Source organism: Triturus cristatus, chromosome 11 (assembly GCF_964204655.1).
Source record: "Triturus cristatus chromosome 11, aTriCri1.1, whole genome shotgun sequence".
NCBI lineage: Eukaryota > Metazoa > Chordata > Amphibia > Caudata > Salamandridae > Triturus > Triturus cristatus.
Window position 1 is genome coordinate 184,089,894 of NC_140594.1, and position 288,358 is coordinate 184,378,251.

Consider the following 288,358-nt stretch of genomic DNA (forward strand, 5'->3'; position numbering starts at 1 on the left):
TTGCAATACTAATTGATTTCAGAGTTTTCTTCAAGGGGAATAATTTCCATGTTGCATTAACTTTCCCACGTGTGTGTATATATATATATATATATATATATATATATATATATATATATATATATATATATATATATATATATATATATATATATATATATATATATATATATATATATATATATATATATATATATATATATATATATATATATATATATATATATATATATATATATATATCTGACAACAGTTGCGGTAAATACTGGCGTGCTGCCAGAACGCTGGTGGTGCATCGGAAATAGCGCTACCCCTAGCGCACACAATGTGAAACAAATTCTCCCCAACCTTCCTCTGATTAAGGAGCCTGCACTCGTGTTGTGGGTATTGCTCCCAGTTACTTCAGAATTTGCATCAGTTACATGGTGGAATACAAGAGGGACGAGTTTCGGCAGTCACGCTGCCTTTCTCGACCTAAAATGCGCCAAACCGGGAGCTTCTTTGAAAGCTTGCACACATTTTAAAATAGAAGATGCACTCCACCATTACGCTTCTGGTATCTCACATGCTCGTGGGAACACTACCGATATTTTTCTGCACAAATAAAGACAAAGCTTTACAGAGAAACAGCGCAACATAGCAAGCCCCATTCATTACATCTTCACAAGGCGACTTGCTATATTTGCTTTTAAATTTGTGCTTTACAGTTTGTTTATGTTCGAAATGTCCCATCGTGCCTCATTCCGTATTGTGAAAAACCCGAACTGGATTTAAGTTAATTTACGGGCGGTCCATGGATGCATCGCAATTCTTGATTTAAAATCCCAAATGACACATCTCTGCCAGTTTGTGTAGAGTTATTATGAACATTATCGCTCACCACATTTTTCCAAATAATCCTTATGGCACGCTCTCGAGAGGAACAAGCTTCCAGCTCGAGAACAGCTCAATTTAAGGACACAAGTATCCAATTTCAAAGGTGGTATTTTACTCACGTGGCGATCTTATATTTCTTCAAATTCCACTCCCAGTATCTGGTGCAAATCAATCCCGACAAACAGTAGTCATAAGTTGCAAATGCCATTAATGTTTGATATCTGAGCCCTTCCAGGGCACAATTCTGAACGTCCTTAATTGTAGGACAATGAGCGGTTGCATTTACAGTTATGAAAAACAATGCCCATTCAGGGCGATATTGATATAATTGCATTGTGCATATGTATAATAGCAACAACAATTGATAATCATTGCATCCCGCATCAGCAGGAGATTTTAGAAGGACTCGGTCCATGTTTGTGGCGCTTGCGTTTATCAGTGTTTAACCTACCTGCGAGTGCGATCTCACCGAAGGGGCAACTCTGTTTGTGAAAGTTAAGTGGTCTGCCCGGGACACGAGATCGCACCAACACGATATCTGAGTGGGTCTGCAGCTGCTTATTTGGGCAACATTCTGCGGAGCTGGAGGTGGTGGTTAAGATGCGAGAGTGACTTTGTAAGATACCCATTGGTGCCTTTGAGATATGAGGAAATCGCACTTGTCGGTGGCGACCCACATGGGGAGAATGATTCATTGAGAAAACTCACCTGAGTGTAATCTGCCAATAAACATAAGGGGATGTACTGGCTGGCCTTTGTGTCCTGTCATTTGCTGAAACTGCCTGGGAAGAAGGGCGCAATGCCCGAAACGCGTTGGCAGGAGATTTTAGAAGGACTGGGTCCATGTTCGTGGCGCTTGCTTTTATCAGCGTTTAACCTACCTGCGAGTGGGGTCTCACCGAAGGGGCAACTCCGTTTGTGAAAAAAAAAATATATATATATATATAGATATATATTACCTACTGGCAGTCGCCAGTAAGTAGTTGTAGTTAGGACCTAGTTTCCATAGGAAAAGTGTTTTTTCTTTTGCCAATATCTTTAGCACTGGTTGACGAAGCTTCGCGAAATTTTCAAAACTAATGGGGCATTCTGGTCAGGTCCTGTCTTGGAAGTTTCCTGGTGATTCGTCAAGCGGGGGCAGAGAAAAAAGGGGGGTCCCAAAACGCATTTTCTCCATGTTAATTTCCATAGGAAACTTGCGTCGTGGCTACAGCACGAACTGCGGAAGGGAATTACACCAAATTTGGTAGAAAGGTAGCTCTTTGTCCAGAGTGCTCTCTTTACTTTAAATAGTGTAAATCCGTTTAGTAGTTCCTTAGAAATAAAATATATATATATATATATATATATATATGGTGACCGCGATGGATCCGTGAACCCTCCCGATCACGAGCTAGTCTCTGATTGACTGCCAACACTTCAAACCAAGAAGTGTTGGGAGCCATCTTGTGACTCGGTAAAACCGAGTCACAAGCAAAAAGGGAAGAAAATTATTTAAAAAAAAGAAAAGGGGGCAGGGTAGAAACACCCTGACCCCCTAGGCCTGGTGGACCCCCAGGGACAAAAAAAGCATTTTTTTAAAAAATACTGTTGGCAGGATTTGTGTGGGGTGCACGAATCCCGCTGAATATTTTGTTTTAAACGAAGCACGGTCTCCCGCGCTTCGTTGCTTTTAAGCCCCTGGGTGGGTCAGGTCTTGGGGGCAATGTATGATTGTCATGTTGGGGCCCACGGGGGGGCCCTCAACCCCATGGACCGCCTCCTCCCCGGGACATTGTTATTAATGTGCGGGGGCACGCGCCCCCCCTCCCCGCAGCCCTGGGGACCGCTATCTCCCCAGGGCTTAAATTAAAATTAGAAATTAGCATGTCAGCAGCTCCCTTTGCCCAAAAGCAATGCCGGCTCCTGCAGGAGGTGGGGAGCCAGCAGGGACCGCAGGGACATTGGGGCTCTCCCTGTGGTCCCCAAAGTTGAGGCAAGGCCCCAGGGGATGGGGTCCCCAGGGCCAAAAGTGGCCGAACAAACAGCCCCTCCCTTGAAAATAACAAAAAAAAAAAAAAGAGTCAATGCCCCGGGGGATGGGGTCCCCGGGCCAATAATGGCCTCGGGAGGGGGGGCGCTCGGTCCCCCTCCTTTATAATTTTTTGTTTGTTTTAAAATAAGAATATTTGGCCATGCCCTGGGGGATGGTGTCCCCGGGGCCGAAATTGGCCTCGGAAGGGGGGTCCCCAGAGGTTTGGCAGAGGCTAAAGTTAGATATAACCTTCCTCTCTAAAGTGGTAGCTTGGTCGAGCAGTAAGGCAGTATCAGAGGACAGTGTAAAGCATTTGTTGTACACACTCAGTCAGCAAATGGTCTCACACACTCAAGAACTGAACTCTAGGCCAATGGTTTGTATATAAAAATATATGGTTGTTTTATTTTTGAACCAACAAGAGGTATCAAAATATACTTTCTCAGAACGAGATGCTTTAGTTAAATACTTTGCAAAGGACAATTGACTTGGAATGCAAAAGTTACAGTTTGTTGCAATAGGCAACACAATTTCAAACACAATAATACATTGAGCTCAATGGAAATTTTAAGTTATATGCAATTGATTACTTTCAGGATTACTTTTCTAACTCCAGGAATGCATACTAGATTCAGCCCTGGGACTGTTCTTGGAAACAAGTGAGTAAATACTTTTTAGTTACTGTTGTGATTTTTAAGCAATATTTTGCTATTTTAAAAGTTGACACTTGGAAACTTTTTCAGATCAAATTACCAATGTTATCCTATGGAAGGAAATTTACTTAGCAGGTAAGTGGGATTATGGTTACTTTTTCTAGGTCAGTGTTGGATCCTGTTGTGACATCAAAGTCGAGGGGAATGACATGAAGTATCTTCTATACTTCACCTCACTAACATGGCAGCCGTATTGCACGAACTATTTTGCAGTCCTTCCTTGTTTGCCACCACTTTTCAAACTACCAATGAGGAGCAGGCATTTCCTATTTGAAAAACGAACGCTGTGCATGGGGGTGATTACACTTGAAGCACTGAAGAAAGCTACTTGCTGAAACGCGTCTGCTTATGACAAGAGTATTTTTTACCCCGGGAGTGCCTTATGCGTGCTTGACCTGCATGCACTGAAGCTATGATATTTTAACGTGAGTTCCATCCTCACGTGAAAGGCACCCGCCTTAGGAGTTCGGCGGCTCCGATGGAATTTGGAGCTGTGATTGAATGTAGAGCCGCCTGAACCGCCTCTGAAAGATGCTGCCGTCTATCAAAGGACAGTGGGTTATACAAACTCATGGCATGCTTTGATTTCATTGCAGCCTGCAGAGCAAACTTGGCGATACATCCAGAGGCTTGGCGAGGGTGACACCATGCGCAAGAACATTGTGGCTGCCCATGTGGGGCTAGAACAAAGAGAGGATGAACACATTCTATGTGTGTTGCTATGAAAGTGAGGGTCAGCGTTTGGAACCTCCATCACCATTGTGACATCAAAGTCGAGGGGAATGACTTGAAGTATCTTCTATATTTCACCTCACTAACATGGCAGCCGTATTGCACGAACTATTTTGCAGTCCTTCCTTGTTTGCCACCACTTTTCAAACTACCAATGAGGAGCAGGCATTTCCTATTTGAAAAACGAACGCTGTGCATGGGGGTGATTACACTTGAAGCACTGAAGAAAGCTACTTGCTGAAACGCGTCTGCTTATGACAAGAGTATTTTTTACCCCGGGAGTGCCTTATGCGTGCTTGACCTGCATGCACTGAAGCTATGATATTTTAACGTGAGTTCCATCCTCACGTGAAAGGCACCCCGCCTTAGGAGTTCGGCGGCTCCGATGGAATTTGGAGCTGTGATATATATATATATATATATATATATTCACTTAAAAAACCATAGGTTTCACACATGTTATAGTTAGGTGGATATTTCACTCGTAAAAAACCAATGAAATTCCACCGTTATAGTTAGTTCAGATAACTATAACTCGCGCGCCCGCAATCCTCTGCTCATGACGTCACATATTACATCACTCATGACATGGTCAGTGGCATCACTCTTGACATCACTGATGACATCATCCTTGTGATAGAGTGGCGGTCGCGTGAGTTATAGTTATCTGAACTAACTATGACGGTGGAATTTCATTGGTTTTTTACGAGTGAAATATCCACCTAACTATAACATGTGTGAAACCTATGGTTTTTTAAGTGAATTTGCAAGGTTTTTTAAATGCTAATTCCTAACTATAACGTGTGTGAAACCTATGGTTTTTTCAGTGAATTTGTACGGTTTTTTAAATGCTAAGTTATGTATGTATTATTATTTTTTTATATATTTATTTTTCAATAAACCACGTATTAAAATTTCTATTTTTTTTAATGGTTTTTCACCGTGCGCGCACGGTGCGCGCACCTCCGCGATTTTTTTTTCAAAAAAATGTAAATGTTTTTTTCTGCCTTCGGGGTCCTTCAGGGACCCCCTGACAAAGGCTAGGGGGTCAGGAACTCTCTACCCTGCCCCCTTTTCACGTTCGCCACCTTCCTTTTCCACTCTCGCACTGAAAACAAACAAAATGGCGGCCGACACTTCCTGATTTCGACCGATTCGAACATTGACTATCATGTAACAACCAATCAGAATTACGCTCGCGCACGCAAGGGTGCGAGCACGGTGCGCGCACGGTGCGCACACGGTGCGCGGCTATAGATATGTATGTGCTTTTAACTGCAATTTTCTCAGGAACTACTGAACAGATTAACTCCATATATGCAAAAGGCACATCCCTGACCTGAGGACTACCTCTCTGCCAAATTTCAAGTAATTCTGTTCAGCCGTTCGGGCTGTACCTTCGACTAAAGGTCCTATGGGAAAATGCATGGGGAAAACGCGTTTTGGGACCCCCCTTTTTTCTCGGCCCCCGCTTGACGAATCCCCCCAAGACTTTCAGGGTAGGAGCTGAGCGGAGCGCCCCATTAGTTTTGAAAATTTCGCAAAGATTCGTCAACCGGCGCCAAAGTTGTTCAAAATAGAATTTTGAGATTTCCTATGGAAACACGGTCCTAACTATAACTATCTACTGGCGACCACCAGTAGATAATATATCTGGTGACCGCGGTGGATCCGTGAACCCTCCAGATCACGAGCTAGTCTCTGATTGACTGCCAACATTTCAAACCAAGAAGTGTTGGCAGCCATCTTGTGACTCGGTAAAACCGAGTCACAAGCAAAAAGGGAAGAAAATGATTTTTTTAAAAGAAAAGGGGGCAGGGTAGAAACACCCTGACCCCCTAGGCCTGGTGGACCCCAAAGGACAAATAAAGCATTTTTTAAAAATACTATTGGCGGGATTCGCGTGGGGTGCGCGAATCCAAACCAATATTTTGTTTTAAACGAAGCGCATTTTCCCGCGCTTCATTGCTTTTAAGCCCCCGAGTGGGTCAGGTCTTGGGGGCAATGTATGATTGTTTTGTGGGGGCCCGCAGGGGGTCCCTCAACCCATGGACCGCCTCCTCCCAGGGACATTGGTATTAATGTGCGGGGGCACGAGCCCCCCTCCCCGCAGCCCTGGGGACTGCTATCTCCCCAGGGCTTAAATTAAAATTAGAAATTAGCATGTCAGCAGCTCCCTTTGCCCAAGAGCAATGCCGGCTCCTGCAGGAGGCGGGGAGCAAGCAGGGACCGCAGGGGCATTGGGGCTCTCCCTGTGGTCCTAAAAGTTGAGGCAAGATCCCAGGGGATGGGGTCCCCAGGGCCAAAAGTGGCCCAACAAACGGCCCCTCCCTTGAAAATAACAAAAAAAAAAAAAGAGTCAATGCCCCGGGGGATGGGGTCCCCGGGCCAATAATGGCCTCAGGAGGCGGGGCGCTCGGCCCCCCTCGTTTACAATTATTTTTTTTTTTTAAATAAGAATATTTGGCCATGCCCTGGAAGATGGGGTCCCCGGGGCCGAAATTGGCCTCGGGAGGGGGACCACTTACTGTTTAAAAAATAAAATAAAAAATATTTAAAAGTCACAGGCCCTGGGGGATGGGGTCCCAGGGCCCATGAAATATTGAGAGAAGGGTGGCCACACAGCCCCCTTCTAACAAAAAAAATATGGAAAAAAAGCTGGAGGCCCCGCCCCCTCCCTGCACCACACTGCAAACGTGAATTCTGGGTTGGGGGATTAAGTCCTCTAGATCCTTAAGAGTCCTTAGGAGCCAACTAGCCCACCAGGTACCTCCAGTAAGCCCCACACTGTGGGATTGCTGAGAGGTGGTCCAAGGCCATGCCCCTTTTTACACCACTCTGCTAGCGTGCCTCTTTGTGCACTGCTGGTGGGGTGATGAGGGCCACATGTGTCCTGAGGACCTCAGGACTAAAGTGGACTAAAGTGGACTTCATCCCCTGAGCAGCAGTGCGCCATGAGGTGCATTTGCAGAGTGGTGTAAAAAGGGGGTTTGGCCTCGGACCACTCTCAGCTATCCAGCTGTGTGGGGCTTACTAGAGATAACAGGAGGGCTGGTTGGCCCCCAGGGACCCTCAGGAGGCAAGGGGACTTCATCCCCCAACCAAGAGCGCACCAGGAGGCGCTTTTGCAGAGTGGTGCAGAAAGGGGGCGTGGCCTGTGTGTACCTCTCAGCAATCCCACTATCTGGGGCTTACTGGAGGTGTCAGGTATGCTGGTTGGCCCCTAAGAACCCCCAGCATCGAAGGAGACTTTAATCCCCATCCCAGAGCGCGCCAGGGAGCGCATTTGCAGAATGGTGGGCAAAGGGGGCTTGGCCTGCTATGAAAACTCACCAACGCTGCTGTGTGGGACTTACTGGAGGTAATAGGAGGGGTAGTATGCCCCCAAGGACGTCCTTGGGAGCCAACTACCCTTCCTGTTACCTCCAGTAAGTCCCACACAGTGGTATTGCTAAGATATCTTCCAAGGCCATGCCCCCCTTCTCCACCACTCTGCAAACGGACCTCCTGGCACTCTATGGGTTGGGGGATGAAGTCCACTTTACTCCTGAGGGACTTTGGGGGCCAAGAAGCCTTCCTGGTACCTCCTGTAAGTCCTACGCAGTGGAATTCCTGAGCGGTGGCTAGAGGTCCAGCCCCCTTTCTGCACCACTCTGCTCACGCGACTACTACGTTATAGTTAGAAATTGGAATTTTAAAAACCTTCGAAATTCACAGAAAAAACATAGGTTTCAGGGATGTTATAGTTAGTAATTAGCACTTTAAAAACCTTTGAAATTCACTGAAAAAACAAAGTAGGTTTCAGCGACGTTATAGTTAGAAATCAGCATTTAAAAAACCTTAGAAATTTACTGAAAGAAACATAGGTTTCAGGGACGTTGTAGTTAGAAATTAGCGTTTAAAAAACCTTAGAAATTCCCTGAAAAAAACACAGGTTTCAGGGACGTTATAGTTAGTTGGACATTTCACTCATACAAAACCAGAGAAATGTGGCCATTATAGTTAGTTGAGCTATACCAATACCAGTTAGTACATACCTACTCACTGATTCTAGGTCTACACACACATCCACTCACCTATACAGTCACTCATACATGCAGTCACTCATCAATACAGCTACTGATATATGCACTCATACACCTATACAGATACTCACACACCGCCACTCACCCATAGAGTTACTCACACACCTAGTCAGTCACTCAAAGAATCAATCACGCTGCCATTTACTCACTCTACAGTTATAAACGCACCCTCACTTATTCATACAGGTACTAACACATACTTACTCTCTTATACAATCACTGACAAGCACTCACTCATCCATACAGCCACTCTCACAATCACTCACTCACATATAGTCACTTAAATACTCCAGCACTCACATATACTGCCTTTCACATATGAAGTTACTCATACATGTATCATTGAGACATCTATTCACTCACCCACCCGTACAGACCCTCACAGACATACTCATGAACCCATACACCCAGTGAATCACCCACTCACACATCCATGCAGGGAGTCACACACCGCCAACCCACCGACACAGATACTCAGGCACCCATACAGGTACTCAGACAACCAATCATTAACCCATATAGACACTCATGCAGCTACTCACCAACCTATGCAGCCACTTACACACTAACTGACAGACTGATACAGACATTCACAGTTAGTCATTCACCCATGCATTCACTAAGACTCGCCTAATCACTCACTTATACAGTCAGGCACGCACCTACTAAATCATCCATTCAGACACTCATACACCCACTCATTCTTCAATACACCTTCACGTAAATATATATATTATATATATAAAACATACTGAAAATTTTCAGAAACACACAGTCTCTGGATGATGTCATCAGTGATGACACTGACCATGTCATAAGTTATGTAATATGTGACATCATCAGCAGTGCATCGCGGGGGGGCGATTTATAGTTAGCTCAACTAACTATAATGGCCGAATTTCTCTGGTTTTGTACGAGTGAAATGTCCAACTAACTGTAACGTCCCTGAAACCTGTGTTTTTTTCAGTATATATATCAGGCTCAAAGGAATTCCCCCGTCTAGCAAAGGAATAGACCGCACTCAGGTTGAAGTGATATACGGTGTTTATTGCCGTATAGAAATCAGCAGAACGCGTTTCGGCTTCGCGCCTTCTTCGTACTGTCAAACGCACACAGAAATCAATCGCCATATTTAGCGTTTACATTGTTGAAATGTTTCCGGGTGAAAAGTTACACCATTTCCATCCGTATCATAAACACAAAAGAAGTACCTTAATAAACAGAAAATTAATTCACTCTTGGCGGCCATCTTAGGCTAGTAATGAAAATACATGCACCACTGGTAACAAGGATTACAGTGAATACCAATGTCAAACAAAACAAGCAAATTTCGCCCTGAATGGGCAATAAATATCAAGATGCTTAATACACAATTATGTTCAATGATTCAAAGATACTAAAATATTCTTCGATTATTGTACCTTCCAAGAGACAGTCAAATAATACTGTATACATTATGATCAATAAATTCAACTCATATAAATTTATGTTGCAGGTGTGTTTCCACTACGTTATCATAAAAATAAAGAAAATGATTCAATGCTATAATTATCTTTTTTTTATTTTATTTTTTTATTAATTTATTTTTGAAATGGAATGATAAGAAACTAGAAAACCAAATGCGTATACATCCACTCGCCTAAAACCCATAGGGCCGGCTCCTTTGTAGCGGACAAACAGTACATGTCTAGCATTTCCCACATCCCGGAGGCCGGGTATCGCTGTCGTATATGTGCAATGATTCGACATCTCTTTACTAGAATGCCCCCAACCATATCAATTCTCATATTCTGTTCCCTATGGAGAGCCCAAAATCCTCTTATTTATCACTCACCAAACCCGTTATCACCCCCCTCCCTCCACCCCTCCCGTAACCGTTAAAATAACCTGTCAGCTGCGCTTAGTGGCCCCCCCGTACTCAATACACGTGCAAGCATACTCCTCGCGTAGATCTGTTTCACTAATTCACTGATCTGGTGCGCACAAAAGCCAATCACGGGGTGGTATCCAGCGCGGCTTCCAGCCCGCAGTCCGCAGCGCCATGTGTACATACACCTCCGCACTCCACTAGCCAAAACTCCGCCACCTGTCGCGCTTCAACTTTAGCCTGCCTCCTGAGCCGACTGGGGCATCTCCTCCTCCCCCGCAAGACCTGTACCTGCTCCCCCGTTCTTGAGATAATCCGTGTACAGTTCCCAAAAGTCCTTGGCCTGCTCCTCGGAGGCAGCAGCTCACTAAATGTCTCCGATTGCGTACAACAGTACAGCATGTCCCTCTTCCAGTGTGCTATCGTGGGAAGCGGGCCCCGCATCCAACACAAAGCTACTCTGCGCTTGGCTATTAGCATGCCCATATCAACCAGCCGACGTGCCGCCTTTGGGAGCCCTCTCGTGTGTCCTAGCAAGGCGACCGCGGGGTCACTCATTAGTTCTAAATCAGCTATCTCACCAATCTGACGGAATACTGCTTCCCAAAATTTAGCGACTCCGGGGCAGTACCATGCTAAGTGTATGAAATCAGCCCCGGGGTGCGCACACCTTTCGCACTCCGATCCCTCTTGCAAGCCATATCTATGCAGCCTGTCCGGCGTATAATTGACTCTGTTAATAAATTTGAAATGTATCAATCTATGCTTGCCATGCAACGATATGCTACGCGTACCCGCACAGCAGTATGCCCACATGGCGTCGTCTATCGCTGTGTCTAAATCTCTTTGCCAGGCCAAGCGGGCCTTGGTATATTTCTGGGATCTCTGAGATATGGCAATGGAATATAATTTGGACGTTATCTTACGTGGGCTCTTGTGCTTGATTAAATACGACAGTTCCGGGACATCCGGAGGCTCGGCCATATCATCTCCCAGATGTTGTCGCAATGCGCCCCTGACCCTGTGAAATTGAAACCTCTGCAGCTGTGTACTGGTCTCCGTTGTCAACGCCACGTCGTCCCACGTTTTGGCGACACCATCTTCCAGTCCCCTAAGGGACTGTACCACCGTGCGTTCCCTACATGGTGCTAGCCAGACCGTCCATTCCAGCAACATGTCCGGAGAATACAGGAGCGCCCCTGCTGTCTGCTGTAATATCCAACCCCATGCATGCCTTGTAGTGTTCAATGAGTCTAGGACACCAGTCCTGTGACATGCAGGCTCGCACATAATTGCTGGCAGTGGGAGAGGCGCTGCGAACAGCCTCTCGAGTTTTAAATATGGGATCGTATCATCTCCATGAACCCAGTTATGTGCCTGTGCTGCCTGCGCTATCCTATAGTACAATTCCATGTTGGGCGCCCCTAGGCCTCCCATATGATAGGGCAGCGTCAGGATCCTCCAACCCACACGGGCCTGCTTCCCGGCCCACGCCAGCCGCAGTAGCTATCTGGTCAGCCGGGCAAAAAATTTGCTTGGCAGCACCATTGGAATATTGGTAAACAGGAATAGGAAGCGGGGGAGAACCACCATCTTAGCTATAGAGATTCGGCCAATAAGTGACAGGGGAAGTCCGATCCACGTCTCCACATCGTCCTCCAATTTGGCGATAAGTCTCCCATAGTTCTCTGTAAAGACGACGTCGGAATCCCTATGAAGTTGTATCCCAAGGTATCTAACCGCCTCATCCGACCATTGCAGCGGGAACTCCATATCGAACGGTGCGGTGGACGGCGTCAGCGGAAATGCAATGGATTTGCTCCAGTTAACCTTGAGCCCTGACAGCGCTCCAAACTGCACTACCTCCCGCAGCACTGGCACCAGGTTACTCTCAGGTTCCCTTACATACAACAATGTGTCGTCTGCATAAGTGGAAACCACAATGCGATATGATGGGAAGCTCACGCCTCTGAGGTGGTGGTATTCACGAAGGGCCCGCGCCAACGGTTCTGCTACCAGGGCATACAATATAGGGGACAGAGGGCAACCCTGACGCGTCCCCCTAGAGATTGGTATAGGGTCCGTGACCAAGTCACCTAGTCTAATCCTCGCCGTCAATGCTATAATTATCTTTCACGTATTAATTCTATGTAACAGTACATCACGTTACAATAGTATTCATGTGTATATACTCATGGAGGAAATTTACTGCTTAAGCAATGGTAAATATCTTGATTCATTAATTCGTAATCTCAATAACAAGTCATGAACACATTCATTTGTTCAATTAAATATAGCAAGTCCTAGATGGACTCAGATAAAGTGGTGCTAGCTGATAAAAACACTCATATATGGATCTACAAAGAAGCACATGGTGTCATAGTGTAGGGGCAGGTAGATTGAGGATACACATTATCAGAATAAGGGAATTATCCCAAGTGAATGGCTAATTCCTCTTCTGTATTAAGACCAGATGGATTCTTAGTTTGTAATTCAATAATATATCTAGATTCCAATCTGCGTAAGTGAATCTCTCTATCTCCCCCACGTTCTTTAACTGGGACATGGTCCAGGCAGAAACATCTAAGCAAATTACGATTACTTTTTGGTGCATGTCGGCAAAATGCCTCGCAACCGGATAGGTTGGGTCTTCATGTTCACTTGCCCTTGCGTGTTCAAGTATTCTGCGTTTTGTTGGGTGTGTTGTGCTGCCGATATACTGCAAATTGCAGGGGCAGACTAAACAATATACACAATATGGTGTAGTGCATGTCAAGAATTTTGTAATTTTCTTGTACTTAGACATGCCTGGTATATAGTATGTTAATACTTTACTGCTGTTTTTGCAGGCTTTGCACCTGTTGCACGGAAAAAACCCAGTTAGATTATCTAATCTGGGATTGCGTGGTATTGTTTCATAGTGGCTTTGGACTAGGAGGTCTTTCAATGAACGGTTGCGCTTATATGTTATGCTGGGATGATCTGGCATATCACTACCAATAACAGTGTCAGATTTTAGAATATGCCAATTTCTTGATAAAATATGTTGCAGTCTTTCTGAGTCCCTGGTGTTAGTGGTTATAAAACGAGAGGTGTTATCAGTTCTTTCCAAGGGTTTTGTTTTATCTTTAAGAAGACATGATCTGAGGATCTGTATGACTTTTTCAAGATTTTTCATTAAAAGTGGACTTTTATAAGCTCTTACTTTAAACCTTTCAATGGATTCGTGGGCTGCTATTAAAAAGTCCTCATTGTTTGAACAATTTCTCTTAAGTCTTAGTAGTTCCCCATATGGGATACTATTTTTAAGAAATTTAGGATGGCTGCTATTAGCTTCTAAAATAGAGTTCCCAGCTGTGGTTTTACGGAATAAAGAAGGGCAAATGTTTCCTTCACTTATGAAGACTCTGAGATCTAAGAAGTCTACCTCTTTGTCACTTATGTGGCCACTAAAATGCAAATTCACTGCGTTACGATTAAGATTTGCAATATATGTTTCGGCATCTGTTTTAGTTCCTTTCCAAAAAATGAAAAGGTCATCGATATATCGGTGCCATCCAATTATCGAAGTGACCCACTGGTTATTCTCATCGGCCCAGGCCACCTGCTTCTCCCACCAGCCTACGAACAGGTTCGCATAGCTAGGGGCGAAGCAGGTGCCCATTGCCGTACCTTTAATTTGTCAGTAATATTGTTTTTGAAAAAGGAAAATATTGTTAGTAAGGCAGAAACTTAGAAATTCAATGAGCATGATGTTATGTTGCAAATATTTCAAAGAACGGCTCTTAAGAAAGTATTTGACTGCATTAATTCCATCCTGATGCGAGATACAAGTATAAAGACCTGTGACATCTAAAACAATCATGAGCATGTCTGGTTCCCAATTGATATGAGAGATGGTCCTTATAAAGTCTGTGGTGTCTCGGATATATGATGGTAATGTTTTAACAAAATCAATTAGAAAAAAATCCAAATACTGAGACATTGTTTCTGTAAGGCTGCCTTTAGATGAAATTATGGGTCTGCCTGGTGGTTTTAATGAATTTTTATATACTTTAGGCAGATGATAAAATGTAGGAGTTACTGGTTGCTGGCAGCTTAAAAATGTATGTTCATTGTCATACAACATTCCTAATGCGGACCATTTATCTAAAGCTCATGATATTCGATAATACTTTTGATATATTCATTTTGAGCTATTTTATTGTAGCAAGTGATGTCGTTCAATTGTCTTAGGGCCTCAGCGCATTCCGTAAAACCACAGCTGGGAACTCTATTTTAGAAGCTAATAGCAGCCATCCTAAATCTCTTAAAAATAGTATCCCATATGGGGAACTACTAAGACTTAAGAGAAATTGTTCAAACGATGAGGACTTTTTAACAGCAGCCCACGAATCCATTGAGAGGTTTAAAGTAAGAGGTTATAAAAGTCAACTTTTAATGAAAAATCTTGAAAAAGTCATAAAGATCCCCAGATCATGTCTTCTTGAAGATAAAATAAAACCCTTGGAAAGAACTGAGAACACCTGTCGTTTTAGAACCACTTACACCAGAGACTCAGAAAGACTGCAACATATTTTATCAAGAAATTGGCATATTCTAAAATCTGACACTGTTATTGGTAGTGATATACCAGATCATCCCAGCATAACATATAAGCGCAACCGTTCATTGAAAGACCTTCTAGTCCAAAGCCACTATGAAACAATACCACGCAATCCCAGATTAGGTAATCTAACTGAGTTTTTTCTGTGCAACAGGTGCAAAGCCTGCAAAAACAGCAGTAAAGTATTAACATACTACATACCAGGCATGTCTAAGTGCAAGAAAATCACAACATTCTTGACATGCACTACACCATATTGTGTATATTGTTTAGTCTGCCTCTGCAATTTGCAGTATATCGGCAGCACAATACACCCAACAAAACGCAGAATACTTGAACACGCAAGGGCAATTGAACATAATGACCCAACCTACCCGGTTGCAAGGAATTTTGCCGACATGCACCAAAGTAATCATAATTTGCTTAGATTTTTCTGCCTAGGCCATGTCCCAGTTAAAGAACGTGGGGGAGATAGAGAGATTCACTCACGCAGATTAGAATCTAGACATATTATTGAATTACAAACTAAGAATCCATCTGGTCTTAACACAGAAGAGGAATTAGCCATTCACTTGGGCTAATTCCCTTATTCTGATAATGTGTATCCTCAATCTACCTGCCCCTACACTATGACACCATGTGCTTCTTTGTAGATCCATATATGAGTGTTTTTTCAGCTAGCGCCACTTTATCTGAGTCCATCTAGGACTTGCTATATTTAATTGAACAAATGAATGTTTTCATGAATTGTTATTGAGATTACGAATTAATGAATCAAGATATTTACCATTGCTTAAGCAGTAAATTTCCTCCATGAGTATATACACATGAATACTATTGTAACGTGATGTACTGTTACATAGAATTAATACGTGAAAGATAATTATAGCATTGAATAATTTTCTTTATTTTTATGATAACGTAGTGGAAACACACCTGCAACATAAATTTCTATGAGTTGAATTTATTGATCATAATGTGTATAGTATTATTTGACTGTCTCTTGGAAGGTACAATAATTGAAGAATATTAGTATCTGTGAATCATTGAACATAATTGTGTATTAAGCATCTTGATATTTATTGCCCATTCAGAGCGAAATTTGCTTGTTTCGTTTGACATTGGTATTCACTGTAATCCTTGTTACCAGTGGTGCATGTATTTTCATTACTAGCCTAAGATGGCCCCCAAGAGTGAATGAATTTTCTGTTCATTAAGGTACTTCTTTTGTGTTTACGATACGGCCGGAAATGGTGTAACTTTTCACCCGGAAACATTTCAACAATGTAAAGGCTAAATATGGCGATTGATTTCTGTGTGCGCTTGACAGTACGAAGAAGGCGCGAAGCCGAAACGCGTCCTGCTGATTTCTATATGGCAATAAACACCGTATATCACTTCAACCTGAGTGCGGTCTATTCCTTTGCCAGACGAGGGAATTCCTTTGAGCCTGATATAATTTCCGGGGTACCATCGCCACGGACCTGAGACCGGCACCCGCTCCAGAGTGCTACCCGGCGACTACTGATGGACTTCTTGATATATATATATATATATATATATATATATATATATATTAAAGCTCTGTTTTGCCCCCAGGCGGAGATGCACTCGAAAGAAGACTTGTAGCGTGTGGCATTTATTCAGGTAAAGAAAGCTTAGCTCCCCCATCGTGAACACAGCCAGGAAGCCGATTGTAGCCTGACGTGTTTCAGAGCTTAAAGCTCCTTCCTCAGAGGCTCGGCATAACCACGTGCTTGCTGACACACCCACTATTGTACGCCCTCCGATGGGCTGCTCCAATGAGCCAAACGCATAGTCTTATGGACTTTGTGGTTTGTGCCTTCGCTAAAATCCTGAATTGATGCACATTTCATTTTCCTGTGTCCCAGTAGGAAGTCCAGAATGGACCCCGGTTTGCTGAGCAGTCATTCATCCTTAAGTCCTCTTCCCACGTAGTGCACATGACTGTATGCCAAGCGCGTGGCCCCCAGTAGTATCGAGGTGGTGCAACTCCCGTGGTGGGACCGCCACGTGTCAATTAAAGCTCCGTTTTTCCCCCAGGCGGAGATGCACTTGAAAGAAGACTTGTAGCGTGTAGCATTTATTCAGGTAAAGAAAGCTCAGCTCCCCCATCGTGAACACAGCCAGGAAGCCGATTGTAGCCTGACGCGTTTCAGAGCTTAAAGCTCCTTCCTCAGAGGCTCGGCATAACCACGTGCTTGCTGACACACCCACTATTGTACGCCCTCCGATGGGCTGCTCCAATGAGCCAAACGCATAGTCTTATGGACTTTGTGGTTTGTGCCTTCGCTAAAATCCTGAATGGATGCACATTTCATTTTCCTGTGTCCCAGTAGGAAGTCCAGAATGGACCCCGGTTTGCTGAGCAGTCATTCATCCTAAAGCTCTGAAACGCGTCAGGCTACAATCGGCTTCCTGGCTGTGTTCACGATGGGGGAGCTGAGCTTTCTTTAGCTGAATAAATGCCACACGCTACAAGTCTTCTTTCGAGTGCATCTCCGCCTGGGGGCAAAACGGAGCTTTAATTGACACGTGGCGGTCCCGCCACGGGAGTTGCACCACCTCGATACTACTGGGGGCCACGCGCTTGGCATACAGTCATGTGCACTACGTGGGAAGAGGACTTAAGGATGAATGACTGCTCAGCAAACCGGGGTCCATTCTGGACTTCCTACTGGGACACAGGAAAATGAAATGTGCATCCATTCAGGATTTTAGCGAAGGCACAAACCACAAAGTCCATAAGACTATGCGTTTGGCTCATTGGAGCAGCCCATCGGAGGGCGTACAATAGTGGGTGTGTCAGCAAGCACGTGGTTATGCCGAGCCTCTGAGGAAGGAGCTTTAAGCTCTGAAACGCGTCAGGCTACAATCGGCTTCCTGGCTGTGTTCACGATGGGGGAGCTGAGCTTTCTTTACCTGAATAAATGCCACACGCTACAAGTCTTCTTTCGAGTGCATCTCCGCCTGGGGGCAAAACGGAGCTTTAATATATATATATATATATATATATAAATTACCTGAAAAAACACAAAGCTTAATTTAAAGTAATAAAACCACTGAAATTCACAAGTGATAGTTATCTCAAGTTATCTTTTGCCCTAAAGTAACTAAACTTCGTGCCCTTGCCTATAATGTGCCTATTACTGGGGACTTAATTTGATTCTGCCAGACTGATGACATTCATGATGTCACAAACCAATCCTGCTAACATTGCACTTGACTTAGCAGCGGATAATGCTGTAGAATTTGTTTTGGACTAAGACCACTCAGCTCTTGATCAAATAATCCAAAATTACGCACAAATATCAATTACTTCGTCCCTAGGCTTGGTAGTCCAGCAGCTAAAAGCCCTTTTTGCTGTCCTTCCAGAACCCCACCACACCTTGCCTACTTGGGACCTCAAAAACAGTTCCTCCAGACTAAGAACTCACAGGTGAAACAGTATGCTTTGGGGAACCTATAAAAGGTATACCTAAATTCTCTTGTACATGGTTCAAATGAGGGGAAGGAGTAAGATGTTATTGAGGCAAACATCGAGTCTGATGCCTCTGAATATGACAATGCTCATTCTTGGCCCCCAGTGCGCAAAAAAAGAAGATATGAAGAAAGTAGAATTATGCTAGAGATCCTGCTTCACACTTCTTGGGAAGGGAACATTTGACCCGAACAACATAATTCATCCTTGTTTTTCCAAGTGGACGGCGTCCGCAAAGACCACTGCTTATGCAAAACATATTATGCAAGCTATTTCTCAAAGAGGTTTGTAGCAAACTCAGGATGGAGCATCCTTGCCACTCTCTCCCAGGTAAGGTGAACATGATCCCAGGCATTGATCCCAAGCCATCTACCTTTTTGGAGAAACTCAGGAAAGAGAAAAAAGGGCCTGGACAGCTTGCCAGGATAAACTACTGGATCTGTCAGGACTCCTTGCTAAGATATTGAGCCTTGCATTTACTACAAAAGAACAAAATACTCCTACTGATCCTGATAGCCTGACAGGTTGGACTCAATGTGCCATTTGTCTCCTTGGGAATGCAAACTGTGCATTGTTGTTCAAATGTCACTGATCCATTCTCCTTTGTCTCGATACAAAATTATGTGATTTGGCGGCTGAGGCAAGTCCATCGGCTGACGGTCTGTTGTTTGGCAATCCCTTTGTAAAGGAGTTTGTTTGTGCAAACATTTTTACACCAATAGACAAAGACCAATCAGCATTGAAGAAGGGTTTCCAGCCTCAACTTTTCTCCAGGGCTAGCAGAAGCAATGATCATTTTGCCATCCGCTTCACCTATCGGGCTTCTTTGTACAGAGGGAACTTATGGCGCTGGGATGCTGGAATGATAATCAGACGGGATCCCCTTCTTTTCATCAAGGATCAGGGGTTGTAGAGGCACTTTCCGGTACACAGCTTACTGTGGCTCATCCTCAAATACTACCTTTCAGAGTATGTAATCCCCCTTCTCTCCATCCAGAGTTGGGGGGAGGGAGAATACAATATTTCCTTCACTTTTGAACACAGATCATACAAATTTCATGGGTCCTACAGACCGTCCTTGGTTTCCACCCAGATTTATACTCATTTTTACATCCTCCTCAGACAGATTATAATTTTATCAGAAAATAAACTGGTCATAGAACCACATATCCCGTCTCTACTCCAAAAATGAGCCCCATTTCCTTGTCACCACCATACCTGTGTTATCTTAGCAACGTTGTTTTGGTAGACAAATAAGACGGAGCCTCTCGCCTAGTTATGAACCTCAAGTAGTTCAATGCCTGGATCCTTTACAGTCATTTCAAGATAGAGGGAAAACATTTGTTGAGAAACCTCTTAAGAGAAGTGGAGTTCATGGTCAGACTAAACCTAAAATATGCTTACCTGACATTCCCAAGTTTTTCTCCTTATTGCCATTTTCTCCAATTCCATTGGTGACAGACTCCATACTAATTTCTGGCATTGTCTTTCGGACTCTCTTCCTCTCCCTGGTACTTTGCCAAGTTGTTCAAAAAAGTACCAGAGTTTTTACAAGCCAGTGGCCTTCGCCTCATTATCTACCTGGGCAACATCCGTCTCATGGCATCAGATCCCCAACTACTGAAGCAACAACCAACTCTATCTACTTCTTTAGCTTAGGGTTCATCCTAAATTACCCAAAATCAGATTTAAATCCTTCCAGGCAAATGACATTCCTAGGTTTTGGAATAGACTCAGTCTGGCCAATCTAGCTCTTCCTACATACAAGCTCCAAGCAATAAAGAAAGAGATTCTCAACGTCCTGAAAAAATAATCCCTCACTCTTCACTGGCTTGCCAGGTTAGTAAGTCTTCTAGCCTCCTCTATCCAAGCGATCATTCCATCCTCACTACTATTGGGCTCTTCAGTGGCTCAAGATACGCCACTTATAGAAGGGATTTTTTTACTCAGCCCAGATTCAATTAACCACAGAGGTATGACAATAACTCAGATGGTGGCTCTATCACATAGATGTTTGGAACAGGACGGCCATTTGTGGTCTTGATCGATACATGGCGATAGAATCAGACACCAGTCGTCTTGCCTGAGGCACAAGGTGCGGAGATCTATTAATAGGAAGCAGGCGGCCCAAAGACAACATTTCCCTGCAAATTGTCTCAAACTTTTAGCAAGATCTTTTGCGATCCGTTCATTAGCTCCCCAGCAGACCAGCTGTTGTATTCTTTAAAAAATGGCCAACCTTTTAGTTGTCTAATATGTCAATCGTCTTGGGCAAATGAAGTCCTGCCTTCTAGTTAAGATGAACAAAGACTTTTGGCAATAGTGCCTCACTCACAACCTCTCGGTTGTAGCCATGTATCTCCTAGGCAAAAATAATTCTGTGTCAGATAGGAATTCACGTTTCCACAAGGTTTCCAGCTAATGGAAACTGAATTAATCTTCATTTTCTAGCATAATGTCAATATGAGGTGTAGGAGGCTGGCTCGTTATATAGTGACCACCTATGGTGAGGCACTGGGCACTGAGTCCAGGCAACCTTTAGTAATAGTGTTTAGGTCCCTGATAACCAAAGCTCTCAAGGGGTAGCCGTGGAAAGCAGCTAAGGCTTATTCAGGAGGGTGTAGTATACAGTGTACATTTATCACCGAGTCAGTCAGTAAGCTTTCACACAATAAAGAACCACATTAGGTGGGTTTAAAAATACTTTGTATTTATTAGTACATAATAGACACTTACTTGGTACATCTAGCCAGATATATCAATTACACACAAGAAATACTTCAGAATTAGGTAAGAAGCATAAGAAATCACATAGGGACATCCGTGGTCAGACAATATACTTAAATAGTAGGATGCGAAGTAAGTACCAACACAGGACTAGTAACCAAGGATGGAGGACCCCTGCGGAACCACAAAACCACCAAGGTGAGTAGCACGGGATCCCAAGGTGCCCGGCTGCACAGTGGTTACACTGGGTCAAACATCCATACGATAACTCACGGTAAGTCACGGTTGGATTTTTACATTTCTACGACCCTTCCCAGAGGACTCCAGAGGAACCAGTTGTATCAAGGAAGGTTGGAGAGCCAACCCACCCTTGGATACCCGTGGATACCCTGGGAACCAGGATACCTACACCAGCGAGCCCAGGTGCATAGAGATGATGTGATGTCGGAACCGCCCGTAGACACTAATGGAGGTTCGTGGACGATAAGCAGCTACAGAGTCTCGTGCTCCAGATGGTGGAACCAGGAGGTGAAATCCAGATGAGAAGAACCTGAAAGCAGAGGGGACAAAGTCCAAACCACCCGGAGGTGACTAGGAGGCACAGGAGCACAATACAAGCCCTTGTCAGAGGTTCTTGCTGTAGCACGGTGAGGTTGAAGCAGCAGCTCTGGAGCCCAGGCGACGATGCAGGAGCAAAGGAACTGTCAATAAGCTGTCCCATGCCGGTCGGCGAGTGCAGAAAGGTCAGTGGCTGAAAGGACCACCAACAAGCCTTGGCAAAACGCAAACAACGGATTGCTGGAGAAGATGCTGTGTTGCAGACCAGCAAGGACTATGGGACTAACCCATCAAGAGTAAGCTAGGGCTAGCCCTCAGCACACAGGAGCCAGCAGGAATTGATGGAACCGCCTCAAGGACCCTCTGGCAGCCTCAGGGAAGCCTCAGCAGCACACAAGAGATGAAGGCCCACGATGCAGAGGATGCATACAGGACATTGTTCTTGGAGCAGTGCTGGAGGCTGGGGTTTCTTGGAACTTGAAGATCTTTCATGAAGAGAGCCAACAAGCCTTGGTAACAGCAAACAGATGCTGTGCACAGGGGGGCGGTTCACGTTGGCAGGAGAGGGATTACAGTCACCAGAAGTACAGGGAAGATTGGTCAGGCTTCAGGAGAGCCAACAATCCACTTCCTGTGTTGCAGAGCCGGGCAATGTTTGTAGACAACAGGATCAGCAAACTGGTTGTCGTCGTAGAGGTGGCTGCTGATGCAAGGAAGTGACTCCTTCACTTAAAGGGAAATTAATTCTGGCTTAGATGCAGGCAGAATCCTTGGTGACTCGGCAGATGCATGGCCACGGAGTTGCAGAACTTGGAGAAGCACAGGGACGAAGATGCAGCAGGAATCTTCCAACCAAAAGCAGTCTTGTCTTTGGTCCTGGCTCAAAGAACAGCAGAGTTCCAGTGTCCACCGGCAGAAAAATCTTTGGACAGTCTTCAGACGACAGGCAGTCGGGTCTTGAAGTTGTTGTTGGGATGAATCTAAGGAACCACCCTCAGGGGAGCCCTTAAGTAAGCCTAAAAAGAGGAAGGACCTCTTCTGTGGTGACCTGCCTATCAGAGGGGGTCGGGGACGCTACTTAGCTGGCCTAGCCAATCAGATGCATCCAAGGGCCAAGATTCAATTTGGCAGAATTAAGTGGCCACCTGGAGGAGCTCTGGGCACCTCTCTAGGGAGGACCTAGACAGGGGGTGAACACTCCCCTGTCCTTTTTGTAGTTTCGTGCCAGAGCGGGAGACAAGGGCTCCTGAACTGGTCAAAACCATTATATGGAAGGCGGGTGCCAAATGTGCCCTTAAATGCAGTCTGGTGGCGCTCGGAAGTGCCCCCACCCTACCTAATTCTAAAGGAGAGGTGGCCACACCTGTCCTGCACAGGAAATCCTTTGTTCAGTTCCCCTGTCTGAGTGAAGCTCAACAGCAGGGGGGGCAGAACACTGTCTAGGGTCAGCAGCAGTGCAGGCTGGCAGCCAGACCCTGTAAGGCTACATAGGTAGGTATTGGGGGGTCCTATAAGACCCCCCAGTACATGGTATCATGCAACTAACACTGGAATCGCTGTAGTTGCATGATTCCAACATGTTTGATACCAAACATGACCAGCTACGGGCAGCCATTATGTAGTTGGACATCTCGACTTGCCAGTGTCCACTATATACCTTTTATTGGCTGTGCTGCACTAACAAAAGCCCAGAAAATAGAGTCAGAGGTTTGTAAGAGTACCTCTGCTAGTGCAGGGGTACCCACACATATAGAACCATGCACCCTGCCCTTGGACTGAAGGGTTGACTTATAGGTTAAAGATGCAGTGACTGGGATATAAGGAAAACCTTATATCCAAAGTGAAATGTGCAAGCACCATTTCACGCAGTCTGCAATGGCAGCTCTGCAGACACAGTTCGCATGGGCTCTCATGAGTGGCATAATAGATGCTGCAGCCCACGTAAGACCCCTGATGTAACAATGCCCTGTGTATCTCAGGACCATATACTAGGGACTTACAAGGGTATCCCAGTATGCCAATTGTGGAGTCACAAAGTATTTACCAAACAATTTAAAGGCGAGAGCACTGCCACTGGGGTCCTGATTAGCAGGATCCCACTGAACTAGTCAAAACATACTGACACCAGGCAAAAAGTGGGGGTATCTATGCCAGAAAGATCCGACATTCCTACATGAGGCTGTGACAGGCCGCGTCTCCCACCCCTACAATACTGCAAGCATAGCACTGCAGCCTATCCTGCTCCGCGCTAAAGCGGTCATGGCTCAAATATTTCACCTGTAGTGCATCTAACACTCGTTAAGAGGAACCGACCCTGATTAGAGGACATCATACCATGGCAGACTCAATCAATCAATCAGTGGATTATAAGGCGCTCTACTCACCCGTGACCGTCTCAAGGCGCTTTGGGAGGTGAGCCGCTCCGGATCAGTCGAAGAGCTAGGTCTTGAGGTTCTTCCTGAAGGTGTGCAGGGTGGGAGAGCGTCTAATGCTCACTGAGAGCTCGTTCCAGGTCTTTGCTGTGACGTAGGAGAAGGCTCTTCAACCTGCTCTGGTTCTGTGGATGCGGGTGGTCTCTGCCAAGGCGAGGTCGGTGGAGCAAAGGTTCCTTTTGGGTACGTGGAAGGAGACTGTTTCGTTAAGCTATTTGGGTCCAATGATGTGGAGGAATTTGTAGGCGTGGGTGAGTAGCTTGAAGGTTACTCTTTTCTCGATGGGAGCCAGTGGAGGTCTCGTAGGTGTTGGGTCATGTGCTTGTGTCGTGGGGTTCCGAGGACGAGTCTGGCTGCGGTGTTCTGGATGGTCTGGAGCTTGGGCAGCAGGGTTTTGTTGATTCCGGCGTAGAGGGCGTTGCCGTAGTCCAGTCTGCTGGTTATGTGTGCATAGGTGATGGTCTTTCTGCATTCGGGGTATACACTTGAAGGTCTTGCGTAGTATGCGGAGGGAGTTGAATCAGGTGGAGGCGACGGCGTTGATCTGGCAGGTCAAGGTGAGGTAGGAATCTAGAATGATGCTGAGGTTCTGGGCGTGGTCCGTCAGGGTGGGAGGGTTTCCGAGGGCAGGGGGCCACCAGGAGCTGTCCCACGCAGTGGGGGAGGGTCCAAGGACGAGGACCTCTGTCTTCTCCGACTTCAGTTTGAGGCAGCTGTCGCTCATCCAGGCTGCAACGTTTTTCATTCCTTCTTGGAAGTTGAGTCTGGTGTCTTCGGGGTTCTTCGTGAGAGAGAGGATGAGCTGGGTGTCGTCGGCATAAGATACTATGCTGAGTCCATGCTGTCTGACGATGGCGGGGAAGGGGCCCATGTAGATGCTGAAGAGCGTGGGGCTGAGTGAGGATCCTTGGTGTACTCCACAGTTGATCTCAGTGGGTTCGGAGAGGAAGGGAGAGAGTCTGATCCTTTGGGTTCTGCCGGACGCCAAGGAGTGGACCCAGTCTGGGGCAGTTCCTCCTATACCGGCGTCGTGGAGTCTGGCTGTAAGAGTGCAATGGGATACGGTGTCGAAGGCTGCAGAGAGGTCTAGTAGGATGAGGGCCGCAGTGTGGCCCTGGTCGAGTAGCATGCGGATGTCATCGGTGACGGAGAGGAGGGCGGTCTCAGTGCTGTGGTTGCTCTGAAATCCGGACTGGGAAGGGTTGAGGATGGCGTTCTCTTCGATGAAGGTGGTCAGTTGGGCGTTGATGAATCTCTCGGTGACCTTGGCTGCGAAGGGAAGGAGAGAGATGGGCCGGTAGTTTTTCAGGTCCGTCGGGTCGGCTGAGGGTTGCTTGAGGACGGGCTTCACTTCTGCCCGCTTCCAGTCGTCAGGGAAGATGCCAGAATCGAGGGAGGCATTAATGGTCCGGCCTAGTTCGGGTGCTCTGGCTGCGGTGCGGTGGGCAGCGGTCAGTGGGGGCTCCTGAGTGGGTGTTCTTCATGGTGGTGTCAGGTTTCCAGGGGGTGATGGTCGGTTGGTTGTGGGTGGTGGAGAGGGGTGTGGTGTCCGGAGTCTGTTAGTTGATGTTGTCATAGAAGGCCTTGATTTTCAGGTGGAAGTAGGAGCTGAGGTTGTTGCAGAGGTCCTGAGGAGGTGTGACGTCCGTGGCTTCTCTGGGGGGTTTGGTGAACTGCTGTATGACGTTGAAGAGTTATTTTGCGTTGCTTGCGTTGGTGTGGATTTTGTTCTTGATAAAGGTCCCCTTGGTGGCTCTTATGCGCTGGTGGTATTCATTCATGGTGTTCCTGTAGTTGTTCTGGTCTTCGGTGGTTTTCCTGTTCCGCCAGAGTTTCTCAAGGCGTCTGCATGAGCGCCTAGCTTCTTGGAGGTTGGTGGTGAAACAGGCGGCCTACAGGGGGCGTTGTTTGACGGGGTGGCGGAGGGGTGCGAGCTTGTCAGCGCAGCCCGCGATCCAGCGGTGTGGTTCTTTGGCTGAGGAGTTGGCGTCGGTCGTGGTGGAGGGGAGGTTCAATGAGGAGAGTGGTGTTGAGGTGTTCCTCTGTGATTTTGCTTCAGTTCCTTCGAGGTGGGTGCGGGCAGGTTTGGGTGCGGTGGCGGTGTTGAAGGTGAAGTGTACTCAGTGGTGGTCTGTCCAGAGGGGCTGCGTGGTGTGGCTGAAGTGGATGTTTGTCCCTCCTGCGAAGATGGGGTCTACAGTGTGTCCAGCTCTGTGGATGGGGGTGGTGACGAGCTGCTTCAGTCCGAGGTTTGCGAGGACGGTGGTGGAGTCGGGGTCGCTGCGGTTGTAGAGGTGGAAATTCAGGTCTCCGATGAGAGGGTAGTCCGTGGAGGCGATGGCGTGGGGTGCGGCGAGGTCAGCAATGGCGGTGGTGGAAGAGGCGCGAGGTCCGGGGGGTTTGTAGACGAAGGTCTTACGCAGCATGGCTCTGGGGCGGTTTGAATATAGAAGTGAAGGTGCTCTGTGTCGGAGAGGGGGTTGTTTGTGCTGGAGGTGGAGAGTCGGAGGAAGCTCTTGTGTGTGATGGCGAGTCCTCCGCCTAGGCAGATGGGGCGGTCCTTTATTTCGATCTTGTATCCGTTGGGGATGGCGGTGTCAATGTTGGGGGCAGAGGTGGCGTTGGTACAGGTTTCCGTAAAGAAGGCGACGTCTGGCGATAGGGTGTCGAGCAGGTCCCAGATCTCCGTGGTGTGTCTGTGGAGGGAGCACACGTTGAGGAGGATACACATCAGGGCTTTGGTGTTGCCGGCATACGTTGTGGGTTCAGTGGTCGTGGGGGGGCTGTTGATGGTGAACGACAGTTGGCAGTGTAGGCAGGAGAACTGGCCGTGGGTGGTGTTCGGCGTCGATCTCTGGCAGTGGTTGTTTCTCCCGGGGTTCAGTGCGAGGAGGACAGTGGCGGTGTAGCGGTCGTAGATGCAGGGTCCCTGGCGCTGGCTGCGGTCTGGTCGCGGACAGGCGCAGACGGGCTTGCCTTTGGCACGTCCGCTGCGTGACTGCGCAGCGGCCGCCACTAAGTAGGAGAGCGGGGCGGGACGAGAGGTAGGGCGGCGGGAGCGGGGGCTGTGCGTAACCGGCAGTGAATGCAAGCAAGAATAAAATAAAATCTACAGGAGAAGACAGCCTAGCAGGGCAACTAGGAGTTAAAATGAAATTACAAATAAATTCAATAAAAGGAGGGCGAGGAGGGGGCACCAAGCATGCAGAGACGGGAGCACCTCTGAGGCAGGAATGGAATCGAGCTGCCGGCGTGAACCCTCCCCAGGAAAAGGGCTCAGCACTGTGACGAGGGGGCGATGATGCGGAGCTGCAGGGGAAAGAGTTGACACCAGACCGGAGGTAGTCTAAGACTCAATGTTTAAGGAGTTTTATTAAAAGCCAGTAAGTAATCCTGTTTAAATGATTGTTGATAAGCTTTGAGCTTGCAAAATCTGTAGCCTTCGGTCGTGAAATTGAGTCAAAAAATTTACAGCACACGTAAACTAGTAATTTTAATTCCATTAGGAATATGGAGACGAAAATTATCCCACCTGTATCTGTTAAACTGAATTAATCGGGTATGTTGTTTTGCTCCTGCCCACCCTACAATTCCTACTGTAATATCAACATTCATGAACGGTCACAGAGTTTTATATTTCTTAAGTTTCAGAACAAAAGTAAGAATGATACCATTGGCTGGTTTGTACAAAAGAAGATTACCTTGCAGCAAGAAGAGGATGATTTCATGTTACAACTGTTCATCAGTGTTGTGTATTAGTGTGTTCTCCTTTTTGATTAGGACTACCCCTTACTATCCTAGATCTTGTAGTTTTTTCTCCATGAACCTTGGGTACTGTAGTCAGTGTCCGTCTGTACATTTATTTCTCTATGGTTATGATACAAGGTTCCTATTCAAACAAAGCAAATAAGAGAATGCATCCTCACCTCAGTGTCTTTAATCGAATTGAAAATTCTTCCTCACGTATGCTATGAAATGTTCAATTAACGGTAAATAATCTGGATATTTCCAGTAAGTAATTATAGTATTAATTTCTGTATAAAGTATGTTTTTATACCAGCCATGTGGTTATCTATAGTATGAAAATAAAGTGTGTACATTTCGTGTCCTTTATTTCCTATTGCAAAAATAGCTTATCGCGGTTTTATTAACGGTATTAACATTTCTAGTAATTAAGTTTAATGCTTGGCACTAACTTGCTCTGCATTAATGGTGCTGAAAGTTCAGACAGGATGCACGCGTGCTGCCCATCCTCCCACGCGGCAGGCATCGATCCGCTCATGTGATCCATTCTCGCCATGGCTGCGTCAGGCAGAGGTGCTGCTGCGGCTCTCGCGCTACTTTTATTTGCGCTATGTTTGAAAAGTAGCGATGCTCTGCATGCCAAGGGAGCCGTGCCTCTGGACACCATCACCTTCGCAAAGGTAAACGCGCCGAGATAATCCGTTATTTTGTCTGCCCTTCCTACGTAGTGCTTTTCCTTACAACGCTATCGGTTTAGTCTTGTGTTCCACTTCACCCCGTTACAAAAATACAAATTTTAAATGACTAATTTGTCACGTGTCCGGCTTTGCTGTATTCCGTAAACTCCCGGTGGCTGCTGCGCTCCTGAAATAACACAAAATAACAGAAATTAATTTAAATCCTGCCTCTCATTCTTCACAGACGTACGAGGCTGACTCTCTATAAAAAAAAATTAACGGTCCTTGGGGTTGCACCGCTGCAGTAATTTCTCCCTTTTAAAACGCTTATTTCGGTAGACGCGGTTTTGCTATAATTAATTATAGTTTTCATCTAAACTGAACCATCTGCCCTGGCTGGGACACAACCAATGCGGAAGGGACAGGTTAGCGTTGGTGCTGAATTGGACCAATCGCGTGAAGACAAGTTTTCGGGTTTCAGGAAGCGTCTCTGGAACCCAATGGGGCGGTGACTGGCTCGGCAGCGCCAGCTTTTCCATCTATTGGCTAGTCTGTGAGGGGAAGGACGAGCGCCGATGTTTGCATATATGTAAATTCACAGAGCCTCTGGGCGCGCGCACGAGAGAATGGCAGTGACCGAGAGCCCTTCAGCCCGCCTGCTAACATTAATCAGTTATACAAACGAGGAATGCCATTGGTTTTGTCATGCCTGTACTCGTTGTTTAAAACACGTAAATTGATCGGTTGTGATTGTTACAAGCAACATTTTTTTTTCATTGTTTCAAAAAAAGAATACATTTTAAGATGGTTTAGGGGCTTTTGCATGTGCTGCAGAGGCGGAAGTGTGTCTACAGGTCTCCTGGAATCCGTGTTTTAAATGGGCCGGTACTGAGGTCCGGCACTTTTTTTTTTATTTTGAGAGGGAGAGTACTGGCACTTCTCAAGGGAGACGTAATACTTTTAATTAGAGAGTACCGGTATTTCTCAGAAATAAGCATTTCAAGCACTGCCTGGAACACCACTTGTAATGTATGTTAGGTGGTTAATGAAATCAGTGGAGTGATCTGTGTGTAATTTCTATTCACTGGCAACAGTCATTACAAAGAGTTCAGAAGATGACTGCCAAAGCGAAGAGCTTTGCTTTAAACACGCAGGCCACAGATCTGTATTCTGTAAGCTAGCACGGGTAGTAGACACTATAGGACACATTTTGTGCACCTCAAGTAATTGTCATGGAATCACATACAGACATTAATTATTCTATCATGATTATGAGATGGGTGTTCCTGATTTTTTTGATAGATTGTCTTTTTCTTGAGTATCATAATGACATGTTACATAACAGTAAATCCCATAGAGAACTGAACACCACCTTCATGGGTGCTCCCAGGTCCCCGGGCACCCCATCCAGGTTACGACTTTTGGCATTGAATCTTGACTTCTCTCGCCAGCAGTTGTTTAAGGTTCCCTACCTCCTGTGATACATCTTATCTCCATAATCACCCTCGTGCTGCATCTTATGGCTCCTCAGTGTCCAGGATGTCTTCTGTCTCTGCCCACTGGGCCCATATCTTCTTGAATTTGTGCGGGCAAACTCTAGCATGATATACCACCTCCTCCGCTGTCATGCACCAGTCCATGTTTGCTAACCATTCTTCCACCTTAAGAATTTTTAACCCTCCCCAAAGCTGGACCACTATTCTCCTGGCCACCATCAATCCCATGTTACTGTGCAATAGTTGATATCTCTTCAGGATCTGCTCCCTTTCCAGATACCCCCATCACCAATTGCAGGGTCAAAGTGAGGGAGCAATCTAGAACCAGTGATATCCTGCCTTACACGGTTTCCCAGTAGTCACATAGTTTTGGGCACTCCCACAGTGCGTAGCAGGGTTCTTTTCTATCCACATCCCCTAAGGCATTGGTCGACATCCGACTGCCCCATTTGGTAAAGGTGAGTCCGTGTCTAGTATGGCCTGTGGAACAACTTCAACTGTACCAGCTGGAAGCCCGGCTAGATTGCTTCCTCTCCTCAGTATCGACAAGCTTCCCCCCACGCATCATCCTCCAGTCTCCCCAAGTCTCTCCCCTTTATTGCGTAGAGTCTCCTGAGGGAGCAGACCGTGTGAGCGGGGAGGTGTAGATTTGCTATACCGCATGTTTTTTGTCATCGGACCCCCAGTACTTCCAACTTTAATGGGGTTTCCTCTTCATTATCGCGGAGAAGGTCTCTGTAACCTTGCAGGATGTGTGTGAACTATTGAAAGCAGAGATATTGATTCCCCTCACAGCTCAAATTTTACCTGGAGTTCGGGGAACAGAATATTCTCCCCCCCTCCTTCCTTCACCCCCAACTTTCAAGATGCCCAGTAGGTTCCATTTCCTTTGTCCCTCCACTTTATTTGGGCGTGCGAGTGGTGCTGAGTCCCAGAGCGGGGTCTCCAGCGTGACTCTGCCCTTCCAGCCCAGTGCTACTAACGCTTCTAACCATATCCTAACCGTCTGTGCGGTTCTGGTTTGGCAGTGAGTTCAACTTGCCGCCCCCCCCATACAGCCAGCAAATGTAACCCCGGTGTCCATAGCCCTCCTGTCTGCAGAAATTGATGGCTTCTGCAGGGGCTTGTGTACCAAGTTGCTAATGATTTGTACCTGGACTGCCCAGTAATATAATTCTAGGTTTGGGAGCCCAGACAGTTTCCGCAGTCTGGTCGCTGCGTCATCTTCTTTTAAAAATTCCTCTGGGATCCTAAATGGTGTATTCTGCAAGATATACAAGAACTTGGGGAGGTAGATCATTTTGAAAAAAAGGCCGCATGGCCTAGTTCAGAGACCAGGAGCTTTCTTCAGTGGGAGACCGCTTATGTGAGAGCTATTGGCTTTGACATTGTCTGTTAGCCGTGTTGTCCAGCAGTAGGGCTGTGCAGCATGGTTAAAAGTGGGAAAAAGAACGATTTGACACGGCCTGTGATGGCTGCGTCATAGCATTTTGTTTCTAATGGTAGTTGATTGGGCAACATGGACAAATGGAGGGAGAATGTGAGGGAACAAGAAACAGATGACTGGAGTGTAAAAAAAAGTGCTATGATACGGCTAGCACTGGCTGCGTCATTGTACTTTTTTGCCTTATGACGAGTGGGAGGGGGCAGCAAAGACAACGGGATAGGGAAGAAGGAACATGGACAACGGAAGGTAGGAAGGAAGAAGCAACATGGATGAGAGGAGGGTAGGAGGGGAAGAAGCAACATGGCCGACGGGAACACGGGCGGAAGAAGTGACACGGCCGACTTGGAAGCAACACGGACCACATGAAGAAACACAGACAATGACGACTGGGGAAGAAGAAAGGAAACAATAGTACCTCATTCGCAACGCCAGCGTGGAGGACACTAATCAAAATGAAGCAATCATTACTTGGTCCATGCTCCCAACAAAAGAAGGGGAAGTACATCTGGCTGGCCAATTCGGAGGCAGCAGGTAAGAGTGACAATGAAGCCAACGAATGGTAAGCAACAGGCAAGCTCCAAATCCCTTTTAGTAAACAAAGTGACTTGCTAGCGACAGCTCATGCACTGACTCAGTCAAGAACTAAAAATAGTTTTGATTAGCTGACTTTTCCATTGAGTACACAAAGATTTGTGTACCTTACATAGATTGAGAGCTGCCGAAGTTTAAAATATTTCTGAATCCCCACTTATCTCCTGGCCTTTTGAGACTTAACATGCCCAATGTCTGTAGAGTTAGAAGAGGGCTCCATTTGACATCAAACAACTGCTCCTAGCAAGGGCACAATTCAAACAAGGATTGGTAAATTGAATACTTCTCGCCTTTGGGACCTATTGGCTCTGAAGATGTTTTTTGTTATTCTGTACAGCATCCCGATACTATGTAGGGCAGCTAAACAAAGAGGAACTAAGATCATTTTCTCGGTGCATGCATCAAGTATTTGTGCAATTTACAAAATGACACAAATGTTTTTATTTTTTGTTCACTCATGTGAGTTGGATCAGTAAACAAAAAGAAGAAAAATAGCAGTGAAAGTGAGTGGGGGAAGGTAACACGCTTAGGGTTGAAATCATGGAAGGTGTGGAAGCAACAGGTGGCTGGTAGGAAGCGGTACAAGGGCGCAGGTGATTGAAGCAACACAAAGGGCACGGGGAGGAAAGCAAACAGAGAGAGGAACCTGGGGGTAGGCAAATGGAAAAAAACGAGCGCAAAGTGTAGCTAGGGGAGTAGCACACAGGCGAGAAAGCAACACGGGGGGTGGGGAAGAAGCCCAAGAGGGCAAGGGCATCAATAACAGGAGGAAGCACACAGGCAGGGAAAGAGCAAAACAAGCCTGGTGGAGGGAGAAAGTAAACAAGGGAGACAGCTGATAAACACATACACTCTCATATAGTGCTTAAACAAAAAGAAAAAGGTAGCACCTGAAAAGCGAGCAGTGGAAGGACACTATCGTCCATGCTCAAGGGGAGGGACAAACACAAGCAGCGGAAGTAAAGCCCACACAAACTGCCAAATAAAAAGCAAGAAAATGAGTCACAATGAAGCAATCCAATGGTACGCAATGGGCAGACTGTAAGCTCACTGTAAGTTTACAATACTTCTTGCAACAGACAGTGCATGTGCTTTCTAGTTGTCGAGTTCTAGTAAAAGAAATTCTTTATTAGCCATCAAAGGAACTATTTGCAGATGGATGGCAACCCAGAGACAAAAAGGAGTCTCTTATTCCCCTTACTCTCAGGGCTGCACACATATCGAGTGTGTGCAAGGGCTTCTGAATGTGTACATCACAGTGTTGTCATACTATACTGGGGTAATTTACTAGAACTCGAGTCTAGCTCAATAACAGCTGACAAAATCTAGGCAGTTTTTACTCACTAATTACAAGAGCTAACATCTGACCTGATACACATGCAAAGGAATATTTGAAGAAATGTGAACTATTTGAGCAATGCTTTTTTTATTGGTGAAGAAATGACTATTTATGACATCAATAGGAGTTGACCACCACATGTTTGTGATAGAATGTTTTCTTTAGTTCAGTGAGCTGGTGAAAATAGGTGGCCTCGAGCGTCAAGATGGCGGCCGCACTCTAAGAGTGTTCTGGACCCCTCTGTCATCTCCTCGCATTCCTGTACTCCTCCAAGGGCAACATTTCGCCAACATACCGTGTAAAGAATAGTGCCCGGAGAGCCAGTAACTCCGATCTGAGGGGCACGTTGAGCGGTGCCACGAAGGCTTGAAACAGCAACCCCCAGCGGCGCTGGTGAGTACGCAAAATAACGGCAGCCTGATCAAAGCCCAGAAGGCCTGCTGATTGCTAGCTGCCAGGTGCAGCTGTGCTTTGGTGGGGGCTAGTTGGGGCACCCGCTGACCGGGCGGTGCACCAAGATCTGCACAATGCGGAGAGGGAGGGGTGCAGCATACATTTGGCCTGTGGATCGTCAGGATTGTGCCTGGAGCTTGGTTGCAAGTGAGTCTGCTCTGAGGTGACGCCCGTGCTGAGAGAGTCGCCACTTAGGGACCGCCGGGCGACTGAGCTGGTCAGAATCGCACCTGCAGTCCTCCCTCTCCCTTCCCTCCTCCTGCAAGGGGATGCGGTAACCAGGATCGGCCTGTGGTCGGCAGGATACCGAATCAACGGCTGCCCCTCACAGAGCGACATGCCTTAGGGGGTTGGGGGTGTTGAGTAAGAGAGACTGGACTCCAGGCAAATCTGAGCCTGCAGAAGATACTGAGGCCTGCTGCACCTAGAGGTGGCGTTTCCTCCTGGCGTACACCTACGCCAGGAGGCCTGAATGACAGGCCTGAATGACAATGGAGCCCCAGTGGAAGCCGAGTAGGCCTCTGTACGAGCCGGACAAGAGTTACTGGTGCCAAACTACAGAGGGGGTGCGCAGGGTTGGTGGGGGTGCGGGGCTGGCCTACAAGGGCGGAAGACCTCTGACGACAACAGACTGGACTATGAAGAGGCTAGATTGATGGTCAGAGGCCGCCCTAGTTTGCCTCAGTGTCTGGACTATGGAGCCAGGGATGCAGTGGTGGCTGGTGACATTTGAAAGTGGTGAGGCGTACAATTTGTGGCTGAGCACACTATGGCGAGCGAGCGTAGCAAACGAGCCTGACTTGCGCTGCTCATGGCTGAAGCGAATAACAAAATGTGCATCTGACATTACCATGCAAAGATAACTGCTCATTTTCCACACGGGCTGCTTAATGCTGGATAAACTAGAGTCAAAACACAATTATCTTCATGTAAGCCCATGAGTGCAATAATTTGGTAGAATGCACAGAAATGCTTTTCAGTACGCATCCTTGGGGCCCTTTACAGTCACAAGGGTGACACTGTCCTGCAAGATTTGCGCTGAGAGACTTTATTTTTATCTTCTGTAGCAGAATCACCCTTGTCACCTGGAAAGTGAGACAGTAATGAAGCCTGAAGGTGGTAAAGTGGGCGAGGATGAAGACGGTTGCTTCTCAATTAAATCGACTCAAAAGCATCTCAAAATGTATGTGTTTCTGATGACTTTGTGAGCACCCCAGACCTTTGAGCGCAGGCAGGAGGCATCACTCTCTCAAAAAAGCCTGTTTATGCGCAGAGACGCTAAGAACCTTGGCAGGAAAGCCACAGCTTCAAGTCTTTGCCGCTTTTAATGCAGACACATTTATGGATAAAGGGAACACTGTGGGCGGTAGGTGCGTGCGTGGAAACGTACCTGGGGAAAACATGCGCTCCGAGAGAGGGATTAGACTACAAAGAGCTATCTGCGTCGAGGTGATAATCGACAACTAAGAAATAAATAACGTGGAATTGGTTGATGGATTCAGCAGAGGTAAAATCGCTGTTCTGATAGGAAAAGAACGAATAAAGAGAAAAGGGAAAAGTCTTCATGCGCATCCTGAAAGCCAAATGGTTAGTAGAGGAGCACAAACCTGGGGGGAGAGAACTGTATAAGGTGGTAGCCAAGCCTCTCGCAAGAATACTACCTACCGCATAAGAATGGTGCTACGATGCTTGCACATTTACTGATTGTCGTTGTGACATTTCAAAGTGCCACACATGAAAGGATAAGAAGTGCAAGTTTTGCGCTTTAAAGCAAAAACGGGGCCAGCAATCCAAGGGAACAGAAAAACTCCAGCTTTTTAAAAAGACTTCAAGCTCTCTGCCATGGAACCGCCCCTCCCCCTCCGCTCAAGCCTCCCCGCCCTACCCTTTCCAACAAACCCAAATACCAGCTTTTAATCCATCGGCTGCAGTGAAAAGAATCTCTGGTGTTAGGAAGAGCCAAGAAGCCTGCACGTCACGAGTATTTACAAGGACGATTGAAAGTGCACCCGCTCGACGATGAAGGTGTAAATGTAAACACAGTGTTTTCTATAAGTTTAGGCATCACTTGCATGGCACCTTCACGCCCTGTATTGCATCTTTTTCTAAAGCAGACACGGTGCAGGACGTTCTCGTGTAAAGAGCGTTCACCAGTGTGAAGTGCACCCTCTGCTCACAAGTAATTTCTGTAAGTGCACAACACGTGCGCTGCTCACTGATACCTGCTGTCTGTGAAACGGATGAGAGACATAGACCTGCTGCTAATGTTTACAGTTCAGCACATTATAAATGGAACCTGCCTCTGACTGTCTCTAACGTGCTTCGTGCACGTGCAGTTTTCTTCCGTCATCCGGCTGCACCCCTACAGTTTTACAACTGCACCACCAGTCACGGACGGTTGGGGGGGAAATGAGGTCATTGCAGGGGGATGGGGGAGGCGGGAGGGGTTTGTTTCATTAAAAAAATAAAAAACTTACCATCCCACTTCTGGAAGGGTCCCGACTCCTGCTCCCGCTGTCCTGCATGTTCAATTCTTGCAGCTTTCGTCAGAGAGGCAGCCTGCCTCCCTCCCCCTGCCAATCACAACGCTGCAATGGCAGCATTGTGATTGGTGAGGCGCATCAGAGCGCGCCCCACCGGGCCATTTTCCTCTGAAGGCTGCTGCAAGGGAGAGTGGGCGGTCCTGCTCGAGGGTAGGGGGGGAGTGGCTGGCCCACTGTTGTGGGTATTGACTGTTTGGTCGGCCCCAGGGCCAACCAAACTGTCAATACCCACAGCAGTGAGCAAGCCACTCCCCCCCCCTGCCCTCGAGCAGGACCGCCCACCCCCAACGAGGCACTTCTGCTTTCTCACCGTGCGAGAAGCAGAAACATAAAATGGTAGTTATTACCATTTATGTTTCTGCCTTCTCGTACCGCGAGAAAGCAGTGGGACGATGCCCCCATGCCCCAATGGGGGAGCTGCCACTGCAGGGATGGGAGGTCGAGGGAAGAGACGGAGCATTCTTGTCTGACACCTTGAAAACCTGGCGAGGGATAGAAGAGACTGAAGCCCTCCCGACCACCCCGAGATCAAGACAGAAATTCCACTGGATCCCACTCTGTAGACGTCACGTCTACATAACCCCTGAAGCGCGTCTGAACACAGATAGCAAGGAAAGGGTGCTGCGGAATTAGGCACAACAACGCAAGTAACTTCAAAAGTGGTGCCCTGGAGGCAGACACACGCTGTAGATCTGCGCCGCCTCTCTCAATACAATTTTGCCATGGGGAAAGATAAAGGGGCAAAGCCACTACCTTCCCAATCCCCATGGAACAATACACCACAGGTGGCCTCAGCCACAATGAGGTCGCACCGACCCAGACCCCCACCTGGACGGAGAACTCTCTAAGATCCTGCAAGCCATAAAGTCTTCCCAAGACTCAGAAAAAAACAAAATAGGGGAAGTGTGAGTAGGCATGGCCCTCATCCGCCAAGATCTTTGTGATGCCACTGCCTGGATAATAGAAGCAGAATCCCTATTGTCTGTGGTGGAAGATGATGTATCCCATCTGAAAGAACTGGTCAAGCAGCTACTATCTCACACCAACAAGCTCCATAGGCGGGCAGAAGACGCTGAAAATCAGTTGCGCCGAAATAATCTCTGCCTGGTGGGAGTCCCTGAAGGGGCAGAACCAGCGCAAGTGGCTACCTTTGTCGAAGACTGGCTCAAATCCTGTATGCCACCAGGCACACTCTCAACGTGGTTTGTCGTGGAATGCTCCCACCATGCCCTCACACCCACACCGCCGCTGCCAACCCCACACTGGCCAATCATTGCCAAGATCCTAAACTTCAAAGATAGGGATGCCATCCTGCAAGAAGCTCGTACCTGTCCAACCTTGTTTTATCAAGGCACCAAAGTAATGATTTTCCCGCACTATACTAAGGAAATGCAGAGGAGATCATACTAATCAGTAAAGCAGAAACTACGAGCCCTAAATCTCTCATTCAGACTCCTCTTTCCGGCCCGGCTCAGGGTGGTCTTCAAAAACAAACCCCTTTTCTTTGAAAATCCGGAGACGGCATGGACTTCCTGGGTAACTGAGGAATATCCACTCCGTCCAAGGACAACTGTCCCTCCACCGGACCCTCTGACAGCATCACAAACAACCAAACCCGTGGGCTCCCACAGGCGACGTATTCGATTCCATAGAGGACAAAACGTCCATAGAGCGGTGTCTACCTCGCCTACCGCCACACCCCGGAAGACACCGAGATCGCCTACACTGCACGGACCATCAAACCCCAAAAGGAGCATTGATGGATCGGAAAGGGTCACCGGAGAGAGACCCCTGTGTCCCCAACGCTGGAGTCAGAGGACACAGACCTGTTGCGAAGCCCCCAAATCTAATTAACAATGCACTGTTACCACTATTCGCGCTCTGGAGGACTGGAAATCCTGATACATGGAGGGGTCCACCACTCTGCTCCATAGTCCACTTCAAAGGATAGTTTGTATTTGAGTTTTAGTTAATTGGGCGACAGATGGTTCAGCGAGGGAAGAATAGGATGGATGATGGAGTGGGGTGGGGACCGTTGTACCTGTGGTTGTTATAGTTTCTTGGTTTTGCCGCAACACTGGACATGACATTAGGGATGCACCATCTTGCATCTGCCATAGCAAGGTAGGATTCCCCCAGCTACTCCCAGGGCCTTGCCATTCAGATCCAATAGGTCACCCACACCAATGGCCCTACATGCCAATATTTAATCGACATGGCAACGCCCCTCTACGTGGGTGAACCCCTCACGTTCCTCTCCTGGAATGTGAACGGGCCTCTAGATAAAGTGAAGCGTACAGCAATCCAAAAATACTCACAAAAAGCTGCCCTGCATGCCCTTCTGCTGCAAGAGACACATCTTATGGGGAATCATTGCCCTTTTTAGCGCGCCAACTGTTCAATAGAGTTTGGCATTCGGCGTTCTTGCGGGAATTCCGAGGAGTGGCAAGCCTTCTGCAGTGATCCCTTCCCTTCACACCAGTCCAGACAATTAGAAACCCTCAAGACCTCTTTGTGGCCATTACGGGGACACTAGGAAATTCCACTATTAACCTTGTATAACATTATATACCTCCAGCGACCCTGGAGCCCACCTTCCGTGCTACTGTAGAAGTAATATCTTCCCTTCCCCAGGGTAAAAAGCGAGGATGAGCGCCGGCAAATTCATTTCCTGATGGAAGAAATAAGACATATATCACTTGAATCCGCCAAGTGTATGTGGAGGTCCTCCACCGCCCGATTCTATGGATGGGATGATAAGAATAGCATGTTGCTCCACTGGCTTTCTTCACATCCCCTAGCCCACCCGATAGTTCCAGAAGTCCGAGATAATCAAGGGCATATGTCTCGCACCCGACCGCAATTGCACAGACCGTTGCAGATTATTACAGGGAGCTATATTCCACGGATCGATCACGTGTACTAGACTCCAGCCCCCAATTCCTACAAGATATCCCTCTCCCAAGGCTCTTGGAAGTGGAAGCCCAGAGCCTTGATGACCATAGTATGAGGGAAGAGATCGACGTGCAATCTCATCGCTCACAACCCGAAAGACTCGTGGCCCCGTCTGCTTCCTAGCGGAGCACTATGTGGCATTCCGGAAAACTTTGGTCCCACATCCTCCATGCTCTATACGAGGAGGTGGCAGAGAAAGGCATCTTCCCGCCAGGACATTGATACAGCTGTGGTAGTAGTCATACCCAAAACAGACCCCCCCCCCATCTGCCTCCAGCTCACACTACCAGCTAATCTCACTCATAAATACCGAAGTCAAAATATATGCGACCTTGCTAGCCACATGTCTTAAACAGGTGATTGGCAGCTTAATACACTGATCAATTCGGCTTCATGCCGCACCAAAGCATGACACTTTCGCTGTGGCGCCTACACGTGGCACTCTCATCACCAACTCCTTTCTCCATATCTAGCCTTATTATTATTCAACTTTGAAATGGTCTTTGACACGTTTGATTGGCTGTATTTGGGTAATGCACTGGAGAGGGCTGGATTAGGCTCTAATTTCAGGATGGTATTATGGGTGCTCTATTCGAACCTGTGCGTGAGGGTCCTCATCAATGGGGCACTCTCAGAGATGTTCCCTATCAAAAGAGGGATGCCCTCTATCTCCCCTCCTCCAAAATAGAGCTGTTTCTGTTAACTTGTATTATCCATGCTGATACACAGATACGGGGTTGGCAGAGGCAGGGTGCACATAAGGATCGCATCGCTCTGTATGCAGATGATGTCCTGCTCTTCCTCGCAGACCCGGCACGCTCGGGTCTCTAGTGCCTCCATATCCTTCGGCTATTCGGCGAGGCGTCAGGACTGTGCCTTATCCTGGCCAAATCAACTTTAATACCCCTTCATAGCTCAGGGGAATGTATAGATTTGCAGACTACCATTCCCCTGTGACGCCTCTCCTTCAAGTATCTTGGCATCTGGGTGGCCCTCCACTCAGAAATGACCTGGTCCCTCAACATCAACCACTTACTTAAGCGTGTAAAGAAGGACCTCTGCAGATGGCAATCCCTCCCCTTCAATCTCCTCGGCAGGACTGCCCTATTCAAAATGATGGTGCTGCTCCGGTTTTTATAAGTGATCCAGAAGCTTCCACTTCATTTCCCCCGCAAGTAGTTCAGTGAAATAGATGACATAATCACAACCTTTCTCTGGGGTAACTCAAGGCCACGTAGCCCTTGTCCACTGTCAACGACCTCCTTCTACCGAGGTATGGGAATGACAAGCCCTTTCCTGTACTACCTGGCCACCCGTATCCTGGTGATACAAGACTAGTTTAACATAGGTTGGTCCGATCTGGCCTACTGGCTGGAACTAGAGAGCCTCTGGTTTTCCTGGGTCCAGGCCATGCTCTACGGGGCCCCGATCCCTCAAACTATCCTGGCGGTGACTCGTGCAGTCCTACTGGCATGGTGCTCTGCATTGCGATAGACTCAGTGGGATGCCAAACTCGCATTACAGACGCCCCTGTGGCATGGAAACTGGCTTGGGGAGGTTGGGGTCGCTGGATGGGTTTCGGATGTGGGACCTGATGGGGATTACACACCTGGGGCACGTGGGGAAGGGAGAGCACCTACGCTCCTTTCAAGACGTACAGCATACTTACTCACTACATTCCACCCAGTTCTATAAATATCTCCAACTCCCGCACGTCATTGCCCCTCACGCCCCTGAAAACACTACATTCCCAGAATTCAGCCTTCTAGAGGCCAAAATCCTCATGGGTAACCTGGGGAAAGACGGAGTCTCTCAAATCTACCGATCCCTGATACATTTTCCATCTACCCTTCACTCTTATAGAGCGCTTGGAATAATAACTGCGTCCTCTAGAGGAGGAGATCTGGAAAGATGCTCTGATGGCCCCCTGTGTACTCACCATTTCTGCCAGGCTCCGACTAATCCAAATATATTACCTCCACTGCACCTACCTTACTCCTGTCCGCTTACATCGGGCTGGATTGCTTCCCGCCCCAGGGTGCCCGAAATGCGCTGCAGAACCCGCAGATTTCTATCACATGGTCTGATCCTGCACCTCCCTCACCAGTTATTGGGCAGCCATAGTAGAACTGAGCGATATATTGGGCAGGACTGTCCCACTTAGCCCCCTTAAGCTTATGGGCGAGCGTTATTACGCGCAGTGACTTTTTTGACTCTTTGGAAAATTACGAGGACTCGACGCATCATGATCGTGATGTTCGTGCTGTGACTCTGACTTCTTTATATTATACACTTGCCTGTTATAGTAGACTATCCTGACTTAAGTCTATTACACGGTGTTGATTATGTATCCAATACGTACCGACTTTCCAGGATTTCTTGTCTGATTCTGAAGTTTATAGAATTATTCGATAGCCTTGAGAAAGTCTGAGTACCGACAAGTACTGACGAAACACGTGTTGGCTGTGTCCCACTTTGGAAATTGGTCTCTTAAAGCAATAAAAAGAACGTCTTCTATTATAACTACGTGGACTGTTCATCATGTCTTATTGGATTTTGGACTGCCATACATGACTTTATGAGTTGTGAGATTGTCTTTTTGATCTTGAATTAATATCTGTCCTTATTACTGGTTATCGAGTGGGACCTATGTACACAGATTAAGGGTGTGCTGTATTAGCTTTTGTTTTCTGATATTTAATTATTTTATGTAGGCATATTTACGAACGTCTATGTTCTTCCAAGATACATTGCGAGTCCCTTGCTAGCGAAGAGATATTTATAGAACATAGAAAGTCCCTTGCTTGCAAAAAGATATTTATAGAGCATAGTAATCCCCGTTCCTTACCAAAGCAGTATACTGCCCACCCATCCAAACCTCCAACATTCGCCGGGTTACACTTACTTTTCGGCGTGCGGAGGCGTTACGTCATCAGTCCGGTATCATCCATACATAAATGCGATGGGTTGACCCGTGCCTATTTATATATTTAAAATATAGGTTACACCTGTGTGTGTTTTGCAGAACCCTCGTGATACGCGGACTTGATCGATGCGCGTTTCCGTTCAAATCCCTTCTGGGTTGCCAGTAAACAAGGAGAACGGGTCTCGCGTAGCATACTAACTACTCCTAGCGTGTTCCGCCATCTTGGAACAAGTCTCTTTGCCGATTTTAATCTTTGTAGATCACTCATTCTAATTTTAATCTTCACTCGATTTCTGCAAGTGAGACACAAAGTAGGAGTTTTTAACGTCATGAAGGTCTAATATAGTGGTATGCTCTGTTAGGAATTTTTGTATAGCATTATATAGGTTAAACTGGGACTAATCTATGTATTCGTAATAAGACTTCTACACATGGTCTATCTAATAGTGTTGTTGATTTTCAATTCTGAAAGTGAGCACCCTGTTAGAATGGAGATATAGTTAACTTCTGGATCATAGGAGTTTTATGTATAAGATAAAAGACTTCATCATTTATTGTAGCTTCACCTGTCTCCATTTTCCCTATATAATAAAGGACATCCAGTCCTCTCTGGAGTTCAAACCTTTGTTAATGGTATCTAACTTGCTCATGTACCACTGTTCTCTCTTTTTTCTCATTTTATCTATATTGCCTCCACATCTGTTGATCATCACATTTATGGTTTAGTTGGGTATAATGTTGTGTGAGCGGTGCATTTTCATTATTGGTACGCACTGCAGATCTGTGTTCTAGAAGCCTTAGTCGTAGTTCGCGTCCTGTTTCACCCACGTAGCCTACGCCACATGGGCAGCTCAGGAGGTAAACAAAGTTTTTGCTCCTACAGTTATTCAACACATCTGGGGTGAGCATGAAGCCATTAAATTCAAAGCTTTTAGCCACTATACATTGCTCACAGATTGAACAGGATCCACATTTGTAGTTAACTACTGCTTTTGTGATATGCATATTAGTCTGGATTGTCTCCTCATTATCTTTATAGGTATGGACTAGAGAGTTGCGCAAATTTTTGTTATGCCTAAAGGTGAGCATATGTTTATCTAAAGGTTGTTCTCTCTCGTCATTCAGGATTTTCAGTTTCTATTTATGATATTTTTGATTTGATTGTTGACTTGGGAAAATTTACTAATAAACACTATCTTATCTGTAGATTTCTTCTTTCCTCTCTCTCTATTCATGTCTAGCATGTGTTCTCGGTCGTAGAATCTGGCACCCTTGATCAAATTCGTAATAAGCTTTTTCGGGTAGCCCCTATCACCTAACTTCTTTATCAAGACCTCACAGTGGGCATAGGAATCCTCTAGTGTTGTACAATTCCTGCGTAAACGTAGGAATTCCCCGAAGGGGGTATTATCTCTTTGTGCCTTGGGGTGATTACTCTCGTAATGCAGGAGTGTGTTTTTATCTGTTGGCTTAGTATATAATTCAACAGCCAATCTATTCTCATTGTTTTTGATACAAATATCTAGAAAATTGATCTTCGTGTTACTCCATTGTGATGTAAATTTAAGATTTGGGTCTCCTAAGTTTAGCCAGGAGATGAATTCTTCCAGATCCTCACTGGTACCGTTCCAGATGAAAATAATATAATCTATGAAACAATACCAGTGACTGACGTTTTTGAAGAAAGGCGATAGTTCATTAAAAACATGTTTCTGTTTAAATTTGCTAACGTACAGACATGCCAGACTTGGGGCGCAAGTTGCGCCCATACTGGTCCCTTTTATTTGTTGAAAGAGATCTATTTTATATAAAAATAGATTGTTCTTAAGTACCATGCTTACACAGCTCATTATAAAATCAATGTTGCCACCACCTAGGCCTTCTGTTTTCAGGATTGATCTTACTGTTCTTATGGTATCATCTTGCGAGTTGTTTGTATATAGGGCTTCAATATCGAGAGTGACCAAAAGCTGGGTCACCCCTTTGAAGCCCAGACCCTCAAACGTCGAGATCTCATGTGCCGAGACTCTTAAATAAGATCTTTGTTTTGCTTCAATGGGTTTAAGAAAGAAGTCGGCATATTTACTGAGAGGTTCTAAAATTGAACCAATGCCACTCGCTATGGGTCGCATGGGTGGGTCACTTACATTCTTATGGATTTTAGGTAACCCATATATCGCTGGTGTTATGGGATTTGAATGGTATAAAAATAAAAATTCTTCGCAAACCCATTCTTCACTTTTGGCTATATCTAGAAGTTCATAAACTTCTTACTTCAATTTATCGTTAAGTGGATGAGATACCTGTTTGTAGTGTTCTTGAACATTTAAGAGGCCGATCATTTTATCATTATAGTCTTTACTATCAAATACAACCACCCCACGCCTTTATCGGCGGGTTTTGTGGTAATACTTGAATCTTCTTTCAGTCCTTTGAGAGCTGTCTGATGATTTTTAGAAAAATTATTCTTTTATTTTTGTGAGCGAGCCAGCAAGTTTTTCGTTTCAATCCCTACAGTTCTTTAGAAAATCTCAATATTTTTACTAACTTGACCAAGAGTAGGTGTGAAGGATGATTTACTTCTCAATCCAGAAACATTGGTACTATGGCGGCATTCTCTGCCTTCAAAGAAGTCTTTTAACCAAATCGTTTTATAAAAAATAATTTGAGATCTTTCTCAAACTCAATGCAAAATAGGAGTTTTTAACGTCTTGGAGGTCTAATATAGTGGTATGCTCTGTCAGGAATTTTTGTATAGCATCATATAGGTTAAACTGGGACTAATCCATGTATTCGTAATAAGACTTCTACACACGGTCTATCTAATAGCGTTGTTGATTTTCAATTCTGAAAGTGAGCACCCTGTTAGAATGGAGATATAGTTAACTTGTGGACAACGTCTTAGGTCAGATTTGGATCAGTGTATCATGCACTTTTTGTATTAGTATACTGCTCCTGACATGTTATATAACAAGGGGCACCACCATTTTAATTGTATTACCTAGAATCACTGATAGATGCGATGTAGACATTTCTCACTGTGTTGTGAATTTATGGTGAAACATTGTCTAGACATGTAGATTGATACTTGTGTTTTAATATACAGGTGTTTTAATGGTTCCAGTTAAAATCATTTTTTTCTCTGAGAGTCACAATTTCAGTCTTGATAAAGATGGTCTTATAAGGTTTCCATTGAAACGCGTCAATGCCCTTTAATAGAAACATAATCTGTGAAGAGACTGGTACCACTGACTACTTATCAACACTACATTACCAGGTTTCAGCCCCTAATAAGAGATCACGGATGTGTAGCATTTTAATGACATATTCTTCTGTCTGTTATATGTACTCTCTTTTTAACTTGTAACATGTTTTTAATGTGAATGGTTTTTATCTTGATGTGTTCATAATATGTATGCCACTTTGAGTTAATTCTAAATGTTATTTGGGGAAACAGCATATTTGATTGTCTACACACTCCAAGTCTTATCTATTTTATAATATTCTTGACTAATCAATTGATTTATACCTTTTTATAAAAACGTTGTCTTCATTGTTAACCCTGGGTATACAGTTATATCTCCCTAATATGAGTGATGTGAGCCTGGGCGAGTGAAATCAAGGTGTACACTGGTGCACATAGTTTATACTATTACGAGTCCTGTAGTACAGTCCAAAGGAAATTTCTTTTATAATACAGTTGTAATGCACATCAGCCACATTTGTTAAGGAGTATCCCATCTAACGACTTCTAAATAAAGCCCTTATTCTGAAAAACATGGAGTTTGGTCTTTTGTCACTGTTTGGTCTACTACCCCAATTTGCTAGAAATTAACTTTGCCAAGACAGACTAAAAATGTGCATCTTACAGTCTGCTACTGGAAGAGGCCATCCTATTCCTCCACTCTGCCAGATGGCTTTTTGAGCCGCTTCTCCATCACATCTGCTTTGGCATGTTTCTGCAACAATCAGTTTTTCTGTTCTTCCACATTGCCCTCTGTTGATGACACTTTCTGCTTTACATTTTATGTGGTGTTAGCCAGTGTTTTCATTAGGTACCTCAACAAAGACACATCCTGGGTCAGGCTTTTACAGTGTGTATCCTCCATCTCAGCTACCTACTCTTTGCACTGGGAGGGAGGCAGTCAGTAAGCTGAATTGTTCACTACAAGTGCACAGCCCTTCTACACTACAAGTCAGACCCATCTATTTTCTTCTTTGCAGCTTTGACACACCGGTCGGCATTGGGGCCCACTCCCTTAGTAGCCTTCAAAGTTGCACCAGCTATGTCCACCCACATCACTCTTGGCCACTCACCTTCCAAAGGCGTGAGCGGTCTGTTTACGTGCCCGTCGTGTATATGAGCCCTTCTAAAGAACTGCCACCATACATAATTTTTTTAAGAATTTCATTTGATCACCTCTGGGTACTTCTCCCACTTTGGAAATTTGTGTTAGGTTCCACTTATTAAAACTCCTGCATTTCTGCCACTTCTTGCATTCTCTCTACATTTAGTTGTCTTTCTAGTCTGAAAGTGGGGGTTGTGCTGAGTATTTTTATGATTACCTTTATGATTACCATTAACTGGGAAACCACATACTATTTCTGAATATTAGCTAGGCCTATGCATCTGTCACAAGTTGTTCAGCATAGTGCAGTTAGAGAGAGTCTTGTGGGGCATTTCATTGATTACTCTGCATTCTTTTTATGTTTTTTTGGAAAAGAAGGGTATTCTCTTGCCTTGTCTACAGCCGCAAAAGATACTTCCACGTATCCTTTCTCTCAGGGTTGGATATTCTATTCTGTATTTCACTCTCTGGGTTGTTAACAGTGTTGGACAGTTCTTCAATCAGATGCAGATAGGATGGGATCATTTCCTAAAAATCTCAATTATAACTTGCCCAGCTGTATTTTCACTCAAAAGTGCGTGGTGTGTTTGAGTGGAGCACATTTGTTTTTTCTGTCACTTTTTCCAGTATAGTTGTTTACCACCAGATGAAATAAAATGTCCAAGTGTTGTCTGCAAAAAGACTTGATTTTTCTTCCTTTGTGCATTGCGTATTCCTGTTTAAGGCATAGTCATCGGCCAAAGGCAAAAGTTCAAATAGCATAGTGTCATTTCTTGTAAGTCAGGCGTATTGCTGTTCGTGTACTTTCCTTCCATTAAAAGAGGGATTTTTCTTGACTGGCAAGTTTGTTAGCAATCTTGGGAGGTGAAGCAATCACTGGCTATATATTCAAACAAATGAGTCATAAAGCTATGTCTGCAGTGGTAAGCGGCGTTGTAACTGTGGTTTGGTGATCACACCTGATAAAACATTGGCGTTCAGTTTCTAAAAATGTTACAGTGCAGGGCCAATTGAAAAGGCTAATCTTTCTTTCACAGATCAGAAGGAATAGGTAGAGGGGGCTGGAGGTTAAGGAATAATACTTTAAAGACTTTCTCAGGAGTTTGTTTCCGAATTTGATTTTAAGTATCTCAAACGCCAGGTTTACCAGTCGACTCTAAAGCTGGAATTTAAATGAGTGGGTGAGGGAATGCAGGGGTCCTGTTAAAAAAAAAATCAAAGATAACAGTTGAAGTTATTTTTTGATAACCAAATTTGTATTGATGTTTTTCAAAACAAAATTAATCGGTAGCAAATCAAGCACATTATAGAGATGAATTACATTCAAGAAAAGCCGACTGGGCTCTCCCTCCTCCTCTGGGGGACTAGTTAGTTTAATCATTCATGGGGCGACAGGCACACTGCACTTTGGGGGGGCTGTTTGGGCTCATGCAGGGGTGCAGGGAGGGGGGAGTTCTGTTGGGATGGGTGGGTTGGGGTGGGGTGTTGTTCGTTTTTACCGCAAGGCAAACCCTTTATTGTATTGGTGTTTTCAAGGTGCTCTCCGGGGGACGAATGATGGCTTCTGTATGTGATGGGGGGTAGGGACCTGACTTTATTGTCCTGGAACGTTAACGGACTGGGGGATAGGATTAAGCGAGGTGTGGTCCTGCAGTACTTGAAACGACTTTCGCCAGATGTGGTCTTTCTGCAGGAGACACACCTTATTGGTAATTCCTTTTGTGCTATGAATCGACGTGGCTATCGCTTGGTGGCCCACTCGGGCTTCACGTCGGGCTCACGGGGGGTGGGCATCATGGTGAAGAACTCGCTCCCGTTGGAAATAGACGAGGTGCGCCATGATAAGAGGGGACGCTACACTGTCTTGGTGGGGAGAATGGAGGGTAAAGTAGTTGTCTTTGTATCAGTGTATGTCCCACCGGGGTTACAGTCTACGACTTTTGCAGACTTAGGGCGCCTCCTCCTTGACCTTCCGGGGGGGCTTCTGGTGGTTGGGGGGGACTTCAATGCGGTGGTTTCTGGGACCGTGGATCGTCACCCCCCTAGGGACCTCCCCCGGGCGCAGGCGTGGCTGTCCGGCTTCTTAGATACACTGGGATTGGTGGACTGCTGGCGCTTAAAACATCCCACGCAGCTGCAGTACACTTTCCACTCGGGTGCCCATGGTAGCCTCTCACGGCTTGATTATGTCCTTGTCCCCGCGGCCTATGTTGGGAGGGTAGGAGAGGTGCGCCATTTGGCGCGGGGTATCTCAGATCACTCCCCGCTCCTGTTGCACGTTGATGTCTTCCCGAAGGGGGAGGGCAGGGTAGCTCCGATCAATGCCTGGTATCTGCGCGACCCCACTATTCGCGCTGATTTGATTAAATCCTTGCAGCGGTATTTCGATGAGAATGTGGGGTCCGTCCCTTCGGCTATCTCCCTGTGGGAAGCCTTCAAAACAGTTCTTAGAGGGGAGGCCCTCTCCTTTATTTCCCATGCCCGGAGGCGCGAGCAGGAGGAGGTGACCCGGGTGGAGGCCGAAATCGCTGAATTGGAGGGTGATCTAGAGGGTGGGGTGACGGATGCTGCACTACATGTCCTACAACTTAGGCAGGCGGCCTATAGGGCCCTCGTCACGGAGGCGGCCAGGGGCCTCTATAGAGAGCAACAGGGGCGACTGTATGATGTGGGTGATAAGGCTGGTAAACTGCTTGCCTGGTTGGATAAAAAGGAGAGAGCGAGTCGTGTGGTCCCGCTGATTGAGAGGATGGATGGTGTGCGTGTCACCGAGCCAGAAGACATTGTTTCTTGTTTCGCGGATTATTTCCGCGAGGTGTATTCCCCTGTGTCTCCCTGCTCGGAGGAGGATTCCCATGCCCTGCTTAGGGATATCGCGCTGCCTTCCCTTTCGGTGGAGGACAGGGTGTCGTTAGATGCCGCTCCTACCTCCGACGAAATTGCCCTCGCCATACGCTCGGTCGCATCCGGCAAGGCCATGGGCCCGAACGGCATCCCTATCGAGTTGTATAAGCTGCGACCGGATGTACTGGCACCCCACCTCCGTGCGATGTTCCTGGCAGCCCACTCGCTGGGCTCCCTCCCGCCGGACCAACGTCTGGCGACAATCGTGGTGATCCACAAGGAAGGGAGACCTCGAGACCGGGTTACATCCTACCGGCCTATCTCGCTCTTGAATGCGGAGCCCAAAATCCTCGCCAAGGTGCTAGCCAACCGGCTGGTCGGCGTGGTGGGCGATTTGGTCCACCAAGACCAGTCCGGCTTTATTCCCCATCGCAACACGGCCCTTAATCTGCGGTGCTTGCACGGGGTGCTCGCGCGTGTCCCGTTTGTGCGGGAGCCGGCCATATTGGCGTCGTTAGACGCCACCATGGCGTTTGACACGCTCGAGTGGCCATACATCTGGGCTATGCTGGCGAAGTTTGGATTTGGCCCGGGGTTCATCAGCTGGGTCAAATTGTTGTATTCGGGCCCATTGGCGCAGGTGGTGGTGAATGGAAGAGTATCGGTCCCATTCGAGCTGGGACGGGGCACGCGACAGGGTTGTCCCTTGTCGCCGCTCCTGTTCGCGCTGGCCTTGGAACCCCTGGCGGAGTGGCTGCGGTGGCACCCTTCCATCCGTGGTCTCCGTTGGACCTCCGAATATGAGGACCGCGTGTCCCTATACGCTGACGATATCCTTTTGTACCTAGCCTCCCCGCGTAAGTCACTGATTGTCCTGGTTGATGTTTTGCGCTCATTCGGCCGCAACTCAGGCCTTGTCATCAACTGGGCTAAATCATGTGTGTACGTGCTTTCCGGGGAGGCTCCCGTCCTCCCGCGGGGCTGTCCGATCCAGATTGCCTCGCAGGGGTTTCGGTACCTGGGGGTTTACATTACTCTGGACCCGGAGGCCCGCTACGAGCGGAATTTGCTTCCCCCCCTCCAGCGCTTGAAGGAGGACGTCGCGCGCTGGCGGCGCCTGCCGCTTTCGCCGCTCGGCCGGGCGGCATTGTTTAAGATGATGTCGTTGCCACGCTTCCTGTACGCTCTCCAGAATACTATGGATTTAATCCCGGCGCGCTACTTCCGTGAGGTGGAGAGTCTACAGCGCCGCCTGTTCTGGGACGGGAGGCCGCGTATTGCCCTGACGAAGTTGACGCTTCCATGGTACGACGGGGGGATTGCCCTCCCGGATATTAAACGGTATTACTGGGCCTCCCAGCTAGCTGCAATTAATCATGGCCTTTACGGGCCCGCCTTAAACCCGGCATTTGAAATGGACAAGATGCTCCTGCCTGGTGGCGACTATAATCGAGCGCTCTACTCTGGCGCGCCCGGACCCCGCCTGACGGGACCTACGCGTGTCATGGTACGAGTATGGCACGCGGCTAACGCAGCTATGGGGTGGAAGGACCGTTTGACCCGGGCATCACCGTTGTACGCGTCTGAGAGATTGGGCTCCCTGTGGACCTCGAAGGGCTTCGAGAAGTGGGACACGATCGGCATCAGTAAAGTGGGGGACCTCTGGACGAGGGGGGGATTTAAAACATTCGAGACGCTGCAGACGGAGTTTCAGCTGCAGGGCAGTGAATACTTTCGGTACTTGCAGGTCCGTCACGCGCTGGGCTCAGCCTTCCCAGACGTCGCCTCCATCCCGGAGTCTTCCCCCCCTGGAGGATAGAGTGCTGGATGGCCACGTTCCGGACAGCACGATCTCCCTCATTTACAAAAAATTGATTAATGATCGCTCGGGCTTGCTGACTGGCCTCCGCGAGGCTTGGATTGCCGACGGGCTGGAGTTGGACGACGAGGACTGGACTTCCGCGGTGGCCTCTCCGAAGGAGGTGGCCATACCGGCTCGCCTTCGCTTCGTACAGCTTAAGATACTCCATCGGGTTTACATGACGGGGCCAAGGCTTCTGCGTATGGGCTATGCTGAGGATGGGTTGTGTAAGCGTGGGTGTGGTGCTTTGGCGACTTTTTTGCATATTTTGTGGGAATGCCCGAAGGTGGAGCGATTCTGGCGTGGTGTGCATGAGGTTCTGCGAGTGGTTACGCATGTCGCGCTGCTGCCTGAAGCGAGGAGATGCCTGCTGAATGTGTGGGAACCAACTGACTACTCGGTTCCGCAGATGCGATGGGTGACTCTGGGATATATGATAGCTAAGCGTGACATTGCTCAACTGTGGGGATCTCAGAGGCCCCCGACGGTGTCGGCCTGGAAAGAACATATGGATTGGTGCATGTTCCGAGAAAAGGTGGTGTATGTGGCGAGGGGTAAGCCTGGGGCATGGGTGAAAGTATGGGGCCCCTGGAACGCCTACCGCGGGGGTATCTGCGCGCCACCATTGCTGCCTGCGGCCTCACCAGCCCCGTCCCCTTAGTTGACTCCTTTCCATAGCCCTGAGCACGGAGTTCCCCCAGTCCTCGATCTGTTCCCTTTCCCCTCTTTAGACTCCTGTTGCTGGCTGGGGTCCCCCATCCGGGGAGCACGTGCTGTTACTTTCGATTGCGGGTTGCCTTGCGGGTGTGGTTTTTGTGTTGTGTGTATAAAATGAAACCGTATTGTGGGGTCAGAGTGATGTGGCCCACGACGCTGATACCTCCTGATTTTGCTTCTCTGCACCGCCCAGTGTTTTTGTATGTATGTCATATGCTCCTGTCATTCTAGCGGCCGGCCGGAAGGTTGTAGGCCCATACTTGTATATTCTTGAGATTGCAATAAACGGTTTCAAAAAAAAAAAACAAAAAAAAAAAAAAAAAGAAAAGCCGACTGGAACAAAAGTCACAGTTGGGATGAATACGACACATGTTTATAGAAATGCAAGTACGTGACACAGTTAAACCCTTCATGCGGGTAATAGGTTGAACCATTTGCCCCACACCTTGCCAAATAGTTTGGGACATCCCCGGGCCTCAAAGAGGGGCTCCTCCTGGGCCCCACACCAGTCCACTCCCCGCCTCCATTTCCTCACAGTAGGTGACTTGGCCTGGGACCAAAGCGTCGCTATATCCCGCTTCGCCACCGCTGTTCCCAGGAATCGCTCATCGGCCCTGGATCCATCAAGGCCATCAAACACCCCCAGGAGCAAGCGTAATGGGTCGTGGGAAACCTCCCACCCTAGGGCCTGTGTAAGCTCAAGTTCCACCCCTCTCCAGAACGGCGCCAGAGCAGGACACTGCCAAACCACGTGATAAAAATCTGCGGGAGAGTGAGTGCAACGCGGCAGGCCGGGGAGGGTCGCATTTGGGCGCTGAGAAGACGCGCTGGAGTAAGGTATGCCGTATGGAGGTAGTAGAGTTCGACGAGACGCAACTTGGAGGAGGTTATCAAGGTCTTTGGGGCCATAAGGGCGTCTCTCCAATCCGCCTCCTCCAGTGGGCCCAGCCAACCCTCCCAGCGGGCTCGGAGCCGATCAAGTGACGCGGGGCCATTGTTCACCAGGGATCGGTAAATCCGTGACACCCCCCCCCCCCTGCCTAGGTTCCCCATCATCACCTGGGCCTCCAAGGGGCTAAATTCCGGGAGAGGGGTGGGGAACGGAATGTGTATGTGGAGTGCATGCCTGAGTTGTAAGTACTTGTAAAATTGGGAGGGAAGGAGGGAATGGCGTTGATGCAGGTCCGCGAAAGATCTGATATGGTCCCCCACCCAGACATCTCCGATTACGAGATCCCGATGAGATCCCAACGACGGAAGTCCTGGAGGGATGAAACCTCCCACAGCCAGGTTCCACTCCACAGGGGCATCTGTTTGGTGAATTTCCGGTCCCATTGTACATGTCGGAGGGCTGTACGCCAGGCCATAAGCACCGTCCTGGTGATTGGGGGCAGAGCCTGTGGCACAGGGCTTCCGTATAGGTACGCTTGGATCTACACCAGGTCCATTGCCCTGAGTTCCACCCGGTACGCCGGGTCGGACCAGCCGCCCGCGAACCAGTAGTGAATTACGATGAGCCTCGTGGCCAGGTAGTAGAGTTGGAGACTAGTCACCCCCATGCCCCCGTCAAAGTGGGGAATGCAGCAATGTGCTACAGATATTCGCGGCCTCCCGTAACCCCATAGAAACCGGGTGAAGACTCCATCCAATTCCTGAAACCAGTTGCCTGGAAGGTGGGTGGCGATGTTTTGTAATATATAAAGGAAGCGGGGGAGGACCATCATTTTAAGGAGGGCACTTCTGCCCAGAGGGTTGAGAGGGAGGGATTGCCATTTCCTGAGGCCCGCCTTGGCCCTAGCGACCAGGGGCGTAATATTCAGAGCCCACTCGAGTTCCGGAAGGAGGGCGACCCACACCCCCAAGTATTTGAAGGATTGCCTGTGGAGAGGAATAGTCGTTTGCCAGTAAAGCACACCCGGGATGGATGTAGAGGGACCAAGGTGGATTTCGTTGGGTTGAATCGGAGGCCGGAGACCCGCTCAAAGGCAGAAAGGACGTCAAGTGCTCCGGGTCTGCCAAAAAAAGGAGGACGTCATCTGCGTAAAGGGCTATCTTGTCAATCTAAGTCAGATCCCAAGCCCAACCTCGGATGAGGGGGTCCTGGCAGATGAGGGAAGCCAGGGGTTCCATCGCCAACGCGAATAGAAGCGATGAGAGCGGGTAGCCCTGGCGGGTGCCCCTTCGGATGGGGATTGTCTCAGATAATTCACCCTGGGATTACAGTAAAGGACCCAAATAAGATGGCGGAAAGGGGAGCCGAAACCCATCCTCTCCAGCACGTCCTCGAGATAACCCCAGTCCACCGTATCAAATGCTTTTTCAAAATCTATAAAAAGCAGAGCCAGGTACGGAGTGAGGTGATGGCGGTGGGCAAGGGCCAGGTGGAGGCGGCATATGCAATGGAGGGTGCCCCGGGCCGGAATGAAGCCGCATTGGTCTGGATGGACCAAGTCCTGTAGGTGGGGAGGGAGCCGTTGGGCCACCACAGTGGCGAAGACTTTGACCTCCGTATTGAGGAGAGAGAGAGGACGATAGTCCGCGCAGTCAAGGGAGGGTGGTTGTGTCTTTGGGATGACCACAATAGTGGCCAGATCAGTTTCAGGGTGGGAAGGATCCTTCGTCTATCACGTGCTTGAAAAGCTCCGCTAAGTGGGGAACCAATTCCTCACAATAGGTCACATAATACTCTTGGGGGTAACCGTTGGTCCCGGGCGTCTTGCCAGAGTGCAATAGTGAGATGGCTCCCTGTATCTCCTCTGGGGTGAAAGGACGGTCCAGAGCCTCCTAAATGCCTTCTGTGAATACCGAAAGTCTTAAAATTAGGATTTTTCTCAGTTTAGGAGTAGTAAAGTTAGGACTCCTAACTTTACTACTCCTAAACTAAGAAAAATCCTAACTTTACGACTTTAGGTATTCACAGAAGGCATTTAGGAGTCCTAAAGTTAGGACTCCTAACTTCTGTGAATACCGAAATGAGTAAGTGCCTAGTGTGAATACCAAAATGAGTAAGTGCCTTCTGTGAATATAAAAATGAGTATGTGCCTTCTGTGAATACCAAAATGGTAGTAAGTTTAGGTTTTGTCTTAAGTTAGTTCTGTGAATCGGGCTCTAAGTTATGAAGCAATTTGCCATTTTTCTCGCCCCAACCATAGACGCGTTCCACCGAGGATCGCCAGAGCATTTTAGCGGCTTCTAGTGAGATCCGGCGGACGTCCTCGCGGATCAGTGAAAGTTGCCGAGTGGAGTCGTCGCTGTCGTCTGTAGTTTGGACTCCCTCCAGCTGATCTGCCTGGGCTTCCAGCTACACGAGCTGAGCAGATTGCTCCATGCGTTTCGCGTGGACCAAGCCTCTGGCCACACCCCGGACCACAGCTTTGCCGGCATTCCATAGCGTTTCCGGCGAAGGAACCGAACCCGCATTGGCTGAGAAATAAAGTCGCAATTCTCGTTCGAGGGACTCAACAAATGTGGCATCCTGTGGGAATCAAGCGTTCATCCGCCAAGTCGCACGGGTGCCAGCAGGGGAGGTTCCGAGACGGAGGGAGATGGGGGAATGGTCCGAGATACCCCTGGGCAGTATGGAGGCCCCGGACAGCAACTGACAGTCCGTCAGCAGAAACAGATTGATGCGGGAGTGGGTGTGATGGGCTGCCGAAGTGCGGGTGTATTATTCCTTACGGGGGTTCCACACCCTCCAGGCATCACAGAGACCTAGGGCAGAGGACCAATCAGATAGAAGTTTCGCAGAGGCAAGGCGGGAGGCCGACGGAATGCCAGTTGCATCACACGATGGTTGCAGGACGGCGTTAAAGTCTCCTCCAACCACCGTCAGACCATGTGGGAAGGAGGAAATCACCGGCGTGAGGCGGCGGAGGGCAGAGGCCATGGTGGCGGGGGGGAATGTATGTGCACAGGAGACTAATAGGGTGACCTTCGATCGTACCCGTCAGGGCCACATAGAGGCCTTCTATGTCCGTCTCAATTTTGGCCAGGGTAAAGGGAAGTCCTCGCCGAAGTAGTATGGCCACCCCCCCCAGGAACCCCGTGTAAAGCCCGAGTGCCAGACCCTGTCAAACCCATAGCGGGCGAGGAAGTTGCATTGTGAGCCCAGGAGGTGTGTCTCCTGTAGAAACAGGATGTCGGGTGCCTGGCGGTGGGCACTGCGAAGGACAGCAGCACGCTTGATACGGTCAAGTAATCCATTAACATTCCAGGATAGGATGTGGAGGGTCCTATTGAAGTTGGAGGCCATCAAGTTAGGCAGTGTGTGGAAGAGCGGATGCGAGCGCGGAGGTGCCCGGGTCCCCAGGGCAGCAGCCTCCCAAGGCCCGAGGCGCCGGATGGAAAGTGTGTGAACTGGTGGACCTCGTGTCGTCGGCGAAGGCATACATGTGGGTGCAGCTACCGATAAGAACAAGAACTAGCGGCCCGTAGGCGGCTAAAAACAACAAACTGTTGTAAGACAACGGTCTTCCCACCCTTCCTCGCCCCCAACTCCCCCCACCCTACACTTCTGAAGAGGAAGCATCTGTCGCCCTGAAAGAGAAACAAATCAAACCAACAACCCCACAGTGAGGTTAGATGCTAAGCTAAAACGGTTAGCGAAACAGGAACGTGGCAGAGATGGACCCCCTCCATGTAGCCGGATAACAGATACGTCGACAGCTGTAATCATAGTAAGACAACTTTGCAGCCAGTACCATAGGCAGGTCCTGGGATTGCATTAGAAATTAGTTCACCAAACGCAGGGGAACAGCAAAGTCAGATCGCCCCCCTCGCGGGGATTTCAAGAGCAGTCACATTGCTGGAGCCTCCGGAAAAGGGGAGACGGAGGTCCCGCCCTGTGGTTCAGGTATTCCCATCTTCATCGGATCCACGGATCACAGGACTCTTAGACAAGTCTGAGTCCAACACGGCGTGTCGCAGGGCTGCAGGGGGGCCTGGGATAGTACCCAGATCAATCAGGGAGGTCGTCGGGCTGGTGGAGGCAGACCGCCGCGGCAAAACCCGGGAGGGGGAGCGCTGAGTCTACACCCCTGGGGAGCGGGATCCCCCCCTCCCACCCCCCCCCCCCCCCCCGGCAGTCATTCTTCTTGCGGGACCTGGTCCGGCGCCGCTGCGGCTTAGGCAGGGTCGGTGTGATTGCGGGGGGGGCCGCCGGGTGGGAGAGGGAGCTGGTCCAGGCAAAAGGGGCCGTTCCTCTGTGAGCCAGGTCCAGGCTGCCTGGGGGATGTCAAAGAAGAATGTCTTGTCTTGGAAGATGACTTTGAGCCGGGCCGGAAAAAGTAGGCCATAGCGAAGGCCCATGGTACGGAGTTTTTGTTTGACTTCATCATAGGAAGACACTTTCCAGCCACTTCCAGAGTTGGAAGGGGTCTGAGATTTTGTGAAAGTCCACAAATGTCCATGCCTGTGAGATGTTATTTCTGTGGATTTCTCTGCACTAGTGGTGGAGAAATCTGCAGTAGTAAACCATTTCTGCCTGTAGGAATCCTTTTGTGATTCTCCTGCAGGAGTCAATGAGGTATTTTTGGCCATAAAAAACATTTTACAGCCGAAAACACCCTTGTGAATTGGACCCATAGTGTGAAATAAGAAAAAGTAAAGAAGCCAGAAGGTATACTTTACACCTCAGGACCATAGCGAGAGAAAGTAGGGAACCTGAAGAAGGAGTAGGGAGAAATGTGCCCTAAGGTCATCCCAGGTTTTGGTCTTAGGAACCCGGTCAGACAAGCCGCACCAAACGTCCAAACGTGAGCTCAGATACAGATGAAAGTGTGCCCTTCCAACACGCGGTGACACGTTCCTGACGCGCCACTGTGTATTGTAGGGCTCATCAGTGGATTACTGTGTGACCAAAGCAACAGTGCAAACTAAACACAGAAGAGTTACTTAAAAAGCAGCTATACAAAATATGAATGTACTTTGAACATGAATACAAATAATAATTGCTGAGAACCATGGATCCACGTTCTAGTTAATCAAAGAACAGCTCATTTATCATCAGTAATGAGCCAAATTAAGAGGTCTGTGAAGCACCGCCCTCCACGGTGCTCACGCTGATCAAGTACCGTAACTATCGGGGACACTAAGCGAAAACAAACATGATACAGAATATTAATAAAAATTCTGATGTATACGAGTTGTGCAATCCACGTCTTAAATTAGCTACCCATCTACATTTACCATGTTTGCTGAATATGTTTTAAGAACAGAGTCTGTATTGGCATCTGTTTGTGGCCTCCAAGCAGCCTTAGTGGTTCAGCAATGGATTTTACTCCTGGATTCTGGTGTGCACTGAACAATCTGCTAGTTGACCTAACATAAACTAAACTTGAAGTGCATTCCACAGAACTCCTCCTGCCCTTCCCAGCCAACTCACCACTTGGCTGCCCTCACACTGCAGCTTTGTGAAGGCAAGAAGGATACCTGAGGCCCTCGGAGCCATCGCTTTGATGCCGAGTATAGGATTTGATTTGGCAATTTCCTGTGGGAGGAGGAATACAATTGCTGTTCTTGAGATTTAGTCATGCTTCGGTGTTCTCTTTTTCTTTGAAAATGTGGGTTTTATCCGACTTGCCTTGCAGGGGCTGTGCATCTCCTGTTCTCACGGACAAAAGAAAACGATTTATTTAAACCAGCAGGATGCTCGAGTCGAGTATCACATTTGTGTAATTATGTGGCAAACTACGTTTGTTTCACTTTCGGTTGAGTTAAAACATATAACTGGAGATTGTTGTTTCTGCTCATGACAGTCACACAGTGAGTCTGACCAGTCGCAGGTGGGCCAGGAAGGCGAGACTAAAAAGGACTGTTATGGTTATTAACTACTTTAAAGGTTTAAGGTGATTTTCATCTCCAGACTGCAGGTATAATTTTCATCAGGAAAACAACCTTCCAGTGGCTATATAGAGCCCAGGTTGTATCTAAATTGATAAATGTTTTAATTCTCCAATTTTTTGAAGTAGTGTTAGAACTCACAAGAGCTCCCTCGTTTCTATAAATAAAATCGCACACTATAAACTCGTTATATCATGACCCCAATTATCATATATTACACTATTATATATATATATATATATATATATATATATATATATAATATTTTCTATTAAGCTGGATTTTTTTTTTTATTAAATCTTTATTTTCAAATATTCTTTCACAGCAATAACATAGAATGGATGGTCCGCCGTTTGAGAACATATCACGTAGCAATTATCACACGTATACAATACAGCATGTAGCATTTGGCACAACGATAGGCACAATAACAACAATATCTACACAATTTGACACATTTCTATTGGTTCGTCTCCCCCTGCTCGTCAAACCACAACAGACCATCGCCCCAGCGTCCGCTCCTATGCTATTCAGTATATTCAGATCCCGCAATGTGGGTTTGGGCTAAGAACGTGGATGTGTGTCTAATAAGGAGGTGGTTTTGTGCTTTGAGACGTGTCTCATCACCCCACACCCTCTGGGACTATGCCGCTTTCCAGCTGGGAGGAGGAGGACTGCCGCAAGGTTGCAATATACGCTCTATATGGGCCCCATATGTCCTTAGGACGTGACGAACTAGGCATAAGGTTAGCATAGATCCCGCTGTTGACATTGCAGTAAGCCAAACTACGTAGCCATCCCTGTAGGGTTGGGGCAGCTCGCCGGCCCCAAAATAGTGCTATTTCCCGCTTAGCCAGCAGTAACCCAAGGGCCGTAAATCTCCTGATCTTTTTAGGGAAGTTAACTGAGTATCCCTAGAGCGCTATCTCTGGTGTGGGGCAAGCGTCATGGCAATCATGGCACCCAGCACGTTATGTACTTGCTCCCAATATGTCTGTAATTTGGGACAAGTCTATGTGAGATGTGCAAAGTCTGCGTAGGGAGCGGAGCATTTCAGGTAGTTGTGGGGTCTGGAGGGGTCTATTTTATGTGCCTTGGCGGGGGTGAGGTAAAGTCGGCAGAGGAATTTAAAACGTATACGCTTATGTCTACTATTAAGGGAGATTTCCCTCGTCACCACGCAGCACTTCGCCCTTTGCTCGTCTGTGATAGGTTGACTGAGGACGCGTTCCCATGCAGTACGAACCTCATCATCTTTCACCGGTCTCAGACAAGCACATGCTTTGTATAATTTGGAAATGAGGTGAGTACCTGCCTCACTCTCAATTGTCAATGTGAGTGGAGCAAAGGGTTTGGGTGCAATTGGGTAAGTAGTCAATGTGGCTCGTAGAGCCGAACGGATCAGTAGCAGTACAAAATTATCCATAAAGGAGATGTCATGAAATCGGGTGTCGTCGGTCACCGAAAAAATATGCTATTACACCTCCTATATTAACTTATTTATTGATGTTATTTACATTCTTGTTAGTGTAGAAAAAACAAGCACTGTCAACACGCTTTATACTAAATAAACAAGGTAAGCAAGATACCTTTATTTAAAAAAAATATACATATTTTTATTAAACATTTATCAAAGTCACCCTTAAGTAGCAATCATTATGCAAGACAGAAGGGCACTTTATATGTGTCTATCTTATTTCATTTATGTATTTTGATGTTTATAGCGCAAACTTGACCCTTGCGGGCATCAGAGCGCTTTACAAATTTACAGAGAGCCAAACAATACTATCATATTCGAAGAAAAAATACAGGATAACGTAGCACCCAGAAAAAGGAGTGGAACGCTTTATAATGTTCAGAGAGCAGAGGAGATAAACCAATAAAAACAAAAATATCATAGTCAAGAAAACTGTAGCATCAGGCAGTGTAGAGAAAAGGGAGGGTAATCTCAGGACTGATAAGTCGAAAACACTAACGTAGCCGGTGAGAAGTAGTCATGAGTGTGATTGAGGAACGAAGGGAATCTTCGGATCTAGGGAAGAAATTTGTTCATAAGGAGTACTTTGACTTATTTCTGGAAGGATACAGGTGAGGGATTCAATCTGACTTCAGGGGCAAGGTGTTCCAAATTCTCAGGGCAATCCCAGAGAAAGATCAGTTGTAAGTTTTCTTCCTGTAGAATCTCTATGGTTTCAAAAGTAAGGTGTTGAAGCTTCTGGATGATCTGGAGCCACCAGAAAGGTCAAGCTTCTGAGTGAGATACCTAGGGGTTTTGAAGTGAAGGGCTTTATGTGTCAGAGGCAATTTTTAGCTAGATTCTTGCTTCGTATGGGAGCGATTTCACATACAATAAACGCAATCAAGTTATGCAATTGAGTACACTAAGCAATGTGGAAGGACCACTTGTGAGCATACGCTCTAGCTCTATTAGCGCGGGTAAAGGCCCAGTACAGAGGTACCTGTGTGGATTGCGCTGCTTACCATGACTGCAGTTGAGAGACACCAGTAAACCAACTAAGAACACGTAAACTGGGAGGGTGGGGAATAGATGCAGATCATGATGTTGTACAACACCTCTCTTACATAGAACCTTGGCACAGGAGAAGCAAAAAGTAGACATTGATCTAGTAGAGGTCAGCCATTATAATAAATTCCTTCCTCAGTAGAGGTTGACAAATACAATAAGAGCTGTCAAACCAAGAAGTGGGGCTAATGCACAAAAAGTGGATCTCTTAGTAAGAATTTCAATACCTCATGTTTTATTACAGGAGAATAGAGGAAAATTGGAATAGCATATCAGTTGGCAGGCTAGGTTAGCAAGTGGAGAAAGAAAAAGAATGCCTTGTCAGAACAGAATCTTAGTGACTCTCAAATTTCAGGAGCCAAGGGGAGGAAGCGTTGGAGAGCTTTAGTAAGCCTACAGTGTCCAGTGCAATCCTTTCATTTGTGTTATTTTATTTATAACTTAAAGGGGAACAGCCATGCCAGGTGAAACAAGCATTTGAAAAGCAGATAGGTCTCGCCTACCAATGGCTTTGTCTTTTAGCCATGATGTACAGCAGAACACTGCGGCAAAGTTTGTTTGTTCTTTTTTTTGGGCGGGTTGTTTTAGGGGTGGTTCTATAGTGAGAACGGGGTATGGGTAGTTATAAAATGAAGCTTACAACATTGATAATGATTGTCGAAATATAATTGGTTCATAGTAGTATCATTACCATAGTTACAAATAATAAGTGTTAATGCAACGTAAGAAATGTAACCAGTGTTTGGAAATGTGATTAGACATATACACTAAGTCATAAGAAAGTTCCAAAGAAAAGTACTCCGAACTATGCAAAGCTCAATAAAATTTGTGTTAAAAAAAATCTCTACTTGGTGTATCTTTATCCCCCAGATAGCGCACTGAGACTTCCTTTCACCATAAGGAATAGTCCGGCTTAGGCTGTGCGTTGCCCAGAGTCAGCTGAAACCTCTCTGATTTGTTCCAATTAATCCAGGGACCAGACTTCCCACCAAGGCCTACGATCTCCACTCAGTCGGGGATAGGTTGTGGTCCAGCTCCTTTGCGCATAGTAGAATCTTGTCAGGAAATGAGGACAAGAAACTTCTCCCCTGGTTCTTAGACCTCTAGCGAGGTGATCTTATCTAAGTATACATGCTACTTGCTCAAGTGCAATGTGCTACAATAATGGGCATCCCTACTGAGTATCCCCATATTTTTTAATACATAGCAACATGCACCTATTGATTTTGACCAAGCACGAAATCAAGATCCTCATAATAATAATCCTCACCCAGGCTGATTATACGGAGAGTCACAAAAAAGAAAATCCCATTTCAGTGAGGCAAACGCTTTTTCAGCAACAAAGTATACTGTTGGGAGTTTAGGAATAATTTAGTGATGAAGTATCAGTCACTTTATATAAGGTAGGAGCTTTAGTGATATAATTTTCACCAGTTATTTGAGTGTTTATAGTAGAGAAACAGATAGGACCTTGCGACAAGCCCAGTTAATACTTGTTCCCTGGTTTAAGTAGTGTAATTATAAGTGCTTCACGCAACATTGGAGGAAGAAATATCATTGCCATCTATGCTTCATCAGACTTGATCAGAAGTTAGGGAGCCAATATGTTTCCATTCTCTTTATGAAATCTGGTTCTTAAGCCATCACTAGCTGGAGCTTTACCTCCTGCCATGTATTTAATGGTCTCCTCAACCTCGGAGATCATCTTCGGTTGCATCAATGGCTCTCGTTCACCCAAGGCATTCTTACTTTCTCCAGATAAACTGTAATGTAATTTTCACAGAAAGCAGATGAAAAAGAATAAGGCTCAGTAGGGTACTTAGAGAAGGTTGTTAGAATTTTAGGAATGCCACTCAAAAAAGAAAAAATAACTTTTTGTTCTTAACTTCAAACAACTCCTGTGAGGATCACTGTAGATTTATCAACATAGCTACTTGTGTGCACCACATCCTGAAATGCCTGGCAGTTGCATATTTACTCAAGTATTTAATCTCCCTTTTTGCTTCCTCAAGAAACTCCATTCATACCTTACTACCTTCCGTCTCTGCTTTCTGCAACTGGATAGATTCACCTTTCAATATTTTGGATCTCCATCTACAGTCCTGAAAGGGTGTTGGAAATAGATGTAAGCATACCAGCTTCTTTGGTGATACATGTACCCCAATGTAAGCCTTGAATGCCTCCCAGACTTTTCCCAGGGTGGACACTAAGCCCACATTGAGCTTGATGTACTCGGTGATACCTTTCTTTACCTCAGTTTTAGATGCCATATCCAACAGTGCCTCAGAGGGGAAGCTCCATGTCCTGTGTCTGCTGCCATGCGGGCAGGGCTAGTGTTAACAGTACAGGGGAGTGGTCAGACAGTCAGCAGGGCTGAATTTCAATTTCCATTGTCTGGGTGCAGGCATCTACAGTGAGAAGCTAAAAATGTATATTAGACAGTGCATCAGGCTCTTAGAAGTATTGTGTTATCCCTTTTCATTGGATATCTAATGTTTGATATTCACTAGCTCACGTTGCTGCATCAAAGTGGACAGAGCCTGTGGCAATGCTGATAATGGGTAAACGTACAAATCTAAATCTCAAATTTTTGCTCAACTTTACCTTTCCATTTTCTCAATATCAAACAAATTAAGCATTTTGCAAACCAGAGTATGGCCTGCTTCTCACAATGTTTCATAGATATGTTATTCAACATGAGATATGGGCAGCATATCTTGGCACCAAATATAACTTAAATTCTTTTGAGAATGTGTGACCACTATTATTGCATTATTGTTTGTGTCCAAGGCTGTTACAGGCCATGAATCTGAGTGCAGCTCAGGCCTATAATCAGGGTGAAGGCCTCTAACAACCAGTATATCCCAGGCAGAGGAGCTACAGTGTTATTAGAACATTCCACCCATTGGGCGTAGAATGCTCTAAATTAGAAAGTGAGAAACAGAAAGACAAACATTGGACTCTTGACGCAGATGTTCTGTACCAACCATTATTGGCCTGGATCCACTTCATTGTCTTCAGTGGAGATCCTAGCATTGCAGCGTTCTATGGATGCAGGGCTATTCTGAGGGCTATTCTGTCTGTTAAAGGACCTGAATCGGAATAATAGTCCCAAGCCGAATGCTAGGATTTATAAAAGAGGAAGAAGGCCTTTAATAACTGGTACAGTCCAAAGCAGAAGGGCTCTAAGCAGGGCTGGACTGGGAACCAAAACTGGCTCTGGCAAAGTGCCAAGGCTGGTTTCGGCCGATTTTGTTACAGGAACCGCCCTGTAACAAAACGGCCCCCAGGAGCCTAAAACCGGCCCTCACCCTGGCGGCCCACCGGGGTAACACCCGGTGCCCGCTACGGCCAGTCCGGCCCAGGTTCTAAGGCTATTAGAACATTCCACCCACTGAAGGTAGAATGTAGTAAATTTTACAGCAGATAGAGAATCTTTTCTTCTATTAATGCCATTGTTGAGTTTCTCAAATTCAGTTTCATATCTCAGATTTGCTTTTGTTGTAAAAGTGTCTTAGAGACCATATAAGAAGTTACCCAAACCTGGTTGAGCTTCATGACGTACACATAATCCAGACCATTCTACAAAAGCATTTTCTCATTACTCCTAATACGGTCATTGCTTTACCTTTATGGTAGCAAAAATATAAATTGAGTTTTAGAGAGTTAGTCCTCAATAACAGTTCGGACTCTACAGATTTGAAGGTGAAAAACCTTTGCCTCCTTGGAGCAAATTAACTTATGACAAAGTGCTAACTATGTTAAGTGTTTTCAAAATCTATTCTTCAATTTCTAACATTCTCAGCAGCTCCGACACATTTAATCTGTACGCAAAACACCTTCATGCCTATAAAATGAAGGCAGGGTCCTAAAAGTCTTGCACTTGGGTACATAAATTGGCTTTAATTGTTGGACTATTAAGTCTTCTGAAGCATATCCTTGGCTTTTTACCTATTTTGTAAAGAACTGATTTACAGAGGCATTCCACATATACTAAATCTGGACCCTTAAATGAAATACTGCGAAGGACACACACATACGTTGGTAAAATAAGTCTTGAGTAAAAAATAATTTTGAGTCCCTTGCAATTTGAAATAAGCCAAATTTAACATAAAACATTTACGAACATTAGAAGTAAAGGTTATTTCTGGACAGGTTAATTCATCACAAGCCAGTCAACCCCCTATTGTTCACAGTGTCTCCTGACAGTGTTTTTTAGACAAATGCCATAGACTTTTTGCAGTTAATTTTGTGGTCTGCCAATAAGAATGCCTCGATCAAGCGCAGGGATAGAAGACTGGCAAAGTCAGTAGCATATCATCCCCAGATACTAGAAGCTTGACTTTATTGTCTCTAAGCACCTGTTGGTGAATAGCCAGGAGCTTCAGCACTAACTCGGACCAAGGCTGCGATAGTGGACCGCTTCATATTGTCCTTTTCCTATTTCTAAACTATCAGAAATATAACTGTACTCAATTACTTACATCTGATGTATAAAGCTTCAGAGTAGACACAATGCACTCTTCAAATTAATGTTTTGAAGAACTGAAAACAAAAAGCTCCACTGACTATTTTGAAATGACTTTTGTGCATCTAAACCTTTCAACAAAACCGGAGTTGTTTGGGTAATGTGTAAGAGTTGACATGTGTTATCAAATGTATTTGGCCTTTTATAAGTTCACCTTGGGCTTTCTGTTTTTTTTTTTTTCCCTCAGAGTTTTATATAGCGTGAACAAGACCCGGGGATATCCGGTATCAGTGCGCTTTACATGAGCACCAGTTTCCTTACAGATGGACACATTCATCTTTTTTTGTTAGGCACGGGGAGTTGAAGTGATTTGCCCAGAATCACAGAATGCTGAGCGTCGTTGCCGAGACTCGAACCCTGTTCCCCAGCTTGGAGGTTGACCCCTTTAGCCTTAAGGCTGCATCCTTCTGTTCTAAGTATATTATACTTGTAATCCGGTGGCTCCTACTGTAGATATAAACCTAGTATCCGTACTCTGTAGGGAAACAGGACGAATGCTTGTGCAGTTTAGGTGACCACTAATTTCCCTAGGAATTAAAAAGATATGAGATGTTTTGTTTGGCCTGGGAACAACATATTTTCAATATATGCATTTTAAAGTTTATTTTTTTAAATATGCATTATAAAGTTGAGCTGAAAAGATGGTAGCCAGCTGTGCAAAGTAAAACATGAACATTTTATTAGTGCCTGAAGACTCGCCAAGTTTCAGCAACCAACTTGTGGCAGAAATACCAGCAATGGAAGCATTGTGGTTAAGTGTTACCTCGGGTTTCATGGAAATGTGAGACATGATAGTTTTTCCAGGAAGATACTCTGATTCACAGCTGAGGACGGGGCCTAAAAAGCGATTAGTAGAAAGTAGCAATCTAATTAGTATTTAATCTAAATATCAGCATTTACATTTGTAATGCCGTGTTATAGTTTCCTTGTGTTAATCGGTTTCGACTCTAACTCATGCCACAATGCAGGGATCAGAGAGAAAGCTTTGGGAATTTGTGACTTAAGTAGAGAGTTTCTAGATGTTTAAGTTAATGTTTATGTTTTCATTTTGGTCGAAAATAAGTAGAACACTAGCAAAGGCCTTAAGACTTTTAAAGAGAAGATTTCAATCTTTCACACTGTAGAGGTTTCTCTAATTACGCTTACAGTCATTTCTTTGAGCTTGTCATTAAATATTGTATCCCTTAAAGAGAAGTGTTTCAATTTTCAGGGATGGGAGCTGCACAGGCTGGTTTGAGATATACTTGCTTTAAAGATAGCTGTAAACTTGAAAGCGATAAATATAGTTCTAAGATCAGTTCTCATGAAGAGGTTTTGTAAAGAATCTTATAGACGTGAATATTGGTGAATCACAAGTCGGGCATTAAAGAAACCAGAACAGCTCTGTCCTTCTGATCTCTTACTTGGGACAAAGGTTAGGCAGGGACTTTGTTGAAGTCACCTCCTGCAATATCTCCAATGTGTACAAGTTGAATGTTAGAGAGAACCATAGAAATAGGACTTCATCTGTTATGAATGGGACTAACAACCCCTCTTGACATAGAAGAACAGCAGCTATGTACTTCCAAGCCAATTTTATACCTTGGTAGTCTCATGACTTTCGTTGGAACTGTGGTTTTCGTGCAAACAAGAAATAATTTTGATTTTCTTTTCGGACAAGATAAGATTTGTTGGCTTTGGGTGCGGTAATTAGCTTTATTTACATTCTTAGATGCAAGTTTGATTATTAAAGACATTTTCCAGAAAGCCACAAGACCAGTATGATGATGCAACTGAAGGCAATACTGTACCTCACGTTGAATTTATGCATACTCCAGGTGATGAGCAAAAACAAATTGCATTTAGAAAGTGATTTGCAGTAGTAAAGCTTTATTTCGATATAGAAACATATCATAAAAGCAAAACATGACAGCATAAAAACAATGGTCGAAACAAAGCAATTTACAATTCGTATTACCATTAAAAACATTTCATATTTACACGAGATAATCTTAAAATTTATGAAAAAAAAAAAAAAAAAAAAAAAAAAAATGAAAAAGGGACACTTTACTGTATCGTCAGTTGTTTAGCAGATCTTATGCGCCAAGCCCAGCCTAGGAATTTAGCCAAACAAATGGCAAAAAAGGGTCTTGTATCTGAGAGCAGTATTCTTATAGCTTCCAGATGTGAGCGAGTTCCCAGGCTCCTACAAAGAGGCTTCAACCACCTCCGTCTAGGGGCCATATAGACTCGACACTCAAATAGAAAGTGTGCGACAGATTCGATTTTTAGCTCGCAGAATGGGCAATAGGGTACAGTTTGCAGTGGTGGTTTCCAGGTAGAGGTAAACTGACATAAAGGTAAGACCCCAACCCTGAATTTAAAATATAATGCCCTATCATGTGAACTGTGAATCAAGTCCAAATATGGTTCTCTGGAGGGGATATCTTTAACCATCAAGAAGTTGGCAACAGATCTTGGGTGATTTGATTTACCAAGTCTCTCGTTATCCACCCAAGACCAGTAAGCCTTCTTCAGTTCTTGTTTAGGAGGTGCTGTTTTATTTTCCCACGCAGCTCCCAGACCGAGCTTGTATAATGCCCTCTTGACCTCTCTGAGCCAGGCGATCTTATGCCAGCCAGGTAAGGACAGTACATCTTTTAGGGCGTCTGCATAGCTGTGGAGTTCGGGGACGTTCCAAATTCTAGACCATAGTAGTAAGGGGCGTAATTTAGATTGCTCGCAGATTGGACGAATACCTGCGTCCAGCAAGAGGGGGATTGTGGGGGTGCTCTGGGGTAGCCTCATCAGATCTTTGTGAAATTTATTTTCTAGGTGGGCCAAAGTATCCACTCTCTGGGTACCCCAAAGTTCTGCGCCATACAGTGCTGCACTCACAACCCTACCCCTATAAATATCAAGAAGTGCCCCAATAGGTTTTATGGAGGAAGCACGCTGCTCTTTAAGTAAAGCACCAACAACCCTCTTATGGGTTAGAAACACTTTTTGGTGATGGGCCTTCCAGCTCATACTATCACAAAGACGTATGCCTAGATAGTCAAATTCTTTGACCCGTTCTAATGTGACAGAGTCTAGAGTGGGGGGTTTAACAGATTTCTTAGGGGGGTTGAGGACAAGAAATTTGGTCTTGCCAATATTTATGGCCAGTTCCTTGGTGTCACAGAAGGCCTTGAAGCTGGAAAGTAGTGACTGTATGCCTGCAGGTGATTTCGAAATCAGGAGGGTGTCGTCCGCAAACAGGAGCGTCGGGATTTTCCTTCCAGCCAGGGATGGTGCATCTGCAGGATGTTGAAGAAGGTGCTCCACCACTCCATTGACGTAAAGCGAAAACAGAGTGGGGGCAAGCACACACCCCTGGCGGACGCCCCTGTCTACTGGAATACACGGGGTTTTTTCTCCCTGGGCACCCCATCTGATTTGGGCAAAGTTGTTTTCATGGAATTTTATCAGCAAGGCCAACAAATAGGGAGGTAGACCTAACTCGTCAAGGACCTTCCACAATAATGCTCTTGGAACCAGGTCGAAGGCTGTTTTTAAGTCTATGAAGACTAAGTATAAGCTGCCCCCTCCTAGCACCACTACCTTCCAATAGAGCATTAAAAGGCGGAATGTCTGCTCGACGGTGCCTGTCCCTGATCTAAAACCCGCTTGGAAATCAGACAATATCTGATTTTCATCCACCCACTCCAGAATCCTGCCCAATACCACTTTCCCCGCTACCTTTTGCGTCGAATCCAGCAAACTGATGGGGCGGTAATTGGCTGGGTCTTCCCTGCTACCCTTCTTGAAAATGGGGACTACTTCAGCGCCCCTCCAAGAGTCAGGGAAAGACCCCCCCAACATAACCTCATTAAGAAGAGCAGCAATTAATCTGCTCCAAAATGGGGGATTATTTTTTATCAAGTCGCCCGGGATCCCATCAGGTCCTGCCGCTTTGTTAGAAACAATACACCTGATTGCCTTCTCTACTTCCAAGGTGGTAAATAGGACTTCATTTGGTGGGAGATCTGTGGAACTGAGCCTTGGGAGCGGGTCTGGTTGCGGAGGCCCTGTCTGAGCCGAATACAATTTCGAAAAGTGGGCAAACGAGGCAACACCAGGGATATTACAAGTCAGTTGTTGATCAATGGGCTTGTCTCTTGATCTTAGCAAGTCCCAGAACCCCTTAGCATCTTTCCTTGTGCTCGCCTCCGTTAGGTCACGCCAAAAGTTGAAATCATATGTCCGCTTGGCCTCAGTCACAGTTTTCCTATAAAGTTTCCTTGCAGACCTGATGGTAGCTTGGTCTTTTCCTTTTACTGCAGCAACAAGATCACCCTTAGCAAGTCGACACTTGGCTGTGAACCACTTTTCACTTGTTCTCAGGGCCCCCTTTGAAGCAGTTCTGGAGCTGGGTTTGGGAATGATGAACAGCCCACTTAGTGCCGTTACAGTCTCCGTAAATAACGATAAAAACATCTTGCTATCGCTATTCGTGCTATCAAGCCTAGATTCAGCCTCTAGTAAGATGGTTTCAGCTTGTGACATCCTAGCCTCATCCGCTGAGACTCTTGCCCATTTAAGACGTCTGCCACAGTTTGAGGGAAGAATCTCATGTGAAGCTTTCCATAACTGATTAGTGGTTTCTTGAGACCCAGTTTGCCAGGGGACAGAAATGGTTAAAGCGAGAGGGTTGTGGTCGCTGTCACAGGTCTCTATAACCTCCATGTCTTGATGATATGGCCAGAGGTTATAGTTGAGCATAACAAAGTCAATTCTGGATGAGTGGCCCGTCCTATTGTATGTATGGGCACCCATGGGATCTGATTTAGAACGCCCATTCGTTGCTCTCAAGTTATGCTCCATGCAAAGAGCATTTATATCGATCGCCTTTTGTGTCCATTTAGGGATCGGTTCGAGGTTTAAAATAGGGATGCCCCTCCTGTTATCCTCCTCGTTGGTATCCAGAATATCTTCTTTGGCTAAAGGCTCAAAACAGCAATTAAAATCGCCTGCCAGCAGGACGAGAGAGTCGGCGTCACAGGCAGACAGGTAGTTACTTAAGCCTAAAGAGTTTAGAGATCCTCCGTTCCTATTGCCCCTTAAGTAGAGATTAAATAGTTCTAGTTTCCTTCCCCCTTTGTAGTGCACTGTTAGCCATTGAAGGTCAGGTGTTTCGGTGGTCCTTTGAGAAACACTGAGGTCTAGTGCTATGTTGATCCAGATGAGAAGACCACCGGATGGGCGTCCTTTAGAACCTTGGTGACATACAGCCGGAACATAGAAGGTCGAAAACCCCACTCTATGTCTAGGTTCCTGGCACCATGTTTCCTGTAGCAAGCAAATGTCATAGGGTGCCAGGAAGGTGTTCCATTCCGGGTTATCAAAGTTACGTGCAAGGCCAGCCACATTCCAGCTTAAGACCCTCAGTGAAGAATCGCCTGGGGAGGCAACTCTATCAGGCAGGTCGATCTCCATTGGATTAGATTGTACTGGAGGAGGGGGGATCGAACAGGGGCTGTCTGGCCTCGTTTCCACTCTTTTGCAATCTAAAATGGCCATTTTGATCGGTTCCATGGCCCGGGGCAAGAGAGTCAGAAGCCCGGCTTGGCTAGTTGGAGGGCCGTTGGTTGGATTTCCAATTATGTCTATAACATGTGGAGACAATGCTTTTTCTAGTTGTGGGCATGCTGGGAACATAGAAAGTCAATCGACCTCCTCCAGGCCTCCAAATCTATTGTAGGTTGAAAGGCCATTCCAGTGCAAAAGAGTATTCTTTTGCCTCATGGGATGGGTGTTCCATGGGTGGTGCTGCACCAAGGACCAGTTATCCGCTTGGGTATGCAATTGGCGTGGGGGGTAAAAATAGGATAGCGGCCTTGGTATGACTAAAGAATCTTCACTAGTTGGCCAGGAACAGATATGGTGCGCCGTATGTGGGTCTTCAAAAGTTACAACTACACAGTCCCCTTGCTTAGATTTCTTGGTTGGGCCCACCCAGGGTATTCTACGGACCATCATTACTCGGCTTCTTTTGCCATTGGGAATCGGTCTGTTGACGTTAAGCCAGTGCATAGTTTTATTTTTCAATGACCAGTGGTTTTCGTGTTGGTCAGTGCCAATCACAGGGACGCCTGTCAACACGACCACATAGTCATTGGCCTCTGGTGGAAGGTCTATATAGCCTCCTCTAAAATTTTCTTTTGGACGAGGACCCTGGGTTTCGGCAGGCTGGGGTCTGGCGGATGCTACCAGGTTTGGATTTACTTTTCCAGGCTTAGAGTTCCGTGTGGGAATCTGCGGTTTGGTAGCCTGAGGTTTAGCGGTTATGGAAACTTGATCCACAGCCACAGTCCTCGGCTTAGGAACAGGCCTTACAGCAACAGGTACTGGTGGGGGGTGCTGCTCAGCTTGCAAAACAGGGGCTGGCGAAAGTGGGTCAGATAAGGACACGCCCTGGTTTTCGAGACTTCTCAGGCCAAGAGTGGCCAGAGCAATAATGCTCTTCTCCATCTCGAGTAGATTGTTTTCTATCCTAGACAATCTTAAGTCGAGTGGTGAGAGAAGTTTTTTTAATGTTTCCCAGACTTGATCTATAAATTCCTTATCATTCCTTCCCTGGTCTTGTACCTGCGCCCCCTCGTCTACTGGGGTGGTGTTGGCTGGACCCTCTCCCATACTTTGGCATACTGACTGTGTGCTCGAGGAACCCTCAGGTAAAGCATTACGTGCCTGAGTGTTGGTCATTGTGAGCTGGTGGGAGACTGCGACCTTTGCCTTTTTACGAGAGTAGGCTGAGCGTGATTGGCGTTTTCTTTTGGGTTGTGCACCACTAACACGGGAAGTAGTTGGGAATACTTGGGAAAGGGGATTAAGGGTGGGGGTCTGGGCGTGAGAAGGTGCAGCGAAACTTAGCTCTTCTGTAATGCGTGATTGTTCTAAGGACGGAGTGAGGGTGGAAGTAATCGGGGGCTGGTGTAAATCAACCTGGGTGGTAATACTATTTGGGCGGGCAGGGCGTGCTGGAGTGACAGCAGAGGCTATATGTCCTAGGGATGATTTTTTCGAGAGGGCAATTACCTCGGACAGCCTACGTGCAGCTACCAATTCTAGGGATACCCGGGTTTGAAGTTTAGATATTTCTTCATCGATGGCTATATTTGTGCGGGTGATGAAGTCGTCCATAGGGCCACAGATTTGTGAACCACCTTTGGAGGCTTTGCTACGTGTCATCCTAGTACTCATGGTGCTTACGATGAGATCAGGGTCGTCACTCGACTTACTAACTAGGGAGCTTCAGTTTAAGCTAACCTGTCTCAGCACGATGATACAATAATAAGCAGGTTAGGAGCAATAAGGGGGGTGGGCCAGGGCCGTCCTCTGCCGTCCTCGAACGGCCTCAACGGCCCGCTCTTAGCCCGGTCTTCGCCCCGGCCGTTGCCCCGCGCGCGTCCCGCGTGCGCGTTGTCCACACAAGCTATGAAGGAAAAACAAGAGGAAGGGGCGGGAAGAGGACCAGCTGCGGCCGATCCACGCCGCTAGGAATGCTGGTCCTCGCAGTCCCGCCTCTACCCCTGTTGACCAGATGACAGCTTGCAAGGGGCGCGTTGGTGCTCAAAGCACGTGAAGGGAGGCAGAAAGGATGTTCCCCAGAGAGAGTCTAAGCCTACGAGCGGCTCCCGCGAAGCGGGGGCCGCGAGGCGTGGCGAAGTGGCCAGACAGCAACAACACAGGAACAGCGCTTCTTTGCAGGAAGGGTCCCAAGGCTCACTCACTCCACACAGATTTTAAAGAGGAGGAGGAGGGGGCGGGAAGAGGACCAGCTGCGGCCGATCCACGCCGCTAGGAATGCTGGTCCTCGCAGTCCCGCCTCTACCCCTGTTGACCAGATGACAGCTTGCAAGGGGCGCGTTGGTGCTCAAAGCACGTGAAGGGAGGCAGAAAGGATGTTCCCCAGAGAGAGTCTAAGCCTACGAGCGGCTCCCGCGAAGCGGGGGCCGCGAGGCGTGGCGAAGTGGCCAGACAGCAACAACACAGGAACAGCGCTTCTTTGCAGGAAGGGTCCCAAGGCTCACTCACTCCACACAGATTTTAAAGAGGAGGAGGAGGGGGCGGGAAGAGGACCAGCTGCGGCCGATCCACGCCGCTAGGAATGCTGGTCCTCGCAGTCCCGCCTCTACCCCTGTTGACCAGATGACAGCTTGCAAGGGGCGCGTTGGTGCTCAAAGCACGTGAAGGGAGGCAGAAAGGATGTTCCCCAGAGAGAGTCTAAGCCTACGAGCGGCACCCGCGAAGCGGGGGCCGCGAGGCGTGGCGAAGTGGCCAGACAGCAACAACACAGGAACAGCGCTTCTTTGCAGGAAGGGTCCCAAGGCTCACTCACTCCACACAGATTTTAAAGAGGAGGAGGAGGGGGCGGGAAGAGGACCAGCTGCGGCCGATCCACGCCGCTAGGAATGCTGGTCCTCGCAGTCCCGCCTCTACCCCTGTTGACCAGATGACAGCTTGCAAGGGGCGCGTTGGTGCTCAAAGCACGTGAAGGGAGGCAAGAAAGGATGTTCCCCAGAGAGAGTCTAAGCCTACGAGCGGCTCCCGCGAAGCGGGGGCCGCGAGGCGTGGCGAAGTGGCCAGACAGCAACAACACAGGAACAGCGCTTCTTTGCAGGAAGTGATTTGCAACCCAGCATGGAACTGTCAACAAACACTATCGTGTTCCTCATTATAACCATATACAATGTCCCAAAATAATTATATGTGCTTCACTAAATTAAATAATGCGATTCCAGATCCTAACTAGTAATGATTCCTATACATGTGTAATATGTAACCAAGCATTAAATAGTAGATGGTGCAGTCATTTACTGTATTAATTCCAATACAGCAAAAAATAATAACCTTGAAACCTACATATCAAGAACCTATACCTAAATGGGGATCTTAACTGGGGATTCGAGAGACAAAGTTAGTAGCATAGGTAGACCAGGCAACTAGAAAGTAAGAGCGAAACGTCATGCATCTAAACATTGAGTGGATATCAGAAGACTGAGAATTGCCACCAACCAACCGAATTAACAATACAATGCATTGCTTATTCAAATTTTGTGCTAAACCCATGAAAAACAACCCCGTCAAGAAGGAGGGAGGAAACAGGAAGAGGTTAGTAAAGATAGGAGGTAAGATTCTGACACACTTTAATTAAAGGCCAGTTCAGATGTTAGAAGTACAAAAAAACACATTCACATGCAAACATAATGAGCATGCAGAAAAGGTAACTAATAGATGAAAACAAAAAGTTTGTTAGCACTGAGCATTTAACACTGAATATCAACATTAACGTTGGTCACCATTAAAATATTTTGTCTTAGGCAGAGCAGAATAGCATTGGTAACAGTACTTTGTGACTCAAAATTCTAGATATTAGACTGGAAACTATAAGACCAGATCAAGTAATTTAAAAAAAAAAAGAAATGGTTAGTGATGTTTGAAACCGTCAAAGGCAGGCCCGAGAGACGGGTGAAAAGGAGACGTGGAGACTTCTGTCAGCCTTAAGCACCTGCCTGCCTCTCAAGATCATTCATTCAATTGCTAGTGATTATGTCTAGCTACAAATATCTTTAGATTTTACATATCAATAAATAGAATTAACATTGCAATGCATTGTTTAGTCTCAATGTTGTGATACTTAGGTCAGCTCTCTACAGCTTTAGTGTTTTTTTCCTTGATTACCATTGCTTGGATAGGCTGTCCTTCAAGAAATTAAATAGAAAATACTGTGCTGATGAAGTATGTACATCGCTGAGATAATTGACTTGTACGCTCTTAAGTACTTATGGAAAAAAAAAAAAATTATAAAAAAGACAAGTTTGGACATAGGTTTTCTTAAAGGTGAAATGAATATACTGGCCGTTTGTCAATAGTATCTTCTATGCATATAATATGCTGTGTATAACTTTTGAGTTTGCCATTTACAAAACCAATTTCATCATGTGACTCCTTTTCATAACACTCTTCTTTCAGGGTTCAGCCTAACTCTGGTAATGCAGTCTTCTTGGCAAAAGGGTCTAACCAGCCACCTTCTATTGCTTCATTATGCAATTTTCTTTCTTTGACAGAGGGGTACACAAAGTCGTCCAACTATTTTTCGACTGTTACCTTCACTGAAAAGCCAACCTATTGGATTTGCCAAGGCTTGTTTTTATTTCCTTGTTTTTCATATAATCATCCTAATTATTCATTTCTGTTTCTTGAAATTTAAAGTATCACAAACCGATTCACACTCATAAATGACTGTGTGTGGACCTATGCCTATGAATTGTAGACATTTAGAATATGTCCCATGTTCATCAAAGTTACATCCATATGCCAGAGAAATCTATGACTTTCTATGCATCGTACTAACCTTGCTCTGGCAGGTTGTTTGCCGAATTCCGCATGCAAGCTTCAGAAAATATGATTTTGCACAGTTTGTTTCCCTTCTTGTTTCACTGACAGCACCACTAATGGCTTGCCAGAGTTTCAACTTTGTGGATCCGATTCACAGAGCTATTTATAGCTGTAAGCCTACTTTTATTTACAAAAATGGCTCCTTTCACACTTGTCACATTACCACAAAATATGTCTCACAGGCATAATTGTGCATCCCTATTGTGTTCAGTTAAGCCGAAAGTGGTGGGAGCAGGCAGATGAAGGTATGGTTTAAACTGAGAGTTTGTAAACTCCCACAGATATGTCAATTTGTTGTCATTAACAAATTCTCTTTAACTCTGTATGTGGTCAGTATGGCCGAAGGTTTACTCCAGCAAAAGATCTCTTTTAGGGCGGGAATAGCAATGGAATCTCTCCCCAAGCGTAGGGCTTGATTAAGTTCGGCACATGGGTTACCCAGTCACAAATGTGAAGAATATCCCGTCCAAAGTATTGCAAGTGCCATAGAATATATTTCCCTTGTAATAAGGTGGACGGGATATATGTTACATTTGTTACAGAGCAACCCGTCTGCCAAATTCTAAATCAGTTTAGTGGAGTTACGGAGGAAGGGCTTTTTCTATGGAGAAAAATGTTTTCCCTTGGGAAAAATGCACAGCTGTGCAGTGGGGAAGTAGAAAATGTCGATTCTTTAGTGACATAGTCTCTAAAATCTTCACTTATGTGCAGCAGTTCATTTATGATGGATGGGTTTAAATTAGCAAGTATTTTTGTGAAATGGGCCCTGTGAGTCTTCATCATATTTGCAGTTCCCAAACCGGTTTTCCTATCATCTCGTTACAGGTACCACTGTGGATAAAGTTCGTACCTGTCACTGTATTCACCACACAGGAACATACATGGATTCTGATTTTCAGGATCTATGATTTTTGAGCAGAGTTCACCTTAGATGCACTTTTAGCATTTGCACAAATAAAATGCCTGAGATCCTGGTGTTCCCTCTTTGCCCTTGCAAAGGTAAATAACTCCTTTGTTTGCACCGATAAGCTTTGAAAGTTTGTGATACGCCTATTTGGGTTTGCCATTGGCAGCAGGAAGTTCTTCTTTGTAGTTGAGTGAACAGGAAATGTGATTCTTTTCAATAGTATGTGGCAGTGTTTTGAAATAGTCAAACTATTATTCATTAAACATTGTCCTTTTTTAGGTGATCACCAAGAGTAAATTTGTGCTGGTGAAATTTGACACTCAGTACCCTTATGGCGCAAGTCAGGACGAATTTAGAAAACTTGCAGAAAGCTCGTCTTCAAGCAAGGAGCTTCTTGTTGCAGAAGTTGGGATTTCAGGTAAAATATAAGTAGAGCATGTCAATAGTAAATTGAAACTTTTAATATTGGAGAGTGGTTAACACTGTCTAAAATGTTTTTTATGTAGGCCAAGGGCATCCAGCATTGGTCCACAATTGCTGAATGAATGCCAGATTTCCATGATATCCATATGGGATAAATTCACAAGCAGTGAACCTAAATGAGAGTGTTAGTACAAAGTATCAAGTTCAATTGGTCCATCACAGCAAGGCTAAGATTTGGAACAACGTTGCTCTGACTAACTCTGTACGACCAACCACTGTCTTGCAGTCCTATGTTTAGTTGGCCAAGCTCAACTATATTAGTCGTACTAAGAATCCTAATGAAATTTGTAAGAGGTCACTAACAATCCCAGTGGCCTCCTACAAATTTGATTACACATTGGATCATATACTATCATTGATTGTCTCATTACAGTTTGAAGTAGTATTGCATCCTTTGATGTACTAGTGAAATTCTGTTGTAATTGCTGAAGAACCATGATTTTTTGGACAGTGGTATTGTGGCACCCTGATTCACTTCTTATGAGTCATTAGAGCCTTGATAAAATCATTAAAAAAAGATAAAACCTGTATCGGCTTCTCAAAGAAAAAATTACTTGGATAGATAGTCTAGATAGAAATGGCCCACCAGAGAAAGCAACAACACTATCTATTATTTGTACTAAAGTATGTGTTTTTGTTATACATGTTTTACACGTGTGGATTGCACATGATGGTCTAATGAACTGATGGTTTCCTTCTTAAAAGCTATTTAATGTTTATATCTCATCTTAGCATGCACTTGCGCTTACAAATCCACCACGACTAGATCCCTTATATGTGTGCGTGAATTTAACCACCTCATCTTGGCCCCTAAAGCAAATGAAAGGTTAAAACTGGCTTTAGACACTCAAGAGTAGCAGAGCGAATTAGGTTAAATAACAACATGTTTACAGACCACAGGAACGACAATGAAAGTGTGCACAGACATAGCCTCGGCTAGTGTGTACTAGTTGATGAAACGAGTATGCCATCTTTTGTAATGTCAAAAGGGAGGAAGTATTCTAGTGTGGTATGGATAGGTGATTTTTGAGGTAAGCAAATATGGTGGAGGGAGGATTCCGAGAACAGCAGGGAGGTGTACTCCTGCATAGGGTCATCCGAGTTCCTACTCTGCAGTTGTATGTATTGCATTTCTCACCCTGTTAGACATCTGGAAAAAATAAGACGAAATACCAGTGTGTAAATAGAATTCAAGACTGAGTCACTCTACTTTGCAAGGCAATAAAAAGCAGCTTTGGACCTCTGACCACAATATTTCCCATTCACAATCCAGAAACGAATGATTCCCAGATTGCCGTCCCTGTGACTTTTTCCTTTAGCACCATGCACAGAAAAGGAGTATTTCGGTCACTAGGGAAAAAAAAGTACTTGTTGATTTTGCTAATGTTTCCATCTTTAATCAAAAACATCTCCAATTAGGTCCACCAATTCGTTTAACTAGATTTTTTCAGCTAGATTTATGTTGCCTCTAAATTGTTAATACTTTATTTGCCCCTCTGAAATCAGTCCAGAATAAATAAGCGATTTGACTAATGGCAGTTACAGATCTATTGAATCTAAAAATTCTGCTATGTGATAGATCATGCTTATAGCCCATTCAGCGCCTAGACGCCCCATAGCATTCGTGCACCATATAAATGCGCAATTCAAATCGCAACAATCCACAAAGTCAATTACATGAATTCATTATACTTTAATAACCATAGGGCATTTTAACTGCCTTTAAAGCCAGAGTTCCAGCAGAGCTAGTGGTTTTGCAAATTATAGAAAAAGGGACAGCAGATTTAAAATCCACACCAACAGAAAAAATTAATTGCTGAGAGATGACTCTCAAAAAAGTAACCAGTAATATTATTATGTCTTTTTGTTTTGCACAAACTGATCAGAAGCAAAACACGCTGAATGATGCCAAACCATTATTTTTTCCAAGAGATGCCAGAGAGTAAATTTGATTATTCTAGGAGTCTTATTTACCAGACAAATTCACGAACAGATGTCTTTATTCACTTGAAAGGTCGTTCCTCCCTTTGGACGGAGGAGCGTCGCCCCCTGCTGGCACTGCAGCAAGCATGAAAAAGAAAACGGTAATGAAGAGATTTCGTTACCATTTTATTTTCAGCTGAGCTGAGTGACAGCGCGGGGGCATCTGCTGATTGGCAGCAGGGAGCAATGTTGTTGGCTGCTCCAGTTTAAAATGCGCATGTCACTTTGGCCAGCCGTGTTTTGCGACGGCCAGCCTGACATGCACATTAATCCTTTCCACCCAGCTGTTTTGTCCTCCTGGTGCGACAGTGTGTGAGGGGGCGGGGCAGAGCTGCAGGGAATGAGTGGTAGAACACTCCTGTGCGCAATGACTGTTTGGGCTGCCCAAACCAGTCATGCGCACTTTCCTGTTCTCCATGCAGGCTGCATTTCAGCCTGCATAGTGAACATGCCCACCCCTACAGCCCCTGGCTGAGCACCGTGTCACGGCACTCAGACCAATCCCAACGCTGCATTGCAGCATTGTGGTTGGCTTAGGAGTGGGAGCCTGGCTGCCTGCTTCCTGTTCCGACATGGAGTCGGACACAGGCGAGCAGTAGAGAAGACGCGGGACCTGGCAGTGGCAAGGCAAGTTTTATTTATTTAAAAAGCATGAAAAAATGAAGGTTCAAAATGTACATTTTATGCCACAGAGGATTCGCAGATCCGATAAAGCTAAAGATATGATCTAATTGGCTGCCACTACAGAACAAAGATGTGGCGGTATCCATTTTAGGACTTGTCCTGAAATTTTTTTTTTTAAAAAGACTTGGGGGGGGGGGGGGGGCATAGGGTAGGGATATTCTGCCGCCCCAGGCCTGGTAGGGGGCAACACAATTTTAAGAAAAATACTACAGTAAGTCTCCTGGGCCATTGAATCCATGACCCCAGGTACAGCTTACCGTATGTTTTTTAAAGCTCTCCAAGCTGGAGCTTTATCATCTTCAGCTGGAATGGAGGGACTCCTTTTGTTTGTTTCTAAGGCTGTACTTCATGTCCCTATCAAAGATAAACAAACATTGGCATAGCCAATAGGTCTCACCTTTGGGACCTTATAAGTATTTAATTATGCAGCACAATATCCTTGGTGCAACATCAACTGTTGCAAGGCTAAACACTTATAATGTCCCATTCATTCCTTTTTATTTTTTGCATTATGTAGCACGAATGAAATTATCAAAGCACTTTACATAAGTACTAGTTCCATTACAGAAATCTGCCCGGTGGGTGATAATGTGCTCCATGGCTAAACACTTATAAGGTCCCAACGGCGAGGCCTATTGGCTATGCCAATGCTTGTTTTCTGACTGCAGTGACAGCAGGCACATGGATGTGCGCTGCTCACACTACTCACTTCTCACCAGTGGAGAAGTTACAGCATGACGTCATGCCAGCTGAGTGTTGTAAGGGAAGGGAAATTCTTTAAAAAGAGTAATTTTCTCTTTGGATTTCCCTTCTCTTTTTGAAACGCAGGAGCAGCAACATTGTCGTGGTGTCACCAGGGCTTTAAGTGGAAGCTTTTTAGGTCTCGCCTGACCCAGTGCATGCGCTGGTCTGGCGAGACTTTTAGTTAGGGCGTCAAAAAATGCTACCCTGGCCGGCCTACAGCTTGCGTGCATGTGCGCGGGCGCGCGCTTACGAGCAGAGGCGCAATATGGCTTTCCTCTGCTCATTAAGCACATTGCTGGCCGCGCTTGTCGTGATCACTTTCACGGCCGCTTTGATGTGCATTACTTTTATGGCCGTGCTTGTTTTTTCTTCTCACGTGCTTGTTCTCCTTTTGAAACGATTTCCAGTTCTTTAGTAAACGGTGCAGCACCTTTGCTTTACCGGAAAATTGTTTCATAAACTTGTTTTTTTTAAAGTATTATTCACTGCGTTCGTAGATGGTGCACATGTGGTATAGAACTAAATTAAAATAGAAAGTTATGAGTTGAAGCTTGTTTGTATGAACTTTGAATATAACATCAACCAATTCCACCTCATGCAATACGTCATTTATACGTCTTGTCAGCAACTTTCCATTCATTAGAGTGAGGACATGTCTAAGCCTCCTGCAATGTTCTCATTTCCCCGACGTGTTAATCCGTCTAGTCTTCCAAAAAAGGTTACATTAGAGTTTCGTTTGTAGAGAGCCGCCATTATTCTTTGAAACATGCCCAAGGCGATAAAATCTAAACAGCATTCTGAGAACATATTGCCCATTTGGCCTCAATAACCATGTTCGATTCTTTAACGCATAAGATACCGTAAATATATTCCGGCAGGTCTACTCCAACTTTTGGAGTAAATACATCATTTTTTATAATACCGAAATAATTCTAGCAGTACTTCTGGAAAATTCCAACTGTTGAAGATTTCCATTAGTAATAACGTGCTACTCCTGCTAGACATGGATGGACATTTAACAGATGCACGTGTCTGAGTGCTGAAACATGAGGCAAAAGTTAGTTTGCGCTTTAAATATGTTTCTTTTTTTGTGAGAGGAATGCCTTATACGCCCCTGTCAATTTTGGTGGTATACTGTTCCTACTCTAACTATAAACAAGCATTGGCATAGCCAATAGGTCTCGCCTTTGGAACCTCATAAGTGTTTATCAATGCAACATTTAATGTTGGTGCACCAAGGATATTGTGCTGCATAACTAAATACTTATAAGGTCCCAAAAGCGAGAACTATTGGCTATGCCAATGCTTGTTGAATATTATGAACAAGCCATAGTTGCTGCTTATTTATCTTATGCAACTAACAACCAGTGACAAACCAATAGTCCTGACTTGTTGTACGTATGATGTTACGTCTTGTATCATATATGTGGATTAAATGACAGAAACCGCAAAATACAAGTCGAGCGGCATACTATACTAAGCACAGATATTTTGCTTATGTGTTTTAAGCTACGCCCTTAATTACATTGGCCATGCCCCTTTGAGAGATTCCCCCCCCCCCCCCCCCAGTTTTCTCATACCACTTAAAGCCCTGGCATTAAGTGCTAGCAGGAATCTGTCATGTCTATTTACCCCCCTAGACTGTGTCTCTAGATTCCAGTGTCTGCACACCAGTGCCTGTAATGGAACCCGTGTGTCTAACTCCCAGTGTCAGTTTATCCCTGCCTGTTACTTTCCCTGTGTGTCTAAGTCCCGGTGTGTCTATCTGTGCCTGCTACTGTACCTGTGTTTCTAAGTCCCAGAGTCACTCTGTGTTTTCCTGTACCTGTGTGCCCAAGTCACAGTCTATCAATGCCCCCTACCCCCCTCATTAGAGTGTGCCTGTGGCTCTCATGAGCACAGCACCACTGCCTCCGGGCCTTTCACAACCTCAGAAGCTCACACTCATTCTTCACTCGAGTCGCCTCACGCAGGGCAGTGCTGCCTGCCAGACCTTTCACCCCTGAAACAGAGGGGAGCAGGGGTGTGGTGAGAAGCTGGAAGAGGAGTGTAAGAAGGACTGCTTCGGAACGGGGACTGCAAAAGAGCTTGGTGACACATCCCTGCCAAAACGAGGAATACCAGGCGAGTAGGAACACTAAACTACAAAATGCAAGCAAATGCAATGTTTACATTACAGGTTCTACACAGATAACGTACATGGATTCATTTATTGAATTGAAACAGAGTAACTAAAATTAGATGCCAATGTAATATATCCGCGAATTAGGTTGAACATTAAATATTTCCTATGGCACTATAAATCATCAGGAAGTGCAATTCTGCATGTGTCCATTTTCTGATGTCTACCCATACTATTATGAACAAAAATGTTGCCCAAAAAGTCAATACGTAAATGTAGGCATTTGAAAATATTGTGACAACACATCCTGAACCGCAATTTAGAAACTACGGTGCATTTGCACCCTCTCACCCGTCTTTATAGTTAAGAATTCTGAAAACGTGTTGATTTTCAAATAACACACTACACATAATGCACATGGTGAATGTCGGGGACCCTAACATGTCTGAGAATGCCACATACACTAAAGGGCAACAGAAGACGTGTGCAAGAAATGGGACCGCGGATATTGATGCGCCTCAGATCCAAAAGAAGGCATAAAGTTAACAACACGATTATGACATTAAAGTGTACAAGGAATGTGTCCTGGCCGAGCAACCTGATAAAGACCAACACTTGTCAGAAAGACTCCTGCGTGCCAAAACGGGAAATGCTCAAACCGGGGCGCCAATACGTAAGAACCAAACAACATTATGCATCACATTATTCTGTTCAGAATAGGGGATCAGCAGCTGAAAAGATAGGAGTGCTTCAATTCTGCGCTGCCATCCACAAGCCACAAATCTGAAATACATATAGCAATTAGCCAGTTTAGTTTCACAGAGGGGCGGTGGGGCAGCGGAGGGCCCCTCCAGAAACTAGGAAAAACACTCACTCCAAGTTCCAGGGGAAGCAGAGCTGGAAACGAGCAAAGGGTCGGGTGAGGCTTTAACAGCCCGTGCACGAACCGAGCCGTGACAATAGTTGGAATGTAAATCGTGCAACAAAAGATATTTAACATGCAGAAGCGTTTGACCTCAATACACCAGATTATTTCTGTACAGCGCACTCCCTGGCCTCAACTCGTGTTTTGAAAGTTGCTCTCATACCTGGCAACGAAGAACAAGCCCGGAAGTGGTGCGAGCGTGCCTGTGCCCGCCGCTGCAGGTGAAAAACAGATGGTAGGCTGCACGTAACCGTAGGCCGTGGGTGGCTACAATTCCAGGCAAAGGTGGGACATGCACCCGCCTTTGCCCAATCGCGTGCTGTCTTTTTTCGAAAGACGCACGCAAAGACCAATAAGAAAAAGACAACAACAAAAAACCACAAAAGTGTGCAAAAAGTCTGGAGTGATTCCAAGAGGTCCTTTTTCCTAGAGCAGTGTATGCGCGCTGCTTAGGCGAGACATAAACACTGGGCGATGTTTAATGTTATTTAAAAAAATGCTTTATTGAAAACATGTTGTGACAATCACGAATATTAAACATTGCAATATAAGAATTTCTAAAATATACGCTTGATTATGATTAGTAGTGACTTTTTTGATAAAGCCAATAGGTCTAATTTATATATGTTGATGTTCTGACCCCTTGATAAAGTTAATAAGCCCCTATGCTTTTTATATTTTGGTCTTTTAAACCTTTGACAAACCCAGAAGGTCTGCCTTAATTGGAAATTACACTGTTTTATCGCCCTCGCATGCACTGCTAATTAACTCACATATTACATCACTCGTGACATGTTCTAAGACATCGTTGAAAAGACCACTATAATATTTGAAATTACATAATTGATGATAACACTGTTCATGGTAGGGGCGCGAGTTTTTAGTTATTTTGGGCATGAGTTATAGTTACTTGAGTTAACTCTAACTGGTGAATTTCAATAGTTTTGTTAGTCTAAATTTACGATCTGTTCTAACTGACATTTTCAACTAACTATAATGTCCCTTTACCTTTTGGTTTAATCAGTGAATTTTGTAAGTTTATTTTTTTAAAGAGTAGTAAGACAATTATTACAATTTATAAACATAGCATCACTTTCACAGTTTTTTTTCCAGTGAATAAAATATGGATGGATGTATTGGTTAATGATTTATTTTATTACAAGATCCTTGCAGACAGCTAAGAAGAGATTATAGCAATGCTTATTGCATTGCAAATCCTCTCTCCTAGGGTTTGTAAGAGGTGGTAACCAAACACCAAAATCCTTCTCAACAAATGTAACCTGTGACATTTCACTGAACAAAATATCAAACCACCCTTAAATGCCTATTGCCTTTAACATATGCTTTTCACAATAAATATGACAGGCCTACTGCATTTATCATAACTTTCCTAATATTATAAACAGATCTTACTTAGCTGGAAATGTTTTTTCCGAGTGAACCAATCGAGCTGTTATCATTGGACTCTCAACATAAACCACTGAGGTCATGTTTTCCAACAAGGCAACATTCGGGACACAGTCATAATCTTACATAGGATACCAAAAATGTAGTTGGCAAAGCAAAATACTATCTCTCCTAAGAGGGCCTAACAAGGATTCCAACAGTGCATATCTTCTATACCCACGGCTTGTCAGAGAAGGAAATCAGCATCAAAACCCTTAAATGCCTATTGCCTTTACCCTATGCTTTTCACTATCAGTATGCCAGGCCTACTGTCATTACCGTAACTTTATTATAAAGACTCAGGCCCATAGCCTTTATCATTGGCTTGTCACCATAACCAACTCTTACCTACTGTGTTGGTTCCCACAAGGCAACCATCAGGTATATTATAATACAATTACAAATGTCTACAAAATACAGTTGTTAAAAAATATAAAATCCCTACTAGTAGAGCCTAACAAGGATTACCATAGTGCAAATCCTCTAAACCATGGTTTGTTTGGGTAGGTCAACAACACCAAAACTCCTTCCTAGTATGGTATCTGTGAGATTCCATGTAACAAAATACCTGCCTAGCGGTTTTTAGTGCAGTGCAATAACAAATCCTTAACATGCTCTTGCCTTTAACACATAATGTTCTCAATAAGTACGTTTTCCTACTTCTTTTGTCATAATTCTGTATTATAAACACATCACACCTGAGGAATCTGACATAATGTTTTCTAGTGACCTGATATGGCCAGTAGTGTTTGCCAGTGTCTTGACACTGTATACAATATAGGCCTACTGAAGTGCACATAAGCTGGCAACCATCCGGCAAACGTATATAATATGACAAATATGTACAATATACCCACACCCATTGTGCTGGTAATACACTTGACCTGGTGTTTTCCAACATTTCTTCCTTGGTTGTCGAGCCCCCACAACAACAGATCTGGATAGATCACTTATTGATACCATTCTCATGTAGCAGAACAATACCTCAATGTAAAGAAAAAACACTAAAAACACTCCGAAGAAATTGACTCCGGTCTCCTTAGGCCCGGTATTGCTGGACAGCCAACCCCAATGGTCCAACAACCCTAATAAGGATGCTTTGGCTTTGGGTGCGTGGATCTTTGGGGCTTTGCACAACCTAGCGCCAGCTAGACTAGTCAGCTCTCCCAGAATTGCCCCATCGGCGCCATGGTTCACGGAGGAGCTGAGAATGGTCAAGAGCGACTGTAAACACAAAGAGCGTCTTTGGAGGAAAGCTTACTGGCCAATGGCCAAAAGAACCTATAGGGAAGCCTTAAAGACCTTCATAAGGCCATGAAAGTTGTGAGAAGGGACCATTTTGTGAAGCGTATCAACATGCCAGATAATTCTAGCAAAGAAATCTTCAAGATAGTCCGCTCCTTCACAAAACCCACAGCGCTAGAAAGTAAGATACCTTCACTATGTGCAAAAGTGTCAGATTTCTTCAAGGATAAAATACATAAGGTATAAGTTGCCTTCTCGTCTAAGCAGAATACCATTCAGTCTGTAGTTGAGGATAGCCATCCTGGGTAAGCATCCTTGTCTGTATTTCTCCCCATTTCACTTCAGGAATCCTTGGGTGGAATTCTGAAATGTAAGTCAGGGTCCCCAGAAGACCATGCCCCCCCAAGTTGTGGGAAGCTCTTGCCTAGACTCTCAACCCTTTCCCTCAATCATATATTAAACAATTCACATACCCCTTGTATCTTCCCAGAGTCATGGAAACATGCCATGCTCCTACCCCTTCTAAAAAAGCCTAATTCTGACCTGGTGGATTTAAACAACTATCGCCCAATTTCTCTTCTCCCTGCACCAGCGAAGATGTTGGAAAAACTGGTCCAACATCAACCCAGTAACTTTATCGCCAGCAGTGATATTCTGCATGAAACACAGTCTGGCTTCTGGGCGGGCTTTAGCACTGAGACTGCTTTGCTGGAGGTGGCCGAATCTATAAGAATGGAGGTGGATGGAGGAGCCTCAGCTATGCTAGTACTGTTGGACTTGTCCGCCGCTTCTGATACGGTGGATCACCCAATATTGCTGGCTAGACTGAAGTGGGCGGGAGTGAAGGGGACGGCACTCACCTGGATAAAGTCCTATCTCAGCGACCGTCCGCAGTCATTTTGCACGCTTTTAAATCAGAAGCTAAACCCCTCTGGTGTGGGGTACCGCAGGGCTCGGCACTGAGCCCCCTACTTTTTAATATCTATCTGGCTCCACTATGTACGCTGATTTCGAAATGGGGAATCCAGACTATCTCCTATGCAGAGGACACACAGCTGGTGTTTTCTTTTAAGGACCAGTCGACAAACTCCTTTGCGAGGTTTAGGGGCTGCCTGTGTGACGTCTCCAGCTGGATGAATAATAATAAGCTAAAATTGAACGCAGAGAAAAGCGAGGTCTTGTTCTTTGGCAAGAACTCCCCACCGTTGCCTGGTCTGTGGTGGCCGGAGGAAATGGGCTCCCCACACTGCCCGTCTTCTACGGCGCAAAATCTGGGCGTAAAATAGGATTCTAATCTGACCTTTTCAACCCAAATATGGTCTATTACATCTTCCTGCTTTGGCATTCTGAAAGGGCTGAGGACATTCTTGTATTTACTCCCCGAGAGCTGTTGAAAATCAGTTGTTCATGCTACCGTGACCTCAAGGCTAGATTATGCTAATAGTCTATATCTTGGTCTTCCGGCATATCTGATAAAGGGATTTCAGATGGTGCAGAATGCGGCTGCGAGATTGATTAGAAGAGTGCCTTTTAGACAACATATCTCTCCGCATATCAAACAGCTCCACTGGTTGCCGGTTGCGAACCGGATAGAATTCAAGGCCTTGACAATTGCGTTTAGGGCCCAGAGAGGCAGATGCCCCAACTATATTAAAAAACGCATCCGCCCTTCTAAGCAAACGCGATCTAATTCACAGAATCTGCTGTGCGTTCCTCAATTTGCGAAATCTCGCATTGGGGGCAGGGCCTTTTCAGTGGTATCAACCAGATTATGGAACTCCCTTCCTGATAGACTTCAACTAATTCCGTTTGAAGGGGAGTTCAGGAAAGTTTTAAAGACATGGCTCTTTAGCCTAGGCAGGAAAGTACCTTGGCTTGTCCTCTGCCATATTCACCCCCCACCCTCTCATGTCTTGCTTGACTTTGCTAGCGCCGGAACACCTCTGTTTGAGGTAGCTGATGCGCTTTATAAATGTTTATGTATTGTATTGTATCTACAACCCCTCGCAACAGTAGTCATTACAGTGAAATTCTACTCCTAGATCTTGTCAGAGTGGGTGGCCAACACCAAAACCCTTATCTATTTTTTTAATTAGTGAGATTACATGTAACCAAATAGCTTTCAACAGCCAGTAGCACAAAGTCATAGCATTCCACTCTTAGAGGTCTATTGGCGTTACCATATCCTTTTCATAATAATTAAGCTAGGCCTAATGTCTTTGCAATAACTTTCATAATAAACAGGCAGGACCTATGCCATCTGGCATAACATTTCCCCGCACACCAATCAAGCCTATAGCTTTTATTATAGGCATATCACCATAACCAACTCAGGCCTACTGTACTAATCATAAGTTTTCCCACAAGGCAACCATCAGGCATACAATCGTATAATGGCAACTGTATACAAAATTACAGTTGGCAAAGTAAAATGCTCTCTTCTAAAAGGACGTAACAAGGATTCTTACATTGCAGATCTTCTATACTCTTGATTTGGCAGAGGGGGTGACCAGCCCCAGAACCTTTTCTTTTTTAGGTAATCTGTGAAATCCCATGTAACAGAAACCTATTTTTAGGCTTTAATTAAGAGTAACAACAATCCAGCCTTACATGCCTATTGACTATAATGCATGCTTTTCACAAGCAATATCCAAGGCCTACTGCCTTTAGCATAACATTTCTTAATAAGCAATCAGGACTATAGCCGTTATCATTGGGTTGTCACCAAAACCAACTCAAGCCTACTGCACTGAGTGTAAGCATTCCACAAGTCAGCCATTTGGTAAACAGCCATAAAAGTACAAATGTATGCTGAATTATAGTTTGCAAAGCAAAATACTGTCTTTTCTAAGAGAGCTTAACAAGGATGCATATAGTGCATATCTTGTATCCTCACAGTTCGGTTAGATGAGTCACATACATCAAAACCCTTGCCTACTAGGGTAATCTGTGAAATGATATGTAACAAAATACCTGCCTATAGGCTTTTTCACAGCATAATAACAATCCATCATTAAAAGCCTTTTGGATTTAACATGCGCTTTTCGCAATAAGTAGGACAGGCCTACTAGCTTTATCATAACATTTCATAAAAAGCAGATCAAGCCTATGCAATCTACACAACTTTTGATGAAGCTTTTACCCTTTACCATGGGCTTTACACTTTATCCAACACCAGCCTATTCAAGTGCACATAAACTTGTAATCATAACGCATAGTTAAAAAATAAATTACAATTCCGTGTAAAATACACCTTGCAAAACAACCTACAACCCCTCTGAACAGTGCCTAACAAGAATCATCATAGTGAAGATCCACCTAGGGGAGTGCTTTCCAAACATTTTAGAACCAAGGCCCACTTTTTAAAACGACAAACTTCTTCTGAGTCCCATGACTTTATCTCCCAGGGCATATAGGGTGTTACTGACCCGGGGCTCTCTAGGGGTCCTCCTCGTTATCTACTATGCTATCACGATTCTCCTGTGTCAGCAGCACTGCATCCTTCTTTAATGGGTTCCTCCGATGGAGTGACATGGTGGCGTGTGTGCGTGCCCCGCACAGTGGACTATTGTGGTTTGTAGTTATGTTTGGGGGGGGGGCAACAGATGCTTCTGAGTGCAAGTATGGGGTAGGTGGTTGGGGGTAGGTGGTTGGGCCCATTTGACTTTGTGTGTATGTCTTTAGTTTAGGCAGGCAATGCTCTGCTGTCCTTTATTCCCTTTGATTGCCCATTTAACCCATGTCCCGGCCTTCATGAGAGCTCAACGCTATCCTGGTTCTTAAGATAATGACGTTGAATGTCAACGGCTTTAATGACATTATTAAACGCAGTGTGGTCCTGAGGTTTGCAAAGCGCCACACACCCGATGTGCTCCTTCGGCATGAGACTCATCTCCTTGATACCCGCTGTCCCTTCCTGCTCTATAGGGATATGATAGAGTATTCCACGGTGGCCATATGAGAGGATCTCAGGGATGGCTATCCTTCTTCATTGGCGTCTTCCTATGGTGGTCACCTGCAGTGTCTCCGACCTGCAAGGTATGTATCTTATACTTGAAGGGATGATCGATAGTCAACCATATCACCTTTTGAGAGTCTATGTGCCTCCCCAACTTCCTGACCCTACTCTAGACGTGTGGTAAATATTTCATTACCGGTACTATTTTTTATGCGGTAAAGTCTAGTAAGAATAACTCAGTAAAAATAAGAGGCAGAATCCGTGGTATTAGAGGTTCTGAAAGGCTTTATTCCTCTACAAAGGAATTATAGTTCGAACCATAGGCTCCAAATTCCATCACCACGAGGGTTCAGGAAGGGAAGGCAATACATTATTGACAAGTAAAGATATTTATATGAAAAGCATTACATTAAGACAGATGCAGGAGGCGTAACAGCTGATAATACAGATAATGATACACATACGTAATGGAAAAAGGCGTACATATAGGCGTAACTAGAAACGTCATTAAACATGATGTCACAAGTGGGTGGATCCATAAGAGAATCCTGCAATGTCAGCAGAAATATTTGGCAGAGATGCGCGCGCAGCCGCATGACGTGTGATTGACGTGCAACTAGAGGGTGAAGGGGACTTGACATTTAGCTCTACATGTGGAGACAGAAGTCTGGGGGGTCATGTTAACCTAATCCCAAATCATATCTAATATCTTATGTTTAAAGAACTGTATTATCCAAAAGGAAAGGTCTCTAGGACGGAATCTATTCTATACTGACTGTTAGTGCGTGTACAAGCGTCTAAGTGTCTACATGAGATGCGAGGGGGCAGGAATCTTCCATGGTAACAGGGGCTATGAATTACTTGCATGAGGACTGTGAGGCCTGGCCCTTGGCTCGGCAGCTGGAAGAATGTTTACCTAAACTACTAGACAGGAATGCATCGGATGAGGAGCGGAGCAGATAATCTTGAAGGTGAAATACAGTTTTTGGCAGGCAATAGGCCGGATCAGGCACCGTTAGCCGCGCAGGGAGTAGGACAAAGTTCATGGATACAGATGCGGGCTCGGACTGGAGCTTTCAGAGGCAGAAGGCAGGAAAAGGCTTGATGACAGAATTCAGGGCCTACTCGCCTGAATCTGTAAAATGTGGAAAGTGAACCACATAAAGTCGGTGGCCTTTCATACTTAGGAATGGAATATCTGACCCATTCATGGCGGATCTGAAAGAGGACATGTTGACGGTGGACGCACATGTATTTGCGTCTTCATAACTGGAACTGGAGGGAACATACATGTACTTGTAGCATGCACATGGAGCCGTTGGGGTCTACGATAGGGGACATAACTGATCATAAAATTCATATTTCCTCATTCCCTCCTTGTCCCCTACGGACCCTCAGGAGATATCGATCTTCATCGATCCATCAATCTGTTCATATAGCATCATTTGTTCTTCTTTCTTCTTCCGGGATCTTGAACAAAAACTTGGATGCGGGATACACGATGTGGCACACAGACCACAAATCGCTGGCCCACATTGTAGACATAAGCAGCAACTGAATAGTATGAGAAAGCCAATACCTAGGAAGGATAGGATCCTCCATCCCCAGGCTGACAACACACCCCAGAACCAACCGGACCAAGTCCAGGTGCCTGGACTCTGGTGTATCTGGCTTATAATCTTATGAAGGCGAGTTATGGCTTTATATACTGACGGCGAGTTTTCTGGTATGAAAACACAGCAACTTGATCCGATGACCCTACAAGCTCCGCCCCTATCGGCCAAGATGACGTCAAGGACAAGACGATTTTGAAGCACAACAATCCGCATAGCAGACTGCTCCTCTGTTAAGTTGCCTAGGGCGGAAGTAGTCTCATTCACTACTGCTTCAAGGGTTCTAGTTAATCTACGTATCAGCTTACTATTAGTAACTGTACCTATATATGGAAAGAAACCTTTATTGAAATCTGTGTATTGCTCCCATGCCGTTTCAGTGTAATCGACAATCGGGAGATCTCTCTGCTGTCTATTGTGTACTAAATGGGTATTTCTGTGATAGTCAGGAGGGGCTAGGAAAACAGGTGGCAGAAGGAATGCAATGTAACCGGTACCATCCCAATCTAGAGGTAAACGTATATATGCGGTCTGGCCACATATGAAGTAGGAATGACGGGAAGCTCTGAATGTAGACTTGCCTTGATCACTGAATCTTATTACAGTGGTACATTTACTATGGCCCATGTGTATGGAACCATTCTTTCTTACACATAATTCACCTTTAACTGGAAATACTGACATAGCGGGCAAGATTGGTGTAGCTTCGGATTCAACATTCAGAATCATGAGGTTAAGTGTAAAGTTACCTAATCCATATACTTCATTTTCTAGATCAGTTCCTGTTCTTTTGGGAAGTCCCTCCTTGTTAGGGTAGCAGACTTTAAGCAAAACTAGGTTCAGGTTTCCCCATACCCAGTTGTCTTGATAAACTGCGGAATTTGAATCTAGGGAATTAATCAAACTAAACCATGCTCCACAGGAGCCATTGTGTGTGAACGGATACGGAAAGAGAGGCAAAACTCCCTTATAGTTCTGATAGGGAGGGAGTCGGCCACATATCCAACAATTGGTAGCATTGCTGGTCTGATGGGAATGATGTAACATACTAATAAATGTGTTGTTGCGCAGCGCAAATCTATAAGACAACTCATGCGGAGGTAATTCGCTAAAAGAATGTTCAGCAGTAACATTGTAAGCACGCTTAGAAATAGGGTAATACATATGTAGCAATACACTAGAAATGATGATCAGAAGACTTAGAAAAAACAAAATTAATAATGTCACTGTGCAGTGACTACGAAGCGATTTACAGTACGCATGTTTTTTAATCTGTATCTGTCTATTTCTCTCTCTATTTCGGTCTAGAGGATACATGTCAGAGACAAATTCAACCGATTCACCTTGGAGAGGACTTAAACAATCAAATTGTCTGACTTGCTAGACCTTAGTTTCAGTTTATAGAGTTCGTTTTTTGTCTGTTCAACCAAGGGGAGCTTTGAGTCTGTCTGTGAGGGGATGCAGGGCTGAGTGTTCACATCGGACGGTAGTCCATAAAATTTCTTGATATGACTCGAGTGCAACCACCCTTTACGTCCCTCAACCTTCACGGCTGTCCTTGTTGTCAGCAAGACGAGTTTGGGCGACTTCCACCTGGGCTCCAGCTGGGTCTTCCGGTCGAAATTCCTTACAAGAACCAGGTCACCTGGAACCACGTCATGGGGCTTTACCTCAGTGTTATCGGGAAAAGCTGCAGCTACCTGTGAACGACAAGATTGTAGTGCAGACATCAAGGAAGCCAGGTAATCTGTCAGCATATTACAGTCAACATCAGTGATTTTGCGAGGTATAGGCGTCCCCCACATATTTGGTGGTCTACCGAAGATCACCTCATACGGAGATAGCCCTGTTCGAGAATGTGCTACCATTCTCATGTAAAAGAGCGCAACTGGTAAGGCTACTATCCAATCGACACCTTTTTCTCTACATATTTTGGACAATCTAATTTTCAGAGTTTGATTATGACGTTCCACGAGACCTGCTGCCTCGGGATGTCGGACACAGTGGAATTTCCATTGGTAACCTAACAGAAGTGAAACGTGTTTCATTAGTTCGGATGAGAATGGCTGGCCGTTATCTGAGTACACGACACGTGGTAAACCGAATCGTGGGAAGAATTCTCGAACTAACTGTTTGGCAGTAGTCGGGGCAGTGTAATCTGAAACCGGGTAGGCTTCTGTCCAACGGGAAAGAGCACAGACAACTACGAGAACATATTTGAATCCTCGACATCGTTCCATCTGGATATAATCCATCTGGAGGACTTCAAAAGCATGATCGGGAGGTTGAAATCCACCCTGCTCTACGGGAATGCTTTTACCTGGATTAAACTGACAACATATCATACAGGTACGTACTTTCTGTTTGGCTGCTGCTCGCAAGTGTTTGTTGAACCAAATGTGTTGAATGCTGTCTAGCATAGCTTTTTCTCCTAGGTGCGCTGGACTATGTATTGTGTTAATGATGACTTGAACCATGGAGTCGGGAAGAAACCATATAGATTTTCCCTTCGTCATCCATCCTTGATCCGTTTGGATCCCTCCTAATTCAGTCCATTTCTTTATTTCTTCTGGTGTAGCATGTGTCTGTATGTCAATTACATCAAGGGCGGGATCCTTAACTGTCATGCAATGTGTTGGTGTCGGAATTATTGTCTTTGTCGTGTCAGTTGTATGAGTCTGATTCTGAGCAGTCTGTTTAGCTGTTCTGTCAGCTAGGTCATTACCCTGAGAAATGATATCGGTAACTTTTGTATGGGCTTTGCATTTCATAATCGATATTGCAGTAGGTAGATGAATCGCGTCTAATAGAGCTTGAATGAGGGGTCCGTGTTGGATGTGGGCACCGTGAGAAGTTAAATAACCTCTCTCTCGCCACAATACGCCGAAGTCATGGACGACTCCGAATGCATAACGTGAATCTGTGTATATGTTGACTTTCTTATTTTTGGCTTGAATACAGGCTTGTGTCAGAGCGATGAGCTCTGCTGCTTGAGCTGACAACGTGTTAATACAATTTGTTTCAATGACTTCAGTGTCTGTTGTGACTGCGTAAGCGGCCACTAACTCTCCTGTACTTGTTCTCATACATGAACCATCTACATACAATGTCAGGTCCGGATCTGATAAAGGGATATCTGTCAAGTCTTGTCTGGGTTTCGTCGTGATAGTAATGACTTCAATACAATCGTGTGCTAATGGATCTGTTCCGTTTACTGGCAAAAGTGTGGCAGGATTTAATGTATTACAGCGTCTGATTTCTATGTGTGGCTGAAACAATGTTAATTCATAACCGGTGAGTCTTGCTATAGTCAGGTGTTGTGTTTGTGTGCGGTTCAAGAGAACCTCTACTGCGTGTGGTACTTGTACGGTCAATTGATGTCCTAACACTATGGCATCGCTTTGTCTGATTGCTAAAGCTGTCGCTGCCACTGATTTCAGGCACGCAGGAAGAGCCTGAGCTACGGGATCTAATGTACTACAGAAATAAGCACATGGTTTGTGTGATCCTGCTTGTTCCTGAGTGAGTACTGACAAAGCAGTACCTTCGCGTTCTGTAACAAAGAGTGTAAAAGGCTTACTGTAACATGGTGTTGCTAAAACAGGTGCTTGGCATAAAGCTTTCTTTAAGCTTTCAAAGGCATGTGTATGTTCTTGAGTCCAAGGGAGGACAGTCGATGTGGCTGCCTCCTGTGTTGTCAACTGAATGAGTGGTTTTGCTAGAAATGCATATTGAGGGATCCACTGCCTGCAGTATGAAGTGAGACCTATAAAAGCCCGCACCTCCTTTTGCGTCTTGGGTGGTGGCATGTTAGCAATTAACTGGATGCGGTCGGGTGTAAGCTGTCTTCCCTCCTTGGACAGCAAGTGCCCAAGGTAAACAACTTGCTGGACACAGAATTGCAGCTTAGAAGGGGACACCTTGTGCCCCTTGTCGGCCAGAAATTGCAAAACCGTCAGTGACGCTTTTTCACATTCAGGTTCGCTTCGGGCGGTGATCAGCAGATCATCGACATATTGAAGCAAGGCAGTGTTAACTGGCATGTGGATACTGTCAAGTTCTCGTTTCAGTGCTTGGCTATAGATGCTGGGGCTTTCTGTAAATCCTTGAGGTGCGCGTGTGAATTTAAAACTTCGTCCATTTAAACTGAATCCGAACAAATATTGACTTTCCGGATCTATTGGGACACTAAAGAAGGCATTCTTGAGATCAATTACAGTAAAGAACGTTGCTTCTGAATCAATAGCTGTTAGTAATGAAGAGATATCTGGGACCACAGGGTATTGTGGTACAATACATTTATTTAATTCGCGCAGATCAATAACTAATCGATATACTGGTGGTGCTTTTGGATCCGTTCTTTTAAGAATCGGAATTATCGGGGAATTACATACATTGGAGTCGGTTTCTACAACCACTCCTTGTGCAATGAGCTCGTCAATGATTTGCAGCAAAGCCATAACAGCATCTGGTGGTAACTTGTATTGTCGCATTCGTGGTAGTACTACTCCTGTTTTTAGTGTGACTTGATATGGTGTAATGTTCATGCAACCAACATCAGTGGGGCCTTGCGCCCATAAATGTGTAGGTAAATTCTGCAGCCGGTGATCCATGTCTCTGGACACGTAGTGACCTTTGAAGTCACGTAAAAATAATCGTACTCCTTCCGGAGAACAACATATTATGGCTCCTAGAGCTTTCAATGTTTTTATACCTAACAAGTTTTCTGGACATGATTTAGTAAGCAATAAATCTGTAGTTCGTGTCAATGGACCAACCGTAAGTGGAAGGGGTTGCGATACTTCATTAATGATAGGCTTTCCTGAGAATCCAAGGGAAATATTCTGTGAGCCTGAGAGGGGTGCCCCTGGAACTTCACTGCGTCGTATAGTTGTTCTGCTTGCCCCTGTATCAAGTAAAAACTTTCTGTCTTCCCCTAATAGTTCACTATGTACATAAGGTCCCTCTTGATCTACAGGAACCTCGATAAGGGGTAAGCCAACTTCCCTCTCTAGGCTATTTCATGTGTATCGCTGATAATCGGGATAGTCAGTTTGTGCATACTGGTACATCTGTTGCGTTGTTGCTTGTGTGGCAGCAATAGGCTGCTGCTGTGGCGTTGCTACGGTCTGTTGTGGAGCTGCCTGTTGCGGAGCTGGCCTAGATTGTGCATGCTGAGGGATTTGTGGTTGATTCTGATCCTGTCTAGGTGGACGTGGTCTTTCCTGGGTTCTACCCGTGGCGATATTATGTTTCAGAACTGGACAATCGTGTATATAATGACCTTGTTGTTTACAATAGTTGCATGTCCCTTTCGTCGGACCTGCGGAATCACCCTTTTTATGACCATCAGCTGGAACTGACTGAGCCACAAGCATTTTCATTTTCGTGTCTTTCATACGTCTTTGTTCATGTTCTTGTTCTTCTCTAATTCTGTTGTGGTGATATTGTAACATCTGTAACATCTGTGACGGGGTATTACCTTGCCAGGTACTCTCAAATTTCAATACTCTATTCTTAACTTGCGGCAGAGAATTTTCAACTAATTTTGTCACAAACAGATGTGGATATGACTCGCTACTTGCTTTTATGCCACTATTTATACCAAAACATTTTTCAAATCGGGAATAGAAATCACTAGTGTCTTCATCTTGCTTTTGTTTACAGGCTGAGATTGCACCCCAGTCCTCCTTTTTCGTAGTTAATAAACGTGGCAGTACCTGCACTAGTAATCCTGGTAGTGCTGTAGTCTTTTCCCCAAGCCCTGATCCTGCAGCTCGGGCCTTTTCTTCGTTTTCTAATGCTGTCCAATCTATCTTTTGGTCTCCCACCTCCCATTCCTTTTCTTTGAGTTTCTCGTAAATACCAGCAGGCATTAATACTTTTAATATTTTCATAATGTCGGGGTAGGTATACTCTCCCATAAGTAACATGTCTTTTATCTCAAGGTGGAAACCTGCTGGATCCCTGTCATGACTGGGTACTACTTTCTTCATTTCTAATAATTCAATTTTAGTTATAGGCGTGTACACAAACACGCGTTTAAAGTTATTGTCTTCACCTCTGATTGGGTGTACTTCGCGTAACGGATTCTGTCTATCTATGTGATACATTTTTCTTCCCATAGTGGGAACTGGAACATGTTCTGGGCATACGAAAACTATATACTGGTTTCGAAATTCTAGAATTTCTTTAATTAAATCAGTACCTGACCCTCTCCATTTATTCGTGAGTAATTCTGTCAATATGTCAGGTAAGGGTCCAGGATCGGAGTGTTGGCTTTTATATAATATAAGGAGGTGTTGAATCATGTATATACCAGCTAAACGCTGTTCGTATGGGGCAAGGTTCAGAAACGTGTGTGCTAGTGCATCTTCACTGTATTTGTCGGGACTGTCAGCCCATTGTACTGCTGACCTGGCTAATTCTTGTTCATCCATGGAATCGAGCATATGGTACCCCCTTCGGTCTCGGAGTAATTTATCAGCGGCTTGGAATAGGTGTTCAGGAGACCTTGTATTTAACATAGGGGCTTGAAAATGTCTATTACATTCTGGACGTATCGGACGTATCGGATCATTAAAGCATCTGGTATTATTAAAAGATCTTCCTTTACCTACATAAGCCATCGTTTCTAATTGTCCTGTAGGCATTTCGTCCTCCTCTCCCTCTGATTCATGTTGATCTGACTCTAATCTTTCTGTATGTATTCGTTCTACTTCTTTGCGAATCTTACGGCACATAACTACTATAAATGTCTGTTTATCATGTTTCCCTTCTGATATATTCTGGCCCCATCTGGTAAGTACTTGCATTTCCTCCTGATCTACCCCAGGCCTATCTCTGTTTCTGATCACACAGTTTATGAAGAAGCGTAACAGTTGTCTCTGTACATCCACTTTCTGGTATTCCATGGCTTCGTCAATACTTTCAGGGCCTCGCCCTGATTGGACAAAGTGATATATATTGTCTAAATGTGCCACCATTCCTGGTAGCGTCGCTAAATACCTTGAAGCTCGTCGTATACGTAGTGATGACAGCAGCATACCGTCCCGTCTACCGGGCACAGGATCATATCTACAATCCACTAGATGCTCTTTAAACATGTCGGAAGTTGCTAGTTGGGGTGTACGTTCGTATGCTAAATCTCTAAGGGATAATTTATTTCCTCGGGGTGGCGTGGCAAAAATTTCTGTCGTACCTCCTGTCGCACCCTCTGAGGTGCTAGGCACGGAAGGATTTGTTGGATGTAAGATAGAAACTGTAGATGTAGGAAAAGCGGTAGAAACAGATGGACCTGTGGGAATGTGCGTAGGAGTTTGTTGTTGCGGGGATACAGACGGATGATCTTGGCGTTGAGCACCATCGGTGGGCGGTGTGTGTGGCGGAGCATTAGCATATTCAGGAGCTACATCATCTAAATAGGAAGAAAGGAAAATATCTTTTGCTGTTTTGGGATGTGCTTTTATCGGGAGTAATGGAGGTGTCAAGTTTTTCGGTATTTCCGGGGTGGCCTGAGGTAACCCTTCGGCCAGAAGAGGATACATACCATTCATAAGAGTGTTTCGTTGTCTGTCTACTTGTTCTGCTTTTACTCGGGTACCTTCCTCAATTAATAAATTTTCTCGGGTTTTATTCGAATTCTCCCTACCTTTCTCTTCCTGTCTGAGCGCTTTTTCTGTACGTCTATATGATTCTTTACGCCACAATTCAATGGCATCTTTCTGTGACTGTCTGGCTTTCTTTTTCCATAATTCTTCTTCTACTCTCATGATGCAATCTGCATCCCAGGTCCCCGCTGCGGGCCACCTCTGACTCTCTGGTAAATCCTTGGTGTAGTCCACCCATAGATCAAGAAATAATACGGCATCTAGGCCATGCTTATGATACATAAAGTACCCTGGAGTGTCCCTAGGTGGAATGGGAACAGCTTCTTCGAGTACCCCTTTTCTGGTTTTGATCTGTCTTAATTTTGAAAAGAGCGGCATTTTTAGACCTTATTACTTGAACACACTTAATACAAAAAACACAATAATGAACAATCATTCACACCACAATATGTAGAACGTATTAAAACATTTAACATTTAACAGTTTTAACGAACGATGATAACTAATAGAAAACTAGTTACTGACATAATACTAACACTAGATAATACTGAATTATATGCAAGACATACTAGATAGGAGGAGCCAAGATGGCGACCGGAGCAGACGCTTGAGCGCCCGGCTCCGCCGGCCCTTGGCCTCGGACTATCATCCTGATTCCTATCCTCGCCGATTTTCGAGGTGCAACGTGCGCGACGACGCGCTGACCGCGCCGCCGCTTTCCCGGAGTCTGAGCCCGCCCGGATGCCGGAGCTCTTGGTGCCTTTGTTCTCCGCGCTGGACCCCTGCTCCATTGTGGCCTTGGTCGGCCCCCTGGAAGCTCCGCAGTCACTGGACCCCCGGCGCAAATCAGAGCTCCGCGGCCCCGATCCCGCCTCACACCACGGACTGTCGCCAGACGAGCCGGGGGAGAGACGCCCGGACACCTCCTTCACCTTTCACCTGACGGGCTGGAGCTATAGGGTAAGCCCCGGTGTGGCGGGTCTCCTGCCCCGCTCTGTGGCCCGCGCTGTGGAAGGCTGCAGACCCCCTTCTTCTATTGCCTAGTCGGCTGCAAAGAGAGTCCGAGAGAGGGGAAGCGACTGTTGGCTTTCACCTGTTGCGGCGCAGACCTGCGGGCAATTGCCTCCTTGTTACGACCCCCCCCCTGGCCACTGTACCGTTCAGCGGTAAAACATGGCGTTGATTGCCTGCTCGCTGCTGGGGGGTGATGCTCCGGTCTCGCCCGCTGCCTGCTTCGCCCTCCCTCTACCAGACTCCAGCTCCACAGTGCCGTCCCGGATTGCTGCCGATGTGGGGGCGCAGCTTCCGCTGACATGCGGCTCCGTTCTGGCTGCCCTGCGGGACTTTCGTCTGCAATTGTGTGTTGGCTTGCAAACGCTGAGTGAGCGGTTCGACTCCATACTGTCGGCTGCGGGTCGTGAGCGCCCCGTTTGTTCTCAACAAGACGTGGGTCTGCCAGTGCTTCTGTCCTCTTGCGGGGACGCAACGACTGGGTATAACCGTGCTGCACTGGTGTCTGCATCTGGCTTTCCCGGCACCCAGGATCAATCGATCTCCTGCTCAATTGTGGACACTTTGTTTCCCCGTTCATTGCTGCCTGCTTTGTTGTTGCCTGCCTCACCGCGCCCGCAAGAGTATCCAGCTGAGCGACACCTGACGTCCTCGAGGAACTGTTCATGGTGGCCTACGGCTTCTTTTATGTGGAACTCCTGTACTTTACAGGCCAGGTCTGGATTTTATATGGTGCACAAGGGGACCTCAATAGATGATCGGCGGCCATTTTGTGACTCTACTTCTCCATCTTCTCCCAAGCGGCCATATTGTCTTTGTTTGCACGGGCTGCGGGGCCTTCATGTGGGGGCTAGTCTAATCTTACGCCCGCGATCGGGCCAGGGCTAGATTGCTTTCTATCACCATGGTTTCACGGATGGGCTGGACTGGGACTGGAACTGTCTGCATAGGTTGTGCGCACTCGTCGCGATTTGTCTGCCTTCCTTATATTGTTGTGACACGTTATCTTCACACGACCGCCTGTGGGTGTAGTGGGTTCTCAGTGTGTGGAGACGTAGTTGGCCGGTGGTTTCGGGCGCTCCGAGGTTACGTGGGCTCCTCCCCGCTTTCTTCTTTGTTTTCTTATTTTCTTTCCTTTATTCCTACTTTCTCTCTTGTCTATATTTCGGGTTCATTGGGCGACAGGCACTATGCTGGGGGGGGGGCAGGCCGTAGCCTCCGCATTGGTGTAGGGTGGGGGGGTAATTAACTGTTTCTTTTTAGTTCTATGGGCCTTTTTCTTCTATGTCTCTGCGCTATCCTTGTTTCCGATTCGGGGTCCGGGTGTGGGGTGGATTGAGTGGGGGCGGCTTTGGAGGGGTGCGTATTTACTCATGTGACTATCCTGTTATATAACTGCAACGCCTCACTGTCTGAGATTTTCTATGGCCGTTTCTAATGATGCTGCTGCTCTCCTGTGTGATGAAGCCATCTTGCGGACTCGAATCTCCTTGGTTCTATCCTCTACTGACTTTTTTCCTCGATAAAATTATTTTGAAAACCTTAAAATTAACCTTTACTTCTCCTTCCCCTGGTGTCAAGGATCTCTCCAGTGTATAACTCCTGAATCGTTGCTAATCTTGACCATTGACGCACAGGGGATGTAATGTTTGTCTCAGTGCTTAACCGTTTTGTGGCCGGCCTGATGGTTGTAGGCCCGTATTTGTTCTTTTAATATGCACAAATAAAGGTTTTTAAAAAAAAAAAAAAAAAAAAAAAAAAAAAAGACATACTAGATATACTGCTAAACAGTACAGATACACTGCTGAAACAGTGCAGACCGGATTTGTGTACCCAAACCCGTCTTGACCGGCACAACCTATGTGCACGTCTAAATGCCTCCCCGGCAACGGTACTCACCGGGTAGCGCGGAACGGAAGGCCTCGGAACTGAACTGGACTGGACCGGACTCGACTCGACTCGACTGGACTCGGAACTTCGGAACCTGGTGGGCCTCTGTATACCTCGGATCTTGCTCTCTCAGCTAGGCTCTGGTCGGGATACTTCGCACTTCTCACCGCCTCGTCTGGGTGTTGATCGCAGCCTCAGTCGCCCCCGCTTGGCCGGAGGGAGATACAGGAAATCCTGCAGGTACGCGTTTTTGTCCGTTCAGCTGTGGCAGGAGACCGGGCCTGCAACGCACCTCCGGCGCGTGAGATGAGAAAGTGTCCCTGTTCGGGCGCCAATTTATGTGGTAAATATTTCATTACCGGTACTATTTTTTATGCGGTAAAGTCTAGTAAGAATAACTCAGTAAAAATAAGAGGCAGAATCCGTGGTATTAGAGGTTCTGAAAGGCTTTATTCCTCTACAAAGGAATTATAGTTCGAACCATAGGCTCCAAATTCCATCACCACGAGGGTTCAGGAAGGGAAGGCAATACATTATTGACAAGTAAAGATATTTATATGAAAAGCATTACATTAAGACAGATGTAGGAGGCGTAACAGCTGATAATACAGATAATGATACACATACGTAATGGAAAAAGGCGTACATATAGGCGTAACTAGAAACGTCATTAAACATGATGTCACAAGTGGGTGGATCCATAAGAGAATCCTGCAATGTTAGCAGAAATATTTGGCAGAGATGCGCGCGCAGCCGCATGACGTGTGATTGACGTGCAACTAGAGGGTGAAGGGGACTTGACATTTAGCTCTACATGTGGAGACAGAAGTCTGGGGGGTCATGTTAACCTAATCCCAAATCATATCTAATATCTTATGTTTAAAGAACTGTATTATCCAAAAGGAAAGGTCTCTAGGACGGAATCTATTCTATACTGACTGTTAGTGCGTGTACAAGCGTCTAAGTGTCTACATGAGATGCGAGGGGGCAGGAATCTTCCATGGTAACAGGGGCTATGAATTACTTGCATGAGGACTGTGAGGCCTGGCCCTTGGCTCGGCAGCTGGAAGAATGTTTACCTAAACTACTAGACAGGAATGCATCGGATGAGGAGCGGAGCAGATAATCTTGAAGGTGAAATACAGTTTTTGGCAGGCAATAGGCCGGATCAGGCACCGTTAGCCGCGCAGGGAGTAGGACAAAGTTCATGGATACAGATGCGGGCTCGGACTGGAGCTTTCAGAGGCAGAAGGCAGGAAAAGGCTTGATGACAGAATTCAGGGCCTACTCGCCTGAATCTGTAAAATGTGGAAAGTGAACCACATAAAGTCGGTGGCCTTTCATACTTAGGAATGGAATATCTGACCCATTCATGGCGGATCTGAAAGAGGACATGTTGACGGTGGACGCACATGTATTTGCGTCTTCATAACTGGAACTGGAGGGAACATACATGTACTTGTAGCATGCACATGGAGCCGTTGGGGTCTACGATAGGGGACATAACTGATCATAAAATTCATATTTCCTCAGACGCCTTGCAGAGGGTGTTGGCTGGGTATTCCCAAGGTGTACCCATTGTTGGTGGTTACTTTAATATGTTGATGTCCCCTTCCTGGGACAGTTCGAGGGTTCTGGCCGGCCTGGCGCCTTCAAGCTATCGGCTCGTGGACTGGGTTTCTGTCCTTGGCTTATGTGATGGTTGGCGTACCTGGCACACCCTGCCCATACTTACACACACACACTTCTGCTGCATACACAACTATCTCGCACATAGACTATTTCTTTATGCCAACCACAGATATGCTCCTTACAGCTGTGGCGCAGATCCTACTGCTCTGTATTTCTGCCCATTCCCCTCTTACTATTTAGCTGGCTCAGGGACCGCGTCCTATGTGGCACCTTACGGATGCGACTGTTGTCAATTTACTTATCATATGAGCTACTTACCTTCCTACGACTCAATGTCGAGTCTCTGGAGTCTCCTGGGACCCTTTGGGCCACCGGCAAAGCTTTTATGAGGGGTATAGCCCGGGCTGATTTTGCCCATCTGGATCGACTACGTTTGCTACAGATTGAAGAGCTTGAACTCCGTATCACTCAGGCCAAAGAAGCTTCGGTGGCAGAGTTCGTTAGTCAGCTTACCCTCGACAGGTTATGCATGCTCCAACTGAGCCCCAATGAGGATAATCAATGTTGGATTGCCTCCCAGAGCAGAGTATACAGCTGGGGTGATAAATCTAGCCAGCTTCTGTACTGGCTGGCTTCCCGCTGTCTCGCCGACAGGGTTATCCCTTGTAATTGTGTTTAATGCTTGGACTTTTTATTTATTTTATTTAATGCGTTTTTATATAGCGCGGATTTTACTCGAAGGTGTCAGAGCGCTTCACAATAGGAACAGTAATGATACATAAGGAGAAAATTACAAGTGAGCATGTTACAAAAGCAAACGTTACGTTACATGAGGCAATAGTGACAATTGTACAAGTATCAAGAGCAAACCAAATACAAGAGGTAGCAAACAATATGTTACAAAAGGAAAAAGTGACGTGTGCAGGTTACAAGAGAATACAAAGTACACGTAGAGGTAAAAAATTGCAATAAAAGGCAGACACTCAAAACACTAAAACAAAAGTTACGTTACAAGAGGCAGTAGTGGCCGTTGTGCATGTATCAAAATCAACAAATTACAAGAGGTAGCAAACGCTACGTTACAAAAGGAAAGGTGACATGTGCTCATGTTACAAAAGAGTACAAAGTACAAGTAGAGGTATACTACTGCACTAACTGGCATACACTCAAAACACAAAAACACACTGGGAAGGCACTTCTATAGGCATGGAGAACAGAATTTCCTATAATAACTTTCACAACTTACCAGAAATCTGCTGGTGCCTTTATCGTAAGATTTCCTGGTGTATCGGGTATAAGGTGTGCCACAAGCCAAAAGGTGCAATACAAGCAGTCTTTTTAGTGGAAACCCACAAATTTGACAGAAACATATCATGTACTAAGGGGAACCCACATGTAGATGGAGAGTAAGCCCCTCTCTCAGTAGTACTCTTAAAGTTCTTTTTTGTTGATCACATAATACAATGCAACAGTTGCATTGTCGAGCCAGACCTAAAATCCATAAAGATTAGTGTAGCCCATACTGCTGCCAAACGCATAACTGCATTCTGAAGGCTAAAGTTAATTATAGAGGGGAGGGTGCTCTGACTGGAAAACAGCAATACTTTCCTCAGGACTGCTTCCTCCCTATTATCTAGCTATCTAAGGCACTTTAACATAATTACAATGAGGTGTGCGTGCTCCTGAAAAGTCAAGATCAGGCAGCCATACTACTGCTGGCTTAGACAGCTGGATACAATATAAAAACAGTCACATCTGCGTGGAGGGGAAGCACTTTTTTCTGTGTAAGGAACTGCCCAATCAAAACATGTACACCTGGCTACCATCGCATAAGCCTCTCTCTGTAATACTACTGAAAGCTCTTTTTCAGGTTGATCACATTACGTCTGGCAACAGGTGCACTGTCAAGCCAGAATTAAAAAGGCAGTAATGAAAATTGCCCCAGGTCTTACCCTGAAGGAAGGGGCCTTTATTGATGATATGATCTCAGAATTACATGTAGGAAAAGAGTGTCTCATAATATGCTGGTGTGTTTAAGTGCAAAAAGAACTATTGATGGACAGAATGCAGAACAATGTCATACATTCACCCCAGTACAGAGATCTGGGCCTAAATCCTTCATTTGTTTGCTCACCATGCCATTCCAGTTTGGACCCAGCCATATGCAAATCAGTCTTGACCCTGTGCCCAATGGGAACAGTCCAGCCCGAACTGCCTGGCCAGGTCCTCCCTGGACTGGAAACAAGCATCCTAGGACCGGTTTCGGGGTTTCACCCCTCTTCAGCCAGGATAGCTTGATTTCAGTGGCATGGAGAGCACGGGACTCACGTCTGAGCATACCCAACCCACTCGGGGTGACAAATGCAAATAGAACTATTGATGGACAGAATGCAGAACAATGTCATACATTCACCCCAGACGTGGGTCCCTTGCTCACTTTGCCACTGGATTCGAGATACCCTGGCTGATGAGGGTTATGAACCCAAAACCGGTCCCAGGATGCTTGTTTCCGGTCTAGGGCAGACATGGATTGGCAGTTCAGGCTGGAGTGTTCCCATGAGGCACAGGGTCAGACTGATTTGCATTTGGCCATGTCTGAACTGGGGTGGTGGAGTGAGCTAAAGAATGATGATGGATTAAACCCAGATCAGTTGACTGGGGGTGAGTGTTTGATTAGCTCAAACGCTCCGTCCATCATCCCCTTTGGTGTCGCTTTGTTCACCCTAAGTTGGCTGGGTATGCCCAGACATGGGTCCCTTGCTCACTTTGCCACTGGATTCGAGATAGCCTGGCTGATGAAGGTTATGAACCCGAAACCGATCCCAGGATGCTTGTTTCCGGTCCAGGGCAGACATGGATTGGCAGTTCAGGCTGGAGTGTTCCCATGAGGCACAGGGTCAGACTGATTTGCATATGGCCATGTCTGAACTGGGGTGGTGGAGTGAGCTAAAGAAGGATGATGGATTAAACCCAGATAAGTTGACTGGGGGTGAATGTTTGATACGCTCAAACGCTCCGTCCATCATCCCCTTTGGTATCGGTGTGTTTAAGTGACTAGGGACAGCTGGAGCCCCAATGAGGCAAACATCTCATCACATATGATTCTGATTTTACTCTGTATCCTTTTCCACCTTCTGCATCCTCTTCTTTCTTCTCTAGACCTTGCTATCTTAAAGACTGAAGGTTTTCACATTTTTGGCTAGGGTGAGGGGTACCTTATTTAGAGGGATGGCCCTAGATATTAATAGATGGATGTGGAGGCACACTGCCTTCCTCCTGTTTGATCCAGCCATAAAGAAACACCTACTAACTGTACACCTTCTGTACAAAGGAGCCACAATGGGAGACTTATAGAGAGTTTCTAGAGGGGAGGCACACATTTCTTAAAGGCTACGGACAACCTAAAAGGATTTTAAAGAATTAGAAGCAAACCTAATGAAACTAGAGGAAGCTTCTTCAGAGATTAGACAGAGTAGTTTATGAAAGAGACTATTGAAATTTGAAGAAATACTACCACCTCCTAAATCTATATAATGCCACATACCTGAAAATATGGATAGGGTTTGGGTTGAACAGAGTAACAGAAAAAATGAGGATTGTAGGATAGCCAAGATTTTTTAAGACTACTGCAAAAGATTTTATACTTCTAGCGAGACAGTAGCTTGAGGGAATTCCAGATTTTTTTCACATGACCTGTTGGTTATTTCTTCATCATGTGGACAAATCTAAATATTGGAAGTCAATATATCGGTGAGGGAGGCCCCATTTATGATTTATCAGTTCCATCCATGAAACACCCATAGTCAGTTCCTAGTGGAATTTAGGAAAAGTTTGAACTAAACATTACGCAAGCACATGCAATGCATGGTCAGTCATAAGCTTTTATTCGATATGCAAGATATCTTGTAAGCACATAAAAAATACAGTAGACACATAAAAATCACAGTTACAAGAAGCCAGTATCAAAGTCATAAGAAATGTAAAAAGGGCGTAAATTTCCCATAATAAATTATCTAAAAAAAGAATTAAACAGCTACTGACAATCTCTTGCAGCGAATAAGCCAGGACCACTTTAAAAATTTCGCAATTCCACACACTAAAAGGGGGGAAGTGTCCGTAGTTAAAATACGCAGGGCTTCAAGGTGACTACGTGTGCCCATATTGCGACAGAGGGGTTTCAACCAGACACTCCTGGGCCTTGCATAGTCCGGGCAAACAAATAAGACATGTACAATAGACTCGGCCTTGCTAGGGCAACACGCACAGTTGGGAGAAATGCGGGGCACAGGTGACCAACTCGATACCAATGCACCTAGGGGGAGACATCCAACTCTAAATTTGAAATAAAGGGCTCGGTCATAAGGGAGAGTTATCAGGTCCAGGTAGGGTTCAAAAGCCACAGTGTCTTTAATTTGCAAAAAGGCGACAGTCGACTTGCAGTGGTTAGAGGTTGTGTTTAACCGCTCCGCACACCAGTTCCAATAATGCGCCTTGACAACTTCTTTTGTAGGGGCTGAACGTGATGACCAGCAGCCTCCTAGACCGACATTCTCCAAAAGCTTTTTAGTATCTCTGAGCCACTTTATTTTAGCCCAGCCCCCCAAACTCATAATTTCTCCCAAGGCATCAGCATAAGATTTCAATTCTTCACCCCTCCAGATTCTTGTCCATAACAAAAGCGGGCGAAGCTGGGCCTGGTCTTTAATATTTTTGCAACCCATATCCAACCTGACAGGTACGGATGGAGTACTCAGGGGGACGGAGATAAGGGATTTCAGTAACTTACTCTCCGCTGTCTCTAGGTCTTTCAAACAACAGTGGCCCCACAATTCTGCACCATACAAGGCTGATGACACTACTTTAGCCTTGTAAATATCAACTACTGGGGTGAGTGATCTTCTTGGAGAGGCCCTGAACTCCCTCATAAGGGCACCTCCCACTCTCCTGTGACTGAGGACCATTTTATCAATATGGCTAACCCAGGACATCCTATCCGTAATCCGGATGCCAAGGTAGTCGAATTCGGCTACTTTCTCTAGGGGGGTCGAATTTAGAGTCGGTGGGCGGCCCAGTTTCTTAGGAGGATTTAGGACTAAATATTTTGTTTTATCCACATTTATTGTTAATCCTCTTACATCACAAAACTCCTGAAATCGTGTTAATAATTTCTGGAGACCTTGAGGGGTCTTCGAAATCAGGAGTGTGTCGTCCGCAAATAGCAGGGTGGGGATCCGGACTCCTCCGAGACAGGGGGCGTCGGCTGGTTCTTGCTGGAGATGTTTTACCACCCCGTTCACATAAAGTGAAAATAGGGTTGGTGCCAGGACACAGCCCTGCCTTACGCCCCTAGAGACTGGAATCTTCTCAGTAAGTTCACCGTTTTTACCCCAACGGACCTGGGCAAAGGTATGGGCGTGAAGGCTGATAAGAAGTGACAAGATGTAAGGGGGTAAGCCCAGCTCGAGAAGTACCCTCCAGAGATCTTCTCGGGGGACTAGGTCAAAGGCAGTCTTCAGGTCTATAAAGGCCAGATAAAGGCTGCCCTTGCCCAGTTCCACCACCTTCCACCACAATAATACCAGCCTAAACACCTGCTCAATTGTCCCCATTCCAACCCGAAAACCTGCCTGAAAGTCTGAAAGAATTTTATTCTCCTCCACCCAATGGAGAATCCTTCCAAGGATAGCTTTACCTGCTATCTTTTGGGTGGAGTCGATCAGACTTATGGGTCGGTAATTACCTGGAGCTTCCCTGCACCCTTTTTTATAAATTGGGACCACCACCGCCCCTTTCCAGGATTCAGGTACTGCCCCTCCCATCATGATATCATTAAGTAGCGCTGCTATGACCCGTGCCCATTCCACTGGGTATGCCCTCATAAGGTCTCCCGGGAGGCCATCGGGACCCGCAGCCTTGCGTGGGGCTACCCACCCTATGACCCCCTCAAGTTCTAGCGGAGTAAAGAGATCGTAGGCATGAGGTTCGATTATATGCGTAAGAACCATCCCCGCATTACCATCCTCATCTGGAGGGAGGTATAAAGACCCAAAGTGCTTTACCCAGCTTTGTGGCGAGATGTTACAGGGTCTCATAAGTGCATCGGGGCTTTTCCGTGCACTTATAAGTTTCCAAAATGCCCTTGGGTCTCTACTTTTGCTGGCCTGAAGCAGGTCATCCCAATGTTTATCTTCCCACTCCCTCCTGGCTAGTTTAAGAGAGTTATTGTAGGCCTTCCTTGCTTCCTGTATCTCAAGACGGGACTTAACTTTGATCGCCTCAACTAACTTAGCCTTAAGAACCCTACATGGTTGGGAATACCAACCATCGAGGGGTTTTTTGGAGAGTTTATTACCCAATTTATTGTGGTGAAGAGTAAAGACATTAGTCAAGGCATCTATCAGGGAGACGAAGAGCCCACTCGCTCTGCCCACACCTTCCGAGGATGTTCCAAGGTTTAATACCGTATGGTTTAGGAGAGATTTTATTTCTTCTACCTTCCCCTCTGATAAAACCAGTTTGGCCCATTTAATTCGCCTACCACAAGGGGAGACTTCAGATACCTCAGGTGGTGCTGCTACCTGGTTTATAGAAACCTTACTTGAGTAACGCCACCACTGAGCCATACTTAGAGAAAGGAGGTTGTGGTCGCTTTCAACCGAGGGGACCACCTGCATATCCTTTACATAGGGCCATAGACACACGTCTACTAAAAGATAATCTAACCTAGATGTATGTCCGGGCCTATTATACGTGTGTGCGCCCAGCCTATCCGAGGGTGTCCTCCCATTAACAGCCCTTAGATTGAATTCAAGGCTCAGGGAGTATAACTGAAGTGCCACTTCTGACCACCTCTTGATCGGTGGGATTTCCAGAACCGGAATCCCCCACCTAGTGTCCTCCTCCTCTTGGTCGAGGGAAACGTCCGAACCCAAAGGCTCGAACGTACAGTTCATATCACCTGCAACCAATGTACGAGACTTATATGGGGTGTTGTTTAACAAAGTCTCGAGTAAAGATATTACAGGAGACTTTCTCCCGCCCACAGTTCCCCGGGCATAAACATTATAAACGTTTAAAACAACTCTCCCCCTTTGGTCTATTAAGGTTATGTTTTGAATGTCAGGAGAACCTGTGGGGAAATCCATAATTCTGCAATCAAGAGATGCCGCAACCCAGATAAGGAGGCCACCAGCTGGGCGCCCCCTCCCTGAAGATGAGACATGCGCAGGGGAGAAGTAGGAGGAAAAACCCACCCTGTGGACCGGCACACAACTCCATGTCTCTTGAAAGAGGCACAGAGAGTGCTCGTCAACCTGCCTAATAAAGTCAGGGAGGGGCAACTTCCCTGCAATCCCCGCGACATTCCAGCTGAAAACCTTAAGGGCAAGGTCCGTCACAGCCGGAGTGCTGCAGGGCGCCGGAGTGTCCCCGCCTGTAGAGCTCCTCGGGAAAACGTGAGGACAGCAAGGGTCATGCAAGGTGGATATAAGGTCACCTATCCCACTTATAGGATTACTTTTGCTAAGTGATAATATTTCCACTGAATCTACTCTCTGCCCAACTTCCAGTCAGATGGGTCCCGCTGGCCACAAATTTTTCTCCCTGGTGTCCCCTAAAACCCCATTCCTATTCTGGACAAGAACAGGGGGACTTAAGCTTCCACCGCTAAAATCAATGATTTGCCTGGGATAAAAGAAGGAAAGGTCTACCACTTTGACCCCCGGGACCCCCATATTAGGAACAGGGGTACAAATCGATGGTACCACTCTTGGGTCTTGGAAATTTACAATTATACAGTCCCCCTCCTGTGTTTTTTCCCCGTGTCCAACCCAGTCCACTCTACGGACACTCAGTATAATGCCATCCACACCTAGCGGGATTGGCTTATTTGCCTTTAGCCAGTGGATACACTTATTCTTAAGTGATTGATGGTTTTCCAACTGGCCGTCCTTTAAAGGAGGCACATTAACCATGACTGCCGCAAAGGGTTGACAGTCTGGTGGAAGGTTTACTGGGGGAATTTGTCGTACCTGTTTACTAGAGGCAAGTGAAAGGGTTGATCTAGTGGTAGGATGGGGGACGGACCTAGGGGATTTCTCTAAGGCTAACCTGCTAGAGTTGGTACATGCCCCTTGTTTTTTAGGAATTTCCATTATGCCACTCACTACCTGTGGCTGCTTCTGTCGGGGAGACTTAAGCTTATTTTTATCGGGCTCTAACTGGGTTTGAGAACCCTTTTGCTGAAGTCCTGCTTTGGGACTTGGAATAGATGTGGAAGCTAGGGTAGATGGACTATTAGAAGCTCCCTTCTCACAGCCTAGTGGATGCTTGGAGGCTCGCTGAGATGAAGGCACGTTTCCGCTAGCAACCAGGTTCTTAGCTTCGGTCACTCTACTTGTTTGTTTAACTGCTACTTTAAGTGAGTGAAAGCCGTCAAGGGTTGATTGCTCGAGTTTGTCAATCCTATCCCCAAGGCCTTTAACTTGAGTTAGCAACGGATTCAAGAGTCTATAGACCTTCTCAAGAATATTTTCTACCGTTGCTAAGTCCGTAAACTTTAAAAGTTTCGCACTATTTGGGCCAGAGTGTGACTCCTCAGGAGAGTTTACAACATCCCCAGGTATGGCCAGTTTTTTCACTGTAGCTTTGACCCTTGTAGTTCTCATACCCACTTCAAAAGGCTTTCTTGAATTTTGGTAAAGCACGGCCTGTCTAACTGGGCAGCCCCTTTTACGTTTACGAACCTTTTTGCTTAAGGGCCTATTCTCCTGTCTAATGATGGTTGTTTGGGAATTATTGGGGGACCTAACTATCTCCCCTTCTGGTAATCCCAAGTGCGAGGTGGACGATAATAAAGGTTCCACAACACTAATGGCTTCACTTGGGGTGTTGATGGACGATGATGCAATCAGTTTACCAAGACCATCATCCTCCATGGTGACTATTGGAAAAAGAGCAGCCAAACTTTCTAGCCTGCCTATATTTTGTTCAATGTCAACCAACTGGGGTGGGTTTGAGGAAGTACCAAAAACACTAGGCGCAATATCGCCATGGAACTGGGTACTGGCAGTTATAAGTGATGATTGAGCATCGCCCCCCAGGGATGAACGTCTCGAAGGGAGGTAGACCTCAGATAAACGCCGCTCAGACATTGCGATCTCCTTATCAATCACCGCCGCCACCCTGGTAATGAAGCGGTCCATAGATCCAATAATGGGGCTTGCTGCATTTGGCCCCCTTACACCTTCATTCCTTAACAGTTTACCCGAACGGGTCGACATAGTTTAGTGGGTACGAAACCTGAATATGTACTCACAGGTCTAGCGGAAACAAGAGACGTGGCCCAGCCCAGCCTCCTTCTGCCTCTGACGGCCTCAGACGGTCCGCCCTTTGTCCGGGCTTCGTCCGGCGCGTCCCGCTCGCGTCCCGCGTAGCGGGTAGCGCCTCCTCCTTTATGAGGGCTGGGGCGAGTGGGCGTGGAGCGAGCACAGGTGGCAGAGAGCACGGAATCCTGGGACACAGAGTCCCGCGTCGTGCTACAGCCCTCCTCGACTCCCCGCAGGCAAGACAGCAACAAGCAGCCCCCTCCTCGATGACAACAAGGCAGAGCACCCCTCAGCGTCTGACAGCACTCCAGGCGAAGCGGGACCCGCGCCAGCGGGTTCCGCGAGGATTTAAGAACTGTCCGGGGCGGGTGGGCGTGGAGCGAGCACAGGTGGCAGAGAGCACGGAATCCTGGGACACAGAGTCCCGCGTCGTGCTACAGCCCTCCTCGACTCCCCGCAGGCAAGACAGCAACAAGCAGCCCCCTCCTCGATGACAACAAGGCAGAGCACCCCTCAGCGTCTGACAGCACTCCAGGCGAAGCGGGACCCTTAAACTGCTGCAAAGACGTTGCAACGTTAGTCTTGTATTAATAATCAGCTTCAAGTTGTACAGATCAGGGTCCCTTGCTCACTTTGCCACTGGATTCGAGATAGCCTGGCTGATGAAGGTTATGAACCCGAAACCGATCCCAGGATGCTTGTTTCCGGTCCAGGGCAGACATGGATTGGCAGTTCAGGCTGGAGTGTTCCCATGAGGCACAGGGTCAGACTGATTTGCATATGGCCATGTCTGAACTGGGGTGGTGGAGTGAGCTAAAGAAGGATGATGGATTAAACCCAGATAAGTTGACTGGGGGTGAATGTTTGATACGCTCAAACGCTCCGTCCATCATCCCCTTTGGTATCGGTGTGTTTAAGTGACTAGGGACAGCTGGAGCCCCAATGAGGCAAACATCTCATCACATGTGATTCTGATTTTACTCTGTATCCTTTTCCACCTTCTGCATCCTCTTCTTCCTTCTCTAGACCTTGCTATCTTAAAGACTGAAGGTTTTCACATTTTTGGCTCGGGTGAGGGGTACCTTATTTAGAGGGATGGCCCTAGATATTAATAGATGGATGTGGAGGCACACTGCCTTCCTCCTGTTTGATCCAGCCATAAAGAAACACCTACTAACTGTACACCTTCTGTACAAGGAGCCACAATGGGAGACTTATAGAGAGTTTCTAGAGGGGAGGCACACATTTCTTAAAGGCTACGGACAACCTAAAAGGATTTTAAAGAATTAGAAGCAAACCTAATGAAACTAGAGGAAGCTTCTTCAGAGATTAGACAGAGTAGTTTATGAAAGAGACTATTGAAATTTGAAGAAATACTACCACCTCCTAAATCTATATAATGCCACATACCTGAAAATGTGGATAGGGTTTGGGTTGAACAGAGTAACAGAAAAAATGAGGATTGTAGGATAGCCAAGATTTTTTAAGACTACTGCAAAAGATTTTATACTTCTAGCGAGACAGTAGCTTGAGGGAATTCCAGATTTTTTTCACATGACCTGTTGGTTATTTCTTTTTTTTTTTTTTTTTTTTTTTTTTTAAAACCTTTATTCGTGCATCTTAATAGAACAAATACGGGCCTACAACCGTCAGGCCGGCCACGATACGGTTAAGCACTGATACCAACATTACATCCCCTGTGCTTCAACGGTCAAGATTAACAACGAGTTATGAGTTATATACTGGAGAGATCCTTGACACCAGGGGAAGGAGAAGTGAAGGTTAATTTTAAGTTTTTAAGGTAATTTTATCAGGGAAAAAAGTCAGTGAAGGATAAGAACAAAAGAGATTCGAGTCCGCCAGATAGCTTCACCACACGGATGAGCAGCAGCATCATTAAAACAACAATGGAAGTAAAATCTCAAGCAGTGAGGCGGTGCAGTGATATAACAGGATAGTCACATGAGCAATTACGCACCCCTCCAGAGCCGCCCCCACTCAATCCACCCCACACCCGGACCCCGAATCGAAGCAGGTATAGCGCAGAGACATAAAAGAAAAAGGCCCATAGAACTAATTAAGAACAGAGTATTACCCCCCCCACCCTACACCAATGCGGAGGCTACGGCCTGCCCCCCCCCCCAGCATAGTGCCTGTCGCCCAATGAACCCGAAATATAGACAAGAAAGAAAGTAGGAATAGAGTCAAGAAAATAAGAAAACAGAAAAGAAGGTGGGGAGGAGCCCACGGAACACCAGAGCGCCCCAAACCATCAGCCAGCTATGGCCTCCACACACTGAGAACCCACTACGCCAAAAAACTGCGTGCGAAAATAACGTGTCACAACAATTTAAGCGAAGGAAGACAAGTCGCGACGAGTGCACACAACACATACATACAGTTCCAGTCCCAGTCCAGCCCGTCCATGAACCATGGCGATATAAGTCATTCTAGCCCTGGCCCGATCGCGGGCTTGGGAGTAAGCCAGCCCCTACATGAAGGCCCCGCATCCCGAGCAGACAAAGACAAGATGGCCGGTCGTGAGAAGATGGTGAAGTAGGATCACGAAATGGCCGCCGACCATCTATTGAGGTCCCTCTTTGCACCACATAAAATCCAGACCTGGCAAGTAGAGTACAGGAGTTCCACAGAAAAGAAGCAGTAGGCCACCGCGGACGATTCCTCGAGGCTGTCAGGTATCGCTCAGCAGGATACTCTTGCGGGCGCGGTGAGGCAGGCAACAATGAAGCAGGTAGCCATGACCAGGGGAACAAAGTATCCGCAGTTGAGCTGGAGAGCGGTTGATCCTGGGTGCCGGGAACGCCGGATGCAGGCACCAGTGTAGCACAATCATACACCGCTGTTGCGTCCCCGCAAGAGGACAAAAGCACTGGTAGACCCACGCCTTGCCGATGACAAACCGAGCGCTCACGACCCGCAGCCGACAGTATGGAGTCAAACCGCTCACTCAGCGCCTGCAGGCCAGCACACATTTGTAGTCGAAAGTCCCGCAGGACAGCCAGAACGGAGCCGCATGTCAGCGGAAGCTGGGCCCCCACATCGGCAGCAATCCGGGACGGCACTGTGGAGCTGGTGTCCGGAAGAGGGAGGGCGAAATGGGCAGCGGGCGAGACCGGAGCATCACCCCCCAGCCGCGGGCAGGCAATCAACGCCATGTTTTACCGCTGTACGGTGTGATGGCCAGGGGGGGGGGTCGTGGCAAGGAGTCAATTCCCCTCAGGTCTGCGCCGCAACAGGGAAGGCCGACAGTCGCTTCTCTTCCCGCGGGTTCTCTTTGCCGCCGGCTAGGCAATAGAAGAAGGGGGTCAGCAGCCTCCCACAGCGCGGTCCTCAGAGCGGGGCAGGAGACCCGCCGCTCCGGGGCCCACCCCACAGCTCCAGCCCGTCAGGCTCAGGGTGCAGAAGGTGTCCGGCCGTCCCTCCCCGGGCTCATCCGGCGACGATCCGTGGTGCGAGGTGAGATCGGGACCGCGGGGCTCAGGTTTGCGCTAGCGGGTCCGGTAGCTGCGGAGCTTCCAGGGGGCCGGCAAAGGCCACAATGGCACAGGGGTCCAATGCAGAGAACAAAAGCACCCAGAACTCCGGCATCCGGGCGGGCTGAGACTCCGGGAAAGCGGCGGCGCGGTCAGCGCGTCTTCGCACACGTTGCACCTCGAGAATCGGCGAGGATGGGCATCAGGATAATAGTCCGAGGCCAAGGGCCGACGGAGCCGGGCGCTCAAGCGTCTGCTCCGGTCGCCATCTTGGCTCCTCCTCCTGTTGGTTATTTCTTCATCATGTGGACAAATCTAAATATTGGAAGTCAATATATCGGTGAGGGAGGCCCCATTTATGATTTATCAGTTCCATCCATGAAACACCCATAGTCAGTTCCTAGTGGAATTTAGGAAAAGTTTGAACTAAACATTACGCAAGCACATGCAATGCATGGTAAAAGATTGCAAGGAAAGCGCGAGCTGTGCTTCGATATATGCACTCTGTGATAATGTCAATACCAAAGAAGGATTGACAAACCCAATAGTTTTGGTCTATGTGAGATCTACTGCCTTTGTCAATGTTTTTCAGATATGTTGCATTGCAGTGCGGGCTACTATGCAACAAGGCTTAAACTAAAGAAAAATAACTGCTACGTGACCAGCATTGACCGCGTCACGGTTCAGTTTTTTTCTTTAATTTAAAGCCATCTTGCACAGCAGCGTCAACTGCTGTGCAACATGGTTTAAAATAAAGGGAAAAAAGCAACACGGGGAAGGTGTGGGGGAGGAGGGAGGGAGCAGCAACAATGGATAGCAGAAAAGGGATGGGGATAAGCAACACAAGGGAAGGGCGAGGCAGGGAGATGAATAACAGATACATAAACTCTTATAAAGTGCATGACAAAAAGTAAAAAGTAAAAAAAAGTAGCTGCAGGAGCGCAAGGCTAGTGGAAGGACACTGGCCAAACACAGTAAGCTGTTTTAGGTCATTGCTACACAGCAAGAGCAAACACTGAATCCCCAGGAGGAAGCAGGAGGTGCTGACCAATAAGAAGCAAGGAAACAAGAGTAACTTCAAAGCCAACCACTGGTAAGTAATAGTAGCCTATTTTTAAGTTTTTCATCTTTTAAATGTTTTTGTTAACAAAGGATTTCGCTGAGAGCGCACACCCTGTCTCAGGATAAACCTAACAGGAACAAATCGGCTAGAAGACCCTCCCTCATGCCACTTAACATGTTTAATTAATATGGAAATATTGGTTCTTGCAAAGGTTCTCTTAACAGGCTTCTAGGTGTGGTATGTGACATGACCCACCTGTTACAAAGTGGTTTCACACCCAACATGCCCTTCAGGGTAAATGTAGCCTGGTGTAAAATGCCATGGTCTTAGCAAAGAAAATCAGAAGCCTCTTAATGATTATGTATTCATCTCAATGAAAGACCGTGACTCATTCGAGTGGAGCTTCATGAATTTCAAGCTGGATCTCATGACGACCGCCCATAGCTTTAGAAGCTGGGTGAAGCTGCTATTACAAGGAAGAGTGCAATGGTACAGTGTGCATCAGAGGGTGGCTATAGATAACTTTCACTGAGCAAGGGTCATCAGACAGTGCTGCCCTCCTACATCACTTTGTTTTTGCTCTGGTAGTAATGCCTAGGTGGACTGAATACGCAAAGACCCTATTAATTTGAAGAACTTCCAATGGCCAACGGGAAGAGAGAATGTATACCTATACAACCAAAATCTCCTTGTCTAATTAGGAGACCCCCACTTCTTGAGGCCTTCTAACATCAACATGTTTCGAGGCTAAGGTAGGCATATAGGTCTATAACTCTCCTGATCAAAGGGGGCAAGTAAATAATGTATGGATACTGCCCATACAAAAAGGTTTGATTTTTTTTGGGATGGAAATTGTTAATTCCAAAAATAAATCCTTTTGCTTTGAAGCTTTAGTCCTACATACAGTTTCACATGAAGTCAATCATGTAGCAAGGTTTCCGCTTAATTTATTGGTAATTGCTGTTCTCTACAGATGATTCCATTCTCTTGCTTCTTGTTTTTTTTTTTGGGGGGGGGGAAATTTTTTAATGGCATTTTCAAACAAGAAAAGAAACAGGTCGCATTCCAAGTTACAGTACAATCAATATGAACAGGTGGAGATACAGCTCGAATGCGTAAACGCAAAACATAACAAAACTGTAAGGAAGCAATACATTCTCTTCCAGTGTCAAATATCAACCTTTGAGAAGGAGTAATTCGCAGTTTTATCACAACAGTGCAACACATGAGACATTTTCGTACAGGGACCCGTTGACGGGCAGCACATAAGCATCTGGTGAACATAACCATCTAAGTTGGCAGCCTGGCACCCCAGTAACGCCTGTGCAGTCCCAGCAAGCGTAACCCTTGAGTGTCTGCTGGGATTGGGGAAGGGGCGCTGTCATCTTGCAGTGTTTTCAGCCAGTCTATAAAGGGACCCCATATATTTTTGGGTCGAGAGGCCATTGGCATTAGCTCCCAAAAGGTGGTCAATTGAGTGTGACTAAAAGTGGCATCTTGTACCCACGCCTTGCTCGTGGGAGCACGTCTATCACCCCAATGTATAGATACCCTTTGTTTGGCAAGCAAGAGCAGCATGGCATGCAATTTACGATTCTCCGCCTTGCTTCTTGTTTATGCACAGAATACCCCGCTGAGTATGGGAATAGAATTTAATAACATAGAAATCAGAGTAGGTGTTTACGTTAACAAAAGAAGATTACTATGATGGCCATCAATTACCATGATGGCCATCACCACATTACAGAGGTTGGTCTGAGCCTGCTCAAATATTAATCTGTAGCACAATTATCGGTGGCAATTAACTGGATATTGAACATGTGAATTTACCTGTCTTGGGATGAAGGGGACTAAACGGGTTTTCTATGTCTAACCTTTGTGATACCTTCAGTTGTGAGGGCGTCTCTCACTTCATGGACAAAGGCTGCACCTCAAGTGGAATAGAAGTAAAGGTTCAAATAGGAGACTTCCTTGAGGGTGGAGTGGAAAGGGGATTGCTAGGAGCCTCCACACATCATGGTCCCTCCGGATTGTAGTATAGTGGAATTTGCTTTCCTACAGATGCTTTTGGAGTCGGGTAATACAATGTTTTCATTAAATGGAGCAGGAATTGCTCTTTTAAGCCATGACAGCCTTCAATACATAGTGGTATCCATCTAAATGAACGGGGCTGAGGCCACTTGGCTGTGCAGCTCAGGCAGAGGAGCATTACACAAAGTAATCCCTATCGTGCACACAGACAGGCCTAGCAGATCTGTTTTCTTCCGGTACTTCATAGGTGTGCTGCTGGTTGGGTTGTCACCTTTCCAAGAATAAAATGCCGCCCTATTGTTGTTTTAAGAGTCTGCAAAGGTCTGGACGTCATAGTAAACACCACTTTAAACACAGTCTCAAGTGTTCGTTTGCAACCTCGCTTTTCTGTCTTTGTTTAATTTAAATATTAGTCATGAATCATTAACACAGCCCTAGAACACATTTAAAGGTGTTTTCTATTTATCATTGCTGCTTGAAGTGTAGGATAAGATAAGGGCTAGAAATGGCAGCTAATGGCGATTTCACCTATTTTTGTAATGGCCGGGTCATAAAAATACCGGTGGTGCAGGTAGAAAACCGGTCAGGCGGTAACCCTAGCTGCTGGCAGAAGGAGCGCTGTGGTTCAACTCTACCTACCAAAGAAGGGTTTTCTATGGCCCCCAATTTAAGAATAAATGGTTGTAGCCTCATGTTAAGACTGAAGCTAGACCCCTCAATAGGCTTTCGCAGCACTACGACCTCACCTGGTTCTCCACATCCTACTGTTCGCTTTCTGTTCACTAGCCTGGCACGCCACCTTCGTCTCGCCACCTCACCTTCAGTGGTGGCCTCCAGGACTTGCTTTGGGGTCCAGTCCTCTTCTCACTGTGTGGCACCAGACTTGGGACGTGATGGAATTATTCAGTTTCTCCCACTACCTTTTCAGTGATGACCCCCACCCCCTCACTACCCAAAAGGTGTTTTATTGCCGCTGACCCATCCCAATCATGCGAAGATATCTGTCTGACTCTCTTCTGTTTGACACTGAATTATCAAGATACATGAATAAAAAGTAAATCAGCACAAAAAATGTATTTAAAAGCAAGAAAGTGAGGACGTTGATGTCTAGAATACTATCATCATCTTCCAAATGTTATCAAGGACATGCTCAAGCAAGTACACTTCGTGGCATCATGCAAACGCAAAAAAAAGTAACGCAGCAAATACTTTTTATTGTTTTATTTTTAATAGCTGGAAAGGTAGACTCCCATTTATAGCATATCCAGATGCTAAATATTGTGGAATCACAAATATTTATTTATTACATTTGCTGGTTATTTTTAAAATGCTCTTTTAACTAGAAACAAGTGTTGCACAGGGGTAGATGATATTGCTTATACCTGGCTCCAAGGAACAACGGACTGGGTTCCGGATTTCAGAATCCGTATGTGTGATCGGTAGAGGAGGGTGGGAATTCTAATTGGGAGAGTATGGTGTTTTTTTAGGCGATATTAGGTTTATTTATTCAGGTGCACATACTTAGTGGAGGCACAGGGAAAAATCCTGAATCGTGCACAATCACACATTTTTTGTTAGAATGCCAAACCCAGATGGACAGATTCTGTACTGAGCAGCTTTCCACCAGTCCACGTCTCTTTCGGCGGTTCGGTAAAATGAGTCCAAAAAGTCGAGCCCCAAGTACGCTCTTGAGGTCAGCGTGAAAGCAGGGGGTGCAAAAAGAGCATTTCCGGTAGAGGAAATTGCATAGAGTGACTTATTAAAATGGAATGTGACCTCCGGAAGTTGGAACTACCTAGAGCTATATGGTGTGCAGTGAACCTCATGTGTCTGCTTCTTACAAAAACAGGCAAGTTCTCCTCTAAAAGCAGCCGCTAACCTACCCATATCAGACTCACAGAAGTAGATCAACCTCGTCAAGTGAACATGTCCTAATCGGAGGATCAGTGTCTAAAAATCGAGCAGGTAATTAGCAAACATTGTCATCTGACTCCAGGACGTCTGTCAGACTGTGTTTTCTTTTGACAAAGAACCTGTTATTCTGCCAGAAGGCAATAACGTCAATCGTGCTTACTTCCTCCTGAAAGCACCTGCCTTGGTTTGGACATGTTTATTTCATCTCTAAAGAAATCGGACAGAAGGTATTTGCACAAAACATGCCAGTGTTTTTAAGCGCTGAAAGTCCGTTCTACTCAGTATTTTTCTGGACACACTTTTTAGTAAATGCTGTTGTGACAAATCCGACGTCTCTCAAATCGAATCGGATTTTATTTCACCTCAGTCGACACGAAGCAGTATCAAACTGGACACCACATCTCTACCAACTATTCACAGCAAACTAACCATTCATAAGCAATGGTTGGAAATCCCAGGACCATGCATAAAGGGTGCAGGGATTAAAATAGCACTACATTGCTACACTAATGGTAGAAAGCACTATAAAAATAACATTAACATAAGTAGTTGATTTTATTTTATTTCATTTCCCAGCAATATTACATAGCAGGAGCACGGTATATATTTGAACAGACTGGCAGTAATCGCACCTTTCGCCGAATTTGACAATAGGCGTCCTTGCCCTTGGAAAGCAATGATCTGTAAGTACCCTTTTAAGCTATCAAATTGGTATTCTAAATTAACATAGCAACCTGGGCATCAGGCTGTGTTTACAGAGCATCTTACACGCAAAGCTGGTTCATAAATGGTGTTCAGAGTGGCCGTCGTTCCAGAGGTGCACATGGTAAGTGACTTGATTCAACTCATGTAATGTCACTGAAGAGCTCATACATGCCCACAAAAAATCGCGGACTCTCTCACTGTCTCCAGTGGTAGCTCTTCCTCTAAGGCGGAGGACCGTCTCCCCACTGCTTTTGAGGACCGTCTCCCCACTGCTTTTCAGTAATGTAAAGATTAATAAAATGATAATAACTCAAAGTTATTATCACATTTTTTCGTGTTGCTGCAGCTTTGCGGGCGGGCTGCTCTGCTGCCAGAGCAGGGGAGGAGTGGTTTTTACTCCCTAATTGCGCACTTAACGTGTTCTCCAACCAGGCTGCATTACAGCCTGAATGGAGAACATGCCCAGGCCCCCTGTCTCCATCTGAGCACCGAACGACGGTGCTCAGACTAATCGCAACGCTCCATTGCAGCGTTGTGATTGGCTCAGGGGAGCCTGGGTGCGTCCTGTTCCGGCTGGAGGGAGAAGGAGGAGAGACGCGACGAGGAGGACGTGATGAGAAGGACGCGGTGAGGAGGAAAGTGAAATGTAATTTTTTTACCCCCTTTGCACCGCTGCACCACCCCTGATCCGTGCCAGCCGCCACTGACTGTTTCAGTATACCTGCATTTAACAGTGGTGTTTTACTTCCTTTAAAACACTTACACAGTCATCCTGATCTCCCCCATTTATAGCTGTGAGAAGCTGGCCTGGTATATGAGGTACACTTATGTAAGTGGACACCCTGCACCAGTCTAGGCAACCATTATGGTGATTTAAGAGGTCTTAGACAACCTTAGAAAGCTCTCTAAGTGGCAGCTGTGGAGAGCAGCCTTCAGGCTTAGTCGAGAAGGACTGTAAAGCAGCTTGTTTTACCAGAATGCAATCTTATAGTATAGATTAAGTGACAAAGAACCACACAAGGTATTTATAAAAATATGTATTTATTATATAATACTCTCTAACACATACAAATATCTCCTATCCGGAGATATGCACAATGCTTACAATACTTGGCAAAGAAACGCAGTAAATAGCACGTAATGCACAATGGACCCCAGGGGGGGACCAAACCTTATACTAAGAAAGTGGTATAAGAACCACGACTCAGGTCAAGATAATGGTGAGAGGACGTAGAAGTGCTGGGGACACAAGGAACCACCCAAGGTGAGTGACTAGGAACCCCACGGAGAGCATTTGCAGTGTGGAAACACAACCTCGTGCTCTGTACAAGTCTACGTGTAAGTCGCGGTTGGATTTTTAAAGATTGAGGACCCTTCCCAGTGGACTCTGAAGAAACCCCGTGGAAGATAGAAGGTTGGAGAGCCACCCCACCCGTGGATACCCTAGTACCCATGTTACCTACTCCAGGGAAGACGGGTGCATACGTGTGAAGTGGTGTCGGAAACCACTGTCGAACCCAATAGAGGACTTCAGGAAAGTGCTGCTGCTGAAGAAGGAGAAAGTGTCCGGTGGATCCCAAAGGTGGATTCTAGTTGAGAGGTACCTTCAAGCAGAGGGGACAGAGTCGATGTCACATAGGAGTGACCAGGAGACTTGGAAGACGAATACCCTCCGATGTCTGGTGTTGCAGGAGAGTTGACGATGACCGTGACTCTGCAGCTGTGAGGACCAGGTGACGCTTAGGAAGACCAGGAGCCGTGCACGAGCTGTCCCAAGAAGGATGTCGAGTGCTGAGGGGTTGGTGTTCAGCGGGAGTATCAACAAGCCTTGGCAAATGCAACCAACGCAGGAGCTGAAGAAGGAGCAATGTCGGGACCAGCAAGGTCTAGGGGATTCACCACAAGCAGGGGAGTCAGTGCATCCCTCGAGAAATCAGGGGAACCCCCAGAGAAGCAAAGGTGACCCTCAAATGGATCCCACAGGCCGTAGGCACTGGAGTCGCAAGAGGACCTCAAGCACTCACCAAAAGATGCAGGCCACGATGCGGTGTGGCCCAAGATTCTGGACACTGAAGATGCTCGAGGTTGTGGCTACTTCGAGCCCAAAGATCTTCTTGGAAGGGAACCAACAAGCCTTTGCAACTCCAAGTTGACACAGTGTACAGGGGTTCGGTTATTGCAGCCACCACAAGGGACACTGGCCTCAAACTTGGTGAGAGGGCAGGGCAGGTCCCGAGAGCTGTGGAAAACCACCACCTGTGTTGTTTGTTGTAACGCAAAACCTTCCTGAGTCTGGAGGAGCTCAGGATCAGCAGACCGGTCAACTTAGTTGAGATGCCTGCAAATGCAGGGGAGTGACTCCTTCACTCCAAGGGAGATTCCTTCAGGTGTCTTTGATGCCACCAGGCCTTTGAAGGTTCCTGTATGGTGCACAGGCACAGACGATGCAGTAGACTGGAAGGGAGACGAAGTCGAGCCCAAACGAAGTTCAGTGAAGTCCAAAGTGCCCAGACAGTAGAAGTAGGAGTGGTGTCTGATCTGAATCTTAACCTACCACGAATCTAGGGACCTACATTCAGGTAAGCCCTTAAGTACCCTGGGGAAAGGGTTGGGACGATTCAGTGGACCCTCCCAGGGGAAGAGTCTGGACAATGGGGAGGTTACTCCCATGTCCTTTATCCAGTTTCGCGCCAGAGCGGAAGCCAACGGGCTCCCAGGACTGGTTTGAACTGGACTATGCAAGGGGACACCAAATGTGCCCCTCATGCAGACTAAGATTCGCTGGCAAGCGCACCCACCCTGCCCCAATGCACTTAATCCTGTCTGGGAGGTGGTCACACCTCCCTATGACAGGATGCCTATTGTCCTGCCCTCCCCTGCTCAAGCTTGGCGCAGCAGCAGGAGGGAAGAATCGTGTCTCTGGTAGGCAGCAACCATGTAGTGCTGTCCGTGTCTGGAAAACTGGTACCGGGGACATGGAGAGCCTAACGGAGGGCTCTTCCAGTGCTTGGAATCATACCCCCCACACCATTTACGGCGTGGGGGGTATGATTACAATAACACCGTTTACGGTGTGGGGGGTATGATCCCAATATGTTTGATACCAAACATGATAGGATTTGTTGCAGCCAGTTTCGAGATGGTCATTGCGTAAGTACGTGGTGCCCCTCTATATGGCTGCTTCACTGCCAACCCGGGAGAATGGACTCCGTAGGCGGTAGGGGTGTCCTGCTCATGCAGGGGCACCCTCTCACTTAGAACCAAGCACCCTGCCTTCAGGATTGCAAAGGCCTGCTATAGGGGTGACTTATAGGTTTTAAGTGCAGTGACCCTAGATATAGGCAACCTAGGTCTTCAGTAAGTGTGCTAACACCAACTTACACACAGGCTGCAATGTCAGGTCTGTAGTTTCATTTTGAATGGTCTCCCATGGCAGGCATAATGCATGCTTCAGTCCATGGGGGGACCTCTGGGGTACCTATTCCTTGGGTACCTTAGTACCATATACTAGGGACTTATAAGGGTACCCCAGAATCCAATCTGGGATGTACCTAAGTTCTGAACATAACAATTTAAGGGAGAAAGCAGAGAGACTGGGGTCCTGATTAGCAGGATCCCAGTCAGACTAGTCAAAAACAGCTTCGCACCCGGCAAAAAGTGGGGGTAACCATTCAGAAGGATCCTACCTTCCTGCAATAGCTGTTTGGCAATTGCTAGTACTGCTAGTACTGGAAAAAGCTTCTTAAAAAAATAACACTGTTGCTTTAAAGGATTTTGGAGACCTGTGTGTGCAAGTGTCTCTGGGAGTGTAGGCTCCATTGGTGCAGGAGATGCAATGGGACCGGGGCCCAGAGACCTGAAAGGCCCACTGAACCCGGATTATTGATGTATTTTACAATTCTAACAGTAGCCAGAGGCCCATATCATTTCTTGCACCAGGTCCCATGACACTCTGGCTACGCCACTGAGTATCCCTATCCATGTGTCAATGTCGGCTGCACCCTGTAACTATGAATTAGGTGCCACATCTCCTTTGAGATAGGACACATCGAGGTAATCGCCGCTGTCCTGTCCTTTTTTGAGTGGTTTCAGTTCATTGTATTGGTGTCTTCAATTGTAGGAAAAGGTGTTTGTTTTTTGTGCTTTATATTTTGATTGGGAATTTCTCAAAGACCATGAATGCCATTCACGATTGGCTTCAAGTATATTTTCTGCAACTTTTCCTGTGTTTCGTTTTTGGGATGTGGGTACCGTATGTGTACCTGTTGCTTGTTCACTGTTATTCATTTGAGGTCAATGAGGAAACTTTTTCTGTTGATGTACAGTTAGTGACCTGGGCTGGATCTTGTCAACGAATTAGAATTGCCCGTCAGTACAGGTAAAAGTGTCACCTACAATGTACCAGGCATCTACCGCGGTTAAAAAGGAGAGACATATGATTGTATTAACTTGCAAGTACTTCTTGATGAAAAAGCACTGAGTCACAAACCTGGGATCCTGTGGTACTGTTCAACCTTTACAACTCAGATCCAGTTGGAAACGTTTCACAGAGGGATGCTTCTACCTAAGCTTTTCACTGAAGTGGGCTGGAACAACCAGGGGTTCTTAGAGTCAAACTCTTCAATGATGGTTGATAGTGATTCTCACCCAAATGCCTCATTTCGAGTTTGAGCATGTTTTTTTCTAAAAGTACTGTTGTATGCTTAACCTCAACGCAATCCCATCTTACCCTTGATTCACTAAAGGGACTGTTTCTGGTGAGTAGTCTGCTTCTGGGGAAAAAAAAAATTCAGGCCAAAAGAAGAATAAATTAGCAAAAAGAGGTCACACACTTGGTACTGTTACCCCAGATATTGGTGTGAAATTGCTTTTGTACCAGAGGTTATTATTAATTCTTCACCACGTCTCAGTTGAAAGGCAAAATATATTTAGTTGAAAGATGAGTTTGATCAAACACAGTATTTACTGTACTCTAAGAGGTGTTTTTCTGTCCTACTTATCTCGTTGGGTCGCCTACATTTTTATCCTGATAATTTACATTCTTCAAATTTAGGTCAAGGTCTAATATTCCTTCAGCAGAGCACTTGTCCTCCCAGCTGCGAGTCAGGTCCCACTTTTTTTTCTGATGGTCTGTCTTATTTATTGTTTGTCAGAGTGCCATTAATACCAGTTCTTTGGTTTCTTTTTTCTCCATCACATCTGGTTACACGACATGTGACAAAAAGCCCAATGTCATGCCTAAAAAGGATTGTCGGCTATCTGACTCCTTTTAAGAACGTTGCAAAAATCATAATGAAATCCATAGTTTATGATCAATTCCTTGATAATCAGCTATGTGCAAAAAAAAAAGGCTAATTTTCAAAGTCAGAGTTGCATCTTCCAGAGTAGATTTCAATTTCGTGCCAGGGAGAGGGGAGTCTGTTCATCGTTCTGCACAAAAACAGGGACATCCTAATTTAAAAGCAACCTAACACAATTCGGACACATTAAATGCTTACAGCTTAGGTCCAATTCCACCTGATAATATCATCAATGATCAATTTTGCTGAAACACCTGGTTCCCCTAAAAGTCATAAGAATGTAATCTTTTTAATGACGGGGAATCCACCCAAATTTCTTTTTTGAGACTTATAAGATCAATGCAAACTCTGAGTTTGCCATTTTTCTACATGCAATAACCAGGGAAGACAACTATAAAGGTGCCTTTGAAGTATCATCGAGCCAACTGTTTTACATCTTTATCAGTGCTTCTTCCAAATCGTCTAATGATGAAAGGTACATTCCTTATTTTATATTTCACTGGTTTTGCCCTTGCTTTAATTAAAATGTTGTACTTGATCCCATGTATTGTACTGAATATGTGTTGAAAACCTCCTTAGAAGGTTCTTCACTCTCACGTAATATCTATTCCTTTGTTCCTGGGTTTGAGCCTCATTCCAAATAGCCTGTGGTGGTACTATCCCAGAATGGTTAAACCCTTTTTTGACACACATTATCCTCAATTACTCCTCCCTCAAACTGAAGAACAGCTTTGTTTAATTAAGCCTAGCAGTCCAGTTCTCTTCCCCTCATGACACTGGTGCTCTTTCTAAATTCCTATTGTCACAATGTCCCGAGAACATTTCTTCAGTAACATTGTTACGTGTGAATCTGAATCTATCAACAAATTACAAACCTGACCATGCACTATTCTAAGACTAGGCAGAAATGTGTCCGACTAAATGGTCAGATTGAGTTCCTTAGTAAAACAGTACATGAAATCAGTATTGCATTCTGTGGGAAAAGGTGAAGGATAGGCTGCCATCACTTAGCGGCAAATATAGAGACGTAAAATCCCCAGAGAAAGTCGAGACACATGTTCAGGAAAGAGAGCTGTTTATTCGTGAACCGCAAGAGAACTGAACAGCAAGAAAGCAAAGAGGAATAGAAACATGATTGGCTTGTCTGGCCTCCTCTGTTTATTAGGGTTGAAGTTTGTGAGCAAATTAAAGGAGAAATTGGGAGAGTTATTTCGCTGATAAAAACCCTACGCAAAGATCTATTCAGTGCCAAACACAACACAGTTCCCTATTTGCTATATGTTTTCCTCGATCCAAACAGGCAAATTCAACTTAGTACTAGCACAGAGAGGTGGCCACCCCATCTGAGATGCTGTGGCAAAGCAACACAAAGTTGTGGTGCAAGCACAGAGGAGGCACCCTTAAGACAGAGATTAAAAAAAAACAATTTAGAAAAACGAAGGGCAATCTCTACACTGGCTGCAGCAAGTCTATTTGGTAGTCTATGAGTAGCATAGTCCCTGGCCATCAGTTTTATATATGTCTTGCCTGAGACCCTGTGACATGTTCTTCATGTACACCAGGCTGTTCACGGCTCCCACCAAGCTATTTCCATCCAATGAAGCAAATTGAAGAGGACCTGACCCACTGCAGTACTAAAACTACCCTGGCTTAATTAAATTGCCATATTATATTTGGTGGCCAGGTGCATTATGTAAGCCTTGGCGCCTAGTGCTGGATGAAGAAATCTGTTAAATATGAAATGGCACACTAGCTGACAAAACATCTCTTCAGTAATTGATTCATATCTGCACACATTGTACAGCTTCTCTTTTGGACCTTTTACCTCTGCATATGAACAAGAACTTTAGTTATTTGTGATGGGTCAAAATAATGAATTATTCAGGTTCCAGTGTCAGCAATGCTCGTTCGCTTGCTCTCTCTGATGCAGCTGAAAGCCAGGGACAAAACACCTTACAAACAACTGAAGATTTCACTGGGACCATATATTACAATAAGATTTCCTGGCTGTTTCACTGGGGGTCAAGCTTTGTAATTCACTTTTATCTCAATTAGTTAACTTACTGGAAATTCAATTTACTCCTGCTAAATCGTTTGTCTATGTCCAACTAATCTTCACAGATCCGCACTCTTCCTTTGGTCAATGGACCATTATTTGAGTAGTTGATGGTGATTTGAAAAAATTAACTAACTATATTTACAGATCTTAGTGAAATAAACCACAGGGTAAGATTCAATAAGTTTATTTAAATCTCAGTCATGAACACTCAATACAAATTCACAGTGAAAACACCATCAAACTTTCATGGGAGAGAAAATTCATTAAACAATGTTCATTCATTTCACAGACTTATTCAACAAATCAATGCATTAAGAGTGGATAGATGAAGATACAGAAGACCTAATAAATCAATACATTTGCAAAATAGGTATGCAAATTTGAGATAGAATAATAATTGCCCAATGGTGGAAATGGAAAAACCAACCCTCTGGCCCAAGGACTGGTGGAGGTTCCCTGATTAAGAATCAGGTGACAAAAACTAAAAACAGGCTCAGGACAGGGCAATACTTACTAAACTAATCTACAAGCCCGATGCACCAGGGCGCATCCCTCTCTTACACACTCTTACTCCTCGATATTCTTCCGTAATCTTCAATCTAATCAGGTTATCATTCAGTGGTGAGTCTTTCCAGTCTGTTCTCTCCTTTCCTCATCAACAGCAGCTCTCGAATCTCTCCCCTCTCTCTCTGCATTGATGTCTGAACCCTCTTTCTTTTAGTCACCCTAATTAAATTCTTTAATTCTGCATGTCCCACCCTCAAAAGTTGCAAATATTGATGGAATACAGACTTTGATTGGACAGAGGCAGGGAAGTTGATGTCACCTCATGCTGACATATTCTTTTATTAATTCTTCTTTGTCTGACAAACCCTTCCCCTTTTAGCTCATTCACAAATTTTATTTTATTTAATTCCCATACATCAATTGTTGCAAATTAAATAACATTTTCTCAATACAGTTCAACAGTCGAGGGCTTCTTTCACACGACTCTCGTCCTTGAATCTTGGCAGCCATTAGGTCAAACGGTTAGTAGGTCACATCATGACTTCACAGCGCATGCGTGGCTTGCCTCAATCTTGCCACCATCTTTCTTTCATTATGCGTGGGCCCAAATGTACTCTATTAATAAAGGAATCATAAACAATGTTAATTTCTCAAATACATGATTTTCACTGTACACCACCCACTTCTACTCTATCCCATATTACTTTCTCCTTTGTTAAGCAAAAGCATTAGCAGCGACAGCTATCTTTAAATTTCAGGCAAGCATATGCCAGGCACGCGGTACCTCAAGACCCAATGTTAGTAATTTATGTGCATGTGTAAGAGTTTTCCCTCTCAAAACCCGGTTAGTCACGTTACTATCTGCGTAATTCTAATTCGCACATGTGCAAAAACGTTTTCCCGTTTAAAGCGGGTTTTAGTTGCGTTGCGTTTTATTTTCATTAATTAAGCATGCGTAACGCTCTTATTCCCCCTATGTAAATGTTGTGCGTGTATATTAATTTAGTTTTCTTTATTACTTTTACCGATTTAGTACTGTTAATGAGGGAATGCTCCGAGCAAGTTTTGTTTTCTTGAATCCTTGCTCCATCATCTCCTTCGCCAGTATTAATACCTATATTGATTTGCTGGTGCTGCCATATTTCCTGCAGTGTCTTTGCAGTTGCATTGTGGACACTGGGATCAAGAAACTTGCATTCTACAGTATGTATATAGTGTGCTACACACCATGATTTTTTCTATACTTGTCGTTAGGGCTAATTTGCTAGTAAACTGCAGGAAGACGTTAAATCTTTTCCCTATAAAACTGGGATAATATTCACCATTGTTGACTCTTGGCAGTCCTTGGGATTTATTTGTCTCTTTCCTATAAGAACAGGAAGAGACTGTTGTATAGCTGACCCAGTCCGATACTGTTGAAAATGGGTCCTACGTTCAATGTGTGGCTCTTGTATATCACTTTTCTGATGCATTTTATTCATATTCTGCTTAAACTTTGTAAATGAACCACTGATTTGTGCTTCCTCTTATTTTTTAAAGATTTTGGGCACCCAAAATCACAGCTTTATGTCTTTACACCACACACAAACCTTTTTTACTGTCGTCTTTCAATATCAAATTATTTGTTTAGTGATTTTTTTGTGGCATCTTTGTTAGTCTTCTCATCTTTTACCATCACCACACAATTCAGACCCCCGTCTCCATTTTTCACCTTCAAATAAGACCTCTTAAATTCCTTCTCCCTGTGGGGGGTCTGAATAAAAAGGAGAACCCTCTTCCTGATCCATAGTCTTTCCCAGGCCCCCTAGTTGAACTTCACTTAGTCTCAACACTTTTCTTTCATCAATGGATGCTTACACTTGGCTTGTCTCTCTTTAACATTTTAGCTTACAGACATATACGTTCCACTCTCACATTCTTGTGGGCTGAATTGTTGTAGCCATTAGAGTTAAAGCCAGAATATGACACTGCTTCAATCAAAGCCCATAGCTTTTCTCTTAAATAATACTTGGAACCAAAATCACAGGCCAGTGCATTGGGCACACCTTCACATCCTCCTTGGTTTGTTCTTTCGTGTAACCATTTAGTTTTTGGAGAATACACAGGCGTCTACTTATGTATTATCCTACTCTTCTCGAGAGAAGAATACCTTATGTTCCATAAAGTAAATTGAACTCTATTTTCAGGAGTTAAAGACAATGGTAACTCTTCCATGAAGAAAATGTCTATCATGAATTCGAAGAAACACTGCCTGTGGTAGGTGAATTCAAGAATTTTAACTTTATCTGTCTTGTAAACTACATGTACAAGCTACTGGTTCATCTCCAAAACTTTAAATGGCCTCAAGAAGTGCATTACTCGATGTTGCTGTTTGAGCCATGGACACATATCAGTAAGTTGTGTGCACCGATTTTTTTGATAGTGTCCTTCCCCAAATGTCCTCTGTAAGCCCTTAATCTAAGGAAAGAACACATTTATTAATTTGTTTTCCTAGATTATCCTCACATGAGTGTCCAAAAATGTGCAACTTTTCCATCCGTCCCCTCTTCCGTGGCGAGCCACCTACCACAACACTTACCATTTTTCCAAAGTCATGTGCACAATCTTAATCGACTTCCAGTACTAATTCCAAATTCTCTTCAACAGTGAACCTATGATTATAACAAGCTGTTTCTGTGTATGATTAATACAAACTGTTTGTGGATCAGGTGCCTTTCCTATCATCTTATAGCTGGCATTACTTTAATTTATGTAAAACCAAAGGGTATGATGTACGGAGTGTTGAACATTGCAAGCACTCACCCCCAGTCAACTGATCTGGGTTTAAGTCATCGTCATTCTTTAGCTCACTCCGCCACCCGTGTTCAGACATGGCCATATGCAAATCAGTCTGACCCTGTGCCTCATGGGAACAGTCCAGCCCGAACTGCCAAGCCATGTCTTCCCTGGACCGGAAACAAGCATCTTGGGACATGATTCTGGCTAATCAGCCATCATCAGCCAGGCTAGCTTGAATCCAGTGGCAAAGTGATTATGGGACCCACGTCTGGGCATACCCTACCAACTTATGGTTCAACACTCCGTCCATCATCCCCTTTGGTATTACTTTAATGTATCCCTTCACTAGAGAGTTTGTGCCCAAAATACTCAACATTCCCTGATCTTTCAAGAGTTTGCACTTTTTTTTCTTATGTCTTATTACGGTCTTCTAAGGTGTCTGCTTCAGGACACACCAGGGTGTCAACTGGAAATACCTTACCCCATTTTCTGATCTTGATAAACAAACATTTGCAGAACAGAAGTCACCATTGCCGGTCTAGATGAGACTCTGAGGCATTTCAATGCGTTGGATTACTTACTGGTAATTGCAGGAAGGTAGATATCTGACTATGGTTACCCCCAACTTTTTGCCGAGTGTCTAGCTGGTTTTTCGACTTAGTTGGCCTGAGATCCTGCCATTCAGGGTCTCAGGCTGTCTGCTCTCTCTTTAAAATGGACTCCATGTACCCTAGGTACATACCCAATTGGTAAGGATCACCTTCTTGGACCCTGCACAGTGTACCCTAGGTACCCAGGGCATGGGTGTACCCTAGGCCTCCCAGGGGCTGCAGTATGTATTATGCCACCCCTGGTCTGGCCTTCCAATCAGACACAACTGGCTGATCACTCAGCTGGGGCAAGGTCGTGTAATCACCCCTTGCTTAGATATAGTATACCTATATCTACCCTTAAAATAGACACATGTGTACCTGTGAGCCACTCCTATGGCAGGCCTTAACAATCCTGGAGGCAGAGTGCTTGGTAACATGTGAGATGGTGCTCTAGCATGAGCTGAGCCTGTCTGCAGCTTTCGGAACCATGTCCTTATAGCTGTTCTATGATATAGCCTACCATATACTCTTAAAGTACCTTATAATCTTAAACGGTTATGGTAACTATGGTTTGGCTTTATTAAAACATGTCGTGTAAGGTGTCTAACACTTTGGAATAATACCCCCATACCATTTCTGGTGATGAGGATATTATTCCTCCCTTCTAGAGGGAGAGACATGTTAAAATCCTACTTTGCTGTTTAACTCTGACCAAAGCCTCATCATCACGAAATGGATGCTGCTGCCACAGACACGAGTCTGACCTCCTGCAGCTGGGAGCCCTCCCAGCCAGGGAGGCCTGGACAATAGGTTTCCTGCTTGGGGAGGTGCTAGCACCTCCCCAGACAGACTTTAGTGTATTGGGGCAGGGAGGGCTGAAAGGAATGAGACATGCCTGGGGCACACAAGGTGTCCCATGCATAGTCCAGTTCAAACCGGCGCTGGGGCACTCCAGCCCCAGCTCTGGCGCGAAACTGGACAAAGGAAAGGGAGTGTAGCCACCCCCCTTCCTGGTCCCACTCATAGGAGGGACCTTGCAGGTAGCCCAGCCCACTAGCCCAGTATATCAGTAGGTAGCTGAGCCCTGCTAAATGAGATTAACCTGAATCTGCAACTTGAACAGAAACTCTGGACCTTCGACATTCGACCTCAGGAAGAAGACTGAAGAAATCTCCCTTGTGGCCAAGGAATGACCACCCTGGGCAACCAGGCACCATCCAGCGACCGCTGCTTTGCTTTGCGACTGATCCTACGAGGGACGACTGCAGTGACTGACCAGCGGCGAGACTTCCAGACACCTCTGACCCAGATCCACATCTACAGCGAAGCTGAGACCCGTGGAGGCGACGAGGGACGTGGGACCGGCGACTTGGGAAAAGTGGCTAGTACCTGACTAGCGCGACTTCCGAGGCTCCCTCGAGGCTGTGCTTGGGGAATTGAGAAGCCCCCATCCTGAACACCATCTGCAAAGAAGACCAGCTCCCCACACTTCACGTGTTCTGCGTGGGGCCCTTCTGCACCTGAGTTGCTCGACGTGTTGTCCGGATGCTGGCCCGTTGGCTAGTGACTTCTGCGACGACGAACCTTTGTTTTCATCTTGCTGGTCCGGCTCCTTCAGACTGGCACCCGCTCCACTGTAAAAGAGAAGCACCCCAGACCTTCCTGGTCTGCACCAGAAGCAAGTCCTCCATCCTGCGTGGGTTCCGCTTGCCAAGGCTTGTTGGGTCCTGACTCGACTTCGACGTCGCCGACAGCAAGATCCTTCATGGGAGAGCTCACCTCCTGGTCCTGGTCGTCCTCGACGCCTCCTGGTACCCGTGACTGCTGCGACAAGCTTCACCTCTTCACCTGCATCTTCACGACATCGCCTGGTTCCTTCCTGGTTCCTTCCCGGCTCCTGGCTGGTGACCTAGACTCTGTCCCTTCAGCTTGCAGGTATCCTTCCTTCTTGATCCCATCCTTGGGATCCACCGGACACTCTTCACAGCTCGTGGGTTAGGTAATTTAAGTACTTCGGTGCTCACAAGGGTATTGACTATCCAAGGGTCTAGCTTCCGAGTCTCGACTTCCTAGCTATACCAGAAGTGTCCTAAAACTGTTAATTTCTCATAACTTACATTTCTATCGACTTTTACGCATTACGCGTGAGTGCTTCCACTCTGCACCTGAATCCCGTGGGCCTCCCACTTCCTAACCTTTGGTAGTATAGTGTAGCCCCAGCGATTCCCAAGAGCCTTCGTGGGACAGCTCACCTCCTGATCCTGGTCGTCCTCGACGCCTCCTGGTACCCGTGACTGCTGCGACAAGCTTCACCTCTTCACCTGCATCTTCACGACATCGCCTAGTTCCTTCCCGGCTCCTGGCTGGTGACCTAGACTCTGTCCCTTCTGCTTGCAGGTATCCTTCCTTCTTGATCCCATCCTTGGGATCCACCGGCCACTCTTCACTGACTGCCTGTCCGCAACTTTCCCGACGCAAGTTCACACCTATGCACCCGCAGCCCGTGGGTTAGGTAACTTGAGTACTTCGGTGCTCACAAGGGTATTGACTATCCAAGGGTCTAGCTTCCGAGTCTCGACTTCCTAGCTATACCAGAAGTGTCCTAAAACTGTTAATTTCTCATAACTTACATTTCTATCGACTTTTACGCATCAGGCCAACTTCTCACAGTAATCTTCATTAGTCTTAGTCCTGAAGCCCATGTATCTGTCATTATCCCGGAGGTGTTGCCTCCTCCAATCAGAAAAAAACTAAGCAAGACATGCTGTGTAAACAAGCCCCGCCCATTCCGTCTGGCCATTGTATAATGCTTGGTTTACAAAAAGTGAGCTGGAGTCTGCCAAACATTTTAATTCAATGCCTGCAAATATAACATCACAGACTGAGTCACTGCAGTGCCTTATACCTACTGACATAATGTCAATGAACTGGAATAAACTCATCTTTACTATAACCACTTGCCTTGACCAATCTTTTGAAGGACAGAACACGTAACTTTCTTGAACAGTTTTCCTTAGTCATACCCCATAATTATCCACGTAATACCAAATTGCTAATTTAACCCACCTCGGTTCCCTTAGTCTCCTGAATCAAACTGACTTTCCTGCTCTCACTATTAAAGATCTTGGCAAAGTGTCCTACTTTGGTGTATTTCCAGCACTCTTTACCTATGGCTGCGCAATGTTTACCATAAGCAACATGTGATCCATATCAATCCTTACATTTCATGCATTCTCTCAATCTCAACAGTACTTTATCTTCCCTTCATACTTTCTTCTCTTGGTTACCTATTACTTACAGTGAGACTTTCTCAGTGAGAACCTTTGTAGCTCTTATAAATCTCGGGGAGTCCTTAGATGTGCCAGTCGTAACTTCCAAAGACAGGTTCGTGTGCCCCAATAATTGCTCCTGAATCTTTACGATGACACAATACATAACCATGGTGCACATGCATCAACAAAACAAAAAGCGATTCCTTATTAGCGAGAAATAAGGAATCGTTATTAAGGAATCGCTTTTGTGAATGCATCAACAGATTCGGTAAATAATAGCGATTCCCTAAAAATCGCTATTTTTACCGAATAATCAATAGCGGGGCATGCAAACACCGAAGAGCTATTAGCGATTTCGGTAATACCGAATTAGCTATTAGCGAAATCGGTATTAGCGAAATCGGCAATGATCGGGTCGCTCTGGGAACGTGTTTATGACATCACCAACCAGGAAATACTGCTGCCCCACCCTCATTGCCTCGACAGAGGAGCAAACAGGAGCTGGGACTGGAGACTGGCTGTGCAGATTGAAGCCACACCAACTGAGCTACCCTCAAACACTACCCAGATGGAGAAGGAAGCACCATCCAGCGCTGAGGCTGCACGCAAGCGGAAACTCAAGTTTTCTGACCGGGAGCTGGAGCACCTGATGGAGGGAGTCGGCAGCAAGCACGATCGCCTTTTTGGTAAGCTATCCCTCAAGGTGCCAGAGCCCGAGAAGCGGCGCATATGGCTGCGCATCCGGGAGAGGGTAAATGCTGTTGGTGTGACGCCCCGCAGCATTGAAGACCTGAAAAAAAGATGGTACGACCTGAGGAAGCGGGCTAAGGAGAGGATTGCGGAGAGGCTCCGGGAGGCATCCAGAACGGGAGGCGGGCCTTCTACAGTTCAAACCAACACTGCCCTGGAGGAGCTGGTGGAAGGGACGATCGAGCATGAGGCTGTCGTGGGAGTAACCCAGATGGATACCTCTGGCGCAGCCACAAGTGCCCAAGGTAAGATGCATGCCTGTGCCCATACCCAGCATAGCGTAAATCCATTCCCATGCCCCCAGCAGGATCACAGTGTGCATGCAGCTTTGGCCCACACACCTTTACTCTTAACACTAGTGCATCATGGGAGTTGTAGTCTAGTCAGCCCAGTGTGCATGTACAGGATGAAATACAATTACAAATCACCACATCAGTTGAACATGGATAGAGACTGTTTATTTAGTGGATCACAGAGGGACATGTATGTTTACAACACTACGTAGGTGTAACTATCCCACTAACCATGCACTGTTTCACACACAGATGCATCTCCTGGGGATTCGGACGACAGCGGGCGGCTGATTATTTCGGAGACTCCTGCGGATTCCGACATGGACACAGCGCAGGATGCGCATACATCACCTCCACCTGCAACCCCACCACCACCAGCACCAGCACCACCAGCACCAGCTACACCAGCTCCAGCTACAACATCCACTAAAGCGCCGAGGCGCAGGTCCCAAGTTCCGGCCATGCAGGTGGTGGGAACACCCTCTACACCATCGGGACAAAGTCTGCGCAGCATCACACCGTCTGCTGCACCACCTGCACGTGCCAGACTCCCACAGCGGCGCAGGTCTCGGCCAAGTTCACTCTCCTCAGGCGACGTTGATATCACCCAAAATGCTGCAATCGAGGAAAGGATGCTGCGTGTCCAGCGCCTGCAGGGACGACACATGGCGACAATCAGCTCAAACATCGTGCGCCTTGCAAGGGAAATGCGTGCCATGACTGCGGCGGTGAGTGACATGACCACTGTGGTGGCAGAGGGCAATGGGCACCTGAGGGAGGACATCCATGAGCTCACCCGTGCCATGAGGGAAGGCCATGAGTGCGAGAGGAGGAGCCACCGTCAGAACTTGGTGCGGTCCGCGGCCTCTACAAAGGCCATCACAAGGATGAGCAATAGCACCGCAGTGTTGGCACGCCGCTCGGTTTCCTTTCAGGTGGACCTTGGACACTTCTGCGGGGATGTTGCCAAGGCTCTAGGGCAGATGACCGCTGCAGTAGAACACCTGCAGAGCGGCACATTCAGTGCTGGTGCATTGGGAGGGGAAGACGGCAGTGAGGCTGCCTCGAGTGTGAGCAGTGTGTCTGTGGCAGAGGCCAGCTCCAGGCGCCGCAGTTCATGGGGCTCCACGGGGACAGGCCGTGGTGAGGCGTCGGAGACACCGGAGAGGAGGCTTGGCGTACGTGGCAAGCGCCACTAGACTGATTTACATCCATACCTGACCGTGGTGGGGCAACCATGGTCCTCCCCTTCCTGACGCTGCACAGCCGTGACTTAAACGCACATTTGTTCTTACAGTTTTCATGGGGAGCATTATTTTCATTGCTTGTTTGGTTGCACATACCGCAGTGCTACTGTGCATTAAACAGTTGCACCACCAATGAAATAGTAATGTATCATTCTTACCTGCTTCAGAAATGATGTTGCATGATGTATGTCCGCCTCCTATGGCCCTCTGCTGTGTTAGGGACGTGTGCCTGTCGGTGTTGGGCGGGTGGTTGGTCATCCCAGTGGTCGTCATTCCTGTCCACCTCTATGGGTATCCCCCTTCTGGTCGCAATGTTGTGCAGCATTGCACATACAGCAACAATCCGGCAGCAGGTATCAGGTTTGTATAGCAAGGCGCCGCCAGTCTTATATAGGATTCTAAAGCGACTCTTCAGAATCCCAAATGTCCTCTCTATGACATTCCTAGTGCTTATGTGTGCCGCGTTGTATCGTTGTTCCTGTGGGGTTGCTGGATTGATGTATGGGGTGAGTATATATTCACGCAGGGCGTAAGCACTGTCACCTAGAAGATAGAAGCAAACACTTAGCAATGGTGATGTTCATACATGTGTGGTGTTCATATGGGGAAGAGCTATGTGTACGTACCAAGCAGGAGTCCCTCTCCAAATTCTCCGTAGAGTAGACGCCTGTGGATGCCACTGTGGCGGAATATGTAGGAGTCGTGTGTGCTCCCCGGAAATTGTGCCACTAGGTCCGTTATGATGTGATTGGCATCGCACACAACCTGCACGTTGATTGAGTGGTATGACTTGCGGTTACGGAATATGTACTCATTTGCTGAGGGTGGACAGATAGGGATATGCGTACAGTCGATGCATCCAATTACATGGGGGAATTGTGCCACCTGGTAGAATGCCTGTTTGTTGCGGTCCAACTGCTGTGGGGTTGTGGGGAAGCTGATGTGGGTGTGTATCATTGTCAGCATGGCATCTAAGAATTTCTGGAAGAAGCGTGAGAGTGCGCTTTGCGATACGCCTCCGGCTACGGCGATTACCCCCTGGAAACTTCCTGAGGCCAGTAGGTGCAGGCTGCATAGGACCTGGACGTGCGCAGGGATTGCATTGGTCCGGTGTGTCTGGTGCTGCAGTAGTGGTTCCAGGTCTGCAATGAGGCGCATGATCATTTCACGATTCAGTCGATACTTCTCGTACACCTCGTCCTCATTCTGTCCGAGCAAGGTGATGCGCAGTCTGAATACTCTCTCCTGGACCCTTCTCCTGCGCTGTCCTGCCGCATTGATACGCATCCTCCTTGCAAGCACGTAGAGGGCTGCCATTTTGTGCTAGCCAACAGGGTCTCCTTGGCCACATTTAAGGGTTTGGTGATTACCACAATCAGTTGCACATGTTTGAGATTTTTTTTTTGTTCACAAAACTTTTTTTTTAACTTTACCTCCAGGTTCTGATTCCCCTTATTTTGCTCATGCTAAATAGCGATTTTTGGGATTTTCGGTATTTGCGACTATTGTTGCATTGGGTAGCGATTCGTTATTAGCCATTGGCACTTGCCGGGAGCTATCAGTGATTTCGGTGATTGCTAATTTGGTATTTATCGATTCTGTATTTTTGCATATTTGTTATTTGCGATTCGGTATTTTTCCGGTATTTATTTAGCGATTTCGTTATTTGCTCACAATTTGGGTTGATGCATTGGGATTCGGATGGTCTCGAAATGCGCAGCTAGCCGGAGCTATTCTAAGAGCTGTGACATCCTTTCTATGGGCTCCTGGTATGGTGGTGCCCCATTATTCACTACATTACATGAAATAACAGTGTTGTGAGTTTTCACTCTGCATTAAACTTCTAAACATTTTTTATAGGCTCCTGCAGCAGTTGCAGAAGGCAGAGGGAGTACTTTATCCTTTCACGCTTAAAGTGAGCAAGGCTTATTTGTTCTGCCTCAAATTACTTACCTCTGACTGTGGATCCCAAAATAATTATCAAACAACATGAACCGGGCCTCCCATCTCAGTGGGCTCTTCAGATCTCTGGAAACAGGGGAGGTCGATTGCAAATCTGCATCCTGTGCCAACAAAGGATCACCAGAGAGGCTACCGAAGGGCAAACAGCAAGGCACAGTGCAAGTGCGAAGCTGTCACACTTGTTAAACGTTCCTAATAGTGAAGGAAATCCTACAAATTGGAAAGTATAAGGGCACGAGCAGAACCATCATACAGTAACTAATGGGACCGCCATGATGTCTTCCCAAACCCTCAGCTAGCAGAGCAGATTCCTCCCGCAGCCATCTCTGCTGTGGCAAAGACAGAGAGAAGGATGGCAAGTGGCAGCTCAATCGGTCGAAATGGGCACAAAGCCCAATACTCTTTGCAGGATCCCTGAAGCCAACGAAGGTTGAGTAGCAATGTTCGCCACAGGCTGGTCTGTTGGCCCATCCCCAGTATTGGAAGACTCTGCATCCCGCCACTGCCTACAGCGAATGCCTGCCTTGCAGGACAGTGCCTGTTAATTAGGCAGTGATGGCTGGAGGGACATGTGTATAGGATACGTCTCTGCAGCAGGTGACCCCCCCCCCTCACTTCTACCACTGATGTGTCCCTGCTGGCTTCTCCGTGCAATCCAGAGCTGAACTCTGGAGCTCAAGAATACCTCTAGAGAAGGTATTTCTTCTTCTGGTTTCTCCTCCCACACTTGCACTTCCCTGGGTAGGGGGACACTGACCACACACTAGCAGGCACTTAAAGTATTCTTCCTGGCTTGTCCATACACCTGCAGTCATTGGAGGGCACAAGGATGGAAGCTGAGAAGCAGCTGCTGAGCTGACTTCCTAGAGGTAACTTCTAGCCAAAATGTAGAACGGACGTGAAAAGAAATAGTTATATATGGGTTTATGAGGGGCCCCACAGCAAAATGACCGGCCCTGCAAGCAGAACTAAGAAGTCTAGATCAGTTTGTACTGCGTAACAGAAAGCTGCATAAGACAGTCAGCTGCCTTGTGCTATCATTACACCTGGAGATAAACACTTCATGAATGCAAAGAAGACACACTGGTGTGTTATTGCAGCCATGAATAGCCGCATCAAGTGTAGTTACAGTTAGAAGGGTCTTGATGAGACGAAGAGAGTAACTAGAAACACCTCATGAATACAAAGAAGACACACTGCTGTGTTACTGCAGCCATGAATAGCCTCATCAAGTGTGGTTACAGTTAGAAGGGTCTTGATGACTAGGGACACTTCATGAATGCAAAGAAGACACACTAGTGTGTTGCCACAGCCATGAGGAGCTGCATCAAGTGATTCAGCACGCCCAGTATAGGAACATGACTCGTTGTTCTCTGTGCTTGATGTGCTTGTGCCCCTGTGTCTAAGCTGGATTAGACACTGGGGCACCGCGATTAGAGACGGTACCCAGAACAATCATCAAGCACAGTGAACAATGAGCCATGTTCCTATACTGGGCGTGCTTAATCACCCCACCGCCTCCACCCAGAATTACCACCAGACATTTACTAACTATGGTTCTAACCTGGGCGCACTGATTGCTGCAGCGGCCCACCCTCGTACTGGACTAAAAATCCATTCAGATCCAGACGCCTAATCAATTTATCTAATTCCTGTGAGTCTTCCTGATTCCTTCAGATTGACATGACCATTCCCTCATTAATTCTTGTGGTCTTGCTGACTCCTCTAACCACCAGTGATTTGACCACATCCTTTAAGACCCCCGTTGGGGGTAGCCGTGCGCTTTATAAGTGGTAATGATAATAATAATAATAATAAGAGGATTGCTTCTCGAGTTTGCTGTCTTTCCCCTCACATCCTTTTGCTTGTCCTGAAGTAGACCCGTCACGAAGTGTTCTCATTTAAGGCTCAAACTAGGGTTGAAACGTCAACGTAAGGTCTGGTTCAGTTAATTCGGGTCATCAGGTCTTTAATTAGCAAATAAGATTTACCAGACACTGATATTCCCTGATACTGACCATTTTTAGTTCCTCTTCATCGTACAAATTGTACATATCACTGTTTCACCAATGTAGATAGGACACTCACTTCACTCATGTCACAGAGCACCGTCGTTCCTGTCACTTTCTTGTTTGAATTAAATTGTTTACAGCTTCTTCACAAAATGCATAACTATGCCCAAAGTAAATATTTTTGATGCAGTGCATAAATTGTCTGTCTCTTGTGTTCCAACCTAATCACTATTAAGTATTGTGACTATATAATTAAAACGTGTTTTTTTTTTTTTAACCATTTTCTGGTACTCTAAGCAATTGTCACTACCCGACAGAACCGATTGTAGCCTTGATAGGATAGACTGTACAGTAACTTTCCTCCCCTTCCCATAGAGAATCATTGGGGAGAAAGGAATAAAGAGACCTCGTAATATGGGCTTGGTAGACACGAAGACTGGTTTCTTGGGGGAAATGCCGAGAGCTGTGGTTCGACTGCTGTCCTGGAAGCTTTCTAAGAGATGTGGAGGTAGCATGAAGTAGTTTGGGATGATACTAATCATTCAGCCAATACATTAACTATGAGGCTGAAAATATTATAGATACGAGGTATAGTTTACACCAGCCCATTCCAGATAGTAGGAATGTGCAATATAAAATGCTTTGGGGTTTTGTAACGCTCTTCTTATATTGTATTATGACTGCTGACATAACTATACTACGTTATGTCATCCTAATACACATATTTTGGGTAATGATTGTATATAATACATATCCTATTATTATGAATCACAGATGCATGTGTCTAATGCTTTCAGGGGCCATGATGAGGGCCTGTATATGTACAAATAACCCCAGCGGATAAGACCTTCTCTGGTAGAGTTGTCTAATTCATAACACTCCAGATCTAGAGAAGCTTAACTCTGCAAAGGGAAGAGTGAGAGACACCTGTCTGTTTTCCTTTTCTCCTAATGGGGTTCAATAAGCAAGATCCCCTTGGGGCTAAGGAACTCTTTCTGGGTGTACTCTCCGATTTGGGGCATTTTTAACAGGAATACATAAAGTGGTAAAGGTTCCCCGTATTCAAACCCCTGTGTGAGATGGGGTAGAGGGGCGTGTATTTGACCCATATTTGCTCCATTAAAAACACGGTTCTTAGGTTATGTTTGTGTAAAAAAATAAAAAGAGTTTCTTGTTGGCAGAAGCACCAAAAATAAGAGACTGTATATTTAATATCCACATCCATCTTGCGCTGTATACTTACTTTGGTCACCTACTTTCACATAAACCCCTATTTGGAATAGTCCTTCTTCTCTACATACCGTTCATAGTTACAATTACCAATTATGTTGGTCTTTAAGTTATATTTAAAGTACTTTTATCTTGAGCTCACTGTCACCAAGTACTATTAACCAATGGTCCTTTGCTCACTTTGTCACTGGATTCAAGCTAGCCTGGCTGATGAGGGGTGTTACCACAAAACTGGTCCCAGGTTGCTTGTTTCCGGTCCAGCTAAGACCTGGCTGGGCAGTTCGGGCTGGACTGTACTGTTCCCATGAAGAACAGGGTCAAGACTGATTTGCATATGGCTGGGTCTGAACTGGAGTGGCGAAGTCAGCTATAGAACGATGAAGGATTCAACCAAGATCTGTGACTGGGGATGAGTGTCTGAAAAGTTTCCACGCTCCGTCCATCATCTCCTTGTGTTTGCTTTGTTCACTCTATGTTGGCAGAGTATGCCCAGACATGGGTCCCTTGCTCACTTTGCCACTGGATTCCAGCTAGCCTGGCTGATAAGGTGTTACTCTGAAACCGATCCCAGGATGCTTGTTTCTGGTCCAGTAAAGACCTGGCTTGGCAGTTCGGGCTGGACTGTACTGTTCCCATGAAGAACAGGGTCAAGACTGATTTGCATATGGCTGGGTCTGAACTAGAGTGGCGAAGTCAGCTATAGAACGATGATGGATTCAACCAAGATCTGTGACTGGGGATGAGTGTCTGAAAAGTTTCCACGCTCTGTCCATCATCTCCTTGTGTTTGCTTTGTTCACTCTGTGTTGGCAGAGTATTCCCAGACGTGGGTCCCTTGCTCACTTTGCCACTGGATTCGAGCTAGCCTGGCTGATAAGGTGTTACCCTGAAACCGATCCCAGGATGCTTGTTTCTGATCCAGGAAAGACCTGGCTTGGCAGTTCGGGCTGGACTGTTCCCATGAGGAACAGGGTCAAGATTGATTTGCACATGGCTGGGTCTGAACTGGGGTGACGAAGTGAGCAAATGATGATGAATTCAACCCAAATCTCTGACTGTGGTGTCTGAAAAGTTTCAACGCTCCGTCCATCATCTCCTTGTGCTTGGTCTTTAAAATGCAGCAGCTTTTGAAATAACTAGAAGTTACTAAGCATGTGCATTTTTCATGGACAACCTTGGCAAGGTTACCTAACAACCCTAGAAATCGCAACAGCTGTTCCTTCTTTTTCTGCCTGAGTTTGAGTGCTGGAACTTTGGCCATTTTAATTTTTTTGACAATGTAAGTGCTTAACACCTGTGCTTTTCAAACATTTGTTAGTGCTCCTGAACTGTTTCCTATCTTGTTTTTTTCAGTTTCTTTCTTCACAGGGTTCATGCAGTATTTGCTATGCAATTTGGAATAAGGATTGTATAGGGAACAGTTTCTGATTGCTACTCCAACAAGGTGGCCACTTTGTGGTTTTTTTTACCCATTAGTTCCTATGCATGGTAATGTCTGGGCATTTTTTGGCCAGGTGCTGCATGTATTAACATATTTACGTCTTTGATACACTATTTGCTTTAATTGTTAATTTTTTGTGTGAAACAATAGAAAAATGTAAAGGATTCTCTACTGTTGCGCGGGCTTTGGCCCCGTATTGCTATCGCCATAGTAAAACATCCAGTTTTGTAATGGTGATGTTACAGTCTGGGGCTGGCACAATGGATCTTTGCATTTTTTGAAACATTTTCCGGATGTACCCCTTCTATTACTCTGGATTTCTGAAATATTCCTTTAAAAGTTTATAAAAACAAACCTGTATTAAAAATGTCCTCAACACTTTACTTAGCCGAGAAATCCGTTTATCACACTAATGTTTTTTTAATAGTGTTGCATAGTGGCCGGAAGGAAACATACCTGCCAGATACAGAGGACATAAACGAAATTCAAAACTAAAAATGCAGTTTCAGAATGCCGAATTCTTTACAAGCGTATATTTGTTGTCATAAATATTGGACATCTTGGATTGCAGTAGAAAATGTGCATTTTACAATTTTGTGCCAAGCAAAATCCGTTTGGTACCTAGGCTATATTTTCTAAAGTGTGCTTTCTTTTCTTTTTTTTTTTTTTTAGATTATGGTGACAAATTAAATACTGAGCTGGGTGAAAAGTACAAGATTGATAAAGAAAGGTATCCACAGTTTTATCTTTTTGTGGATGGAGACTTGGAAAATCCCTATCTATATGTGGGGGAAACAAAGGCTAACGACATTTCGCGTTGGTTGAAGAGTAAAGGTGTGTACCTGGGCATGCCTGGTTGCTTGGTAGAATACGACATTCTGGCAACAAAATTTGTAAGTGCTGCTAGTGAAGAAGAACGTCACAGTCTGCTGAAGGAGGCACAGGACCGGTTTAAAAAAGTGGAAGACGTAGACAAGAAACCCGCAGAGCAGTACCTGAAAATCATGACGAAAATGCTCGAGCACAGTATGCATTTTCCAGTTACGGAAACCGAGAGAATCACCAAAATGATTGAGAAGAACGCAATGAGTGACGCAAAGAAGGAGGAGCTTCAGAAAAAGCTCAATATTCTCAGTTCCTTCCAACAACTTGGGTTGGAAAAAGAAGAGCTATGATGAATTCTAAAAGAAAAAGTTGCTACCTTTTTTTTTGTTTGTTTTTTACTTTATACATTTTTACTACTTGAAATTGGCATTAATTGATTAATTATGCGCAGTAATTTCTTTAAAAAAACGTTGCTATAATCCCCAATCTTCAGCCTCCCACCTTTCAGTCCACCTTCCTAAATTGAAAACATTTTCACTTTAGACATACTTTTAAGTACGTGGCTGTGTGGTGATGTAAGCTTGCTATTCACCTGCCATTCATTTATCTGCCACATCCAGACTCTTTTGCACTTCTTATTTTATACACATAGCGATTACAAGTGCAAGAACGGCAGTTGAAGCGTTAAATTCCGTGTTTTACCTTTTTCTGGGTCTTCTCCCATGATAAATCATGGTAAATTTTGATTCTGCCGAAATGTTATTTGGGGACCAGTGGGCATGTTATAACTATCGCACAGCTCAGAACTCTAATCCCTCTTCAAACCTTTTGTTTTCAGAGGGATCGGAAATTAGCTCCCCTCCCTTATAGCTAAAGCCATAGATTTATTTTGAAAACCTTTTTACATTCCTTTATCGAAATTTCCATTCAGAGTTTCCAAAATGTGTCTCAGATTAAACAGCCATTGGTGGAGATCTAGTCACCAGACATCGTTTATGTTATACGACAAGCACGCTTGGCCTGTAAGATTTCTGGGATTGGATTATGGTCTGAAAAATAAGGATGGTTGAGGGAAGCCCATACAATGAAACTACCCTTAACTGGCTCGGGTTAACCCATAGACTAAAAGCGCTGCTTCCTGCCCATCTGTTTATGAAGATCCTTTCACAGTACCTTTAGGTATTACCCCCATCCACTTAGCATCCTGCCATATCTTTCAGAGGAAAAATGGAAATATGAAGCAAACCATCATCTATAGCTTTCTTTATACTTTGCATCTCTGACCTGATGATTATACAGATATAGCGGTAAAGTCCTTTTGTGACAGATATTGAAATTCCTGAATTATCAATGTGAACGTCGCACATAAATCTGATCATAAAAGTAATCATTTGTAGCATTTACAAAATAGATAATTTCCTGCTGGGGTAATATTTTGACTAGATCATAGATTCATTAGCTTCTATTTAAATCTTGATAGCCTATTCACTAAATCCTAGACTGGCTGTGCTAATCTCCACCCTCATACAGCGCCAAGACGCCTCGGCAAAAGTGCGCTTAATAAATAATTCAGTCAGTCATTCAGTCAGTCAACAAAGCTTTCTAATTTACGCTCTTTTAAAAACACTGTAAAGATATTTCTGCAGATTATTATAAAGCTAATCTTGTAATATTTTCAGGTAAAAAGTACCTCCTGAAGCTTATGATTAGCAGATAGTTTATAAAAGCCTAGTCTACCATCTTTTTAAAAATGACGTGATCTGCCAAAGAAGGAAATCGGAGGTTCATTACTTGTTTATATGCATGCAGTATCAGTAAGGAAAGCAGAGAAAAATATCAGAAGTATCGCCCAACCACAAGTGCGCTTAACTATAGGGACATGCTTGTGCGCTGTTAAAAATAATTCATGCAGCTACAGTGAGTTCTTTCATTTCTAAATGTTAAAAAGGAGTGTCCATATCTATGGTCTTGTTTTTTAATACAGTAAATCAGTCCATCTTGTCCATACTTTTTGGAAAAAAATTCTCTTTTGTTTCATGTTGTTCAAAAGAAACCCTTATATTTCTACCTAGGAAACATATGAACATTTTCCTGTTGAGTTTGTAGGTGGCCCTTTCTCACGCAACACTTTGTATCAAAGGGGCATGACATGGGTGTTGCTGCGGGTGTTCCTATGCAACACCTATGTATTCTGCTGCATTTCCAGATTTATGAGAATTTGTAACCTGGAAATGCGACAGAATGCTATGCCACCCCAGGGGAGGCGTAGCGAGGCGCAACAAGGAGAATGTTTACATGTCTCCTCGTTTTTACCTCTTTCTATGCATGCTGCATTCTGCAGCACACTTAGGAGAGCACCTCTTGCGATTGTTTTTGTGCTGGAAGGTTTCCCTACCTGCACAAAAACAATCTCCCCGCAAGGGTGCCTCCTTGGGCTCATGGCAGCCGATTGTGTGCCAGCACAGGGGAACACACAGTGATGCGTCATACTGCTTTGAAAGTGCAGCAATGTGGTGCAGCCAAAGGGCTTGCGGTGCAGCGCTGCGACGCTATCTTGTAAATAAGGCCCTATATTTGTCAGGCAGGTCCATGGACGTAATGTCCTCCATCACCCTGACTGCCTTTGCTCCATCCGCCAATGTCTAAATCGGGCACTGTGTTTTGTTCATAAAAGAGCTGGATAATCAGATTCCCATTTTTTCTGAACTTTTTTTGTAGTAATTTTTGCATGGAGTTAAATCTTTATACACTGGGATATTCTGTAATCAATCTCAAAAGAGGCGTCATTTATGTATGTGTGTGTAACAACCACGCCTTCAGTAGATGCTCCCTCATAGCATTATAAAATGACTTTCATGAATCCAGGAAAGTGTTAAAAGAACAGTATTTTATACACCTTAGTTTAAGCACAAGGGATTGGAAGGGCACATTATCAGTGGTATTACAGGTGACCAAATGGTAAAACTATCTCATTGGATGTGTAACATCAATTTATACGTATTTATGTCCGCAAATGGCCCATTCCTACAGTGATCCTTTACCTTTATGGCCAGGTTTTTATTTTTATAGATATGTTTGTCATTATGTGTTACACAAAAGGAAAACTTTGCTTTATAAAATGTGATTTATTATTGGAGGAAGTAATGTGCTAACATTTTCATGTAAAAATGACATTACTAAGAAACCGGTTTACAAAAATAATTACACTGTTAATTCTAAGGCTTTTCTAAAAAAGGTTGTGCATATTGTTTTGTACATTTATATATTTAATATTACTAGCATAAAAGGTTCTACTTTTTACTTGATTTAATACAACTGTTACACCTCATTTGAATGGTAATGTTTTAAAGTTTACTTCAAGTAATGGAATTACAACAAAAATATGACAAAGAAGTTTAATGTTCAGTGACTAGTTGCTATCCCTTTCTTGGGCACATTGCAAATTACTGATGCGCTACTGTTTGAAAATCATAATGGCTTAGTGTCTGAAATTTGAAATCAATATATTTCACCCGCAAATAAAATGGTAAAGAATATTCTGCTAAGTTTTTGATCTTTGTTTCATATTTTACATCTTTATTGTCATGATTCCCAAAAGTGCAGTAGAAAAAAAAACGGTGTCAACAAATAATACAGTGCCCTTGCAAGGAAACAAATAAACTTGGAACTGTGTGAGGTGAATTAGACAAAACTAAGCACAATATATATTCATCAACATTTAGGGATTGCAATAGAACCTAGAGGTGATTGTCTCTGTGGATTGTGTTATACAAGTGCATTCCATCTAGCCAACAATCTTAACCTCTTCTATGCCCATGACGAGATAGCCTCGTCATGGAGCGCGGTTGCGCTGTGCCCATGACGAGACTATCTCGTCATGGACCCCGCCCGCTAATACAATGCCCGGCACAGGAGGGGGAAAGGGCGGGGCACTGAAGGGGTTAAAGCAAATAAGACTATCACAAATGGCTGAACACCTGGATTCCAGTAGAACAACTTTTTTGGTTTTGATTTATGGCAGAATGAAGCCCTTTTCTACCACCTAACCCATTCTGTATCCATCCAAGATACTTCTTCAGTAACCACTAAGAAAAAAAACATTAACAGGAGCACCGGAATTAAGACAAGCCGAAAATAAGGACTGGCTGTGGGGTTAAAAAATAACGAATGGGAGGAGGAGCCTAGCGCGCAACCAAGATGGACGCGTAGGCACAGGGCTCCCGGGACCCTCGCGGCCTCCCACGTCTATCCTGGCTATAATCCTGTTATTCTGAAGGAATATTACTGGTGAACCGAAGCGGAGGTGATTCCCGTTTTCGGGACTTAAATCGGACTTTGGGAACTCGACTTATCCTGTGCTCCAGAAAGAGGCCTGCTCCGTGGCGCCACCCCGGACTTGGGTTGGCACTGTCCCCGAGCTCCAATTGAACAACAACGGCACTAGGGTCTTGGGCTGGCATCCCCCCCCTGGTTTCACTTTCGTTTTTGACTTTCCTCTACGAGTCTGGTGGCAGGCGCTCACAGTCGCTCGGAGTTTGGACCGAGCTGTAGCGGTCGAGTGGCATTGACAAGGGGGCTGCCCATCAGTCAGGTGGACTCCCCAGGGTGAGTGCCGCGTCTAACAAGTGTACTGGATCTGCCCTCCCTGCTGAGTGATGACGACCCGGCTGGACGGCGACAAGCACAAGTCTAGAGCTCCCCGGAGGGGTAGCTACGTGCAAGCGAACAACATGGACCGCTATGCCCAGCAGAAGGGATCTCCCGGATCGAGTGGACTTTCAGATACAGCCAAGGAGGGCCCGTCACCCTCGACGGAATTGACACTACAAGACGTCATGGGTGCCATCGACGCCATGAAGGCCTCGGTCGGCCAGCAATTCGACTCGCTGGACCACAAGCTGGACACCGTGTTGATCGATATCAACTTACTTAAGGCTGATCTGTCGAAAACTAGTGAGAAGGTCAAATCACTCGATCTTACGTCATCTGGCCTCAAGACGGATGTCTCGGAACTGCAGACGGAGATCCGTAGTTTGCGGGCCCTCAGCGACCTCTCTGCCAAGAGACTGGAGGATTTTGAAAGCAGGGCCCGGCGGAATAACGTACGCATTATCGGTGTGCCGGAGCGGTCGGAGGATGGGCCGGTCGATCTCTTTGTGGAAGATCTGATCCTGACCAAATTAGCGCCGAAAGGCCTCAGCAAATTCTTCACGGTGGAGCGGGCACACAGAGTCCCGGGGGGCCGGCCGAGGCCTGGGGCCCCACCGCGACCTATCATTGCCAGGATATTCAACTTCAGGGACCGTGACGCAATCCTGCAGGCCTCCCGTGTGCATGGCCCGACGAAATATGACAATGCGGATATCAGTTTCTATCCTGACTTTACACAATCGGTGCAAAAACAGCGAATGGGCTTCATGACTGTCAAGCGGCGGCTGAGGGACATGGGCTTGAAGTACTCTATGCTTTTCCCGGCCAAGTTACGCATTGAATTGGAAGAACGGACTCATTTTTTCGACTGGCCCGAGGCGGTTGAGGACTGGCTTGACACCTTGCACCGTCGGCACGGCGGGGAGGAACGAGCTGCGGATGTGGGTGGTGGATCAGCAGACCAAGGGTGAACAAATGACTTGTGGTTCCTTGACAATTTTGGGCTCACCCCCGACTTGGGTTTGATGTACTGGTTTTTCTTTTCTAGGACTGCATTACCCTTCCTTCATCATTAGGAGGCTGCGGGGTATCTGGTGAGACTCTTCCTCCTCGGGAGGGGTTTTCTTCTTTCTTTCCGTAGAGTAGGTTCATGGGGGGGCGACAGGCACACTGCGAGTTGGGGTGGCTTAATGGTCTTGTGCAGGGGTGCAGGGTGGGGGGGTTTGTAGCGGGAGTTGGGGGGGTGGTGGTAGGGGTGTTGTTTTTGTGTGGTGTTCGTTTTGTACCAGGCAATCAGTGTGCTGTTTTTAGCTCTCATCGTGGGTGGGGTGTCCGTTGCTGTGGGGATGGGGGGTAGGGGATTGCACATTTTAACATGGAATGTAAATGGTTTGGGGGACCGATTGAAGCGAGGGGTGGTGCTCCAATATTTGAAACGTCACTCTCCTGATGTGGTTCTGTTGCAGGAGACGCATTTGGTGGGACACTCATGCCATGCTATGAATAGAAAGGGCTACCGTTTGGTGGCCCACTCTGGTTTTACAACCGGCTCCAGAGGGGTGGGCATTTTGGTTCGATCCTCTCTCCCGCTGGAAATTGATGAGGTAATACATGATGACCTGGGGCGCTACGTGTTGTTGGTAGGCCGGTGGGAAGGACAGACTTGGTGTTTGGTTTCAGTTTATGTTCCCCCGGGGTTGCAAACCACTACCTTTGCGGACTTGGGAGGGTTGCTGCTTGGGCTCCCGGAGGGCCTCTTGCTGGTGGGTGGTGACTTCAATTCTGTGGTGTCGGGTAGAGAGGATCGGCACCCTCCCAGAGACCTCCCCGGGGCGCACTATTGGCTGGGTGGCTTTATCGACACTATGGGGCTTGTGGACTGTTGGAGATCAATGCATCCGGGGCTCGCCCAATTTACATTTCACTCTGGCGTCCACGGCTCCTTATCTAGAATGGACTATGTGCTGATGCCGGCCGCCCAAGCCCAAATGATCCGGGAGGTCAGACATCTGGCCCGGGGCATCTCTGACCATTCCCCGGTCCTGCTCCACTTAGATGTGGCCATGGGGGCAGAGGGGAGGGTGGCCCCGATTAATCCCTGGTATTTGCATGACCCCACGACTCGTGCCCTTTTGGTTAAGTCTCTGGACCGCTATTTCGAGGAAAATCAGGGTTCAGTCTCCTCGGCCGTAACGTTGTGGGAGGCTTTCAAGGTGGTCATCCGTGGGCAGGCCCTATCTTTGATCTCCCATGCTAAGAGGCGTAAAACTGAGGAGGTGGTACGCCTGGAGTCGGACATAACTGACTTGGAAGAAGATCTCGGGCGGGGGGGTCACACAGGACAAACTCCATGCCCTTATTTATTTTATTTATTTATTTATGGCATTTATAGAGCGCTCTGTAACCCTACGGGCATCCTGGCGCTGTGTACAATAGCTAAAACTTTGTGCAACAGGGAGAGGAAGGAGGGGAGTCTAATGAGTCTGAAACAATTAGGTTCTGGGAAAGAGCCAGGTTTTCACCTTTTTTCGGAAGGCCATCAGTTCATCTGTTTTCCTGATGTCGATAGGTAGGCTGTTCCACAGATGTGCTGCCGCTATGCTGAAGGCTCTCCCACCACAGGTGACTTTCCTGAACCTGGGGGTGTCAATAAGTCTGGAAGAGGATGATCGAAGAGACCGAGTGGGTTCATACCACTTAAATTTGTGTTGAAGTGGACGAGGGCCCATCCCGTGTACTGCTCTAAAGACAGTGCATAGGGATTTAAACAGAATTCTCTGGCGTATAGGAAGCCAGTGGAGGTCCGCCAAGGCAATGGCAGTGGAGGCTCTTCGCCCTCGAGAGAGAGTCAGTTTGGCCGCGGCTGCCTGAATAGTCTGAAGTCTAGAGATCAAGTAGGCAGGAGACTCCAATAATAGGGAGTTGCAATAATCTAGGCGGCTGAGAATAGTGCTTCTTACTACAGTGGCTCTGACCTGTATTGGTAGAAGAGGCAACAATTTACGCAGCCCTCTTAATAGAGCGAAGCAGCTGCCTACCTGCTTGTTGACATTGGTCTCGAGACTCAGATTCTCGTTGAAACTCACTCCAAGGTTCCTTACTGCCTTTACCGGGGTTAATGACTCCCTAGGCTCCAGAGGCCAGAAGTCTGAGGGTAGACTTCTGGTGACTCTGCCAACTTTGCAATGCATTATTTCGGTTTTTTCACTGTTGAATTGCAAAGAGTTCTGTTTGAGCCATGATGTCATTTCCCGCAGACAGGAGTGGAAGGATTCGAGTGAGTCTGCCTGAGTACCATCAAGGGAAATCATCAACTGCGTGTCATCCGCATAGTTGATCACGCTGATACCATAAGTCTTGATGATGCCCAGCAGAGGTTGCATATAAATATTGAAGAGTATTGGGCTTATTGCGGACCCTTGTGGGACCCCGAAAGGTACAGGAGCAAATTCCGACTGGTACGGAGGAATTGCTACTGCCTGCTGTCTGTCTGACAGATAGGAGTGGAACCAGCCAAGCGCCGCTCCTCCGACTCCGATGTTTTGCAGTCTGGTCAGTAGGATGTCATGGTTTACCGTATCGAAAGCGGCGGACAGGTCGAGCAGAATAAGAGTTGCTGACTCTCCCCTGTCCGCCCTCATTCTTAGATCGTCCAGCACCGTCAGCAGAGCTGACTCAGTCCCGTGTGCTGGTCTAAAGCCGAATTGCTCTTCCTCCAAGATGTTATTGGTTTCCAGGAACAGGGCCAGACCTCTGCTGACCAGCCGTTCCATGATCTTAATTGGATAAGGCAAGAGTGATATGGGTCGGTAATTTTTATGGCAGCTTGGGTCGAGGTTAGATTTTTTCAGCAGGGGAGTGACGACTGCTAATTTCCAGTCCCCTGGCACAATACCTGTATCAAAGGACTGTATACACAACCGTCGAAGTACTGGAAAAAACTCATTCCCAAATTCCTTTAATATTTTGTGCGGGAGGGGGTCCAGCGGAGATCCCGAAGTTGTACTGAGGGCTGTCTTCACGAATTCTGATTCCGTCGGGGTATCGAAATTCTCCAGGGTTATCCTTGGAGTGAAGGATCTTAAATTTCCTACCTTATTCTCGCTGCAGCCCTGCAATCGAGGGGAGGAGGTATCCTTCATATTCTCGATTATCTTTGCGACTTTTTCCTGGAAAAAGGAAGCTAGGCCATCGCATAGCTCTTGTGATGGTCTAATTTGACTGTTGGCACATTCAGGGTGAGACAGCTCTTTAACCAATCTAAAGGTGTCACGGGATTTGTTGGAGCTGTTAATAATTAAGTCTGCAAAGTAGTTAGCTTTGGCGATATTAATTTCCTTCTTGTAGTGCCCTATTGTCTGCCTCCAGGCCAGCTTCTCCTGTTCTGAATAGTTCATTCTCCAGCGCCTCTCTGCCTTTTTGCAGATAGTTTTCAGTTCTCTCAGATTATCGGTGTACCAGGGTGCAGAGGGTTTCCCTCTTTTTCTGATAACTTTCAATGGAGCAATAGCATTAAGTTGCCTGGTTATCTCTTGGCATAGTGAGTGGTAATTGGTAGTGATATCATTCTCCGGAACAATCGAAGTACCAACTAGACTGAAATCAGACTTCCCTTCCTCTTTCCTTTTTAGCAGGCCCTTCCAGTCGCGGCTAATAAAGGACCTGGTCTGTGAGTTTGTTGATTCTGTGTTAAACCACGTGTAGATGTTAAAGTTTATAAGGTGGTGGTCAGACCAGTCTACTGGTAAAATTATTCCCACGGTGACGAGATCCTCATCAGCAAATATTAGGTCCAGTATGTTCCCATGCCTGTGTGTAGGGGTGGTTATCCATTGTTTCAGGCCCAAGTTGTTGCAGGATTGTGTAATACTGTGTAAGGCTGGGTGCGATTGGTCATTGTCCCCTAAATTAAAATCTCCCAATATCAATAACCTGCTGTGTGATAATGCCATGTTGTCAAACACAGTAATCAGTTCCTGTTGTTGTATTGCACTAAAATGGCCCGGCGCTCTATAACAGATTAGGCCAGTGATGCAATGTTCAGAGTCATTTCTGATCGATATCCCGAGGATTTCAGCACATGAGACATCATCGATACACAAGGTAACAACATTTAGATCTTCCCTAAAAATAACTCCTAATCCTCCCCCTCGTCCCGAGGTCCTGGGTTTGTGTACGATCTTGTATCCTCCTGGACATGCCGGCCCTAATTCAAAATCTGCCCCCATCCTAGTCCATGTCTCGGTGACAAATAGGATGTCCAGGTTATTGGACTCAATAAGCAGTTGTATTTCTGTTGCATGTTTCGGAAGGCATCTAACATTTAGTAATCCACTATTTAATTTCCCCTTGATGGCGTTCCTGTTTTCCATATGCTTCTGGGGGGAAGATCTGGCGCCTGAGGTCTGACCTGTAAACGATAGTGATTTTACAGGGATGGGTATAAACTGTGGCAAATGGCCAGAGCATTTTGGGCAGGGTTTGTTATCTTGATACTTCAAGTTAGGGAGTAGACGTGGGCAGTGGGCTCTGCCGGATAGTGGGTTTAGCAGCATCAGTACCTCCCTACTGTATCTATAAGCTCCGGGGTCCATCGTCGCTCGGGCAGGGGGGGTGGCCCTGGGCCCGGTCTCGGCGCGGACGAGCGCAGACGAGCACAGACGAGCTCGCCTTAAGCGCGCCTTCGGCGCGCAGGCGGCGCGCCCGCTGCGCTCGTCCGCTGCGCTTCCGGCCAAGGCACATCCTTAAAGGAAAGTAGAGGGGAGGAGCAAGGGGCGCGGCTGCTGGCAGTAGGCGTGCCTGTCAGTCCGGCCAATGACGTGCGCTCCTTGGCCTGAAGCAAGCGGATTACAAGGCGTTGGTTACGGATGCTGCTAAGCTCGCTAGTGGGGAGCAACAGGGGCGCTTGTATGATGTTGGTGACAAGGCTGGAAGGTTGATTGCATGGTTGGAGAGGAGAGAACGAGCGAGTCGTGTGGTCCCGGTGATTGTGCGTGCTGATGGTGTGAGTGTTACGGATCCGAGGGAGATTGTGGGCTGCTTTGCGGACCATTTGCGGGACGTCTACTCTCCGGTCTCGGAGAGGCCAGAAGAGGACTCTTGCCAATTGTTGCGAGATATTGCTTTGCCGTGCCTCTCGGTCGATGATAAAGAACTGCTGGACGCGGCGCTTACAAACGATGAGATAGCATCGGCGATTCGCTCGGTCCCTTCAGGAAAGGCTCTCGGCCCTAACGGACTTCCGATCGAGCTTTACAAGCTTCGTCCAGATAAGTTGGCGCCCCATCTCCGCGAGATGTTTCTTGCATCCCGAGAGGCCGGGGCCCTGCCGCGTGATCAACGTCTAGCGACCATTGTGGTGCTCCATAAAGAGGGCAAGCCGCTTGATTGCTGTGCGTCTTATAGGCCCATCTCACTCCTAAACGCTGAACCTAAGATTCTCGCTAAAGTGCTCGCTAATCGTCTGATTAAAGTCATCGGTGACCTGGTACATCCGGACCAGTCTGGTTTTATTCCGCATCGCAACACCGCGCTGAACCTGCGGCGCCTCCATGGAGTCCTCGCGAGAGTTGACTCTATTCGGGAGCCTGCCATTTTGGCGTCACTGGACGCCACGATGGCGTTTGATACGCTGGAATGGCCGTATCTCTGGACGGCACTGGCTAGGTTTGGTTTTGGACCTGGGTTCATTGGATGGGTGAAGTTGTTATACGTGGAACCACTGGCGCAGGTGGTGGTGAATGGCAGAGTCTCTGCCCCCTTTTTGCTGGGCAGGGGCACGCGGCAGGGTTGCCCCCTGTCCCCGCTTCTCTTTGCTCTTGCGTTGGAGCCCCTGGCGGCGTGGCTTCGGTGGGAACCCTCCATGACGGGTATTCGGTGGACACCGACGTTTGAGGATCGCGTATCACTCTACGCAGATGATATTTTGCTCTATCTCACATCCCCGCGGAAATCGTTGATAGTGCTATTTGATGTACTGAACTCCTTCGGTCGCAATTCGGGGCTTGTCATTAATTGGGTGAAATCCTGTGTTTATGTGCTGGTTGGCGGCCCCCCTCTTCTCCCGCGTGGCTGTCCGATTCAGATTTCACATTTCGGATTTAAATATCTGGGTATCCACGTGTCCCTCGATCCGGCGGTCCGTTATGCTCTGAATCTGTTGCCCCCGCTCCAGCGGCTGCGGGCCGATGTAGCTCGTTGGCGTAGGCTCCCGCTATCGCCGCTTGGCCGGGCAGCCTTATTCAAAATGATGTCTCTTCCACGCTTTTTGTATGCATTGCAGAATACGCTGGACGTGGTGCCCGCCCGATACTTTAGTGAGGTAGAGAGCTTACAGAGGCAGCTAGTTTGGGATGGGAGGCCGCGCATTGCTCTCGCTAAACTGACCCTACCGTGGTATGATGGTGGCATAGCCCTCCCTGATATTAGACGATATTATTGGGCGTCCCAGTTGGTGGCGGTGAATCATGGGACATACGGCCCGGCGGTGAACCCCGCGTATGAGATGGATAAGCTACTGTTGCCGGGCAGAGATTTCAATAGAGCGCTTTACTCTACGAAGGGCAGTGCTAAATTGACCGGTCCTACGAAAAATGCGGTGCGCGCCTGGCATTGCGCCACCGCTGCTACGGGATGGACGGGCTGTCTGTCTCGTGCGACTCCACTGTATGCGTCGGATGCGTTTGGAGGTCTATGGCGTTCGAAAGGCTTTGAGAAGTGGGATTTGATCGGAATTAGTCGTGTGGGGGATCTTTGGACGAAGGGCACTTTTAAATCGTTTGAAGCTCTTCAGACGGAATATAAGCTGAGCGATAGGGAGTTCTTTCGTTATGCGCAGATGCGCCATGCGCTACTTTCCGCTTTCCCGAATCCTGCAGCTGTCCCCGAAGCCTCCCCGTTGGAAGATCGTTTGCTTGATGGTTACCTGCCAGATAGTACTATCTCCCTGATCTACAAAAAACTGATTAATACTCGAGCGGACCTCCTCACGCATTTGCGAGAGGTCTGGGTCGCTGATGGCCTAGAGTTGGATGATGAGGATTGGGTCGCGGCCATAGCCTCACCGAGGGAGGTGGCTATACCGGCTCGCCTTCGATTTGTGCAGTTGAAGATACTACATAGGGTCTATGTCACCGGTCCCCGCTTGCTTCACATGGGTTACACAGATGATGGTTTATGTCGGCGTGGTTGTGGCTTGCTTGGTACTTTTCTTCATATTCTGTGGGAGTGCCCGAAGGTGATACGTTTCTGGACTGGTGTACATGCAGTGATGGAGGAGGTTACGGGTGTGGCGCTGCTCCCTGAGGCTCGGCGATGTGTGTTGAATGTATGGGAACCGACTGACTGCGATGTGGCACAAGAACGCTGGGTGACTTTGGGCAACATGATCGCTAAAAGGGACATTGCGCAGCTCTGGGGGTCCGGCCGGCCCCCCACAGTTGCGAAATGGAAAGAAAACATGGATTGGTGCATGTTCCGAGAGAAGACGGTTTACGTGGCCAGGGGCAAGCCTAGGGCATGGAGTAAGATGTGGGGTCCCTGGAATTCCTATCGGGGGAATATCTGCGCCCCCCCCCCCTTGGTGGTCGCACCAGACGTGACGATGTCCCCTTGACTTTGATGTTCCTGGTCGCTTTGCGGGATTGATGACCGCTCCTCTCCCGGCCCCCCCCCCCCTGCCCCCTTTTTCACACGAATATCTGTGTAATTGGCTGAGTTGTCGCTGTTGTCCCCCGCCCATGAGAGAGCAAGTCCCTATTCATGGAGTTCTTTTGCCTGGTATAAGTTTCTTTTTGTTGTTTTCTTTATAAAATAGTAAATAAGAAACCTTTCTGTAGTACTATGTTCAGTTGTGGGCGGCTGCAACCGTTATGCGTGCGGCTCGCTCCGACTCTTGTGACTGCTGTATTATTGTCTTACATTAGCGTCCGGCCCATGCGGTTGTAGGCCCATGACTGTGAATATTCGATGTGTAAATAAAGGTTTTAAAAAAATAAAAAATAACGAATGAGGAAAACTATAGCTGCGTATTCCTATGAAACATGAAACAAAGAGGCACCTTTTTTCGACTGAAAAATCTAGCCATCTGTAACATCATTCCACTCCACCAATAGACGCAAATTAAAGATAGTACTTCAGATTTATTGAAAAATAAGTCCGGTATTAGGTTTATGTGTTGACATTCTACGAAATTTAGAAGAATCTGACAGGAGCTGAAATTAGATTGAAGGTTTACCGATATTGACGTAATACTCTTTGAAAGAACCTGCATTGCATGAACTAACGACTTTAGTGCATCGTCATATCTAATACATGTTGTACAGTAATTGCAATGTTTTTGTTTTTTTCTAAACCATTTTTATTGGCATTTCATTGTATCACAGTAGGTAGGCATACAAATACGACAAGTAAGCAAAATTTGACAGCTATGTGATACGGTACATTAGCCCGGGTAAGGCCCTGGGTTACAAGTAAAAAGGGGAAATTACAATTGAATTGTGCGTGTTTTGCGGCATTGTATAGGTCCTATAAAATTGCAGTGCCTGCCTGTCAGTATGCTGCATCGTGAGATAGAAGGCCGGTTTGTTGAAAGAATCAACCAGCATTCGGTTGGGCGATCTGGTTTTGTCTGCTTTCTTCTTTGGGGACTTAGGAAACTACTTTATCATGTGTCATCATCAGCTAGGGGGTAGGGGTGGGGATTCTACCACAGACTCATTAGCCATTGGAGATACTGTTGGGCTGTGGTGTTACGTGCTGTCTCAGTGCCCCATTCCGGGGGTACCGTCTGAACGTGATTCTCGGAAGCTTTGGGATTCACCTCCCAATTGGGGCTCGGGGGCAGCACCAGGGGCTGTGCGCCTGCCCTATGCTGGCTGAAGTGGTGCAGTAATGTGGACCATTCCATGGAGATGTGCTTTTTGCGCGTGCCTTGTGCCTCCTCCCTCCTAATTGTGTCCTCCTCCACCGAGCCCCATTTCTTAACCACTCCCACCCAAGCTGTTAGGGGGGGGTCCTCTTAGGGTTCTCCAGTGCATAGCGATACCCCTTTTGGCCAATAGGAGAGCTAGGGAGAAGAAGCACGCCTTGACTTTGAGAGTTTTACGCTTGCGAAAAAGCCCCAGTCAGCTGGCCTCCCAAGTGTTGATGTCTTTAAGTCCTGTGACTTCTGCAGTGTTTCGTGTATAGCTTGCCAGCATGGTCGCAATATGTGGCAAGACCAGAACATACGTACAAATGTCACATCTGCAGATTGGCACCTCAGGCATACTAACTGTGCATCTGGGTAGAAGCGCTGGAGCTTGGTTGGGGTGAGGTAAACGCGGTGTAATATAAAAAACTGTATGTTTTTTAAACTGGCATTTCTCGATACTTTCTTTGGGTACTCTAATATCCATTCCCACTCTTTGTCGTGGAATGGGCGGCCTATTTCCTCTTCCCATTTCAGCCGCAGCGGGGCTAATGAGGTGGCAGTAAGACCCTGGATTGCTTTATAAAGCCATGTGATTAAGTGTCTCCCCAGTGCCATGTGGAGAATTGCGTGCAGCATCGGGTGCGTCGCCGGTTCCCCATCCATGAGATCCCATACACAGTGGCTGCTGAGTATTAATTGCCTGTGTAGTAAGAATTGTCCTGGGGGAGACCGGTCTCGTTCGAGAGGCGGTCAGACTGCATCAGTTATCCCTCCTCAAACAGTGATCCGATTTCTAGAATGTTGTAATCTGTCCAGACTTGCATAGTGCAGGCAGAGTAAAATCCTTCTTTTTTGGGCAGGCCGGCTAGCGGGTACAAAGGGGTATATAACGGGGTGTTGCCAGAGATACGATGTATTCGCAGCATGCACGCCCGTGCCACTTTCACCTGGATCGAGTGCGATGCTCGGGATTGTGTACCTGGGAGTAACAGGCGACAAATGGCTGGTATGGACATGGGCCCTTCGTCTGTTGCCGTCTCTGCTAAGTGGCGCCCCGCTGTCCATCTGGAGAGCCCCCTGCGCTGCGTAAAAGTAGACCTCGAAGGATGATGACCCCAATCCGCCCTGGTTCAATGGGATCTGCAGTTTTGAAAGTGAGACTCTGCAACGTTTGTCGCCCCATATGAGGAAACACAGCAGAGCGTCTAGTTCGTGAAAAAAGGATCGCGGGGGAATAACAGGAGTGTTAGCAAAAAAGTATTGGAAGTACGGCACTAGGATCATCTTTGCTAAAGCGATCTTACCGATGGGTGCCAAGGGCAGTGCCTTCCAGAAGTTTACCCGCGTCCTGGCGCCCAGCAGGGCTCGGCGGTGATTGCCCTCAAAGACATCGGCCAGTGAGTGATAAAGTCTGATGCTGAGGTATCTTGGAGCGCCAGTCTCAACTCCCGTGGGGGAAGGTGGGGGTTTAGGAGGTATATGACGGATTTCGCCCAGTTGATTTTAAGCCCTGTTGCTGTTGTAAAGTCTGAGAGAATGTCTCCTATGGGGCCAAGGTCGGATTCTATGTCCCTCACGTAAAGTAGCAGGTCGTCCGCGTACATTGACACAACATGGGTGACTCCTGTGGCTGGGTTGCCCCATGCGTCCCCCTCTCGTCGCAATCTAATTGCCCAGGGTACCATATCCATGGCAAAGAGGAGGGAGGAGAGGGGCCACCCCTGCCTGGTTCCCCTCGCCACTGGGAAAGACAAGGAGATCTATTTGCCCAGCCGTATTCTGGAGGTGAGCTTTGTATACAATAGCCTTATGTATGCCCTGAAGGTGGGGCCTATTCCCTTTCACCCCAGTGTTTCGAAGAGGTATGGCCACGTTAGAGTGCCGAATGCTTTCTCAAGGTCCAGAACCAGGCAGGCCGCCCTAGGGTAGCGGTCTCCGACCTGATCCTGAACCTGAAAAAGCCTGCGGATATTCTGGGACGTGTTCCTGCCCGGCACAAACCCATTCTGGTCTTGGTGTATGAGGGGCGGTAGCAAAGGGCTCAGTCGGTCCGCCAGGATCTTACCCAAGATCTTGCAGTCAGTGGAATCAATCAATCAATCAATCAAGCCATTTATAAAGCGCACTACTCACCCGGAGGGTCTCAAGGCGCTAGGGGGGGGGGGGTGCCGCTACTGCTCGAACAGCCAGGTCTTGAGCTTCTTCCTGAAGGAGAGGTGGTCTTGGGTCAGGCGCAGGTCGGTCGGGAGGGAGTTCCAGGACTTGGCGGCCAGGTAGGAGAAGGACCTTCCTCCTGTTGCGCTCTTCGGATGCGGGGGACGGCGGCGAGGGCGTGGCTGGCTGATCGGAGATGGCGTTTGGGAGCGTAGAAGTTGAGGCGGTTGTTGAGGTAGCTCGGGCCTTGGTCGTGTAGGGCTTTGTGTGCGTGGGTGAGGAGACGGAAGGTGATTCTCTTGTTGACCGGGAGCCACTGCAGGTCTCTCAGATGTCCGGAGATGTGGCTGCTTCGGGGGATGTCGAGGATGAGTCTGGCTGAGGCGTTCTGTATCCGCTGGAGTCTCTTCTGGAGCTTGGCGGTGGTTCCGGCATAGAGGGCGTTGCTGTAGTCCAGTCGGCTGGTGACAAGGGCCTGGGTGACCGTCTTCCTGGTCTCGGTGGGGATCCACCGGAAGATCTTCCGTAGCATGCGCAGGATGTTGAAACAGGACGAGGAGACGGCGTTGACTTGTCTGGTCATGGAGAGGGAGGAGTCCAGGATGAAGCCCAGGTTTCGTGCGTGGTCTGTTGGTTTGGGTGCGGTGCCCAGGGCGGGGGGCCACCAGGAGTCGTCCCAGGCGGAGGGCGAGGAGCCCAGGATGAGGACTTCCGTCTTGTCTGAGTTCAGTTTCAGGCGGCTGGTCATCATCCACTCGGCTACGTCTTTCATCCCTTCGTGGAGGTTGGCTCTGGCGGCGGCGGGGTCGATGGTCAGGGAGAGGATCAGCTGGGTGTCGTCGGCGTAGGAGATGATGTTGAGGTTGTGTTGGCGTGCGATGGCCGCAAGGGGGCTCATGTAGACGTTGAAGAGGGTGGGGCTGAGTGAGGATCCTTGGGGGACGCCGCAGATGACTTCGGTGGCCTCTGACTTGTACGGTGGTAGGCGGACTCTCTGTGTCCTTCCGTCGAGGAAGGAGATGATCCATTCCAGTGCCTTCTCCTGGATTCCGACGTTGCTGAGGCGCTGCACTAGGGTGCGGTGGCAGACAGTGTCGAATGCCGCGGAGAGGTCTAGGAGGATGAGGGCCGCTGTTTCTCCGTTGTCCAGCAGGGCTCGGATGTCATCGGTGGCCGCGATGAGGGCGGTCTCGGTGCTGTGGTTGGCTCGGAAGCCAGACTGTGAAGGGTCGAGGGATCCATTCATCTCGAGGAAGGCGGCCAGCTGCTTGTTGACGGTCTTCTCGATGACTTTGGCTGGAAACGGGAGGAGCGAGATGGGGCGGTAATTCTTGAGTTCGGTGGGGTCCGCTGTTGGTTTCTTTAGTAGAGCGCTGAGTTCGGCATGCTTCCAGCTCTCAGGGAAGGTGGCGGTGTCGAAGGAGGTGTTGATGATGTCTCGCAGGTGGGGTGCGATGACAGCGTCGGCCTTGTTGAATACGTGGTGAGGGCAGGGGTCGGTCGGAGATCCGGAGTGGATAGAGTTCATCGTGTGGATGTTGTCTTCTGTGTTGATCTGGGTCCAGGCGCTGAGGGTGGTGGTGGGGGGCGTTGGTGCGGTCGTGGGGGGCGTTGTTTGTGGGATGAAGCTGTTGTGTATGTCAGCGATCTTGTTGTGGAAGTAGGAGGCGAGGGAGTTGCAGAGGTCTTGCGATGGGGTGATGTCGTTGTTTCCGGCGTTGGGGTTGGAGAGCTCTTTCACGATGTTGAAGAGTTCCTTGCAGTTGTGTGCGTTGTTGTCCAGCCGGTCCTTGAATGCAGTTTTCTTGGTGGCGTGGATAAGTTGATGGTGCTTCCGGGTGGCGAGCTTGAGGGTGGTCATGTTGTCCGGTGTTGGCTCCTTTCTCCAGGCTTTCTCGAGGGCTCGGCAGTTCTTCTTGGAGCTCTTGAGTTCGTCGGTGAACCATGGGGCCTTCTTGCTGCCGGGTCTGTTGGGCGGGGTCCTCAGTGGGGCGAGTTCATCCGCGCAGGTGCTGATCCACTTCGTGAGGTTGTCGGCGGCCTGGCTGGGGTTCGCTGAGCTGGCTGGGGGGTGCTGTCTCAGGGAAGCGGCGAGCTGGTCGGCTGTGATCTTGTTCCAGCTTCTTCGAGCCTCCTGTTGCTGGTGGTGGTGGATCGTGGTTCTTCTGAAGGTGAAGTGGACGCAGCTGTGGTCCGTCCAGTGGAGTCCAGTGGCGTGGCTGAAGGCGATGTCTTTGCTGGATGAGAAGACGGCGTCGAGTGTGTGTCCGGCGAGGTGGGTGGGGGTGGACACCAGCTGCTTGAGTCCGAGGTTGGCGAGGTTATCGAGCAGGGTGGTGGTGTTGCGGTCGTTGTTGTTCTCCAGGTGGAAGTTGATATCCCCGAGGAGGATGTAGTCAGCGGAGGGGAGGGCGTGCGGGCTGATGAAGTCGGCGATGTCTTCGCTGAATGTTGTGCGTGGTCCCGGGGGTCGGTAGATCAGGGTGCCTCTGAGGGTGGTCTTGGGGTCGGTGTGGATCTGGAAGTGTAGGTGTTCGGCGGTAGTCAGGGTGTCGTCGGTGTTGGTCGTGATGCGGATGGTGTTCTTGTGGACGATGGCGATGCCTCCTCCAGTCTGGTTGTCGCGGTCTCTCCGGGTGATCTTGTATCCCTCTGGGATGGCGATGGAGATGGCGATGTCGGGCGCTGAGGAGTCGTTCATCCAGGTTTCCGTGAGGAAGGCAACGTCTGGGGATGTGGTGTCGAGGAGGTTCCAGAGTTCGATGGCGTGTCTGTGGACGGAGCGGGTGTTGAGCAGGATGCACTTGAGGTGGTTGCTGCTGGTGTTCGGATTGGCGGGTGCTGGTGCGGGGCAGGTCCAGATGCAGGTGAACTTGCAGGCGAGGCAGCTGAAGGGTCCGTGGGTGCGTCTCGGGGTGGCTTGGTGGCATCCCGGGGTTCGGCCGGTGTTGAGTGCGTTGAGGGTGGCGGCGTTGTATGTCTGGTGGGTGGGCTGGGGTCCTCGGGGGCCAGGGGTTCGGGCGCTGGGCGCGGGCCAGGCACGGACGGGCGCAGACGGGCTTACCTTTGGCGCACCTTCGGCGCACAATCGGCGCGCCCGCTGCGCGTGCGCACGGTCGCCATTTATGGCGAAGTGCAGGGAGGGAGGAGCAGCTGGGAGGCGGGAGCGGGGAGGAAGGGGGCGTGTCCACACTCCCGGCGGCGGGAAGCGGGAAGCGGGGATCGGGGCGGGTGGGCCCAGGCGACAACAGTACAGGGGGGGGGCAACAATCCTAGCAAGGAGAGCAAGTAACTAACAAAAATACAGTACAAAATCAGGCGAAGCGACAGAATGGCAGGGAAGCGGGGAACAACGAGCGGCGGCGGGGGGGTGTGGCCCGAAGGCGGGAGGCTCAGGAAGGCAGAGAGCAGCGGCAGGCAGGCGGAGGGCACACGCGACAGCTGGTGGCCGTGCGGCGCGGGGGTGTCCTATGAATAGGTCACACTCACCTGCGCTGCACGGTCGCCATTTATGGCCAAGTGCAGGGAGGGAGGAGCAGCTGGGAGGCGGGAGCGGGGAGGAAGGGGGCGTGTCCACACTCCCGGCGGCGGGAAGCGGGGATCGGGGCGGGTGGGCACAGGGGACAACAGTACAGGGGGGGGGCAACAATCCTAGCAAGGAGAGCAAGTAACTAACAAAAATACAGTACAAAATCAGGCGAAGCGACAGAATGGCAGGGAAGCGGGGAACAACGAGCGGCGGCGGGGGGGTGTGGCCCAAAGGCGGGAGGCTCAGGAAGGCAGAGAGCAGCGGCAGGCAGGCGGAGGGCACACGCGACAGCTGGTGGCCGTGCGGCGCGGGGGTGTCCTATGAATAGGTCACACTCACCTGCGCTGCACGGTCGCCATTTATGGCCAAGTGAAGCGAGGGAGGAGCAGCTGGGAGGCGGGAGCGGGGAGGAAGGGGGCGTGTCCACACTCCCGGCGGCGGGAAGCGGGGATCGGGGCGGGTGGGCGCAGGGGACAACAGTACAGGGGGGGGCAACAATCCTAGCAAGGAGAGCAAGTAACTAACAAAAATACAGTACAAAATCAGGCGAAGCGACAGAATGGCAGGGAAGCGGGGAACAACGAGCGGCGGCGGGGGGTGTGGCCCGAAGGCGGGAGGCTCAGGAAGGCAGAGAGCAGCGGCAGGCAGGCGGAGGGCACACGCGACAGCTGGTGGCCGTGCGGCGCGGGGGTGTCCTTTGAATAGATCACACTCACCTGCGCTGCACGGTCGCCATTTATGGCCAAGTGCAGGGAGGGAGGAGCAGCTGGGAGGCGGGAGCGGGGAGGAAGGGGGCGTGTCCACACTCCCGGCGGCGGGAAGCGGGGATCGGGGCGGGTGGGCGCAGGGGACAACAGTACAGGGGGGGGCAACAATCCTAGCAAGGAGAGCAAGTAACTAACAAAAATACAGTACAAAATCAGGCGAAGCGACAGAATGGCAGGGAAGCGGGGAACAACGAGCGGCGGCGGGGGGGTGTGGCCCGAAGGCGGGAGGCTCAGGAAGGCAGAGAGCAGCGGCAGGCAGGCGGAGGGCACACGCGACAGCTGGTGGCCGTGCGGCGTGGGGGTGTCCTATGAATAGGACACCCCCTAGTAGCATGATTGGTCTGTACGAGGCTAGGTGTGTCGGTCCCTATCTGGTTTCGAGATTGAAACAATAAGAGACTCCCGTAGTGAGCTCGGCAATTCCCCCTGTCCAGGGCTCCTGCGTACATATCTGCCAGTCGCGGCGCTAACTGAGTAATGAAGGTGAGGTAGTATTCTAAGGGTAAACCATCCATCAGTGGGGTTTTATTTCGGGCCAGTGCGTGGATCGCCTGTTTCACGTCCGACTGAGTGATTACCTCTTACAGAAGGTCTCCCTCCTCATCCGGGATCTGAGGTAATGTAAGAGGGTCTAAAAATCGGGCAGGTCCGTCTCGACAGTCTCACACGGGGCACCGATAGAGCATTGCGTAGTAATTGCGGAAAAGTTGCAAAATGTCAGACTGGGCTGTTGCGATTCCGCCTAAGGGGTCCCTAATCTCAGTGATTGAGCAGGTTTCTTGGTGCTGACGAGCCAGCCAGGCCAGAAGTGTGCCTGATCTGTCCCCCTCCCTATGACTTTTGGTGGTGTATAATGTAAAGTTGTATCGTCGCAGGTCCGCTAATCCCTCCTCATATTCTATTTTAGCCTCCTTGACTTGTGCGTGGGTTGCCGCCCCCACGTTTTCTGCTATAGTCAGCGATGCCAATCTGAGTTCTGCCTTTTCCAGGATTCTGTCAATTGTCCTGTGCACTCCAGCTATTTGCCTGATACAGGCTCCCCGTATTACAACTTTAAAAGCGTCCCACTCTAATAGTCCGTTGGATGCTGTGTTTGTATTGTTCTCAAAGTATTCTGTGATACTCTCCTCATGATCGTGTTGGAATACCGGGTCTTCTAAACACTCGCGCTGCAGTTTCCAAGTAGGGACTGGTGGGTGCGGTGGCCTCCACCTGACGGTCAACAGATGTGCGTCATGATCTGAGATTCCTCTCCCCAAAGAGTCTGCACCCGCAGGTTATAGAGCACGGAGTGGTAGGAGTATAGTTTAGTGGTCTGGTTTTGAGTTTGCCATGCATCAGCTAAAGCCCAATGTTGCGCCCACAGGCGGAATCGCTCTGCGTGCGCCTGCGCGGAGGATCCCGAGCTTGATCCAACACCAGGTCCAATACACAATTATAGTCGCTCCCTAACACTCAGGGCGCGTGTGTGTGTGTGAATTGCGGCAGAACTGTCAATAACGAGTCCCAGAATTGCCCTTGGTCCGAGTTTGGGGCGTACATGCTGCCTATTAGTATGGGCCGCTCGTCCAACAACCCCTCTAGGAATGCGTATCTCCCTGCACTGCCCACTACCCTGCGTGTTTTTTCGAATGGAACCCCAGGCCTAAGCCATATCATCGACCCCCCCGGCAAATGCTGAGTGGGTTGTGGTGCAAAAGATACCCTGCCAGCGCTTCTGTATTCGGTCCAGCTCTTTTGAGGTTAGGTGCGTTTCTTGCAACAGTAGGATTTTTGCCCCTTTTTTTGTAATCGGACTTTATTGATCATTTGAAAAATGAGGCATCATACAGAATATGTGCTGGCTCCACCAGGCTAACCAGCGAATCTCTAATACACATATAGCTCGAGAGTGTTTATGTAAATGTCCATGCTCCTACTCCAGTGCTTCAGGAGCTTCAGGATTATATGTTAACTGAGAATATGCCTACGAGCAAAACAATAATTGAATAATGCAACCTGCCTCTAATTAATAACTCCCCCCACCCTCCAACAGGATTTGTGCCTTTTGTCGTTACGAGTACACTGCATACCGCTTTCTTGCTGTGTGCATGCCCCTGACGTTGAAGGTTTGGAAGCTAATATCTGTTGTGCTTGACATGATGTCTCGTTAGTTCTAGGGGGCCAGGAGAGTAGGCAAGAAAAGTGTTGTGTCTCGTTTTCGTCTTCTCCCACCCCGCATGCTGACCCGATGTATTGATATATAAGAAAACAATGGTTCCTGTGGATAAATAGAACTAATATTTGAAATACCCGTGCACATTCGCAATAAAAGGACCATCTAATGTCAGAGGGCAAGAAAAACTTTCTACACAGTTTGCTCGGTATAACATATTTTATGAAAAAATAAATAAACAATAGGTACACTTCTTTCAGTCAAAAGTAGTACTGTTTGTGCATTGTGTCCCCAAGTGAAGAAATGGAACCAATAAGTGAATATACAAAGTGAATTATTATGTACACGGTTTCCATCAGTTGTGAAAAACGACTATTCTTATACAGTATTTTTTTACAGCTTCAGTACACAATGATACGGGCTGGGTAATGGTCTGTTCTTTTTTTACTTGTCGACGGCGTTTCGACCCTTCTATCAATGGGGGTCTCCTCAGGACTAACGATGTAGGGACATCTGGATGAAGAGAGTGCTGCCTCTGTGACAGTGAAGTGAAAGGTGAAGGTAAAAACTCACGTGAGGACCCGGCCGGGTTCTCAAAGTGAGGTCAGGACGGCACTTCAGGATGTTAGATGGCCGGTAAGCTCTTCTTTAAGTTCGCTACAGCCGTAGCGTTCTGTTTGACGGCGTGGTGCTGATTACAGTGACTGTGCACTGTAGGGTATTGTTGTTCTTGTCTGGATAAATCAATTTCTTAGGCAGCAGCGTGTGTCAGCTGCAGTGAGGCCTCCCAAGTAGGCTCCGGGTGCAATGACCGCCTTGAGGTCCACTTCGCTTCTGTTGCTGGGGTGCTCGTGACAGTCTGCTCTCAGGCCTCATCGCAGGTCTAGCGCTTGTGCTGCGCTCATCGGGCCACAAGCTCTCTCTGAACATTGCTCCCTGTGGGTGTCCCGGGCTCCATGGTCGCCGGCGTGTCCCCTTCCAGCCGCGGCGCTACCCAGGCTCCTGCTCGGGCATCCTGGGCTGCCCTGGCCTCGGCTCGATGTGCCAGTGGGGGGGCCTCGCACTCTGCCTGCCTAACTGACTCCAGGCTGCTGCTTCCGGTGAGCCTCCAGCAGCTTGGGGGCACTAAGGCTGTTTCCCACACCTCTCCGATGCAGCGCCGGTTCAGGGGGGCCCGTCCCGCTCACAGAAGTTCTCAATGGTCGTCGGCCGCAGCTGCCATCGACCCGCCCCCCTCCCCCCACGGCCGCTCATGCGTAGCTTCCGCAGTTATTCCCTGCTTTGGATGGTAGGGGGGGCACTGTTCCCCGGGGCCTGTAGTCTTTTCCTGGCCTGGGCCTTTCCCTCGCGCTGCGGTCCGTGCTTCAATTGGTGCGGGGTCGACGGTTGCCTCTGCCCGTATCCTGGAGCCGCTTCTCACCTGGGTGACTCGGTGAGTCCCAATCTAGGGCTGATCTTGGAGAGCCTCAGGCCTACGTGGGTCCGCTCCTCAGTCTCTCTGCGCCACGGCATCGAGGGCCGCCATTTTGGATCGGATTGCCCCTTGCCGACTCAATTTCGGGTGCCCGCTCCACTTTTCAGTCTCCCGCCGTTTATCGCCGCTGCTTTGGTGCCTTCTAGGATCAGAATCCAGACCCAACAGCCAGGATGAATGGCGATGTATTAGGCCGGTGCCCGGAGCTCTACACGAGCACGTCCGCTATCTTTGCTGGCGTAGCCACGCCTACAGTAATCGCAATGTTGCTTGAACAAATAACTCCAAACTCATGTGACATGTAATGTGATCTAGTGTTGGCTAAACCTATCAAGCTGTATCCTGCATAACTCAAGGTAAAACCTCAATTTTATGGTTTATTATAAAAATGAAAAAAGATTTTCTGAGGGACCTAAAGTCCAATTTTTTTCTCATGCACCCACCTGTCTAAGGATACATTGCATAATGTCTACTTTTTGCAACACATATTACAAATTGAAAAATAATGAAATATCACCTGCCCCAAACTTTGCCTATATTTTAAATTTTTTCACTTTGCTTTAGCATTCCGCACATTGCTACTTTGCACTAATGTGCTTGACCTTTAAGGGTAAAGGTTTGCGGTAACTCCTATGAGTGTTTGTGCAGGTTCCCGCCTGCAACACACACACATAAATATATATTCAGGGGTGTCATGTTACACGAAACAATGCCATTTAGAGCTGCACTTCCAATGACTTTAAACCCCAATTAGCTTGGGAAAGTCTGTGAAAGTTGACAGGTGTTATCATTTGTGTTGCGCCAAAGGCTCAGCATGGAGTTTGAAAATGTTTTTGGGAAATCAACTGATGTAAGAACAACTAATATCACAATATATATTTAAAAAAAGAAAACCCATGTGTATTACTAAGTGTGTGAAATTGTGTTGATTAGGCAGGGACTCAGTTTAGGTACAGATGTTGACTATGGGTATGCATTTTCAATTTAGCCTCCGTTTGAAGAAAGAACCCATTCCCAAGCTCAGAGAGCAACTGCAGATATGGTGTAGAACAGGCTTCAATAGAAAATAATAAAAGCCTGTCCTCTGGGCATGGAGCTTGGCCTGATGAGCCTTCACGAAGTCCTCCACAGCATTACAATGTTGCTGTGGAACATGGTTGCTGAAGCCACACTGCGTTACCCGCTTCAGCTGTTATGTTACTTATTAGGTTGGGCCAATGCAGAGCAAACATCCTGTGTTGAATTCACCTATGTGTGAGCCTTCTGGGGTGGAATGTTGAACATTAATTTTGTATAGTTAAATTATAAACTTTGAATATGAAGTTCTGTTGCTTTTTGAAATTGTATTTACATAAAACTACAACCCCTGGCGAGGCACAGTACCACCTTACACCGGGCAGCATGATTCTTTCAAATTTAGGTATCAGCTCAGGTTTGGAAGCATAAAGTAATAGATGAACGCATATATTGGAAAATATCAAGAACATTAGGCTGGGCTCAGAGAAAGCAGAAACCTCTAGATCCAAGCAATGTGAGAAAATATATTGTAAATAATTCAATCAATAAAAAAGGAGATTCTGCAAATGCTGGGACGGTTGCCTTCTGATGTTCCTCTTCAGGCTTGTCTTCCAGTATAAATTACAAAGCAAAGTGGGATCCATTTTGAATGCCTCTAGTTTGACACTGCACAAGATGGAGGGCAAGAGCAGCTTCCTTAGACATTGGAAGTGTATTACCTGCATTCCTGGGGGTTGGAGGGTAGAGACCCCCGACACTGAGGTGAGGAAGGTGGTGACAGGGCTCCAGCTACAATTCCAGCGAAAACTTTGTTAGTAAGGGGCTGCCGATTAGATTTTCTTAAGCACTGCCTAGTAAATAATGTGTAACTCTGCAATATGGTCCAGCATTGCCACCGAAGGGTTCCAGGAACATCAATAACTACAAGGCCAAAAACCAAGTGGTTTGTAAATATTAGCAGTAACCTGAGATGGCAACTCTGGGCCATACAACATGTCACCAGTTATGAATTTATTTAAAATAGATTATCAACTTAGGTATATATTTCTTATCATTTCATGCAGTGTGGCACAGCAAGGAAACATGCTGCATTGCTTGAAAAGGAGAGAGTAGAAATGCTCCATATATTCAAAGGAATGGAGCTTTTCTGCTCTCTTCTTGCGTAGGAGCATTTGTGGCTCTCGAGCGCCAATGCAGGCACACTGTACTATAGTGCAAGTGTGCCTGCGTTACAAGCAGGATTGTTTTGCGCAGGATGAGATACCTTCCTGCTTAAGAACAATCCTTAGCGACTTGTTCCTATTTCTATGTGTGCAGAATGCAGCACACATGGAAAGAGGTAGTAACACGGAGAAATGAGGATATTGCTCCTCATTGCACCTCTGTTGGGTATGCGCACCATTTTGGCACAAAATCAAGCTTACAAGTCAAAATCTGGGTTTGCATCAAAATACATGGATGGATGCATGGGAATGCCCATGCCTTACCCATGTATCGCCTAACTAACATAAAATAATGCAAGGCAGCATTAAGCTCTGCGTTGCGTTACTTTGTATTTACTAAACCACGCGAAGTGGCTTGACATGGCTTAGTAAATCCTGAAAATGATTTTCCGTCGGGCTGTGCCACAAAAGTGACACAACCCAGACATGAAACATAGTAAACCTGGGCCCTGCTGTGCTTTCTGAGACCCCAAAAATATTTTTCCTTTCAGCCAATGTTTTTAAATGCCTAGAATCACAAGAAGTGGCATATTTTATTGCATCGGTTTTTCTTCCATTTACATCAGTTTGTAAAATGGACATCCAAAATGGAATTGTGACTGACTAAACAGTCTTTTCATGATCAATGTTTGAGTTTTGATGAGTTTAGCCTGTTGTTTGATTGCAAAGCTGGCTAATTAAATACTGAGGGGCAGATTTAGAAAAAAGTGACGCATCTGTACAGATGCGAGATGCGTCACTTTCCCTGCGCCACCCTTAGAAACCCTTGCGCCACCATAGATGCACCATATTTACAATACGGCGCACTATGGCGCAAGGACTGAGAGATGCGTCAGAAATTCTGACGCATCTGTTGGCGGAAAAGTCACGCATTTGCTGGAGTCGTGCCGCAAGCACGACGCAGCTCCAGCAATGCGTGTTGAGGCCTATTCCCACCACACTGCGTCACTACTTACGCCTGCTTGAAGCAGGCATATGGTTTTGACGCAGTGGCGTCCTAAAAGTGGCGCAGTGAAATGTTGTAGATTTCACTGAGTCACTTTTACGAGGCCTTCCTGCGTGGGAATGCCCACCCTGCATACATTAAACCTGCCGCAGGTATAATGTGATGCAGGGCTTTACAACGTGACGCATCTCCCTAGATGCGTCATGTTGTAAATAGGCCGCATTGTTTGCGCCGCTGTTGACATCAAAAAAGTGACGCAACTGCATCGCAAAAGTCACGCAAGGGGCTTGTAAATCTGCCCCTCAGTTTTAAACCAGGCTTTTCAGTACAGGTCCATAATGACATCACCCAGACAAACTTCATATTAAAGAGAGAGTGTGTGTGTGTATATATATTTATATATGTGTACATATATAGGGGCATATTTTCAAGAACGTGTGATAACCATCGCAAAAGTTACTTAACGCAACATCGCAGTCTATCGCGGGAAATTTACGCCATGTTAACCAAGTATTCACAACACGGCGGTACCATGCGATAGTCACCAGATAATGCGTCAAATGGCCGTGATAAAATCAACGCCATGTCTCAAAAATGCGAAACACGAATGCCAAAAAAGCTGCGAAGAGGCCTATTGCGATACAAAAAGCAGCGAAAACCAGCAGCAGGCCTGCAAATCCCACGCGTCTGGCAGGAAAATGAACTATGAAAGCAACAAAAACAACACACCAGAAACAATCCAAAGTGCACAGCAACATCAATGCACCCTGACCCAGCACAGAGGCCAACGCGAACCCCACAAGCCCCAGAGACCACTAGCAAGGAACAACGGGGTCAGGGAAGGCCAAGGAGAAGAGGTAGAGGAAGACTGGGTGCAGTCCGCAGGAAAACAAGACCAGTGTCACGGAGGTGACAGTACACTACCAGCAACTGACCCACAACCAGACTATCTTGAATGCAGCTAGAGTGTCGAGGATGCCAAAGGAGGAGGCCAAGAGGCGCTGGCATGATGTGAAAACCTAAACCAGGCCCAAAGCCGCTGCCAACAGGAAGGCGGCGACAGGAGGTGGGAGTCCTGCGCCACAGGAGGAGCTGGAGAAAATGGAGGCCAGTCATCAGTGTGGAGACGGTGCAAGGAGGTGGGAGTACGGACACAGCTCGAGAGGACCTGACAAAACAACAACAGCGTGAGGATCCAACAGGGACTGGGGCGACGGGGGTAAATGTGCACAATGGCACACATGCACAACGATGGGTAGCACACTGCGCAACCACAATGACCCAGGGACATGTCCCCCATCCCCGTGGCACAATGCAGCACCCACACATAGCAATCACAGCACATCCCATGACAATGTGGCACAAAGTGCAACACCAACATTGCAGAGCAGGGAACACAACTAGGTCCGCCCATGCGCAGAAACAGGCCAATCACATTGGACAGAGCAGGGAACAGTGAGATGCATATGTACGGGTACAACCTCACATCAGTCATGTAGTCCAAAGGTCCACTGTCCCAACTCAAATTGCCAGCACCGCCCAGTCACAACGTACATTGTCACACAGTCTGCATGTTCACAAGAACAATGCGCCAACATAAATGTCAACACAATGTCAACATGCATCTCCCCTTCACATTGCAGAGGGACAAATAACACCTCCAGCAGGTCAGACCAGACAACCCATCAGTGATGCCGGAGATGACCACCACACCTTCGACACCGATGCCCTACAACAGCGCATGGACATCCCACGCAACCCACTACCAGGACCAGGGCAGACAAGCTACTTAGAGGAGAACCCAGCCCCTGCAACAGACCACACAGCATGAAGCACCCACAAGCACGGCTGGCTCACAACACTTCACCGACCTACATATGGCACCCCAATGCCAGGTGTCAGAACGCCAAAAGGAGGTGGACCAACAGGTGTGGGTGTGGTACGAACCCTTGGAATGCGAACTAGAACACATACGTGGGTGTCCAATACCCTTCAGGGACCACCGACACCCCACAAAGGAGATCCACACTGCCTTAGAGACACATGCAGATGCACATTCCCAGTACAGAACCACACCCAGGGGCGCGCACATCCCAGTCACACACCCACGTTGGCTCTGCGTACGGCAGCCCAGTCCTCTCCCTTTATGAATTGAGTGGGTGACAACAAAGCTACATGTCCAAGCTCTAACTCGCTGCCTGCAGTGACATGTCTGCGTCCGCTGCACACAGCACAATGTAATGTTCTAGGGCCCAGGGCCCTCATGCATACAACAAGACCACAGGGACACACGCAGCTATTATGTTGAACTGGCTACGGGCACGTGCGCCCGGCCCCTTTATTGGCAGGGCCACATGTACAGTGACGACTGTGCTGGATGTGTGTGGGGTGAGTGCAAACCAGCCATAGGGAGTTGTTGGTGCTGGCAACACATACAACAGTGAACACAATGAATCCGGAAACAGACAACACCAGGATTACAGGGAAAACTGCGGAGCGTCATGGAGGTAGCCGGAGCAAGTCCAGAGGTCACACAATGAGCATACAGAAGTGTCCGTGAGTTGCAGTGCACTAAGTTTGGGGCACCAGAGCTGAGGGCACCCATGTGAAGAAAATATCTAGGATTGGGTCCCTTCGGGACATTCCTGATGCAGCTGCGGGGGGGTGTCGCACCTGCATCATCTTCCTCATCGTCGTCCCAGTTCTCCCACACTGCCTGAGGTGACATTGCTGCGTGAACTCTCTACAGCACATACCAAAAACAGTAATGGACGTGATTCATGGTGCACAGAGCTGGTGGCACCTGGAGTGCTGAGCAGGGGATCAGGCAGAAGATGGCATCGACGACAGGTGCGAGCAACTCCGTCAGTCTGCCAGTATGACCGTTTCGACACTGGGAGTTGGCGGTTGGAGTTGGTCCTGGCGGTGGAGGCGTGTGCCTCCTGCGGTGATGCGACGTCCGGGCCGGTCAGGACTCGATTTGATGTGTGAGCCCTGGTGAGCCGCAGTTGATGCTGAAGGCAGCGGACAGCACAGGGCCACAGACACATAGTGTTGATGATCCCAAGGCCATTGCCTCAGAGGCCATCCAAAATCTCAGAAGAAGGGGTCCCGGACCTGACCAGGACAGAGTTAGTGGCCCCGGATGCACTGTGGCCGGCACAGGCACCCTGCCACAGGACGGTGACTTGTGGTGCAGTCAGAATGGCCACGCGAGCTGAGCGGGTCCTGATCAATGTCCAAGGTGTATGTGGCAGAGGTTTGCTGGGGACAGTGAAAGGTGTCCTCCAGGGAATGATGCAGAGGGTGGATGTTGTCCGGTAGCAGGAAATGGAGGAGTGGAATGCCATGGCATCGTTTTCGCCACAAAGTCAGTATCACCAACATGATGGTGACGACAACCCCAAGTCCATGGACGCAGTCGCCACCAAAGTCCAACTAGAAAGTGTCCATGGGTCTCAGGGAACAGACTTAGTGGCACCGGGGCTGAAAGGGGATGCAGTTTTCGTTGAGGCCTGTACAAAGTCAGCCATAAATAAATCAAGGTGGAATTCAAATTGTGTGTGACAACCTCGACCGCAGTATAGGCCTGAGGCAGCGGTCAGCGCGGCCTGGACAAGGTTCAGCGATCTCCTCCTGGAACTCTAACACACGACGTTTACATGACATTTGAGGGTGACTTGTGGTTGACCAAGGCAAAAGCACCAGAGCCGAGCGGGTGTTCAGTCCGCGACGATTACGTGTCCTGCCTGGCACAGACTGGATTGAAGTGGCGTGAGGCCTACTGGCCCGCCTTGTAGGTTGACGGCGTAGTCATCAAGGACCCACAGACACGTGTGGTGGGAGGCCAGGCACAGTCAGCAGTGGGCCACAGCCACGTGTCATTGTCTTGCGATGCACAGAGTCAGTGACACCAGGGCAGTTGTTGGTAGTGTTCGATCACCTCCGTAACAATGATCCTTTTTTTCCTCCTGACTGAACCGCATCTTCCTCTTACGCCTCTCCTTGCATGCAATGATTCTTACTCTGCCTTTGAATAATTGATGTTCAGTCCCAATTCTGTGACCTACTCTAGTGCAGCGTAGGCCGGAAACAGTAGTCCGCGTGGGCCCACAGCCACGAGTCGTTGGGACGCTATGCACAATGTTGCTGCCTCCTGATCAAAGGTAGTGCAATGAAGTAGACTCTTCATTATTGTGAGTACTCGGACAATGTATGATCAAGACTCAGTTCAAAATGTGTGACCTACTTGTCCGTAGTGTAAGCCGAAGGCAGTAGTCAGCAGGGGACAACAGACAGGTGTCGTAAGAATGCCATGCACAGAGTTGGTGGCACCACTTCAAAGGGAGTATACAGATATTAACTCTGCAATTAACATATGTACTCTGCCATCGTGTAATCAAGACTCCGTTCCAAATGTATGACCTACTTGACCGTAGTGAAGGCCTGAGGCAGCAGGAGAGTACGTCAACGAGAAAGGACTAAAGCGTGCCTGTGTCGTGGAGGCCTTGATGGTCTGAGGAGGCTGCCAAGGTTGAGGGCCTCGGGCTTGGAGCTTGCGCTGGCACGTGGTGGATCCTCCTTGACATGCGTGGGAGGGCCTGACGGGTTGGGGGTCCAGCGGGCCGGGGGACGGCAGGCGCACAGGATCGCAGGCAACTCCGCTCATGAGGACACTCACGAGGACGGCGTCGGCCTCGTGCGAGGCGCTGCCCTGGCAGAGACATTGGGCATTCCGGAAGAGGACCACGCCCAGGGCTACGTGCTTTTTATTCACACCCCAACGCTGGCCTGGCACTCCGCTCACGCTTACAGGGGGGATGTAACAGGCAACATTTCCGCGAACTCCCCCCACTGGCTGGGGTGACATGGTTGAGTCCACTGTCCACTACACTCCATACACCAGCGGTGTATGTCGCCATGGATATGGGTGTGTTCTACATACTGCGGTCTGTCCAGCACATCTCCGCCACTCTTGGCATTGTGTACTTTCCCAATCATGGTTCTCTTGCCTCTTTCACACATGCCCGGTTCCCACCTCTCCCCACATTCCGCTATTGTATGGCCGAGGTGCCATGCCATTGATGGCTCATGTGCACGGCTTGCCCAGGTTACCATTGTAAGTTGTTCTGTCGTGTCTGGTGGGTGGGCATGTTGTTTTGCATGTTGGTTGTGATTTTGTGATGTGTCCATTGCCAGAGTTGTGAGTTGCATGGTTGTGGAGTTGAGGTGTGTGGGGTGTTCATTTGGAACTTGCCAAGGGGCTGTGCATTTCCCTTGGTGCCATCCCGGGAATGCTAGTTGATGATGGACTGTGGGAGGATGAATGAATCATGCACACTAGCTGGGTATTTGGAGACGACATTGGTGGAGATTCCACGGTGTTCGGATGTTGCCTGCACATTGATGTGAGATGTGTGCTTTCTGTTGCGGTGATTGTGTGCAGTGTCACCATGGGGCACAGGTAGGACATATGTGCTGTGGATTGCCCCCAACACGTGCGTGCATCCAGTTTTGGCGTGTGGTCCTTGCTTGATCTCCAGCGGATCCTGCGCATTGTGGTGGACGTATCGGTACTGGGGTACCAGGCTGATGATGGCATCCAGGACAGGTGTGAGTGACTTGGATGTGGCTGGCTGTGACACTCCTCCGACTCTGAAGGGTGTTGTTTGGGGGGTTCCAGAGGCCAACAGGTGCCGCACAGCCAGCAGCTTTGTGTGGGGTGGGATATTGGTTGTCCGCTGTGTTGGTGCCGTCAGACTGTTGGGCGATGATGGTCAGGATGCGTAGGATGGTTGTCCTTTTGAGCCTGTAGTGGGCAATGACAATGTCAGGTGTTGGGTCTGTGAGGCTGGTGCGTTTCCTGGGGGTTCGCTGTCTTTGCGCTGCCTCTGTGGTGGTCCGGGGGGGGGGGGCGGGATTCGCGCTATTTTCTGCCTGCGCTGCGATTTTCTACATAGCAATCCATTGTGGGAAGGAACGTAAATTTGCGCCTTTGAGATTGTTTCTCAGCTGCGATGAAAACAAAATATTTCAGCTAAATACAATAATTAACTTCAGCATTAGATATCCAATACAGCAGTGATGTCACTCTCTGGCAATCACTGTGTAGGCCACCCTTTGAGTCTTTGCCTCCTGTCACTCCTTCTCTTATTTGCTGTTCCAGCAGATGAGTGTTGTGCTTTCTTTTATGTCTAATACAACATCATTCTTCGAAAAATGTTAGTTTATATTTATTAGGTCTATATATTTTTTCTAATAATAGTGATATACTGTGTGCCGAGGGGGGCAGCGCTGGTAGGTTGAGCCACTGCAGGAGCTGCTGCAGGCCCTGTGTCTTAATTTTCCCCTTAGTGGGTTTTTTATATGAGTGGTTGAGTTATGATCTGTGTTCTTGGGCTCTATGGGTTGTTTGCTGGTTGTCCGGAGCTAACACAAGCCCTTGCGTCCTTGTGTTTTTCCATGTGAGCATGGGTGGAGGTGGGCACTCCAAGATGGGGAGCATTGTTGCCAGGGGCGTAGCTTAGTCAGTAAGATTGAGGGGGTGGGGGCTTCAGATTTCCCAACAATCATGATGACATATAATGTTAAAATACATTATATTACAAGCAGGGCACATGAGAGGGGCATTAGGCGCAGCGGAAAAGAAGGGGGAGGAATGCGGATTACTATGTGTACTAAGTGAGAAACAATAGTTTGTAAACTAATCAACATTTTTTAGAACTTTCAAATCAGAGAGGTGAGAGAGTGTGTGTCAGTGTGGGTATGTAAAACTCCTAGGGGAAATCCGACAGACACCTCAGCATACCTGAGTGATAGCAACTGTACCCAACTATTCATCAGAAAATACATTTATTAAGGGGGTGTAACGCCCCTAACTTCCCCCTGAAGCTACACCCTGCTCACCTTGATGGGATGTCTGTATTCTGGCAAAACGCTCTCCTTTTTTTCATTTTATTTCATTCATTGGTTTTTTTGTCATACAACTCTAACAGCAGCCAAAAGCGGGAAGGAAAACTGAAAGAAAGCAAAAACAACATCAAACAATAAGTACAGCATTATAGGTCACACAGAGCAAGGCCATTTACATTGTTGTCAAGGGGTGTGCAGTGAGCGAGCCGGTCTTTTCAAAGCGCTCTCCTTTAAAAAGCCTCAGGCAGGACATTGTTCTCTGGCCTTTGGTTTCTTCTAGGCTGTGCCTGGGCATGTCTCGCACACTTCTTTTCCTGTCAAGATTCTTCACAGCAACATTGTTTATTTTGGTCTGGTCGGTGACCAGGCAAGTATACAGATTGTGTGGGGCTAAGGTGTTTCATGTTGAGTCTCAGGCTGCTTATGGTCGGGGTTTCAAGTTCTTACCATTTGGCCACATTTCATAGACCTATAGTGTCGGAAGCAGACTGGTCAAGTTGTGGGCCGAGATTGACTGGCAAATGTGAAATCACTTTAGAAAATTGATAGACTAGGAGGATGGCACAGTAGTGATACCATCCCAGAAATGTGTAAGGTATTTATAGCTGTTGGGTAAATTTGGGTCTCTTCTTTCTGCAACCCGGTAGACGAAAGCTCATAATTAACGCTATAAGGAAGAAAGAAATATAGGTTGATAGAAAAGTGAAAGAAGGTTGGAAAGTTGAAGTTAAGGAAAGCTAAATAAAAGAAAGGTAGAAAGGAGGATGATAGGAAAGATGGATAGGTGGTTGTAAGGATGAGTAAATGGATAGAGGCATAGACGGGTGAAAGGATGGCAGAAAAAAATAGAAATCTGTTGATGCATGGATGGATGGGTCAATTGATAGGTCGAAAGGCTTTATGATGGATGTATGAGTGGATAGCTGTATATGTGCATAGAAGGCTGTGTGAGTCCAAAGAATAGATGGAATGATGAGAAGATGAATGGATATCCGAATGTAAATGTGAAATGGTGGACATCAGCAGGTGGGTGGAAGTATGAATGGATAGATATTTTGATGGACGAGGGTTAGGCTCACTTGTTTTGTATCAACAGAGTTTTGGTGTTTTAATTTTCTGGCTACTTTCATGTTTATAGATTCGGTGTCTACAGGAGTTTGAACGATAGACCCTCCTAGTACTTGCTGCTTAGATAGTTCACATATGTCCAGGAGTTGGAAGGGTAGACCATCGTCGAACTCGCTTCTTACATAGTTTTGCATATGTAGGTCTCATAAGAAGAAGTTATCTTATGTAATACTCTTTCTGGTGGATACTCTATCTGAGATTCTCACCTTGTAAAACCCCCAGGTCCCATACTGTATTCAGAAACCTTCAAAGATTCACTTGCTAATACTTAGCGCCATCAGACTCTGCAACGCCTCCAGATGTGACAACATGGAGCAAGATGTAGGGCCACGGCTGGGTTCAGATGTCAGTTTATCATTGAATCCTCTGTACTGTCAGACTTGGAGTGACTAACAAATTAGGATAAACAATGCGCCAAATTTAACTAGGGTCCTTTTTAACATGAGATGGTCACTTCACAGAATGTGAGGGAGGGTGGTCTATGAGGAATCTGCAGGTAGATTATCCACCAGAACGCATTGCCAAAGGTAAGTAGATTGTTCTTCGGATTGATACTTCTAACTGCAGATTCTTCACTTTGTGAATCCATACCCAAGTAGTACCTCCAACACGGCAGAGGGTTTAAGGAGTGGACTTTACACCAAAAAGTCTTTCAGGAATGAGTGGGAAAAAATGAACCTCCCTACAACCTGAGAATCCAAGGCAGAAATACCCAGTGAAAGTCTAGATGGTTATCATGTGTAGATGGACCCTTGTGGTCCTCACCGGACTCCTTACAAAGTTACGTAATCAGTTGGGAGGTACCTGGGTGTGGTCAATAAAGTCTATGACGTAGTGCGTTCAGTTAACATTTGCAAGTCAAAGAATAAAGCTGTGTGTTGTATGGTCAGTCAGTCATAACAAGCTTTATTCGGTTGAAAAATGAAAAACCATATATGCATAAAAGCAAAGACATGCATCTGAAAGAAACACGTTAGTTAGATTCCTCACCTTAGAATATCCCCAGGCGTCAGACTGGATCCGGAAGATTTTTCGTCAGCAATACCCCTTGCGCGTCGCTAGGCGTCGTCTGCGGCTCCGCGTCCGTCGTCGGCGTCGTGCGCCGGGATGACGTCGTCGGAGTACTTAGACGCCGCCCTCGCGCGCTGACGTCAGTTCTTTTTTCCGCGCCAGTAAGCGCAGATCCGGGAGAGCTACCCCTTTTAGTCTTTTTTGACTAACTCTTTTTGATCATTTTTGATCCCTGTCTGTCGACATCTGGTGCCGGTAGGATGCCTGGGTTCAAGGCTTGTGAAGACTGTCATCGACTGATGTCGGTGACCGATCACCACCGCCGGTGCCTCTATTGCTTAGGCCTCGACCACGACGCGGAGTCGTGCAACGACTGCCAGGCCCTGACTTCGAAGGCTAGGCGGGAGCGGTCCCGCAAGCTTCTCGAGCTTCGCCACTCGGCTCCGCGTCGTGCGCGATCCCGGTCCAGGAGGAGGTCCAAGGATCGCTCGCGGAGCCCTAGCCGACGCCACCATCGATCGTCGGGCTCCAAGTCGTCGGGTAAGTCCAAGCACTCAAAGAAGTCCAAGAGGCGACATCGCTCTTCGGACTCCCCTCGCCGGTCGCGCGACTCGGCCGAGGGTCCAAGTGGTTCCACCCCCGCGGCTCCGGCGGAGCCGCAGGTGCCGCGTCCGCCCCCATACCTTCCGGTCCCTGGGGCTGACGCGGCGCCGGCGGAGATCAGCGCCTTCCTCTCGGCCATGAGGAGCCTGGCCCCGCCGTCGACGCCCGCTGGCGCGCCTTCGGGCCCCGCGGGCTCGACTGGGCGACCTCGCGTGCCGGCGGCTCCGGCCCCGGCGCCGTCGACGACTCCGGTCTCGACGCCGCAGGTCCCCGCGGGGCCCATGCCTGGGCCCCAGTCGACGCCGGTTGACCTTGTCACTCCTCCACCGGCGCCGACGCCTGAACCACCGACGCCGTCACCGGCGCCGCCGACGCCGACGCCTGTGACGCCGACGCCCCAGTTTAGCCCTCATCCGGACCCGACGCCGGCACGGCGTCCGCCGACGCCGCATCCGACGCCGCTAGAGACCTACCATCTCTACAGTCCGGTTCCGATCATTCCTCCTGTTTATCAGGAATCGGAAGAAGGGGGCGACTGGGAGGGGTTCGAGGACCCTCTGGCTGTTCAGTCACAGCTTTCTCAGGACTGGGCAGATGAGCTGGGGGAGGCCAGCGGGCTGGACACCTCGCCAGACGCTGGATTCACTTCTCCTCCGACCGTGGCTTCGGAGGAGGGTGCAGCATTTTCTGTGGTGCTGCGCAAGGCGGCTGAGGCCCTTGGGCTCGAGTTGCCTGCCGTGGCTGTGAGGACCAACATCCTCACTGAGGTGCTTCAAACCTCAGCAAGCTCCACTGAGCCTCTGCTGCCGTTTAACGAGGCCCTCACTGACGTTCTGCAGGGCACCTGGTCCAAGCCCTCCACAGTTCCTCCTGTGGATAGGAACGTTGCCAGGCGCCACCGCCCTGCTCCGGGCGACCCCAGCTTCCTGTCCCAACACCCCACCCCCGAGAGTCTGGTTATCCAGGCCTCTACTTCCCAATCCTCCTTCCCGACCGCTCCGCCGGACCGGGATTCCAAGAGACTCGAGCAGTTTGGCAAGAAACTGTTCTCGTCCCTTAGTTTGGGCCTGCGGTCCTTAAATACCGCCTGTCTCTTGGACCGTTATTCCCATTCCCTGTGGGATACGGTGGAGGACGTGCTGCCCCTGTGTCCGGAGGAGGTCCGGCCACGTCTTTCCCAGGCTCTGGCCGATGGGAGGGATGCAGCACGGCACGCCATAAGATGTGGGCTTGACACCACGGACTCGCTAGGTCGGGCGATTTCCACCACGGTGGCGCTCCGCCGCCACGCCTGGATGCGGTCCACGTCATTTTCCGGGGATGTCCAGAACACCCTCATGGACATGCCCTTTGATGGCACTCGCCTGTTTGGTGAGAAGGCGGACAGTGCGCTGAACCGCTTTAAGGACTCCCGGGCTACGGCCAAGTCCTTGGGCCTCTCGGCTCCGCGGGCGCACACCTCCGCTTTTCGCCCCTTTCGTGGCCAAGGAAGGGGCGCCTCCTCACGTCCGCAGAGCCACCAGCCGCAGAACCAACCTGCGCGCGGTCGCGGACGTGGCTTCCGCCGTGGCGGAAATGGAGGCCGACGTGGTCAGCCCACATCCACCCCGGCAGCATCCGCCTCAAAGCCTTCCTAGTCCGAGCTTTCAGGCCCATACCACGCCAGTGGGCGGCAGAGTTCGCCATCACCTGCTCCACTGGCGGTCCATAACATCGGACAGGTGGGTGCTGCAAATCGTCCGAAGGGGCTACTCCCTCCCCTTCGAGACGACCCCTCCAGCCATGCCACCACAGCACCACCGTATCTCGGGGGATCATTTGGATCTTCTCCGCGAGGAAGTTTCGGCTCTCTTGGCCAAGGGGGCCGTCGAGCGCGTTCCGAGTCCAGAAGTAGGTCGTGGTTGTTATTCCCACTACTTTCTGGTTCCCAAGAAGGGCAAGGGGGGCCTGCGCCCTATCTTGGACCTCCGGAACGTCAATGCCTTCCTCCGAAAGGAAAAGTTCAAGATGCTAACGTTGGCTCAGGTTTTAGCTGCCCTAGACCCTGGAGACTGGATGGTAGCGTTGGACTTGCAGGACGCATATTTCCATATCCCCGTCCTGCCGGCCCACCGGCGTTACCTGCGGTTCACGGTGGGCCAAGAGCACTTTCAGTTTACCGTGCTCCCCTTCGGCCTCACCAGTGCCCCTCGGGTGTTCACGAAAGTGATGGCGGTGGTCGCAGCTCATCTGCGCAGATCAGGGGTCCCAGTCTTCCCCTATCTCGACGACTGGTTGTTGAAGGCGGGCTCGCCCCAGGCAGTCGTCTCCCACCTCCAGACTACGGCGGATCTCCTGCATTTGCTGGGGTTTTCCATCAACGTGCCGAAGTCACACTTGAGTCCCTCTCAGAAGCTCCTCTTCATCGGAGCGGTTCTCGATTCGGCGCAGTTCCGGGTCCATCCACCGGAACAGCGGGTCCGGGATATACAGGCCCTGATTCCCATCTTTCGGCCTCTATCCCGGGTTTCGGTCAGGCTAGTGTTGCGGCTTCTGGGGCTGATGGCCTCCTGCATCCTACTAGTGCATCACGCCAGGCGGCGCATGCGGGCTCTGCAGTGGGACCTGAAGTTTCAGTGGGCCCAGCATCACGGCAACCTGTCCGACCATGTCTTGATCTCGGAGGGCACTGCACAGCAGTTGCAGTGGTGGCTCACGGACCGCGAGTGGGTCAAGGGCAAGAGCCTCTCCCTTCCCCAACCGGAGCATGTCGTAGTGACGGATGCGTCCCTCCTGGGTTGGGGTGGCCATATGGGAGAGGCGGAGATCAGAGGCCTCTGGTCTCCGGCGGAGTCTCGTCTCCACATCAACCTGTTGGAGTTGAGAGCGATCCGGCTTGCACTGAAAGCCTTCCTTCCCTCTGTCAGGGGAAGTGTCGTGCAGGTGTTCACGGACAACACCACCGCCATGTGGTACTGCAACAAACAGGGCGGGGTGGGGTCGTGGACCCTTTGTCAGGAGGCTCTGCGCCTCTGGACATGGCTGGAACACCAGGGCGTCACCCTGGTGGTTCAACATCTGGCGGGCTCTCTGAACGCCAGAGCAGACGAACTCAGCCGCCGGTGCATGATGGATCACGAATGGCGTCTGAACTCCGAAGTGGTGCAAGGCCTCTTTCAGCAGTGGGGAGAGCCTTGGTTAGATCTATTCGCCACCGAAGAGAACGCGCAATGTCAGCAGTTCTGCGCGTTGGAATTTCCAAGGCGGCACTCGCTCGGCGACGCTTTTCGTCACGAGTGGAGTTGCGGTCTGTTGTACGCCTTTCCGCCTATACCACTTCTGCCCAGAGTGCTGAAGAAGATCAGGCGCGACCGGGCCCAAGTCATCTTGGTGGCTCCGGATTGGGCACGAAGATACTGGTATCCCGAGCTACTCAGTCTGTTGACCGATCCCCCGATACGTCTGCCCCTTCGGGAGGATCTTCTGTCGCAGCAGCAGGGGACGGTCCTCCACCCGAACCTGTCCAGCCTCCACCTCCATGCGTGGAGATTGAGCGGCGGCAGTTGATGCCATTTGACTTGCCTCCTGAAGTCTGTGATATCATTCTGGCAGCCAGGCGTCCCTCCACAAAGTCGGTATACGCCTGCCGGTGGAACAAATTTGTGGCATGGTGCACAGCAAAGGCTGTGGACCCCCTTTCCGCCCCTCTTTCTGAGGTTCTCCTCTTCCTTCTTTCTCTGGCCCGGCAGGGCTCTGCCCTGGGCACCCTGAAAGGTTATCTTGCTGCCATCTCCGCCTTCTTGCGGCTTCCTGATCAGCCTTCTCTTTTCAAGTCCCCTGTGGTTACACGCTTTCTCAAAGGCATTACACACACGTTCCCTCCTGTCCCTTTTGTAATGCCTCAGTGGGACTTGAATCTGGTTTTGACATTCCTGATGTGCGCTCCCTTCGAGCCTCTTCACAATTGCCCTCTTCGTCTTCTAACTCTAAAGACTGCTTTTCTGGTAGCCATCACCTCGGCTAGACGGGTGAGTGAGCTCCAGGCTTTATCTTCAAAGCCTCCTTTTCTATCTGTTCATCCGGACAAGGTTGTCCTTCGGCCTCGTCCCTCTTTTCTTCCTAAAGTGGTGACTCCATTTCACCTTGGGCAGTCTGTCACCTTGCCCACCTTCTTTCCGCCTCCGCATCCTTCCAAAGAGGAAGAGAGGCTCCACCGTCTGGACCCAAAACGTGCGCTCTCCTTCTATCTGGACCGCACAAAACAGTTCCGGGTGGACGACCAGCTTTTTGTTGGGTACGTGGGCGCTAAGAAGGGGAAAGCTGTGCACAAACGAACCATCTCTCGGTGGGTCGTTTTGTGTATAAAAACCTGCTATTCCTTGGCTAAAAAGGACCCTCCTGTTGGGCTGCGCGCCCATTCGACTCGGGCCACGGCGGCTACTACTGCCTTGGGACGGGGAGTCCCTTTGCAGGACATCTGTCAGGCAGCCACGTGGGCTTCTCTACACACGTTTGCCAGGCATTATTGCCTTGACAGCCAAGTCCGGAGGGATGGCTTCTTTGGCCGTTCTGTCCTCCAGGACTTTCTGGTGTGATCTTGGTTCGCAGACCCTCCACCGGGGATGGTATTGCTTGGGTATCTATTCTAAGGTGAGGAATCTAACTAACGTGTTTCTTTCAGATGAACAAGTTACTAACCTTCGGTAACGATGTATCTGTAAGAAACATTAGTTAGTTAGATTCCTCACCGACCCTCCCATCCTCCCCGTTCTGCGAACTGACATCTAGGGTTAAGGTTGTCCTTTCAGGCCCCTAGATTTTATTTTTGGCACCAGTGTCGGTCTTTGCATGGCTCTGCGTTCCTGGCGCGGAAGGCTATGTACAAGAACTGACGTCAGCGCGCGAGGGCGGCGTCTAAGTACTCCGACGACGTCATCCCGGCGCACGACGCCGACGACGGACGCGGAGCCGCAGACGACGCCTAGCGACGCGCAAGGGGTATTGCTGACGAAAAATCTTCCGGATCCAGTCTGACGCCTGGGGATATTCTAAGGTGAGGAATCTAACTAACTAATGTTTCTTACAGATACATCGTTACCGAAGGTTAGTAACTTGTTCATCATGTTTAAAATGCCAAAGATGATTCAATATACCACATAGAAGACATTTCCATTAAAACATGCTTATAAAGATGTTAAAAATACCACAATAACTGTACAAAAAGGTACAATCTGGTCCCATTTCACTGATTATTAATCAATATCCTCCCACACAACACCAAATATGATATGCAGCTACTTCCCCACCATTTTTCTCAGTCTAACAGACGCAAAAATCAATTTATACACCATCAAACAGGTGTACTCGGATGACAGCAGCTGTGGTTGGTGCAGAACAGGCCGACATAACCTACCATTTCGAGCCCTCAAGAGTGGGAGTAAAAACCTTCAACTAGGAATAACATTAAACTTTCAAAAGAAAAAGAAATGTATTCTGGGCAGAGCTTGAGTCACATGGACATGGCATAGGCTTGGATTCATGAAAAGCTTTGCTAGGATACAAGACCAGGAAGTGCAATATATTAAATCTGAACCGTATCAAATGGCATCTCAGTGTTCATTAGGTTAACAATAGAATGTCATTAAAAAAAAAATCTAGGTGAGTGCTGTAAAGGAAAATTCAGATAAGGTTCCATCTAGTCCGTAATTACTAGTGGGATATAGGTGGATTCTCTTTGCATCCCTAACTCCCTGGCTTGCTTTCACTGCCGGCAAAAGGCCATGAAATCTATCTTTAGTTGTCGTTCAGAGAAAGATACAATTGCTTGTGGACTATCAAAAAGATCAGATCTCCCTAGCAAGGCAAATTGGTCTTTCACATATCTTAACCAGGATATACAATGGGTATTATCTAAACTTGGACAATATTTTATAATGTCCTGGTTTAAGGTCGTTTCATCTTTTGTCCACACCAAGTGCCAGAGCTTAAGTGGTGCCAGCTTTATTCGGCCTTCTTGGTTTAACAGGCCTATTTCCATGTGACAAAGGAATGAGGGCAGGGATTAAGAAACAGATAAAAGTCTTCTGACAAACATGTTTGGGGGCAGTGTCACAATAACCCCACACCCCAGCTCCATAGCAGAGCAACACTGAACCATGAAGATGTTTTTTATGGCATCCATCAGCTTGCTTCTGAACTTCCCAGCAAACCGGAATAGGGTGTTTGGTGTTTGATTGGCATGGCATTCCTGACTTTATTTAAGTGAGACAAGGAACTTTTATGAGCAAAAGGGATGCCCAGATAATTAAAAGTTGTGACCCAGGTAAGCTTTATTAATGTAGAGAGCTCTGGTTTTCGAGACAAGGCACCCTAAAATCATGGTCTGAGATTTAGCAATATTTGTCTGCAGGCCCAGTTTGCTCATATAGGATACAAATCTATTTAACACGAGTTGTTAAATGTCCAGGGCACCCCTGCCCTAAACCTCAGTACACAATCATCCGCATATAGCAGAGCAGGGAGTCTTCTCGAGCCCACCTTGGGAGTGTCTGCCAAGGTCATTTATATATGACAAAAAAGGAACGGGGCCAGTCCACACCCTTGACGTACGCCTCTGTTAATTTTGACAGAGTCTGTGCATTCCCCATAAGTGCCATAGCTAATGTGGCCCATCACTTCCTCCGGCATTTACATGAAAAAGTGAACCAAAATGTCCTCTACTCCCTTGCCAAGCATTTTGCACCAGAGTTTGCTTCTATCCACCCGATCAAAGGCAGAAGTAAGGTCCAAAGAAGTTAATGAGAGACAACCCTTATTCGCCTGTTGTGAGAAAGTGGCTCTGTATATACTGTTCCCAAATAGGTACAGGGTGTACAGAGTCCACAGTCCCCAGAGGTTTGGCAGAGGCTAAAGTTAGATATAACCGTACTCTCTAAAGTGGTAGCTTGGTCGAGCAGTAAGGCAGTATCAGAGGACAGTGTAAAGCATTTGTTGCACACACACAGCCAGCAAATGGTCTCACACACTCAATAACTGAACTCAAGGCCAATGGTTTATATATAAAAAATATATGCTTGTTTTATTTTAGAACCAACAATAGGTATTAAAATATACTTTCTCAGAATGAGATGCTTTATATAAATACTTTTGCAATATGCAATTGACTTTTGTAGAAAGTTACAAGTGGTTACAATAGGCAACACAATTTTAAACACAATAATGCATTGAGTCCAATGGAAGTTTCAAGTAATTTGCAACAGATTACTTTTAGGATTACTTTTGGAATTCCAGGACTGGATCCTAGATTCAGCCCTGGGTCAGTATTTGGAATCAAGTGATAAAAGTCGACTTAATTACTGTGATGATTTTTAGACAATATTTTGCTATTTTAAAAGTTGACACTTAGAAAATATTTCATAGAAAACAGTCAATGATTCCCATGGCAGAAAATTCAAGTTGCAGGTATAGTATGTTCTCGTTACTTTTGTAATCCAGTACTGGGTACCTAGACTCAGTACTGGGACCTTTATCTAAAACAGGTAAGTAATTACGTTTTCAGAAATTATACGATTTTTAAAGAATATTTAAAGTTTGCTGAAATTGACACAGCAGAAATTTCACAGAAAAACAGTCAATGATTTCCTATGGGAGAAAATTGGGCTACTGGTAAGTACAGTTGTAAGTATTTTTCAGAGTCAGTGCTGGGCACCAAGATCCAGCACTGGGAGCTCACCTAAGAGCAGGTGAGTATTTTCGTTTTCGTTACTCGGCTGATTTTTGGTGAATATTTTAAGTTTTGAAAAGTCGACACATTGAGTTATCGGTTTAAAGGTAAGTACTCGACTGGCAGAGTTAAGGTTCTGGGCATAGACTCCGGGGTCTCCCAGGGTCAGGTAGGTACAGTTGGTTCACCCTCAGCGGCACATGGGCGGCCAGGTGCAGAGAGAGTTAGGCCCAATGTTATCCTATGATAGGTAGGGGGGCCTTGGTTGGTGGCTGCTGACTAGCAGGCCACGCGGCTGTCGGAGCTGGGCTCCCGGTCACTTACTCAGGGCAAGTGGGGAAGTAGATAGGTGTAGAGGTTGCACTGCCAGGGCCACTCGGGTGGCTGGGTACAGGGTGCTTTTGAGCCTTCGGGCGCTCAATTGATTTCAATGGGAAATCTCCGGTTTAGAAAAAGACTGCAAGCTCGGGACGAAGATTCTTCAGGTGCCACCACCACTTCGAAAGGTAAGTTGGGTAGTTGTTGGATAGGTAGGTACCCCGCAATTGGGCACAGGGGGCCGCGGGGCGCCGGGTGCAGGGGTGCCTTTTGGTGTCGGGAAATCTTACCCTCTGTTGATCGCGGTTGGGTGGGGCACCTGGTTCTGAGGCTGCAGGCTTCTTCAGGAGTGTCGTGGGAGGTCCTTGGGTGCCGGACTCGGGGTCACAGTCGCCGTGGGGTCGTCCTCGTGGTCTTTGTTCACTCCGGCACAGCCCAAGCTTGGCGGGTGCAGAGTGTGAAGAGTTCGCGGTTCCAGGCTGCTGCCAGGGATTAGAAGTAGATTTTGAGTAGAGCCTCTACTCATGGGAGTCCCAGGGGTTTAGAGTCAAAAGGTAGCCAGGTCCTCCGGGGTTTGTGAGGTTGCTGGCCACAAGAGATGCCGGGTTGGAGCAGGTTCGAGGGTCGACAGGCCGGTAGGGCTGGGGCCAAAGCAGTTGGTGTCTTCCTCTTCTTTGCAGCTGCAGGGCAGGTATCTTTCTTCTAGCTCGTCTTCGGATTTTGGAATCTGGGGAAGGAAGGTTCAGGGTGCCCCTAAATACTAGATTTAGGGGCGTTACAGGTAGGTGAAGGGCAGGGACCAATGGGTCCCTGTCCTGGGGTGGGTACCCCCCTATCCTGCCTCTCTCCTGTGGGAGGGGGGCAGTAGCCTAGTCCTGATTGGGCAGGGCTTCCCATCTTCAAGATGGCAAGAGCCCGGAGACGTGCTTCACCTTGCCTCCCCCACCTGATGGGTGGGGTCGGCAGGCTGGCACATCCCCTGTCCTTATTTGGGGTTTCTGGCCAAGCTTCCCACCAGAGTGGGGGGTTGCAGTGGCCTCGGGAAGCTCACAGAGGCGGCATGGCTTTGAAGCTTCCCCCTGCCTATCCTGGGGGAGGAGATTTAGCACCTCGCCCAGGATGTGCATTGTTGCAGGCCCATGAGAGCAGGGGCTCTCCTACCCAGCGGTCCAGCAACATGTCTGCTGTGTGGCAACCTAGGCAGCCTCAGAACAGACGTGGATTGTAGGTTAGGTTTTAGGGGGCATCTTTAAGATGCCCTCTGGGGTGCTTGGTACATTAAATCCCACATTGGCATCAGTGTGGGTTTAATGTGCTGAGAAGTTTGATACCAAACTTCTCAGTCTTCAGTGTTGCCATTATGGTGCTGTGGAGTTCGTGTTTGACGAGCTCTCAGCACCATGTACTCTTAAATGGCAGCACTGCACTTACAGTGCCCAGGAATGGACCTGGGTACTGTAAGGGCACAGGGCTCCTGCTCCTGTGCCCACACCATTGGCATAGGACACCCAGCTAGAGGGGTGGTCGATGTATGCCATGGCAGTGTAGGTGGTGGGCATGGCACACAGGGATGTGTGCCATGTCGACTCTTTGTTTTGTCTTGCACCCAGACACCCAGCCTGCAAGGGCAGTGTGTGTGTGTAAGGGTACAGGGCCTCTAAGGGTGGCACAATGAGTGCTGCAGCCCGTAGAGGCCTTCCCTGGTCACAAGGCCCTGGGTACCATTTACCAGGGGTTGACATGTGGCCAGAGTTTGCCAATTTGTGTTTTGTGTTTTTAGGGAAGGAACATAGGCCCTGGGCACCTGATTGGCAGGAGTCCAGGGCACGCTCAGTCAAAGTACATTCAGCAATTCAGCAAAAAGTGGGGGCATACCATGCGAGAAAGATGGCACTTTCTCACACCTGTGTATATTTACAAATGATCAACTGCAGATTTAGACACAGCTTTGTCATGCCCAGACCCTTCCTAAACTCATACTGTATTGTGGATAAGCTACCTTTTTCAGCTACCCAGCCCTTCAAACGGGCCAACAAGATCCTTCCCAAAACCTTGCTTGTGAAATCAAGCAAGCCAATAGGGTGATAACGTGGATTTGATTTGTCGCCCTTTTCAAAGCTGGAAATGATAATAGAAATGGACCAGGGTTTAAGTGGACCAATGGCACGGGCACTTCTTAGCTCGTTCATGATAAATGGGGCCCAAAGATTGATATTATTACTAAATAGGTCCATTGGTACTCCATCCAGTCCAGAAGCCTTATTCATCGTACTCTGCTTAATTGCAGCTCTGACCTCCTCTATGGGAAAGGGTGTGTCATGGTCATTTACGTGTTCTAGAGCTGGGGAGGACACAACAATTGGCGAAGAGGGTGTGATACATGCCCTGAAGAAACAAGACTGCTCTCTCAGAGTTTGAAGAGGTCCAGCAAACTGCTTGTATGTGCCACATGTGTCCCAAGAAGCAGTCTATGGTTGGCGTATGTGGAGTCAAAGCACCGCTGTAGATCGTACAAGGCCCTCGAAGAAGGTTAAGGCCCTGCAGAGGAGCACAGTCAGAAAACCTGCCACAAGCTTACTGGTAAGGCAGAGAGAGGAGATCCTGCGCCACAGAGTACAGAGAGCCATTGTCCATTTAAAACAGAAACGCGAAAGGCAGCGACAACCAGGTACGAAAAAGTGCAAAAGGCAGAGGCAGCCAGGTGCAAGAAAGAGCTAAAGGCAGAGACCAAGTGCAAAGAAACGCAAAAAACGGTGACAACAAGATACAAAGAGTACAAGTGCACTTATCAGCGCAAACAAAGGAAGTGCCACCTGTCTTCGGACAGACCTGGCCAGAGGCCGGTGCGCACAAAGTAGACAGTGGCAAATCTGATGAAAAGCCAGTAGTAAGAGTGACATTTTTCAATGGCTGCAGAACGGGGCACCGAGTACATCGCATCTGCGTTTCTGAAACCACCATTGCCATCTGACACCACCAAGAAGCAGAATATTGGTGCCCGATAGACTGCATGGATCAAAACTTTCAGTGACTTCATAGCTGCTCTAGAAGTAGATGACAAAAAGATCATCAAATACTTAAATAACTAGAAAGGTACATTTTCAACCAAGCAAGACAGCTAGCTGGTGAAACGATGGATGAGTTTGTCAAAAGACTTGATATTGTCATCTATCACTGCAAGTTCATTGAATTTAATGATGAAGAAGCCATGTGTCTCAGAGTCCTCGATGGTTGATTCTCCGATTTGTTGAGCCAAAGCATGCAAATATAGACACTTTCTAGAAAAGGTACTCATGGCTGCAAGAGTTGAGGAACATGCAGATTGACAGGCTGCTGTTATGGAAGCTGGAATGGCCCAAATTAAATCCGTGTTGATCTTGAAAAGTAAGCAGAAATACAAACTGGAGTACCATAAGACGATGTCTCTGAAGAAAAATAAATTGTGCTTGTGATGTGGATTCTCATTTTCACACTAAGATAAATGTCCTACCATTGGACAGACATGCAACGGCTGTGGGAGAAAAGGCCATTTCATAATGATCTTCAAAGTGAAAGAGAAACTAAGTGTGTTAGGGCGAGAAGAGAAAATGGACGCCAGAAAGTTCTAAAAGTATTCTAGCCACGCCCACAAGGTCAAACAGAAACATCAATTGAGGTATGTAAAGCTAAGCGAAGTTGATCATCAACTTCAGCTTCCAAAGGCTCTTCAACTGCATCATCAAGCGACAGTGAAGTAGATGGATGTGCAATGGTGATGTTGAACACAGAATGATGTGCACAAGTAGGATTGGCTGCTTGCAAAGAACAACACAAATCATCGCCACATGAAGTGACCAAACTCATTTGAAATTGCCCCAAGATCACGCTAAAGGTGAATGGCTGCCCTACAACTTTTATTATAGACACCAGTGCACTGATCAATATCCTGCCAGCAGAAAATCACAATGAACTGTCTCCAATACCACATCTAATGCCTTCGAAAACAAAGGTGTACACATGGGTTGCTGTCATGTAGTTCCTATAAACCCTATATAAGGGCTGCGCGTTTAGCCAACATACTCTGTTGGATTGGTGTCAGACTGATTCTAAGCACCCCTACCGGGTATGTTAGCCTGTATACCAGCTAGCTCACAGTGCCACTAGAAACTCCTCTTACCCAAGGAGAGAATAGTTCTTGGCAACTATCGAACATGACAACCCTGATCTCTGAGGACAATGGAAACAGTGCAATACCTTTTGCTCAGTCACTCGTGCTTACTTCATTTCAGAGAGATCCACAGCATAAACGATATGGACGTTTTTCAATAAACATTTATTGAACAGTCGTCATTGTAGTGTAAAATAGGTGTGCTGAAACAACCACTAGACAGAAACAGATATAAATGATTAGAAGCATTAGGAAAGTAAAAGGATGGTAGATTCCTACCATTATGCTAAAATCATGAATACAGGCAGGTATATAAAATACATGACAGTTAAATGCGTACTCCTACGATGCAATCTTAACTAGATGTACCTAAGTGTACCTAGCATGTGTGTAGGTGTTAAGCCAAGAATCCCTATGAGCTGGAGTATCTGCATGCAGGGGCTTCAGTGTCTCGCATGAGTGTGTCGGCATTGAAGTCCTAGTTCTCCTCCTGTCTCAGCAAGATGCGATGTTTATAGACCCAAAGGTCCCCCGGGGGGTTCTACCTTGCTGTGCTACTTGTCGGACTTAGGATGACGTCGGGAATAAACTTTATACATAGTTATTATGCAGGAGATGGTAGCCCTGCTGAGATTCCAAGAATCCTCATGAATAATGTATGAGGCTTTTACCAGGGAAAATCCCGCATTCTGTGTGCAGAGTCATATCTAGGTAAAAGGACAGTCCCCTAGAACCGTTATGTGTGTAATGTAGGGGAGTATAGGTGAAAGGTTACACTTTTTCCTGAGTCTATATTAGGGTACCTATATGAAATACAACACTGCCTCTACACCAATGCAAAGTCAAGGGTCATTCTTAGTGATCATATGGCATAAGAAAATGACAGTACAAGCAGCAGTTCATGTCCTTCAAGGTACTTCATCAAGTGCAGGTCTACTCAGCTTCAGCACTGCTGCGAACATGGGACTGATATCCATCAACTACAACCTCATAGCACATCCTGAAATAGTAGGTCAATTCCCTTCGTTGTTTCATAGACTAGGGAAACTCAAGACAATCAAGGTGCAACTTCACATTAATGAGGATGTTCGTCCTGTTGCTCGTTGAGACCGATTGATTTTCATTTGCAGGAGGTCGTTGACAAAGAACAAGAAACATTATTGAAGTATGACATCATCGAGCGCTCTACTGGTCTAACTCTATGGGTTTCATTCATAGTGGTAGTGCTAAAAAAACGGACAGTGGATTTGCAGTGTGCATTTGTGTTGATATGCACCAGGCCAACAAAGCAATCCGTAAAGACATTTAGGTCCACTCATAGTGAACATGATTACACAGTTGAATGGCACCAAAGTGCTCTCCGATCTTGATTTCAACAAAGGATACCATCAGCTTGAGCTGGACGAGAACTGTAGGTAGATTACTACTTTTTAAACTCATGTTAGTTTGTTTAGATACAAAAGACTCAGCTTTGGTGTGTCATCAGCTGCAGAAATCTTTCAGGATGTCATTTGCTGAGTAAATCAACCTGTCACAGGTGCTTTTAACTACAGTGATGATATACCAGTATTTGGGGCCACACAAAAGGAGCATGACAAAGGTCATGCACAAGTATGCCATCTGCCTCACTTTAAATGCAAAAAAGTGTGAGTTTCTCAAAACCAGACTCAAATTCCTGGGACATATTTTCTTCTGAGGGGGGAATGATTCTGGACCCTGAAAAAGTACACGCATTGTCATCCACTTGTTGCCTGCTAGATATAACCATGCTGTGATCCTTCTTAGGAATGACCCGCTATTGCCTTCATGGCTTTATGACTTTGCCATGGTGGGTGCCACATTTTGAGGGTTTGCAAAGTAGAATATTCCCTTCCAGTGGTCCTCTGAATGTGACCGAAGCTTCAAGAAAATCAAACACGTAGTTGAAAATGCAACTGAAATAACTTATTTTTATCCAAAGTTACATTCTCAGATCATAGTAGACACAAGCCGGGTGGGGTTGGGGCGATCCTTGCTCAACACAATAAATATACAAATGCTGAGACACGTTGTGGTGTATGCTAGCAGAAGTCTATCGCAGACTGAACATGCCTATTATCAGCCATAATAAGTAAGTCTGGCTGTATTGTGGGCTTGTGAACATTTTCATGTGTTCCTGTACGGAAAGCATTTCTCCCTTGTCACTGATCAGCAGGCGTTGCTCACCATTTTCGTAAATCCGAAAGCCAAGATACCCCCTTGCATTGAGAGGTAAGGGTTGTGATTGCACGAGTAGGATTACACTATTGCTTAAAAGCTGTGGAAGGATCAAAACCCCACTGATTACTTCTCCCAAGTGCAGTTACAGCATCACTGTGCAACGTCTAAAGCGGCTGAAGAATATATCAATTTCATAGAAAAGTATAGCACCCCTTCAGCCCTGTCTAATGAGCAGATCATTGCTGCTACCAACACAGAGACATGCTTACACTCAAAGATATAATTGCAACACAATCATGAAGAAAACATACTCTACCTCTCACGGATTACATTGAATATCAAAAATGTGCAGGAAGAACAAGTTGAGAAGGAACTGAAAGCATGTTACCTGTGTAACTGCTCATCCCCCAAGACAACACAGCATCCAATAAATATGTCTGATCTTCCTAAGCGAGTGTGGGAGAAAACTGCAATTGATTTCTTTGGACCCTTAAACAATGGACATCATTTCATGGCAGTTATTGATGAGTACTCCCGTTTTCCCTTAGGGTAAGATTTGTTATCAATCACACATGACAAAGTCATCTAGTGGCTGGATAATATTTTCACAGCATGGGGTATTCCCTCCATTCCTGAATCTGACAATGGTCCACCCTTCAACAGTAGAGAGTTTAAGGACTTTCTAGGTTAGTTGAATGTCTAGCGTCAGAAAAACACACCTCTCTGGCCACAGGCAAATGGAGTTGTTGAACTATTTATGGGCACCCTGAAGAAAGTGGTTCATTGCGTTGCACTTGAAAGAATCGATCTCAGGTCAGCCTTATGCCCAGCTTGAAGGAATCAATCTCACGTCAGCCTTATATCCAGCCCTACACGCCCATCGGTTAACTCCCCATTGTACAACACGTGAAAGTCCTGCCACCTTGCTGTTTGGGAGAGCCATTGGGACAGAGCTGCAACAATGGACCATGAGCTGAGTAATAGATACTGATGAGATTCGTGTCACTGACACTTCTTGCAAAAAGCAAGATGAAGGCCTATGCAGATAAGTGCAGATGCGCTCGGGACATAGTTCTCGAAGAAGGAGATTGAGTCCTAGTCAAACACAAACGGAAATGCAAAACTGACACTCTGTTTGATCCTGTTCCATTGAAAGTCTTAACAAATAAAGGACATATGGTAACCGCTCAACATCCCAGAAAGTCTATTATAGGAGACTCATCACATTTAAAGCATCTGCCTGGATGTTCGTCAGCTTCAGATATCACGAGTGAGACAAGTCCACCTGAGTGCCCAAATCAAGCATCTGAGTCTACATCTATGATGCCAGATGACCGTGCAACTCCTTCACCTGTTACAACTCGATCTGGAAGATTGATGCGAACACCTTGATGACTCATTGAGGAACTCTAATGTATATATGTTGTCCGTACTTTTTATTTAACAAAGGGGGAGTTGTAGTGTCGTGTGATCATTTGCAGTAGGACCCTTGTGGTCCTCGGCAGACTCCTTACAAAGTTACATAATCAGTTGGAAGGTACCAGGGTGTGGTCAAAAGAATTTAGGACGTAGTGGGTTCAGTTAACAGTTGCATGCCAAAGAATAAAGACAGAGCTCTGTGTGTGGCATGGTCATTTACGTGCTCCAGAGCTGGGGAGGATGCAACAGCTAACAACGGAATGCTCTAGAGAGGGTATAGTGGCAACCTTGGCTCTGGTGGATAAGGCCTGCAGGCGCTTGAGAGGCTTTTTCCTGACCAAAGGATACTACTTATTTGTAAAGGGGGCAATCCAACCCAAATAGGTGTTCTTCTGGCGTGCCTTTCCTTTCTTCGCACTGGCAAAGCCAACAAAATGTTAATTGTCCAGGTGGTGCTCCCTAGTCCTATGACTATAAAAATGAATGGTTAATTTGACATCCAAGCAGTACAACCTTTCATTCTTGGAGAGATGTGGCAGGGAAAAAAACATGGAGAGCGTGATAGACTTCCCTTCATCGAAGAATGATACTGCTGTCGGGAGAAAGGAATCCAGGATGTAAACAACAATTTCTCCAGAAAGAATATGATGTATGGCAGTTGCACAAGCACAATGTATGTAGCTCACTGAAGTACATACGTATTTGCGGTAAAGAAGGCCATTTTAAGAGTCCGCAACCTCAGGGAGCCACTGTGCATGGGTTGCAAGCGTGTGCACATAAAAAAAAGTAAAAGTCAAATAAAGATGGTACTGCAACATAATTAAGGGCTCAAGGCCTTACCGCACCAAAGAAAAAACAAACATGTCAGACAATTTAGCCCATAGAGGGTCAAAATGGTGTCCTTGGACCAAGGTACAGACCAAGCCCAACGTTCTGCGTAGGTGGACTTCGTGGAAGTGCAGTGAGCTGCCAAGACCCCTTCCACAAGGTCCTCTGCCAAATCAAAAACCCTCAGCTGGCATGGGTAGATTGCAGAGGTGCCCTGTTGCTGGGACAGCTGATCGTCCTGAAAAGGCAGTTGAAGTGATGGGCTCCGGTTCAGCAGGTTTGAACACCAGATCCTGTGGGCCCAATACAGGGCTATCAGATGAGCTCTGCAAGGTCCATTTTGTGGAATCAGTGGCAGCAGCAGGAATGCATACAGGAGGCTGGAGTCGCACTGAAGGTGAACACGTCTCGTAGAGAACCTTGAAAAGTAAACTCCAAGGCGCAGAAGAGCTGACAATTCACATTCTTGGAAGTAGCAAACAGATTTACCACTTGCACATCCACTGAGCAAAGATGTGCTGTCCCAGCTCTAGATCCAGAAACACCTTGTGGACAGTAGGAGGACACTGGCAGAGTTCATTTACTCTGATGTAAATGATGCTGGGTCTGGTGGCTTAGTGGACTAGTGCCTCCACTGCAGGGACTTGTGTTCGACCTCATGGTAACAGGTTCAAATCCCGGCGGGTCCACTCAGCCTTTCATCTTTCTGAGGTCGATAAAATGAGTACCATTGATTTGGGTAACAAGAAACATCTGTTATTCAGCGCCAAGATACCTCCAGGTGAACGTGCGTTTTACAAATACACGTTATATGATGTTAAGAGACCCCGTCAAGGGACTGATCATCAGAGAAATTCCGTGAGGGACCAGCCAGAGGGGAGGAGAAAACGGTCTGCCAAATGTCAAGTTGTCTTCTGTCATTCACTACAGAAGGTCCTGGGCTGCATCGTATAAGAAATGAATATAATCTGACAGGTAACCCTGCGGTGAGCCCACTGCAGAGCCCATTTTTGACAAAAAGCATAATGCACTAGCAGGATGCATGAGACCAGTCCGTCTCAGAACAAACAAGGGCTTGTATGCAAAACATCTGAATCATAGCCTGAATTGCCAAGACTTGCTACAGGAGAGACACGGGCCTCTATCTCACCATGTCCAAGATGGCCTCTAGGAAAGGAATCCGCTGCACAGGTTGAAGGTGGGAATTTGGTTTGTAGATGGAAAAGAGCGAACAGCAGTGAAATCCTCACCTGTAGGTGTTCCAATACTAGTTGTGGAGATTATGCCTTCAGAAGCTAGTCATCAAGGTATGGAGAGATATGTATTCCCAGCCTGCAGATATGAGGGGTATCTACTGACATCACCTTGTTGAACACCCAGGGCAAATGAAAGGTTGAACGGCAGATTGTTGAATTGATAATGCTCCATCCAGACCTTGAACCTCAGATAATGAAGGTGAGGCTGCAATATCAGAGCATGAAGTATGTGTCCTTCAAGTCTAGGGACACCTTCCAGTCTCTGGCATCCAATGCCTGCACAACTCGAGCTAAGAACATGATTTTGAATCTGTCCTTCCGCAGGAAGGTGTTCAGAAGTGTGAGGTAGAAGATAGTCCTCAATCCCTCATCCCTCTAGGAGAGCAACAGTCTGTGCCCGTCTCTGCCTCTGGTACCATCTCGATTACACCCTTGGTGACCAAAGATTAAACAGTGGACAGGAGAGATGGCATGATGTTCTGACACCGGAGAGATGACTGGGGAGATGGTCAGGGGAGCAGACAACAGAGGAGCATATTAAACTTGAACTATTCTAAGGACCCAACAGACTGGAGTAATGACACACCAGGCAGACGATAAAAATGACCCCTACCCACAACTGGCCTCAAATAACTGGATGAAGGGGAACTAAAATTGCCTGCCAGCAGATGAGGACGAAGAGGAATGCTGTCCTTGTTGCTCGCCACGATCTCTAACACTGTCTTATGTCTTGGTCTACAAAAAGGGCTGCAAGGGCTTCCTCGGAGTATAAGCAAAGCTCTTCAAGGAGAAAGCATTCCCAGGAACTGAGCTGTCCTTAAAGCATTCCAGTGCTGAATCCTCATTATAACCGAAGAGCCTGGGGGATAATTACGCTGGTTTCCATCATGCGGGCAGCGTAGTCCATAGTATTAATACTGGCATTTAAAACATGTTTTGGTGGCATTGTGGCCATCTTGTACAGTTTGTGTGAAGGGACTACTGAAGTCTTCAGGGAGAGCAGGCAAAATCTTACTCACCATATACCACGGAGCATGGGTATAGTGACCCAAGAAGCACACAGCATTCAGCGAGTGAAGAGTCAATGAAGCAGAAGAAAATACAGGTTCACCTTAGTATATGGATCCGAAATCGGGACCACAGTGGAGCTCCTGCCACCGATACATCTGCCAATTCGGGAATAATCACAGGAGCCTGGAGCAAGGGAGTCGAAGAGCGCGCCAGTCCGATCAGGCACTGGTGAGGCCTGGGTGGCAGGTAGATGGGTCAAATGGAGCGAGGATACACCCACCAGTGGAACCCCACCTGGGGCCCCAAATGTTCCATGAGGCCTGAAGGCATGCCATTGTAAAGTGGAACCATTCTGAGCAGTAGCAGCATGGGATCCCTAAAGGCCTCAATTTGCTGCAGCATGGACGATGGCCTGGGGACCTCGGGTGCACCGGCTCCAAGATTGAACCAGGTGTAAGTCTGATAATGCACGCAGAGCTGGGCGTTGGGAGCTCGTGCCCTCTGGAGCAGGAGTGGCAGGTAGGGTACAAATATCTTTTTGACTTTCTATGCATCTTTGTTTTGGCCCTTGCTACTGATGGTAAACAGCACTGGAATCATGAATGACCTGGGGACTTTAAGTGGGATGGCATTCAGGGGCATCATGGACCATTTGGGGCATGACTTACAATAATGCTTGGTGCTGAGGCACCAAAGCAGATGTTATGTGGGTCCTTGCCTAACATCTGCTTACGACATTCGTGACATGGCATGAAGCTGGTCTTCGAGGGAAGCATTCTCTTAGCACACTGTATGTTTTTATTTCCCTTGGTTGGGTTTGCCGCATTGAAAAGCTAGAAGCTGAGCTCCAGATCCGCATTTACGGGTGCAGAAAAAGCTTAAATGATATCTGTGTGCAGGGGTGGTACCGATGTGTGGCTCTGTGTCCTCCCATCCAGAGGTTGAAGTGGGGTCAACGATATGTGGAATACGAGCGGTACTCACAGAACCAGGTAGATACAGTTAGCCTGGGGTGGGGTGTTAACGCAGTCTTGTAGATACCTTCTAATCTTGAGTTTCCCTATAGGAATCAGCCACAACATGCAGAATCTGTTTTTACGCTACCAAATTGCATGTGTTGCCTATTTTACGGTTATTTCCCAGATAAATTCTGCCAGGCTTCTACTCGAAAAATTGTAGTCAATGCCGCACTACTCGGAATTATGACCCTGGCGGAGGCTCTCATTTGCACAGGGATCAGATTTAACTTCACTTCTTGCAATCGGCAACCCAAGAATAATTTTTAGTAAGCTTAGGCAATGGAGCACCATGAAGGGACTGGTAGGGTGACATGTTGGACTACTATACTGCATCATCATAGCATACATTGCAGATCAGAGAAAGGAGGTTTCAGAGAGATAGAATTTTATCAATTGAGTACCAGCATGGTTGAGTCTGGTTTCACAATGGCCATCAATGCTCCAGGCAGAATGACTGACCCAAAGATGGCAGTTGTAGGAAGAACCAATGTTGTTGACAATAAAGATGCTCAACATCTTCCCCAAGTGCTCCATACCCACCTATGAAGCGCATGGATGTAGATTGTGCCACTTAGGGAAATATATATTCCATTACATCCCCCAGTACCATAACCCCACCTCACAACTAAGGGGCCGATTCGGATCCTGGAGAAACCGGGTACGAACCGTCGGTCGGAGCGTTTTCTCCGTCCGACTCGTACCCGGGAAATAAACATTACAAACATGGAAGTACGATTCCCACGGAAACACCATTTCCGTACGAATCGTAAAAAACATCGACCGACGAAAATATACATACGAATGTGATCCGGGAATGGATGTATGACGTTACAACGCACACTTTTACAACGCATGCACTTACAACGCATTTTTTACAACGCATAATCCATTACAACGCATGACATTACAACGCATGACACTACAACGCATTTTTAAAAAATACCTTTACAACGCATTACCATTACAACGCATACTACCTTTACAACGCATACCATTACAACGCATAATATTAAATTACATTTAAGGTAAGTATTAGATAGTATAGGGGTAAAAATTACTATTCTAACTCCAGGGGGTGCAACAGTAGGGTAAGTGTTGGATAGTATAGGGGTAAAAATTACTATTCTAACTCCAGGGGGTGCAACAGTAGGGTAAGTGTTGGATAGTGTAGGGGTAAAAATTACTATTCTAACTCCAGGGGGTGCAACAGTAGGGTAAGTGTTGGATAGTGTAGGGGTAAAAATTACTATTCTAACTCCAGGGGGTGCAACAGTAGGGTAAGTGTTGGATAGTATAGGGGTAAAAATTACTATTCTAACTCCAGGGGGTGCATCAGTAGGGTAAGTGTTGGATAGTATAGGGGTAAAAATTACTATGTTAACTCCAGGAGGTGCATCAGTAGGGTAAGTGTTGGATAGTATAGGGGTAAAAATTACTATTCTAACTCCAGGGGGTGCATCAGTAGGGTAAGTGTTGGATAGTATAGGGGTTAAAATTACTATTCTAACTCCAGGGGGTGCATCAGTAGGGTAAGTGTTGGATAGTATAGGGGTAAAAATTACTATTCTAACTCCAGGGGGTGCATCAGTAGGGTAAGTGTTGGATAGTATAGGGGTAAAAATTACTATTCTAACTCCAGGGGGTGCATCAGTAGGGTAAGTGTTGGATAGTATAGGGGTAAAAATTACTATTCTAACTCCAGGGGGTGCATCAGTAGGGTAAGTGTTGGATAGTATAGTGTAATATTATGCGTTGTAATGGTATGCGTTGTAATGGTAGTATGCGTTGTAATGGAATGCGTTGTAAAGGTAGTTTTTAAAAATGCGTTGTAGTGTCATGCGTTGTAATGTCATGCGTTGTAATGGATTATGCGTTGTAAAAAATGCGTTGTAATGGTAGTGCGTTGTAAAAGTTGCGTTGTAAAGGTTGTTCCCCTCCGGGAATGCTCCGACGTGACGTCGGGACGCATTCAGGCTGCGGTTCACGAACCAGGAAGTACGATCCGCACCGACGTCACCCCGCACGGATTATATTTTCCGGCTGCCAAAAACTGCCAGGAAATCAGGACGACGCGCACAAGGAGCACCTGTACGCGACGGACAGCCATGGACCCGAACCTACGTGTCATCCCAGCCCTCATAGCAGTCCACCTGCTCTACAGGCACCGACGCAGACGCCGCAGAATGTCAGAATAACACCCAGGGGCAAAGGGGGAGGCAGGGGCAGGACACATAACCCCCACACAAGTCACAAATCACACATGCCCTGGACATACCTGACCTGCAGGACCTGGTCACCTCGAGGGGGTGGGGGCGTGTCCAGCAACGCAAGCGTCCGCCACAACGGAAGTGGATGTTGACGCGAACCGGCAACACCACAATACCGGTACGTACCGTCCCCAGGCCTTAAGAGCGTGGGTGCGGGCCGTACCACGCCTACCACTACGTCACCCCAACAATGGCGGTACGGCCCGTACCCACGTAATAAAGGCCTGGGGACGGGCCGTACCAGCATTGTTGGGGTGATGTAGGGGTACGCGTGGTACGACCCGTACCCACGCTCTGAAGGGCTGGGGACAGTGCGTACCCCTACGGCACCCCATTGGGGGTCTGCACCGTACCCAGGCCCTCAGAGCGTTGGTACGGGTCGTACCACGCGTACCCCCACATCACCCCAACAATGCTGGTACGGCCCGTACCCAGGCCATTAGAACGTGGGTACGGGCCGTACCGCCATTGTCGGGGTGACGTAGTGGTGGGCGTGGTACGGCCCGTACCCACGCTCTTAAGGCCTTGGGACGGTATGTACCCAGGCCTGCAAACCGTGGGTACGGGAATGTACGGAGCGTACCCCACCCGTGTATGAATGGAGCGTACCCCAACCCCACCAGTGTATGTACGGACCGTACCCCCACCCCACCAGTGTATGTACGGACCGTACCCCCACCCCACCAGTGTATGTATGGACCGTACCAACTCCCCACCCGTGTATGTACGGAGCGCACCCCCACCCGTGTATGAATGGAGCGTACCCCCACCCGTGTATGAATGGAGCGTACCCCCACCCCACCAGTGTATGTACGGACCGTACCCCCACCCCACCAGTGTATGTACGGACCGTACCCCCACCCGTGTATGCATGCAGCGTACCAACTCCCCACCCGTGTATGTACGGACCGTATCCCCACCCGTGTATGAATGGAGCGTACCCACACACCACCAGTGTATGTTCGGAGCGTACCCACACCCGTGTATGAATGGAGCGCACCCACAACCGTGTATGAATGGAGCGTACCCACACCCGTGTATGTCCCGACCGTACATGCCCAGACATAGGAGGGGTGTGTGCAGAGTCCTCCCAGCAGTGCCCAGACATAGGAGGGGTGTGTGCAGAGTCCTCCCAACAGTGCCCAGACACAGGAGGGGTGGGTGCCTATCACTCCCAGCAGTGCCCAGACACAGGAGGGGTGTGTGCCTATCACTCCCAGCAGTGCCCAGACATAGGAGGGGTGTGTGCAGAGTCCTCCCAGCAGTGCCCAGACACAGGAGGGGTGTGTGCAGAGTCCTCCCAGCAGTGCCCAGACACAGGAGGGGTGTGTGCAGAGTCCTCCCAGCAGTGCCCAGACACAGGAGGGGTGTGTTCAGAGTCCTCCCAGCAGTGCCCAGACATAGGAGGGGTGTGTGCCTATCACTCCCAGCAGTGCCCAGACATAGGAGGGGTGTGTGCAGAGTCCTCCCAGCAGTGCCCAGACACAGGAGAGGTGGGTGCCTATCAATCCCAGCAGTGCCCAGACACAGGAGGGGTGTGTGCCTATCACTCCCAGCAGTGCCCAGACATAGGAGGGGTGTGTGCAGAGTCCTCCCAGCAGTGCCCAGACACAGGAGGAATGTGTGCAGAGTCCTCCCGGCAGTGCCCAGACACAGGAGGGGTGTGTGCAGAGTCCTCCCGGCAGTGCCCAGACACAGGAGGGGTGTGTGCAGAGTCCTCCCAGCAGTGCCCAGACATAGGAGGGGTGTGTGCCTATCACTCCCAGCAGTGCCCAGACATAGGAGGGGTGTGTGCAGAGTCCTCCCAGCAGTACCCAGACACAGGAGGGGTGTGTGCAGAGTCCTCCCAGCAGTGCCCAGACACAGGAGGGGTGTGTGCAGAGTCCTCCCAGCAGTGCCCAGACACAGGAGGGGTGGGTGCAGAGTCCTCCCAGCAGTGCCCAGACACAGGAGGGGTGTGTGCAGAGTCCTCCCAGCAGTGCCCAGACACAGGAGGGGTGTGTGCAGAGTCCTCCCAGAAGTGCCCAGACACAGGAGGGGTGTGTGCAGAGTCCTCCCAGCAGTGCCCAGACACAGGAGGGGTGTGTGCAGAGTCCTCCCAGCAGTGCCCAGACATAGGAGGGGTGTGTGCAGAGTCCTCCCAGCAGTGCCCAGACACAGGAGGGGTGTGTGCAGAGTCCTCCCAGCAGTGCCCAGACACAGGAGGGGTGTGTGCAGAGTCCTCCCAGCAGTGCCCAGACACAGGAGGGGTGGGTGCCTATCACTCCCAGCAGTGCCCAGACATAGGAGGGGTGTGTGCAGAGTCCTCCCAGCAGTGCCCAGACACAGGAGGGGTGTGTGCAGAGTCCTCCCAGCAGTGCCCAGACACAGGAGGGGTGTGTGCAGAGTCCTCCCAGCAGTGCCCAGACACAGGAGGGGTGTGTGCAGAGTCCTCCCAGCAGTGCCCAGACACAGGAGGGGTGTGTGCCTATCACTCCCAGCAGTGCCCAGACATAGGAGGGGTGTGTGCAGAGTCCTCCCAGCAGTGCCCAGACACAGGAGGGGTGGGTGCCTATCACTCCCGGCAGTGCCCAGACACAGGAGGGGTGTGTGCCTATCACTCCCAGCAGTGCCCAGACATAGGAGGGGTGTGTGCAGAGTCCCCCCAGCTGTGCCCATGGAAAGAAAGGGGTTGAGTACACACAGATACAATGGCCACAATTGTCAGTCAGGTGCTCAAAGACCCAGCAGAACACGAAACACATGTGTGCAAGGCTGGGAGTACACACATGCATAGTGCGGAAAAGGGAACATGTACACATGAAGTCCTGTCAATATACTCCACTCACAAGTACAGTGACCCCCAAGGATGACACAAATGATGCAGGTGGAGACCTTGGCCAGCATGCATGGCCAAAGTTTAAGGGGTCCGTCACACACCCAGCAAATGTAGACACAGCACTGCACAAATGTCTTCACAACACCCTGCAGGGAAGATGTCAGGGTCCACAGAGGAAGGTACACACCTTGGGACAATGTCACCATGCAGTAACAGCTTACATGAGCAAAGTTTGATAGCAAATACTGTGTGATGGCACACAGATAACAGGGTCCACCCCACGAACAGCACACTACAACATATCCCAGACACCTAACACATTATCGCCACCCCAAATCATGGAGCAGCACCACCAACAGCAATGCCTGAAAAGCAGTAGTGTGCCAAGGAAAATAAAATAGCTTTATTCAGCAATGTTCTAAAATGAATTGTACGAAGAGTTAAAAATGCACAAGGCCCATAGGGCAGTCCATAGTTCCAATCCAGGTGGGGGACACATTGGGATGCGTGTCCCCTAGCTTGCCTGCACAGTTCAGACTACCTTGTCATCCACAGGGGGGGGCATCATGTGGGGGGGAAGGACCAGGCACCGCAGGGACAGGAGGGGCAAGGGTAGGTGTTGTGGGTGCAGGGACGGTCGACTCCAACACAGGGGGTGGGGCAGCGCCAAAGGTGGATTGGAGCACGGCGCTGCACACTACTGCCAGGTCACCCTGCGTCTCCCCTGCACCCAAAGGAACCACAGGCCCCAAGGAGGGGGGGGGGGTTGCAGGGATGGGTCGCATCGCTACCCGGGGAGGGTGTGGACGGGGGGGGACTCAACCACCCTGACCGGGGACTCCTTTGACCGCTTGCGGGGTGGTGTCACTTTGGGGCTCAGGGACAGAGCGGCCATGAAGGAGTCTTTGGTGGAATCCTGGCCAGGAGAGCTGAGGGGAGTGGATTTGGAGGGTGGTGGTCGTGAGGAATGTGGACTCCCACTCTGGCTGCGTGTCTTCCGTTTCCCCCCCGACCCAGTGGGTGTGCCTACTTCACCCTGTGTGTGCGTGCCAGGAGGTGTGCGCTTTGCCTTCCCTGGTGGTGTGGTGCCTGTGTCTGGTGGTGTGCGTGCATGGCTACGTCTGGGTGTGCTTTGGACAGGCATGGGAGTGGGAAGTGTGGATGGTTCATGGGTAGGGGGGGGACGTAGCGCTGCAGGAGACCCAATGCTGCAGTCAGTGTCGAGTCTATGGACCTCAGCAAGTTGCGTTGGTCAGACTGCGCAGCTGAAATGCCCTCCATGTATGCCTCCATCTGGTTGAGCACTTGGCTGTGGCCATGGAGGACATTAAGCATCGCAGTCTGACCAACCTGCAACTGCCGCAGGATGTCCACAGACTCGGCATTGGTGGCAGCAGTGGAGACAGGGGCAGGGGGGGCGGTGCCTGGCAAGAAGGAGACACGTGGTGACCTAGCACGGCGGGAAGGGACACGAGCAAGTGGGAGGCCGGTGATCGGAATGGAGGGGGCGGGTAGTGATGGAGTGCTGGTGTCAGCTGTGGGAGCAGCCTCCGCCCCCTCGGAGTGCTCGGACCCGTCTGCGTCATAGTCGGTGGTGGTTTGACTGGACAGGTCCTCCGCTGCACTCCAGTCGGCCTCCATGCCACTCGATGTGCCAGACAACTCTGCACTGCTGGCACTGGTGCTCGCTCCCTCCTCACGGTCCGTGCCAGTGTCTCCCTCGTAGTCCCCCGACGATGCTGTGGGCAAGGTGAAGAGACAGGAGAAATCAGACACCTGTATACATATGTCACATGAGTCAACTCTACATAGGTCACAGTGCATAGCCTGAAAAGCAACAAGAGTAACATCTACAATACAAGGTACACATGTAGTCCCTGTAACACACAGTTTGTTGACCCACCATGCCACTGTTAAAATATGGAGAGCATGACACAATAGCAAATAACTTGATATCAAATTGTACAGAGGAGCCAGGCTCTGGGGACAATCTAGCACAGCATCAGCGACACACAGCGTAGCCAAGAAAGGGATGAGCAGGATCCACGTCTAGCAACTCTTGGGACATGCTGCAAAGGTAATACTGAAAACCATGGCCAACATGACTGGGGCACTGCACCTTGAGTGTTTGGCCACACAAACATCACACACTGGCGAGACAGAGCAAGGAGACTTCAGGTTTGGACATGTAGGCCTTGCCCGCACCAACCCCCCCACTACCTGAGACAATGTGATTGAGACAGAGTAAGTACTTACACCTCTTAGTCTGGGATGAAAACACATGGCCTGCAATTAATCCTGATCGCACACAAACTACCCCTGGTGCGCCTGTCCACATATATCACTGACAAACAACCATCATCAGATAGTTGTACCAAGACACACAGGCACTGGCCCCTGTGAGTATGCACCAGCTAATTTAGGTCACCCTGTACAGTGGACACATGTAGCACAGTATACGTGAATACAAATGAGGCCAGGGTACTATGCCACAGGGCCCAAACTATGCTGAAGACACAGAGAATGTCCACATTGTCTGATGACACACATGATACCTAGGAAAAGGTGCCCCAGGGGACTGTAGTGGCCACACTACTCCATGGCCCTGGATGGATATGACTGGAACACAAGCCACCATCCCTGCACTATGCACATCTCACACTCAAGGACATCATGTCACCATCCTAGGTGACTTTAATTTCCATTTAGAGGACCTTGAGGATAAAGATACTTCCCAACTAATAGCTGACCTTCACGTGGCCGATTTATCGCATCTGGTGGATGTCCCCACACATCAAGCTGGACATATGCTGGACGGGCTTTTCACCAACAACCCCAAGATCTCCCTATCTTCAGTTATTCCTGTGGTATGGTCGGACCATTCCGCCTTAATCTTTACCATCCAGGCTAATAACCGCAATTTCTTCAAACCCATGCCCCGCATTTCCATCAGCTCCAGAGCCTGGAAAAATCTGGACTATTCACTTCTTTCCCAGACTCTAGTAGACTCCCGGTACGAGGCTTCCCCTAACCCCAGCGTAGCGTCCAGCAGATACCAGGAATGGATTTCTGATGCAGTGAACCATGTGGTCCCAGTTAAAACTTTTATCTCGAACAGGGTATCACCATCTGCTCCATGGTTCACAGACGATCTCCGTTTACAGCGTCAACACTGCAGGAACTTGGAAAGGCGGTGGCGAAAGCACTATAATCCTGTCGATAGGCAGACTTATAAAGACGCCCTAGCACTTTACAAAAAATCCATTGTAAAATGTAAAAGCATCTTTTTCCTGGCCCAAATTGAATCAGCTCAAAATTCAGCCAAAAAGCTGTTTCAGGTAGTTGACATCCTGTCCAACCCCCCTACAGGCCCTCCGACGGAACCCTCTCAAGTTCTGTGTAATGCGTTGGCCAGTTTCTTTTTTTCTAAGGTCTCCAGGATCTACTCATCATTTTCCCTCCCTTTACGTTTTGCTGCCCCGGATTCCCTTTTTCATACGTCCAAGTTCACCAACTTTCTTCCGGTTTCAACTGAACATATCAGTAGGCTGGTTACCTCTATCAAGTCTGGTTCTCCTTTTGACCCATGTCCCCCCGCGATATTGAATACTCTCACTGAGGTCATAGCACCTCCCCTAACAGATCTCTGCAATTCCATCTTCCAATCTGGCATCTATCCGGAAGTCTGGAAAAAGGCAGCAATCAAACCATTATTGAAAAAACCATCACTAGATCCTACTGACTCAGCTAGCTACAGGCCTATTGCTTGCCTACCTTTTCCGGCCAAAATATTTGAGTCAGTTATGAACCTGCAACTATCTGAGTTCATTGACCATCACAATCTTTTAGATGATACTCAGTTCGGGTTCAGGAAATATCATGGCACATAAACAGCCTTGATAAAGGCTTCCGACGAAATCAGGACCATCATGGATCAGGGGGGGGCCACGATCCTGGTGCTCCTTGATCTGTCCGCCGCCTTCGACACGGTCGACCACTCCATATTGGTCGACCGTGTCACATCCCTGGGGGTAACTCATCACGCAAAAGATCTCATTGCTTTGTTTCTGGCCAACCGAACACAATCGGTGAAATTGGGAGATTTCTACTCACCCACTTTCACTCTCCCTTGCGGGGTCCCTCAGGGATCCTCGCTAAGCCCCACACTATTTAATATATATGTGGCGGACTTGGCGAGAGTTATAAAAGCTCACGGACTGCGGCTAACCACCTACGCTGACGACACCCAACTGGTGCTGTCTGTTCAAAAAGATGGTCCCGCAGTGGCCGCTATATTCCAAGAAGTGATGATGGCCATTGGCTCATGGATGGCGGATAACAGTTTAAAATTGAACTCGGACAAAACCGAGGTGCTGACCTTTGGAAGGCTTTCTCCTGAGTGGTCTTCGACCTGGTGGCCCAGCGATATGGGTCCTCCCCCCACTCCAGTAACCAAGGTCAGGAATTTCGGCATCATGTTCGATAATAAACTCTTTCAAGCATCACGTCAACGCTGTGGCGGCATCCTCCTTTTATATGTTGAGAAAAATCAAGAAGTTGCTGCCATACCTTCCCTCAACTGCAGGAAAAACTTTAATTACCACCCTTGTTTTTTCAAAAATGGACTATGGCAATGGCCTCTTCCTCAATGCTCAGGAGCAGGTGCTAGCTAAGCTGCAATCTGTACAGAACGCGGCAGCCAGATTACTGCTCAACGTTCCATTTCGTCATCCTACCTCTGCGGCGATACACCATCTGCACTGGCTGAGAGTAAAGAGTCGGATAAAGTTCAAGGCTCTATGCATTGCATACAAAGCCATTCATGACTCAGGACCTAAGTTCCTGAAGGACGCTGTCCGAATCTATGTTCCCAAAAGAACCTTACGTTCAGCCTCTACGCACTTGCTCCCGGTGCCACGCACCAGAACTTCCACTTGGGGAGACAGACGCTTCTTGGTAGCAACACCCAGGCTGTGGAATTCCCTCCCATTGTCTATAAAAACGTCCCCCACCCTCATGGTGTTCCGCAAGCTTTTGAAGACTTGGCTATTTAACCAGTAATCCCCTCAGTTGTCTTTTTGTTATCAGGAAGTTCTGCATGTGCCGAGATACCCTAGGGTATTCGGGCGCAATAAAAATCTTAAAAACATAAACATAAACAGAGGGCACAACATTCGACATGCAGGCAGTAAGGCAGTACACATGAAACACACACTCCCATGTCGGGACTCAGCATCAGTGCCAACTAACATGGACCCCACAATGACAGAACTGGCCAGGGCACAGGCAACGTGCAAAAACCTGTTACACACCACCCCCACACATGATGCACTTGGAGTAACTGCCAGCCTAGATGACCTTGTGCAAGAGTGACTACACACAGACCAGGGAACACATGGCAAGGAGGGGAAGGGAGGAAGAACAGCACCGCTTTACTTTGGGGAACAGGATATGCACTGCACATTTAAACCCTGGCAGTGTATCCATGCAACTGCGCACTTCCAAAAGCTGGTCACACACAACAAACACACATGTACCTACCCCCTTCCTGCTGCTGCTTCTCCGCTAGGCGCCTATCCAAGTCAGGGAAGACCACCGCCAGCACACGCTTATGGATGTGGGTCAGACGGCGGCGCCCACTGTTTTTGTGGCTCACAGGTGAGTCCCCCAGCAGGACCCGTGCGATCCTCCGCGTCCAGCACCGGATGTCCTGCCAGCGTTTCCTCACCCGGGCTAGGCGCCGCTTCCGACCCTCCGTCCTCCTCACGGCACTGACGGCTAGCTTCCAGATCTCCCCCTTGGCACAGACGCCTACCTGTGAGTATGCAAAAGTGACAATACATCAATCCACCTTATCAATGATACAGAGACACACATATTACAAATCATGCATGTTTGAACTGGCCATAGTATGCAGCCAACTCATTGCACCTTTGTCATAGTGACATCATCCTCCTGGGAATGGGAAAATGCAGTAGGTGCCATTGAAAGTACACAGGTGGCATGAGGGGTGCAACACAATCAATGATGCAGGCTCACACTGTGCATCCCAAGCTACAACAGGAATCTGAACAGTACCCCTAAGCAGTCACATGCCCCAGCCCACTTACGCCACCTCAGCAGAGTACACAGACACACACAGGCACTGAACAATCACCTGGCATTGGCAACTGCCGCTACAAACCTCACTCTGCACATTTGCCACTAGACTGGGGGTGTCACAGATGTGGGGCTGTCTCAGCACGGCAGACATCCAGCACAGCTCCCTGCTCACATCAGATGGGCAGGGTGTATCCATCCCACATGCAGCTGGGGTGCAACACTCCACATATGCACACACCCACATGACAGGGGACTCACACACACACACACCAATGTCCAGGGGACGAACACATCATTTGGACACTCTCACCACAGGTACACTGAACAGACACACATCTGTGGGTCCTGGCACCTGTCACCCTGGGGGAGCACAGACTCACATCAGGACTGTAAGAACAACATTTCCAGGAGGATTAGGCAGTCCGAAAGCGGCATGCACCATGCAGTGATCGTCACAGTAAGCACCATGCTAGTGCGTTGTGCACACAGGAACTACAGCATGCTCTGCATGGGAGACATGAGCCCTTCCCCCCCCCTGGGAACCACTATGAAGAACCCTGCATGTCTGTCACACCTGGACACAATGCCAGAAGTCACAGTAAAAAAAGGGGCACAGTTTAAGCTAGTGGGGTCTGCACTCACCTGCTCCCCTGGTCGACCATACAGCATGGTGTACTGTGGGAGGATCACATCCACCAACGCCATATTCTCCTCCATGGTGAATGGCTGGGCCCTCTCCACAGACCTGGACATGGTGCCAGAGGAATGACAAGCAGCAGCAGTGTTGTGGAATGAAGGGATGTGTAGGCAAGTGCTCTCTCAAGGGACCTGGCTGCCTTATATCTTCCTTGCTGGCCTGTTTCATTTACAGGAGTACAGAGTGATTGGCTCAGTCACATTTGCATCCTACGTGTCCTCCAATCAATTTAAAACTACCCCAGTGACAGGCTATGCATGGTTTTAAAATTGAGCATGATGTAATGTCAACAACCACATTGCAACAAAGTATATTGTCTCCAACCGACTTCTGCTGGCCACATGATGCAAAATTCAAACCTGAAACTCGGTCTCCATGACAACCAGCATGCATTTAGGCCCCTATACTTGTCCCTCATGTGTCCCCTATGGCAATCCTATGTCACAACACAGGTACGGTGCGTCCCACAGCCCTAGGGCACCCCAAATGCATTGCAATGGACCGTACACGCGTGTGTACGGTCACCATCACTATGGGAGTGCTGGCGAATGCGTACGCCATAGTGATACGGACCGTACACACGTGTGTACGGTCTCTATCACTATGGTGGTGCTGGCGTATGCGTACGCCATAGTGATATGGACCGTACACACGCGTGTGTACGGTCCGGACTACTATGGCTACAGGTACGCGAGCACCCCCATAGTGATAGGGACCATACACACGCGTGTGTACGGTCCCTATCACTATGGTGGTGCTGGCGTATGCGTACGCCATAGTGATATGGACCGTACACACGCGTGTGTACGGTCCGGACTACTATGGCTACACGTACGCGAGCACCCCCATAGTGATAGGGACCGCACACACGCGTGTGTACGGTCCGGACTACTATGGCGTACATGTACGCGAGCACCCCCATAGTGATAGGGACCGTACACACGCATGTGTACGGTCCGGACTACTATGGCGTACACGTACGCGAGCACCCCCATAGTGATAGGGACCGTACACACGCGTGTGTACGGTCCCTATCACTATGGGGGTGCTCGCGTATGTGTACGCCATAGTAGTCCGGACCGTACACACGCGTGTACGGTCCCTATCACTATGGCGTACGCATACGCCAGCACCACCATAGTGATAGGGACCGTACACACGCGTGTACGGTCCGTATCACTATGGCGTACGCATACGCCAGCACCACCATAGTGATAGGGACCGTACACACGCGTGTACGGTCCGTATCACTGGTGTACGCATACGCCAGCACCACCATAGTGATAGGGACCGTACACACGCGTGTACGGTCCATATCACTATGGCGTACGCATACGCCAGCACCATCATAGTGATAGGGACCCCACACACGCCCTCGGAGCGTATGTACGGTGGGATTCACACCTGACAGTGGTGACAGGCGGCACACAGGAATGAATTGAGCTGTCATACATGGCCAAGGCTGGACATCAAGGCATCGTGTGTGCAGTACTACATGTGTCGGGCACAGGTGGGTCAGGCTGTGATGTGGCACCATACTCCTGAGGTGTGAAGCTAATTACAGTATGATGGGCTGTGTACACATGTCACGTGTGATGGTGCCCTATGTGCCACACATCCCCTTCACTCCTTTGACATGTGTGCATGTAGTACTGACTTGGTGGCCCGTGCGTCACTGGCATGGCACAGTCACCGACACCCGCAAATGTCCCTTGATGCCAGGTACACGGAATGTTACCCCTGACAAGTGAATGCCCGCGTTGCATGCTGTAGCTATGTCATGTGTGTGTCATGTGTTCCCATAGGTTTGCTGTAGGTGTTTGGTCAAATGCATCTGCTGTTGCTGCAACCAACATGTGTCTGTGTGTAGATGGGCATGGCACACTGTTACGCACACCAGCACACATGTGTAATCCGACGTTAGGTGTGTATGTATGCATCGACACGGAGTTCCAAAACACGGACATATCTGCATACTCACAATGTATGTGTGATCAGTCTTGACATGTAATCCTTCATGGCAAGGTGTGTGGTGTGTCCTTATTCTATGACATATGACCTGTGCCTCTAGTGTTCCGCAACCTGTCTGTGCAATAAACATCCTTCTTCTGCACATATTTGGATGTCTGTAACTCCCGTAATGCGTCTGCCTGCTCACTTACACTGGCCCACAGCTAGTTTCATGGCATGGCATATTGAGGTTGAGAATCAACGTTTGTAGCTGGCTCTTGGTAGGAGTGTCACATGCCTGGCATACGTGTCCAGGGCATATTGCACAGACCTGACTCTGTATTTAGCATATGTGTATTGCCTGTTGAGCATGTGCTCTGTACATTGACATTGGTGGTGTACTGTACTCACTCTTCGTTGTCCCTTCTAATTCACTGCAGGGCTCCGCCTCTCCTTCGACCAATTCCGGACTTGGCTGACATGCGGGAAAATGACTGTATACTCCGCTACTGCTTCCCCCAACGCTTGATTGAGGACCTGACGACACGGCTGGCACCACACCTCCAACCGCTACACAGGTATCCTACTGCACTGACACCCAAGATGAAGGTGATGGCAGCCCTACATTTCTTGGCCACTGGTACCTTTCAACATACCATTGCCCATGTCGGTGGCATGTCCCAAACCCTGTTCAGCCGTGTTCTGCACGATTTTTTAGAGGCCATGTTGGAGCACCTGGATGAGTTCATTAAATTCCCAACTCCTGAGCAGTTAACAGCTGTCAAGCGTGAGTTCTATGCCCTGGGAGGGATGCCCCATGTCATTGGGTCCATAGATGGAACACATGTGGCTTTGGTACCACCACAGGCACAGGAGGTAGCCTTCCGTAACCGCAAGCATTACCACTCCATTAATGCCCTTGCGGTGTGTCTTGCCAACATGGTGATTTCACATGTCTGTGCTCGTTTCCCAGGATCAGCACACGATGCGTACATCATGCTGCAGCTGCGCAATGAACAAGCTTGTTTTGTTGGTGGGTATACTCTGGCAGTCCTGTATTTAACGTCATCTTGCTGTCTTACTGCTCCTCCTGACCCACTCTTGTCCATGATGTTTCCATGTAGGGGACGCTGGCTATCCCAACATGCCATGGCTGATCACGCCTCTCCGCAACCCCAGCACGGCTGCCGATCACCGCTACAACAACGCCCATGGGCGGACCAGGCGAGTGATAGAGAGGACGTTTGGCCTCCTGAAGAGCCGATTCCGTTGCCTCCACAAGACCGGTGGCGCACTCCCATATGCACCGGTGAAGGTCTGCAAGATATTCCTCGTGTGCTGCATGCTGCACAACATGGCAGTGGAGAAAGCTGTGCCACTCATCCTGGATCCAGATGAGCAGGACCATCCACCCGTGGAGGATGAAGGGCTTGGGCACGAGGCAAGTGATGTGGAGGAGGAGGAGGTGGTAGAGGACATGCGGAGTCGGCTCATACGCGACTTCTTTGCTTAGTGGTGAGTTCCAGTGTCTGAGTGTGCACGAATTGGGCTGTGTGTGACATGTGTTGCAATGTGTGTGTCCATCTGCATGTCTTCCAAGTGAGTCTGAGGTGTGTTTGGATGTGTCACTCGAGTGATGGTGCAATAGAAGAATGTTTTTCCAGAGTCATCATTGTCACCTAGCATGTTGATAACCTAATACGTGTCGAGTACATGCACATGCATGCGGATGTGCTTCTTTTGGCTGACTTCTGGTGTGTCTCCCATCCACAGGTACTTGCTCATGCTGTCTGCTGGTGGCATTGTTGTGCTCCTGCTATTCCTCATGAACACAGCAACATGTGCTGAATCAGCGTTACATGCACGGACAAGTTCGAAAATCTCCTTCGGGCAAGGGATGCAGCACGGCTTTTTGGGAGTGATATTTGTTTTGAATGTGTGTGCACTGCTCCTGTTCATGTTTGGATACTTTACATACATGTAGAATCACCATGGGGCACATGACCTGGAGCAGAATTCACCTGAATTGATGGTCAGACTTGGTGACAGTCATCTGTAATGGGATTGTGATGGAGCCATCAATGTGTGTAACACTGGCCTCGGAAACATATGGGTTGCACCGGGTTGACATGGTGTGTGAATTCCCCATTAGGGGCTCAATGGTGTATAGCAGGCTCTCCGTGAGCAGCAGGGGTGTTTAGCTGTAACCTGTCACTTGTGTGCCAGTGCCATGGATTTCCAGCATCTGTGGTGGTAAGGGGGGTGCCAGTGTTGGTCCCACGTGTTCATCCACATGACCTGTGTATGTGTTGACAGAGTTGCATTAGCATTCCGACACACATGAGTAATAAAGGTGTCCCTCTGCCTCCAAGGCGCCTCATCTCTGTCAATGGTGGTCTGTTGCCACTGTGCATGCGAACATGTCTGGCATTGTTCTCAGAGATGGTGCATATGAGTCTATGTGTAGAGTAGCAAGATGCAAGCTGTTTGTCAGGGATTAGATTCTGTTTTGTGCATGATGTCCATGGCTGTGTAGGTATTGTGGCATGTCAGTCTCCACGACGGCCACTGTGCTGCAAGTGAATCCATTGTGTGTGTGCCATGTTGAACCAGACATTCCTTCCTTGACATACACCTTTTGCATAGTTCCTTCCTGAGATCCTTGTCTTTGTGTGCTACTTGTGGCATTATTTCCTTGACATGGCGCATGCTGCTGCAGGCCCTGCAGCAAAGGCACCCAGTGTCCACGCAAACGAGCTGATGTTCATCATGGATTGCTTGCTGACATGTGCTATGCTGATCAGCAGCATCTGTGCCTCATGCGGCAGCACACTCTGCATTATGCACAAGATCCCCAGTTCCATCCACCTCAAGGCAAGAGGGAGACCATCCCCCAGGTCAACTACGACATCCGTGTCTAATCCTACCCTGCATTCTACGGACATGTGCGTTAGAAATCCCATGATACTTGTCCACATCCAGGGTGCATCTGCACAGCTCTGCTACTACATCCGGCGACCAGGCCACATCAACGTCAAACAGAGATGGGGGGAGTGGATCACTGCCAGCTGCAGGATGACCTTCTCAATCCACGCACACACTCAGGATGCAGCCCACAACACAACCTTGTAGCACTGTGATCCAACACCCAATTGTGCCATCTCCATGCATCCAACCTTGGCTGGCCCACCATTCTCCACATCCACCTGACTCAAGCATGCAGGACATGGTTCTGTCACGTGTCTACACATACCTGGGACTCCCACCCCAGGACACTCCACGTGATCCCTGCCCTCTGCGCATGACTGTTGCTCTTCGCAGTAGCCACCTTAGGTAGAAAGAAGGGTGAATCCGCAGAACAATCTTGTCCTGATGGATAGAGAGGAAAGGAGGCTTAGAAGAAAGAGCCTGGAGCTCCCTCACCCTTCTGGCAGAGGTGATGGCAACCAGGAAAGCAGTCTTGAGAGTCAGAAGACGAAGAGGGCAGTAATGAAGCGGCTCAAAGGGAGCACACATCAGGTAGGTTAACACCAGATTCAAGTCCCACTGAGGCATCACAAAGGGGACAGGAGGACACATGTGAGTAATGCCTTTTAAGAATTTGTTTACAACAGAGGACTTGAAAAGAGAAGGCTGATCAGGGAGCCTTAAGAAGGCAGAAACAGCTGAAAGATGGTGCCGAAAGCAGAGTCCTGCTGGACCAGGGAAAGAAGAAAGAGGAGAACCTCAGAAAGAGGGGCGGAAAGGGGATCCACAGCCTTTGCTGTGCACCACGCCACAAATTTGTTCTACCTGCAGGCGTATGCCGTTTTAGTGGAGGGACGCCTGGCTGCCAGAATGACATTACAGACTTCAGGAGGCAACTCAAATGGCATCAACTGCTGCCGCTCAATCTCCACGCATGGAGGTGGAGCCTGGAGAGGTTCGGGTGGAGGACCGTCCCCTACTGCTGCGACAGAAGGTCTTCCTGAAGAGGCAGTCGAATCGGGGGATCGATTGACAGACTGAGTAGCTCGGGATACCGGTATCTTCGTGCCCAATCCGGAGCCACAAGGATGACTTGGGCCCGGTCATGCGTGATCTTCAGCACTCTGGGCAGAAGTGGTATAGGCGCAAAGGCATAAAACAGACCGCAACTCCACTCGCGACGAAAAGCGTCTCCAAGTGAGTGCCGCTTTGGAAATTCCAACGCGCAGAACTGATGACATTGTGCGTTCTCTTCGGTGGAGAATAGATCTAACCAAGGCTCTCCCCATTTCTGAAAGAGGCCTTGCACGTCAGAGTTCAGACGCCATTTGTGATCCATCATGCACCGGCGGCTGAGTTCGTCCGCCCTGGCTTTCAGAGAGCCCGCCAGGTGTTGAACCATCAGGGTGATGCCCTGATGTTCCAGCCATGTCCAGAGGCGCAGAGCCTCTTGACAAAGGGTCCATGACACCACCCCGCCCTGTTTGTTGCAATACCACATGGCGGTGGTGTTGTTCGTGAACACCTGCACTACACTTCCCCGGACAGAGGGAAGGAATGCCTTCAGTGCAAGCCGGATTGCCCGCAGCTCCAATATGTTGATATGGAGCCGGGACTCCGCCGGAGACCAGAGTCCTCTGATCTCCGCCTCTCCCATGTGGCCCCCCCATACCAGGAGGGACGCATCCGTCACCACCACGTGCTGCGGTTGGGGCAGGGAGAGGGATCTGCCACTGACCCAATCGCGGTCCGTGAGCCACCACTGCAACTGTCTTGCAGTGCCCTCCGAGATCAGGACGTGGTCGGACAGGTTGCCCTGATGTTGCGCCCACTGGAACTTCAGGTCCCACTGCAGAGCCCGCATCCGCCACCTGGCGTGATGCACCAGCAGGATGCAGGAGGCCATCAGACCCAGGAGCCGTAGAGCCATCCTGACCGAAACTCCGGATAAAGGCTGAAAGATCGGAATCAGAGCCTGAATATCCCAAACCCGCTGTTTGGGAGGATAGGCCCGAAACTGCACCGAGTCCAGAACCGCTCCGATGAAAAGGAGCTGCTGGGAGGGACTCAGATGTGACTTTGGCACGTTGATGGAGAACCCCAGCAAATGCAGGAGATCGGCCGTAGTCTGGAGGTGAGAGATGACTGTCCGGGCGAGCCTGCCTTCAACAACCAGTCGTTGAGATAGGGGAAGACTGGAACCCCTAATCTGTGCAGATGAGCTGCGACCACCGCCATCACTTTCGTGAACACCCGAGGGACACTGTTGAGGCCGAAGGGGAGCACGGTAAACTGAAAGTGCTTGTGTCCTACCGTGAACCGCATTTAACGCCGGTGAGCCGGCAGGACGGGGATGTGGAAATAAGCGTCCTGCAAGTTCAACGCTACCATCCAGTCTCCAGGGTCTAGGGCAGCCAGAACCTGAGCTAAAGTCATCATCTTGAACTTCTCCTTCCGGAGGAAGGCGTTGACGCTCCTGAGATCCAAGATAGGGCGTAAACCCCCTTTGCCCTTCTTGGGAACCAGCAAGTAGTGGGAGTAACAACCCTGTCCTATTTCTGGGCCAGGAACGTGCTCGATGGCCCCCTTGGCCAAGAGGGCTGTAACTTTCTCCTGCAGAAGTTGCAAGTGCTCCCCCGACATGCGGTGATACTGCGGTGGCATGGCTGGAAGGGTCGCCTCGAAGGGGAGGGAGTAGCCCCTTCGGACGATTTGCAGCACCCATCTGTCTGAAGTGATGGTACGCCAGTGGAGCAGGTGATGGCGAACTCTGCCTCCCACTGGCATGGAATGAGCCTGAAAGCTCAGACTAAGAAGGCTTTGAGGCAGATGCTGCAGGAGCAGATGTGGACTGACTGGCTCTCTGTCCCCCCTGCGCCGCCACGGCAGAATCCACGTCCGCGACCGCGTTGAGGCTGGTTCTGCAGCTGGACGAACGTGCGGGGGTGCCCCTTCCTTGGCCACAAAAGGGCCGAAAAGCAGAAGTTTGCTGGTGCTGGGCCAAGAGGCCCAAGGACTTGTCCGTAGCCCTGAAGTCCTTAAAGCGCTCCAGCGCGCTATCCGCTTTGTCGCCAAAAAGGCGACGGCCATCAAAGGGCATGTCCATGAGGGTGCTCTGGACATCCCCTGAAAAGCCAGTGGACCTCATCAAGGTGTAGCGACGAAGCGCTACCAACGTTGAAATAGTCCTGCCCAGAGTCGGCGGTGTCCAGCCCACAACGGATCGTAAACTTTGATGCATCCCTCCCAGTGGTGATAGCCTGGGAGAGCACTGTCCGGGCCTCCTCCGGACACTGAGGCAGCACATGCGCCACCCGTATCCCACACTGAGTGCGCAAAATGGCCCAGGAGGCATGCAGTGTTTATGGACCGCAGCCCTAAGCTGGCGGAAGAGAACATTTTCTTCCCAAGATAGTCCAGCTTCTTGGATTCACTTTCCCATGGAGCGGTAGGTAAGGCACTCTTGGAGGTGGATGCATGGACCACCAAGCTCGCAAGAGTGGGGTGTTGGGAGAGGAAAGTGGGGTCGCTTGGAGCTGGGCGGTGGCGTCGGGCGATCATCCTGTCCACAGGAGCCCCCATGTTGGGCCAGGACCAGGTGCCCAAAAGGATGCCAGTGAGGGCCTCATTAAACAGAAGCAGGGGCTCCGAAGAGCTCGCTGCCGGTTGAAGCACCTCAGTCAGGAGGTTAGTCCTGACCGCCACCGTAGGAAGCTCGAGGTTGAGAGCCTCGACCCCCCTACGCAACACCATAGCGTATGACGCTCCCTCCTCCGTAGCCACGGTAGGAGGAGACAACATGCCACTGTAGGGTGAAGTGTCAAGACCACTGACATCCCCCAGTTCCTCTCTCCAGTCCTGTTCAGAACCAAGCTGGTCAGTTAAAGGGTCACATGACCGTTCTCAGTCCTCCTCATCTTCCTCTGGTTGCCACTGTGGTTGGAAAGGGGCCCCAGAAATGAACAGAGTGTGAAGACTTCGATGACTTCGAGCCGGACTGATGGTGGTTCCGCGACTGATCCCTCGACCGGCGCGGAGCTGACTGCCGTCATTCAAGCAGCTTTCGGGACCGCACCCACAAAGCCTTCGGCGTCAACAACTGACAGTCGGAGCACGACTTGGGGTCACGGTGCGGATCCATCACCGACATCAGTTGGTTACAGGAACCGCAGGCCTTGAAACCATGCATCCCTTGTGCACCTGTTCGGAGTCAGAGACTCGAAACAAGAAGTCGACAAAGTCGAGAAAAACAGTCAAAAAATGACTGAGGTACCACTCTTCCCAGATCTGCGCTGGCTGGCGCGGAAAAAGAAAGACCTGACGTCAGCATGCGAGGGCGGCGTCTAAGTAGCTGCCGTGTCGTCATCACGGCCACCACGACGCCGAACGCGGAGCCGACCGACGCCACCTTCCGACGTGCAGAGTGTGATGTCTTCCTCCTTTCTCTGACATCCTTTACATTCTTTAGAACTTAGAACAATGTTTGTGCAAGGGAATTCTCAGTGGTCAGTTTGGATCCTGGACTGATGGCTGAGGTGTTATTGAATAAACCTCATTGCTAAGTTTTACCCTGTGTACCTCTTTTATCTTAATTTTACACAGAGGTACTACTGACGAAAAAACTTTCCGGATCCATTTTGACGCCTGGGGGTAATTCTAAGGTAAGGAATCTATAACTAACATGTTTTTTTCAGATAAGGGGATGCAGCTGTATGTAGTTGAATAGCTAAAAACAAGCATTAATCCTGTTTGGAGCCCAAACCACACTAATATTAAATCTCTACCATTTTTTACCCTTTTTTTTAATCATACCCTCGACTTGCTATAAAAGAAATCTCAGCTTCACTCTTAATTAGGATATGGGGAAAGGGAAATATTATATAGGGAAAGTTGTGGAAGTTGTTTGTATTAGCTGAACAAACCGAACCCCGTAATCTCTATGCTACCAGGAAAACCAAAGGCATTTGTCATCAGCTTCATTCAACAAAAGACCCGACTGTTATTATAACTGCCTTATACAGGCTTTCCCTCATATCAATTTAATTAGTTATAAACGATCCAGAATGCAGCAATCAGGCTTATATCTGGTCAGAAAAAGGTGGTCCCATATTACGCTAAATACACTGGTTACAGGTTTGCACTATTAGGGCAAAAGGCTGCTTCTTGTTCCCTGGTTTCAGTTCAAATCTAGGACGGACACAGACAGCTTTTCAAGTGGTAGGATTCATGTTCTGAAAGTGTTAGAGCAAGTAAGGTGACTTCCCACCCTGCCCTCTCTTATAGCAGGACTTAAGAGACATATTGAGACTGGCAAAAAAGAACAACCTACTCTTTAGGTAGTGCTATCTTTGTAAATTTGATAATTGATTGAATTAGGTAAACAAGCATCAGCAAAGCCAATAGGTCTCACCTATGCGAGAGCTATTGACTTTGGCTATGTGTTTTTGTACACCAGTGTGGCTGCTGTTCAACATGGCTAAAAGTTAGACAGGTGGGGTAGATTGGAGTGGGATAGGTTGGGGTAGACTGAAGTGGGGGAATTGGGAAGATTAGCGTGGTAGATTGAAGCGGGGCAGATTGGGATGGAGTGGGGTAGATTATAGGGGAGTAGAAAGGAGTAGGGTAGATCGGGGGGAGTGGGACATACTGGGGTAGATTGGAGTGGATTGGGGAAGTGTGGACTGGGGTAGACTGGAGTAGATTGGAGCAGTGCTTAATTTGAGCTGGTGGTTTCCGGTGCTCTGCACTTAATTGTCAGCAGCGGCACTTATGACAGTCTGCCACAAGGTGGCGCTGTCTGGCTAATTATTAATGCAATATATATTAAAAATTACTATTATCTGCTGCCAAAGCCAATCTTATAGTAGTGGTGGTGTTAGTATCATTGGCAGCAGGGGCAATGTGTGGTGCGAGCTGAAGGGGCCTCTTGACGAGAGCCCTGGCACATATTTTTTTTTCTCCAAATTAAGCACTGGAATGGAGTGGGGTACACTGGCGTGAAGTCGGTAGATTGGAGTGGAGTGGGGTAGATTGGGTGAATTATACTAGGGTAGAATGGAGTGGGCGTAGATTGGGGTAGTTTGGAGTGAGGTAGATTGAAGTGGAGTGGCGTGGAATGGAGTGGGGTATAGTGTAGTGGAGTGGGTAGAGTGGAGTGAGGTAGATTGGGGGAATGGGTTGATGGGGTGAGCGGAGTAGATTGGGTGAGCGTGGTAATTGGGTGAGCGGGGTAGATTGGGTGAGCAGGGTAGATTGGGTGAGCGGGGTAGATTGGGTGAGCGGGGTAGATTGGGTGAGCGGGGTAGATTGGGTGAGCGGGGTAGATTGGGTGAGCGGGGTAGATTGGGGGAGTGGTGTAGATTGGGGGAGTGGGGTAGACAGGGGAGTGGGGTAGACAGGGGAGTGGGGTAGACAGGGGAGTGGGGCAGATTGGGGGAGTGGGGCAGATTGGGGGAGTGGGGCAGATTGGGGGAGTGGGGCAGATTATGGGAGTGGTGTGGATGGGAGTGGTGTGGGGTAGACTGGGATGGGGTAGATTTGGGTGGAGTGGGGTACATTGGATAGAGTGGAGTAGATGTAGATTGGAGGGGAGTAGAAAGGAGTAGGGTAGATCGGGTGGAGTGGAACATATTGGTGTAGCCAGGAGTAGAGTGCAGGTAGGTTGGGTAAGAGTGGGGTGGATTGAGGTAGATTGGAGTGGAGTGGGCTAGATTAGGTGGATTATAGTAGGGTAGAATGGAGTGGGTGTAGATTGGGATAGTTTGGAGTGGGATAGATTGGGGTAGAGAGGATTGGGGTAGAGCAGAGTGGGGTTAGATTGGGGGTGTGGGGTAGATTGGGGCTGGGTAGATTGGGGAGGGGTAGAGTGGGGTGGGGTAGATTGGAGTGGGGTAGATTGGATTAGCTCAAAGTGGAGTGGCATATATTGGGGTAGAGTGGAGTGGGGTATATTGGGGAAGAGTGGAGTGAAGTGGATTGTGGTAGATTACAGTGGAATAGATTGGATGGATTATGGTAGGTAGGTAAGTAGGTTGAAATGGGGTAAATTGGAGCGGAGTGGGGTAGATTGGAGTGAGATATATAGGAGTGGAGTACATTACAGTGAAGTTGGAGAGAGTGGTGTGTGGTAGATTGGGGGAGTGGGAGTAGGGTAGACTGGAGTGGGTGAGATTGGGATGGAGTGGTAGATTTGGGTAGCATGTGGTAGAGTGGGGTACAGTGGAATGGAGTGTCGTAGATTGGGGTGGAATGAAGTGGGTAGAATGGAGTGTGGTAGATTGGGGTAGGGTGGAGTCGAGTCGAGATTGGAGTGGAGTGAGATAGATTGGGGGAAGAGTGAAGTGGAGTAGATTGGAGAAGAGAAGGGTAGGGTATATTAGGGGGTAGATTGGGTGGATTAGAGTGGGGTAGACTGGAGCTGGTTGGATTGGGGTAGGGTGGGGTAGATTTAAATGGGGCGGGATAGATAGTGGTAGAGTGGAGGTGATAGGGGTAGATTGGAGTGGGGTATATAGGGGTGGGGTAGACTGCAGTAGAGTAGATAGGGGTTAGGTAGATTCGAGTGAGTTAGACTGGAGTGGGTTGGAGGTGGTTAAATTTGAATGGGGTAGATTTGAGTGGAGCGTGGTAAATTGGATGAAGTGGAGTGGGGTAAATTTGAGTGAGGTATGGTGGAGTGGGGTAGATTAGAGTGGATTGGAGATGGGTAGATTATGGTATATTGGAGGGGGTAGATTGTGGTAGACTGGAGTGAGATAGATTGGGGTAGATTAGAGTGGAGAGGACTTGGCTACATTGCAGAAGCGTGTGGAAGATTGGAACCGAGTGGGCCAAATTGGACTAGGGTAGAGTGGAGTGGGGTAGATTTGGGGTAGATTTGAGCACAGTGGGGTAGATTTGAGTGGAGTGTGGTAGACTGGGGTGGAGTAGGATAGATTGGGATCGGGTAGATTTGAGAACAGTGTGGAAGATTGAGGTAGAATGCTATGTTATTATAAGCGCACGATTACCCAGAGGTGTCTTGGCGCTGAACTGAACGCAAGCCCTGCAAGAAAGTGAAGAGAGTATCTTAATTTAGAAATAACCAAGTTTTCAGGATGTTTCTAAAGGAGACAAGGGAGTTGGCAGCTCTCAGTTCCTCCGGGAGTGTATTCCATATTTTAGCCGTGCCATGGCCTATGCTTTGACCTCCCCAGCTCGAGGTTCGAATCCTTGGTACCAACATCAACCTAGCATTTGAGGACCTTGACTGTCTACCCGAGTGGTACCATGGGAAAAGGCTTTTCAGAGATACCGGTCCTATGTTATTCAGGGCTTTATAGACTAAGTTGTGCTTTGAACTTCATGCGTTGTGCCACTGGCAGCCAATGAAGTTTTCGAATATCTTCTGCAACTAATTTATAGTTTGGTAAGTTCAATAGAAGCCTGGCAGCTGTGTTTTGCACCATCTGGAGTTTTTTCAGATGTTTCTGTAACTCAAGGTAAAGGCCATTACAATAATCTAATTTCAATAGTACTAGTGTATTTACCACCATCCTCCTGTAATCAGGGGGGATGTAGGGTAGGACCTTCTTCAGTTTCTTAGTCAGGTAGAAAGAAGCCAAAACTGTGGCATTCGTTTGTTGGGAGAAGGTGAGCTTACTGTCAACCAGAACCCCGAGGTTCTTTGCCTTTTCTACCGGTTTTGGTAGTTCTACGATTTCAGCCATAGTTCTTCCCATCCTGGTTGGAGGTTACTAAAGATTACTTCTTCGTTTTTGTTCGAATTCAATTTAGGGCAATGCCTTCCCATCCAGCTACTGATTTCCCTCATGCAGTTTTGAAACTGCATTGCAGGGGATGATTGGTTTTTATGAGCCGCAATCCTGATCTGAGTGTCGTCGGCGTATGATGTTAAGTAGAAACCAAAGTGCTGGATTAAAGGAACCAGTTCAGACACAGTTTCGTATGGGGTTGATTAGATTAGACTGAGTGGGGTAGATTGGATAGTAGTGGAGTTGACTGGGGTAGAGTGGAGTGGGGTAGGTTGGGTTAGAATGGGCTCGATTGAAGTGGGGTAGATTGGGTATGGGTGGGTAAATTGAGGTGGGGTACATCGGAGTTGGGCGGATTGGGGTGGATTTTAGCAAAGTGGGGAAAACTGGGGAACACTGGAGTGGGATAGATTGGAGGGGGGTAGAGTGGAGAGTTGTGGAGTGAGTGTCGTGGATTGGAGTGGCGTAGCATGTCGTACAGTGTCCTAGAGGGGAGGGGAGAGGCATGTTGTCAAGTGAAGTGTAGTGGCGTGGCATAAAGTGGAGTAACAGTGCGGAACATGCATGGTGTGGTAGCACACTACCATTACAGACAACACATTTCCCATTGAAATGACCATTATATTTGCACTGAAATACGGATCTGAAAGAGACATTTATAGATTCCTTACCTTAGAATTACCCCCAGGCATCAGACTGGATCCGGATAATTTTTCGTCAGCTGTACCCCTGCGTATCGAAAACTGTGGTCGGCCGGCCCCGCGTTCGTCGTAGGCATCGTGGTCACCGGGATGACGTTGCAGTAGCTACTTAGACGCTGCCCTCGGGCGCTGACGTCAGTTCTTTATTTTTCCGCGCCAGCCAGCGCAGATCTGGAGAGAGCGGTACCTCCAGTCACTTTTTGACTGACACTTTCTAGACTTTTGTAGACATCATTTTTTGAGTCCATCGACTCCTGGTGCACGAGGAATGCCCGGTTTCAAGGCTTGCGCTTCCTGTCGAAAGCTGATGTCGGTGACGGATCTATACCGTGTGTGCCTGTGGTGCCTGGAATGCGATCACGACCCCAAGTCGTGTTCCTACTGCGGGACCATGAATCCGAAGTCTTTGTGGGAGCGGTCCCAAAAGCTTCTCGAGACTCGTCAGTCTGCTCCGCGCCGTTCGATGTGCCGAGCGCGCGGGAGGTCGAGGGAACGGTCGCGGTGCCACCACCACCACTCGTCGAAGTCTTCGCACTCCTCAGGTAAGTCGAAGCACAACAAGAAGTCGAAGAAGCATCGTCACTCTTCGACTTCTCCCTGTCCCTCGGCTGACGCGATGAGGAACGAGGCGGGTGCCCCTCCGGTGCGGAGCCCAAAGGGTCGGCTCCGAGTATCCCTCCCTTCCAGAGACTCAGAGAGAACCCTGCCAAGCTTTGAGCTTTTTACATAGCAATGCATGCTATCTTTGGGCAGCCCAATTCTGCTGGCGCTTTGGGTCCCACGGACTCGGCTGGGGGCCCTGGGACTTTGATGCCGGCAGCTTTGGCCTCAGCACCGCAGGGTCCCCTTGGATCCAGGCCTGGCACCACGTCTGCTACAGATGCCGGTTGTGTCCCCAGCTGGCGTCGACCCCGGCCTCCACCCTGAGGTGGACACTGAGTCGGACGGGTACTTTTGTTCCCCTGTTCAACCCTGGTATGTTTAGGCCAGATTGGCAACCAGAGGAGGGTGAAAATGACTGGGAGGGGTCTGGTGACCCTTTAACTGACCAGTTGGAGCATGACCCGGACTGGAGAGAAGAGTTGGGGTAAGCCAGTGGTCTGGATACCTCCCCAGACCTTGGCATGTTGTCGCCTCCTACCATAACTATGGAGGAGGGAGCGTCTTACTCAGTGGTGTTGCGTAGGGCGGCTGAGGCTCTCAACCTCGAGCTACCTATGGTGGCAGTCAGGACTAACCTCCTGACAGAGGTGCTTCAACCGGTAGAGAGTTCTTCGGAGCCCCTGCTGCCGTTTAAATAAGACCTAACGGACATCCTTCTGGGCACCTAGTCCAGGCCCAGCACAGGGGCTCCTGTGGATAGGATGATTGCCTGACGCCACCGCCTGGCGACTTCACTTCCCTTTCCCAACACCCCACCCCTGAGAGCTTTTGTGGTCCAAGCCTCCACGTCAAAAGGCGCATTTCCTAATGCACCACCTGATAGGGAATCCAAGAAGCTGGACCATCTTGGGAAGAACATTAAAGAACGTTTGGAGCTCTATAAACCGAAACGAACTCTTAGATCTTGCGACGCTCAGTTGTTGGCCTGTCCTTGATATAAGTTGTCAACTAAAGGAGGAAGATCCTTTTCGGTCTTGGCTCCACAGTTATGGAATAGGTTACCAGAACCTCTTCGGAGAGAAGGAAATCTCCTTTGTTTCAGGAAACAGTTAAAAACACTTCTTTTTAAGGAAGCTTTCGGCCTACCTAAATAGTTTTTTTTTTTTAACATGTCTTTCCATTGCCTTTTTTTTTTTAAACATCTCTGTTGGTTATCGGTCTAAGCGCCTAGAGACCTGTAGGTGAGTTGGCACTATATAAACTGAAGTTAACATAACATAACAGAAGAGGTTTTCTTCCTTCAGCTTGGGACTGCGGTCAGTAAACACCGCATGTCTGTTGGGCCGTTACACCCACTCTGTGTAGGATACGGTGGCGCAAGTACTGCCCCAGTGCCTGGAGGAGGCCCGGGCCGTGCTCTACCGTGCATTCGCTGAGGGGAGAGAAGCAGCTAAGTTTAGTATACGCTGTGGGCTTGACACCACCGACTTGCTGGGCAGGACGATTTCAACATCTGTAGCCCTTCGATGCTACGCCTGACTGAGGTCAACTGGTTTTTCCGGGGATGTCCAAGCTACCCTGATGGACATGCCCTTTGATGGTCATCGCCATTTTGGCGACAAAACAGACAATGCATTAGAGCTTTAATGACTCTCGGGCTACGGCCAAGTCCTTGGGCCTCTCCACCACCCATCCTGCGAAGCAGGGACATCTTAAGGATTTTGGGGGCCCTGGGCCAAACATATTTTGGGGGCCCCTGTTCAGAACAACTTTGAATTTATGTTCCAATTTGAGCCCCTGTTTCCCACACAGTTTCCGCTTCCTCAGCTGTGTTAGTGATCCAGTTTTCAAGTGCGAGGGCCAGGTTTGGAACAACATTAGGGAGGATGATGAGAGGACCCCATCGAATAGGCAGAAAGCCGGAGAGTCCACGATTGAGAGCAGAGCAGTGCCCCTTCCCTCGATGAAAGGCCACCCATTTCAGTCGCTCAGTTGTGTCCTGGTGAATGTTCGGTCGCTTCATAAGCATAGCTACCAAATTCACGATTTGATAGAAAGTGGTGTGTATGATTTAGTTTTTTTAACTGAAACATGGACGGACGAGGCGTCTGGTCCGGACTGGAACATTGCCTTACCGAGTGGGTATGTTGTCTCTTCCCAGGATAGACGTGGCAAGAAAGGGGGGGGGGGAATAGCTGTTGTTCATTTATCGCAGCTGAAAATTCGTGTGGAAATACACTTGGACCTTGCCGCGGAAGCAATGTTTTTTAACATTTATGTGGCTAATATGTACAACTTCCGTGGAATTTTAGTTTATCGTCCACCAGGTCCTAAGTCCGCTTTTCCAGGTTTGCTTATGCATTTCTTAGAGTCCCGAGTGGATCATCACCCTTTTATGATCTTGGGCGATTTTAACTATCATTTAGAACTCCCGAATCAGTCTGAGGTTGCTACGTTAATTGATAGTTTAGCAGCGCTGGATTTTAACCAAATAGTTACCAGCCCCACGCACAATGGAGGACATACCCTAGATGGTATATTTATTAATAATATGGCTTTGAAAGGGGTTAACACCATGGCACTTCCCTGGTCTGATCATAGGGCAGTGAATTTCACCGTTATGACTGGGATATCAGTCATTTCCTTAGGTCATAGAGCAGAGAAACGTATGATCAGACCATGGTCTCAGGTTACTGCGGAGAAACTACTCCCTATACTGGCCGGGTCACGCCCCGTTTATACTAATGATATCTCCGTGGCATCAATGCATTTTAAGGATTGGTTGGAGTCGGCGGTGGAAAGGGTAGCCCCTCAGAAGCTGCTTGGATCCAGGAGAATCAAACCAAGCGCATCTTGGTACAACATTGAGCTTAAGACCTTGAAGGCCACATGTAGAAGGGCAGAGCGGTTGTGGAGAAAGGATTACAGTGCTGAGGGCAAAGCACATGATAACTGCACCCTTGCAGCCTACAAGCATGCGATAGTGGCAGCCAAGAGTGCTTACTTCTCAGCCAAAATCAGGGATGCCGGCAACTCGGCCAAGGAGCTGTTCAGGACTATAACAGTTCTGGCTAAACCACCGCAGGACAACAACTATCGACCAGACCAAGAAATGTGCCAAAAGTTGGCAGTATATTTCCAAGAGAAGGTCCAGGTCATCTACAATGAGTTTAGTAGCATGTGTCCCAGCCTAGAGGGGGGAGAGGTAGGGCCGGAACCGGGCCCCAGGAACAACATGGGACTTAGTGAGTTTGCCTCAATTACGGCGGAGGAAACTCAGAGGCTGATTATTTCAACAAACTCAGGATCACCTTTAGATCCTTGTCCTCCATCAGTTTTTCACTTGGCCGCAGAGGTGATAGCGGAGGAGCTGTCCCAGGTAATTAACTTAGCAATGCAATCTGGGCGCTATCGGTCTTGCTGGAAGAGGGCAATAATCAAACCTTTATTAAAAAAAGCTACATTAGACCCTCTCGTCTTAAAAAACTATCGTCCAATTGCTGCCCTGCCCATGGGGGCTAAGATTCTGGAGAAAGAACTAAATCGCGCCCTTACGGCACATCTGGCGGCCCACGATTTGCTTGACTCTTCTCAGCATGGTTTTCGTGCACAGCACTCTACAAAGTCAGCATTGTTGATCGCAGCAGAAAATGTATGGGCTATAGTAGACGGGGGAGGTCGGGCAGTACTGGTGATGTTAGACCTCTCGGCTGCCTTCGACACCGTTAATCATAAGGTGTTGCTTCGAAGGCTTCAGGAGTTTGGGATGCAGGGAAGGGCATTGGCCCTACTAGCTTCTTTTTTGGAGGGCAGAGACCATAGCCTGTTATGGGACGGTCTACAGTCGGACCCTTTCCACCTACCATGTGGAGTGCCACAAGGCTCTTCTTTATCCCCCACGCTGTTTAACATTTACGTAGCCCCTTTAGCCAAGCTCATTAGGGCTCAGGGCTTTACTGTAATCTCCTACGCTGATGACTCCCAGCTTATAGTTTCGGCTGGTGAAGAAGCGAATGACACGGCTAGGAAGTTTCATAGCTGTATGTCAGAAATCATGAGATGGATGTGAGAAAACTTCCTTAAGATTAATACAGAGAAAACGGAGATAATAGAATTTGGCCCGGGAAGCCCTGTATGGAATAGCTCCTGGTGGCCGGCTGAGGCGGGTGAATGTCCCTGTCCCGTGCTGAAGGTCAGAAATTTGGGAGTGGTCTTTGACAACCAACTTAATTTCTCTGCGCATGTCAGCAATCTTGCCTCTTCCTGCTTTTACTTAATCAGGATATTGCGGAAGATTTTCCTTTTTATCAACCCTGATCTTCGCAGGAATGTGGTGGTAGCTTTAGTGCTGTCTAAAATGGACTATTGTAACGCAGTACTGCTAGGATTGAACAAGACCTTGCTGAAGAGACTGCAGGCTCTGCAGAATGCGGCAGCTAGACTCTTGTTGGATGTACCTAGGGACCAGTCTGTCGTTGAGGGAATGAAAGCATTGCACTGGCTCCCAGTTCAGCAGCGAATAGAGTTCAAGGCGCTATGCCTAGTCCATAAGGCTGTGTATGGGGGGGGTAGCTAAGGAAGTTCAGAAGCTCTTCAGCCCCTACCTCCCGGGTCGGACACTCAGGTCATCTACTCAAAGCCTGCTGAAACTGAATCGTGTCAAAAAAGCCAGATGGGGTGGTAGAGCTTTTTCGTTTCATGCGGCCAGCCGGTGGAATGAGCTCCCGGGCTTTGTTAAACTTACCAAAAGTCACCAAGTTTTTAGGAAATTGATAAAAACACGGCTTTTTGATGTGACCCGGTGTTAGATGGAGTGGTTTCTCTCTATGGACTAGCGCCAAGACGCCTCGGCATTTGTTTGCGCCCTATAAGTGATGATCCTATCCTATCCTATCCTATCATAGGCATTAGCCTATATATTCTCGATGCAAAGAGACACGCGCAGCTGACAGTGGTAGGATTTAGTGTTTCCTGCCATGCTACTATGTTTTTAATACTTTTTAAATTGTATATGTGTGGCTTAATTACTCTGTGCTTTTTAACAATTTCTTCTACCTACGCGCACTTGCACTTTTCTTGATTCTGCTTGCCTACACCTCCTTAGCTGCTTCGATTCACATCTCGCTTTTCCTCCAGTCCTGGTCGGCCGCGGCTGATACGCCGATTGTGCGGAGGGCTGGGGCTACTATCGGGCTCCACACTACTGCCCACTCAGTTTCCACTTCCTCAGCTGCGTTAGTGATCCAGTATGCATCATTGGTATTAGCCTATATATTCCCGATGCAAACGGACGCGCACAGCTGGCGTGCCGAAGGCACACCAAAGGCAAGCCCGTCTGCGTCTGGAGGCGTTCCGGAGGCGTCCAGCGCCGGCCATGCTGCCCAGTTCCCCTCCGGTGAGTTTCTTCCACTATATTACAATAGGGGAAAAACTGCTTAGCCTTAGGCGGCTACCATTATGTCAGTGTACAGCGCCTGATCCGAGCTTGGAGGTAGACTTTTGATGCAATATGTGCAACTTGTCTCTCCTCCAGCCCAGGAAACTCACACCCAAGACCCTCCCACGCAACAATAAGTGTAAAAACAATAAGAAAACCGAGGACTTAAAGGCCATCCTTTTAAATTGTCACTCTATGCAAAAGCATGAACCACACATTTATGGCCTACTTTTAGACGAACAGCCTGATCTTTTATTTCTCACTGAGACCTGGCTGTCTGAAGCCTCCAACCCTACTATCACTTCGGCAATCCCTACGGGTTATAAAATCCTTAGGAGGGACCGGCCGAGTGGGAAGGGGGTGGTGTCACCAAAATTTACAATCAAAACCAGACTGCTTTCCCTTCCTGATGGAAAACATCGAGGGTGCAGAGTCCTTAGGCTTCCGCTGTCCCTTATCCCCCCCATCATAGCTTAGCTGGTTTTCTGATTTACAGACCTCCCAGTGCCATTGGAAATTTTATTAGTACGCTTAATACACCCACCACCTCCCTGGCCTTAAAATACAACAACTGCCTTATTCTGGGAGATTTCAATATACATATGGACAATGGAAAAGACCCTCAAACTATTTCCTTGTTGGTGACTCTGCAGGCCTGCAACCTGTTTCCATCTATTTCTTCGGCCACCCATGAGAAGGGTCATACCCTAGATCAAATCTTTCACAACTTTGACATATCAGTAAGCCTACCTCTTCCCATTATCTGTTCTGACCACCTCCTATTAAAATTTGTCATTCCCAACTCTGCCACAGCCCCTCGGGCTAAAGCAGGGCAGAGGGTCCCTAATTACAGGACTTCCATAAAATATCCATCCCGATGTTCGCAGACGCCCTCAGTCATTCCTCACCAGAGCTGTCTGGCTGCCCCGACTCAGACGCCCTCTCAATAGATTCATGGCTCCGAACCAACATTGATGCAGCGGTACTGGTTGTTTCGCGCTCCTCAAAGAGTTTGGCCCCACCAGCTCCATGATTTAACGATTCCCTCAGATCTAGCTAAAGAAATTGTAGAAAAATGGAACGAAATTGCAGAAATCCTATCTACCTGAGGACAGGAAGGTGTATTAAGATAACTTAAAAGCTAATTACATTCTCGTGAAGGCAGACAAGAAAAACTTCTTTCAAACCAAGGTAAAAATGCCCAAAATAAGAGTAAGGAAATCTTTAGCATAGTCAAATCCTTTACCTCCCCGAAAGTCGGCACAAAGGAAGGGCCATGCAAGGAAGGATGGTCTAAGCAAATAGCTCAAATCTTCCACAAAAGATGTCAGTGATACAACAAGCCTTCACTAACATCTCAGAGGAAGAACTGACATTCTACCTTACTTCTAATTCACCTCTTGGATCCTCCATCTTTACTAGCTTTCCCTGAGTTTCAGCTTGAAGAGTCACTGACCCTTCTCCAAAGCATTAAGTCTGGCTCGCCTACCGTCCCATGTCCAGCGAATATCCAGAACCTATTAGCTCCCACCATAAACCCCACGATAAAACAGCTCTTTAATGCTTCTTTCTCCTCAGACAACATGCTGAAATTATGGAAGAATGCTAAGATTCTTCCACTGATAAAAAAGGCTAACGCCAAACCGAAGGACCCTGCCAACTGCAGGCCAATCTCCCTTCTTCCGGCCCTCTCCAGAGTACTAGAGAAGCATGTAAACAAGGCCCTCCAAAAACACATTGAAAATGGGAAGCTCCTTCATGAGTCCCAATCCGGTTTTAGGGCTAACTACAGTACGGAATCTTTTCTGCTGGAAGTGACTGAATTTCTCAAGGGTAAGCTGGACCAGGGAGGCAAGGACGTATTGATACTGCTCGATCTGTCGGCTGCCTTCGATACGGTCCCACATGAGAGGCTCCTGGAGAGACTTGCTAACATCGGCCTGGGGGGACTGCCTGAACATGGATGTCATCCTTCTTGGCAAATAGATCTCAGGACATCTGGCTCCCCCCTTTCTCATCCCCAGTTCCGGCCATGAATGTAGGTGTCCCTCAGGGCTCCATTCTCAGTCTTACCCTTTTTATTATATATCTATCCCCATGCATTTCTGGTAGAGGAAGAGGGCGCCAAAATTGTTTCCTATGCTGATGACACTCAGCTGATTTTTACGTGTGAAAAAGGAACCGACTTTGACGGGGCAATGATTAGGTCTTGCCTCACAAAGGTTTTTAACTGGCTTAAGATCTATCAGCTGAAGTGCAATCCGGACAAAACTGAAGTTGTTTTCTTTAGTAATCCAGAAACACCTGACAGGAGCACTTGGTGGCCAAAAGATCTGCCGCCCCCACCCGCGGAAAAGGAGAAAGTCAAAAACTTAGGAATTGTCATAGACAAGACCCTCTCCATGCGCTTTCAAATCCAAAATCTAACTGGCACTTGCTTTGGCATATTCTGGATGCTAAAAGAATTCCTGCCACTGTTACCGCTTGAGAGCAGAAAGATCGCGGTGCAGGCTCTGGTGACATAAAAGCTTGACTATGTCAACAGCTTGTACTTCGGTCTTCCCAAATCCCTTATCTAGCGCCTACAAGTAGTACAAAATGCGGAGGCCAGAGCCATCCTGAGACCTAAACCCAGATCTAGTATGACACCTATTCTTAAGTCTCTACACTGGCTCCGCATAAAAGAACGGATTTACTTCAAAGCGATGACCATCTTCTTTAAAGCTTTCCACGGCTTAGAAGCCGGCTACCTAAATAAGTGAGTTAATCGCTACACAACATCTAGACCCCTAAGATCTTCCAATGCCAACCTAGCCAACGTTCCTAAAATATGCCCAGCCCACACTTGAGGCAGATCCCTCTGCTTTCTAGGCGCAAAATTGTGGAATAGCCTCCCTGAGTCTCTGAGACTACCCACAGACCTACTCTCTTTCAGGAAGAACCTTTACACACGTTTTCCTCCCGCTGTCACGTGCCGGGACACTCTAGTCTGAGTAGCTGCGCTCTTTGATAAATACACTATTTCATTTCATTAGGTCCCTGACAGTGCAAAGGAACACTCGTTCAAATTCTAAGGGCCTTTTATGTCGCCAGTGCATCATGTTTTGTGACGCACCGGCAGCGTAAAAAAATGTGCCATGTTGCGCCCTATTTACAAAGTGACGCATCTAGGCAGATGCGTCACTTTGTAAACCCCTGCACCACATTATACCTGCGCCAGGTATAATGTATGCAGGGTGGGTGTTGCCCCGCAAAGAGCCTTGTAGAAGTGGTGCATTGAAATCTATGAACTCAGTGCGCCACTTCTAGGACGCCATTGTGTCAATATCTTACACCTGCCTCACAGCAGGTGCAAGACTGATGCAGGGCCTTTCACATGGGGCTTGCCCCATGTGATAGGACACATTACTGGAGCTGCGTCTATTTTCAGACACACCCCAGCAATGCATCACTTGTGCGCCTACAAATACGTCAGAAATACTGCTGTATCTGTAACTCCTTGCGACATGATGCGTCCTACAGTAAATATGACGCATCCATCATGTTGCATGGAGGATGCGCTAAGAAGTAGCGCATCCCTGTTTTCACACAGCGATGCGTCACTTCTCATAAATGAGGCCCTAAATGTGTTTACATCTAATACTCAGGGATAGTTATGTGTGTTTTCAATATTGTAACACAGCAGCAGCTCACCAATATTACTGCAAATAATCTTTGTGACGCCCTCCCATTTCTTATATGTAAGGCCTTGTTTTGATCTTAAAGAAAATTCTTTTATGTATATTGCATGAAACATAAACACAACATTTCTCTGGAAAATGGCTGTACTAGACTCTCACACATCAGGTACATAAAAATAAATTAAAGGAAAACCGTATTTAAAAAAACATGTTTGAGAAATATTCCAGGTCGTTAGGGCAAAACTCTGGAGAACAGAGCTGACTCTTGTCAGGGGGCCCCCTGAAAGGCTGGGGCCCTGGGCCAGAGCCCACTTTGCCCATGCATTAAAACGTCTCTGCTGCGCAGTCTGCTTTTCTTCCCTTTCATGGCTACGGAAGGGGTGCCCCACCACGTCTGGCCCAGAGCCACAGGCCTGCGCGGCCGGGGACGTGGAACCCACCGTCATGAGTCTGGGGGCCTGCGATCAGGCCAGTCCACCACCACCCCCTCTGCAGCAGCCTCCAAACCCTCCTAGTCTGACTTTTCGGGGCCACCAATCACCAGTGGGCAGCAGGATTCACCATCACCTCCCCAACTGGCGCACCATCACATCATACAGGTGGGTTTTGCAGATAGTCCATAGGGGCTACTCCGTCCCCTTCAAGACTACCCCCCAGCCATGCCACCTCAGTACCATCGCATGTCAGAGGATCATCTGGCCCTTCTCCAACAGGAAGTTTCGGCTCTCTTAGCCAAGCGAGCCATCTAGCGAGTTCCTGCCCCAGAAGTAGGTTGAGGTTGCTTTTCCCACTACTTTCTGGTGCCCAAGAAGGACAAAGGCCTGCATCCTATCTTGGATCTCAGGAATGTCAACCACTTCCTCCTGAAGTAGAAGTTCAAAATGTTGACGCTAGTTCAGGTCCTGTCTGCCCTCGACCCTGGAGACTGGATGGTAACGTTGGACTTGCAGGGCGCTTAATTTAACGTCCCCGTCCTGCCGGCCCACCGGCGCTACCTGCGGTTCACGGTAGGCCACAAGCACATTCAGTTCACAGTGCTACCCTTTGTCCTTATCAGTGCTCCTCGGGTGTTCACGAATGTGATGGCGGTGGTCGCAGCTCATCTGCGCAGATCAGGGGTTCCAGTCTTCCCCTATCTCGACGACTGGCTATTGAAGGCGGGCTCGCTCCAGGCAGTCCTCTTCCACTTCCAGACTACGGCGGACCTCCTGCACTCTCTGGGGTTCACTATAAACGTGCCAAAGTCACACCCAATTCCCTTTCAGAAGCTGCTTTACATCGGAGCGGTTCTGGACACAACGCCGTTTTTTGGCTTATCCTCCCGAGCAGCGAGTCCTAGATATTCGGGCTATGATTCCAATCTTTCAGCCTCTATCCTGGGTTTTGGTCAGAATGACCCTGAGGCTGCTGGGCCTCATGGCCTCCTGCATCCTGCTGGCGGATCATGCCAGGTAGCATATGCGGGCTCTGCAGTGGGACCTGAAGTTCCAGTGGGCGCAGCATCAGGGGAACCTGTTCGATTACATCCAGATCTCGGAGCGCACTGCTCAGCAGTTGCAGTGGTGGCTCATGAACCGACTTTGGGTCCAAGGCAGATCCCTCTCCCTTCGCCAACCGGAGCACACAGTGGTGACAGACGCGTCCCTCCTGGGATGGGGGGGCCACATGGGAGAGGTGGAGATCAGAGGCCTCTGGTCTCTGGCAGAGTCCAAGCTCCATATCAGTGGGACCGGAAGTTCCAGTGGGCACAGCATCAGGGGAATCTGTCCGATTGCGTTCAGATCTCGGAGGGCACTGCACGTCAATTGGAGTGGTGGCTAACAAACCAGGATTGGGTCAACAGCAAATCCCTCTCCCTTCCCCAACCAGAGTTCACAGTGGTGACAGATGTATCACTTCTGGGGTGGGGCGGCCACATGGGAGAGGCAGAGATGAGAGGCCTCTGGTGGAGTCCGGGCTCCACATCAACCTTCTGGAGCTTCGGCGATCCATCTTGCTCTGAAAGCATTCCTTCCCTCTGTCTGGGAAGAGTGGTGCAGGTGTTCACGGACAACACCACCACCATGTGGTACTGCAACAATCAGGGCAGGGTGGGGTTGTGGACCCTATGTCAAGAGGCTCTCAATCTCTGGACATGGTTGAAACATCAGGGCATGTCCCTGGTGGTTCAACACCTGGCGGGTTCACTGAACGTCAAGGTGGACAAACTCAGCCGCAGGTGCATGACGGATCACGAACGGCGTTTTCACTCAGAGATGGTACAAGGTCTCTTTCAGCAGTGGGGAGAGCCTTGGTTAGATCTATTCGCAACGAAGAGAACCCGCAATATCAGCAATTCTGCGTGTTGGAATTTCCAAGGCGGCACTTGCTAGGCGATGCTGTTCATCGCGAGTGGAGTTGCGGTCTTCTATACGCCTTTCCGCCTATACCACTTCTGCCCAGAGTGCTGAAGATCAAGGGCGACCAGGCCCAAGTCCTACTTGTGGCTCCAGATTGGGCAAAGAGAGTCTGGTATCCTAAGCTGCTACACATGGCCATCGATCCCCCGATCAGACTGCCTTTTCGGGAGGATCTTCTGTCGCAGCAGCAGGGGATGGTCCTCCACCCGAACCTGTCCAGCCTCCACCTCCTTGCATGGAGATTGAGCGGCGACAGTTGACGTCTTTTGACCTGCCTCCCGAAGTCTGTGATATCTTGGCAGCCAGGCGTCCCTCCACTAAGACAGTATATGCCTGTAGATGGAACAAATTTGTGGCATGGTGTGCAGCAAAGGCTGTGATCCCCTTTCTGCTCCTCTTTCTGAGGTTCTCTTGTTCCTTCTTTCTTTGGCCCAGCAGGGCTCTGCTCTGGGCACTCTTAAGGGCTACCTCTCTGCAATTTCAGCCTTTCTTAGGCTTCCTGATCAGCCTTCTCTTTTCAAGTCCCCTGTTGTAAATCGCTTTCTTAAGGGCATTACTCATCTTTTTCCTCCTGTTCTATTCGTAATGCCTCAGTGGGACTTGAAATTGGTTTTTACTTACCTTATGTGCACTCCTTTTGAGCTGCTTCGTAACTGTCCTCTCAGACTTCCTACTTTAATCGGGACAAGGTCGTCCTCAGAACCAGACCTTCCTTTCTTTCCACATTGGTCAAACCATCACTTTACCCACCTTCTTTCCGCATCCTTTTAAGGAGGAAGAGAGGCTCCGTCTGGATCCAAAACGTGGGCTTTCCTTTTATTTTGATCGCACCAAGCAATTCCGGGTGGATGACCAGCTCTTTGTTGGGTACGTGGGCGCCAAAAAAGGTCGGGCCGTGCACGAACGGATCATCTCTAGTTGGGTTGTTTTGTGCATCAAAGCTCACTACTCTTTGGCAAAGAAGGAGCCTTCGGTTGGACTGCGTGTCCATTCCACAAGGGTGACGGCAGCTACCACTGCTTTGGGGCAGGGAGTTCCCCTCAATGACATCTGTCAGGCAGCTACATGGGCATCTCTGCACAGGTTCACAAAACACTACTAGCTGGACAGCAAAGTCCGGAGAGACGGCTTCTTTGGCCGTTCTGTTCTCCAGGACTTTCTGGTGTGAACTTGGTTCGCAGACCCACCTCTGGGGTTAGTATTGCTGAAGTATCTATTCTAAGGTAAGGAATCTATAACTAATTGTCTCTTTCAGATGAACAAGTTACTTACCTTCTGTAATAATAACTAATCTGCCTCTTGCAGATATATCAATTCCATACCGCCCCACCCATCCTCCCCGTTCTGCGAACTGACTTCTAGGGTCAGGGAATCCCTTTCAGGGCCCTAGTGGTCAGTGTCTTGCATGGCTCGACGCTTCTTGTTGTGTAAAAGAACTGACATCAGCTCACAAGGGCAGCGTCTAAGTAGCTTCCGTGATGTCATCCCGGCGACCACGACGCCAACGACGAACGCGGAGCCGACAGACGCCACCTTTTGAAACGCAGGGGTACTGCTGACGAAAAATTCTCCGGATCCAGTCTGACGCCTTCAGGTAATTCTAAGGTAAGGAATCTTTAACTAATCTATGTCTCTTTCATATATATCGTTACCGAAGGTGAGTAACTTGTTCTTTACTGCACACAAATAATAATGTGTGCAAATGTCATCACCTAGTTTACGGATGTGTTTTGATTAAATTTCATTTTTGTTGTTCATGAATTACAAACGTAAGTGCTTAATTTGAACTAATTCTGATATTTTCTGAAACATCAACACAGTTAATTTCTTATTTGTTGTATGCTAGAAGAACAAAATCATCCTCTACCTTCTTCCCTTACATGGATACTCAGCAGGATTGTCACAAAAATGATCTCACTTTGAAGTCCGAGAAAGAAATGTAAACACCAAGCCGCTTGGAAGATAGAGCTTGACATTTGACCTTGTGGAGTTTGTGGAAGAATACAGTACACACGGTTTGGGCACCAGGAGGAATTAACTCAAGCTGGACAGCCTAAAGCAAATAATGCCAGCACATAGAAAGCCAGAAAATGTGAGTTAGAAGTCACAAAGCCAGTGGTAAGCAAAGGGTGAAATGCATTCCTAGGTCAGATTTCTAAAGGTCCCCAAGATGTCTTTAGCAAAGCAGATAGAGGCTCGGACCTAAAAAAAAGAAACACTTTAGTGGCTCCTGACAGAAGTAAACTCCTTCAGAGGATAAAATCATAAAGCATAGCAATCTTTCAAAACAAAAATGCTCCAGAAAACTCCTTCAGGGACTAGACAGTAACCAAGATAAATTTAAATAGATCTTGAAAGACCATTTATGAAAACTGATGTGAAGAAATTCCTTATCTTGACGGGCAGAAGAAGAACCTGAAGAAGGCCTCTAAAGCAGAGCTTATCGCCATTCACTATGGTAGAAACTAGAGGAACACATCATTTTTTAATTGTATCCTGGAGATGGCTAATCTTCCAACAGGGAATATTTAGACATGTTAAACTATGGAGGATCCACTACAGCAGAACTCATTTGTAGGATTGTCGTTGCTTGTAATCAAGAAGTAAAAACAAAAATGCAGTTCCTGGGGTTTTATGGAAAAGACCCCATACACGTGAATTATTTGCTTTGAAACCACTGTTTTTTTTGTGAAAGGAAATGGGTAAAAATGGCACAGCCTTCACAGATGCTCTGCACCCATTATCTATTTGTCATAGCCCAGCTGAGGCAGTGTGCTCCAAGGTGAAGGAACCAGGGCATGAACATAGGTCACACCCTGCACCCAAGGCCTAATCTGCATCTTGACTACTGTGCCCTCAGGGTTCTGCGCCAAGACCACTAGGTGTGAAGCAAACAACAGAATGTGTTTTTAGTATGTATAGTGGGTAGGGATTCTGGAAAATCATGGTAGTTTGTAAGGTATCAAACCACAAAAATCTTGGAAATTCTCCACAGTAAGGAACCAGAGACAATGGTGTCTCTAGGGTGAGCTGGCCTCCAATCACAAATGTTCAACACAAGTAAATCCACCCGAGAATTTACTTGTTTTTTTATTTTTTTAGAAGTGATTTTCCACCTGAAGCCTGTCTCTGGACACACACAAATCTGACGGGATGTCATCACACGCCATCAGGTGTCATGCTTCATCATAGGACTACCCTTGCTCTTCAAAAACCCTGTTTGATAAAGAGCGGGCCTACACTTAATAGTAAAGGAAGCACTTTTACTTAACTCTTGAACCTGTGATATGACCATGCTAAAAACCAATGTGATGTAAACTACCTTTTAATTTAAGTGAGATCACTTTAAGTTAGAAACCAGTGTGGCAACTGGGGGAACCAATACTCCATTACCAGTCAAACAATCAACATGTTTCTGCCGCTTGGCTCAAAAGAGTCTGTGGTATTTGTCAGGACGGGACACAGGATAATTTCGTGGCATACACTCATGTCAGTGTAACTATAAATCAGGGCTGGTCTTTGTCATCCCTCACAATTACTAGGTACCCTAAATGTGGGTCATGCGGGCACCGTGGAGGAAGGGCTCAGGAACCCCTGTAGTCCCGAATACTCCAAGGTGCGTCCCTCGTGGATCACCTAGTGCTGCTTGCTCCTTCCTCCCAGTGATTTTGTAAGGTATATCCTTAAAACATCCACAAGCTTACAGGAAAAAGTTCACAAACTATAACCACTGAGATTGCTAACTATGTTGGAAGAAAAATCCTTAAACAAAATTTGGTGGAATGTGGTCACAATTATCAAGTAAAACATAAAAACATTGAAATTCACCTTTAATATAACGTTCATGCGTCCACACTGTCACATCACATCGCACATCACCTTTGGATTTGTCAAGGACAAAACTGAGGCTGCAATCAAACTGTCTTTTCCACATTAGTTTGTGGAGAGGAAAAATAAAACCTTATCTCCATTGCGAAGTCATCTGTATGCTGAAAGAAATAGCACAACTTTCCAACTACAATTAGTGTTTGAGGATATGTATTGCTAAGGTGTGTAATTTCAGCAGCATTTACTATCTAGATACAGAGAGAGAGGGCAGAATAAAAAAAAATCACTTGAGAGCACGTCACTGAGCAGTTTTTGGCATTTGGTAAAGTAGTGAACGTGGCTACTAATACCTGGAATCAAAATACCGACACCCTACAAACAGGTACATTCCATCTTGACTGGAGTTATAGGATAATATGACAACCCTGCAGAAAGCGTAGATAGACATGGAAGAGGTCAGCACTAATTTGGACAAGGATATGGATATGTCGGACACTATTTGCGGCTGCCCGCGGCCCACGCAGGGGGCCACCCTAAAAGGGCAGCCCTCTTAGTGCCAATGAGGCACATACATCACCCCTCTAGTGTTGGGGTCTCGGGGAGGAGTCTCCTTGCTCAGCGCTAGGCGCGTAACTTCCGGGCCATAGAGGTTGGGGGGGGGGTATTTATAGAGCCTTTCTGGCGACCTCTTTTGCACCGGTCACGCCCTGAAAAAGTTGTGTTGTGTATTTATGTCATCATGCATGCTCTGACAGTGGGTGGGGATTGTTGCCTATAATGGCACTATGGGCTGAGGCAAAGGAGTATATGGTAAACGTTTCCAGTAGATCAAGGGTCAAATGTATTCAATTTAGCTTCCGTCACTGGACATATTAGCTATTCCAGTGCTGTATAGCACGGCTTTCCCCGCAGTGCAAGGTTCAAATTTATTCAATTTAACTTGTTTTATTGGACATATCTGACTCCAAGGAAACTGAACAGAAGGAATCGTGCAATAGCTAGCGAATGTGCAACCAGAGGCCAGAGTCCACCATCTAGTTTGGAACTGCCAATAATACAATATTGCTGGGGGGGAAGTTAAAGAGACTGTCACCAAGTTGACTGACAAACCAATCGACTGTTTCAGTGTGTCTCGACTTGCCCGTCTGCCCAGACCTAAAAAGGTGAACTAGGACCTCCAATTTTATTATTTGCTACTCCCGCTACCAAAATAATGCACAGCTGTCGCCAAAGTCAAAAACAACTTCAGCATAGGGTATGGCAGAGAGAAGTGCACAAGTGAGTGTACGCAGAGTGCGCACTGTTCAGACCGATGCCTGGGCAGACCCAGACCTAACCAACCAAAGAGCTGGGATTCAAATTTAGTGGAACTGGAAAGATCTATCGACTCTAGTCCACCACACAAAAAAACAAGCATTTGCAATGCAATAGGTCTCGCAGTTACGCGAGTTTGAGCTATTGACATTGTAAATAACAGTGCCTTTTATTTATGTTTTTAAAAATAAAATAAAAATAAAAGTCGTTATTATCAATGTCAATAGCTCAAACTTGCGTCAATGCGAGACCTATTGCATTGCAAATGCTTGTTTGTGTGGGCAGCTGAGCGGATTCGTAAAGCCAGCCTTTACCAGCGCTTCAAAACAAGTGAAATGTATGTGAGAGAGGGGCTATGGAGAGATGAGGGGCACTTTTGTAGGGCGGCAATGAGGGAATCCGAGGAGGTGGTCAGATGAGGTGCGACAAAAAAAAATAAAGTGTCAAAATGGGCGCCACTTGCACTAAAGCCGGCCCCGGGGCCAATGGTACCAAAAACCACCCTGACACTCGCAAGCACAGAATCAGCAAACGTGTCATTATATGGAGCACATGACTGAAAATCATCTCATCCTCGGCAAATCTCCTTCATTCCCTTTGCCGCGATTTGGAAACACGTAAAATGCCATTGAAATATGTGCAAATGAGTATCGTGTACATATGTGCGATGTAAAATAATGCTGCCAATGGGCGAGGCCTTCTAGCAATACTGTAATAAATAAATAGTAGTTTCCCACTCACATATTTACATATCAGTAATGTAAGTTAAACCAAAACCAGAACACTGTTTTAGGGTAGATTGTGCTCGAGATGCGACTAGTGTAAAACCTCTGGGAAGGCTAGCTGAAATAAGGAGCGAGTTGTAAGCTGGTGGGAAACAAACCATTCATAGCATGTCTACACGGTGTACAAACCTTATGAGGCTACCATTGCTGCAAACGTGTTTATTTACATAGTACGGCAGGCTATAGCAATAATGCCAGGAAAGACAAGGTGGAAGAGACGCAAGACGCCGTGCCATCTCCTGTCCCCCTTCGCTAGCAAAACAACGACTATAGGCCTCGCCAAGGCGAGCAACGCATGCGGTGCGTCGCTAGGCGAGACCTAATAAAGTTTGAAGGGACAGGCCCAGAAGAGGAGATGGGGAGACAAGATATAATGCATGAGGGTGAGGGGCAGGGGATAGCAATGTGCTGAAAATACAAATGCTTTGCAGCATCTAGTGAGAGGGGTAGGGGGCTAATTTCGACGGCTGTCCTAAAAGATGTAATGAAACTAATACTTACCCTCGAAAGGTGGTTCATGACAAGAAAGTTGGTGTTTTGTTCCTTTTATATTCTCTTCTATGCTAAAGTTAATTAACTGAATCCCTCCTATCCGCACCATACCAGGCAATAATTACCTTGTAAACTGATAAGTGTTAGTAAACAGCTACATTTTATGTGATAATTTAAGTGCAAGTACATGCGGAGCTAATAAAAGGGCTAAAAAGAACTAGATGCCCATTTTTCTTTGTACAGTAGGATTTCACCATTACGTATATTTCTGGACCGAAAAATGTTTCAGTGGATGATATATCTCGTTGTTATCCCCAGTCACCACCTATGTCCAGCCTGTAATTTCCTCACAACGTATGGTTTGAATTATCTTTCTTTTTTTAGACATCATTAGGATGTCTCAATAACAAATAGATCCACAGGAATTAGAAGCTATTTAGCCAAACAGTCCTTTAGTTCAATGAAATAAATTGTATTTCCGCCAACAACTGATCTTTGTGCCAATTAAAAAAAAAACCCAGTTGGCTGTAATAAGAAGGAGACTGTTCATAGAGTTAAGACTATGTTTAATTTAGTTTTGCAATCTTTTTGGTAGCCAACTCTTAATTTATGATATATTTTTTTTTGCGTTTTCAAGGTGTAGCAAGTACAAGAGTTACAAGGTTCTGAGATTATAATTAGTAACAATTCCAATTGTTTTCTTTTCAGGGCGGCCATCGAGCTAGACCAAAACTGGGTAAATTTATGAAACCCGGGAAGGTGGTCTTGGTCCTGGCAGGTCGATACTCTGGACGTAAAGCTGTCATAGTGAAGAACATCGATGATGGCACATCAGACAGCCCTTAAAGTCATGCCCTGATGGCAGGCATTGATCATTACCCACGTAAAGTAACAGCCACGACGGGCAAGAAGATTTCTAAGCGATCTAAAATTAAGGCCTTCGGGGCGTGGCCAAGATAGCGCACGGTAGGACGCGAGATTTCGTCCCTCCGGTTTCGCCGCTACATAGCTTTGTATTCGCCCTGTCCCCGGTCCCCAAATAAGCACACGGGGACCGGAATCTGAGAGCGATTCCTCTGGTGCTGGTTTGGAGGTCGTTGGCGGCCTCCTCAGCGCTCCCTGCCCCAGTGCCTGGCCGGACCGAAGTGAAGCTGGAGCGGTAACTGAGGCGGATGCGGCCATGTTTCGGGGTGGACCTCGATGCTGCACACAATGGCGCCACACAGACAAGCCCCAGAGCCGAAACCTGATCGGCGGGTGCCTGAGTGGGTAGTCCTGGCCCACAGCAAAGCGCTTCCGGACCGACGCGGGGAGGCAGTGGCCGCTCCGCTGGAGGCCTGCAGATTGCCTGCCATTTTGTCTCCTCCCCTGCCCTGGCTGAGCCCGCGCTTTGGAAGTCCCTAGGCCTGAGGCCTGCGAGCACCACTCCACAGGGGCACAGAGAGCAACCGGATCTGTGGCCTGTCATTCCCGGCGTGGGAGTCGGCGCCCAACGCAGTTGCAGACCTCCTGGAGGGCACCGCATCGGCCATCTGGGTCACCGGTGAGTGGGGGCCTGTCCGCCTCTAGCGGTCCTGCCCGTGGCGGGGTCTCATCTTCGCAGCAGCTGCCTGGCTGGCCTGGCCTTGATTTGACTTTGGGTGGGGGCCCAGTTGACCATCGAGGTCCCCGCCGAGCATCCCTCGCTGCTGGCGGAGGACAGACTGAAAGCCCACGGTCTTGGCATATGGGTGAACTGGACGGATGCTGGTGTTGGGGGCCAAAAGCCGATAGTGTGACCCTTTGGAAGACAGCGCGTCCCTCGACGCTCCCTAGCCTGCGATACCACTGGGCCCCTCACCTGAAATCCAGCTCGAACGGACCTAGGCCTCTCCACACTCCAGCCAGCCGCGTGAGCGCCAAGGTCTCTGAGGAGTGGAGGGCCGCGCGGAGCCCAGTCGAGGAGGACTTGCAGGCCTTGGCACACATCCGCCACGCACCACGAACGCACATCCCCCGGGCACCAACCCCGCAGCTTGCATCCACAGACTTCGGCCGGTACAGCAGTGCTGACGACTCCTTTGGTCCGGCGGGGCTATTGAGCTACATAATCACAGACCTCCTATAAATACCCCCTCGGGCGCAGTGCAGCACCATGACATCAGCCCGAGCGGAGAGGAAGAAGCCCCTCAAAGAATTGCTGCTTAAACAGTCAAGCGGTCCTGACACAGCAAACACAGCTCCCCGGGACAATTGGAGCCACTGGAAGGGGCAGACGGCCCGGCTACGAAAGCCTTCATGATGGATCTGTTCTCCGCCATCAAAGAGGACATCCTAGACCTGAAGGGCCAGCTATCTGCTGATCTCAAAGAGGTCCGGTGGGACAGACTAGGTAGGCGAGAGGGGGGTCGTCCTCGAGGAGCACGAACTGAGCTGGGAAGACGACCTTCACCAGCTACAGCAGGAGGTACTCCGGCTGCGGGATCAAAACCTGGACCTGCAGGCCCACACTGAAGATCTTGAGAACAGTTAACGGAGGAACAACATACGCATCCGTGCGGCGCCCTGGCGTGCGGAGGGGGCCGATCTTAGATTCTACGTCCTGGCCCTCTTTTGGCAGGTGTTGGGGGACGACGGCCCTCGGGAGGTGCAGATGGACTGGGTGCTTCGTGTGGGCCTGCCCAGGGGAGAGAAGCCTCCCCCGCCCGACATCCTCGTCTGCGTGTATGACTTCCAGCTCAAAGAGCAAATCCTACGCAAAGCTCGGGAGGCCCAGCCGATTCAGTTTCAAGGGCACTCACCGGCCCTCTTCCAGGATCTTGCAGCGTCCACTTTAACCAAAAGGCGAGAATTCAGAGTGGTCACTTCCATCTCTGTGACAACAGAATTCCATATTCATGGAGCCATCCCTTTCGCATCATCTTGAAACATCAAGGGAAATTGGGGAAAATTCGCTCGCTGAGGCTCTCGACCTGCTGGGTTTGGACAACACTACGGTTACAGAGCAAAGGGAAAGCCTTAGAGACCGGGCCACACGGAGACTCCCACGATGGCAAACTGTCGGTAAATCGTCAGCCTCTGCGAAACCAGACCCAGAGGTGATGGCTAAGGAGTGGGAGGCTGTTCTCTCCTCTCTCTCTCTCAGCCTCAAGATCGTCCGAGCTCCCATTGAGCACTTCAATCAGTTCCACGGGGATGGGTGTCACGGTGTGAAGCCGGGAGGGGCACCTGGGACTGTCACTTCTCCCAGATCAGCGGAATGCCCCTACGCAGTTCTTGGTTTACCAGGGACTCTGTTCTGCAGCTTGCCGCCAAAGTCATGACGCCTTGTGGTCTTTCTTTATTGACGAACTTATGTCTATTGTTCCTTTTTGGGGTTGAGTTACAGAGGGATGTTCCATTTCCTTGGTATCGACACACACTCAATCCAGCTCCACATTTCTGCTTTTTCTCCTTATATTCTATGGCTGAGCCTCGCACGCTGACCCCCACCTGTTATGGTTAGGGGTCTGAAAATTGTGAATCTTAATGTATGGGGCCTGAACCATCCTGCAAAGTGCACTGCTATCCTTACTTTACTGGAACATTCTGAGAGGGATATCTGTCTGCTCCAGGAGACCCACTTGCTTGCTAAGGACACTTCCTGTATGCACACGCGGCGATTCCCTCGTCAATACTGGTCTTCAGGAGCAGCGAAAAAGAATGGGGTGGCCATCCTTCTGGGGGCAAAAAATGTGTCTACTTTGTAGGAGTCCAAGGGCAGGGTCCTAGCACTCCGGATTCAATGGGGTCCATGCTTCTCACTTGGATTAATATTTACGCACCTAACGCACATCAAGAACCCTTTTTACGCAGGCATGTGGCAGAAGGCCTGGCCTCCCCGGATTCTGCCTTAGTGGGGTGTGGGGACCTGAATCTGGTCATGGACAACGATTGTGACCGATCGTGTCAGCGCTACACACAGGTAGGTGCCCTCTCTTCGGAGGGTAAGCAATGGCTGGCCGACAGCGGCCTTCACGATGTCTGGCGCCTTAAGCATTCGGACACGCGGGATTACACCCATTACTCTGCGGCTCACAAGTACTATGCGCGTCTAGACATGTTCTTGGTCCCTAATGCGCTGCTCCCCAGGATTAGTAATGCCTTTATAGCTACACGCTCCCTCTCGGACCATGCACATATCTCTATTTCCATAAGACCAGAAGAGGTTGGACATGTCCCTGCTAATGGCGGCTGCGCGTAGGTCTCTTACATTCCCCTAGCACTGTAGAGAGTGTACAAGCCAAGCTATTGTACTACCTTCAACACAATGACACTGGCGAGACTTCTATCCTTCTACTGTTTGGGAAACTCTCAAAGCGGTGATCCGCGGGGAACTTATAGTAATCTCCTCCGCTGATACCCGAAAGCTTAAGGAAGCCCGTCAGGGCCTAGAAAAGGAAGTGGCAGAACTAGCAGCAATACATAAACGTATGAGGGCCAGAGGGTTTGGCGGTCATTGGAAAAGAAGCCGATGCTTTTAAACGTATAGACCTTGACAGGGCGGCATATGCTTTGCTTCGCCATTAGTTTTATCTGGGTAGTGATAGATTTGGGAGGATGTTGGCACAGAGATTATGCGCCAGGGCCATGGTTGGGACCATTCCCTTCCTAAAACGGTCTACAGGCGAGGAGATTCACCTGGACTCCCAGATCGTGAAGGAATTTAGAAAATTCTACCAATCTCTCTATAGCGCGGATGTGAACGGCCCCCCAGACACAGGCGAGTACCTGGAGTCTAGCAACTTTACCCGCCTCCCTAAAGCGCAGGCAGAACCCCTGGAAGATCCCATTTGGCTAGAGGAGGATATCTCAACTATCTCTCAGCTGAAGCTCGACAAATCCCCGGGCCCCGATGGCTACCCTGCTCTGTTTTATAAAACATTTTGTCACGAATTAGCTCCCGTCAACCCGGCTGTTCAACTCTTTCCTAGACAGTGGGGCAGTCACGGACCCTGTCCGAGGCTGCGATTTCCATAATCCTTAAGCCTAACAAGGACCTGGGGCTCTGTAGCTCCTACCGCCCGATCTCGCTGCTTAACATCGATGCGAAGCTCTTCATAGGCATACTAGCGTCTCGGCTGAACCCCCCAATGGCAGGCCTAATCGATCCGGATCAGGCGAGATTCATTCCCACCCGCCAGGGCGGTGACAATACAAAACGCCTTATGCACCTCATGGACAGTGTTCATCGCTCCTAGGTAGGTGCTGTGCTCTTTTCCATCGACGCCAAAAAAGCGTTTGACAGTGTGCTGGAAATAGCTCTTCGACGCTTTGCGAGGCTTTGGGTTTGGTCCCTGCTTCGTCCAATGGGTACAGTGTATTTACCATGCCCCCAGGCATTTGTTAGAGTCAATGGAGTATCCTCGACCCCCTTTGAGATCGCCAGGGGTACGTAGCAAGGGTGTCCACTCTCGCCCCTTTTATTCGCCCTCTACATGGAACCCCTCATCCTTTCCCTTACGCAGCCTCTCACCTCCCTCCCCACGTTGGTCGGAAAACTTGAGTCTTTTGGACGACTATCCGGCTTTAAGGTCAATCTAGGCAAGTCCCAGGTGCTCAACTTGTCCTTACCCCAAGCACAGGTAGAGGTCCTCCGGCAGACCCTTCCTCTGCATTGGTCTAGCGACCCTGTGCCCTATTTGGGTTTTCTCCTGACCCCCTCGCTCCCACGCATGCTGGAGATGAACTACTCGACTCTGGTGGACCAGAAAGTGCTGGATGGATGGACTAAACTCAATTTGTCTTGGTTCGAGCGCATCGCCGCGGTTAAAATGACGGTTGTGCCGAGAATACTCTACCTGTTCCAGACTCTGCCTCTAGTACCTCCACCTAAAGCCCTGCGGACTCTGCAGCTCGCCATGAACAAATTCATCCTGGGCAACAGAAAGGCACGCCTCTCTGTGGCGCAACTGTCGCACCCCGAAAAGCGACAGGGGGGTGAACCTGCCGCTGGTCCACAGATATCTACAGGCTGCACACCTTCGATATGTGCTGGAGTGGAACCGCCAACTTTCCGAGATGCACTGGACCTTCATGGACCAGGCGGTAGCCGGTGCGAATGTCTGGCTCCCTCGCCTATCACGGGGTCTCTACTCCTCCCCAGTCACTGCAGCGACAATGAAGGTGTGGGACACGGTGGCGCTCTCGAGAGGCCTTACAACCTTTCCCTCCTGGGTTCGCCAAGACCTCGACCTTACCCGAACAGACGAGTTCTATTACCTACAGTCCGGCACTGGGCTACCTCTGGGGCCTATTTACCACATGTCTCTCGCAAGATTACCCCTTTTGAGAAATGGATAGCGAATAAGAAAGATGACTAGTATCTAATAGCGGAACTTTATGTCCTCCTTGCCCCACACAAGACAGGGAAGCGCTCAAGGGGTCAACTTCGTTGGAAGGCGGAATTGAGGCGGGCCCTTACGGACAAGGAATGGGACAACATCTATTACAGAGCCCACCACACGGCATACAACACTGCTGGGACTGAATCCGCGTTAAAGGTAGCATCCTATTGGTATCTTACGCCCGCTCGTATCCACCAATGGGACAAGAACCACACAGAGGAGTGTTGGCGTGGTTGCGGGATGACGGGCTCCCTTGCACATCTCCTCTGGCACTGCCCGAGGCTAGAGAGATTTTGGGAGCAGGTGCTCAATGATATCGACACAGCATTTGAAACAGATATCATTTTTCCCTGCCTACATCCTGCTGGAACTCTCGAACCCAATCACTTTCCCGTTGCGGTCATTGCGAGGCAGGCAGATGGCGTTCGCATTGCTCGCGGCCCGGCAAGCGAAATTGGTTCACTGGCGTGCTACCACTGTTCCGGATCACACGGCATGGCTCCTTAGACTCTGGATGACCCTAGCTATGGAATGCCTCTCGCTGGTTCGAGATCAGAAGGGCAAGAAATATACAGAACTTTGGGCTCCTTTTTTTTTTTTTTTTTTTTAACAACGGATTTTTATTTGTCATTTGCACAATATACACAGGGCTCTGTTCCCCAGAGGCCACTGCAGCATCAAGTTACACAGTAATAAGACCGCAAAGGACATTTTCATTTTTAAGAAAAAACAAACAAAAAACAGAACAAACATTCTTTGATCTGAAGTATAATCTCGGATCTCCACCCCCCCCCCCCCCCCAACTCCCCCCCTCAAGTTGCGCTCTTCCCACTGAGAACCGCTCACCAGCCCACCCCCAAGGCCCAATGAGAGGAATAAGAATGACGGCCTCACTCGAAGCGCACCCACACCCCCAGTGGCCCCACCCCCCCCAGATCGCAGACCCAACCACCGGGGCTCCTTTTATAACCTTACTATCGAAAGACCTCCGTGAGGTCACCTGCCTCAAACTTCTGCAAGTTCTACATCTGATGCCTCCAGCTCAGAAATAGAGAGTTCCCCACCGGGGTTATCGGGAGGACCGGGGTTGAGCTTGGTGGGTGGTACGGGTCACTGTATAGCTCCTGATTTGGTACGGGTCCCCCTTTGTTTTACCTTTTTCTTTTGGGAGGTGGGTGGGAGGGTGGGGGTTTTGTCTTTTGGGGGTTTCTCGTTTCTGTACCTGCATTGTCCTTTGCCGGTTTACGTTATTCCTCAGGCATGTCTTTAAGTGCTGCCAGCCTCCGGGATGTTGGCATTAATGCTGTGGGTGTATATACATTCTCTATGCATTGTCTTTTAGCCGCCGGCCCCTGTGGTTGTAGGCGATTGGCTGTGTGCATGTGTTGATATGCCTTTCAACTAAATCAATCAAAGATTTGTTCCATAAAATTAAGGCCTTCGTAAAGGTTTGCAACTACAACCACTTGATGGCAACCAGATACTTTGTTGATATTCCCCTTGACAAAACCGTTGTCAATAAGAATGTATTCAGAGACCCTGCTCTAAAACGAAAAGCCAGACTTGAAGCCAATGTGCAATTTGAGGAGCGATACAAGAATGGCAAAAATAAATGGTTCTTCCAGAAGCTGAGGTTCTAAATTGGTGACAGTGGAACATTTGGACATCAATACATATTTATGTAAAATCCAATTCCCATTATACTTATCACATAGCCATCTCATAACTTAACAGAGTGCAAGCGGATGAGGTCCAAGATGTCCCTACGGTATATCGTTATATCGTTCTCGAAGTCTCATCGATTAGACTAGTCCAGGTCTTAATGATCTCATAATACTACAGTATCACTGAAGAGAATGCTTAGTAAACAATATAGATACCATGTACAAAAACAAAAAAAACAACAGAAGTTATCGCAGCGAGAAGATACCACAGCACAAGTACACTGAAATTCAAGATGTTTTAAAAAAAATCTTTTTATTAACCAAAAAAGGAAGGAACATAACATTTGCTTCAGGAATCATTACCGCATACATAGTAGCTATATCAACTTACACAGATGCATTAAGAGCAGAACACCCCCTACTCAGATATACTGTCTGCTCAGCCCGCTGGCACCAGTCCAAGTCGCTCTATCAAGCTCGCACTGTTGGGGGTGTCTTAGCGCCCCATGCTCGGGCAATATTGCGCTTCGCTAACGCTCCCGCAACAGCTAGCCACGTTGTGGCCCATGTAGGCTAAATTACCTCCCCCGTCACCCCCAGGATATGCCATTTCGCTTCTACCGGGATTTGCTCGCCCACTACCGTTGCCATAAACTGGGCCACCTGTCTCCAGAACGTTTGGATCTTGGGGCATTCCCACAATATATGAAAAAAACTTTCCGGTTTCCCCACATCCCCTCACGCATTGTTCGGACGTGTAGTGGCCCATATGGTATTGCGCAGACCGTGAAGCATAGGATCTATGTAAAATGCGGAGCTGAATCAGTCTAAACCTGGCCCATATAGCTATCTCTCTGGGGCTTTGCATGGCTTCCCTCCAGTCATCTTCTTCCAGGAGGCCCACGTCCGACTCCCACGCTGCCCGCAGGGGACCCAGACAGTCAGGGGTATTATTTATAGTTTTTTTTTTTTTTTTACATAAGGGATATTGCTTTATCAATCATTGGGTCGAGGAGGAGTCTGTCTTCAAGTGGCGTGTATTCCGGCAGGGAGTCCCCTCTTTTAAATGGCAATGTAGTGCTTGTTGTAACTGCAGGTATTGAAAGTGCTCAGTGGGTTGCATCTTGAATTTTGCCCGTAGACTGTCAAATGGTATAATTTTCCCTTATTTCCAGATGTCTCCCAGGAGATCAATACCAATGTTGCTCCAGCCACAGAATCCCTTCAGGCTGTTGACCTCGCCCAACAAATTTCCCTCCCATAGGGGTCTGCTCAGTCAGCCGAGCCTCCCATCCAGTCATTTTAGTAGCCTTCGCCAGGCCATGACCACGGTTTGCGGGAGGGACGAGAACCTCTTTCTACCCCCAAATAAAACTGAAAGGAAACTACCCTTGCCCATTGTGTGGCGATCGACCCGGTAGGCCGGTTCATCAAGTGGTGAGAAGACCCATCCATTAATGTTGACCAATTGTGACGAACAAGTTACTTACCTTCGGTAACGATATATCTGTAAGAAACATTAGTAGTGATAGATTCCTTACCTTAGAATTACCCCCAGGCGTCAGACTGGATCCGGTAAGTTTGTCAGCAGTACCCCTGCGCGTCGGAAGTTGGCGTCATGCAGCTCCGCGTGCGTCGTGGTCGCAGAAATGACGCCGCGGCAGCTACTTAGACGCCGCCCTCGCGAGGTCAGTTTTGTAAATGACTTTCCGCGCCAGAAAACGCAGAGCCATGCAAGATACTGACCACTGGTGCCTTGAAACTAGGGCCCTGAAAGGGATGACCTTAACCCTAGAAATCAGTTTGCAGAACGGGGAGGATGGGTGGGGCAGTAAGGAATCTATCACTACTAATCTTTCTTACAGATATATCGTTACCGAAGGTAAGTAAATTATTCATCTGAAAGAAACACACAGTGATAGATTCCTTACCTTAGAATAGATACCCCAGCAATACCAACCCCGGGGGTGGGTCTGCAAACCAAAATCACACCAGGAAGACTCGGAGAACGGAACGGCCAAAGAAGCAGTCTCTCCGGACTTGGCTGTCCAGGCAGTAAAGCTTAGTAAAAGTGTGCAGCGAGGCCCACGTAGCTGCCTAACAGATGTCTTGCAGGGGGTACACCACGTCCCAATGCTGTAGTGGCTGCAGTCGCCCAGGTGGAATGGGCGCGCAGCACCAACGGAGCTTTCTTTTTAGCCAGAGAATAACAGGCTTTAATACACAAGACGACCCATCGGGAGATAGTCCGCTTGTGTGCGGCCCGACCTTTTTTGGCACCAACGTAGCCAACAAAGAGCTGGTCATCCACCCGGAACTGTTGTGTGAGGTTCAAGTAAAACGGAGAGCGCACGTTTTGGGTCCAGACGGTGGAGACTCTCTTCCTCTCTAGAAGGATGCGGAGGCGAAAAGAAGGTGGGCAAAGTGATGGTCTGCCCGATGTGACAGGCAGTGACAACCTTTGGCAGAAAGGATGGACGTGTCCGGAGCACAACCTTGTCCGGATGGACATTAGAAAAGGAGGCTTACAAGAAAGAGCCTGAAGCTCACTCACTCTCCTGGCAGAGGTGATGGCAACCAGGAAAGCAGTCTTCAAGGTCAGCAGACGAGGAGGACAATTGTGCAGAGGCTCAAAGGGAGCGCACATTAGATATGTAAGATCTAGATTCAAGTTCCACTGTGGCACTACGAAAGGAATAGGAGGTTAAAGAGGAGTAATGCCTTTGAGAAATCTATTTACAACAGGGGATTTGAAAAGAGAGGGCTGATCAGGGAGCCTGAGAAAGGCTGAAATAGCAGAAAGGTAGCCCTTGATAGTGCCCAGAGCAGAGCACCGCTGGGCCAAAGAAAGAAGAAACAGAAGAACTTCTGAAACAGGGGCAGAAAGGGAATCGACAGCCTTTGCTCTGCACCATGCCACAAATTTGTTCCACCTGCAGGGGTATACCAACTTAGTGGAGGGACGCCTGGCTGCCAGAATGACATCACAGACTTCAGGAGGCAAGTCAAAAGGAATCACCTGCTGCTGCTCAATCCACATGCAAAGAGGTGGAGGCTTGACAGGTTCAGGTGGAGGACCGTCCCCTGCTGCTGCGACAGAAGATCCTCCGGAAGAGTCAGTCAGATCAGGGGATCGATGGTTATACTGAGTAGCTCGGGATACCATACTCTTCGAGCCCAGTCCGGAACCACAAGAATGACTTGGGCCTGGTCGCGCCTGATCTTCTTCAGCACTCTGGGTAGAAGTGGTATAGGCGGAAAGGCGTACAACAGACCGTAACTCCACTCGCAACGAAAAGCGTCGCCTAGCTAGTGCAGACTTGGAAATTCCAAGGTGCAGAACTGCTGACATTAGGCGTTCTCTTCAGTGGCGAATAGATCTAACCAAGCTCTCCCCACTGTTGAAAGAGACCTTGCACCACGTCCGAGTGAAGACGTCATTCTTGATCCATCATGCAGCTGAGTTAGTCCGCCCTGGCATTCAGTGAACCTGCCAGGTGTTGAACCACCAGGAAAATGCCCTGCTGTTCCAGCCATGTCCAGAGGCGCAGAGCCTCCTGACATAGGGTCCACGACCCCACCCGCCCTGTTTGTTGCAGTACCACATGGCGGTGGTGTTGTCTGTGAACACCTGCACCACTTTCCCTTTCACAGAGGGAAGGAATGCCCTCCGTGCAAGTCGGATCGCCCGAAGCTCCAGAAGGTTGATATGGAGCTTGGACTCTGCCAGAGACCAGAGGCCTCTGATCTCCACCTCTCCCATGTGGGCCCCCCATCCCAGGAGGGACGCGTCTGTCACCACTGTGTGCTCCGGTTGGCGAAGGGATAGGGATCTGCCTTGGACCCAAAGTCGGTTCATGAGCCACCACTGCAACTGCTTAGCAGTGCTCTCCGAGATCTGGATGTAATCGAACAGGTTCCCCTGATGCTGCGCCCACTGGAACTTCAGGTCCCACTGCAGAGCCCGCACATGCCATCTGGCATGAGTGACCAGCAGGATGCAGGAGGCCATGAGGCCCAGCAGCCTCAGGGTCATCCTGACAAAAACCCACGATAGATGCCGAAAGATCGGAATCATAGCCTGAATATCCTGGACTCGCCGTTCGGGAGGATAGGCCCAAAACTGCACCGTGTCCAGAACCGCTCCGATTAAGAGGAGCTTCTGAGAGGGAATCAGGTGCGACTTCGGTACATTGATGGAGAACCCCAGCAAATGCAGGAGGTCGGCTGTAGTCTGGAGGTGGAAAACGACTGCCTGGGGCAAGCCCGCCTTCAACAGCCAGTCGTCGAGATACGGGAAGACTGGAACCCCTGATCTGCGCAGATGAGCCGCCATCACTTTCGTGAACACCCGAGGGGTGCTGGTAAGGCCAAAGGGGAGCACAGTAACCTTAAAATGCTCGTGGCCTACCATGAACCGCAGGTAACACCGGTGGTCCGGCAGGATGGGGATGTGGAAATATGCGTCCTGCTAGTCCAATGCTACCATCCTGTCTGCAGGGTCGAGAGCAGACAAGCCCTGAGCCAGAGTTAGTATCTTGAACTTCTCCTTCCGGTTGACTTCCCTGAGGTCCAAGATAGGACACAGGCCCTTGTCCTTCTTGGGCACCAGAAAGGAGTGAGAACAACCACCGGGCGCAGGAACGCGCTCGATGGCTCCCCTGGCCAAGAGGGCCATGACTTCCTTTTCAAGAAGTGCCAAGTGATCCCCCGAAATGCGGTGGTACTGGGGTGGCATGGCTGGAGGGATAGTCTCGAAGGGGAGGGAGTAGCCCCTCCAGACTATGTTTAAAACCCACCTGTCCGAAGTGATGGTGCGCCAGTGGGGGAGGTGATGGCAAATCCTGCCGCCCACTGGTGTTTGATGGGTCTGAAAGACCGAACTAGGAAGGTTTTGGGGCAGTAGTGGCTGGGGTGGAAGTGGACTGACCCGCCCGCTGTTCCCCTGAACCGCCTCTGCGGTTCCCACGTCCGCGCTGAGACTGTTGCTGCTGCGGCCTGTGGCTCTGAAGCGAACGTGCTGGGGTGCCCCTTCCGTGGCCACGAAAGGAGCTGAAAGCAGAAGGCGGAGGAGGGCGAGTGGCCGACAGGCCCAAGGACTTGGCCATAGCCAGTGAGTCCTTAAAACGCTCCAACGCGCTATCTGCCTTGTTGCCAAAAAGGCAAATGCCATCAAAGGGCATGTCCATCAGGGTGTTCTGGACATCTCCCGAGAAGCCAGTAGTCCTCAGCCAGGCATGGCGGCAGAGCGCCACCGTTGTGGAAATCGCTCTGCACAGCGAGTCGGCGGTGTCAAGGCCACATCGTATTGTGAACTTGGCTGCATCTCTCCCCTTAGCAACAGCCTTCGAGAGCACTGCCCGCGCCTACTCCGGACACTGAGGCCGCACTTGCGACACTGTATCCCACACAGAGTGAGAGTAACGGCCCAAGAGACATGCGGTGTTCACAGACCGCAGCCCTGAACTGGCGGAAGAAAAAATCTTCTTCCCAAATTGTTCCAGTCTCTTGCATTCCCTATCCGGGGGTGCGGTAGGTAATTCGCTCTGGGACGTTGAGGCTGGGACAACAAAGCTCTCAGGGGTGGGGTGATAGGAGAGGAAAATGGGGTCGCCCAGGGCCGGGCGATGGCGTCAGGCCACGTTCCTATCCACAGGAGCCCCTGTGTTGGGCCTGGACCAGGTGCCCAAAAGAACGTCAGAAAGTGCCTCATTGAAAGGCAACAGTGGCTCCACAGAGGTAGCCACCGGCTGAAGCACTTCTGTCAGGAGGTTATCCCGATGACCACGGTAGGGAGTTGGAGGTTGAGGGCCTCCGCCGCCTTACGCAACACCACTGCATAACTTGCACCCTCCTCCGTAGCCACGGTAGGAGGAGTGAGTATGCCATGGTCAGGAGAGGTGTCAAGACCGCTGGCATCCCCCAGATCCTCTACCCACACTGAGCTGCAAGAGGTTCCTCAGACCCCTCCCAGTCCCCCCTTCCACCTCAGGCTGATGTAAAGGCCTAAAATAAGGAGGGGTAGAAAGGTCCCATCGGCGTCGGAATCAGCGTCGAGTGACGCTGTTCCGGCTCCGTGTCCATATCGAGACTGAAACGGGGGCGACGTCGTCCGGTGCAACGGACGACGTCGGAGGTGCCGGCGGGGTCGACATCGGTGGAGGTGTAACGAGGTCAACCAACATCGACCTGGATCCAGGCCTGGATCCTTGGGGGCCCTGCGGCGACGGGGATGGAGCTGACCGCTATGTCGGAGCCGCCGACAGTGAAGAGCGAGGACCAAAGATGCGGGCCATGGCTGACAGAAAGTCCTGCAGCTGGGTCGGAGTCGCCGACGGACCCGGGAAGGGCGGGTAGGCCGACGGCGACACCGTAGGCTCCGCCGGAGCCGCGGGGGAGGCACCACCCGCACCCTCAGCCGTGATGGGCGAGGGGAAGTCATCGAGCGATGACGCTTCTTAAACTTTGACTTACCTGACCCCGAGTGCGTAGATTTCGATCCAGAAGAATGATAGTGATGGCTCTGCGACCGGTCCCTTGACCTCCCACAGGACCAGACCCTAGAGCGGCGCGGAGCTGATTGCTGGACTTCCAGCAACTTTCGGGACCACTCCCACAAAGTTTTCGGCACCATGGCCGGGCAGTCGGGGCATGACTTAGGATCGTGGTGGCGCCCCAGGCAGTAGAGACACACGCGGTGCGGGTCAATCACCATCATTTGATGACAGTCCCCGCAAGACTTGAAACCGGGCATCCCTACAACACCAGGAGTCTATCAACTTAAAAAAAACAGACAAAAAGCCGAAAAAAAGACAGTCTAAAAATAACTTGGGGGTACTACTCTCTCCGGACCTGCGCTTGTTGAGGAGGAAAAAGAAATAACTGATGTCAGCGCGCGAGGGCGGGGTCTAAGTAGCTGCCGCGATGTCATCTCAGCGACCACGACGCCAACGACGGACGCGGAGCCGCACAACGCCACCTTCCAACACGCAGGGGTACGGCTGACGAAAACTTTCCGGATCCAGTCTGACGCCTGGGGGTAATTCTAAGGTAAGGAATCTATCACTAGGTGTTTCTTTCAGATGCCCAGTAATACTTCCTTATATCCGGAACCGCCAATCCTCCATCGTAATCCCCCATCTGTAGTTTCTTCAGAGCGATGCGGGGGCTCCCACCGCCCCCATATAAAAGTCCGTTGTTCGGATTCAACCGCACATAAGAAAACCTCAGAGATTAGGAACGGTGTGTTTTGTATAGCATATAAAAGACGTGGTAAGGCCATCATTTTAAACAGCACTGCTCTCCCCATAAGGGAGACTGGCAGGCGCCGCCAATGAACAACATCCCCCTTCAACCTCTCTAGCAGGAAGTGTACATTCAAACAAATAAACTCTTTGTTTTAGTGATCCATATGCCTAAATATTTTAAGAGATCCCTGTGAACCAACTCGGAACAGGCCGACGTTAAAGCCGGTGACTCCCCCGCAAGGGTGAATACCAAAGACTTGTCCCAGTTGATGCGGTAACCAGAATATTGCCCAAATGATCGTATAATATGGATTATATGTGGTGATTATGTGTGTGCATAACCCCATATAATCACCGGAGTGAAATTCCAGAATTTTAACAGGAGAATAGGAAGGTACAGTATCATAAGTGGGAAGAAAAACCAATGGAAGAAAAATAAGTGTGGAGACAATAGATAAAGCTTAGTTGTAAAAATCATTAGGCCTTGCTATGGGTTCAGGTCTTCACAGAGTTACATAGACATGATAGGCAAATCAGACAATCTTGAAATCCTATATCTTTAAGTCGTTAACATTTGCACTTTAAGCACTACAATATATTCCCATGAGCAGCATTCAATTGGTTCCATCATCCCGCAGAAAGGAAGACCACTCTTAATTCTGATGTTCAAGAATAAGTTCTTGCCACTTATTTTTGTCCCACCATAAATCATTACATTATAAGACTTTGGGATATTTCTAGCTGGTACTAGTGGCTCTTGGCGAATTATTTCTACAGATTATATAATAAATCATTCGCTCTCAAAGGATATCCTCAGAAAATGATTACAGTAGACTCTTTCAAAGATGGGCTATATTGTTCCTGTGCCCAAGTTAACAGCAGCTAAAGAAATGGTCCAATGTTTTCTGATACTGGTCATCTTCGTGGATTGCCAACCACTGTCATTTCTTGTAGAACTTCTAAATATCACTCATGCTTTCATGCTTTGAGAGAGCTCTGTGTAAAGCACAGGGATCTGAACAAAGGTTGGAGCAATATCTCTTTGCTAATGTAATGCAACTCAAAACAGTCTGGCGACCTATGAACCAATTGATTTTTTTTTTTAATAATGCAACTCATAATGCTACCAGGGATTCATCCTTTTTGGTACGCAAGGAATTCATCCAATATTTTTTCCTTCTCCTGTTGATCCTTTGGCTCCAGCAGCTACTTATTATCTGAATCAGTTACAGAAGCATATGCAACTTGTTTAATAAATTTTATGCAATTCTATGGGCAAGATGAAATATGTTGACAAATCGAAATAAAAAGCTTCCCATTTTCATGATGAAAAGAATGTTTAGCCGTCTTCTCGTTTTGTTCAGGTTATATACTGCCAGTTACATTCCAACCACAATATTTAGCCCATTTGTTCTAACTCACCAAAGAAAACTGCGTTGCACATGGAAGATTCTTTCTTTCATTCATCCCAGTGGAAGACATAGGCTCCTGACCCTTACAGTAGACAATGCAGGTTATGGGTATTTGTAGAGCACACAACTCATCCAGGCAGGCATCCTGGTACTGAAAAGCAATAGCGACGTTGGCCTCGCAAGTGCTGAGACTAGGCAAAGAGCCAGGTCTTCAATTTTTTGTGAAATTTAAGAACTTAGGAGGTGGCTCTGATATGCAGAAGCAGGTGGTTCCCGGTTTTGGGAGCAAGGTAGGAGAAGGCACAGCCACCTCATCTGGTGCTGCATGTGCAGAGATGTGCACAAGTTGGAGACCATCTGTGCGATTGCTAAGGTAGGTGGGGCTGATGTTGTGCATGGCTTTGTATATGTGCATGAGGAGTTTGAAGAGTACTCGTTTGTGGATGATGAGTCAGTCGAGGTTTTGAGGTGCAGGGTGATGTGTGTGAATGGGGGAGTGTCGTGGGCTAGCAAGGGGGCATTGTAGCAGTTGAACAACGTGGGACTCAGCGAGGATTCTTTTGGTACTACGCAGATGAGTTTGGCAGCAGCTAAGGTGACAGGGTGTGGCCTGTGAGGACAGAGCAGATCATGCAGAGCACTGGTCCATTAATGCAGGCATCGTGTTGGCGTTGAAAAAGAATTGGGTGGGAGACCGTATCAAGGCGGTGAATATGTCCAGAAGGATAAGGGCATCGGTGCCTCTTCTGTCCATGATCAGTTTGCTGTGGTGAGTCTCCAGGTGCCTGTTAAGGTGGCTGGGTTGATCCAGTCGTACAGGATCAGGGTGAGAGCTGAGCTGATAGGCTCCAGGCCTTTAATAAATACATGAGGAGGGCAGGGGTCTGATGGTGTTGCGGATTGTGTGGAATGCATGGCCATGGAGTTTTCTTGAAAGGTGATGGTGGGCCAGATGGTCAGGGTGGCCCTTTAGGCATTAGAAGCGATGGGTAGGGTGGCTTCAGAGTAGATAGGTCCGGTTGGAGATCAAAGTTGAACATGCTGGAGGTTTTGTTGCTGAAGAAGAGGGAGAACTGGGTGCAGAGGTCTTCAGAGGGAGTGATGCTAGTAGAGATTGCTGCTGGAGAGGTGAAAGCATTCATTATGGCGAAGATTTTCCGCGGCACTGTTGGGCTTGCCTTTGGTGCGCATCTATCACAAAGTAGGAGTGGGAAGGAGCCTTGCACAGTGGGCGGGGCTAAGTGAGCAGCCAGAAGGGAGCGCGGTGTGGGAGAGGAGCCAGGAAAGGCATCCAAGGGGGTGGTGAAGAGTGCAAAGGAGAGCAATAGAGCATGAGAGAGGAAGAGGATGCAAGAGAGCACAAAAAAAGGGCCAAAAGAGCGGAGACTAAAAGAGGCCAAAAAGGCCGCAAGGGTTGAGTGAAAGAGGCAGAGAGAAACGTTATCGAATTAAAGGCAAAAACCCAGAAGAGTGGCAAAGAATGCATGAGAAAGAGTGATGGATGCCAAGAATAGCAGCAGAGACTGAGTAAGAAAGAATGAGAAAAGCACTGAAAAGTGGCAAGGAGAACACAAAATGCAGAAAAATGTATCAGTTGAAGATCATACCTGGTCTTATATGAGGTTTTTCATATAGGACCAGGGGGCTACGCACTACACCATTTTGAGGTCCAAGTGGTCTACTGGAGTCCCTATTACCCCTCTTTTGCTTGAATACAATGCTTGTTATCACTGGCTTCCTTCTGAATCTCTACCAGTTATGCTGCAAGGGCAACATGATAGGAGGTTCAAGAAATTTGAGATTGTTAGGCATTTCAAGGTTGCCTGGATTGATTATTTTCCAAGGAAGTGTTTTTGAAAAGCTGCTTCCTCAGGCCATGCTCCTTGCATGCATGGCACCACAATAAGCCCAGAGCTTCACGAGGGGGGCATACTGCTACATGTAGGCAGAGAGCTTACCTGAGATAAGCATTCAGAAGGAGACCGTATTATACTTGCGCAGCAGGCAGCATGTTGTTGGATTCTGCGTTCAAAGCATGGTTATGGGTCATTGCCACTAGACTGGACTGTCATTTCCAAGCTGGCAGTCACTCAGAGGGGTTCTTGAGCTGCACGCATGCTATGGAATTCACAGCTGGGAAAAGGATGTTCATTTTTCGACTTCTTTGTGTGCCAAACCAATATCATGAGTCTCAATTAAGGGATGAAGAAAAACCTAATTAACTGCCCTTTTGAAAATAGTCATGCTCCTAGAATTCTGAGGTTCCCAATTCAAAATGAAGTGGAGTCTTCTCCTGTGAGATCAGTTCCTGTTTGAAACCTATATATAGGAGGCATTTACAAGTTATGGATGTGTCACAAAACATAAATTACTTTATTATTTTGTGTCATGATCTTCAATCCATTGCTGCTCCTTTTGAACTTAATGTTTGCCTTGGAAATCCTTCCGGATCTACATCTGGATATTTTGCGCTTTCCTCTTCCATGGGGTCATAGGGGGTTTAGCGCCTTGCTAAGAGCTTCTATTTCAATCTTCATCTTTAATCAAGAGCCACAAGATTGCCATGAAACTTTTTTTTTCTTTTACACTTTGTTTTTCCCTCTTAAGGAGAAAATTGATCCAGTTTCACTTGAACTATTAAGTGCAGGGTAGTAACGAGGATACTGGGAGGAGTTGCCATTTCCTCAGCCAATCAAGGAGCCTCCACAGACGTTCCAGCATCTAGACCCTGACATTTACTTAACCTTGCTGATATTGTTGCATTTAGTTGCACATGCACTCGATAGTGACACTATAGAATTCCAATGACCTATATGTGACAGAAGTGAATCTAACTTATTTTGCACTCGATTCGCAAAAGGCTCTAAACAATTTTGTTCATTCAGAAAAATGCTTTTTATTAATAACCCATTTGGACCTCCACACCCAACCCTTTCACATAAAAGTTTCCAATGAGAATATAAAACACTGGATATTATAATACATTAAAGTATGCTGATTACAATTCTTCGCATTTGTAGCTAGTATTTTTGCCCAATACTCTAGTACTGGAGTTAGAACAGCAAGCTATATAGCCATACAATATTGAAAACTCAAAAGAATACATTTAACATAATATTTTATTATAAATTATATCATCGTGAAGCGAATGTCCAATGCGAAGTGCCCCCCCATCCCCCCTAATATACCTGTGTTGGAGGTAAAGGAATGTATTGAATCCCCGAACAATAGTGATTAAAGGTTTCACTAATTTCAAAGTAAATATTTTTACAAAAATCATCTTAAGTAACTCCTAAATAATGTAAGGGCCAATTTTCAATCAAAACATTTATATCAATTGTTTGTCAAAAGACTTATGTGATGTAAATGTAGCATGACTCAAACTACAAACCTGCAGTGTGTGAACATTAGACAAGTTTACAATATGAGCAGGAGGCATACAATATAGCAGGAAGGGGGATAGAAATGGGCGTATGAAAGGGGAAAGGGTAAAGAGCCCCAGACTGAGCTGGGAGAGACAGGCACATGAGTACATCAAGGGTTGCAGAGAAGGTCCAGGAAAAGGCGTGTTTGTCAAGCGGAGGAGGTAGAAGAGGATGGGGCAGCAGTGTTGAAGGGAACACTGAAGTGACATACTCCTGGGAGAGTTCAGATCAGGAAGGTTACACTGCAATGAGGTTTTGGTTGAAAAGAGTCTTCAGCTCATGCTGGAAGAGGAAATTGGTCTTGGCTTGATGGCTCTTAACTGGGATGAAGTTTCCTGCCATGTGTCAGAAGCAGGTGAAGCCTTGCCATCTCATTTTTTCTTTCTTACAGTTCCATATTTCTAGTGGTGATGCTACTGTGGCACGCTGCTCTTGTTAAAGCTGGTGGCCTTGATCTTGGTTGCTGGTAGGGGGTGTTACACTGGCTGCTCTTTTTCTAAAGATTTAGTTTTGACATCCTGACAGTACCTTTTTAAGGAAGGACAGGTCTGCAAAGGACTTGTACTTAAGTGGATATGACAGCTTTATAAGAATTAGGTTTGAAGGAGTGGAGTATGTCGGCCAGATCTGTATGAGTTGAGGCTTTTAAGGCTGGCCATTGTGGGATTCTATGAGAAAAAACTAATTACTCACATGTACACCATGGTTCTCCAGTATTATAGATTCACATGCTTGAATCTTACCCACAATGACAACGGAAAAAAGATTCAAGCATGTGAATCTATAAGAGATGCAATACTGTAGAAGGGGTGGGTATAAAAAGATGAAGCGCAGTTGTTCTAGTTGTGTCTTTGGATCATCTGTCTTTTTCTGATGAGGAAATCAGTTCTGGGTCTGGCAATGGGTTGATGGAGTGCTTGATTTGTCTTGAAATATATCCTGCTTCTGCTGGAGACTTCATTGATGGCCTTGGTATATTACTTTGCTTTGGCTGTCGTGAGGAGGTGATCAGGAGTTCTGTTTTTTCTCTCCATTTTTTTTCCTGTTAAGCGGAAAGATCTTTCGTCAGCAAGGTGTTTAAAATACCAAGGTGCTGAAGGCTTTGGCTTGCACTAGCATGTTTTAATTGGGGCATAGATTTCCACAAACCTTTCCAAAAAAAGGGTTGAAGTTGTTTTGAAGGGCGTTTGCATCAGATGTGGCGTTGATATGGTGACAGATGAGTTCATGCATTAGGTTGTATATGGAGAAGTCTTTGAAGGATCCAAAGGTTTGGTCTTGTCTTCTTGTTTTGTGTTGATCTTGGTTTGTTGGTTGGACGCTGAGCAAGGAGATAGGGATGGGAAGTGGTTGGTAAAGTCCAGGGCTATGTGTGGTTTGTACTGAATTGCTGCATGTGCTGATTAGGTGTTTGTTACAGCAGCTGGAATTAAGATTCTTGCCTCCGCATGATCTTGACGTACAAGTTACTTACCTTCGCAAACTATGTATCTGGTAGAGACGTTCCGAGCCGCAGATTCCTTAACGTGGAATTATCCCCAGGCGTGAGACTGGATCCGGAAATTTTTTGACACAGCATCTCTGCGCGCCCGGGGGCGGTACCACGTGACCCCGCCCTGATGTCGTACGCGGACGTGACGTCAGCGAGGTCACATAAATCCCACCCAGGCGTGCTGACGTCAGTTTTCCACAGAGAACTTTTCCGCGCCACAACGCAGAGCTATCCCAAACAAAACTGTGAGAGTATGGGAACAGTGTGCGAAAAAAATCAGAGAAACAAAAAGGGAGAAGCGAATGGGGAGGAACAGCCCCAGTAGGGACAGTGCCAAGCACTGCGTTACTGAAAGTTATGGAAAGGCAGGAGCAGAGCACCGCTCTGAGAAGTAACCCTGCAAAGCGAAGGCGATATCCTCCCTGGAGGCAGAAAAACATGTGAAAAACGTCGCGGCAGACGACAAAGTCTGCAACCAGTCTATAACAGTGAAGTGCAACAAGGCTGGAACAGAAGAGAAACGACAAATCACCCCAAGACGACACCTTGAAGGAGTGTCATATCCCCTGTAAAGAGCTACGGCCTGAGGCACAGCCAAAAGACCCCAACCCAGAGGACTGCAGAGGAGTCAGAAACCCCAAGAAATGAAAGAAGGGAGAAGAAGATTATGAGTAGGCCCCACACTGGAAACTAGGGTGTAGGGATGCAGAAGTACACATGAACCTACCATCCAATTACCGAAAAGGAAGGAGAGGAACAAATAAACAGAACAAAGCATCCTGCCAGAGAGGAAGTGAAAGAGGGCACCCGCAGAAGACAAAGCCACCCGGAGGGAGGCAAGTGCAGAAGACCAGCTGAAGGGTCCTCGCAGAACGGGGAGGAAGGGCGAGTCGTGAAGGAATCTGCAGCTAGAATCATCTCTACCAGATACATTGTAACCGAAGGTAAGTAACTTGTACATCTGATAGAGACTACTAGCCGCAGATTTCTTAACGTAGAATAGATACCCTAGCCATACTCAGAGGGGAGGAGGGTCTGTGAGAGAACCTCGACAGCTTGGAAGAACAGGCCCCAACAGGGGATGTGTCAAGGGGACAGGAATGACAGCCCAGACCCCACCAAGCAGAAGTAAGCAAGGAGAAGGGAAGGCCACGATACCACAAGCCTACCCGAGGAGCAAAGGGCGTCCACCAGAAAACCCGGAGGGGCAGAGGGCACCCCGCGAGTACCAGAGGAAGAAAATAACCACCCCCAAAGCCAGTGAAAGAGAAGGAACGGAGGCAGAGCCTGCCCCTGGAGAACACACACACAGCGAAGGGCACAGTTGAATGGGTGTCTATCCCGAAGTAGGGAACAAGGCCGGAACGGTTCCACAGTCGAGAAGCGCAGACTTGAGAAAAAAGACACAGACGCGCAAAGCTCCAACAAACAAGTGACAGGAGCACACGCTGACACAGCGAGGCCCACAGAGGGGGGACCAAAACTACCATGCGCGCGCAGCAGACAGCTAGCAAATGCTATGAAGCAGCGGCTCAGAACAAGGCGAGCACAGAGCGGCCCCAGCCGAAACGGCGGAGAACTAGGTGGAAACACCAAGACAACGCTGTAATCAGCATGACAAAGGTCGGCCCGATGATCCAGAGATGAAGAGGGAAGTAACCCTATAGCAGAAGGATAGAAACACCCCCGGATACTGAGTGGGCTGGACAAAACCTGGAGCAGCACAAGCTGCGCAAAGGAGAGGCAGGGAGGGAGGGAGAGCGGGAGAGAGAGAGAGAGAGGTATACTGTGATGCCAGGAAAACGCAAGGAACCTGAGAAGGTATCTACGCCCGCCTAGCTTAAGACAGGGCTATACAATGGCCATCAAATACCCCACCTAGGTTATGAATCGTCCCTGAACAGAAACACCTCTTAGGGAAATCCGCAGCAGAGGTCAAGAACATAAAAGACCTGGGGGAACACCACAGACGGCTTTCCAATCAGCCTAACACCTCGTAGGGAAACCCGCAGCAGAGGCCAAGAACCAAAAAGACCTGTGGAAAACACCACAGACTGCTTACTAATCAGCCAAAAAAGGCACAAAGGGTCCAACCTGAGGACATATACAGCTGCACTTAACAGCAAAAAATACACATCACAAGCTGAAGGGCTGAACCAGCAGCCAAAAGAAGAGAGGGGCCCACTGAAAGACCCTGAAGGCATTCAAAGCCGCACACAGCACACAACAGGCCAACCAAAACATAAGGCCCCAAAGAGGAAGGAGAGACAACGCCTCCCATAAAGTGCCGGAAGGCCGAGTTTACGGAGGGGGACGGAGCCCCTCAAGGAGTCTCTGAATAGCGGAGTCAACGTGGGTGTGAAACAACATAGTTCCATCAAAAGGTAAATCCACAAGACGCTCCCAAACATTCTCTGGAAAGACACCATCCCGCGCCAAGCATGGCAGCGGAGGGCCATAGAACTCACCATAGCTTGGCCGAGGGAATCAGACGTTCAAGGCCGAACGGAGAATGAATGTAGCTAACTCCCGACCATCCCGCACACGGTGCCGCAGATCAGCGTGGGCACCCTCTTGGGAGGCGCAAGACAGAAGGGACTCCGCGGAATCCCACAGATCGGAAGTATCCCTGGCCCACACACAAAGTGTGTTGAGTGCACGCAGAGCAGCGCTAGTGGAGGCGAAAATGTTACGCCCCCAGGAGTCCAGCCACTGAGCCTCCCGTGACGGTGGGTGCGGCACTGAAGGCAAGGAAGGAAAAGCAGCCTGCAGGACAGGGCCCTGGGCAGAGGGGTGGGAAAAAAGGCAAGCTGGATCGTGCTGAGCAGGACTGTGAAGGAGCGGTTGAGGCACCGGATCCCCCATTGGCAGGGCGCCCCAGAAGAGTGTTATGGAGCGACGCTTCAAATTGGAGAAGCGGCTCCCCTCCACCAGAGCCCTGGTGGAGAACCTCCAATAAGTGGTCCGTAGGGAGTGGGGCAACCGGATTGCCCATCTGCAAAATGCCAGTGGCCGTGGAAATGGACCGGACAAAGGCCACACTCGCCTTCGTAGGGCATTGTGGGGGGGGAAAGGAACTCCTCCTTGGGCGAAGGCTGCAAACTAAGACACCCGTCCCTGCGCCCTGCTGAAGGGAGAAAAGACCTGCCCCTGTAGGATGGGAGACCCATGGACGAGTGGGAAACCTGAGGGTTCTCTGGAGAGGGCGGAGAAGCCTGCGGGGCAGACAACTGCAGGGAGCGGAAGAGCGGGTCTGGGGGCTGTGGACGTGGAGACGGCGTAGAACCCGCCCTGGAATCCGCCGGAGAAAAGGCCACGACGCGGCGCCCAGTCTCCAGTGTAGAGGAGACAAGGAGATGACAGACATCCGGAGAGGAAGGGACATCTGGAGAAGAGTCGACGACCCGACACCGGGACGGCGCCGGGCAGTCCACCACAGGCACCGATGAGTCCTCGACCGGCACCAAAGTGTCCACCAGCGGCGTCGGGTCGACCTCCACCACCACGTGCCTCATCGGAGAGGGGAGGGGCGGGGTTATAGCCGAAGCGGCCAATGAACAGCGCCGACTCAGCCTCCGGGAAGACAGCCGCCTGCCCAGAGGACCGAGGGGGACTTGGGGACGAGCCGTGAGTCCCGGCAACCTCCTGCGACACCGCAGGGAACCCCGCGGGGCTTTGCTGCGAGGCCGGGATGCTATGGGCTGAAGAGGGGAACCCCGAAGGGCCGCACCTAGACGGCACCACACCTCCAAAACCTGAAGCCGAACTCGTCGGCGAGTCCGCAGAAGGCAAGGAATCCACAGACATCGCAGGAAGAGGAGGAGGGCCCAAGGAAGCCTGCAGAGCTGTTGCGTAGGCTTTCATCTGGGCCCTCGTCGCCCCAACGCCGGGTAATGGAGAATAGGGTGGAGATGGGCGACGACGCACGTCCCGGGAGGAACCGGCGCCCTCTGCCGAAGGACAGGGCCTCGGTGGCAAGCTACAAGACTTACCGGCGGGCGAACGACGCCCATGGGGCCTTTGCGTAGGACGATGCTGCAGCCGGAAACGGCCGCCCCTGGACCCGTCCGAGGTAGGAGATGGATGCTGCGACTACACCAATCTGGACAAGCGGGCCGACAGCAATTTCATCCGGTGCTCCCGTCAGGACTTTGGATTGAGATGCTGACAAGTCTCGCAGTCCGTAGGGTCATGGTGCTCGCCCAAGCACCACATACAGATAGTGTGAGGGTCTGTTGCCGACATCGGACATGCACGTCTTGAAGCCCGAAGGCATGGTACACTGTTCCAAACTAAAGGCGCTAAAGAGCCAGAAAACAGGAAACTGACATCAGCGTGCTGGAGTGGGACTTATGTGACCTCACGGACGTCACGTCCGCGGACGACGTCAGGGCGGGGTCGCGTGGTACTGGCGCGCAGATTTGCGGTGGCAAAAATTTTCCGCATCCAGTCTCACGCCTGGAGATAATTCTACGTTAAGGAATCTGCGGCTAGTAGTCTCTATCAGATATAAAATATCACTATGCAAATTATGTGTTGCTACAACAATACATGGAACACAAACCAACTTAATTTATTTTTAGTTAAGTCAACCCCTGAGGTCCAAAGGAACCTCCAGAGTTGGGAAAGAACCAAATCCCTCTACCATGGGGATCAGAATTCCCATCAGAGCCCTTCAGCAGACAGGAATGAAAGACGCATAAGAGGAAGTTTAAGTCATCACTGTTCCCTCAAGTTAAGAGGCCACCTTCCCTGGTCCTCCTTGATGAGCCAGAGCAAATGTTGAAGGGCTTCATGAGTGGATTCAGAGCACAGCCATGGAGCATGGGAGGTTGAGTCTGCTTCTGGGTCTTTGGCAATCACAATGGTGCATTTTAACATTTTTAAATTATTGGGATTTTTTTTCTTGATGGCCCAAAAAGAGCAGTTTGTTTCTAAGCCCATCCACCTCTGCATTCAGTGCAGCTCCAGGATTTTGTCACCACAGAATTCAGTGTTCTGTAATGCTGTACAAGGTAACACTGGAGAGTTTTATGAGCGTTTGAACTGATGATTACAATTTGTCGTTCACCCTCTAGAAGTCTCACTTTGGGGTTCAAAGCAAATATCACCCAAGAAGCAGACCTATATGACAAAGTCAATGATATATTAAAGGGCCTTGGAATGACCGACTTTAATTCCTATACTGAAACTTTCCAAGCCCAATAGCTGAGAGGACAACTGTGGTACATGCAATCTCACGATCAGTTGTAAGGAAGTATAGGACAAGAGGAGGGAAATCCTTTCTAATAAGCACATTATCTGGTTATTGACTCTTTAGTGGTTGATGCAGCTGACAGCAAGGGGCGGTGTAATGGGTTCTAAACTTGCCACCATGTATCAAATGGCAGAGAATGGACGAAGCAGAGGCTTAAAAACCAAACAAAACAAAAAAAAACAGGATTGTGTCTCGGGGCTTCTGGGTCTGGGATCTGAAAATAATGCAACTAATCTGGTAAAGTATCTGTACGGCTTCTAGCAGCTTATAAAGAAAGCAGCACATCTGCCTGATGCACATTTAGAGACAATACATCAGATGCTGGTTGAAGGTAAAGAGTCAATTCAAACTGTCTGGCAGGGACTCTTCTCCATTGCTAGTGGTATGAAAAGCCACTTGACAATAAGAAATCACTTCGGGAATTTTTCCTTAGACAAACACCTCAAAATCGCACCCATGCTGCTGGATGGAGTTAACTTGGGTGACCAACTTTACCACACTCAGGAAAAGTGTGACGAACAAACACGGCAAGATTTTAAGACTCCTAAGCCCTTCTATGTGGAGTAGCAACAGGACTGTCCTCATTTGCCCAGTAGCGCACTCTGGTACATTGGAAGCCCAGGGAAATTTTAGGCTGGCCCATCAAAGGATTAGAACTAGGAGGCACCTCTTCAGAATCCATGACAATTATTAGGACAATGGGTAACTCACAGATGTGTGGCTGATTTAGACCTTTTGAGTAACTCAAAATGAACAGTTGGACCCAGATGCGCCTCACTGTGAGAGTTATTACATAGATGTTGCACCTGGTTGGTGCCCCATGGAAATTAAGCTGTAACATGAAGACAAAACGATTACCCTTTTCTGTGGGCCTGTGAAAATAAGGAAACTATCACCTGGGGCTTAGAAAGCCTTTCATGCTCCCTTGCTATGAACTCCTCCAACATCTATTGCAAGTGCCATCTAAGAAACTGGTTGATTAATCAGCAGCTAAACAAACGCCTCAGCGTGCACAGTAGAACAAAGTTACGGCGGTCACAAATGATACTGCAAAAGCAAACCATGACAGCTTGAGAGGACTGAGATGGCCACAGGTGATGTTCAGTGCTAGGAGGTGGAGTAATGAGCCGAAGAAGGCAGCAGAGGTACAACCCAAAAATCTGATTGCAAGTCATTGCATACTGTTTAATTAGATGTCCCATGTACAGCATCTAAAGAACGAATCTTAAGTGCACAGAACTTGTAGCCTTGCAAGAAGTCTTCAAGAGAGGTCCTAGTCAGCAGCCAGGGCATTTCACTGTCTGACAGCAAAAGTGACTGAATGAAAACAAGTTACTTACCTCTAACTTTGGTTTTCCAGTGATGTAGCAGGTAAAGCAAAAATGTGTATACCTTCTCTATTTTGCATGAAAATATTAATTATGTAATCATTCTAAATATTAATTCGTACTAATTGTGTGGAGTGTTATAATTAACCAACTCTTGCATCTTAATAAACACAAGATATACGTGGGACTAAAATGCTAAATTGCATGGCTAAATAATTCAATTATTAACTATGGTACGCAAACTAACTGTAGGATGTGTTGAAATAGAGAATTGCATGATTTAGGTTACCTTTGTGATGGTTTGTGCTTCCAGTGTAGCAGAATGGTGAGTATCATTGCTTTAAATGTTGCTACAGGCTTGGAAAATACTAATACATATTGGGATTAGTGTGGGTTTAACATTAGAATCTTCATTTCCATATATTAAATGTGTTTTAGCTGGTTCGAAATCACCATCAACCAGTCCAACTAATTGGTCCATCGACCAAGTGGTGCAGTGCCTTGATGTTAAAGTTAGAAATCTATAGGTACTGATGTATATAATGTAAAGAATTTCCCCCTATAGGTAACAAGGTACCCCCACATGTCCTGCGCTTCTTTTCCTCCTGTAAGCAGACATTTAGTGAGACGTGTGTGTTGGTGTTATGGGCCCCACTAATGAATGAGTGTATGAATGAGTAGATGTGATGACAGGTCTGTGGGGCAGGGAGGATATGTAAATTTGCCCTTTTCCGCTGGAGCACCAGTATTGTAAATTTTCATAGATTCCCATGTTTGTATCATTCCCCGTCGTCGGAATGGGAGTCCCCGGTATACATAAAATAGCAACAGAAACCATTACCAAAACAGAAACTAGGCCAAGGCCCATTCTAGTTTTGCAATCTATCCACCTCTTTTTGTAAAAGAGACCAAATAAAGTGAACAACCAATCAGATCAGATCAGCCTCACCCCTTAGAACCCTCCTGAGAGAAGCTCAGAGCCTCAGATTTTCGTAGCAGTTGTGTAACCATACTACTGATGGTACTAGAGGCTGAGGTTTCCCAGGGGAGGAGGGTGGGTCGCATGGGAATCTATGAAAGTTTCCAATACTGGAGAACCAAAGTTACAGGTAACTTGTTTTCTTACTCCAGTATTAGAACTTTCATAGATTCCCATGCTTGTATCAGAGTAGCTAGCAGTTACAAGCACATTTTTAGAACCATGATCATTATGAAATCAAGAAGAAAGCAACAGCTTATCCACCATAATGACAACTTCAATGGTCAATAAACAATCTTACTAACATTAGAAATTATAAACACATGAGGTTACAAAATGTGCAAGAGCTGAAAAACAGTAAAAATGGAAGGAGGGATGAAAGGGAAAGCTCACCACTACTGAAAGAGGTTCCTCAGGTCTGCCTGGCCAACTGCTGTGTCACTCTGCGTTGAAGAATCCAGGCAGTAATGTCTTGTAAATGTACGATTAATGCTCCAGGTCGCTGCTCTGCAGATCTCCCAGATAGGAACTACGGCAAAGAGGGCTGATGAAGAAGAAATCGCCCTCGTGGAGTGAGCACGGACCCGACCTTCCAGGGGCTTACCCGCTGCTCTGTGACAATACTTGATAGCGCTGGTAATCCAACAAGCAATCCCCTGCTTGGAAAGGGGAAACCCTTTACGAGGGACGCTAAAAGATACAAACAGTTGAGGAGACTTCCTGAAGTCTTTAGTACGCTGAAGATAGAATTTTAAGCACCTCTGAATGTCCAGTGAGTGGAGTGCCTTTTCGTCCAGAGTAGTAGGTTGAGGAAAAAAAGTTTTGAGTATAACCGGCTCATTCAAATGAAAGTCTGAAGTCACTTTCAGTATGAACTTTGGGTTGGTACGGAGTATCCCTGTACCCTTTTTAAACTGGAGAAAAGGATCCTGAATGGTGAGAGACTGCAATTCACCCACTCTTCTAGCCGAAGTCAAGGCTAGCATCAGAGCTAACTTCCAGGAGAGGAATTTCAAATCCGCCCGGTGAATATGTTCGAGGGGATGCTTTATGAGCTGGATGGGAACCAAGTTAAAGTTCCAAAGAGGAGGCGGCGGCTTGACTGGAGGAAAGACTCTGAAAAGGCCCTTGAGAAACTGTTTAATTATCCTAGCCGACCAGAGGGAAGGACCAGAAGACGTGCGTCTGAAGCGAGAGATGGCAGCAAGATGAACTGTAATGGATGAGTGAGCCAGCCCAGATTTGGCTAATGAAAGAATATAAGGAAGAACTTCATGTGGTTCGGAACAAAGAGGATGGATACCCTCTCGTTGGCACCAAATGCAGAAACGCTCCCACTTCAACTTGTATGTCTTGTTGGTACTTGGGGCTCGTGCCTGAGAAAGTACATCTCTACATTCTGTTGAAAGGGTCAAACCAAGAAATTCTCGGTGCTCAGGAGCCATGCCGACAACCGCAGGGATTGAGGATCCAGGTGCCAGACTTAGCCCTGGGACATAGTCAGCAGCGAAGGAATCGGCTGCAATGGAAGCAGAAGGTCCAGGGAGAGGAGATGCAGCTCCGTGAACCAAAACTGTCGGGGCCACGCAGGAGCTATCAAAATCATCTTGCAAGGTTCCGCGTTGAGCTTCCTGAGAAGCCTGGGGATCAGAGGAATGGGGGGGTGGAAGCGTAAACAAAAGCGCCTGACCAGCCCATTGAAAGCGTATTCCCCAATGATCCCAGGTGGTGAAGCCTGCTTGCGCTAAATATGCATTTCTTGTTCTCCGCCGTGGCAAAGAGGTCTATGGAAGGCCTGCCCCATAGGCGAAAAACCTTTTCCAGAGTGGACTGGTCCAGTTCCCATTCGTGGCTGACCGATTTCAGTCTGCTCAGCGTGTCCGCTGTATTTTTGAGAACGCCTGGTATGTGCTCCGCTTTGAGCGATATCCCCTGCTGGATCGCCCATTCCCAAATTGTCTGGGCTTCTTGTGACAAAAGACGAGATCTTGTGCCGCCTTCCTCGTTTATATAATGCATGGCCGTCATTTTGTCTGTACGTATTAGAACTGCAGACTGCTGTATTCGCGGAAGAAAAGCCTGCAACGCCAGGCGAATCGCTCTGAGCTCCAGCAGATTGATATGTAGAAGATGATGTTGGGGCAGCCAACGACCGCTTACATGAAGGTCTTGCAAGACTGCTCCCCAGCCCTCCAGCGAGGTAGTTATTTTCTGAGGAGCAGGGGTGATCCTGAAAGAGAGACCCTGAGAAATGTTTTCCTAGTTCGTCCACCATGATGTAGCGTACCTCATGGACACGGTAACCAAGATCTTGTCTTCGAAGGATCTGTCGACTTGGCGCCACTGCAAGTCCAACTCCTCCTGGAGAGGACGCATCCGCAACCTGCAGTGAGGAATTAGAGGAATGCAGGAGGAAATAGACCCTAGGAGGGACTTGTAGAGACAAACTGAAAGTGACTGTCTTTTTAACAGCAGACGGGCCATGGCCATTAGCTTTTCTTACCTCTCCCGGGTCGGAAAAGCTTTGTTGATGGATGTGTCCAGAATGGCTGCCAGAAATCTGGCTGTTCTGGATGGACAGGGTCGACTTTTCTGTGTTGAGAGTCAGCCAGAGTGTCGAAAAGGCGTGTGCACGCCACGACTGATTCTTCTGCAGCGTGCTTGGTAAAACCCTTCAGCAACCAGTCGTGCAGGTAAGGGAAGACCTGATGCTGTTGTTTTCGTAGAAAAGCTGCCACCGGAGCTAATACCTCTTTAAAGATCCGCTGAGCAGATCGGAGACTAAAAGGTAGGACCTTGAACTGAAAGTGGCTCTTGGCTACTGTGAAGAGAAGGAACCTCCTGTGGGCTGGATGGATAGGTACGTGAAAGTAAGCATCCTCTAGATCCAATATGGCCATGTAATCCCCAGAGTTGAGAAGACTAAGGATGTCCTGCAGAGAAACCATTCGAAATGATTGTTTGACGAGATAGGTGTTGAGCTCCCTCAGATCTAGAGTAGGGCCCCACTTTTCTAAAGTCTTCCGGACCAGGAAGAACCGGGAGTAGAAACCCTCTCCCCGTTGAGAGAGAGGGACCGGTTCTATCGCTCCTTTGAGGAGCATTTGATGGACTTCCAACTGTAAGAGACTGAGATGTTTTGACACAGAGGCGCGAGGGGGGTGGAAGGTGGTGCCTGGACAAATTCCAGAGTACGGTCGCATTGAATGATCTTCAGCACCCAACGAGCCGATGTTATTTGCTGCCAGTTGTGGAGAAAGTTTGAAATTCTGCCTCCCACTGATGTTACAGGAGGAGAGGGGACAGTAGTAAGAGCCAGAAAGCCGCTATTGACGCTTAGAGGAGTCCCTCCCCTGGTGTCTTGTCTTCCTCTGTTCGATCTAGAGAAAGGAGGAGGATTGATTTTGCCGCTGGTTATAATTCGTCCGGTAAGATTGCGAGTTTGATCCATATGAGGAATACCGTTGATGCTGGTATCCTCCTCTGTACGTGGCATTACCTCTACCTCTGGCTCCACGGAAGGGGACCTTGCGGTACTGCAGAGTCCCTAAGGATTTTGCGGTTTCCAGGTCTTTCTTAATGTCCTGGAGTGCATCATCAATATGTCTCCCAAAGAGCGCCTTCCCATCAAAGGGAAGATCCAAGATCTTGTTTTGGACCTCAGGACGAAAAGGACAGCAGTGCCCACAAGGGAGCGGAACGTAGTCGTTGCAATGTCCATTGCACAGTCAATGACTTCAGCAGACGTTCTCTCCCTCTTGAAGAATCTTCTTCGCTACTTTTTTAGCATCTTCCGCAATTGGGCCAGATAGGGGGAAACGTCGCACCACATCTGGCGATCGTAGCGACCAAGTATCGCTAAGGCGCTCGCAGCCCTGACCAACAGGCTGGACATAGAGGAAAACCTCTTGCTCGCGTTATCGAGGCATCTGCCGTCTTTATCTGGAGGCATCGCGAGGGGAGCAGAAGGATTCCTGGACTTTCTTTGGGCAGCCTGAGAGATGACAGTCTGGTTTAGGCTGGCTGACCAAGCAGGCCGTGCTATCATCCAGAGCCTTATATTTTTTCTCAAGGCGAGGCAGTACTGGAATTACCGTGGCTGGACTCCGCATCACTTACAACCCCTCATCCCAGACGTGACCAACAATAGGAATGGACCAAACTGATTTCTTGTAAGGCTCCTTGAAGTCATAAAGGAAGCAGTCAGACTGCACCGTTGGCACGGGCAGTTCAAATCTCTTAGCGTCCCTTTCCATCAAATTATGGGAACCCCCTATGTCTGCAGGGGGGGGGGGGGAATCAACATGTGCTGGTGAAGGAGAAGCCGGATCAGGAATGACAGTCATCCCACTCTGTGTCTGGATCTGGTATTGTGACGTTGCCCTGGTCCTCAGAGGTGTCATCCTGAACGAGAGGCATGATAGGTGGTGCATCCTGGGCTACAGGCATTGACTGAGGCGGTGGCAATTGAGGGGTAGCAGGCTGAGCAGGCGGAACAGCAGTAACTGGCACCACAACTGGAACTGGAGGTTGTGTTGCAAATCTCCTATAGTCCAAAAGCATAGACTGCAAGTCCTCTAGTAGGGAGGAAGGCATAGAGACCATCTACTGTTGGTAGTTGTCCTGATAATCTGAGGAAGGATCATATTGCTGTTGCTCCACTTATTCCCCATCGGAGTCTGCATTCTGACACTTGATGTGTAATTGAGAAGGGCTACCTGCATAGTCAAACAGTCCATCATCCTCTTCAGATCCCTCTTCTCCAAGGAGTAGTGCAGGAGGTAGAGGAGTCACCCTCCTGGGGGAAGTCATCTCAGGTGTAATCTTGCGCTTTCTGACAGAAATAGTAATTTTTCCGGTCATCGTCGAGTGTAGACGTCGGTGACGACACAGCCACCATCGGTGTGGAAGTAATCGACGCGGAACACAGAAGCATCAGCGCCGGAGACTAGGAGATCACAGTCGACGAGCCCGTTGACGGAGCCAGAGTTGAAGGAGATGATTTAGACTGTCCATTTGATTTAGTCGACGGAGTTGTTGACAACATCGTCGAGTGAACTTTCTTCACAGATTTTACCTCCGAAGAGAGTGAGGAGGGCTTTTTAAAAGTCTTTGGAGCCGCTGGAGGAGAAGATGGAGGAACAGCTGGATTTCCTCTCAGACATTACGCCTTTTGATAGTCCTTCCCTCTCCTTTACACCTCGGTGAGGAGATTCGCCAGGACTATGCCCTTCAGACCTATGAGAGGTCTTTTTTAAGGCCTTACCAGGACGTTCATCAGAATGCAAAGGAGAAGCTCTACCCTTTTTACAGACCTTCTGGAAGATGTAGCAGAGGATGCCTCATCACTGTCACTGGAGACTGGTTCCTTCCTTGACTTGAGCTTCTGGAGACAGGTCAAAAGGCGCCCCTCACGGTCTCGCAGAGTCTTCGTAGAAAATGTGCGGTATATTTTAGTCTGCTGCCTTATGGTCTGGGTACTGACAGTTAATGCAGTCTTTGTGCTTGTCCTCCAAATTTAACCTCTTTTTAGCACAAGTTGCACAGGCTTTAAAGAGTGCTTTCTTCTCCTTATCAGCCATCTTGGCACGAAGTCCAAGCAGGTTTTGAAGAATAAACTGGTGAAAAATTGTAGAAGTAAGATTAACAGGAAACAACTAAGCAGAGCTCAGCGGAGACTCCCTTGCACAACGTGCGGTAGAAAATCTGAGGCTCTCAGCTTCTCTCAGGAGGGTTTTAAGAGGTGAGGCTGATCTGATTGGTTGTTCACTTTATTTGGTCTCTTTTACAAAAAGAGGTGAATATGTTGCAAAACTAGAATGGGTCTAGGCCTAGTTTCAGTTTTGGTAATGGTTTCTATTGCTATTTTATGTATACTGGGGACCCCCATTCCGACAGGGAATGATACAAGCATGGGAATCTATGAAAGTTCCCATACTGGAGTAAGTATCAGTACACAAAACAAAAACAGAAACCTTGTGCCATGCTACATGACACCAGAACATTAGCAGGCACACTTTGCAGTCCTTAGCTCAAAGTGACGTACGTTCACGTGTAAATAATAGGTTGTTCGCTTCTTCTTGGTGGATACAGAGGAAACATTAACTGGAGAAAGATTGAGTGGTCCTCAATGATGCTCGAGGTGATAATGGAAAGCTGACAAAAGAAAAGAAAGAAAGCATCCTTGCAATTAAACACAAATACTTTCCCTGTGTTTGAAGGGGAAAATAAACCAAGTAAAAGCACTACCTTTTCTCATTTCATATGGATTTATTTAAAAAATACTTTTATCAACCAACCAACATGTCTAACAAATGTTTGGAGAGGACAATGTTACGATTGTCAACTACTTTTATAGTTTTCACATGAGCAATTTACTAAAGTCAGAGCGTATAAAGAAATCTGTAAAAGTCTGTAAGTATGCCTAATAGAAGGAAAGGTTAAAATGCCTCTGTTTTGGTTTGCTGGCTACTTAAACAGCATGTCTGAGGAAAAAAAAAAAAAAGCCTGAACGCAGATATAGCAATACATTCGTATAACATAATGTGTTAAACAAACCAGTCCCCAGAGCACCAAAACAGATCAACTGCAAAAACAAGCATACAGTTAAAAAAATAAATACAAAAGTAACATTTTCAACTTTCTACCAATGAAGTAGCAAAATTACTCCGGCCTTCAACCATAATTTGCCGATCGGGACTTATCTTTTTTGAACAAAAGAAAAGTACTTAGGATTATCGCTTAAAGCAGTTTTAGAGCTATTATTGTACAAGCAGGTAGAGCTGTATGAAAAAATTACATGAAATGATCAATAGTGAGATCAAGTATCACTGTGCAAATGACGTAAAATGTTCCTCTGTCAAACGAGTGAAAAGCAGAGCTTTCTACAGCAGGTCAAGACGGTTTGGGGTGTGTACACTTAACAGGTCTATACTTCCTGGTCTCATTCCCTTCTCAGTGCAGACTGGCTGGATGCCTAGTGAACAAGTTTCAACCATTTAATGTGCAAGCTACCATTTTCCTTTGGGAATTGTAAGTGCCCTAATGAAATATATCCAAGTGGACCATATCCTAGATGCACTTCTGCTAGGTCATGTTCATGTCATTGGGTAGACCTAAAGCAAACCTATTATAGATTGAATAGAAAAGAGACCAGATCTGCGACTAGCTTTGAGGTAAGCAATATAATTGTTGTTGTTCTCCAATAAGGCCGTTACAAAAACACTCTGATGATACACCGAGTCCAGGCTCTCAAGTTGAAAGATACTTTACATTAGTTCATTTTTGCTGTATCTACAGGCTGCTTGCAAGAGCTCCGAGTGGCAAATGGATAAACCTTTTGTTGCTATCTTCTGATGAAGGTATATAAAAAAGTGGTCAAAACTAGGCTGGGATACGGCCTCTACTTTATGTACAATAATTTAAATTGCCTGTATATATATTTTATTTCACCTAAAAAATTATTTTGTGATCAAAGTCCTTCATGCATTTCTGGAGGAAGTTCTGGATTAAGTTGATGGTTGAATGTCGCTCCTGTCTGGGAAAGTAAGTCACCCATCTTCTGGTGTGCAATCTATCAATGCCTATGGTACATGGTTTTAGTTCTAGATTTTTAATTTTTTTATGGTATCAAGTCTCTTTTTCAACAACTCTCCAGCTTCCTGCAGCGTTTGCTGGTAACTGCTCCTGACCTTTCCTTGTGCAGTCCTTGTAAACAACTTCTCTTCCTGGAAAAAAAGAGTAAGAACAATCAGCATCATCAAATCCACAAAACCATCTCAATAGGTATGCGCTTTGGGCATTGCCAAGTTGTTTTGAGTCACTGTCACTTGCTAGCACATGAAAAGTGCCCACCCTGAATTCGATGGGCACAGCAGTGCATGACAGGATTTGAATCATGTATATCTACCCCTCTTCACTAAACTTAGAATTCTGGAGATCAAAAACCTTTTAATGAACGAGTTACTTACCTTCGGTAACGATGTATCTGGTAGAGACACAGTCTAGCCGCAGATTCCTTAACTTAAAATATCCCCAGGCGTCAGACTGGATCCTGGAAATTTTCCGCAGCAGCACCTCTGTGCGTTGGAGGGGGGGGGGGGGGGGGGGGGGGGGGGGGTGCGGCCCCGCATGGCTCCGCCCTGACATCGTCCACGGACGTGACGTCAGTGGAGCATATATGCCTCCCCCGGCGCGCTGTCCGTTTTTTTCGGAGAGACTTCTCCGCGCCACAACGCGGAGCCACCACCAAAAACTGTGAGAATATGGGAACAGTGTGCGTAAAAGGTAGAAAATGCAAAGGAAAGCGACTGGTGATAAACAGCACCATAAAGCACAGTGCCAGGCACCGTATACTGAAAACTAGCAAAGGGAAAAAACACAGTACCGCTGTGAGGAACAATCCTCGAAAAGCGACGACAAACCTCCCCCGGAGGGAGAAGAGGATGTGAGAAAAAACATTGCTGCAGACGACAGAAGTCTGCAACCTGAAAAGGTAACTGTGAAGGACACAAGTCTGGAACCCATGAGCAAAGACAATCCCTCACAAGACGGCACTAGGCAGGGATGCCATATCCCGAGTTGAGATCCAGTAGACAGGGGTATAGCCAATGGATTTAAGCCACCCAATCAGTAGGGAGGTAGGAGACCCCAAAGCGATTAAGAAGCGGAGAGATGGGAGGGGGGGGGGGGGAGAGGAGGAAATCCCCCACTGGATAACCCAGGGCGTAGGGATGTAAAGGGGCACCAGACACATGAGCATACCGTCCCATTACAAGAACGGGCGAAATGGAGCAAGCAAAACAGAATGAATTATTCTGTGTAGGAGCGAAGGGAAAGATGTCACACTGCAGAAAGATAAAGCCACCCAGAGGGAGGCAAATGTAGGAAGCCCAACCTGAAAAGGTCCTCGCAGAGCGGGGAGGACAGGCGGGCATTAAGGAATCTGCGGCTAGACTGTCTCTACCAGATACATCGTTACCGAAGGTAAGTAACTCGTTCATCTGATAGACACATCTAGCCGCAGATTCCTTAACTTAGAATAGATACCAAAGCCGTACCCATAGAGGAGGCGGGCCTGCGACTGTACCCCATCAAGTTCCTGAGGGAACGTACCTATGAGCAGTTGACGAAATACAGTGGGGCTGCAAGCTAGCGCAGACACACCAGACTCATGAAGCTCCAAAAAGAGCGGTATCAATGGGAGGCAGGGTACCGCAAGCCATCCAAGACTGCAGGAAAACCCGGTATGTATACTGGGTTGAGAGAAGAAAGCATAAAGCTAGAATTCCGGAGCGGAAGTTAGAGGTGTTGGCTTCGCCAAGATGAGAATGAATGGGCCTGCAGAGTCCGATGTGTTGACTGACCTAAAAGTCAGAGAGACGACAAACTGGTATGACAGTGAGCACATACCGGGTCAGTACATACAACAGTGAAAATAAGCGTCCTAGAACCTAAACCGGCTAAAAGAAGTGGGATAGCATTGGTAGGACACCGACCAATGGTCCTAAAGTGCCGTTAGTCAGGAACACAGTATACTCCAGCACGCAGTCGCCCCTTCGCCAGACAGGAGAGGGGGCCTACGGCAACCATTA

General features: G+C 47.8%; 2 protein-coding genes and 1 pseudogene across 2 annotated transcripts in view; 2 read left to right on the forward strand and 1 right to left on the reverse strand.

The window, feature by feature from the left end:
• The first annotated feature begins 28,299 nt into the window (after nt 1–28,299).
• Nucleotides 28,300–150,964, forward strand: ERP29 (endoplasmic reticulum protein 29). Its single transcript, XM_085634080.1, has 3 exons — nt 28,300–28,536; nt 77,555–77,693; nt 147,270–150,964. Exons 1-3 carry the CDS (start codon nt 28,411–28,413, stop codon nt 147,770–147,772), a joined length of 768 nt encoding a protein of 255 aa, XP_085490206.1. The 5' UTR covers nt 28,300–28,410; the 3' UTR covers nt 147,773–150,964.
• Nucleotides 150,965–250,299: 99,335 nt separating this feature from the next.
• Nucleotides 250,300–257,646, forward strand: LOC146783881 (large ribosomal subunit protein eL27-like; annotated as a pseudogene).
• Nucleotides 257,647–285,015: 27,369 nt separating this feature from the next.
• NAA25 (N-alpha-acetyltransferase 25, NatB auxiliary subunit) overlaps nt 285,016–288,358 on the reverse strand; it is a 792,299-nt gene continuing 788,956 nt past the window's right edge. The window contains exon 24 of the mRNA XM_085636118.1: nt 285,016–286,492. Coding sequence (XP_085492244.1) covers nt 286,370–286,492 — 123 coding nt within the window. The 3' untranslated portion in view covers nt 285,016–286,369. The remainder of the gene's footprint in view (nt 286,493–288,358) is intronic.

Excerpts from the sequence above, each read along its gene's own strand:
- ERP29 (XM_085634080.1), top strand. The coding sequence starts at position 28,411 with ATGGCTGCGTCAGGCAGAGGTGCTGCTGCGGCTCTCGCGCTACTTTTA. Across the intron at positions 28,537-77,554 it reads ACACCATCACCTTCGCAAAG|GTGATCACCAAGAGTAAATT; the intron begins GTAAACGCGCCG and ends GTCCTTTTTTAG. Across the intron at positions 77,694-147,269 it reads TGCAGAAGTTGGGATTTCAG|ATTATGGTGACAAATTAAAT; the intron begins GTAAAATATAAG and ends TTTTTTTTTTAG.